At 48.8% G+C, this 226,065-nt stretch overlaps 4 protein-coding genes across 21 annotated transcripts; 3 read left to right on the forward strand and 1 right to left on the reverse strand.

Moving 5' to 3' along the window:
- Window positions 1–7,431: 7,431 nt before the first annotated feature.
- Window positions 7,432–15,630, reverse strand: SEC22B (SEC22 homolog B, vesicle trafficking protein). The gene is made up of 5 exons (XM_054212833.1): window positions 15,503–15,630; window positions 15,173–15,282; window positions 10,334–10,494; window positions 9,858–10,004; window positions 7,432–9,466 (listed from the first exon to the last, which is right to left on the reverse strand). The coding sequence occupies exons 1-5, from the start codon at window positions 15,575–15,577 to the stop codon at window positions 9,312–9,314; spliced, it is 648 nt and encodes a 215-aa protein (XP_054068808.1). The 5' UTR covers window positions 15,578–15,630; the 3' UTR covers window positions 7,432–9,311.
- A 343-nt stretch (window positions 15,631–15,973) lies between these two features.
- PACS2 (phosphofurin acidic cluster sorting protein 2) lies at window positions 15,974–100,360 on the forward strand. 16 transcript variants are annotated; one of them, XM_054211480.1, is made up of 26 exons: window positions 16,017–16,156; window positions 41,934–41,996; window positions 43,182–43,437; window positions 45,581–45,668; window positions 48,998–49,087; window positions 53,489–53,614; window positions 55,899–56,061; window positions 57,123–57,196; window positions 57,972–58,052; window positions 60,390–60,449; window positions 61,750–61,907; window positions 63,985–64,075; window positions 64,710–64,787; window positions 65,924–66,045; window positions 66,755–66,890; window positions 67,611–67,715; window positions 69,227–69,333; window positions 70,040–70,194; window positions 73,553–73,663; window positions 75,756–75,864; window positions 83,144–83,186; window positions 87,272–87,314; window positions 88,373–88,508; window positions 91,797–92,023; window positions 93,929–94,042; window positions 95,004–100,360. In XM_054211480.1, exons 3-26 carry the CDS (start codon window positions 43,232–43,234, stop codon window positions 95,120–95,122), a joined length of 2,742 nt encoding a protein of 913 aa, XP_054067455.1. In that variant the 5' UTR covers window positions 16,017–16,156; window positions 41,934–41,996; window positions 43,182–43,231; the 3' UTR covers window positions 95,123–100,360. The 16 variants fall into 16 exon arrangements, with proteins under 16 accessions (XP_054067461.1, XP_054067462.1, XP_054067463.1 ...); XM_054211491.1 differs by lacking the exon at window positions 43,182–43,437; XM_054211479.1 differs by lacking the exon at window positions 41,934–41,996 and having other exon boundaries at window positions 16,029–16,156.
- Window positions 100,361–105,647: 5,287 nt separating this feature from the next.
- MTA1 (metastasis associated 1) lies at window positions 105,648–194,041 on the forward strand. 3 transcript variants are annotated; one of them, XM_054210563.1, is made up of 21 exons: window positions 105,648–105,887; window positions 125,170–125,237; window positions 127,652–127,745; window positions 136,514–136,640; window positions 136,830–136,893; window positions 142,718–142,835; window positions 144,633–144,735; window positions 148,137–148,236; window positions 149,685–149,873; window positions 151,021–151,095; window positions 159,122–159,180; window positions 166,791–166,906; window positions 167,755–167,906; window positions 169,591–169,780; window positions 170,163–170,252; window positions 172,074–172,226; window positions 173,185–173,220; window positions 179,329–179,340; window positions 184,630–184,661; window positions 187,580–187,731; window positions 192,308–194,041. In XM_054210563.1, exons 1-21 carry the CDS (start codon window positions 105,860–105,862, stop codon window positions 192,444–192,446), a joined length of 2,097 nt encoding a protein of 698 aa, XP_054066538.1. In that variant the 5' UTR covers window positions 105,648–105,859; the 3' UTR covers window positions 192,447–194,041. The 3 variants fall into 3 exon arrangements, with proteins under 3 accessions (XP_054066538.1, XP_054066539.1, XP_054066541.1); XM_054210564.1 differs by lacking the exon at window positions 179,329–179,340 and having other exon boundaries at window positions 105,649–105,887; XM_054210566.1 differs by lacking the exons at window positions 179,329–179,340; window positions 184,630–184,661 and having other exon boundaries at window positions 105,649–105,887; window positions 192,308–192,443.
- A 10,090-nt stretch (window positions 194,042–204,131) lies between these two features.
- Window positions 204,132–221,552, forward strand: CRIP2 (cysteine rich protein 2). The gene is made up of 8 exons (XM_054210570.1): window positions 204,132–204,255; window positions 215,268–215,362; window positions 217,814–217,871; window positions 218,376–218,516; window positions 219,199–219,267; window positions 219,698–219,792; window positions 220,088–220,145; window positions 220,313–221,552. Exons 1-8 carry the CDS (start codon window positions 204,213–204,215, stop codon window positions 220,378–220,380), a joined length of 627 nt encoding a protein of 208 aa, XP_054066545.1. The 5' UTR covers window positions 204,132–204,212; the 3' UTR covers window positions 220,381–221,552.
- The last annotated feature ends 4,513 nt before the right edge of the window (window positions 221,553–226,065 follow it).

The raw sequence follows: 226,065 nt of genomic DNA on the forward strand, positions 1-226,065 counted from the left end.
GTGCTCCTCCTGGCACATTTTCCTCCCCGCAGCTCCTCGCCTGCCGAGGTGGAGGCCAGACCCTCAGCACGCCCAAAATTTTCCACTTATAAACTTATAGGTGGCAGCAATCAGTGCTTTTAAAAAAAAAATTATCATGAAGCCAAGCTGGGGGTCGAGGAGGGACAGGCAGGAATGTGCCTGGAACAGGCAGGGCTTGGGGCTGCTCTCCCTAATGCAGCTAATTCAGGGGGAATCCTGGTGTTTCACCCAAAGCTGTCATTCCCAGCTCCCCCCGGTGCTGAGCATCACTCATTATCCCTCACCTCAAAGCAGCCCAGTCCTCCATCCTCTGCATTTCACTTCACCTGAGCACAAGGCACCGACCCCCAGCATGGGGACAGCATCCGCGGCGCCCCAGCGCAGCTCTGGGAAGCTGCCATGAGGGCAACCAGCTCCACCTGACAAAGTGGGGCTCCAGGGGGAATCCAGCCCTGATGAGGGAAGGTGTCGCTTGGCTCCCGTGGGTCTGGGGAACCTGCTGATTGCTGCCATCTCCCCACTCTAACCCTGCTCTCGTAGGTGGACGTGGGCTTGGGTTCCCACGGGGAAGAGCATCCCGCGGCAGCTCTGTCAGGCAGAGAAAGGGGGTGGGAGCAGCCCCCAGCAGGTCCTCTACGTGGTAGAGGCTTGAAGGGGCCCGACCTGGATGGGCAGTGTGGGTTTTGCAGTGGGGGAGCTGAGGACTGAGCTACCCGTGGTTGCCCTGGCCAGGTGGGTGGCCCATGCCAGGAGGGAACACGCAGGGCAGGGTGGGAAGGGGACAGGGCCAGTTGCCCCTCTGCGTCCCCCTGGCAAAGCTCCTCAGTTCCTTCCCCACCATCCCCATGGGTCTGTCTCATTAAGCAATAAGCTGTTTGCAGAGGAATTCAAAATGTGTCACAGCATTGCTTCATCTTACGCACCCCGTCACAGTCCCACTAACAACACCATATGCAAATCAGTGAAGGTTCATCACACAGAGCACCCACTGGCAGAAGAGACCCTCCAGCCCTACTACGCACCATTTCCCACCCAGTTTCCCACTCAGAGGTGACCAGTGCTGGAAATGGAGGGCTCTGGCAAGGGTTTCCATAAGTTCCAGCTGGCTTCCCCCATGCTTTGCTCTGCTTTTCCCATGGAGTGTCTTGCTTGTGTGCAGGAGCTGAGCTCTGGCCTTCCTGGGGTGGTGGAGGTGGGCAGGGTGCTGGACAGGGTGGTGAGCCAGATGACGGATGGGGTGGTGGGCAGGGTGGTGGACGGGATTGTGGGCAGGGTGGTGGGCAGGGTGGTGGAGAGGATGATAGACAGGGTGGCGGGCAGGGTGATGGACAGGGTGGTGGAGAGGATGATGGACAGGGTGGCGGGCAGGGTGATGGACAGGGTGGCAGGCAGGGTAGCGGGCCAGATGATGGACAGGGTGGTGGGCCAGATGATGGACAGGGTGGCGGGCAGGGTGATGGGCAGGGTGGCAGGCAGGGTGGTGGGCCAGATGATGGACAGGGTGGCGGGCAGGGTGATGGACAGGGTGGCGGGCAGGGTGGTGGGCCAGATGATGGACAGGGCAGTGGACAGGGTGATGGACAGGGTGGTGGGCCAGATGGTGGACAAGGTGGTGGACTGGATGGTGGGCAGGGTGATGGGCAGGGTGATGGGCAGGGTGGTAGGCAGGGTGCTGGTGCCTGGCAGAGGGCTGGGTGTGCTCCAGCGCTGGAAGCGATGCCAGCTGAGGGATTAGGAGAGCTGAACAGACTCCATATCCACAGGATCGCTCGTTAAAGGGCCCCGGCAATTAGGGAAATCCTGGCACTTTGGCTGACAAAGGCAGGGAGATCAAGACCTCTCTGCGGCTCCACGTCAGGAGTCTCACGCCACGATGATTTTGGTTGCCTGCCCCACAAGAGCACCCATTTTGGTCCCAACGTGTGCAGACCGCTCTCAGCCCAAGTGCTTCTCAGGTTTCCTGCCCCACTGCTTCAAAGCCAGCCCCGTGTGCCATCCCTTGAGCTGTCACCGGCGGTGGCAGCATTTGGGTCCCCCCAGTTCAGCAGGGACCTCCCGGGTGATGCTGAGGGGCTGATCTCTGCCTGCAGACGGCATGGCTGCCTGTGACAGTGGGGGGAAGGCATCCTGCTCCCTGCGGGGAGGAAGCCCACGGGGATGGCACCCACTTCCCCACATCCCCTGTGGCTCTGCAACCGGCGTGGGGGACACGCTGCCAGGCAAAGATGCCCAGGGGCTCTGCCGTGCCCTCCCCACAGAAGGCAAAACATATTTAAACAGTCCAAGGTGTTTTTTGGGGGGGGTCTGTGCACTCTCAGCGAGCGGCGTAGTACTTCTCTGTCCCTCACCTTGGAGTTTCACCAGCTTCACCAGCTTTGCAGCAGCTCTTTCAGAATAAAGGGTGTTTTCTTGCAATAACCTTTCAGTGACATTTCTGGCCGTTCGGGCAGTCAAACCTCAGCCCAGCCCACACCCAAACGCCCGCCTGGCGTCAGGCCCAGCGTTTTACACACCCAGATAAACGTTGCCTCGTTTTTACCTGCCCCCGGTTTGGGGGTCCCTTGGGATGTGCCCGAGTCGTATATCCCAGCTTTCTCTTTGGCAGACAGGAGAGCTGGAACCCCGGTAAAATGGAAGCTGAGGGTATTTCAGAGTTGCAAGACGTCAGCAGCCAAGAGGCTTAAGAAGAAACGGGAGGGAGAGAGGCTTCCAACAAAATCCCCGGGGCTGGCAGCCTTGTGCTCGCGCCACAAATAGCTTGTCCTGTGGCTCGTCTGCTAACCCTTAGCGTTCACATGACTTGGCTTACGCCGCGATTGCCTTACCTGCCAGCCAGTCTCCTCTTAACAAGAAAGAGAGAAGTGCAAAGGCATTCCCGCCTCAGGCCCTGCAGGAATGTGTCCTGAGCCGCCTCGGCTGCTCCGCTTAATCCCCCTAGGGAATTCGTACCCTCTGCCTTCCCCGCCGCCGCCGAGGAGGAAGGAGCAGCAGAGACCATGTGTGATGAACTGACCACAGCCTCCCGCTCCCCATCCTCTGTGCCACGCTGGGGGAGGAGGGGGAGAAAATCGGGAGTGAAGTTAGGGCTGGGAAGAAGGGAGGAGTGGGTGGAAGGTGTTTTAAGATTTATTTTTTATTTCCCATTATCCTCCTCTGAATCAATCGGTAATAAATTAAACTAGTTTCCCCGAGTCAAGTCGGCTTTGCCCGTGACGGTAGTTGGTGAGTGATCTCTCCTTGCCCTTACCTCAACCCGTGAGCCTTTCCTTGCATTTTCTCTCCTCCACCCAGCTGAGGAGGGGGAGCGATAGAGGAGCTTTGGTGGGCACCTGGCATCCAGCCCGGGTCAAGCCACCACAGGGCAGGCTGCCATCGCAGCTGTGACGGGCTTGTGGCCGTGCATAGGGGACGCGCAGCTCCAGGAAAGGTCCCGGGGTGCCACACACCCCCCAGGTTCTGCGGGGTCCAGCACCACGGGGACCCACACAGAGGACTTGGGGTCACCATGGCTCCAGCAAACATGTTTAGTTCCACTCCTCTGTGCAAATCCTGTGTCTGCTGCCATTTTTGGGAGGTCCCGGTGGCAGCTGATGGGGAGGGTGCGCTTTCTGCTCTGGGTGCTGTGCTGTGATGGGACTGGGGAGTCCCTTTTCCAGCGAGTGATGTGCCAGGGGAGCGGAGGGTACCGGGATGGCCTGGGAGCAGCCAGGGAGCACCTGCAGGACTGGGGTGCTGCTGGCGGGGAGGCTGGGAGAAGAAAAACATTAAAAAAAAAAAAAACGCAATGACAGAGGAAACAGGTTTATCGTCTCTCTGCAAGAGCGTCGGTACCCAGCCGCAGGGGTTTTTCAGAGCCATGAGTCAAAATCATGCTGGGCTCCTCCCGGCAGCCCGGAGAAAGCCCCGTGGCAGGAGTCCGGCAGCCCCGCCAGGGTGGGCACGGGAAGCGGGGACTCCCCAGCTTCTGCTTTATCCCCAAATCGGGTTTGGGAGCGCAGGCATGACCGCAGCCAGACGGGAGCAGCCGCATGGGACACTGCAGGGCTTGGTGCTGTGGGCACGGCTCCCCAGCAGACCCCAGGGTGCACCCACAGGGGACCCAAAGGGTCCCCAAGAAGGGGGACAGGCTGGGAAGGGAGGTGGCATGGCTGCCCCGGGAAGCAGAGCCGGGGATGTGCGTGGGCAGCTGGGTGGGAGGCGGTGCAGGAAGCACGGGCAGAGCATCCGCGGCGGAGGGGTTGTACCCCACCTCTCCCCGGTGCTGGACACAGGGGCTCAGGAGCCGCCAGACCCCCAGGGACACCCAAAAGGGGTCAGCTCTGGGGGGTGAATGGGGATGGAGCGAGGAGGGGGCCAGGTGGGTGCCCCCCGTCCTGCCCTGGGGCTTGCTGAGTGCTCAGGGCTGGGGACCAGCCCAGCTGCGTCACCCCGGATGGCGGGGGCGGGAGGATTCAGGGGTGCCCTGGGACAGGACACGGCCCCGACTGAGGCCTGTGTGAGGGAGCTGGTCCCAGCAGCCACCAGCCTGTGGCCAGCCGCCAAGCCCAGCACCCCTCCACCTGAAAAGCCTTCATTTTCAGGCAGCAGAAAGTCGACATCCTCCTTCCCAGAAGGTCAGCTCGGCAGCACCGCAGCACAGCAAACCCTAAGAGGGGGGAGGCGACCTTCTGAGCCCCCCAGCTTGGCTCTGCGGGGCATCCTTCCCTGTCCCCGGTGGGAGGGAGAGCCCCCCAGAGAGGCAGAGCTGCTGTGGCCCCATGGCAGCCCCCCAGGGAGGTAGGACAAGGACCAGGGCGCTCGAAGGCTGAACCCCAAGCCCTACCGCCCTGGCCAACGCTGCGCAGGCAGTTACCCAGCACCGTGTGCCCTGGGCAAGCACTTACCCTGCCCAGGGACGCTGTCACAGCCCTCTGCACCGCTGGCGTGTTCACTCATGGCGAAGCAGCTGCCAGAAACCACCCGGGGTCAAACCACTCCCGGGGCCTCAGAGGGAAAGATGCTGAAAGTGGGGGTTTTTTTCTCGAAACCTGCCCGAAAAAGGGGTTTGTGAGCTCGAGGAGCTGGTTCAAAGCAGGGCGAGCAGCTGGTGCCCGAGTAAACGCAGAAACCAAAACCCTGCAGCGCCCGAGCGGCTGCTCCCCAGAGGGGTGACGGTGCAGAGCACAGCCACAGCCCCTGCCAGGTGGGATCCGCTTTGTATTTGTCACCACGGCCGGACCACCCTGCCAGCCTTCACCGCTCCGCTGCACTCTTCTTCTCCCACCCACAGCAGGTTTGGCATCGCCCAGGAACCAGCTCTGCCGGTCCGCTCTCGCCGCTTCATTTTTCAGACGCCCGGGGGAAAAAAACCCCCGCCACCCAGCACCGGCATGCCCAGCGCAGCCCTGCGATGGGCCAGGGTGGACACGGCCACGCACAGTGCCCCCAACAGTCATCCCAGCGCCGTGAACACAGGGACACCCGGGGTGACCTGAGCTGAGCAGTGATAGCAGCAAGCACAGCCAAAACTGACAGCTTTTCTGAGAGATCGCGCTTGCGACGAGGCTTGTCACCTCTGCGCTGGGCAGAGCAGGACCCAAGGCACCTCGGGAGCTGCTTTTAGCACCCCCTTTTCCTTTTCACCCTGCCGCTCTCTGCCTGTACCCCATGCCAAGGGTTTCCCAGCAGCAACGGGCACGCCGCGGGGCCGGGGAGAGCCCGGCTCTCCCCCCCTCACCCTCACAGCTCAGGTGCTGCAGAGGTGCCAGGACTTTGCTTTGCTCCCCGGTCATGCTTCCCGCTCTGCTCCACACATGCCGGGCGCGGGACAGAAATCCTCAGCCTCCGCCGGGATGAGGGGACAAGTCACAGAGACCGCGGGGACACCTGTCGGGGGGACCCAGCAGGCAAAGGCTGCTCCAGAGCCTGCAGAGGCAGAGGGGCTGCTCAGAAAGAGCCATGAGATAGGTGTTGGGTAGGAGGTGACTCAGGCCCTGCTGGGAAGCGTCACCCTCCAGCCCAGCGGCAGTGCCCCGGCGGCATGACAGGACGAGGCCAGGCGGCACAGCCTTCATGGCACGGCCCGGGAGCCCTGGCAGACAGATCCCTGGGTTCATGGGGATGCAGCCCATGCCCAGCGAGGCTGCGGGTCTTTGGGGACACCAGGGCATTGGAACGAGGTGGGGGAGCCCTCAGGAAGAGCCGCCTTGGGCTCCCCAGCACTGGGCATGGCTCCGTGCAGGCACCAGCTCCATGCGGGCACTGCCATCTGCAGGCAGCAGCTTCGGGGCCACCTCTGGGCTTCTCCCAGCACCCGAGTGAGCAGCAGCCACCCACCATGGTCACCCACAACCCAACACTCACCACTACTGCTGCACGCCGGGGCAGGGAGCCACCTCCCTGAGCCACCGGGTGCTCGCAAGCTGTCGGCCGACGCATGGAGAAACCAGCCATGGCTTCTCCTCCCCCCTGCCCTGAGCAGCCCGTCAGGAGCAACTAACCTCAAGCCTGGCTGCCGAGGAGGTGCAGACAACCCCCAGCCTACACCTCCCTCGCACAGAACATCACCAGGGCCTCTGCCCTGTGCGAGGGAGGAAAAGGGACTTACTATTTCGAGCACAGCGAGGGAGTTGCTTGTGAAGCACTCCCTGGAGCCCTGTGTTGTCTTCCTTGCCTTTCTCCTTAGGCAACAGCATTTTTACACTCCAGGGGACACAAACCCCACTCCCGGTTTGTTCTGTTTCATGTGTGCCCCACGTGAACAAGCATCACCACAGAACCATCCCCATAAAAAGCTGCCCAAGTGCCCACGAGGCTCTGCCCGCGCTGAGGAGGCTGCTTGCCTGCATCCAACAGGCAGAGACCCCTCTTACGACCAAAGTACCATCTTTTTGCCAGGGAATGGCCAAACTAGTTTTTTTTCCAACTAGTTCTGCTTCCAAAAAGGAGCCCTTAGCCCAGGTGGCTTCAGCTATGGGGCCTTTCCCCTCTTGTGTCCCTGGAAACCTTTTTTGTCTGGAAAAAAGACAACTGGCAGGGGATCTTATCACCACTTATTAATACTGAAAGGGGGGGTGTCAGGAGGATGGGGCCAGGCTCTTCTCAGTGACACCCAGCGACAGGACAAGGGGTAACAGGCACAAACTTGGCCATAGGAAGTTCCATCTCAACGTGAGGAGGAACTTCTTTCCTTTGAGGGTGGCAGAGCCCTGGCACAGGCTGCCCAGAGAGGTGCTGGAGTCTCCGTCTCTGGAGACATTCCAAACCCGCCTGGACGCGTTCCTGTGCCACCTGCTCTGGGTGACCCTGCTCTGGCAGGGGCGTGGACTGGGTGATCTCCAGAGGTCCCTTCCAACCCTGGCCAGTCTGTGAAAGAAAGAAAACAAACCCCGAGGTCACAGAAACAAGACATGGGAAAGTTCACGCCGCAGAGGGGATTTTTCAGAAGCGTTTATTTCACTGCTGACACTGGGGCTGCAGGAGGCAACTGGTCCCTGAGCTGCCCTTCGCTGCAGAATCGTCACTCCCCTCAATCACGACAATCCACATCAGGTCAGTGTGTGCTCACCTTTGGCACCTACGTTACACAGACCTACATCACTGGGACATTCACCTGTTAGGGACACCACTTAAAAGGATTAAAACTAATGATAATAATAAAGCAATCTATAAAGTAACACTTGGAGGCATCACGCAGAAAGCAGATGATTTTAGACTACACAGCAGATCAGATTTGCTAGGTTTATTGGGGGATGACTGCTAACTGCTTCCCTGCCGGTCCAACACAGTGCCGAGTCGGGGAGCGTTCCCAGACAGGATAACGGTTCCCTGTTTCCTATCCAGTGGCAGGAAAAACTTCCAGGTCACAGTTCATACTTGCAGAACGACACAAGATTATGTGCTTGTTAAAGGTGCTGGGGAGTCCTGAAACTTCCTTCAGTGACACTGCCTGCTTCCTACCAAGTGGCAGAAACGAGTGCAGAAGAGTGCCTCAGCTGTGAGATTTTTCTCTTTTTTTTTTTTTTTTAAATAAAAACAAAAGCTGACTGATAAAATGTTATTCTTAGCACAGGTGGACCAAAAAAAAAAATCATCACATTACACTGGGAATATACAGATTGGCCCACGAGAAAGAAGAAGCTATATACTATTGCCCCATCATGAGTTTTTCTTCACCTACAGTTTCAACTTCCCAAGTGAGGTAGGGAGAGGGTGACCACGGGGAAAAAAAGGTGGTGTTTCCAAAGGATTCCACTGTCTTTAAAGTTATCCTTTTGAATCCTTCATGTAAAGTTAAGTGTTCGTTAAGAAAACACTGCCTTTTCTTCACAACAACATTCAGAGTTTTGGTTTTTTGGTTGTTTTGGGTGAGGGAAGGAGGGAGAAAGAAAACAAGCATCCCAGAGATGAAACGCTGGCAGTTTTGACACGTTTTGGAAGGAAATAACGGTTATAAAAAGGAAGGAAATAATGTAGTGAATCTGCAGATAGAAGGGAAAAACACAGAGTGCCGACACAGTTTGCACTGTGCCCGTCCCAACAGCACTTGAATTACACACCCTGTTCACATGGAAACTTAACTCTCACACACAGCTGTCAGGAGACGGCAAGAGGACACTTACAAACCTGTAGTTTAATTTTGTAGGAATCGGTAATATCGAAGCCTTTCATTGCCCCTCCTAGTACTAGACAGAAAGTATTTTAAGGCATAGTTTAACATCCATTTCTTCCTAAAGCAATTTAAAGTGTAACAAGCCAAGATGTCAGACACAGAAAACTCAACAACAGCTATTCTGACAGAGGTGAAAGCTATTATATGTACAGTGCGGTATTTGCCTTCAAACAGGGGAGTCTTGTCTGGAAAAAAAAAACAAAAAAACAAAAAAAAAGAAAAATAACTGCAGACCCAGATTCTAAAAAAAGCAAACATTGCCAACACAAGGAATGTTCATTAGAGTCCAGTTCCCACTAGAGCTACTCAACAGGAGGACGTATGTGATTATGTGAAACCGCACTGATTGACTGTTCCCAGAGTGCCCCCCCGCCCAGGGGAGGGGGGCAGAACCCCGGGAGGCCAAACCCTGCAGTACCCTAGTGCAAACTGCCTCAGAGGAAAAGCCTGTAGTCAACAAGCCTTTACACTTATTGTTAGGCTTCGCTAAGAGATGTAGTAGTCAGGTGTCACCTAACAATTTCAGGACACTCCCGTAAAGGTGATGGTCCTGTGTGGATTCTAATGCACATCCCCCATGAACAGTGTCCTGCACACATACACCTGCCAGGCTACCGGCTTTCCCTCTTCCGTGACCGGCTCACAGCCACCAGAACCTCACATAAACGATCAACATGATAAAGAACACAGCTACGGCCGCGAGCTTGGCATAAGTGGAACGCATGTTCAGATACTTTGCGTCCTGACGGTACTTCTTGGACAAACTGGACAAGTTGTTGGCCTTGGAATCAAGAGCTGTTAAAGGGAAAGGGGAGAGAAGTTAATCAAGATTAACCCAACCAGAAGTTCCCCAAATGTTACATTAACCATACAGGTTTCTCCAGAGCAGCTGGAAGCGCAGCAGTTCCACATGGCAGCATGCCCTGTGTGTATCTGCAGTGCTCCAGTGCTGGTCCTGCTGGATGAGAGCCACCCACACTGGTGAGATGCTGGTCTCACCCAAAAGAAGCACCGGTACCTGCCAGGTGCTTCAGGATGCAACCGATACAACTGAAACACCTACAGAGTCCGTTGCTTTTCTCAGGAGGCTCAGGGATTAGCAAGCCTTTCCCTCCGGTATACTCTACCCACCCAGCTGACCGAGGGGACGAGGAGCCCTATGCCAAATATTGTCCATTGCCTGCACCTGAAAGTGCCTCTCCTCGCTGTAAGACTTCCTCGATGTTGGCCACCATAATCCTCTGCACATCTTGCAGCTCTGTGTTGATGGAGCCCAGGTTCCTCCTCGCCCGGCTATCAATGTAGAGCTTCTTGGTTTTCTGGATGTAGGTATCTGGAATGAGATGAGGCTATCAGAGGGAATCTCACCTAACACAGGCTGCTGAAGGAGTTGGGAGCATTGCTGAGACAGCCAGCAGACTGCATGCAAATACTCACTGGAGCGAGGCCAAGAGATTTAAAGCAGGAAATATGAATCAAAGGACATTTAGCATTTCCCTACCACTATACTTGCTCTATTCTTTTGCTCAAAACACCCATTTCTCTAGTGCCAAGAAGAGGCTGAACTGTCAATTCCACAGGCCAAGCTGGAAAAGGTCCTGCGGCTGCTGCTCCCCCCCCAGCAAGTAGTTTCCTAGCTAGCCACAAGGAGAGGGACCTCACCAAATTCGATGAAGGAATAGGGCCTGGACACCGTTGGCACCTTCTTGCCGTGCTGCTCATCAAACTCTGAATGCAAATCTTCCAGGTATGCAAAGGCCAGTTTCTTGGGGAATCCAGCTTCACACAGGACCAGGTAACACACTCCTTTCTCAATGATGTAGCTAGAAGAAGAGCAGACAGAGCATTAATCCGTCAATTTTTGAATCTATCCTATCAAACACCACTCTGCATACCTTTATTCCTATAAAGCAATGAGAACTGGGTTCAGGGACTTCCAGTTTGCCATGTCTGGATTGGTTATAAGCCTTTCTACAAAGTAAGGGCTTATTTTTTCTTTACCTAAATATATATTTTCTTGTAGCCTCAGACCCTATACCCATGCCAACAGCCCTGAACTTTGACTTCACTGGAACAAAAGTTGGACTATGAGTAGCATTATCTTAACAAAATACCAGCAACAAAAGAGTTATAATTTTGGAGTAAAAAAGGGAGGACACCCTCCCTCCTTCAGTCAGGAGGAGGGAAGCACTACAAAGTTTGTCAGCAAAGTAGAGGGTAAGGTGGCCAACACAGCTTTAAGACAACGCAGCACAGCCAAGTACCTGAGGCCCATAAACAGGAAACTCTGCCCTGAGATTAAGACATGGACAACAATTTGGTCACAGGGTACTAAAAAGCCACCCAGTGGCTGCCAGCTCCCGCTTTCTGTTTTGGAGGGCTGGCTATCTCCTTACCGCACCAACACCAGCCTGTTGGTGGGGGGTGGCTAGCCACATGCAGGTCCTCAAGGCAGCTGGAGCAAAATATTGGTGCTAGATGGGTTCTGGTGACTTCCCCTACAGGTTTGCCATGGGTAAGGATGACTGTGCTACCAGCTCTGTCTGCGAAGTTAGGCCTTCCAAAACATACATTGTAACAGCAGCTGCTCTTGCTCTGTAAGCCGTTTGGTTTGTTCCACAGTTGAACGCGCAGAGAGGTCCTCTCCTCCTCCTCCCACCACCCCATCCCCGTTGCATCTACTTTGTATTTCTTTGCAAGAGGCTTAGTGCTGGCCTTGTTTCAGTGTGAGCTCCAGTGCCTCCACCAGCACTGAGAAGGACCTTACGTTGTAACTCAGCTAAAAAGCCTACTGAAATAAGGGATAAGATAGAACCAATCTTGATATTATTTAGGCTTCACTACGACTTTCTGATGGTGCACATTCCCAACTACGTTTCCCTCCTCATTTAGCCAACAGAAAAATAAAGGCAACAACATTTCCACCAAAACCAAGGGAGTGGGGGTGGTCAATAGCCCCGCATACACTTTTGAATGTTTGTCTATAATATTCAGGGTGGAATTTAAACACTACTTTTATATTACCTTCCTTTGACTTTCTGCATAATACCATTATGTAGCAGTCTAGTTAGCACAAAGATTAACGATGTATTAAAGAATTGACCCAGTCACAAGGGCACTGTAATTAAATAAGTAGCTTAAAATTTTGTTAATAGCCACTTCAGGCTTACAGAACAACTCCCCCCAACACTGTTTTTCCAGATACTCCAACAGGTCCAAGGACTTTGAATTAACCATCCTCAACTTGTTTCTGGGCTCAGGAGTATCCATTTCTCCCACCTCTATATGTGCAAATCCTGCCAGCCTTCAAATAACAACCGATCCACCCAAACAGAAGCAAGAAACTCCACTTACTATAATCCATTCTCCAAGCGCATCCCCACAGGCCCATGCTTTTATTCCTTTTTGTGTCCCTCAGCTTGGACTGCATCCATGCGTAAGACTAATCCTACAGTACATCATGCTCCTGCTCTTCCCTCACCCTCAGAGACCTGCCTGACAGCTCGGAGTTGCTACAAATCCTCACTTGGAGCTTGATTTAGCTGCTGTCACGAACAGCTATAACTTGAAAAGTCTTTTGAAATAAGCAAAACTTGCATCAGATAGGAATTCTGACAGTATTCCCTGAGAGCCAGAGCAGCATGCTCAAGATGAGAGCAGTCGGAGGAACATCACCCATCTCTGTTATCTCTGCTGGGGCCAGCTGGTCCTGCTTGGAGCTCTTCAGCTCTGTTTCCCACTTGCTTTTCCCCTGATGTGATGTTAGATGTGTCGGATTTAAAGTCAACCTGTCAGCACCACAGACGGCAAGGACACATCATTCTGTCCCGGATTCAGAGACTTTTGCCAACCTCAGCTCAACATCAGAGCAGAGTTCCTGCACGGCTGGGCTTCGGTTTTACATTCTGTGTATGCCTCTGAGCTTCAGCACAGCACCTGATGGCGCCGACAGCTCGGCAGTGTACATACACAAGGGGCAGACAATGCCATTTGCCACTGCTAACTTCTGCACTCCGGATTTCTGCACGCTGAATATCACCAGTAGGTTTCTTATAATGACCTTGGATCATTTTGAGAGAGAAAAGCTTTATCCTCGTAAGAGTGGCAAAGGTCAAGGGTTGTTTTCAACACGACAGGTAAGAGCCAGTTCAGCCGTTCACCAGCCAAAGGTCAACCACTGACTGACAGCACAGCAGACTCCATTGGTGTTTCTGTACCTGCACAGCCGCGTACACCGAGTGCTGGAGCTGACAGGGTGACACGGCTTTTGGAGCCAAAGTTTGAACATTACATTAAACAGAAATCACTTCAGCAGTTGTAGTTTACGCTTCACATTTCGGCAAGACTAGGCCTTTCTCTGCACTCATCAAGTAAAAAATGTCCAACACCACCTCAGCAAGTTCAGCAATATCCTCAGCCACACTTGTACCCTCTCACCACAAAATGCTCTATCCTGCTTTGTGCTGCCCTCAGCAGTCAGTCAGAGCTCTGATTTGGCAGAAAAGAAAGACGCGCTACATTAACGAACAGCATGGTCATCAGTCAGCATTATTTTAGACTAAATCTCAAACTCCCCCATTTCCTACTCTTCTTGTACTCTTATCACAGCAGATTTTTTGATCTGAGAGCATTCTTCTTTTCACATAGGTCCTGCCTTAATGTCTCATCTTAAGAGAGGCAGCACTTGAGTCCTTTGCAGCAGCCACTGTCAATTGCCTGTGGAACCTGTCTAGGGACTAAGGCAACACAGAGGAACGCTCCTTTCCCTGCTTATCTGCCAGCCGGGTAACCTGCCTGTTTCTTTGAGACAGATGTCAAAACATGAGCTCGCCCAAGTCCTCCCACCTTGTCAGAACAGGTGACATTACAGCCACTGTTAAGAGGCTTTGATTTCCTGGGCACTGCAAGTGGCGCAGCCCTCCCAGACATCGCTCTGTTTGCGTCATGGAAGCAACGCAAGAAGGGATTTACTGGTATCTACGCAGACTCTTTTCCAAGACTTCACTGCCAGTCACAGCTACACCCCTGCAGTGCCATGGAAATGTTCAAAATGAGAGTTTTCAAATTATAGAAAGTTTTAACTTCTACAAAGAAGACGATGCAGAACAGGACTGTGCGGTTAACTCTACAACCCAAACCCGAGAGGAGATAGGGATGGCCAGACTACTTTAATCAGGGCCGTCCTCTGACCACTATAACTCCCTATCAAAGGCAACCAGCAGCCAAGAAAAAAAAGATTTAAAAAACTTATCACAATGACAAGTAAGTCAACCACAACAAAAGTTGCCCTCAAAAACTCATGGCTTTTGCCAAAGGTAAACTGCTGTTCCTGTCTTTTCATGTTGCTTTCTCTGAAGAAAGGGTCAGGGCAGAAGATTTGCTAAAGGACCCTTGTTATAGAAGCAGAGACCTAAAGCCAACCTTGCCCTGCACTCAAACGCCAACTCCCACTAACCTGGCTGTAAACACAGACCCACTCACCAGGGCTGGGGAATCGAGAGGGATCCCGCTGCTGCTGGCACAGCAGAAGTGGTGCCAAACATGTAAGTCTTTGCACATCACTGGCAAAACTGCACAATTCTGCCTCGGTGATCTCACACGACACCTGATCTCAGAGACTCCTAACAGTTATTTCTGTTAACAGCATAATCCTGATTCTTGACAAGATCTTGGGCTTGATTAAATTCTCAACCATTACTCTGCTAAGTACTTATGTGTCCTGTAAAGAAGCGTTTCCTTTTCTCAAGGAAATTTACTTGCTTTTCCAGTTGCCTTGCTATTAATTAGGGAATAAGTCTGTCTGACCTGCACTCTCTGTAAGTTTTCATTATTTTAAATTCAAGTTCCCTTGTTAGTGAGCTACTGGAGAAAGCCAAAAGTGCTTTTAAGTTGAGAGTTTGCGAACAGTTTAGGAAATGAATTAAACACACCCAACATATGGCAACAATAAGACTGAATTTACAAGATGAGAAAAAAGCGTCACATATTAAGGAAATAATAAAAAAAATAATTCCAGGATGCTCCAAGTGCTTCTACACGTGCAGCTAACGCATGAAAAGGTACACTCTCATGGGATACGCAGAGAGGAAAATCTTGTGCAAGACGAGCTCGCAGTGATACCGCCAGACTGTTTTTATCATGGATATCTCTTTTTTAAAAAAAACAAGACACAGAGGGTACAGAAGACAGGTATCTTAGAGGGTACAAACAAACAGGAAAAACCTTAAAGGGAATAGAACCTACATGATCTTCAGCAAAGGCAGAACCATGAACCCGGCTGAAAAAACAAGTGCCAGACAGTAGTGCCAAGAAGTAACAACTGCCACGCTCTCCCCTTCCGGCAGCTATTACACTTTAGCTAGCAAGGCAGACAGCTGAATAACTCACCCTTTCTCCAGCATAGCCCAATTTCTAACAAATCCTCCCCCTGACCCAGGACTGCCTTCACTTATTTCCACGGCGGCCAAAGCCCGTTCCTCCATTATGCCCCCAGATACTTACTGGAAAGCCATGGCTCCTGCTTCCAGAGTGCACCTCGTGGGGGACTGTTCGTTCAGCTTGCGGAAGAGCTGCTTCGCTTGACTTTGGTACTGCTGCAGATCGCGGCCTGACTGAGAAGGGAGGACAGGCCGTTGGGGGCGGCTGCTACCGGAGAAACACCAGCCGCAGGTACGGGGGCGCCGGGGAGGGAGACCCGAGGAGGAGCAGCCGCCCCCAGCAGCACCGACGCCGCTCCACACCTCCCACCGGCGAACCTGTCAGAAGGGGGGGTGCGGGGACCCGGCTCCTCACCCACACGCCGGGCCCAGACCCCACTCCCACCGGCCTCACCTGCTCGTCTTCCTGCATGGAGGCGGCCAGTGGGAGCCCGTCCGCCACGCGGGCGATCATCGTGAGCAGCACCATCTCTGCGGCCGGCCGGCCGGCCTGCCCGCCCGCCCTCCGCCTCCTCCGCCCCTCAGCCCCGCCGCCGCCTTGCCCCTGCCCCTGCCCCTGCCACGGAGCTGGCCGGAAACCGCTCCCGCAACATCCGCTCCAACATCCGGTCCGTCCCGGTACACTTCCGACCGCGCGACGGCAAACGGGGCCGGGCGGCAACACGGAACGGGGGGCGGTGACGCCTTGGCCACGCCCCCTCAGCAACCACACGCCCCCTCGCTGTAGCCACGCCCATATGCGCTTTAGCCACGCCCCAACACCCGCCCTTAACCAATGGCTCCGCCCCCCCGCCGTGATTTAGTCCCGCCCCTCTAGGCCACGCCCCCACTCACACGTGACACACCCCCTCCCCGCCGGGGCGGGGCAGCGGCGCAGGCGGCGGCGGCGGGCCCGGTGGGCGCGCGCCAGGCCGGCAGCCATGGCGGCGGCGGCGGAACGGAGCCGCCTCAGTTTCCCCGGCGGTACCGGGGCCCTGGGGCGGCCCGTGCCTATGAACCTCTTCGCTACCTGGGAGATCGACGGTTCCAGCCCCAGCTGCGTCCCCAGGTAAACGACGGGCGGACCCTTCCCCTCAAGCCGGCAGCTCCCGGGGCTCCGCGGCTGGGCGCGGGCCCTCCGACCCGCGGGGTCCCGCGGGTCGGAGGGCCCGCGCCCAGCCGCGGAGCCCCGGGGGCTGCTCCCTCACCCCCGCTTTCCCCTCAGCTTTGCTCTCCTTCCCTCAATTTCAGGGTCCCCTCTCTCCGTTTTGGGGTGTTCCCATCCCTCACCGTTACCACAGAGACGGGCGGGGTCCCCCTACCCCTTCAGTGGGTTTTGCGGGTACAAGGGACCCCCTGACCCTAGAAAGAGGGGGGTGGCTGCTGCCGCCATCTGCACCAGGTCTGTGAGGGGGTCGCCCTATGGTGTCCCTCCCGCCCCCCCCCGCCCCCATGTGTTTGAGCATATCCCAAAAAACCCTGGTGTTGGTGGCAGGGTTTGTGGTGTCCGGCTCCTTCTCACACCCGGTTGTGCTCCCCGTTTCCCACCGTCCCGTCCGGGCTGTCCTGTTAATGAGGGGGCTTTGCCTGACAAACGCCCCATGTCAGGTGCCTCGGGGTGGGCATCGGTTTTTCTTCTCTCGGTGGTGAAAAACCAACAGAAGGAAAACTGAAGCCCGCTCCCAGTCCCGAGTCTTGCCCAGTCTCTGGTCTGTGTGTAGATAAACACGTGGATGCATCCCCATCTGTGCTTTTTTTAGCCCGCATGGGAAGGGATTGCTTTTTATAAAATTTGCGCTTTGCAAGTCTGGCTATAACAGAACACCTTTGAGGGTTTAAGCGCGCCGAAGAGGAATCTTTGATGCGCTTCTCTTTCTCTTTTTATTTTTTTAACGGGGACGCAGCAAGTGAGAGAAAAAAAGGGAACAGAGTCATCGAGCTGACCTCGCAGGAATGTAAAGCTTTGCAAGCTTTACAAACCCCCCAATCCCTCTGTCTTCTGTGCCATCCCGATAGCAGATTTGACTCGATGGCCATGCCCCTGTCTTGTGGAGCTAGAAGCTTGCTCACGGGACTAGTAACTATCTTAGCTTAAACATTACCCACAGTCATAGTGCTTTGACATCATGGGCAGGAAGATAGGAAGGGGTAGAAGAAAACCCAAGTCCTGCAATTGCGGATGATCTTGGTTTCTAACAGCTTATCTGTGCGGACAGCACCTGGGAGTATCTGTTGGGCAGCAACTTTCTCCGCTTGTGTCTTGTTTAGCCTTTCTTCTCTGCAGGGGGAGGACTCGGAAGGGGGCTAGCACCAAGCAGAACGTGCCCTTCTTCGAGGAGTCCCTTTGCTGTGGAAGGAGTTGCCTGTATGGAAGGTGCACTTTTGATTTTTGCACCAGATTCCAGCGCAATTCGCATTGACCCTGGCGTTGTACAGGGGACACAGAGGCCGTCTTGTAATGCCGTTTTGAAAACTGTTCTCCATTGCACCCTCAACTGCAGGAAGGCGGTTGGGTTTCCATCTCATCCACTCATAACAGTGACTGTTAAACCGAAATAAAAAAACAAATATCCATTGCTGTCAAGGACTTTTAGTTCTGCATTATCATTTGTGCTGATACTTGCAGATCTGCAAACAAGCTCACAACATAGCTTGCTTGTTTGCAAATCTGTAGATGACCAGAAAATGCAGTGTAAGGACGCTGGCCCTGCCTTGATGTCGTAGGGGATGGGGGTGCATCTGCACAGGACTTGGCATTTAGGGTGGGTCCTGGGTGCTTGAATTGCGGTGGGCAGCAGATTGTAGGCAGCTGATAGAGGTGCCTGGAGGAATCTGTGTGCTGCAAACAACATGGGGGTATCTGGGCAGGTGAGGCAGAACTGTGGCTTGAGGGAGAAATTTTGGAGTTGCTGAAACAAGCGGCGAGGCAGGGGCTGGTGTAAGTGCTCAGATTGCATGCCCTGGGGCCTGAGGCATCCGTGGGAGAACTGGGGCAATTCGGACCTTCTAGGAGCATAGCTTTTGTATGAGGGAGTTTGTGTGTAGCGGTGGGTCCCTCTGGTTTCAGCCCTGTTGTTGCCCTGCTGTTCCCGAGTCCCCTTTTCCCCTAGAACCTGGGGGAATAAGTGGACATTCATCTGCCACATCCACTGCTGCTGACCGAATGAGCAGGTCTTTCCACGGCCTGGCTGGATGTGGACTGCCCCACGTGGGCTGGACAAGCATGCAAGGGCTGCGTATGGGGTGCAAGGTATGGCAGGTCTGCAGCTGTAGCTGTGGGTGCCGAGTGATTTTTGTTAATCTGAAGTGAAGTCAGGGAGCAGCTGAGGTTGCAGCTCCTGCAGGGATGTGGGTCTGATTGCACGGTGAGGTGTATGCTCTGCTGCGTGTGCTGGGCAGACCCTGAATTCTGTAGCAGCGACGGGAGTGCAGAGCCTGGATGCTCCATTCTGTTGTTTCTAATCATTTAACATCATGTCTCGTGGTGCTACGTTGGGTCCATGCTTTGCATTTCATTAGAGGCTTTGCAAGAAACCTCTCTGCCAGAGAGGGCAGGAGATTGAAAACCTTTAAGTTATACTGCTGCCTATGGATCTTAACTTCCTATTGTAATGATTTTTCCTGTGTCACACTGGCATTTAAGATTCTTTATGTTTAAGTGAGAGAGACTGGGATGAAAACTGTTCTGTGGGGGAAACAATATTCCAAATGAGCTTTTTATTCAAGTAGACATCTGTTGGGACATGAAAGGGAGGATGTGGAGAAGAGAAGAGTGGGCCTTGGTGTGTGGTCCAGTACTGTGGAACTGCCTTGGTCTCTTCTGAGATTTCCACCAGTTACAAGTTCCTCTCTGGGTTTCTGGTGACAGGACAGGCCTTCCTAGTTGAGAAGAGGTTTGAACTTGGCAGAAAGTCAGAGGATTCATGGAAGAGGGGTATGTGTTTGGGGAGGGAGTGTTGTTTCCTTCTCTTTTCTTTTTGGTGCAATAAATCTTACCACATTTCTAAACCATTTCTCTACAGTGAGCTGGAGCAGGAGGGGCTGGGTGGAAGCAGTGCCTGGAGTGGGCTGCACCTGCGTTGCCCTAAATTGTGTGGGTGGGTGTTGAGGTGGAGGGCCTCATGCGGATGTGGTGCACGCTTCCCAGATGATGGCTGAGAACTGGACCGTAGGAGGCAGATCTCCAAAGCACTGCTCTTCAATGCACTCTTCTTTGGCGGGTGATTTACTGAAAGCCCATTTAGCTTGGGGTGGGAGGGGTGTCAGTAGAATCTGGAAGGCTGCCTTGGTGCACCCGTGGAGTTTCCTTGTGTGAAAAGGCTGTGTCTAAACTTAGCGAAGAATAATAGTGAAGAGTCATAGTATTGTTCTGCAATTGTGTGTTTTGAGTGAAACACAAGGTTAGATGGTGTTTTGCACTTGTGCTGGTCTCCCGTTCTCTTCTGCCATTTGCAGAAATGATTTTCTGATTTCTTTCTTCAGCACATGTAGCTCCTGGGGGTTTTGACCATGGTGCTTCTGAAATGCAAGTACTTTCTTTTAGTCATCCCAGAAATGTGACTCAAACTGTCTCGCTATCTGGGCGTAACCACTACATACCAGAAGGGAGATGCCTACCTTTTTCTGCTGTTTCTTTCTTCTGTGCGTTGAAATATTTTCCTTTGAGGAAAGTTACATTACGTAAAGTTCTCCCTGCCACCTGTAAAAGCCATGCCACCTTCTTGCTGCATGGCTGCGAGAGAATCAACACTTTTTCCCTCAGTTCCCTCACTGAAAAGTTAAGAATTATTTGTGGATTTTATGGTTTGGGTTTTTTTTTCCTTTCCAATCTCTTGATCAAGCTGTGGGTGCGAACAGCATGATGCAACACCGTCCCATCTTGAAGGAGCCTCGTGAGGAGGCAGCACCATGGGGATGCTGTCCACAGGAAGAGTGGTCTTGTGGGGAAAGTTTTGTTGGAAAGAGGTCTGCTGGAGCAAGAGAAGGCGAGGGTCAGTGCTCCCATTCAGAATAGGTTTTGTTTTAGGCTCCTGCCTTAATTGTCACATACTTGAAAAAGTTCCTGCTAAGCTTTGAACTGTTGAGTGAAGCTGAATGTATCGAGACTGAACTGCTCATGGAGCAGGTGTGACCTGCTGTGCCTTGGAGATACAAAGGAAGCCTGTGGAACAGACCTGGGAAAACATGGTGCTGGAGATCTGAGGTTGTTGACCAGGTACTGCCTGTGCATTTCACATTTCGGCTCACCTCTTTTGCTTGCCTGCTGGGTGAGGAAACATGAAGGGAATGCATGTGCATCACCCAGGCTGGAATGGGAGGCTGCTGGTGTGGGGATGTTACTGCTCAGTGTGCTGTGGGATGGCTTTGCAGCACGTGGACTTTCACACCAGCCCTGGTGCGGACATCCCCAGGGGCAGTGGATACTGATTGGGGTGAGGGTGCGGATTCACAGCAGCTGAATGGATCCTAACAGTTTGGTCATGCTCTGGGCTATGTGCTCCTCTCCCTGTGCCAGCTCCCGTCTTCTTCCGCTGATCTGTCTTGCTGTCAGTTTCCTGTAGGTTAATGAGTTGCAGTGATTTGCAGAGGGCTCTGCGAGCATGTAAAGGTGACAGGATGGATGTGTGACCAGGAGGGACACAGTAAGGACTGCTGGGGCATGGAGCCACTCCAGGAGCCTGCATGTTTGCACCCTTGCCTGGTGTTAATTCCCTGTCCCAGCCAAGTGCTGAGGGGGTTGTGACCTGTGTGAAGCCCCATGGATGGCTGTTCTTCGTGAGGGTTTGCTGCAAACGCGCTTGGAAGGGAGAGGCTTTGCCTCTTGGTGTGAAGGATGCGTGCCTATGCTGGGAATGGGAACTTCTCTTGCCCAGTGGGAGCGTATTCTGGCCTGGCTCAAGCAATGACAACTACATGCTGTATTGGCAGAGAAAGGTGGACAACTTGCTAGAGTAATATTTATGATCAGGTGATGCTACATAATTAAAACCGCTGATTAATTCAGGTAGGGAGAGATGTTAATTTAAATGTGTCTTAACCTCCTGATCTATTGGTATGCTAACATTTAGGAGAGAACTCTTGTTTGTTAGGATAGCTGCTTGCATGTTCATCGGGAGCTGACTGTAGATTTTCAGTACGTTTGGAACTAGGAAAATGTCTAATTACTCAGATGACTAGGTACCTTTCAGAAGTGCTTATTTGGAGGCTTTGTTTTGACTTTGTTTGAATAGCATGGAATGCCTAACATTTTACTGCTGAAGGAAATTGAATACAAGTGAGCGCACAGGATAGGCTTTAAAAAAAACTGCTAAGGCCATGTTGAATATTTGAGATGCATGAGGAAATGCGTCCACAAGTGAGCAATGGAGATTAAATGCTTGGGATAAAGCGCAGTGGCCCAAACCAACCCCTTTATTCTTAGAGCCAGGAGATCCTATTTCTCCTCCTTAGTCTTCGTGGAAGAGATCAAGACCAAAATAACATTACTTCGGGCAAGATCAAGTGATCCCCATGTAAATCCTATCACAGCAGTTACTAAATTTGTCATTTTGTGCAATATCACTGAATATAATTTAGACTCTTGTATTCAGTGGAAAAAAAATTGTCTAGAGGCTGAGTGGTTTGTTGGAGTCAAACTTCCAGTTAGATCTATTTTGAGTCGTCTTTTAGCTGACACAAGGTGAAGCTTGTGCATGTCGAGAACAGTTCTGAAAAAGTCGTAAAATCTCAAAACTGCTAGCGAAAGGTCTCTGGATGCAGTTGTACATGATTTTCATCTGGATGCTTTGCACATGCCCAGTGCAGAAGGGCGATGGGAGTGGAAGGAAAGGGCTGCTCTTTTGAAGGGCCTCTTTCCTTGCCTTCCACCAAGCGAGGGTGCCCAAGGGACCTTCGCCTTGTGTTCCCTGGCAGGTCTGGCCCGTGCTCCTGCAGCCCTGCGTGGCAGGAGGCGACGCTGCAGCTGCTTGTCCAGGAAACAAAAGCTCTATCAAATGGAGCTGTTGATACTCCACCTTTCGTCAGCTCTGAGTATGTGGATGATTGCTGTGGCAAGCTTGTGGCTGTATCAAATTAGCTATGAAATGATTTGCATAATAGATTAATCAACCAGCAACAAAACATCGCTCTTTTCTGCCAAGGAAAGAAAAGCAACAACTCAGCTGTTACAAGGGGCCATTATGTTCCTCGCAACCCTTAATCTTTCTTTTTCCAAGAGCACTTCGTGTTTTGGCCTCGCGCAGGAAGCTGGCCTGCTCACTGGCTTTATTTGCGTCACATCTTGGCAGCTTTTTCTAATTCTTTTGGGCCAAATTTTGCCACCGTTATGGTGACCTTCTAGGGAGGGTATTTCCTATGGAATTGATGGCTGTCTGCCAAATGACTCTGTATTGCCAGGTCCTCCATTAGCCTTCGCCTTTCCATTGACTCTACTAAAGAGAGTGAAATTCCTCTGGGCCCCTCATGCTCCTTGAGAACTGCCCTGTTTCCCTGGGAAGTTGGGGAGCAGGAGGACGAGGGGGAGCGGGGAGCCTCAGGGCAGGAACTGGTCACTCTCTTTTATTTTTCCTGTGTTTATACCTCCCTGCAAGCCAGCAATATTAATTTCCTAACCTATATGGTCCTCCTGTGGCTCCAGATGTGACATCTGTGTGTCCTTGCTTGGTCGAAGAATGCCACCTCCTGAACAGTGCTAGGGGAGTTCTAGTCCGAATGGATCCTAACGCGCAGATAAGAGGCTTAACTGCCTAACTGAATATGATAGCGTGAAGCTCCTCTCATGGTGAGGTTTAATTGGATTATAGTACTGTACAGTGATGTGGAGGCTTGCAGGGTGTGCAGCCAGCTTCACGAGGAGAGAGTGTATCCTTGCTAATCGCTCATTTGTTTAAAACAATGAATTGCCTAGAGACCTCTGATGGGCACGCTGCAGCCAGTAGCTCAAAAACAAGGGTCGTTGATGACTGCTGCACATGTAGATTCTGTCCTTGGGTCAGTGCAACTGTGGTAGAGGGTCTGCGGATCTGCCTGGTGAGCCCGAGTCTGGGGGAAGGAGAAGGAGACGTGCTCCTTATGTTTGGAAAAGTAGATGCATTGGGCTCTCTTGTTGCATGCTGGTGCCTGGAACCTATTTCCTCCTCTAGAACCACTTCAGCCTTTCCTGCAGTGCTTTGCGTGGCTGTGTCGCTTGTCACGAGCTGTGCCTCACTTCTGAGGTGGCCTGCTTGTTCCTTCTCATCTAGCAGCTGCGAGTCTGCAGGCCATTCTGGCTTCAAGTGCTGTTTCTTGCAGGGCAATAACTATTTTTGATCAGGAGCTCAAATGCCGGTGTTGGACCTCCCCTGCTCCAGTGGGAAAGCGATCTAATTTTTAAAGCGTGTAGCAAAAATAAAAATCAGAGCAGCTTGCATGCAGTGAAGTCTGCTTGATAGAGGCTCTCAGGCATATAAACTAGAGCTGGGGTTTACAAGCCAGAAAACGTGGTATTTCTTGCCTGGCTTGGGGTAGTGCGTGGTGGCTGCTGCACTTTTGCAGCACCTCTGTTTTGGGCGCAGCTCCTGGAGGCTACGTGCTTCGTGGAAGTCACTGTCAGCCTGAACTGCCAAGTTCTTGGGAGTTTTTGCCCTGAAAGTAAGAGTGTTTGTTTTACTGATATTTCAAAAGAGTTTGAAATCTGCATGGTTGCTCAGATCTCATTTCAGCAGAGTTGTCAAGGAAAATAGCATTTGTTCTCCCGTAAGCAGGCGGATTAGCATAAAATATCAACTTTGATGTTGTGTGCAGTATGCTCCTCATCCATAGCCTCTGTGCTGGTTTGGAGGATGTTTGAACGTTCTGGGAAATGCCCCCAAGGCCAGTGTGTGCCATTTGGGCAGGGAACAGCTCTGGGGCACTGGGAGGTTTTGATCAACTCGCCCTGTTTTCCTGGTGCCGCTCATTTGAACTGTATTAAAGTCAAATAAATAAATGTGATTGCTTTCCTGTTGCTGGGAAATGGTAGTTTAGCCACCTTTTTCCCCAATGCTCTAAAGTGTGTGGGACCTTCCCCCCCCCCCCAAGTTCTAGTTTGGTCTAAAACCAAACCCTTTTACTGCTCATTCATGTTTTTGGTCAGTTGAATGCTCTGGAGCTCACAGGAGGTTTAGTGGAAGGGAGTGGGGAAGAGGGAACGCTGGTGTTTAACCAAAACCTGTGCAGCTTGCAGGTCCTGGGCCTTGGGGAGGGTAGTTCCTTTTGTTCTAAAAAAAAAAAAAAAAAGGAACAAACCTGCTGATCCGGGATGGATTTTTTTTTTTCAAGTGTGTGTTGCTGAGGCTGGGGAGAGATGGAGGTTTGAAAGCACAAGGCTGTAAAGACTGATCAAGTGTGTGCCTGTGTGCAGGGTGAAGGGAAACACATTTTCACCACTCAGAAAAGTACTTTATTTTGCTGTTAAAAACTTTCTGAAGAAAGTCACTGTTTCTTTCCATCAGATCCCTTTGCTCAGTTTAGCTTGACTATTCAAAAATCCTTCCTTGCTCTTTTTATTTTGCTACAAACCTGCTGTAGTGTGAGGGCTTGGAGGTTCTCCTGGCTGCTGGTGAGTAAATGTCATGTGCAGAAGGGAGATTTCTAAAGGGATCTTCACCTCTGCAGGGAAACGTGGAGGGCTGCAAATAGAGTCATGGGAAAACCATGGAGTTCATAATGTGGTTCTGGCCTGTGTTTCAAGGGTTTCTAGTGCAGGGCTCTCCTTAATGGCCAAAATGAGCTGCAGTTTGCACATACGCTTGTCTGATATGTGTTTCCCAACAGGCACTAGGCCAGATCTAGATATAGAGCAGAGAATAACCCCCATCGAGAGATTCTTAGGAAGCCTTATCTATATATAGTCTATATAAGTCTGTATCCCCTTTCTGCTGAGAGGACAGTCTCTGCCTGGGGAACATGGTTAATGCAGATACACCCCAGCTTCTGAGAACCAGGCAGAGGTCCACAAGTATCACGTCTGCTGCATCCTGCGTGAGTGATCCCGAACGTGTCCTGGCTCCTGCTGCGATGGGTTGCAGCGGGGAATTCTCTGCCAAGGGCCCCAGCTGCACTACCCTGTGCCGTGACTGTGCTGTTGTGGCAAGCTGGTGACACGCTCCTGTGGCCGGCGAGGCTTATCCTCTGCGGGAACATGCAGCAGCCGCCGGCTGGAGGGAACAGCTGCGAAAGCTGGGGCACATCCTTCGTGCGGAGCTGATGGTGCCTGCGCCTTCGGAGCACGTTGGTCTGTTGGGTGCTCTCATTAAAGCGATGAGATCGTAGCTTGGCAATGACTTGTCATGAAACAGCCCTTGTAGGATTTTTACACCAGCGCAATTCCCTTTCTTGCAGCTGCTTACCAGGGTGTACCGTGACAGGAACCTGCACAGATATAGTGCTTCTTCTGGAATGAGAAACAATTTGAAGTGCTCAGCCCACCTGCTTCAGCCTAACACAGCAAAAAAACCCAACCAATGAGCGGGCGGCTTAGATCAGAAGGGGGAACACACAGCGAAGTGGACAAGGCTGCCCTTTCACACAGCAGTGTGGTCTCTATTAATTTATGTGGGGGTGCAGTTTCACTATTAGGATGCCTGAGGCCGTTCCCAGCCAGCCTTCCTTTCCATATAGTACATGACTTCTTCTAACTGGTGCACCACCGTGTTTTATAGTTGTCCTGGTAGCTGCTGAGGGCCAGACGAGGAGGAACACAACCTTCTTTCTACTGCAGAGAGATTTTACAGCTTACCTAGCATTTTTGCAGTGCATCCTGAAACCGAAGAAGTGAGAGTCTGGGGAGCTTTGTACCAGCTTGAATTGTCGGTCTGTGAATAGCTCGTGAGGTTCTGCTGGACCTGCTGGAGGCACAGCTTCTCTTTGGATCCACTTGACTCCGGGATTGTGGGGGTAGGTCTTTCTTTTTTAAAAGAGCAGCCCCATTTTCTACACTGGAGAGGCTGATTCTTTTCTCTTGTCTTTTTAGGGAGCTGGTCTGGCAGCATAACTCTTAACCCTGCTCAGGTTGGAACCATGACAAGATGTGCTCTGCCTTTCCTGAGCCCATGAAAGTCGTAGGGCTGTTGGAGGACGTCTCCTCGCGTACATTTTTACAAATATAGCAGGATCGTTTGAGGTCACTCAGTCTTGAGTTTCTTCAGGGAGAGCACACTTCATCTGGAGGCTGTGCCAGAGCCAGATTTGACTGCCTCTGGAGGGGCTGTTCTGAAAATGGGTGTCTATAACATGGAGTTTAATCTCAAGACAATCCTGCAAACTTGCCAGCACATCAGATATGCGTGCAGTCTTTGTTTCACCTTGTCACGTGTGTCCTGATTTCACTGCTGCCTCAACTGTGTGAACTCAGTGGTGTGTAACGGGGACAGGGACACTACCGTTCTCAGCAGAGCAATTGTAGTGCCCATTTCCCGGTCATGGGGAACCAGCAATCAGGGCTCTCTACCTTTTTACCGTGCCGTCAGTGCAGTGGGTAGTTGTGGGTGTAAGACACAAGCATTTACTGGTCCTCTGCCTGTTACAGTAAAGCTCACTCACTGAAGAACTCTCTTAGATGTGCATAGAGCTGTGTGTACTGTCCTGATGCTCTTCAGGTGAGGCTGTAGCTAGCTTTCCAGCACATAAAGGGGTCTTACAGGAAGGATGGGGAGGGACTCTTTATCAGGGAGTGTAATGATAGGATGAGGGGCAACGGTTTCAAACTGAAGGAGGGGAGATTTAGAATGGATATCGGGAAGAAATTCTTTCCTGTGAGGGTGGTGAGGCACTGGAACAGGTTGCCCAGGGAGATTGTGGCTGCCCCATCCCTGGAGGTGTTCAAGGCCAGGCTGGATGGGGCTTTGAGCAGCCTGGTCTGGTGGGAGGTGTCCCTGCCCAGGGCAGGGGGGTGGGACTGGGTGATCTTTAAGGTCCCTTCCAACCTGAACCATTGATGATTCATCAGCTCCTCTGAGGCTGATGTGTCTAGTGGCTCTTTGTAACCTCCCTGCTTAGGCAGCTGCTTGCCAGCACCTCCTGCCTTGTGCCAGTGCAAGCATTTGAGAGTTTGCACAGTAAAGTGGACCAGGGCAGGATTTGGGGGGTAGAGGTGAGGAAGTGGGTTGTGTTCCAGTTGGATCGGTTGTTTGCTGTGATTTGCTGCATGATGGTCCAAATGGGTTGTGGAGGCAGAGTGCAGGGATGAGGACGGAGCGGGAAACCCGTTTAGTCTGGCGCTGCTGCTGGAAAGGCATCAAGTGGAAGCAATAAGTGGTTTTGCGAGCTCCCAATGTATGCACCACATTTCTAATTTAGCAGAGCTTCTCTTTAGGACAGGGAAATGACTTTTAATGACTGTGGGAGGAAAAGTCCAGCCCCTTGTTTAGAGGCTTGTGTTTTAGCTGTGTGCTGGAAGCCCTGGGTGGTCCAGAGTCTTGTGTGTGTTCTCCAGCTCAGGGCTGCTGTTGTCAGAGCTGCAGAGTGGGTCAAGGGGAAGAGATGGCTGGGGTGGAGTTGGTCTTTCCTTCTGTGCTCTAAGGGGAGGTCTCTGGTGGGAAGAAGGTTTCGAGAGCTAGGCCCTTTGCAAGGAGATAGTCAGGCGGGCGCTTTCTAACTTGAATAATTGACAGTGTAACCAAAGCTACTGGAGATTGGTGGGGATGTAACTGAATCTTTCACACCGATTCTTATGCAAATTCAAACACATGCTCCTGGTTTCTAACGGGACACCTACAAATACAACCGGCTCCATTCAGAACTCGGCATCCGTCCACTGGATCTTTAATTGCTAATGACTTTATAGTAAGAGTGTGACTTGCAGAGCTGCCTCTGTAATGGTTTCTTGGTGCAGCTGTTACGTGTACACATGAAGTTTCCCCGTAGATTTTGTATAAGTGACCTGTGGAGGTTCTGGCACATAGTTTGCTGTGTTTAGTGCTGAAACTGTCTGTTGCCATACTGCTTTGGTTCAGTAGCAAAATGACCTTGAACATTTCAATGCTGTTTTCTTTGCTGATGTGTTGGGGCTCATTGAACGTAAGTTAAATGACCTTAAGTTCTGCAGAAAATAATTTGGTGTATTTAACACCAAGTGCAAATAATCTTAAGTTTCTACCCAGTAAATCTATGACTGTGAGTTGACGAGCACATTTGATAAGTATTGTCTTGGGCTCCTGGCGAGGGAGATTGGTGTCTGCAACCTCCTGGCATAGCTTCAGAATTAGGCTTGTTTTTTGATAAATGTGCAACGTGGTCATGGAGCAGTTGGTCAAAACCATGTGGGATTAATTTCTTTAAAATATAAACAGCCTAGAAATGTTTGTTTATGTACAAAATATTCAGCCAGTGACTGTAAGCATTTCCATGTTTCTACAAGAAATGAAGGTAATTGTATAATAAGCAAAGATTCATATGGCTTAACTTGTTTCCCATCTGGCATTAGTTAAAATGGTGTTTTCATCTGCATGACCTCTTGGGGTGGGGAGAAACGATGAAAATAGAAAACATGGCTGAAAAAGACCTTCCTAGGTCATCTTCTAGCCCATATAAAGGCTGGAGCAGCTCCACTGAGCAACCCGACTGCTTCGGGGAGCAACTGTTCCCCCTCTGCTGTGGTACATGTTACAGGGTAGTTTTTGCAGGGGTTTTAAAGCAGTCAGTTGACAAGGAGTTGCCTGTCCTGTATGCAGTCCTTCCTCAGTGTATAAATTTATATTCAGACTAAATAGATTAACTACAGCAGGAAGAGCTTCCTTCTTAAAAGAAAGCTATTGTTAGAGCATCATTTATCATAAATCTCTAGTAGCTCTAATCCTGCTCTTCTCCCACAGCTATTTTCACCCTTCCACCCGCCTGCTGATTTATGGTTTGCAGGGTCTGCTCCGAGTTTCTTGGGGCTGTCCTGCAGCCTTCCTCTGTGGTCTCTTCCTCTTGGATGGGCAGTTTTCAGTGTCAAAAGGACTCTTCCAAAACGACCACTTTCATGAAAATACACCTGCATGCTTTCTAACTGGTGGAAAGATGATATGCTGCTTTCCTGATCAAGTTGCACCCACTGCCTTAAAATGAAGGATTTGCAAGGAAAGCTGAGAACTGCAAGAACTGGATCATATATATTTCATGTTGCTAGTGGCTTGCTAGGGGCTGAACTCCCTTTTATTTGCTCTTCTCCCTCTTCCCTATGCTGTGCCTGAAAGCGTGCCAGAATTTAAGGTGCTCCGATTTCTCTTTCGGGCTGGCGGCATCTGTATCTTCTTTCTGCCAGGATTCTGCTTTATTTTGCTTAATAGAGTTGAAGACCATTAATGTAGGCTTTGTCCTTGCTTCACAAATAGACTTTTGAGTGTCTCCAGGTACTTGGATAAGCTTTGCCTCCTTGTGTTCAGTCCCAGTGAGGATCTGAGACAGCTGCTTGCAGCTACCGAAGCAGATCAGAGGAATTTTTCCTACCAACGTGTAGCATTCAGCAGCTCAAATGTAAAGCTGCTTACTGAGACAGAACTCTGGTGGTTCTTTCCCCTTGGCCCATGGGGATGTGCTTGAGGATCAGAAGCCCGGCCAGTGCTTAGTTCATGCAAGCAGGTAGAGTTTTTTTTCCCCCGGGAGAAAGGGATTTCAGAGGTGGATTTTCTCAGTTCAGTCTTTGGTGGTTTTTCTGACACGTAAGTGGCAGGTCCTGCTGGGTGTCCTTAAAAAAACATTTGTAATAAGCTTTTGCTGTTCACTCAATTGTTTCCTTGTTCCAGGAACATAACCTAAACGTCCATGCAGCCTGGCGGTGCTGAGTGGCTCTGTTTATGTTCCTCCTGCACCCACGTTCAAGGCCAGCTTTCTGGTGCTGCTCCCTTGCCATGCACACATTGAGTGCAAAGTGCTCACCTCTTCTTGGTGTCCCGCACAGATGCTGATGGTACCGCGTTTTGAAGATCTGCCTTGTCTGGGTTCGGATGCTTAGGTTTGCTTTGCAGCACTGCTCTCCTTCACGTCCAAGTAGCCTGGTTCCTGGTGTTTCTGCCCTTGAACAGCACTAGCGTTCAAGAAGATCTCTGGATGAAAAAACCTGTTGCACCCAGGTGCTCGAGTACAGACTCTGTTCCAGAGCTGGGTTGTGAGTAGGTTTAGCCCGACCTCACCGACATCCCTGCCACGTGCCGCCTCCTGCCTTCTTGTGGTATTTACTTCTCCTCTGGCTTCTCTCAGCGTTGCCGCAGGCCGCCGCTGTGGTTTCGAGCTGTGAAAGCAACGCGCAGTGCTTGGCTTCCCACCGGACTTGGAGTCAGTGCGTGCTTTCCCGCAGAATAGGTCACTATAAAACCATCTGGTGAATATTGGTAAAGTCATAGAGTTCTTCACAAGGCTTCTAGGGAGGCAGGGAAAAGGGTGCTTTTTATCTTGTGTACTTTTGAGTGCTGTGACTCAATGACTCTGGCAGTAAATCAAGCAACTGCGCGGGAATCCTGCTTTGCGTAGCTCTGCCCAGCAGCGTGCCGGATGCTGGGTGTGTGTTCGTGTGAGGCTGCCGCCACGGTGAGCCCTCGGAGGTAGCTCTTGGTTTAGGACAACTGTAAGATGATTTCACTCTGCTTTTCTTTGCTTCTCTCTGGTGGTGGTCAGATTTGCTGATGGTTCATATTTTAGCTGGGAAAAATGCCCCTTGTTGGGATCCTGGTATGTCTGTATACGGTCAGAAATGTTGAGTGGGCTGGGAATAGCTTCCAGCAAAGTTGTATCAGTTTCTTGGAGCTCTTTTGTTCAGTGGAAATTCCTTTCTTTTCTCTCCCCCTTCCCATCCCCCTGACAGCCCACCTCTTTTCTACAAGGACATGCTGAGGTATAATTCACAATCGTGTGACTCAAGTGAAATATGCACAGCTGCAAACGCATTTTCAAATGATACTTCATTGTTAAAGCATCTCTCTGAGCAGGTTTGCAGTTCCAGTAGCCGAGTGATCAGAATGTGGTAACAAAGAGGATTTTGTTGAAAACACTTGACTTTGACTTTTATCAAGCTCTGAGAATGTTTTGAGCACTCGCTGCTTTTGCATGCAAATAGGAAGTATCTGGAGCAGGGTAGATCCACGGTGGGGAAAATATGTTAGATGTGTCCCTGAGAAAAGGTTATGTAGTTGAGTTTTCCTTTGCTCTCCCTGCATTGTATTGCAGAAGTCATATGACAGTTGGAGTACAGTGAAGGGCACGTTAGACAAAAGTTAGATTGATGTTTGAAGTATCAGGAATATCCAGTCTTGTGGGCTGTGGCTCTCCTCTACTTTCCCACAGAAATTTTGCAACTCTCTTTCCTCTTTGGATCCATCAGACTTGATGCTTTTGTGACTTCTTGCTTTTTATGGTGCGTAACAAAGCCCGGCAAGTAAAAAACGCAGGCGTAGCATGTTCTGTCACAGTGACTGTGGCCCAGGGCTGCCGGGGTTTGGTATGGGGCTGACTGAATCACAGCCATACCAAGAGCCAACATCTGTTCATAGGTAAGTTGAAAGAGATTTATTGACATCCAGGACATCACAGAAGGCTTGTACCCAGTTTAAAGGCAGAATTTGGTACAGCTTAGTGTGAACAGTTCTCTACTCGCTGGAAATTCAGCAGTTCATCTTATCTCCCACAGTTCCTGTCTCTTGAACAGGCTCCTTCTCTAGCTTGCTGTCTTGGTTCCAAAATTATCACCAGATTTTCCAAGCTGTTGCATGAGTAACTTGGGGCTTTTCTCCCGTGAGTGAATTCCCACTCTCCACCAGCCGTCCAAGAGGACCTGCTCTGAGTAGAAGCTAATCTGTGTTTGAGATGGTACCTCTGCAAGCAGAGGACCCTGCTGAGTATCGGTCATGGGGAGCCATCTGTCTCTGCAGTATTCTTGCTGATTCAGGTGTGAAAACAGAGAAATGACTTAGTAATTTGTAGTTAAATGAATGATTATGTGTGGTCAGGATTCTCATATACATAATATACAGAAATGACTCAGTGAAGCAGTTGTAGCATGTGCTCTTCTTGGCTCCAGTGTTTCCCTTCAGACGGTTTCGAGGTGCTTGCTGTGAGCCGATGAGCTGACCTTTGCTTCATGGCGGTGGAAATGAAAGCTCAAAATAAACACTTGGGGAGTGGTAGTAAATCTACACTGGCTCTCTGGAGAGCTCACGCTCATCGGGATTGTGGGAGCCCCAAAAACACATTTCTTGTTCTCTCTCTCCCTGTAGGGAAGTATGATTTCTTCAGAGACGTGGATTTGACTGCTTTGGTGCTGTCTATCATGCCAAACCATGGCCTGGGAGACTTCTTGCAAATTGCATGCAAAATCTTAAAATGGGAGGCATTATTCTACTATTTGTAAGATGTGAAAAGGTAGGGATGGCCCCTCTCATCATGGCTTCAGCGTAAGTACCCAGGCTCCAAAGGAAAAGAGCGTGAGGGGATGGTGGATTTGGGTTGCCCTGTAACAGATGGGCACAGAGAAGCGGGTTTAATGTTTTACGGGTACCCCGACAGAGAACTTCTTGCATCATCTTCTTAAATCTCAGCTCGATCTGCCAGATGTGGAACACTTAACAGCTTTAGGAAGGGTGATGTTTAGTAGATCATTTGCCTGTTAGTGTATTTGAGGCTATTGGTGAAAAAGCTCAGCAGTCAGAAACATGTAACGTACATAAATACATTTTAGGTATGATGAGCCCCGATGCGAAGTGTGATGTGATTGGTATTAGCTGTAGTCATGTGGTGAAAATCAGAGGTTGAGTGTGGTCCTCTGATTGAGGAGGGCATAAAATTAAGGATACTTTCCATCCTGGTGGTTGAAAAAATGTTGTGGTACTTGTCCCTATCTCATCCCCACTGATGATCCTCAACTGTTTCTGTGACAGAAATGCTCTTTGACAGCATGAGTAAGTGCACCTGCTTTAAGGCTGCTCCTTGCCTCATCCATAAACAGAAGCACTGACCACAAAATGATGCTGATACCTATTGCATGCTCTTAGCATCACTGTCATGTTAGTCTTGGCTGATTGCATCCGGCAGATGTATTTGAAGAGAACATTTTCAGGGAGCTGAGACCGGTCTGGCTGTAGAGTTTGGTCTCCATGAGTGATCTCGTGGTGTCATCCTGTTCACAAATGGAGTAACTCTATCTTAATGCTGGATAGGCTCCTCAATGATCCCTCCCAGCAGTGAACCTTGGTATCCTGCTGGGAAAGAGCCGCCTCGCATCCAGCCTCTGCTTGTTCATGCCTCGTTTACCTCTGTCTGCTTATTCTGTAGAGCGTCTACAGTTTATCTTGATAAATCTGGGTTCAGTTGGAACTTGTAGGCCTGATGAAAGGTTGTGGGGACTGAATGGGTTATGATTGTTATAAATCACTTCCTGTTTTATTGCTTATATTCAGCATTAAAAATCTTATGGAGGGCTGGAACAAGTTCTGAGCAGTGAAGACCAGCATCTCAGAGCACCTTGTGTCTATCACAGCTCACTGTTTTGCTTGTTTACACAGGTCACTCTTACATTTTAATAAATACTCTTGACAAATTGAACTAACAAGTTCAGGCATTTGGTTTGCTTTGCTGTTCCCTTATTGCTTTCAGGAATGAAATATCACCAGCAATGATGCTGAAGAAATGTAATATCTAAATGATGTTGAATCTCTGCTTGCTGGCTCAACTTCCGACAGCTCCTGAAGAGGTTTAGAATATTAAGCAAATGCAAATGTTCCTCCGGAGCAAATCCCTGCGTTCTGCCTGACACTGCAAGCGTTTGGCACTGGTGGTTTTTCTGAACTCCTTTAGTAACAACCGTGGCTCCTCTTTTCCCCTGATGAACTTAAAGGGGATGTAAGCTTTCAGAAAAGAGGGTAAGCAAAGTCTGAGTTGTCGAGTTTTCTCCCTATTCTATGAGAAATGCAGTTAAATCTCAGTCAAGAGGGTTTTTTACAGAAAACAAATAGAAAACCTTGTGCTGAGTTATTTCCAATCAAGTGCTTTCTTTTTCAGTAGCGGCTCTTTAAAGTAGAACATACAGAGTATATTTAGATGTGAAGAGAAAAACTGGGGGGGGGGGCACGCGGGGAGACATTTTTAAACTGCTGTTGAGAGACATTTTGAGATCACCTGGAGACTGGGAGTTTCCCTGAAGGAAGCTGCTCTCCTGGAGAGGGGATCAGAAGTGCTTTGAAAACCTGAGCTGTTTGCAACCCCACTGCCAGGCCTGGAAATGCGTCTTCTCCTGGCTGTCCCCCAAGCGGTAAGGACAGCCTGGTGGTACGGCTTCCTTTGCATTCAGGTGTCTCCTCATGATGTTTGATGTAGTCTTTGGCAACGCAAAATCTGCTGCTGCTTCACTGTAAAGTAACTTCCACAGGTCAGCTTTAAAGACTATAAGAGAGCCTAGTTTCTGTTCATTAGGGCACTTTTGTGCTGCGTTCTGTAGTTTTCAAGGCCTTTGGTGGAGAGCTGGTGTTGTGCTTGATGGCAGGCTGAGCACTGCACTCTCTGTAAGCCTTTTCAGTCCAGTTTGGCTGGTTTTGGAAGTTAAAATGCTGCTGCTGGTTACCGCTGAAGTTCATTCCCAGCAGTAGTGGTAGCAGTTTCACTTCAGCCATCTCATTCTTGCATCGACCTGGGTAATGTTGTTAACTACTTGGCTTTTAGAATCTCACTAGATCCCTTATTCCTGTCCTGTTCTTTGTTGATTTGCTTCCCAGCTTATCTGTGCTCTTCTGAGCACTCCAGCAGACAGTGTGCAAATGAGCAAGTGCTGCCCAGAATATTTGATGGAAAAAATTAGAGGAATAGGTGCCGGAGCACAATGTAGCTGCAACCAAAAGCATCAGGAGGCATTTCTTTCTTTGCAAGGACTGCTGAACGCTTTCAGACCTGTTTTGACCACTGTTAATACTGCAAAGCTCCTCTCAGTTTGTCCCTTCCTTTCTGGGGAGACAAATCTGCAAGGGGTAGTACATTTCAGCTGCTCTACCCTCGATGTTTTGTTCCAGTTTGAGGGATGCTAACCAGTGTTTCCAATGTGTTTAATGCTGAACAGAGTTCCCCCAGCTTTAGTGACAGGATATGGAGTTCTTTGTGAATTATATTTAGCACTGATGGGAGCTGCTTTGTCAGCTGTGTGTTGTTGCTTTGTAAAAACTGTCACCGTTCAAATCTAAATAAATGCCGCTGGGAAAGAAGAACTTTCCTTTTATGACAATTTGGTGTGTTTGACTTGGAAACGTCCTTTGAGCTGTGTCCGGGGGACAAATTGCTTGTCAGCATTGCAGTCCCCTGCTCGAAGCACCTGAGAGGGGCTGGGTGCATGTTGTGCCGCGGGGCCGTCAGAGCAAATGGCTGAGGTGCTGGCGAGCATCACACAGGACGTTTGGTACGGCTGCAGGAGTTGCTCTTCGTGGAGCTGGTGGTTCTCCTAACCTTCCTTCCCACCTGCTGTTGAATACATTGAGGTTTGGAGTTGCAACTTCCCCTTTACAGCTTCTTCCCTGTAGTTCAGGTTATGAGGGCTGTATTTTTGGAACCTCTGCTTGCTGGAAAGAAACCATACTTCGGGATGCTAAATAGTCCTCCTGTGTCTGAGGCATGGTGAGAAGTGATCATCCCCCTGTACTGGGCACTGGTGAGGCCCCACCTCGAGTGCTGTGTCCAGTTTTGGGCCCCTCACCACAAAAAAGACCTTGAGATGCTAGAGCGGGTCCAGAGAAGGGCAACGGAGCTGGTGAGGGGTCTGGAGCACGAGTCTGGTGAGGAGCGGCTGAGGGAGCTGAGGGTGTTCAGCGTGGAGAAAAGGAGGCTGAGGGGAGACCTTCTCGCTCTCTACAGCTCCCTGAAAGGAGGGGGTAGCCAGGGGGGGTCGGTCTCTTCTCCCAAGGAACAGGCGATGGGACAAGAGGAAACGGCCTCAAGTTGTGCCAGGGGAGGTTTAGACTGGATGTTAGGAAAATTTTTTACACTGAAAGGGTTATCAAGCATTGGGACAGGCTGCCCAGGGAAGTGGTTGAGGCACCATCCCTGGAGGTATTTAAAAGCCGGGCAGACGCAGTGCTTAGAGACATGGTTTAGTGATGGGTTTTGTCAGAGTTAGGCTGATGGTTGGACTCGATGACCTGAAAGGTCCCTTCCAACCTGAGCGATTCTATGATTCTATGAAAAAGTATGTTTCTAACTTGAGTGTTGAATTCTGATACCTCTTTGACCGTCACCCGATTCATCTCCAGAGTCAGGGGAGCAGCAAGCTGGCATTAAACATGGGCAAGTAAAGGACCAGAGTAGACTGTTGGCTCTGCGGGGTGTTGGGGTGGCTGGCTGTGTGTGCCAATCTGCAAGAAGGCCAGAATGGCAGGCTTTGGCAGCCTTGCTGTGATGAGAACAGAATTGGGATCTGTGAAGTGTTCTTCTAGTCTGAAAGCAAGCCCGCCAGTGAGATGCTTTGCATATTTGATTGCTGTGCTGGCTGATACCAAACGTACCATCAGAGTTCACAAATGTTTTTCACTGCTTGCTGGCTGCTCTGCCTTTACCCATATAGGACATTTTGAGTTCTCAGTAAAGAGCAAACAGCCATTTGGGCTTTAAATGATACTTACGTGGTTCTACCATCTTGTTTATTTCAAACCGTATTGCAAGCTTTGCAGACAAACCCCTGTTCATCTGGCAATCAACGCACCTAGTTTGAATCAAGGCTACAGAATGACAGTCTGTTAGGAATGGGCCACCAACCCTGGCTTTGCTGCCATGCCTCCACATGGGTCATCGAGGGAAAAGCAAGCTTAAAAAACAAACAGAAAAACCTACCCCTAAACCCAAAACTCCTTAAAAAAAAAAAAAACAACCTCCTACAACACTTTTCAGAAAGTCTGTTTATTCTAAGGTAGTTGTCTTTCAGAGAAGCACCGAGTCTGAAGAATCATGCGCCATCAGGATCTTGGCTTTGACTGGGAGGGCCACGTGTCTGACTGTGCCTCGTGAACGGGGCAGCATTCGGAGATGGCTGGGTGAGAAGTAATTTGATGCGACCCTTGGTGCGAGCCTGTCTGGCCCCTGACAGGTTGTTCATCTCTCCTCTGCATGAGAAGGTGTCATGGAAGCTATTCAAAGTGGAGAGGAGTAAGGCAGAGAGATGGCAAATTGTTCATGCCCTGAGGGCAAGCTCTGATTTAGGGACGCCGAGAAGCCATCTGTTTTTCCTTGTCTGCTTTCTTAGCTGGAAGTTTCCTAGTCCTGATTTCTCTTGACGAAGAGATCACAGTGACAGGTAACCCGAGCAGAACTGAGCTCTTTGTTACAAGCCCGAAGTCAAGGCTCCTGTTGGCATAGTTTTCTCCCCTTGAGGGACCTTTGATGGCTGATTTACAGACAAAGGGGAAGATCAGGATATTTCAGGCTGAGTCCTGTGTCTCTGCTGGTTTGCAGGGCTTAGGGACAGTATGTGCTGTGGCTGGGACTGCGGTGTCTCCTAGGGGTACTGGAGAGCACGGCACCAGGTGGCACGGCAGCAAGCTCTCGCTGTGGGCCGTCCAGCAGTGGGAACGAAAAGCAGAAATAGCACTAGCATTTTGAAAGTAGTTGAGTGCGAGAGTCCTTGGAGACCAGTGCTTCCTACTATCAAAAAGAAAACACTAAATACTGAACCTCTGAATCTGCCCGCACACAGATGCGTGCCAGCTCCTTGCTGCCAAACACTCCTCACTGCTTGGGATGGGGCAGGGGAGCAGCTGGGGAAGTGGTTGTTTGGAGAACAGAGTTCTTGACGCTGTAGTGAAGGAGGATTTGCCATCAGACTGCTCCGCAGGGGAGCGAGGAGGGAACAAGCAGGCTGTCGGAGGAGCTGGTCTCATTTGTTGGGTGGTTGCAGGGAGCTGGTCACGTGAGGGCTGTGACATCCCTGGTTGCTGTGGAGATGTGACAGCTCCCAACCTGATGCTGCTGCCGCTGCGTTTGGGGATGCTGTGCTCAGGGCTGAGGCGTGGATGTGATGGAGGGGAGGACTGGGAAGAGTGTGAGGGTTATCATCCCGGCAAGGCACACAGCAGGAGAAAACGTGTGCCTTGAGGCATTTTCTTTAACCCTTTCATCTCACTGACGGGTGCCTGTAACAGAGCTAGCTACCACTGCTGGGTGTGTGCTGGAAGGCTGGGTGCTGCCTTTGTTCTTGCAGTCAGCTTAGCAGGGGGATGCTGCTACAAAAGAAGGCAGCGATGTGCTGCTCTGTGCTTTGCGGCAAGCTGTGGACAGATCAGGAAGCCTTTAGCTTTCATGGTCCTTCTCATCTGCTGGCTAGTTTGTGCAGCTCCCGCTAGTCCCAGAGGGTTTAGGGGCAGATGGGAAGGGCTCCTGGCAGGCAGGCAGAGCGTTCCCCTAGCATGCCTGGAATAGCGGATCCCGGTCATCAGCCTGCTGTGTGACAAGCATTGCTGTCTGGGGCAGGGGGCCAGTGAGGAGATGGCAGGTTGCATAAGGAAAGAATGAGCCAGGGAGGGGAGGGCTGCTGGGTTTGTTCCAACTTAAAGTCTCTCTTCTTCATCCCCTACTCCCAATTTGTTTTTTGCATTCCTCCTCCCAGAGTCTCATTTGGTTTGGGGCGTGATCTGTTTGCTCATTTGTGTATAGGCTTTTACGCCAATCTGTAAGGCATGTGGTGGGGAGCCACCCTCCACCCTGGCTGGCTTGCAGAAGCTTAGTGGGTTGTGCCTTTGTTTTGTTGCTGGCTAGCTGAGAAATGAAGCCCTAGCTAACAGAAACAGCTTGACCAGCCCATGTCCTAAAAGTTCCCCCTCCCTGACATGTGCTGCTTTGACTGCTCTCATCAGGTGCTCAAATGGGAGACTGGCATTTGAGTGCTGCGAGGCTTTCTGGGTGAGAGGCTGTACTGCGGCACGTGGTTATCTTGTGCTGGCTTGTTAGACCCATAGCTCCCACCAGCCTTTGGTCAGGTGGATGTGGCTATGCCTGCTCTGTCTCCATCTTGCTGCTTGTTCTTTGGCAGTGGTGCCTCTGGTTACTCCACCTGCTCCTAAATTAATACGACAAATATCAGATGTATTTGTGTCGTCTTTAATGTAGCAGATGTGATCCTGACAGTCTGTCAAAGGAGCCTTAACCATGAATCAGCTTTTCATTATTTGCCGACTTTAGTCTTTAAAGCTAATAAAACACCTTCCTGTTGCCTCAAAACTTCAAAAACATTGATCAAACCTAACCCACCAGTACCATAGGCTCTTCCATTGATGCTCGCTTCGGTGTCTGGATGCCATGCAGTCCTGGTGTTCTGGCTGCTGGGTTTGAAAGAAGCAAGCCAGGAGAGGTATATTTAACTAGACTCGTGCCTGTGCCTTGCAGGCAGTGTGGTGTGAACACATAGGTAAGTTTGTCTATCTCCTTTGCACGTTGCCTGCCTGAGAAACAGACCTAATCCCTGCTTTGTGTCTTTTTTCCCCTCTTAAGTCACCCTGTAAAGGGCTTTGAAAACATCAAAGTGAAGAGTGAGAAAGCCAAACGTATAGCAGTGTGTGCAAGAACTGAGATCTCGACTGAGGTCAACAAATGTGTGAAGAGAGCTGCTTCAGCTCTTGCCAAAATGACTTCTTAAAGGGAGAGAGAAAGCTGCTGTTTCTCGGTAGCACGGTTCAGAGCATGTACCTGGAGGCGAGTGCTTGGTGACAGACAGGCTGATTTCCTCCCAGCATGACTTGGAATACATCAGGTCTCAGCGAGGTAGTCAGAATAAGGTTTTTGCTTGGCTTGGCTACCAAGTTTTGCTTGGCTACCTGAAGAGCGTGTGGAGCTGTGGAGATTTAACTTTAACCCCTGTGGGTTTCACCAGCATCGCTGTGCCTCAGTAGTGCCCTTTGCTTTCCAGGCTACTGAAGCCCTGAGAGGTGAGATGTGCCAATGGAATACGTAAACGCTGTTTTGTGAGCCAGAGTTATGTCTTGCAGGGATCCTGATACCTTTCTGCCTTGGGTGAAGCTCCTGGAGTCATCCAGCAATGTCTTGGCCCACTGAAGGAAGACATACCTCAGCATTTTCCAACTGATATGGTGGATTAGCGTGTCTAAGCTTGGATGCGCTTTAATCCTCGGTCATATTAACTGCATGTTGCTCCTCAAGTAGCAAATATGTCCGTGCAGAATTCTAGGATCTTTTCAAAATGTTGCAGGTCTGCAAAATTTTGACACCGTTTTGCATTTTCAGTTTGGAGCAGGGATGGCTGCAATATATTTGAAGTGAGCCAGACAGCATTTTGGCTGTAAAAGGACGGCGTCTGTCTGTGCGTGTGTGTCATTGTGAGGTCCTGGGTAGAGCCTGTTGCATAAAATAAAGCTGCCACCCTCTTACCTGTCTGAACAAGACCTGCTTGCTACAGCACTTCTGTGGATCTTAGTCTCTAGAATCTTAAAAGCTTAGTTCTCTGTATTAATGCTGAGAAGAGGATTTCAAGATCCTTGAGAATAAGAACAATGAAAATACTTGCTCTGCAATTGTTTCCTGCCTTCTTAAAGCTTATCTGAATGGATCTGTAACCGAAACAGCTGGCTGAAGGTTCCCGTTTAGTTTGCTGGCAAGTGTGAAGGACGGAGAGGTAAGCAGAGACTAACAGAGGACCATTACGCTTCTTCGCAACTTGCTCAGGTTACGTTTCTGGCAGGACAGAAATTTGGGGCACTTGACCTCTGTCTCCTCATTGAATTTGCTCCTGCTTTGAAGCTTACCTGAGAATGGGACCAAAATTAGGTAATTTTGAGAGAATTAGCTCATAAGCTTTGGAAAGTGAAGAAGCACTCTTCTGTGGCTTCTACCATTGATCTCTTTGCCTGGAGGCCCTGCTCTGATCCTTCGGCGGTGTTAGACGACAGCTCTTCTCCCCCGTTCTCCCCCCAGGCTGACTCTCCTGGGCCAGCACAGAGCCCTGCCTTTAGTGTATGAGTGCAGCAAGGAGTACATCCACGTGCAGTCCTTCCCTTCCTGGGCACAGGCGAAGCAGGTGTAAGAAACTGCTCGTGCAGTTGGCTGGTTGTGCGCTGCACGGGTTCATACCTTACTTAAGCAGCTGTCTCTGAAAAATGCCATGCAGGGCTTCTGGCTCCAGCCTCTCCTGCGCAGACGGCCCTGTAGCTATGCGCAGAATGGCTCTGTTTGTCTGGGCAAGCGTGTGTCTCCCTCCACTTCTCCTTCAAGTGGCTTGCGATTTATTTTGGGACTGACTTGGATGTAGTGTCAGCTCGCAGCAAAACACTCCAAAGTTGAGGTTGAAAGCATGGGGGTAGGAGGCTGCTTGTGGTCCTGGAATGCTGAAATAACGTGGGTGAGGTGACACTGTCCAGTGACCAAACAGAGACCAGTTCCTTCCTTACAGCCATCGGCTGATTGAGGCTTTCAGACCTCGGAGGACAGGGCTCCTGGCATGAAATGTCTTCTCTGGGAACAAAGTCTTCACAGCTTTTGACCTGGACAAAAAGGCTACCTGTGTAGTGAGCTAGAGTCTTCCTGCCCCGGCTCCCATCTTGTATTTGGAGTCCCCTATAGCTGTGAATGCATCTGTTATTATTCTTGACTTCTATGGGGCTTAATTAAAATACAGGTCTTTAATTTTTAATTTTTCCTTCCTGTTGATTCGACTGTCTCTGCGTGAGCGAGGTCTCAGTGCAATTACTGTGCTCCCTGTGGAGACACAGACATTTAATTCAGTGAGGCAGGCTCATTCTTGGAGGGGGTTTATTTTCTTCATCTTCCAACTCAGAGGGACACAAAAGCAAAACATCCAGTGGGTAGAGAACGCGACACTTTTCTTTGGTTGGTCTGGGCATGTTTGCTGGATCTCGGTTACCAAAATGTTATGTTCTTTGCAGATAACTGCCTCCCCGAGCAAAGAGCTTGCGATGAAGCTATTCAGCGCAACTTGGATTAGCAGGGTGAGCCGAAACCATTGGGTCAGGTCCAGGTTTCCTCTTTAAAACGGCGTTCTTGCAGCAGTGATGTAAAGAGATGAAGAGTTTTATTCTTGTGGAACGCATTAAGCTGGCTCATGATTTGTTAACCGGAGAACGGGGTCAGGCAAGTACCTCGTGCCTCCTCACCGTGAGGCAGACGTGTGTGACCGGAGGGGGACAAGTGTGACCAGAGGGGACACAAGCTCCTCGGCAGGCCCTGCCTGCTGCTGTGTGGGACCCAGCAAGGGAGATCTACTATGAACCTTCAAAAAAGGATGGAAATCCTGGCTCTCAGCTTTCTGTGTCCCTTGTTTAACACTATTTGGGATAACTTAGTGCTTTTGTGAGCTTAACTCCCCCTGTGCAATAGGTCAATGCTGAAACAAACATGCAAAGACAGCATTTGCCTGCACCTCCTGTATTACAGTCCCAGGCTTTTTATAGACCACTCAAAATACTTCAGGCTCGTTCAGCTCCAGACTTGAAGCTTCCTTAGTTCCCCTCATGTGGCTGTGCTCTAGGTTATTTTCCCTGCGTTCACAGAGATCAAATACGTATGTATGTGAAACTTGCAAATTAACAGGCTCATTGATATAAATGTTTTGTAACATTCCCGATCCCTGAGACTTGATGGAAGTACCACAAAATCTAGGCAAAAGATAAGTGTATGGAAGGAGGTGCTGCTGTTACCAGAGGCGGTTATGGCAGACAAATCCTTGCCGTACCTGTGGGTGTGAGTGGTTCAGGATTCCTGTGTTGGCAACAGGGACACCACACTGGCTCTGGATGCAGTGACGTGCTGGAATATGCCTTTTCATGATTATTTGAATAAGGTACGGCCCCTTTCTGCCATGTATTCTGAAGGCTGCTTTGATATCTAAGCTGTAAACTTGGACAGAAGATGCAGAACAATGAGCGTGTTGACGGTAAGAGTGATTTGGTGGGGATGAAACTCTGATTTTGTTTCCCCTCCCCCCCAGTGGGGAATATAAACATTTCATTGTTGTTTGTGTTAAGCGCCTTTTAGTACCAGCAGCCCAGCAATGGGGGATAAAGAAAGCAGATGTGTCCCATGTCTTTTTTAACTGCTTTTGTTTTTCTGATCGCTGTAAAGGAGGCTTTTACTTCTTTCTTTTTTTTTTTTTTTAAATTTTTTTTCCCAAGCAGCAAGTGCTCCACAGGGCTTGATCAAAGCTCATAAATGATGAATTGAAGGAATGCCCGGCGGAGAACAGAACGCCCTCCTTTGTGCTCTGCTGTGTGCGCTGAGAACACCATTGTTTCTTCCCATACCTTTTTCATCCCTCGAGCTGGGGACCGGAGAGAAAAGGCCTTTGTTCCTTGTCCATCAGCTGAGACAATGCCAGTGTGTTGTCCTACCTCTGCTCTCAGCACCTGACTGGCCTGAGCTCTGTGGGTTTTGGCAAGTTGAGTGTGATTGTCCTCCAGCTACAGTGTTACAAAGAAAACAAACGGCACCACAGCCTCCTTCCTCCAGACCCTGGCCTGGCCGCTTCACGGCAGCATCCACCTGTGTCTGTGCTTGCTGTTTTCCTCAGGATGCAGAGGGAAAGCTGGCAGCTTGAAGGATGCAGCTTCACCTGACTTCCAGTGCGCTGGGACACTGATGTTTGCAGTTGAACGCACCGGCCCGTGCTCTCCTGCTTCGCTCGGGGGGGGTCTCTGCCCCTGGGTGACAGCGTGTCACAGCTGTCCTGCCCGCTTCTGCCGTCCCTCCTCCTGCACCCAGCGCCTCCGAGCTCCCCTGCTCTAGCACGTTTGTCTCCATGACACTGCACGCAGCTGCTGGTGGTGTGACAGAGGGGAACGGAGGCCCAGTCAGGCCCAGTTTTTCCACCTTCCTTGTAATTTCTATGGCATCTCTGGCTGTGCTGTCTTCTGATGGAGAACTCCGCAAAGGGGAGAGCTTTTAGTTCTCTCTTTCTCTTGGTTTTTGGGGGGCTGACGGAAGGAACCAGTGTTCCGCAAATCAGCAGGGAGAGAAATAGCATGGGCTGGGGTGGAGAGGAGGCTGGCAAGGGCATGTTTGGAGAGGTGCTCGAGTGAAGACCGTAAGAGCTACGACGAGCTCTTCCCTGTTCCTAGCCCCACGCGTTCCTGGATGAGGCAGGCAGCGTTTACTTCAACCTCTGCCGCTGCTCCTGTAGGGAAGAGCCTTTAGCTGCGTCTCTCCTGCAGCTTTGCACCTGGGCTGATCATGTCCAGCTTCAGGCATCACAGCAAAGCAACATTTCAGCTTCCCACTGTGGTGGGCAAGAAGGTGGTGGAGGTGCAAGTCGCCCTTGCAGTAGTGACTTGTCGCGTTCCTGGCACCAGTGTGGAGTCCTGTAATTTAAGTGCAGGCTTCAGTCAGCAGCACTTGTGCTGCTGCTGCCTGGGCATGCACCAAAATCCAGCGTCAGCTCCTCTTCCCTTCCCATCTACTGCTGGGCTTGGCCCCTTCATGAAAAGCCCTGATGTTACACTTTATCTGGGAGAGAGCTCTGCGGTGGGTTTCAGAGGAGCCACGCTGAGGCTTGCTAACATCCCATGGCAGAGACTAAAGCTGCCCATGCTGTGGCGTAGGGACCTGACACAAAGGCAGTGCCGGCTCCTGGCCAGAGTGACAGATGATGTCTACTCACTGGAGACCACCGGGCAGTTTTCCCTGGCCCCTGCTTTCCTCAGGCTGAGCTGTCTTTGCTTCAGGTTTATCTTTCCTTGAAGTTTGTTTCTAGGCATGCTTTCTTAATTACACCAGCGGGAGGTAACTTTTGTGAAATTGTGACAGTACCGATGCCCTGGATCCCATTACCTCAGAGCCTTCGCTCAGCTCCACTTAGTCCAAACTTTATCCCTTCCCCAGCTCCCTGTGCTGGAAGGCAGAAGTGCAAACAGCTTTGACCAGAACAATGTAGCATTGCCTGGGTAAAGAGTGTGATTTACTTGCGTATGTGTGGCATGTGAACGCCAGGGCCAGAGGGCACAGCTTGAGTCCTCTCCTTCTTTCTTTTTTTTTTTTTTTTTTTTTTTCCCTTTCCCATTGGAGATGCCTGAGCCACTTGCTGGCACTTTTGTTTGGGGGTGAGGAGGAGAATGTGTGGGTTGACAAGAGGAGGTGGGAGTGAGATCTTTGGGAGCCAGGCATCTGAAAATGAAAAAGCCAACTATCTAGGAAAGCTTTGTAGACGAGTTTAAAATTAGACTGACCCAGTGCTTTTATACTGCTGGAATTTAATTCCTCTGACCCTAAAGCTTTTGGTCTGACTCGGAGCAAGAGTTCCCAGGCTGTGGTCGGTGGAAGTGCTGTGAGGCGCGCTCATGTGGCCATGGGTCTGTGTCAGAGAGATGTCGCTCCTGTCCACTTCCTTGTATTTGTCAAAGTGTGACGAAATTCAGTCTGAAAAGCCAGGGAAGACTCACGTATTTTTGCTGTCTTTGTGTCTGTATCAGTGTGTGGCTTATGTTCACCCTCCGACGGGGATACTGCTGTGTGTGAGAGCTGTTCAGAGCTTTTCCTTTTTCAGGCATGATTGTAACTGTTTCTCTTCTGTTCCTGTTTGCAGGTTGTGCAGCTTGACATTAAAGAAACTGGTAGTCTTAAAGGAATTGGATAAGGAGCTTATTTCTGGGGTCATTGCTGTCAAAATGCAGGTAATTGCTGCTCAGTTCTAAGAATTAAATGTGTTGCTTGGGTGAAAATACTGGCAGATGCCTAAACTGAGCTTCACCTCCGTGTGAGAGTTCATTGCAGCCATGGGTGGCTTCTCAAGTGCATCAGGGCATTCTGGGTGTGTGGAGAGTCTCTGGTGATCCTTCCCTCATGTTCCTACTGGATTTCACTGTTGTAAGCAAGGAATATTGTTTGCTGAGGGCTCAGCGCAAGCATATCTGTATGTAAAAAAAAATGCTCTTTACAGATCACACACTGTCACCTCTTCTTCCTGAGCTGTCACTAAATCATAGAATCCGAACCTGGTTCTCAACTTAACATGCTTCAGCTCACTTCGGGGCTGAACATCTTGGTAACGTGGTCCTGGTTTGGGGGGTCTGGAGGCTGAGCCTTCCTCTGCTGCTGGGCAGATCTGCTATCAGGAATCCAAGTCGTTTTGTAGCCAGGTGCTTGTCAGTGGATTTGTGGGATGCCTGTACATTTTAATTTGTTTCCATAAAATACAGCTGTCATCCTAGGTAAATAACCCACTTTACAGCATACGTTTGTGCCATTTAATTAGGTGCCTACATGTAGGTCACAGTGCCTGGAGGCAGGCTAAGGAGGAAGGGTTCTCAGTTCCACAGTGTGTCACAGCATCAGTTTGACTCACGTGCCCCCACCACTGCAAATGCTGACGTGCTTAGTGAGTTAGAGCCTAGCAGACCTCTAAGTAGAAAAATACCATTAACCATGCTGAAAAGCTGCTGCTTTTCAAATAAAGAGCCAGCAAAACCCCTGCAGGGAGCTGGTTATGTCAAAACACACACAATCTACCTTGGAAACTGAAATTGTGAAGGCTCTGTGGTGCAAGAACATGCAGCTGAGGATGTAACCAGCATCTCTCATCTTCATGAGCAGTCCAGCTGGGGTAAAAATGTGTGTCTCTGTTGGAGGGGGTTCACGCACCCACATCAGGGAGCAGAAAGGTAGGGAACTACACACCTGGATTCATGGGAACCATGGAAGAAGCACGGCTGTGGGTTCCCAGGCTGTCAGATATTGCTTATTGGCGCTGAAAGCTTTCCTTATGTTTGTACTCCTAGATGGTCGATGCGTCACTGTAAGGGCCTGAGGCTTGTCAGTGAATGATCTACGTGTAAATCATGTCAGACTTGGGTTGGAGAATTCAATAGCTTTTACTAGAGCAAAAGCTTCTTTTCCTGTCCAGGTTACTGCTGACTGCTCACACTTTTTGTGTGTGAAAAGGTTGAAAACACTGTCCCAGGCCCGCAAGTTCAGAGGGAGTTTTAAAATATGGGACTTTCTTATCTATTTTGAGTACATGTTGTGATTTGCCTTCCTACAGTCAGTAAGACGCTGGACCTCGGCATTTCTTCTGCCGTCCTTTCCCCACCAAGGCAGATCCCTGTAGAACTGGAAGGCAGCAGGACTTGCCCTGTTTGGCGTGCTCATCTGCCGAATCCCAGGCTGCAGCTCCCATCCCCAGGCCTTCCTTCTTTTGCCTTTGCTCTGTCCTTCCAGCTGACCTAGAGGTGACAGTGGCTGGAATGACTGCTGTCCCAGAGGGTGCCTCACCTTGAGCGTCCCTTGTGCTGAATCAGCACCCATATTTCTTTGTGGTGTGCTGTTTAACGGTGGGTCAGTAGCACTGCAACTGTCTCAGACACAGGCAGATTTGAAGCCCTGTTATTAAATGTCCCTTTGTCGCTCGCAGGTTATGATGATGCTGACAAGCTTCTTTCAGGGACACTTAATTTGCCAGCGCTCAGGTTTCTGACGTGGCAATTGTTTGAGGCTGGTGGTACTGGATCATCAGATGTACGATCTCTGTCAAATGACTCGCGGCCTTTGTATGGGGAATTGCGAGAGAGAGGTGGCAGGCACTGGAGTCCTTCCAGAGGGGATGACTGAATTCAGACCTAACGAGAGCATCTTACCTGCATTTCCCGTGTCTCCTTGCAGCCTCCTGAACAGTGATGTTCAAAGCGTTGTCAAGTGTATTTTCTGAGCTGTTGCTCTATTTATCTGCTGTGGTCTTTTAAAAGCAGCTATATTTGGTATTTCATTAGATTTCGAGTTGCATAACAAGTAAAGCAAGATTGCTGCTATTAGGAGCTTTACACCAACGGAACAGATGCCGCTGTTGCCAGCGGCGAGGCTAGCTGTGCTCTACTTGCGTGTGTGATTCTTTTCCTGGGGGGAGCCCTTCGGATTCTCACCCTGCTCTGGTCCACTGGAGCTTACGTACTTTGGCTTTTCCACAGAGGAGCCTGCGCTGTGTTTTGCAGGAGTGGAGGCACCACTGCAAATCACAGCACTCGCTCTGGCTGCCTGAGCGATGCGTTTGGGGAGGAAGGGATGTAAACAAGTCTCTGCTGCTCTCTCATCTCAGGATGCTATTTGAGGCTGATATGGGCAGACCAGATTTTCCTTTGGATATAGCTGGGAGGGGTTTACCCCCCCCACCCAGTCTGTCTCTGATTTCCCAGATGCTGCTTTTTTTGAGAGCCACAGTTCGGTGCTTCTGGGAGATCAGCCCGTCTGGACAAAGCCAGATCTGCAGCCTCAGCAGAACATTGAGCCAGGGACCTCTGAAACTTGCCACTGTGTTTGAACAGTGCAGAAGGATTTGCTAGGCAGCAGGAAAGCACGACAGACTGATAGTTTTCCCTGAAACATTCCCTGAAATGAAATGCTCACACGGTAAATAGCCCAGTAACTCGGTTAGCGTACAGCAGCCCAAACACAGTGTTGATTTGCAGTTGCCCTGTAACATTGTCAGGTCTCCAGTCTCCACTGTGATGCTTAGTAGATTTTTTTTTTCTTTTATAACCCCAACTGTTCACAGTGGCTTAAACAGGTTAAAATCTCCACTTTCCCCAGGAAGCGGTGTGTGCACAAAAAGAAAAGACCAGTCCGTCATGGCTAATGCCGAAGATTTAGGCATGACGCTGCAGCCTCCAAACCCAGGAGATGATGAGCCTTGTTACCTGTTGGCTGGAGTGAAAATATGAGGCTTGAACTTCGAGGGGTGGGGGGTGACACATAGCTTTTGAATGCTGGGGTTTGGCAGAACAAAAGCTGCTTTGTTGCAGTTAGGGACAGTAAATATGCCCAAATCTTTATTAGTCAAATACCGCCCTTTCATCTCATTAATATTTCACAGAAGTGCAAGGTCAGACACATCCGTTCACTTTCTCTGTGGTAGTCCCTGACAATGTTTCCTGGTTTTCAGTAACTAGGACTGGGGAGGGATGTAAGTGCTGGCTTCCAGGGAATTCACCCGATGGACTTTGTTTCTGTACAGGGCTCCAAGCGCATCCTGCGGTCTCACGAGATTGTATTGCCCCCGAGTGGACATGTGGAGACGGAGCTTGCACTGACCTTCTCGCTGCAGGTAAGGTGGGATGTGGCCTTGGAGCATGTGTGCTTGCTGGGCTTGCTGGTTTGCAGGGAGCAGAGGTGCGTGGTGGGTCTGAGGTGAAGATCCTTCTAGTGCTGCCAGAGATGCCCTTTCTTAAGGCAGTCCCAGCCGTTTCTGAAGAGCTACCTGAGCTCTTTTGGCTTATCTCTAGGCAGTGAGCTGTGGGGAATTTGAGTAAAAATGGCCTAGATGCTTCCAGGATCTGGGGAGGTGGAAGCCCATTGGGAAAGCTGCCTTATAAACCCTTAGAATTGTTCTTGGGGTCAGCTCTGCATTATGGAAGGCAGATCTCTAATCCTGACTTGTCTGGGGGGGAACAGGCAAGTTAGACACTAGCTGCAGTTTGCATGTCCTTGGTGCAACAACACAAATTTGTCTGAATTGCCTCCCAGGGTTGAGGGCCTGGAGCAGGGTTTGAGGTGTTAAGGGACCTTCCTTGTTGTGCATCCTATGTTTGGATGGAACACGAGGACTTTGCTGCAGTCTGTCCTCTTCATGTTATGGCTGTGGCAGGAACTGGAGAAGAGCAGGATGATTCTTTTTTTGCCTTTTGCTGCCTTCCTTATGAGTGGGCACTGGGGGGTGGCAGCCATGGGGGGTGGCGTGGAGTATCAGGCTGACAGAAGGCGGTAGTAGGAACGGGACAGGTGAACCTCTGGAGTTGCCGAGGGAGGCACCACTTGGAGAGGCAGGAGCAGTATGCAGACAGTTCCTTGTGGCTCTAGAGTCATGGTAATAGTTGGGAATTGGAGCAATTGTATTTTATTTGTTCCTCTTTTCCTCAAAGCAAGCTGCCCCGGTGCCACCTCCTGAGCAGGGAAATAAGGTAAATAGAGGCTGGCTTGCTGCAAGCAAGAGGGAGGATCTTGCATGCCTAGAGGAGAGCCAGGCAGACACTGAGAAGCATTCATATCTGGATTATGTGTGTTATGGTACTGTTGGTTAGATCTTGGAAGTCAAGAGTTTGATCTGGTAAGGAGAAAGGCTCAAGTGATGATGTGAGACAGGCTGGTTGTTATTCTGAGACCTGTGCAGACTCGAAGCAGATAAGATTTCATTGCAGATGGATGATAACCCTGCGGCTGCCCAGGCAGATACACAGATGGCTGATGCGTCTGGTTCTGTCCTGATGCAGCCCACAGCCTGGGTTAACTGCAGCACTGCATCCCCTCCTTTGTGAGCAGGAATAATGAAGTGGATGCCAGGAATACCTCTGCTTGGGTCCTGGGGCTGCAGCCTTCTCATGGTTGGGAGCAGAGCTGTAAGATGAGCCAGGTCTTCCTCTGCCAGTCCTGTGTCAGCAAGGAGCAAGGATTTCTGCTAGTCTTTTGGAATTAATTGGGAATATGGCTTGGTTTTTTTCTGGGAGTCAGAGCAGTGCTGCAGCAGGATGCAGAGCATTGCCTATCTCCGTTTCCCCTGAAAGGGCTGGGAATTGAGCCAGAACAGGGGAGAGCAGTGTCCGTGACACTGAGCCTTCAGAAGAGGTGAGCAAGCTTAGTGCAGAGATGTGCTGCTGGTCTCTGACTCGAGGAAGGATTGGTGTTCTTGGCCTGGGAAGCCTTTCTGAAATGGCACAGCAGGATTTTTATGACAGCTTTTATTGTTTCTTAATTGGACAATAGCTGGAAGCTACTCCTAGCTAACAACTGCAGCTTAAGCCAGATACAGTCTGAACTTAGCGCCTGGCATATATTTGAGAGTGGTGACGGGCCACAAAGTAAAAGCAAGTGGATGTAACAGCACAAGAAGGTCTGAGTGTCTTGCAGCAGCCAGTGTCTCCATATCACACTGTCAAACTGTATGCCTTGCTTTGTGCTAGCTGTCTGGAATTGCAGCCCCTCGTATCTTCACAGTCACCCCCTTCTCCGCTGCTTCTCCTGGGTAAAATTCGTGCCCTTTGCACGGAGCGTTTCCTTGTCAGAGCTGAGCTAGAGAGGTGACAGTGCAGGCTGGCATGACAGCGAGCAGCCCATTGTGTCTGGCTGGCCTCCTCTCCAGCAGAAGGGAGGAGTTTCCTGTTGCTCTATTACACATCTGGGATAAGAGTGGAGTTAGTGGTGGTGTGCCCCATCCTGTTTCGCCTTGCTAGCTAGGGCTAGGCCAGAGGTAGCCTTTCTGGCAGATGAGCTACCATCACCCTTACCGCTGGAATGGCTGCTTCTCCTGACCCTCCGTGGGTTTCATGGGATCAAGTGAAACTCCCCAGATATTCCAAGCACAACATCGCAGCTCTCCGGAGCGCTTAACTCCTGTGTTTAATCTACTAAACCTTTCCAGATGGAAGGAATTACATCACTGGGGCTTCAGAAAGAATGTCTTGCCCTGAATCTTGGTGTGTGTGATGGCCCCCTCTTCTCGCTCCTCGGAGGTGCCTCGAAGTGTTTGGTGCTTGCTCGAAAAGTCTTGTTTTCAGATGTTTTGAGCCAAACTGTTTTCCTCTCCAGTCTCTGTCATGGACTGACAATTACTGAAAAGTTTTGGTTGAAACCGTTCTTTAGAGTTGATAAGCTGTGGTTGGTGTTAAAAATAGCTTGTCTGTTCTATGAAAATGGCTCAACTTTTCTTCTAGAGACCCTTGCTTTTAACTGAGGAGCTGAGTGGCCTGAGTCTCTCTGTGAATGCTCATCAGAGGTGGCCAGGCAGCACACCTTTGACAAGCAGAAACTTGCACATGTATGGACTTGAGCCATCCAGTTGAATCCCTGAAAACTTGTACGCATGGAAATCAAGTTGGGCCAAGAGTGACTTTGGACTTTAGTTGTAGGCATGTGCTTAAGCAGCCTTGGTGTGGCCCAAGTGCCTTGAGCTGAGAGCGAGGAGTCCCTCTCCCCTGTTGCCCTTCCAACACGCGGAAGGGCCCCAGGGGCAGGGAGATGGTAGATTGGAATGCTTTTCTGGCCTTTTGAGCCCCTCTTGCCCCTTCCCCCCGGTAACTTTCTTCCATCCTTGTTTAGGGATGTTGCACGTCTGCAACGTCCCAGACTCCATTTGTGTCTGGACGCCGGTGTATTTTGAAATTGTCTTTTAATTACATGGACTGTTCGTGGACTGCTGTTCCTCTCTTCTGCAGAGCCGCTTCCTTGTGCGATGCACAGCGGATCTTGCCCTTGCAGAGCAATCAGTTAATTAGTATTCTGCTTGTTTGTGTGGCCACCACTCCCAGCTCTCTGCGTAGCAGTCGGGCTTTCTCCGGACTGTAAATTAATATCTCAGGGTTTCTGGTGGCACTCAGCCCTTGTATTTATCAAATGTTTTGATAGGGAAGAAGTTATTTTCACAATGTCCCAAGGAAAAAAAGTAAAAATAAAAAAAAAAGCATGTAGGTCTTGCCTGCGAGAGAAGCATCTTTCTCTTGGGAATGTCTTTTTTGAGATCTCTGCATGTTACTTAGTGCTATGTATTTTGTATATTTGGGTGAGTACGACTAGGGAAGTGATCGTCCCCCTGTACTGGGCACTGGTGAGGCCCCACCTCGAGTGCTGTGTCCAGTTTTGGGCCCCTCACCACAAAAAAGACCTTGAGGTGCTAGAGCGGGTCCAGAGAAGGGCAACGGAGCTGGTGAGGGGTCTGGAGCATGAGTCTGGTGAGGAGCGGCTGAGGGAGCTGGGGGTGTTCAGCCTGGAGAAAAGGAGGCTGAGGGGAGACCTTCTCGCTCTCTACAGCTCCCTGAAAGGAGCCGGGGGGGTCGGTCTCTTCTCCCAAGTAACAAGCGATAGGACAAGAGGAAACGGCCTCAAGTTGCGCCAGGGGAGGTTTAGACTGGATGTTAGGAAAATTTTTTACACTGAAAGGGTTATCAAGCATTGGGACAGGCTGCCCAGGGAAGTGGTTGAGGCACCATCCCTGGAGGTATTTAAAAGCCGGGCAGACGCAGTGCTTAGAGACATGGTTTAGTGATGGGTTTTGTCAGAGTTAGGCTGATGGTTGGACTCGATGATCTGAAAGGTCCTTTCCAACCTGGGCAATTATATGATTCTATGTGTCATCTCAAGATGAGACTCGGCTACCTGGTCAGGTGGCTGCTGTGTCTTTTCTTGAAGCTTGTTCTTCTGTTGCGCAGCCGCTTCTTCGCGCAACCGCTTCTTCCCACAGCCGGTGGGCTGGGCCCTGGGGACTGTCAGTGCTCTGCCGGGCACCCTGGCGTTTTCAGTGTGCTTGGCTGTGGAAGTGAAAGTTGAGAGCTGAGCTGTTCAGGCAGAGACGAAGGCTTCCTTGGCATAATGAAGGATTGCCCACTGGGTGCAAGGTAGACGTAGGCACTTCTAAAAGCCCTGGATTAATCCCTAGGAATGAAGTTTACTTGAGAAGCAGGCAGCTTGGGAGATAATGTCAAGAGACATAATAAACTTTTCCATTGTGTTTCCACCGCAGTACCCTCACTTCTTGAAAAGAGAAGGCAACAAGCTTCAGATCATGCTGCAGCGGCGGAAGCGGTACAAGAACCGAACCATTTTAGGCTACAAGACTCTGGCTGTGGGGTCTATCAACATGGCTGAGGTGAGCAGCATTCGACATGATCTCCGTTTACAAAGGTGGACGTTTTTCCTTCTCTTTAAACTCAGTGTTGTCACTTTCCTCATTGAGAAGTACCTGGTGGGATTTCATGCAGCTGTCGTAATAACTGCAACCAGTATTCACAGGGCAATACTTTAAACAGATTTTACTACTGAGTAATAATATTGTACATCATCTGGACAATATCTTGAGAGCTAAAGGTTTCATGAAGCTTATTAGCTTGTGAGGGGGTTTTATTGTTGTTGGGTGGGGGTTTTTTTAGAGTTAGGGGGACCAGGGCTTTTCACCTAAATACAGTGCTGTCCCCTTCATATTCAGGACACTTGAATGTAAGTTTAAAACTAGTAAATATTCTTTTGTATCGTGTTTTCTGGAAGGAACAGAAGAAGTTGCAGCATGTTCAGTTGAACTAATGCATGCGTTTGTCTCAGGTCAGTCATAAATGTAAAATTTTTGATGTTTCATGTGTACAGAATGAGACAGATAGGGTCACTCGGGCAAGCCTTCCAAGCCTAAGAAACGTTCAAGTTAAAGCAAGGTTTGCTGTGCTTCTCTGTGCCACTGTATGAGAGTTCAGGATCAAGTAGTTTCTACCATTTTGCTTGAAATACCCCATGCGATTCTTCTTTCGTGGCTGTTAGTAATTTGGGTGGAGTTCTGTTCATGAGAGATAAATGATAAAATTTTCAGATCTACAGCTGAAAATTAATTCTGGAATCAGGTGGGGATAAATTATTCACTAAGGTTTTCGGAATGGCTAGCTCCGTGCTGCATTATTTCATGCCCTGTTTAATCTCTGCTGTTTCTGCTTCTAAGTATTTAGAGATGGGCTTAGCAGTAGCAAGTTCAGCTTAACACCAGTATTTTTCATCAGACTGCGTTCTGTCAACAAATCATTTCTAAGCAAACTAAGCTAGTGTTATGCTGTAGTGAGTTATTAGTACGTTAAATAATTCATTATAAAGACCACTCCTCGTGTGTGAGTTCAGCTTCCCTTACACTTGCAGTAAATGGTGGCCATTTGAATTGGCCAAATTCTCATTTGTCGTGTTGTAACTGACATTTTTCCTGTACCGTGTTTGGCTTGTTTAAGAACTGGAAATTAAATACTGCTGTAAGGCAGAAAACATGCGGGCCTGTTAATTAGACCCATCAGTGAATTTCTAAGCATTGGGCATTTGCTGCTGCTGCGTGTGGTTTTTCTTAAGTCTTTTTGTAATGTCAGCTGACTGAAGTCAGAAGGTCAAAAATTTTGAAAGGTTCACAGTGTTAGGAAATAGTTGCTTTCCAGCTCATCTGGAATATTTCTGAAATTGAAGACTTCAGGAAAGCAAATTTTACACAAGCTCCCCCTCCCCGCCCCCTTTGCAGTTTATGTTATAATGACTGCTAAACAGCACTGCTGCATTTCTTAAAATTTATTTTTAAAAGAAGAAAAGGTTCTCTTAGCTCTTGAAACAAAGCAATGAATTGGAGCTGTGAGTCTAAGCGGAGTTTAACAGCAGGAAGGCATATGTTCCTCATCAGCTCAGGTCTTTTTAAAGCCATGTGAGGAGCTGACAAAGCCACCTGGTGTGTGTTAGAAAGCTGAGGTGCAGCCCTGGGGAAGCGCTTTCTGACTCTGGTGGGGCAAGAGAAGAACGTAAGTCTCAGGTTCTGGGGAGAGTCCTGTGAACTGAGTGGCAAAGGATGAAGAAACCCACCCCGAGATGTCCCTCTGCCTCCACTGTTGCCTTGTTTCCCATGACCCACTGCTTCGTTATCCTGGGGTGGGCAGCTCCTCTGAGATTCAGGTGCCAGCTCTCTGGAGCAGGGATTTTTGCTTTAGGAAGCACTTTGCATTTATATCTCACCAAGAATTTTTGCCTTTACTGGCTCTTCTGCTGAGCTTTAACAGAAAATTAAGTTCCTTAATTAGGTGTTCGGAAGGTTGGTAACTTGATAATTCAAATCAGTACTGTGCCGTGGAAGCAAATACATAGTAATGAGGTAGTCAAGTATCGTGCTTCAAGGATGAGCTAATCAACTGTCAAGCTCAGAACGCGTTTTCTTTCCTTCCATTGCTTCCATTAGTAGTCAAATAAAATCTCAACTAGCATTGCGTATTGCCTGCAAGTGGCTCCTGCAGTTGCAGGGTGTTTGCTTGCTTCTGTACTTGGATATGTGGAGTTACTCTATTAACATAAATAACTCTTGTAGCATGCGAATGATGCAAGTTTAAATACATTTAAATGCGAATTTTTTTACTGCTTAATTTCTGTCCCAGGTCATGCAGCACCCAACAGAAGGTGGCCAGGTTTTGAGCCTTTTCAGCAACATCAAAGAGGCTGCAGTGAAGGTAGCAGAAATCTGGATCTTCTCCTTGTCAAGTCAGCCAATTGACCATGAAGACAGCACTATGCAGGCTAGCCAGAAAATCAAGTCTACAGGTAGGAGTACAACCACGTGCTCTGAGGACCAGTGTCTTCCTGAACTAGCTGGAGTTAAACCCCACCTGGGCTTAGATGCTTCCTGGGACATGTGAGAACTGGTTTGCACAAGTTGCCTTGTCTACAACAGATTAATGCAGAGAAAACTCACTTTGCAAACCTGTTACTGTGTATGCAGGGAGTGTGACAGGAGTTGGCGATTGAATTGTCAAAGCTTCTCCTGCATGTCACACCAGACCTGAGCCATCCAGTGAGGGTTAGCTGTGCTCTTGCCAGTGCTCTCCCAGCATTACTGGAGAGTGTGTTGAGAACCTGGAGCTCCCCACCTCGTTAATAGTGTTGTGTTCAGGAGATTCACATTTAAGCTATTCTTCCAACTTCTTTTTCGTATGAGTATTCTACAATAAATCTTCCTAACTTAGATGAGACCTGCAAACCTCCAACATGTTTTGCTGTGAACTGTGGCCTGGTTTAATGAGTGTAAATCCGTGGCGTTGTGCACTGTATAGGGAAGTCATTGCGTTTCTACCTGTGACAATCTTTTTATGTGGTACCAGCCTTCTGCTCACTGCTAGAAGAGTGGCCTGTTGAAGGTAGTGCACACAGGTGCTAGTGTGTTGTTGCCTGAGGCCAGGCAGCTCACCTGAAGTGTCATTTCAATAAAGGACTTAGACTCTCCTGGCATGTTTTACTTGCTCCTTTAAGCCAGTTGTGTCCATGTTAGGGAAAAATGTAATTTCCCTTGTGGAGGAACCTCTTTACTTGCTGCTGTCTACCAGCTGGTTCTTTCCAGGGTAAAAGGGGGTGATGTTTCAAGGACCCTTATCTGTGTGCTGGTCCTCCCTTCCTGTTAGAAGTGTTTCTTCGTGTTCCTTACCTCCAGGCAGTTCCCATCTCACTGGTTCTAGCACAGATAGAAGATAAACTAGCAGGCATCACCTTGTGTGCCTTCTTTTCTTGATTTGTGGGTGTTAGTTGGCCTTCTCTGCTCCTGAGATGACACTGTCCCCTCACTTTAAAGGAGTTTCACAGGATCTCTCCCCTCTTTCCTTCCCTTTCAGACAACTATTCGGAGGAAGAGTACGAGAGCTTCTCTTCTGAGCAGGAGGCCAGTGATGATGCCGTACAGGGCCAGGTACTGTTTAGGGCATGGCTTCTCCCTGTGAGAGCTTCAGTAGAGCGTGTACGTTCTCAGCTTGTGCTTGAAGCTAAAAGCCTATTTCTTTAGCTAAAGCATGACAGTGCGAGACTGTCACCAAATGTTTAGCTACAGTGGCAGAAGGCCTGCACAGTAGCCCGTTTCTTCCACCATGCTGTGATTTATCTGTTCACATGTTTGGACTTGAGCTCCCTTTAAACACTAAAACATAGGCGTCCTTGTGTGTTTGTCTGCTTAATGGTCAAGGCATCAGTTGATTGCTTCTGTAATACTGATTGGATTCAAAGAGCCCAATTAGATCCCCAGCTGTAATTTAAAGGGCCAATGGGGTCTGAGTCAGTCTTTAGTTTTTAATACCTTCTGCAAAATAGGTCCTTACGGAGGACCCACTGGCTAGATGTGAGATGCTTTTGAGTTTGGGTCTTGTTTGCCTTCAGACTCTGGCATCGCCTGCCTTCCACCTTTTGGAGGGTACTGAGAGAGGAACCCACAAAATGTGGGGCCGTGACTATCCTTGTTCGTTGCATGTAGAACTAGGGGATGTTTTGCTTCTCCAAGCTGTTATTCCTGGCTCTCTGCAGGCCTGGTTCGCTCCCTCTTCTCTTCTGCCATCATAACTGCAATTAAGGCGAATGTTGGAAGCCTGGAAGACAGAGCGGCAGGTTCATCTTCATAGAGGGAACATTTTTAGCACTTAAATGCTCATGTGTCCCCGAATCAAACGTAACACAGGAATCCTCTTTCTGTTCAGGATTTGGATGATGATGAGTACGAGCTGGGGAAGCCCAAGAAGCAGCGGAGATCGATAGTAAGAACGACGTCCATAACCAGGGTCGGTGGAAATTAGTTTTACTAACACTGATGGGGTTTGGTCAGGAGGCACAGTGCATGTGGCTTATGGGAGCAGCAGTACTAGACGTGCTGGCCCAGCAGAGAGCTTGGGGTCATGGTCATGGCATGTGAAGAGCTACCAGAAGTAGCCAGTTCAGGGGATGGGCCTGTCCAAGGTGTGTGTCTGTGCTGTCTTGAGTGTCCTTTGGCTGCAAGGTTTAAGGAGCTCCAAAAATCATGTAAGTGTGTGAAATTTACTGCCATGAAGAAGCCAGTGCAGGATCCATGCTTGTGTAAGTCCTGAAAGTAGCTTTAAAGTGAAGGGAAGCTCTTCTGTTTGTGCTGTGCATGGGAGAGGCCAGTGGGAAGGTATCAAGAAGTTGTTAAGTAGCTCAGTCAGGGGCTAGAGCTTGACAGATAAACGTGAGGTGGTGTATGTGGTGCTGAGGCAAAAGAAGTGGCTGGATATTGAAGGCTTTGGTTAGTGGCATGCAACTGTCTGCCCTCTCACAGCAAGCATGCGTATGCCTGCAAAGTTGCACTTCTCTGTGGAGCAGCGACGTGTGCTTGACCAAGCCATAAGGCTGCTTTCTGCTTCCACAAGTGTTTATGTGTGTCTGCGGTGACAATAACTCAAAACCACCAGGATGGGGCTAAGTTTTCCTTTTTTGGACTTAGGAGTAAGTTTGGAGATCATTGTACCTCCTGTGAGGCTATTTCTGAAATCCATACTTTGATGAGGTCTGAAGTAAACCCTGTTTTCACCTGAATCTGCCACTAAAAAGACCCTCTGTTTGAGACTAGGAGCATGCTGGTTCATATCTTTGGTGCCCTTAGTATTGTTTTCAGATGTCAGCGACCAGCCAGGACAAAATATGCCACTTGGTTATTAAACGAGCTACTTCCTCTGAGTAAGAATAGTGTCTTTCTAGCCCTGACCACTAAACTGATACTGAATCTCCAGTGTGTGGGGCTGGTGTGAAACTGAGTTTGGTGCTGCCAGTTAACATCAGTCCAGCTACAAACCCAGCAGGTCTCCTGTCTGCCAAGTGTCAAACCATTCAGGTCAGCAAACAGCTCTTGCTGTGTCGCCTTAGCGACTGCATGCTGTGTGTCCTCCCTCCACAGCCTGCCGTGCTGATCCAAGGTGGGCTGCGTGAGAGACGGTTTTGCTTGGCATCCTGAGCCAGAGGACAACTCTCGCTATTGTGAGGGCATCTTCACCTCACACGTGTGCTGGGGACAGAAATAGGGCAGGCTTTGGAGAGTCTTGTTTTGAGGCCTGGTGGATTTATTTCACCTAAACTTTAGCTGTTTTAGGAGGTGGCTGCAGCTCGCAGGGTATGAGTTCAGAGGTTAAGGGTTAGGTTTGGAGGTGTGGGGCAGTGTGAAGTGGCTGAGGCCAGAGTGGGAGCAGGCATTGTACTTGAGCTCCCATGAGATACAGGAAAGCGAGCAAATGAGCAACTTCCTTCACCTAAGAGTGGCCTGGTACTAGCCATTTTCTCTTCCCTTTCCTCCTGACACAGGGATGCCACCTCGAATGCTCTGCACCAGCACTCACGCCTGGGCCCTTTTCATCTTCCTTTTCTTCAGAGCGTGCATATTGGTTTGGTCAGTGACAGACGAGAGGGGCTGGGCAGCTCGTGGCAAATCTCAGCTGTTTGGTCCTGCAAGAGGGAGGTAGCTCTTGGGGGCAAGTAAACACAAAAGAGGTGCTGCAGTTTGGCTTTTGTTTTGGACTTGGTGCCTGCTGTGCCCAGGATTTGGGGATATCAGACTCAGAAAGCATTTTTCTGATAGGTGAGTGCTAAGGACGAGCCCCACAACTTTTCTACAGTGCTGCTAGTCAAATAAATGAGCCTGCCAGGATGAACTGCAAGCTCTTGGGAAAAACAGTGCTTTGTTGGTAGAAAACACATTTGTAGTTTGGGTCAGCGGGTAGATGGCCTGTGTTGGCTCACCCTTGTTAAGAATCGGGAAAGTTGACTGTCAAACGTTTGCCAGAAACTTATTGAACAGGTACAGGAGGTGATCTGGCAGTTTAAAGAATTTATCCACTCTGTGTCCAACCAAGAGTGATGTGCTATCCCTCAGGGCCAGAAGGTGTGTAATGCTTGGTGGAGTGGGGCTGAGTTTGTTGTAATGCAGGAGAGGAAGGTCTGGAAAAGCTGATTCCAGCATGAGACCAGCAGAGGCTTGGTTTGTGGTGCCAGGAGTTGTTTGATTTGAAGCAGCAGCTAGAGCACCAGTGTCAGATGTGTCTGGGCTTCTTGCAGACTGGGAGAAAACAGTTCACTTTATGCTTTACTTAAGTAAATATATCTTTGACTTGCAGCAACAAAACTTCAAACAGAAGGTTGTGGCGTTGCTGAAGAGGTTTAAAGTGTCTGATGAGGTAAGTAATTCAGTCTGTAAGCCTTCCTGTTCTGCGTGTTGCCCTCTAACTGCTTGGTGCACCTTGCTTTAGTCTTCAGGAACACTCTCCTGTTTCCCCCTAGTTCCGTTCATTTTGTTTTCAAGTCTGCAGTGGATGTGACCTTTCCTTACACCCTGGCCTTGCATGGAGCCTTGAGGGCCAACTTTAAAATGTCATCAAATATTTTCTAGATCAAGTTTTATCCAAACCAGATTTTGGCAACCACGTGTGTATCCATTAGTTTTGCAGACTGCTTTGAAATTATCTTTGACCCCTTCAAAGGCAAGTAGTCTACTGTGTATGTTGCTCATGAAGTTAAATCCCAGCCTGTTTGATCATCTTACTAGAACAGCCAGGCAAGACATGAAAAACTTGGATAGGGGAATGCAGACCCGCAAGAGTGTCAGCTGTCTGGTCAGAGCTGAGAATGAAAGAGATCCAGAACCCAAGAAACCTGTGTAATGTTAAGTATCTAATATAAAAGCAGTTAACATCTCAACTGGCTGTCTGTGTGCTGATTTTGTGGCTTGTGGAGAAGTGTGAGTAACTCCTCATACTTCCTTATGCTTCCAAGCAGCTCTGTTAGCTTTGCTGTTCTTCCCAAGTTAGCTCAGCGGAGTCAGCACCCATAGCTGAGGTCTCAGCCAGCTGAGCCGCTGCTTTTCTGGAGCTGCCGTTCAAAAAGCAAGCTCTGAACTGTGCACCACTGCCTGCTTACTCTGGTGTACGTGTGAAGCAACCCGTGGAAGTTGTGTGAGAGATCTGTTCTCTTCGGGTTTGCGTCTGGGTGGCAGCTGATCCTTGTCCAGGTTCCAGGCGCCTCTTGTGGACATTTTTGTCATTTCTACCTGCTTGGCTATCAAATCAGGAGGTGTCATGGCAACTTTTTCAGTAGAACCCAAGACAGGTTGCGCTGTTGGGAGTACTGCATTCCTCTATTTGTTCTAAGAAAACTGGGCCTCCATTAGGGGCCTTTTTGAAGCTTTGTTTATGGAATGATATTGAATAATGGACATAATCTGTGGTTAATAGGGTTAAGAGCTTGTTCGTGGATGCTTAGTCCAATAGGTAACTCCTGCTTAGCCAGACACTGACAAGCTTGACCCAAAACAAGCCCTTCTCGTATGCTAATGTTTCTGTTGGATATAGCATCCTTGCACAGGGAACAGAATCTTACTCCCAAGACTGATGTGCTGCAGTCCTCAGGGGAGCTCCGGTGACATGGGATCGGTCTGGCTCTTAGCAGAGTTGGTGATGCCTGCTTTTGTCCTGTCTGTAGGTTCTGGATTCAGAGCAGGACCCGGCAGAGCATGTTCCAGAGGTGGAGGAGGACTTGGACCTTCTGTATGACACGCTGGATATAGAGAACCCCAGTGACAGTGGGCCAGAAATGGAGGATGATGACAGCGTCTTGAGCACTCCGAAGCCAAAGTTAAAGTAAGTGTAGGGTGGCTGATGCTAGGCCAGAGAGATACCATGGGCACTGTCAGCACAGATGGTTTCTATTACCACCCCTCCATCCTGTTTTATTTCTCCTCTTCACCTGGTGTTGGAGCCCTAGTGTGTGTCGTTACAACTGGGATGACTGCTTGTGAGCTGGCGGTAGCTGGGGGGAGTGGTCTACCTTCACTCACTTTTCCTTGCTCCCTTTGCAGATGTTCTGCCTACCCTGCCAGCTGAGCACAGGGGCAGGAATAGCTGACAGGCGGGCAGTAGAATTGTAACACAGGTGTTTTGAAGAGGTCGTAGAAAGATCCAGGAAATCTGTACTAATGCAGAAGGAGATGTGGTTCGAAACTGCAGAAGTAGAGGCAGGGATGCACAAGGCAGACTGTGTCTTTCTGTAAAAGCTGATAAGACCCTACGTGGAGAGTCTTTGCAGGGATTAAGGAAGCAGAACTGTAGGGAAACAAAGGAGTTCTTTAGGCCCAAAGGGATTGACCGCACCACACGTAGATACACACAAGCCTGTTCTGAGCCAGCTTTTGTGAGCACTGACGTATGGACAAACACAGCTCTGTGGACATGAGCCGGGGATCGCTGGTTCGAGGTCTCAAGCAGATGCGGAACCCGGAGCTAACGGAGCTGTGTCGTGCCCCTGCCTGAATAAAGACTGAAAACATGAGACTGTTCAAGCTTCACACGTGCTTCTGACTGACACCTGGTTGCATGCTCAGGTCTTCAGTGTTGTGACGGCTCTGCAACAAGCAAAGCCTACCGCTGCAGTTGGTCAGTGGAGAGTAGAGTATCTGCTAAGTGCCAGCAAATTACCAGCTGTCATAATATCCTAATTAATGTAGAATAACCTAATTGGGCTAATAATAAATTCTGAGTCTGGAGTGACTTGTTCCCTATCAGTGAGCCAGAAGACGTCAAGAACAGTCTGGGGTAGTAGTGTTAAGTGATAGGGCTGGTGGCTTATAAAGGCATTTGCAGGTTGACCCAGTTTATTACCAGTTGGTAGGCCCTACCTTAAAGGGATTTGAAAGTAGATGTGTTGTGGCAAGTAGCTGCTTTGAAACAAGCCGAAGTGGTGTACTGCACACACAGAGAGCTTGTGTCCTGTTCCCCGGAGCTGAGGAGCTCGCTGTTCTGGGATATGTGATGGCTGGAATAAGAACTTATTCTATCTGTTTGGTCCTGGGGAGACACTTTGTGGTTTGTGTGTGTCCAGTTCTTGTGTTCGTATCTTGAAGGGGATGTGATAAATGCTGAAGCTTGTAGGCAGGTTTTTCCTGCAACAGCAACGACAACAAAAAAATCAGTTCCTTAAATTGTAATTGAGTCTTGTAGCCTGGTGTGATGAGCTGCCTTTTTACATGGAAGCTCAATCTGACTGTACGCCCCATCTTATCTTATTGAGCAAGTGTGTAATTGGATCTGAGGGCTGGCAGCCAAATCCAGATGCAAGCCACGAATAAAATGCGTATTAGCAGCAAGAGTCACTTACCTGCAGGAGCAGAGTATCAGTGGGGGGCAGTAACTCTACTTGCTGTCTTTCAGTCAAGAGCTAGACCCTGTCTGGAGTGGCTTGGAGTTCAATCAGCATTGGCAAGGCTGAAAGAAGAATTGCGGTGTGAGACTTTGCGCGTGGGGTAGCGAGGACACAACTGCATGTGTGGGGTGAATGTGCATTCTGTTCTGCTGTGGGAGAATGCTGCACCCACCTGTCCGCCCTGGATTTTATGGAAACAAAAGCTGTTGTTTGTTGTGTGGTGTGAGAGCGTGCAAGCGTTCCTAATAAGAGCTTTATAAATATGGTATGCTGCGTGACAGGCAACACGTTGAGTCCATTAGATGGAGGTTGGTCAGTTGGGGTCCCTGCACTTTCTATCTTCTCTTGCTGTCCTGGAGACCTCCCCGTCCTTTCAGAAGTTGCCTATAAATTTTACTGGAACCACTGAGGAGCAGTAAGACACCTGGGAACGGTCACGCTGCTTTGCTGTGAATGTGATAGACTTTTCTCTGTTAGTGTTTTCGATAATAAGAACCAGTTTTTGTTTTCCTTGTTCAGACCATATTTTGAAGGACTGTCACACTCCAGCTCTCAGACAGAAATTGGTAGCATCCACAGCATCAGGAGCCAGAGAGAGCCATCAAGTCCTGTAAGTCATATTTCAAGAAGGTTCCTTATCTGCAGATAATGTAGCAGACCTACACTGTCTCTATTTACATGTGTAAATTAAAGCACCTTCTCTGACCTCCTCCAAAGGCTTGATGCAGAGATATGAATTTTCTGCTAAGAAAACACGTTTGGGGTTTTTTGTTGGGGTTTTGGCAGAGTGTTGGGGTATTTTTTAAGCAAATACTGTATTAACACAAGGGGGCATTTTCAGGTTATGCACTGAATACTTGCTAATGGTATGAGTGTATGAATAGCTCCAGATTCCCGTGTGCTTGCTATGACTGCCAGGATGAGAGATGTTGCCTGGGAGTTTTAGGGACTCCTTGGCCCTGTTTCAAGGAAGCTTTACCTTACTGTTGTTGGGATACTTTTCATGGTGGCTGGGAGCAAACGCAGAGGGGAAGCTCACTTGCTTTTCCATCCCCTTTTCCGCTGCTGTGCTGCTGCTTTGCCACATCCCACAGTAAGGCGTTTAGCCCTACTGTGACAAGGAAGCACTGCTGGTCATGCTGCAGAGCTGTGCAATGTTTAAACGGAGGAGTGTGTCTGCTCCAGAGAGTGTGGCTGAAAACTCTGCTGGTGCCATACTTCCTAATGATTTTTCTCTGCTCAAGCAGGTAGAAGTGCCTGAAAAGACAAAAAGTCTTGGAGCCAAACATGCAGGCGACAGCATTTCTGACACTGTCTCTTATGTAAGTTGAAAACACATTTGTTAGCATTCCTCTTGGCAGTTTGTGTGTCTACTATGAACTGCATTCTGTGGCATGTGACTCTCCATGTGCTTGCATATGCAATACAATTTACGTAGATAACATTTGCTGCAGTGAAGACAGGCTGAGAGAGTTGGGGTTGTTCAGCCTGGAGAAGAGAAGGCTCCGGGGAGACCTTAGAGACCCTTCCAGTACCTAAAGGGGGCTACAGGAAGGATGGGGAGGGACTCTTTATCAGGGAGTGGAGCGATAGGACGAGGGGTAATGGTTTCAAACTGAAAGAGGGGAGATTTAGATTGGATATTAGGAAGAAATTCTTTCCTGTGAGGGTGGTGAGACACTGGGACAGGTTGCCCAGGGAGGCTGTGGCTGCCCCATCCCTGGAGGTGTTCAAGGCCAGGCTGGATGGGGCTTTGAGCAGCCTGGTCTGGTGGGAGGTGTCCTTGCCCAGGGCAGGGGGGTGGAATAAGGTGATCTTCAAGGTCCCTTCCAGCCTGAACCATTCTATGATAATGCTAAGCTCTCCTCCTGACCTTAGTTGTAGGAGGTTCTTGTCTTTCAGCCTCTTGAAACTGAGACACTTTATGTGGCCTTCTGTTTAAACAGTCTTTCTCTTGGTTTGAGGAAGACTGGCCCAAAGTGTGCTACTGAGCATGCGTGTCATCCTGAAAAGTGTTCTTGGGGCTGTTCCATTTTATCAGACAGAAGTATTACTTCAAGCTGAATTGGCAGGAATCAAGCTGGTCCTGGGGTAAAAATTGCAAAGCTGAAGTTGCTTTACTGGGGACGTGCAGCTTGTAACATTTCTCCCATCTCTCGCTCTCTCTGCTAGTTCATTTGGGTAAGCTGAATTAATCTACATCGCGTTAGGAGACACGTCCCTGGCTTTGAGCTGGGAGAGTCCCTATTCCAAATGAGCACCTTTCTTACCTCCAGCTCCCTTGTGAGGCTGGGAACTGGTAGCCCCAGATAGCCAGTATTGACTTCTCCCTTTTGGCAGTGAGTAGCTGAATGTGCCCCAGCCAGAGCCAAGCTGGGGTGTCTCCTGCCAGCCTTTGTGGTAGCAAGACAAAGGGGAGGGTTTGTTCCTCATCACTTGGTTCCTTGTGTTTTTGCAGGAGTCTAACCAGCAAGCTGAGGTCCAGGAAGCTGAACTTCCTACACCAGATGTGTTTGTAGAGAAGCTCCCACCCAGCGGGAAGATCACTAAGACCGAGTCCCTCATTATCCCGTCCACCAGGTATAGAGCGGTGACACAGCATTGTGCCTGCTGCAGGGCTGCTGGGGAAATCACAGACAGCCTGCTAGCGTTTGTTCAGGATGGCCTTAAGATTGACTGCAAGGAGACCCTCATTGTGTTCAGGCACTCAAGTGATGGATCGTGAGCACTTAATGATTGTGACTGTTCAGAACCCTGAAGGACAACATTGCTTTGAGGTGTCTCCTGTGTTGTACCTGCTCCATGTCCAAGGAAGTTTTTATAAAACTCTGGAGCTGCTTGTTCAAAGATACTGTTGCTAAGTCAATGTCTCATGCAGATTTTGGCCTTAAAGGTGGTTAAGTCTAACTTTTGTCCTGTTAAACCTTCCCAAATTAGGGTAGTGAATGTGTAACCCCACCAAGTATTTTCTGTGGTTGTTTGCAAGCAAACAGATGCTCTTTTGATGAGGTGTTTCTGTGCTGCTTTTGGGAGTGTGACTGCAGTTTGCGTGGCTGGATCCTGTTGTGGTGGTGTGGGTCTTAGCAGGGTGGTGGCGTGGGCTGCGGAAGTCTGATGAACTGTGTGCTCTGCACTATCAGAAGGTCTCAAGCTAGCTCAGATCTACGTGCACAATTCCCCAGTGCCTCCACTCACATTGTTGAGGTTGCCAGACTGGGTGATCTGGGATTTGGGGGATGGATCTCGCTCAGGTACAAGCCAGCTCTGGAATGCAAGCACATCTCTCTAGCAGGTCTGAAGGGAAGCAGACGGGACGGCGGGGAAGGAGCACGTCTCTGAAGGAGAGGCAGCCAGTGAGGCCACAGAACGAGAGAGCAAACAGTCTGGACAACGAACGCTCTCCAGACACCCGGCACCACTTACAGGTGTGAAAAAAGATTGCTGTCTCTCCAGCCACTCATAGTTTTTCCTCTTCTCCAACTGTCTCCTGTGGTCTCTTTCCTTCTGGTCCAAGTGCTGTCCCTGATGGAAAGGAGCTGGGCCCTGCGGCTCCAGGAAGGAGCGAATTTATGTCTTGGCTGATGCTGTATCTTCCATGCACTCTGCTGGGTTTTGCCAGCTTGTTTCTTTGTCAGCCAGCCATAAACTGAAAACACTGGAACAGATTGTTACGATGAGAAATGAATAGGGATGTGTTGAGGAATTACTCCTTTGAAATAAGGCAAGTCGCTAGTAATTGCAAAAGGGGACTGACTTGTGCAGGGCCTCTGTGCCACGCTTCCGTTAGCTGCAGGAATCAGTTAATTCCCTCCTTCAAGGAGGCTGTTGCTGGCTTCTATGAATCCAAAATTCCCTGGGCTACTGTTAGTTGGTGTAAAGTGGCATAAGGAAAAGTTCATGGCAGAAGGAGTAAAGGCTGACAAAATCAAGATGGCTAATAGAGGAGCCTGGGGAATATTGCAGTCTCAAAGAAGTTGATAAGTGTCAGTCCCAGCAGCCAGCGTGGCTGCTAGCATGCCTTTGCTGATGGGGTGGCCGAGCACTGGCCAGCCATGCGCAGCCAGTGTCATGAATGCTGGAGCTGGGGGCTTGAGGATTAAAGCTGACATCTCCTACTGTTCTCTTCTCTGTGTCTTTCTTTCCAGATCCCCAGGAAAACAGTATATGACCAACTAAATCACATCCTGGTTTCCGACGACCAGCTGCCAGAAAACATTATTCTTGTCAATACTTCTGATTGGCAAGGCCAGGTAAAGGCAGGAGACGTTACCTGAAGCAAAGTTCTCCTTCACTATTCCTCCTCAGGAATGGACAAGCCCTTGAGCTCTACCACTAACCAAATAGGTTCTGCTGCTTGGTTGGAAGAGCAGTGGCAGTGCGCAGGGGCTGGCAGCGTGCTGAGAGTTCAGTGCCTACAGACTGGATTTCGTTTTACTGGGAGATGCTGTGAATCTTGTAAGGCTTTGCCACCTGAGTCTTTCCGTAGACATTTTTCCTTTTCTAAGAAATGCCATTCCTTCGGGTTAGCAGCACGCTGGGAATGGCTAGACCCTTGCACTCAGGACCCTGCTTCTTGTCTGTGTAGGCTGGGACAGAGAAAGCAGGGAATACTGACCTGTGGTTTAGGGTGAGATTTCTGGGCACAGGTGATGATCATGGGAGAAAATATTTCAGGTTTGCTCTATTGCTTTCCATGTGCACTTGTGATTCTTGACTTCAGGTATGTCACCCCATCTTTTCTGAGTTGTATTAAGGGCAACACTGAGCAGTGCTTTCTTATGCTGGCGTCATGGGGTGGTTTGTTACGGGTTTGGGTGGGAGTTCGGAATAAATTTTGCTCCTTTCTGAACTTTAGTCTGAGAAAGTAATAAAATGTATATGGAAGAAACCCAGTAAATGTGTACTGGGTGACTGTTGCCTATAGGACTTGTGCCAGGCTTGTAGAGTTACATCAGCTGGCTTGGCTCTCTGATTCTGGAAGAGCTACGGTCTCAGTGTCAAAAATAACAACTTCCAGTTTCTCAATATTTGCAAGATGGAGAAACACCTTCTAGAGATGGATAGAAAGTATTGTAGGTCTTCTCCCAGCAGCTTTACCAGCTTGTGCGTGCGGTATCAGAGGCGGTGAAGATGGCGTTGGCTGGGGTGTATGGATTAGCGGTGCAGAGTTTGGAAGTGTGAGATAATTGCTGAGTCTCATCAATGTTATGTCCCTGTCTACCTGAGGTTTGCTTTTCTGTTAGCTGCATGGAGGGGAAACAGTCCGTCATAAGGAACATGTGTGTTGGTAGCACCCTTCCTTTTTTTTTAGTGCTCGAGGGTGGGCAGAACGCTGTATTTGTTTAAGTCCTTTTGAAATCAGAGAGGTGCAACTGCAGTTCCAGAAGCAGGCAAATAGAGAGCATCTGCTCTTACCCAGTGCTGTCTGCTAGGCCAATGGCCTTCTGCTGCTGCCCTGCTTTCTGTCTCCATAAACCCCCTGCTATTCTAGAGTTGTCATCACCAGAAATGCTGTGTTTTGGATATGGTGTTCGTGTTTGTCAAGAAGGTGTGGTATTTCCATTTTTCTAGAGGAACAGTATTGCTTTAGCTCATACAAGGGCAAGTTATTTGGGAAATAGCTGTATCGCCCGCAAATTGGACATGGGTAGAGTGCCCACGCTTGGGTGTGAGAGTACCTAGGAGGCCAGGCGACGCAGATTTTCTTCTTGTGATAAACTGTACCAAAAAAGGACTGTAACATGTTCTGTTCTCTCCTCAGTATCTGTCGGATGTCTTGCAAAAGCATACCTTGCCAGTGGTCTGCACATGCTCCTCAGCCGATATCCAGGCAGCTTTCAGCACTATTGTCTCCAGGATACAGAGATAGTAAGTTCTCACGTTGCTTGTGGTGTTTTGTTGAGTCTCAGCTCTAAAAGCCTCTCAGCTCCTGTGTCCCAGTGCCCAGGGAGTTTTCCATCCAATATCTGAGAAATACTTCTCCTTTCCAATACTTCTCCCCAATCTACTCTCCTGATGTCAGAGTTGTGTAGCTCTTCAGCACTCGCCAGCCCTGCGGAGTTGTTGCTGTTCTGTGTGTGGGGATACGAGTCTCCTTTCATTTATACTGCTGATTTTAAAAGACTGTGCTTTGGAGGCTGCCTCACAGGTCAGATCTAATAACCAGTAAAGCACGCAAAGCTAATAGGTAGGTTTTTAAATAGTTCTTGCTCCCCAGTTCCAAGTAATTCCCAGATTGATTCCTCAAGGCGTTCCCTAGATACCTACTGAGGGCTGTGGGTACCTGAGTTAGTTGCAATAGTTACATCCTAACCTAGATAGTTGAGTCCAGCCCTTTAGATTCTCAAAATGTGTGAAAGAAGGGGCAAGGAGACCAATTAAGAAAGTACTGAACAATGTTGCGTTTTATTAATAAGGTTTTAACCTGCTGACAATCATTGTGATATTGCCTTGTGTATTGAACAAGCTCTCTTCTACCTTGGTTGTTATTAACCAATTTATTATGTTTTTTACTTGTTCTGAAGTAGCTGGTTGGAAGCATGATTATGAATATGTTCCCTCTTTTTCTGTCTAGCTGTAACTGCAATTCACAGCCTCCAAACCCAATTAAAATTGCAGTGGCCGGAGCCCAGAATTACCTCAGTGCTGTATTGAGGCTCTTTGTAGAGCAGCTGTCTCACAAAACCCCAGACTGGCTCGGCTACATGAGATTTTTGATCATCCCTCTAGGTAAATAAGGAACAGTTTTTCTTCATAGAAAGATGAACGGGTTAAATGTGATGTGTTCCCTCGGGAGGAGCCCTCCTGGAAGCTTTGGCTAGGTATATGGCTGTTAAATGAGGCAAACATCATGCTTCGTAGTGTTTTGTAATGCTTGCGTTGCTGCTCTTGCGTGAGTGAATTTCATCTTTATGTTCGTGATGATGCCAAAGTATGCTTGTAAACCTTTTGTTTGAAGCGAAGGATTGAGTACTTTCTCCTCATATAGGGAGGCTCTTGCATATCTTTTTATCAAGGTACAATGAATGCGTAGAATAACGTTCTGGGAGCCTTTTCCCTGGCTGGAATCTTAAATTCATTGGGCACCGTGTTTCCCAAAGCGATAACCATTCTGGCCTCTCTGAGGCTGACAGAGAGAATGTTTATGGAGGAGGGGGGGTTGAAAATTTTTTTAAAGACTCTGAAACTGCTGAGAGTTTAAATTATTCAAATTACATGTGTCTTTTGACCTTTCCTTTACGTGGCTTTTCTCCTCGGGTTTTTCCCTTAGTTTTCCAGCAGCTTATCTCTGCCCTTCCAACAGCTCAACAAGCCTGCCTGGCTGGAAAGTAACCCAGCTTGGATCACTTGTGTCCGTGCAAGTGGAGTGGACTGATAATAACATTAGGGGGTCTTGTTATAGTCAGAAATGTGAGGAATGTTGTAGCGGAGAGAGCTGGGAAGCCGGGCCGTCACAGATGCTTGTGGGCAGGGGCATCTGGGCAATGTTGGTGATGCCAGAAGCTGGTCTACTCCGAGGCTTGGCTTGTGTCAACAGGGCACTTAGACGTGATGTGGGCAAAGAAAGCTTGAAAAGCACTTTTTCTCAGTATTTTCCAGTCTTCTAGCTTTGGGACCAGCTGATGGCATTTGCTGTAGGAGTCAGAAGCTGCTGCCTGGCACCGTGAACGGTGAGGTTAGGCTGTGGATTCAGTGGTGGGATTTGCACAAGTCAAAGGAAAAAGGCAGAAGAGGAGGGCTGGATCCTTCTGTAAGGAAGGCATTTAATTTCCAAAGTGGTTGGCAGGAAGATGAGCGCGCCCTTTACGGGGTAAAAACATACACAAAAAAAATTTCTGCGGGGTTAAATGTGCTTTGAATGAGAGTCTGTGTGACTGAGGACTTTGGTCCTCACGTGCTGACCGTCTCCTGGCTTCAGAAGAGTTTTCTGTCCTGCAATCTTTAATCATATGAAAATAGCCTCTCTCTGAAAGTGAAACACAAAATTTAGCTAGTGTGTTTTTGGGCTGGTTTTTTAATCTTATAAGTTTCTTTGGTAATTTAAAAAAAAAAAAATAAGGAACAAAGCACTTTGATGGAACTGCTTCAGAACTGTGAATGCTTTTTAAATGTACTTTAAATATAGAAACTTCTCTAACGGGGCCTTTCCCATAGAAGTCTGCAATATTTCCTGATCGGATCAAGTGCTTATTTCTGGCCAGCTTTCTGGCAGTTCATTAAAGTGATTGAGGAGCAACCTCTCTTTTCTGACAACTGAAAAAGCACCAAAGGCAGAATGGTGGCCATGCCATAAGTGTCTTAAAGGAAAAGACTTTCTGCTGTTAGCAGCACCTTCGAAGTAGGAGTGGTGGAGTTCTTTCTGAGATGGTTTTGCCGCCTTAGTCCACAACTACCTACTGCAATGACAGAAGGGTCAACCTACAGTGGTTTGCTAACAATGAGAAATGCTTGGTGTCTGTAGACATCTGTACTGGGAGATTCAGTCCTGCTTCTAGGGCTCCTTTGATGTCCAGATAAGCTTTATAAACAACTGAATGAGGGCAAAAAAAAACTAGAAAAAAAGGTTGGGGGTTATTTTGGTATTTTGGGGTTTTTTAGCATTTTATTTAGCTCCCATGGATAGAACTTCTTGGGGGATCTCGTGTTTAGTACTTGTTTCCAACTGCGTCTACCACTTGCAGTGTGTTTTCCCAGCATGTGGGAAGGCTTCTCCAGTGCATGGTGCAGAGCTGTTCTGCGTGCACTGTTTAAAACTCCACTGCAAAAGAAATGATGGGTCTGAAAGTAGCCGTGATGAGGGTCCAGGAAAAACTTTAGGTCCCAGTCTCTAATGAGACTGAGGGGAGCTCAGAGAGACCACCTGCTTGAACCTTTCCTGTAAGTGTGGAAATCAGCATTGGTTTGGAGGACTGAGAAAAGACAGTGGGGCGTTTTCCACCATGAGCTTTACTGGAGGATGGTGAGTATAGTGAAGCAACTGGGGTCTTCTTAGAAGAAGTTATCAGGTTACCAGTTATGTGGCTTGACATGAGAATTCGGTATGCAGGAAGGATAAAAATAAGCTGATTAGAAGGAACTTTGAGGCCACTTCATGGCTGGTGGTAAATGTACAGGACTCACGCTGAGCATGACTGAAATGTGGTGACTGGAAAGCGCAGTCCTGGCACATCTTCACTCCTGTGTTGGAAGACTGGAGAGGTAGTTACAAGAGCGGGTTATCTCCTTTGGGGACACATGTGGCCTGAAATAAAGAGGGCAGATTTTTGCCACCTCCCAGAGCAGAGTTGATCACTTAAACGCCTCCCCACTCCTGCTGACTTTAGGGGAGTGTGAAGGCCGATCTCCATCCAGGGCTGCAAGCTGGAGGCTGGACACACAAACTTCTGCAAGGAGGTCTTTCCATGCTCATAGAGGAGCAATAAGGCTCAGCTACAGTAAGCAGGGACCTGATGCATAAGTCAACATTCACCGGGGACCGTAATCCTTGGACTCTGCCTTCTGTCTTTAATTACAGCCTATTTATTGAACTTACAGCCCTTCTCCACCAATTAAATGAGCCTCCCTGGTTTATTTTTTCCTGGTTGGGGACAATTGTCTCTTCTCAGTAATGCACAACAGCCATGGTGGGCGAATGGTGTTTGGAGGGAAGGGGTCTGACTCCTCTTGGCAGCGGTGACCTGGCCGTGGTGCAGCCTGTGGGCAGGAAGGACTGCTGGGAAAGCCGCTTGCAAAACTGAGAGACTTGAGATGGAGAGCCCTAGGGCCTCTGTGTCTTCCAAATCATTAATTTCCTCAGCAGTTTCCCAGTCCTGTTTTCTTTGGCCTTTTAAAATTTAATTTGGCGGGGGAGAAGGGGAGGTGTCACTGAAAGATATTGGTGGTGTTGATGCAGTCTCTCTGTTGGGAAGTCTGTTTGCATGCTTTGTAGAGATAAGCTGGACTAATTTGTTTTGTTATAATTGAAGAAATTTATTTCTGGGGTGTCTAGTGTAGTTTTGATTTTTGGAATTTAATTCCTTACAGTTCAAAACCACACCTGTGTTCAGTGCTGGGAAGAACAACTGTCATCTTTTCCTTTCTTCCTTAGGCTCTCATCCAGTGGCCAAGTATCTGGGGTCTGTAGATTATAGATACAACAACTTCTTCCAAGATCTAGCCTGGAGAGATCTGTTCAACAAACTTGAAGCACAGACCACTGGTAAGACCATGTGTCTTTGTCTGGCCTGTGTGGGATAAAAGGCTTGAATGAGTAATTTTAGCAAAGGTCAAGTAAATACAAGAGGAAGCAGACAAATGTTTTTGTTCCTCTCTTCTCCTTACTACTCCATGTTCCCTTTTCAGATGCTGACCTTTGTATGTCCTCCACGTGGTGGTTTGCAAACAGTTGTTGGCTCCCAGAGGCACAGGCTGCCTCTGAGTCACGCTGGTTTTACCTATCTCTCCGCCTTGTTCTTTGATGTGGGGGTCTCACTACCAACTTTAGTTCATTGCTTTCTTTGGCCCTTCAGAAACTGTCCAGCCTAATAGATTTGGAAAACTGGAAACTCTGGGAAGATTAACTTCTATTAGTTGCATGTGCGAATGACCTTGACATTTCTGAAATCTGCTGGCAGGATCTTTCTCATTAAAAAAGAATTTTGTTCTTTAGCAGTTTTGTAACATGCGGGAGCTGCCCTAGGTCAGATCAGCGAGTTCCTGTTCTGATCTGAATCTGTTCTAGGCCAGGATAAAGCCTTACTGTGTCTTGAAGTACTAATTTGCTTAAAATATTAATGCTTACGGGTTTTCCATCCGTTCCTTCAAGAATGGAAAGAAACAGGAGAAAGGAGGATTGGCATCTGACATTGAGGGCTACGTGAAGGCCTGAGACTTTACTGAGGAGCGACGCTCTCATGGCAGCATATCCCACACAGAAATATCACTATCAGGAAAAAGCTTTGAGGATTTCAGAGCACTGCACAGGTGGAGAGGTTGCAGGGCAGTTCTCCTATTGGAATTGCAGAGAGCCTCAAGGTTCCGGGATGATCCTGGAAGACCTCTAGCTGTGAGAGGAGAGAGAGAGAGACCACAGGGGACTGTTTGGAGCCTTTTCCAGCAGATAGCACTTGGCTGGACAAGGTCCTGGGCAGCGTGTTCTGGAGATGAAGTTGGCCCTGCCTGGAGCAGGAGGCTGGACTAGTGTGCCATCCAACCTACGCTTTTCCTTGATTCTAAGCTTGTGGAAGAATAGATTTCTGGAAGAGGTTTCTTTTAATTCCTTGCTGCACTTGAAAATGCAGACAGATGTCAATACAGACTTGATTTTTGTGTCCAGGTTAGAAATACTTTATTAGCTATAAATTTAACTTTATTAGCTCAAGAGCCATATCTTTTCTTTAGTAGGTTGTATGCTGCAGCCCTTACTCATTTGCTTGCATGCTATGAGGAAAACGCGGCCTCATTTTTGTGCAGTCCAGGCCTTGTAGATTCTCCATTTTTCGTCTGTGCAGTGAGAACTGCACAGAAACCCCATGGTGATGTAAGAAGATCTGGAAAAGAACCACAGCTCTTCACACTTCACTGTTCAAATAGCTGTTGTGAGAGACTCTGGGTTAAAATGCCCATTAAGGTCTGGAAGTGCCTGGTGAAGGCAGCTTGCGTTCCCTTGATCTCACAGCTGAGGCTCTTTGCTTGGAACCAAAAAAATATGGAAGGCATTTAGGAAATATCTTCCTGTCAACTTGAATCAAACAGTCTCACAGACTTGAAGCATGCTTGCTGCTACGCGTGTGATCTTTGTGCTCTTCCTACCCTGGCGTGTCTCTCAGTCTTTTCAATTAACTCAGCAAGGCCATGAGTTCGTTACGAAATCGGGTAGCTCAAATGCTGCTGTGAGCAGAGCAGCTCACCAAGGGCTTGGGAGAGATGGCTGGGCGCTTTTTTCATCAGATACCTACAGTCAAGGTGCAAAAAAAGTCCAAAGCTGACTATGAGTGTGCACACGTTTTTGAAGAAAAGCATTTTAACAAATATAAAACAACTAATACTTCAGTACATAATGCTGTGTACGGATGTCTCCCTATCTAGGGTGCCTTCCTGAAGTTTTTACTGAGGTGCTCTTGTAGGATGTTTGCTTTTGGTTGGACAGCTTTACAGTGCTCTGGGGTAAGCTGCAGAGCTTCCTTTGGAAGATGCAGTTCAAACGCAGCTGCCCGGCTATTGTGAGCTGCTTGGCTGAGCACATGAAGGATGGTGCAGGTGACGGTCTTGAGGAGTCACTTAATTTATTTTCTCTCTTTGTTTTATTGCAGTTCCAGAAACGCCTGACGTTGTCTCCCGGATAACGCAGTATATAGCAGGGGCAAACTGCGCACACCAGTTGCCCATTGCTGAAGCGATGCTGACGTACAAGCAGAAAAGGTATGGCACTAACATAATACTGACTTTTCCAGAACGAGCATCAGGTTGAAGGCAAAGGGCTTTCATCTTGTGTGCCAGCAGTCTTAAAATCACTCCAAACCCCTTACTTTAGCCTGCACCCAGTGATTTGTCCCACTTCAATAACAGCGAATCTACAACAGTGTGGTTACTTTAAGTGCAGTGATCTCTTTGAAGATCCGAGAGGTCTGGGGAAGCGAGGACTGGGCAGGATGGGGGATGGACAGATCAGATCTGGTTATGTTCTGGAAATCCCTTACCACAGAGACCTCTCCCTTACATGGAGACCTTAGCTGTGTAAGACTGGACTGCAGCATTCCCCCTCTCCCTCCACCAATGAAGTATCTTCCATGAGACCTGGCCTTTTTGCGCCAGTGTTGAGGGAGCTGAAACGCTTTGTTTTCAGAGTGTAAATAGCAGAGCTTCTCATGGGAGAGACAAAATCCTTGTTGATTGGCAGTAGCAGGCTACCGGGGCTCCTACTGGAGAGGGCTGACATTCACCATGTTTTATTTCAACTTCCCTTAAGGGATAAGCAGCCTGTAGGAAGGAGGATTGGGCTCTGAAAACCAGATGCAGAAGTATGTAGAGCCTCATGTGGCTGTGGTCCAGGAAGAAGAGTAACTGTCAGTGAAGGGTAGAGATGCATTGGCTCTGAGACGCAGAGGAGAATAATAGACTCCAACTCACACACGTCCCAATGATTTCTAAGAGCAAGACAAACCCTCAGCTCATGTAATTTTTCTTGATTAGGGACTAGCGATGTCCTGTGAGGCATGGATTATGTTAATCGTTAATTACTACCCTTCCCATGTTATCTCTAATCTTTCATTTTTAGTCCATTAACATCCCTCATTGGTGCCTCCTTTGCATAAGAACTGTGAGGGATTAAAGGTGTGGGTAGAGTCACTTCTTTTCCCTCTTTCTGGAAATGCTCATTGCGTATTGCTTTCCCATTCCTGTGTCTCTCTACATTACTTTGCAGAAATTATTCAGTAAAATTTGGCCCTTTCTTCATGCTCTCCTAGGGCAAATATTTCCAGACAGACTAGTCCATTACAAAGAGCGCGCTCTCTTCACGTATTTGTGAACTTCTGTAATTTTAACCTGATAAAGGTGAAGTTTGGAGAGCTGCAGGGTACTCAAAGCTCTTAGCTTTCATCTTGTATTTTGGTTTTAGTGTGAAGACTTACCTTAGTTACAGAGATCAGACGTCCCTAGTGCAGCGTTAAACCCCTTCTGATGGCTGCCTTTTTCTTTCTCTGCACCCTTCGGTTGCTGGGTTCTGCACTGGTATCCACTGCCTTCTCCATTCTGTTGCAGGTTTATTTTTGTCATTAAAACACATTTAATCGTTTTGACTTTCTAATGTGCCCAGAAAGGTCAATTTGCTGCTTTCTTGAAAAACATCTGAAATGTACTTCAGTAATACATGCACGTAGCCCTCCCAGTGGCGTGCGTGACCGCTTTACCAAGCTGGTCTGGTGCGTTTGAATTTTAGACTGTTTGGACTGTTTGGTGCTACGCCTGAAGCTGTCGATAAGTTTAGATCAGGCTGAAAGCCTGCGGAAGATTACTTGAAAAAGATTGCTGAGACTTTGTCAGACTTGTGGCATAGCCTGCAGTCTCTTAGTATCTCTGTTGTGTCCTCTTTAAAATAACTTCTACTTTCAGCGAAGTACTCCGTTAGCAAACTAGAGCGTGAGTTAAGAGGAACAAGCTCTCCCATGGAGTGATGGGGAGTTATTTTCCCCGTGTGGCTTTTGTTAGAAACGCAGCTCTCCGTCATTGGCAGCGACTTAGGGAGGGTATTGTGAAAAACAACACATAAATTGTGTTTCCGTTAGCACTATCTAAATGAATGCATCGCTTTGTTGTAAGTATAATAACATATTTATCTTTTTCTTTGGTTGCTTTCTGAAAAGGAAAAAGAGCTTTCATTTTGATTTTACCATAAGGTATCAGTTCCTTTTAGGTTCCCTCTCCCATCTCCTATATCTTCTCCCCTGTGAACTGGTCTTTTGTGCCTTGTTTAACAGTTCCTGCAGGTCTGGGATGCACAGTTTGTGCTTGAGGATAAATTCTGCTTGCTGCTTTGAAACCGTGGCATCTGCTGGCAGAACATGTTGTTAGAAGTGACTGCTCTGCCTTTGGACCACACGTACGAGTTCCCAGGGCGTAGATTGAGTGGAAATGAAGGCGTTATTGAGAGTGCAGCTTTGAGCAATAAAACATGGAGAAAATAGTTGGTTTTTTTTCCCTCCTTCCTAGCCATCAGAGGAGGATATAGTGTAGCTCCAAAAGGATCAGGATTGAGCAAAAGCTTTTCACTTCTCATCTGTTGGAAGTGGGGTGCTGTAGGTGGCACTCGGTGGCTCAGGGTGGGCTTCAGCTCTGCAGTTTTCGAGTGCAGACCAGCAAACCTTTGCCCTCCCTGTGATCAAAAATTTGAGGACCTGTTTCCTACTAGCAGTCGATCCCAAACATCTGGGCCTTCTCTGAGCTTAAGAAAGAGGAGACAGATGTATGCTAGCAGGGAAGTTGCGCTCACTGAGCTGCCTCCAAGGCCCCTTTGCTCTGCAGGGTCCCCTGCTGCAAATCCTGTCATTATTGGACATTGGGGGTTTTGTCCTCAGTTCACAAAGTTACTGTGACTCCATTTTTGCTCAAGGCTAGAGATGAATAGCTTCTCCAAGGCCAGCTTTTAAGGCAGTGGTCCATGTAGAAAGAGCAGCACTACCTACAAATTCCTTGCAAGACAAATCTCCCAGTATCCTAGCGTTTGCTCTGTTAAACAAGCCCTAGCGGTCCAAGGAAAGCCAAGCCAGCAAGCCAGTCTTTAGGAAGTAGGTAGCTGTATGTGATGAGCTGCTTTATAACTTTATTGCTAGCTATCCCTATTTTGACTTACCTCTGCTCTCCTTCCTGTCCCATTGTTCTGTTTGTCATGGCAAACGGTTGGCGCATGTACTGCCTGTGATGGACTGCAATGGTGCGAAAGCTTTGTCCCATTCTTTTGGAGCATCTGCTGACCTTACCTGAAATCGAGGGGGCTGGCAATGAGGAAGGACAATGAATTGCCGTTTCAGCTCCTCTGCGTTACACTGGGTGACTGACTTTGTCTCTGAACACTGGGAGATTTACTGGTTACTGAGTTGTCAAGAAACACTGCGGTCCTGGCAACGGCTGGGGAGCTGAGACTATGCTGGCAGAGGTTGGCCTCTCACTAGGAGGGGTGTATCATCGACGTTGATACCTCTCTCCGTTGCTTTTTGAGTGAAACCCTGCGGTATCTGAGGTCTGAGACTCGGCAGACACTCATTCCAGCGTAGCTGGATAGCCCATCAGTTCTGTGAGCCTGGGCTGGTGTCACCCACTGTAATTCAGCTCGTGCCACGTGGCTTCTGGATAGCATGAATCTGGGGAGCAGCTTGGCTGTTGAAAATAAAAGCACCGCTCAGTTGTCAGGGTGAGGACTGGGTGATTTCCTACCTAGTTACACGTTTGCCAAAAGCTCTTCACTCTCATGTGTTGTAGAGCATTTCCCCAGCTCTTGCTCCCTGGAGCACAAGTGCCTTGAGTTGGAGGGTGCCCCAGGGTGGGTTCCCGGGCAATAGGCAGCAGGGGTGACACTGTTTTCTGCCTGCTGCATGTCTCTGACTCTCTGCAGGGCAGTGGCGAGGCACAGCCCAGGTCTTTTCTCTGAGTGCTGCTTCTAAAACACACCCTGCAGTGGTTGCTGAACATGAACGCAGCTGGTGAAGGCGATCCCCATCCCTCCTCTGGCTCAGCAGCATCCGCATCACCTGGCTGGTTGCTGCATGAACCTCCTCGTGCAGCCTGTGGAAACGTGACAGGAGTTTACTTGCGCCTCTTCCCTGGCAGAGGAGAGTCAAGGCTGAAGCAGTGTGCCGGATGTCCTGTTGAGTACGTCCAGCCCACACTGGGAACGTGAAGGGTGCTGGACGGGAGTTTGACGGGGAAGCAGAGAGGTGACTCATCTGATGTGTGTGTCTTGGGGACCTGGAGTTGTGTTGTCCCTCTGTTTGGTTTGACTACTGGAAACTTGGTGGAACAGGGACAGTCTTAACCAGCAAACAGCTACAGCTGCCCAGTGGGAAGAACAGATGCTTCATGCCGAAGATGAACCTTGGAGAGCTGGTGATGGCGCCTGGTCTGAAATGGCTTAGTGGCCTTCAGCGCAAAAAGTCTCCTCTTTCCTGTTGCCCCCTGCAGGACTTGCCTGGAATAAGGGTAGTACCGAAGACCCTCCTGCTAGGAAATCACAGGTCTTTGGCTACGTTTGAATCTGGTTTGGGTTGTTCAAAGTGTAAATGAAATTTTATTAAAAGACTAATAACTGGCATAACTGCTCTAAGTGATTATTCAGTCCCTATTAGTGTAATATCTGAGCGCTTTGCAGCTTAGTTTGTACTTTGCCCCAGAAGTGAGAGAGATTATTCCTTCCCTTTGTCAGCTGGGTGACTCCTGGTGATGTAGCTTCTCATTTCTAAAAATCCAAACCATATAAACCTGGCTTTTACGTCTTCAATCTGAATTAATTTCTTGGGGTAGGGAGGGAGCCTGCAAGTCCATTTTTGAACAGTTTACCTTGGAAAGCCTGATTACAGGTAGACGGATTTTTCCCAAGCAAAAATAGTAAGTAGACAACTCCCTGTTCCAGGTGAATGTTTTCTTTCTTTCTAGCCTCTCTACAAAGGTCTGGTTTGGGTTGGTTTTTTTGTTGTTGGTTCCAGTCGACACCTTCCCTATCGTTGGTTCCAATCGACACCTAACCCCCCCAGCCTCTGAATTACAGCAGTGAATTATCAGTGACACTGTTAAAAATCGCAAAGCAGGGTCAGATCTGGCTTTAAATTACAGCTGAGATACCAGAGGCTTCAGAAAAGCAAAAAACGTGGATAAAACCAATACTTTGGCCATCACTATGGGGGTAAAACCTCTGCAGCCTGGGGATCTGTGCAATGAGGGGGAGCTGCCTTTCCGGGGATAAGGGATATTTTAGTTGCAGGGGTGTGGTAGGAGGAATAAAGAGACCGTTACCAAGGCGAGAGGATTCTGGATTAATATTTTGGGATCTCAAAGGACAAGAAACAGGAAAGAGCATGAAAGAGGAAGTGGAGAACAAGCATGGTTGTCTCGTCTTTCGTTCCATCCGCATGAAGAGCAGCTGTTTTGATAAGCTGCATTTTCAGAGGCAGATGTGCAAGATCGGAGTTCCCAAGAGGACGTGTGACAGGACTAAACCAGCTGAGCTGAAATCCAGCTGGATTGCTTCAGGAACAGTTTGTGCATCGTTGTGAGCTGTGATAAATGGTGACTGAAGCAAATGATTTATTTCAGAATTGCCCCTGAGCTCTCCTCATTGGGAGTCTGAGCTCCCAGGGGGAATAAGAATGAGTTCTCTGCTGGAGTCGGGCATGATTTGTTTTCGAGAGCTCGGAGCAAAGCCATCCGGTAGCTGAGAAATGACGAGGCGACCGTTGTGCTTCCATCACTCGGTCAGGGGGGACTCGTTTCTTGACTGCTTCTCAGTCCGTGGAGCTAAAGAAATGAGAAGAAAGCTGGCCCTCTGTTCTGTGCTTCTCCTGACAGCTCTGTGGGTTTCTCATTTCCCTTTGCAAAACTGGTGCTGGAAGTGTCATGTTCGTTGGAGATTTATTTGCTGGGGGGCCTGCGTTTGGAAAAATGTGACCCTTCTGGCTTCCAACGCAGAATGAGGAACTCGGTCATTTTGTCATGTGCTCTGGGTGAAGAACGAAGGTGCAGTACCTGGGGATGGGAGGTCGGAAGGGAGCAAAGCCCCTGGCTTTTCCTTAGGGATGAGTAAGCGGAGTTGAGTCGAAGTGAGAGGCTATTTGCAAAAGCACACTCTGGACCAAGAGGGAGCTCTGGCTGAGTTGTGTTTGCTGCAGTTGTGTGCCATTCTTTCCATAGGGCCTGGAGGAAACTGTCCTGTGCTGGACACAGAGTGGTTTGCACCCTTTGTGCATTTGGTGCATTTCCAATCTGTGCTGGAAGCAGCACAGAAATACCTGCTTTCCTGCAGTGTTTGTGCTGCACCCGGCAATATTCTGGATGAAGGCAATGCTGGATGTTTTTTCTCTGAACGTTGCAGTGTTCCGAGCGCTGAGGGATACACAAAAAGAGAAACATGAGAAATCTCAAGTGTTTGTCTGCTTCCTATCTGTTCCCTGTGCTTGGCCACTGAGAAACTTTGTGTGCCTTGCCCACACAGTCACTTCTGCTGCTGAACTGTAATTCCTCCAAACATGTGGACGTGCACCTGCAAGTCCCCTCTTCAGCCTGTGGGTCCGTCTTCCTCTCTGTCACCCTTGAAGGGAGCGGTGGCTCTGCAGACCCTTCCAGCCTGCCTTCCTCCTCACTCAGGTCTTCCCCCTCTTGTCTTTTGTCGAGTCTCTCCCTAATTCCTGCTGGGTTTGACTGTGGCCTTTGTTGCCGGCCCTTTGCTACCCTCTGGCTTCTGAATGCTGGGCAGGGCCAGAGCAGGAGGGGCTGATGCCCTTCCTGCTTTCAAAATGTCCGTAGTGTTGTCTTCAGCTGTTTCAGGGACACGGTGTGCGTTTTGTTGGGTTTGGTTTAGCTGTTTGCTGTTCTCGAGTTAATGTCCTGATCTACCCGGGGTCCTCTGGTGTCCGACCTCTCTAGTGTGCCTGTCTGAGGGACTGCAAGCTCCCAGTGCCAGGGAACACGTATCCGTGGTCCGTGTGTGTGTGTGTTACGTACTTGCTAGTGCTATACAAATAACCACGTGTCACGGCTTGTAACCCCGTGGCAGGCTAACTGCTTTAGCGATGCTGGGATATGCAAGGTATGGCACATGACTCCAAAGGTGGGACGCGTGAAGGCCATGCGTGCAGAGCGCTTCAGGTACTAGTAAGTAACGCACAGTTCTCCGTGTTGTTGTGGCACAGATCCATTTCCTTGCAGTAGGAGGTCGTGTGTCTGTAATGACTGCCATGCCATTAAAGCATGTTTCTCTGTCAAGCGTGAGGGAGGGAGGAAGAGCCCTTTCCCCCCGAGAGATGTGCCGTAAGCTGCGTGCTCTTCCCCACCCGTGCAGATTCTTAGCGTGCTGGCAGGGGGCCTTGAGAGGAGACGTTGGACTGGCGCTTGCATACTGTCCGTCCCTGCTGCATGCTTGAATGCAACGTATAAAGTGAGTATTGTGCCCGGTGTGGAAGCAAACTGTTAACAACTCTTTTCTCTTTGCCTTTAGCCCTGACGAAGAATCTTCACAGAAGTTCATTCCCTTTGTCGGGGTGAGTGTTATCTTGGTTATGCTGTCTCAAGCCAGCTCGAATGTGTCCATAAGTGTTAACCCAAACTTAAACTTACCTGCTTTCGGGGGTAGAGCAGGAGCTCTGGGTGCTCAAAGGTAGGGGTGTCAGCATGATCATCTGATGCTTGGATGCAACTTCCTGGTACGTAAGCAAACCTCAAAGATTGCTAACAAATTACTAGGCATATTTTAGTTCCCAAGCAGCTGGCTCTGAGCGGCTCTGTGCTGCATGCCTGCCAGCACCGAAGCAGGCACCGTAGCCTTGCTATTGCCATGTTCACTCAATACAGAGAGGAAAGTGGGACACTGAAGTGCTCTGATCCACAGCCCGTCCTTGCTGCAGACCAAAGCACCTAGCTGGTGGAGAATTGCTGCCGGGCCATGTGCAGCGGAAGGTGGTGTGTTCCTGGAAACCTGATCTCAGGGTTGTTGGGCCCAGTATTGCCCTGGATGATTGATTTGGCCAAATTTGCTATTCCAGTGTCAGTCCTCTGTGTGCTTGGCATGAACGGTCTCCAGTTCTCTTTAATATCCCGTCCGCTCCTGGGAAGTGGAGAATACGTAGAATCATAGAATTGTTAGGGTTGGAAGGGACCTTAAAGATCACCTAGTTCCAACCCCCCTGCCATGGGCAGGGATATCTTCAACTAGATCAGGTTGCTCAGAGCCCCATCCAGCCTGGCCTTAAAAACTTCCAGGTATGGAAGTGATGCCCACCTCTCTGGGCAGCCTGTTCCAGTGTCTCACCACCCTCATGGTGAAGAACTTCTTCCTAACGTCCAATCTGAATTGACCCATCTCTAGTTTTAATCCATTCCCTCTGGTCCTACCATTACCCGACATCCTAAAAAGTCCTTAACTAGACGTCACCTACACCCCGCCAGGGAGATCCTTTGTGCTACTGTTAGGTTTGAATCTGAGGCAGTAGCTATTTAATACATTTTATTATGTGAATATGTGATTTGGGATAGCAGTCCCTGGCTTTTCCTCCTGCTTTTATCTTTAAATGTTCCCAGCTCAGGTGGCCAAGTGCAGAGTATCTAGGCAGGGGTGTGTTTGTGTTTCTGTCAGTGTATTTTGTGCACTATGTACTTTGCCTTTTCTAACTTCCCTCCCCTATTTGATTGTGCTCTTCAGTTCATTAAGTTTTAGGTATAAAATCATTGACCTGTGGCCAGAAGGATATCCCCTGGCTGCTCTTCAGCTACTAGATGTCGTCTTCACAGTTTTTGCTGCTCTCATGTAGCTTCTTTTTCTTGCACGCTGGCGGTCTTGTTCTGCCTTCTCTGTGTTGAGCTGACTTGGTGTGCATTCCTGTTTGTATCCCTGTCAGTGCATCAGAGCTAATCTGAAATCCCCAGGTGTTTAAAGAGCTTAGTTTCTCTTGCCTTCAGGCTGACCCTGCTTTCACTCCGCTGCCTCTTCAGAGCAAGAGTGTGTCTCTGCAGTGCCCCTGTGATGACAATCGACTTTTGTTTGTTGAAGGGAAGATGTCTCCTGCTAAAGAGGAGAGACACATCTTCCCAATTTGTTCCCTGCTGTTGGGCTTTGCTGTGATCTTGTCCCTCCCACGGACTGCAATTGCTGGTGAAAAACTCTTGTTATGAAAATAGCCATTTCACCTTTCCCTGTAACAGGGAAAAGCCCAGAAGGGCTTTGGAAGCACCTGGCCTCATCTCACGGTAGCTGCAAGGCTCTGCAAAGCTTCCCTTTGGGGCTGACTTAGTTCAGTGCTATGTGTGAGCAAATGGGGCTCAGAGTGTTTGTCCGGTTGCTCTAAAATGATCATTGTCCCAACATTAGCAGTGCTTTTCCAGTCTGGATTTGATTGTCTGGCAGTGGGAAGAGTGAACAGCTCTGAGTGCACAACACTGCCAACCCCCCAAAAAACGTCTTGAAATCAGACTGACTTCCTCTGTCAGTTGGTAGCGAGGGTCAAATCAATGCTGCTTATTCTTGCTTACAAAGTGTTCCTGACACCGTAATTCCCTACGAGACACATCTGAAGAGGCTCTGAAAGGCCAGTTGCAGGTGCCTCATAAAGTCCGAGGCAGAACATGAACACTGGAGCTCTTTCCCTCAGCTGCAGCCTGCTTGGAGCTGTTGGCCAAGGAAGAGAGGGAGCCAGCAACGTTTGCGTTTGAGACTCCTGACATTGGCTGGACTCCGTTGGCTTTTATGGTGCAAAACCTGTTGTCCTGCAGCTGGGTTGTGCAGAGTCTTTGACCCAGAAGCCAGCAGGGCGGCGCTGCACTGCTCAGCCATGTTCTGAAGTGGTGGGAGCGGAGCCTCGCACGGGACCAGCTGGACCCAAAAGCCAGGCTCGGTGAGGCTGTGTGGTCCTGCGCCTGTGCTGTGCTGGCAGCCAGCTGCCTGGAGAGTTAACAGAATACGCCTCCTTCCCAATGGGAATGGAGGGTGGCTGCTGCAGCCTTCCTGGATGGAGGCGTTTTTGGGACTGCAGCGGTCTCAAGCGCCTCCCTGAGTAGAGGGAAGGGAAAGTGTTTAACCTTGTCTTCCTCCCGCGGGTCTGAACTACCCCGCGGGCAGCCAACGACAGGGGAAAGGCTGAAAGAGATTTCCTGCCTGGCTTTTGCAGACCAAAGTGGCTGTAGGCAGTTTGCTGTGTTGCTTGTTCTTTCTCTAACTCTTCTGCCTCACCTCCTCTTGCTCACAGCTAGTTACAGTCTGTGAAACACCCTCTTGGCATTTAACACGTACAGCACAAACAGCTGCTGGACTCCAGAGCCCAATTTATTGCCCTTTGGATGCAGACTTGCCAAACGGAGTTGCAGCCTCCTCTTCCCAAGCCAGTGTCCCCTCAGTGAACACACACTGCTGGGTTCACGATGGCTTTTCCAAGACTGGAGCTGACAGGGAATCCACCAGAGAGCCTGACAGCTCTCCAAGATCCAGTGTTGAGCATACACTGCCCCACGCTGAACTGTGCAAAGTTTGGGGTTTTTTTGTTTCTAATTATTAGGTTCTTTTTATTGATCCCATAGCACAGAAATGCGCTCCCTAGGGATGTGGTCCAGACGTGGTCATGTCTGAAGTTAACCATCTTCTGTTTTCAAACTAAATAGACTGTGTGACATCATTTCTCGTTCCAAAGCAGGTTTTATTGACTTGAGATCCCTTTGCAGCTCTTTCCTGCTTGTCAGCACTTAGATAGGGTGACACGTTAGCCCTGGATACAAGTTTCTTAAGGACATTAAGAAACGTCTGTCCTCTGCAGTGTTGAAAATAATGATCCCTGTGCACCCTAGCACGCTATTGCAACAGAAGGTCCCTTTTATATCGCCAAGAGTCATTTTATCTTTCTAGGCATAGTGTGTTCTTGGAAGCTGGTGTTTGGAGCATGCTCTCTTCCACAAATTATTGCCAGTGGCATTTATCAATTTATCATATTTATCATTAATCCAAATGCACTAGCTGGTCGTTGGCCATATCAGAACATATTTGTGTCCTTATTACAGTGTGGTTTGGATCGCTCTGACCTCTCCATGTGAAGGTTTATCCATGTTGGTGCCCACAGGCTTTTCCAGGAGCTTTATCTTTGCCAGACACTTCCCTTGTTCAGAGACTGGAAAATTCTGATCAGAAACTGTACTTCATTGCTTTTGGGGTTTCCCGACAAACCCCAACTATGCTGCACCCTAGGAGTGGCTGCACTTGTGTGGTGGAAGCAATATGTCTGTAATAAGCAGGTGCATCAAAGCAATGCCAAAGGGATATTTATATTCCTTTATTCCCGGAAGTGTCACAGACAGGCCCTGTAGTTGCCATAGCTCGGGGCTGAGGATGGGCTGTTCAGAGCTCTTCAGGGCTGTAAGAGCTCCACGGGCTGTCTTTTGTTTAAGTCAGGAACAGGTTGTGAGCTGGTGCTGCTGGGACCTGCGTGGCGCTTAGAAGACTCCACTTTTTAACATGCTTTCACACTATTCTTTGACTGCAGGGACAATGCCGAAGGGGCTGTAGGGATGAGCTTAGTTCAGGGGTCGAGGGTTCCTGAAGTTCAGGGAACTCTTGTTTCATAGAGCTCTCCTGTTTTGCCTTATCTAGGTGGTGAAGGTTGGAATAGTGGAACAATCTTCTGCAACATCAGGTAACAAGATTCTTGCGTGTGCTTCCTGTGTCATGGTGGTGGGAACCCGACTTCACAGGCTGAACAGACTTGTCCATTGCTGATGCCTTGGTGGTTTGTAAGGTGGAATTGGCCTCTGTCTTTCAAGGGGTCCTTTTCCTTGTTACTTTACAAGGAGCTTCAGGCCAGCTGAAATTCCCACGCCCTCACCTAGGGAAGCTCCACTTCAAACATCCATTTTTCTTACGTGTTTTCTCAGCGGGGTGGATTCACGGCTGTGGTTATTTGCAGTTCCTGCTCCAAACTGGGGAAGGCGGTTCATCAGAAGTTCATGCCCATCTCCTTACACTGGGCTCAATTGTCTAATGAAATCAATCTCAAACATGGGCTTAACACTGGGAACTCCAGGGTAGGCAACCAGTTTGCCAATCTGACAACAAATTTAGGCCCAGTTTTTTTAATGGGGGAGTGTAAAGCTGACTTACACGAAAATAACTGCTCATACACATGGACATGGGGTAGTGCTACGTTATCAATGTGAACTTGTTTTCTCCTCCTTCATACACGCTACTGGTCAGGAGTATTATTTTCCCCACCTGTTGGGATTCTTTTTCTTATATTTCTTCACTGTTAAACCCAGATTCCTGTGGCCTGGGTTACACATGAGTTTGTGTGTGGAGGCAGCCCACCTGGGGAATGGGGAGATCCCTGTGATCCGCCCAGAGGTATTGCATGCTCCAAGAGTCTCTGGGAGGTGCTGCCCTGTGGTGGTTGTAGGGGGAGATTCCCCAGTTAGGGATAGAGGCTCAAAATCATCTGGGAGCAAACCCTAGGAGAAGCAGGTGCCGGGTGGGAAGCCCAGGGGAGTGTGATTGTCTGTGCTTGCCTCTTACCCAAACATAAAGTCCCGTGGTTTGAGCGCGGAGGTGGTCAGAACTGATGGGCTAGCTGATCTATGTGTTGAGTCTGAACAAAACCTGTGCAGCGGGAGCGTGGGCAAAGAGACTGAGTTATCCCAGCATGCGTGTGCTGGGCTGCGAGACGAACCCAGACAAACAGTTTGACTCCTTTTCTGCAAGGTGACTCTGATGACGCAGCTCCCTCAAGCTCCAGTGTCCTTTCTTCTACCCCACCTTCTGTGTCTCCTGCTGTGAAAGAAGCCTCCCCCACACCACCTTCCTCACCGTCTGTCACAGGCAGCTTCTCATCCTCAAGGTAAAGCATGTTTTGTCTCTTTACACCTCCTTTGGCTGTCTTATCAGACGTATACTGGAGAGAGGAAAACTATTCTAAAGGAAAACCCATAGCTCTGCTTTCTTCCTCCCTAGCAAACGCTTGAAGTCATTGCTTTTCCCCTTCACCTCTTTTGCCTCTGGAGTGACTGTGTCCTTGCTGGCCAACACGGAGCTGAGGAGGGCAGAGGGGATCTTGCACCTGATGGGAAGGCTGCACTACTCAAGGGGCAGACACATTTGAACTAGGAGGGGGAGCCTTGTTTCTCACAGTCTGGCAGAAACCCTGATTCTGATGAGCCATTGTAGCAGCCTGTTTGGGAAGGTTTGTGTTCTCCACCTGCTGGTATTTTCCCTTTGAGACTGGATTCCTAAGGCGGAGATATGTAGCCAGAAAAAATACTGACCCTAATACACATGGGTGCTAGCTTAATCCCTCATAATTCTTACAATATGTTTTTAAGGTCCAAGTGACTGTAAAGTCAGTGACACTGTAGGAAGAGCAGGCTTTTCCTCTGTGAGGGGAGAGCTGACAGTTGTAAGGTGGAATAGTGGAATTCTGGTTTCCATTCATGCGTGTGCCTGAGAGCACATCAGAACAGCACCTATAGGCAACATGAAGCTCTGGCTTATCTGAAATTTTTAGCAGTGAAGGGAGGAAACCACTAGAAAACTGCCAGTAAGGAATTACCCAGGCCAGGACTCTGGTTTTGTTGCTATGCAAGAAGTTGGTGTAGCTGTCTGACGCTTTGTGTGCAGTTCTGGCACCCAGAAGCACATGGTGAAGTTAAAGGTTCAGGGGAGCACAGGCAACACGATCAAGGGGACCGAGCAGCAGCCTTGTGAGCGGAGACTGGAAGCACTTGGAGTTTGCAGTCTGGGGGAGGAGGGGGCAGAGATAAGCCACTCAAGTTCTGCACAATCGCAATGGTGATAGCTTTGTCTAATATTGAACTGTACTACAAGGCCTGGGGGCACGCGATGACACTGGCAAGAGGTCAGTGAAAAGGGAGAAAGGAAGGGACTTTGGCACACAGCAGGAAAGGCAGATTGAGACTGTGCCCGCCTCTGCTGCTTCTGTGGCAGCAGGATCAGCAGGTAAAGGAGGCGTTAGGCAACTTCATACGCAGCAGATCCATCAATCTATGATTCGATCATCGCTAAAGGATGGTTCAGGGATGTCCCCTCTAACAGCCCTAATCCTGTGATTGTCAGGCTGGGGAAATTCAAGGGAACGCTCTGCAGTTAGAGACTGGGCTCACATACATATCCAACTGTCCCTATTGGAGACAGAATGGGGACCTTTCCTGCCCACCCTAGAGAGCCCTATAAGGACCTTTAACCTCTGACTTCTTAAACTGGCTTGAAAGTTCCCTTTTAACAAGAGGAAATGGAAATGTGGAAGTCCCAGTTTATCAGGTGCCCAGCAACTGGAAGGTGTTAGTGGCCACTGTTAGTGTGCCAGGAGGCCCTGTTCCCCTAGTCCTCCTGTTGGCCCCCTGTGATTTGGTGGCAGGAGAGTCCTGTCTGCCCCAAGCTGGTCCCAGCAACAGCTGGCTGGCAGTGCAGTGCGCTGGGGGCTGCACAGGCTCTCAAGCGTGAGCTCTGCGTGGGCTTTCCGAAGGTGGAAGTGGTTTGGGAACCTGTACCCACAAGTGAGCCGTGGAGGTGGTACATCTGAAGTTAACACCCCGGCTCTAGGAATCCGGTACTTTTTGGCTTCATGCTGTGTGGTAAAATCATCAAGAAATGAGGAAGTTTAGGTTCAAAATTGTTCTGTCTCCACTCATCTGTGTGTGACAGCACAGGGTGAAAAATTAGCTCATGTATTTTAACCGGGGATGAAACAGAAAATCCTGCCTGGGCATAGTGAACATTAGGATGCTTTGTTTTATAACTAAGATGGGAAATGTGATGCAAAGGAGCCTTAAAATCCAAAGCTTCGCCTCCAAAACCTCATCCTTAAAGGATCTCACTTCTGAAATTGCCCTGAAAATCCAAAACCTGGTTTTGGTGATCAAAGATGAACTCTGCTTTGTGGCCTGGCTTTCAGCTGAATGAATGGCAAAGAAAAGGAGATGATTTGTTGAGAGGCCCTTAGCTATCTTTGGTTTACCTTGAGAGTTTCTTGTTAGACAGGCAGTGTAGAGGGATGCATATTTCATTCAAAATCACAGATTCCTCTTCCTTAACTATTGCCATTTCTCAAACAGGGGACACAGACTGGTAGATAAATAAAGTTATTTTTTTGCCTGGTACTTGCATATTATTCAACACTCTGACATTGTGTAGGAAGAAGTATAGGCTGTCAACCGGAGGTCTGCTGGATGATAAACCCTGCTCCACTTGAGGTTAGCTAGTGAGAAGCAGAGGCAGGCCAGGGGTGGAATTTCCCAGGCTGCTCGTCTTCCCTTTTCTGACTCCAGAAAGGCTGGCAGTGTGTTTTGGTGATGGATGTCTTTACCACACGATGCGCGGGAGTTTTCAACAGCAGATCATGTCCTGAAATCTATTGTTTAGCAAACACCACAGGACTGGCAGAGAAATTCCCAGCACAGGAATTCCCCAGCCCGCAGCAGCAGGGCTTGTGGGGTGGATCGCCTAGTGCCAACTCCATTACAGGGACCTGGTGAGAGCAGAGATCCTGTGTGACCTGGTGGAGCATCTGGACAGGAAGGGGAGCAGCTGGTGGCAGAAAGAGCTCATGGACGTAGAAGTTGGAAGTAGTCAGGGAGGCCGGGAACTGAGCGCCTAATGCTCATGGACCCACCAGCTCTTTCTTCACCCCAGTTCACAGATGATTTTGTCAGTACTGCGCCCGGTCAGAGTCATTAATTCGTCGGAGCTCAGGAGGCAGCAGCAAGGTGCTTACAGCCCCTGTTCCCCACTCAACGAGTGAAAGTGATCTGGGCCACTTCAGAGATTGCCTTTGCTGGCTGGGTCACTGAACTCGGCATCGCATTGGGAAACTGCCTGTCTCTTGCCTTTCCTGCTGCTCGTCCGTGTGGCTGTGCAGCAGGTCAGCTTGTCTCAGCTCATTGCAGTTCTCCGTTGCCAAGCCGATGCCACCATGTAACATGACCCAGACTTCATCTCTGAGTGATGACTGGTGCTTTTGTGATTATCGAGTCTCACTATGAAATTTTGCTGCCTGATCTCCTAAAGAGCCAGGAGCTTGTCCTCTGACCATCTGGGCTAGAACGGCAACCACTCTGACAAAACACAGATGGGGGAACTCTTGCGGAAATTACCTTCTTCTCTTGTTTTCCAGCCAGAGCCTCGGTGCTGAGTTGATGGGCCTGCAGGTGGATTACTGGATTGCAGCTCCACCCGTGGACAGAAAGAGAGACCCGGAGAAGAAGGACCCCTCCACTACCAAAAACACACTGAAATGCACTTTCCGGTCCCTCCAGGTCAGCAGGTTACCTGCCAGCGGTGAGATTGCCACCACTCCAACCATGTCCATGACCGTTGTGACAAAAGAGAAGAACAAGAAAGGTAAGGTGGACACGTTTAGTGTTGCCAAAGGCCAAGAATGCAATGCTGCTCTCCCTGTTCTGCCGCTTCAGGGCTGCCTCACTTGTCAGTCCTGCATTACAGCACCTCAGTCATATTTTTATCCCCAAAATCCTAGTCTGTCTGTAGATAAGAAGTGACTGCATAAGGTGATAGAGTTTGAAAGGGTGGTTCTTCTTCGTGCTGTAAAAAGGGGATGCGTTCACAATTACAGCTGAAGAGATGTGATGGTATAGCCCAAAAGAACAAAGGTGGGGACAGAGCAAGGACATTTGTGGGTGGCTTTCCAGAATGCCATGAGGTATGCTGCTCTGGACAGCTTCCCTTTGTTCCTTGTGAGCCTGCAGGGGCTGGTGTGGGGTGTTGGATTAGGTAAGAGGCAGCTTGTGCCCCAACCATCAGAGTCAGGGCAGACCCTGCAGCCTATACAGCTCCGAGGACATGTGTGCATCCCATCATGTTGCAGCGTATGGCAGCAGCCCCAGCAGATGTTTTGCTGGATTTGACATGGTGTCTTCATGTTAAAATACCGTTGTCACAGCCAGACAAATGCACCAGCCAGACCTGCCAAGCCATTGCTAGGTGTGCGTGTACGTACAAGAGGTGGTGTCACTCAGAGCAGGGCTGCAGCAGTGTAAGCTCTTCTACAGGGGCTCTTAGATTCTTGCACAGAGTGCTTTGTGGAACAAAAGGAGGGAGAAGAGAAATGCTCTCAGCCCAAAAGCCTCATGTTAACTTTTTTCTTGTTTAGTCTTCCGCTCTTAAGATTGTGGCTTTGAGTTTATTTTCTCCAAACAACCCCAAAAAAAAGGCATTTTAAATATTGGCAGTTGATTCTGTATTTGCTCCTTGGTAACGTGAAACATTAGAAACTGACAACAGGCTCTGTGGAGAAGTATTTTCAAGGAAGCAGCGAGGCATTTCTGCACTTAATTCAACTGCCAATAGCTGTCCTTCACAACATCTTCCTGTCCATGGGCCTGGGAGTCATTCCTAGTGGAAACGGGGGTTTGGAGGGCTCTGAGAGAAGGCCAGCAGAGCCTTCTGGACCTGTGGCCGCAGGACATGGGTCCATAATGCTACAGCCAGGTCACTACTGGGCCAGCATAGCTGTGGCACTGCTGGTACCAGAGCTCCCAGCCCTGAACACACCCTTTTTAAGTGGCATGCCTATGGGGGAAGCAATCCTGAGATGCTCAAAATATTCTTCACTGGGGCTGGCCCAGCCTGGAGCAGTGGTGTTCAACACCACCACCTTTTGTGTAGCCAGTCTGTACATCTTTGCTCATGCATTTGAGCAGTTCTCGGGCAACTGGACCCTTTTTAGCTCTCCTAATGCCTTCCCTCTCCACCAACTGCCCGTAGTTTGTAGTTCGTCCAGCTGTCTGGAGAGCTCATGTTGGGCTGCTGGTGGTGTGCAGCAAACCAGCCTGCAGCTGCATGGGAGGCTGGAGCGCGGTGGCTGCCCAGCACAGCCCTCTGCAGTATGTGGGACTTCCCCCTAGGTGGTGTGGCTGCCTGGCAGATCCCATCGGCTCAGCACAGGGCACAGGCTGGGGACAGCCACAGATGCAGCTGTTTTTTCCCTGGTGTCCCAGCAGAGCAGCAGGAGTTACCCTGAAGGTGCCCTTTGGGAGCTGGGTTATGAGCTGGGAACGCTTTACATTAGAGACGCTTTAGGGCTAAGATGTCCGTGTGTTCGGTGATGGTGCTGAGCGCCGACGTGGTCAAACTCCTGCCAAACAGGGATGATTTTAGGAGCTGAAATTAGAGTTGGAATTTTCAGATGTGAATGTTGAAATTCAAATGCAAAAACCCCAAACAAGTCTTCGTGCAGCTTCTGTGAGTGGCAGAGATTCACTGTGTGCCGGTTTGATTTTCTTCCAGTGATGTTTTTGCCCAAGAAAACAAAAGACAAGGAGGTTGAGTCAAAGAGCCAGTGTATTGAAGGCATCAGCAGGTTGATTTGCACAGCGAAACATCAGCAGAACATGCTGCGCGGTAAGTGCAGCGCTTGCATCCTGTCGGGCTCTGGAGCAAGGCTCAGCTGCCAGCCTTGTCCTCCAGGTAAAGGGCTGACCTGGTGTCCTGCCCCATGCCCTGGAGCCGGCGTAATGGGGGTGTTCCTGCGGAAAATGGCCCATTCCAGCATGTGGGAATGCTTTAATAGGTCTGGGATGCGGGAAAATCCTCCCTTACCTATGCACTGAATGAGGACAAGGGCTTGGGCCAGGCTCCACTCCCCTCCCTGTCGCTCTGTTTCCCTTGCATGTCTGGAAAGTGACGGCGGAGAGTGGTGAGAGGGTGGCTGCTCCTGCAGGCAGGACTGTGGCACAAAGGCATGCCACAGCAGGAGCTGTACATGCATCCTGCAGGCAGCCCTGAAGTGACTGTCAGCGGAGCTGTGCATCCAGTATCAAAAATATCCCTGTAGCCTGTTCAGTTGATAATCCCCACCACTGTTAAAAGCAGCGGGATCTGCTTGGGTCACCTCCTTAATCCCGGCCCGGTCCCTGTGAGACTGCTGAGCGTGAGGGGTGATCACAGAATGTGTGTCACCTCTTTAGGAGATGCGGATCTCCTGGTTAAGAGCGCCAGTGAGGAGAGACTGATGTCCATCTCTGTAAGAGTGCATTTGCCCAAGAAAGAAAATGGAGCGTCTTTAGGAAATTTGAGAAATTGGATCAGGTGACGCTGAAATCCGAAGTCTGGGGAGCTCCGGTGTCAGTGAGCGATGCTGGGACAACAATCTGAGCTGTTCTCCCTAAACTTGGCCTGCTCTTGAGCCTTTCTCCCTGGTACGTGTGGCTATTTACAGTGAGAGCGGCAGGTGGCCAGGCAGAGCAGCACGTACCCTGCCTCCCTCTGCCGACTGCAGGGAGGTTTCTAGCAAGGCTGTTTCAGGCCAGCCACTTCCACTCGGTATTTTCTAACTCTCTTCTCTTTTTACCCTCCCCTGCAGTCCTGATCGACGGGGTGGAGTGGAATGACGTCAAGTTCTTTCAGCTGGCAGCACAGTGGTCCTCTCATGTCAAGCACTTTCCCATCTGCATATTTGGACACTCCAAATCTAACTTCTAGCCGTGCTCGGCGGAGGGACCTTCTGTCCGTCCCGGGGACTGCACACCAGGAGCCAGGAGTTGCGTGCCAACGCTGACTCGCGTCGCTCTGCCCTCTCCTGCAGAATTAATTACAGATGTGCTTGGATTACTCTTGAATTACATTTTTCTATTAACTCTTTAAGTTTACTACAAGGGAAGGAAACCCCTTTAAACAAAGGCAAAAAAAAAAACCAACCCCAGTCTTAAATATTAGATGTGCTGACAACGTGAAGTCGTGGGGGAGTTGGCAGGAGCAGGCAACCTGCCCAAGAACACCTACCACTTACAAGCAGATAGCTGAGTAACTGCACTGCTTATTAACCTGAGACCTCATTGGTGTGAGTGGGCCGGGGGAGCCGTGGATCAGCTTGGAACAGCTTTTGCGGAAGATCATGCGCGTTCCGGTGCATTTGGCCCCCTCCCTCTGTATTTCTGGGGGGGTGGTGGGGGGGAAAGATGGCCAGTCTTTCTTCCTGCTGCCAAAGGACAAGAGATCAGCGAGTCTGGAGGGAGCTCAACTGTCCAGTTTGAAAAACAAACCACTTGCAGAGCTAGGGAGATCCGGAGAGGAGATCCCCCTTCAGAGCGTGGAGTCTGCCGCAGGGACGGGCAGGTGTTTGTGCTGAAGCGATGCCTGAGGGTTGGGCAGGAACAGGAATCAGAGAAACACTAGGTGTAAAGAAACTCCAGTGTCCCAGGTCTGTGACAATGACCAAACCGAGCCAGTCACGATGTCCCTGCAGCTGGCTGTGCTGCTGAGGGACACCGCATCAGTGGGGTCGCTGCTATTTACATACTCACACCGATTATTTACCTGTCAATAAAACCTCGTCCAGCCTCTAAAGGGAAAGGATTTTTTTTAATAGCTGCAGATTTTTTTTAATGCTTTCTAAAAAAAAATAAAATAAAATAAAAACAAAAAATAAGAGGGAAAAAAAAAAAATTAAGTTGCCAAAAAAACAAACCCAGGAAGCTGAGCCGTTGTCTGTGAAGCGATACATCACTGTAGTGGCTGGTGCGGGAGCCAGCCGGGAGCTCTGCATGTCCAGCTGCCTTCCCGTCCATCTGTCGAAGCGCACACGTGCGGTAGCGTGGGCTGCTTTATCTGCTGCCTTTGTCCTGCCCTGACCGCCCCGCAGCCTGCTGCTGTCTCCCTGCTGCACCTCCCCGGGCTGGGTGCCCACCGCCTGGCCCCAGGGACACTTGCTGGAGTGCATTTTTGCCATTTGAACCACCCAGGACCTCTCCTGTAGGGACCCGAGGGACTGTGACAAAACCGAAGGGTGCTGGGGGCGGGCAGCCTCCCCCCGGGCTGCTTTGTCCTTACCTTCTGCTTTCTGAGTACTTCTCCCCTCAGGCATTTCTCTGTGGATCGCATCCCTTCCCCAGCAGGACATGCGTTGACCCTGGCACGGCATTGCCCGTGCATTGAGGATTTGCAAGGGAGTTCGGTCCCAAGGTGCGGCAGAAGCTATAGCTGGGATCAGAGAGGATGAAGCCACCAAGTTCTCCGTCCCCCTCAGGCAGCAAGATGACCTGGGAGATGGAGGAGTGAGATTTTTTTAGGTGTCTCGCACTGTTGGTTTAGCTCCGGCTGCACTTGTGTACACCTTGCTGCTGCCAGGGTGTGACAAGCCGCAGGCAGCAGCTCCAGGTGCTGCACATGTGGCCTTTTGCTCTCCAGGCTTCCTGAGGCATGCCTGGGAGGGACTCGAAGCGGGTGGTGGCTGGGGTTTGGGGAGCAGAGTGTGCTTGCTGTGTGGAAGAGCTGACGTCTCTGGCATTTCAGGGTAAGGGACTGAAGTTTTTGATGGGGTCCTTTTGGGTCCCATCCTTGTGGGCAGGCCAGGCGCTGCGAGCATTTCCAGAAGGTGCTTTCTGAGGGCAGTGATGCTTTTGAACCTTTACCAGCAGCTGCAGGTCAAGTTTATTATTTTTTTTTCTTTTTTTTGTTGGTCTGATCCCTTACCCTTGGGTTTTTAAAGGCTTGGGGAACCTGTTTTGCCCTGCTTGCCGGGTCCTGCTCTGCGTGGGGACCTCCTGGTTTGTTTTGGGCAGGGCAGTGGTGGCATGTCCTGCTGTTAGGCTTTTTTCTGCTGAAGGGGAGCGCGGGGTTATTGGGTGAGAGCGCGGTCCCTGCTGGTGCCTGTCACAGCTCACGGCAAGGGCTGCTTCGCCGACACTGATTTCACGAAACCCTTTCCCAGCACAAGTGCAACCTACTTGGCCAGGGACTGGGTATTCCTTTCACGCCATACTGGGGAGGAGGACGCGGTCACACTGCCTGGTGGCACGCTGCTGGGCAGGCCGTATTGTCTAGTTGCAATACTCCGTTCCTCCCCGCAGGCAGCTCTGCCTGCCCTCCGCTAGCTCTCGGCTGTGGCAGAAGCTTGGCTCTAGTTTGAACGTCGTCGTGTCCATCGCTCTGTGCGTTTTTGGTTGACCTGAGCGGATGCTCCGGGACTGTGTAGCGTTGCCTAGCAGCAGTAGCGTGGGAGATGGTGTATAAGCACATCATTTCTTTTTCCTTATTGAGGCTGTTATATCACAAAAAACCCACAAAAAAAACCCCTAATCTTTGCAAAGGAAAGCTCTTGGTGCTGGAGCGTGTCAGTGCTGCAGAGGTGGGGTGGACTGACCTGACCGACTGCAATAACTTTGTTTACTGGGGGTGGGAAGGGGTGGGGTGGGGGGAACCATCACTGTGCTCCTCTTTGTATTTCAACCTACTGTAAAGAAACAAATGGTAGCTGGGACGGGATTTCCAGGGTCCTGCCTATCAAACGTGTGTTGCCCTGCTCTACTCTGTGTGTGTGTGTGTGTGTGTGTGTACGTGAGAGAGAGAAACACTTAAGCTCGTTGCATTTCCTGTTGGTTTGTGTTTGGTTCTAACTTTATTACGAGTGAATTCACCGGGAAACACTCTGTACGCCTGAGACCCGAGGGCTTGTGTCTCCGCAGGGTTTCTCCCCCGGGGAAAGCTGCCGCTGCTCTGAAATGCCTCTCTTGTGCAAGGAAGCATGCCGGTTTCTCAGCCTCGTCCTCCCCGTGTCCGTCAGCGCCCAGGGGGGTGGCTGTGGTGTTTCCATGCCTTGGAGGCAAGTTTGCTGGTGCTGCTCTGGTCAGGGTGTTGTGTCTCTGTTCGTTTCTCTTGGGTCGCGTGGAACAACTTTGTGCAGCTGTTTCTGTCCCTGCCTGGAGGACAAACAGGTTTCTGTCTCCGAGGTGAATGAGTGTCAAAGTGTGCAGGTGGCTCAGGCCATTTCAGGAAGGAGGTTTGTGCCTGGTGACTCGTACGAGTGGCTGATCTCAGGTCTCCCAACCTCCCCAACAGCCTCCTGTGGGGCCAGGGAGAGCCACCGGCACCGGGATGGGTCCGTGCCCGCAGAGCTGCACCAGCCTGGTGGGGTTAGGTGGTTGCGTGCAACTTGGTGAATACAAAAGGATGGCTTAGAGCAGGGACAGCGTTGCTCCATCTTCAGCTCTGGAGGGTTTTGGTGAGGAAGGCGCAACTCAAAAGGAGAAACACAGTGGCATTATCTCACCCGCCTGCGTTACATGGGGCTTACTGTGGAGCCATGTGGTCTGACAGCAAAGGCAGGGGCTGGAGCGGGCAGCATCTGAGCTGATCTCTGGCCGGGAGGTGCTTTGAAGTTGGTGTCCCCTGCTCTCCCTGTCCCTTTGCGTCCCGCAGCTTGCCCCTCCTCCCCTGGCTGTGGCTTCTCAAAGTGGCTGGTGTCGTTTCCAGCTGCTCTGGGGCCTGGCTCAGAGGTGAGGTCTCCGGCATGGCCGCTGCACCGGGCTGCGCAGCACTGACCTAGTTTAACAGCGCTGGCGAGCAGATGAAAGATGGAAGGTTTCTGTGGCGTCGTGTTGCACCTTGAGAGCTTCCTGGTCCTCTGGGTTGAGTTTCCCGGAGACAAAGGCTCGGCCTCAGCCCTGCCAGTGTTCCATCAGCCGCTGGCTCTCCTGCAGCGCCGGTGACTTCCCGGGCATCTTGGGCGACTGTTTGAGCTCAGCACTGCAGTTCCCATCCAGTTCAGTCGTTACTGGTTACATCTCAGTGATGATCAGCTGCAGAGAGCTCCTTAATTACACATGAGTTTGGGGAGAGCCACTGCCTCCTTGGTTGTGTTTTGCCGCTTTAATTAGCGTGTGCTTGTGGCTTTATCCTGCAGAGAGGGCAGGGGTAGGTGGCTGGGAGGTTTCTGGGGCTGGAGGAGATGTGTCTGTTTGCTTTCCATCATCAAACTCAGCCGAGAACCACGCTGTCCCGCGCTGAACCTGCCATGGTAGCAGAGGCCCCGTCCTGTTTCTCCCAGCGTGCGCTGGCAGGAGCACTGGAGAGCCGGGAAAAGTTTAAGAAGAAGATCCTGGCGAGAGGCAGCAGAGCCGGTGGCCGCCTCCTGCTGCTTATTGTGCCGAAGGATCGGGAAGGCTGGGATTAGGGCAGTCCCGCCGTGCAGCAGTAAAGGGATGGGAGCCCTGGAGCTTTCTTGACGCTAAGGTTGGGTGCGGTGCCTCTGTCCCCTTCGTTCAGGGGGTCTCAATCTCGGCGGGTAGCTGTGTGGTGCCATTTCAGCGTGACACTCCCTCTGGGCTTATCTGGCAGGGAGAAGGCCAGAAATGAGCAGCAGCAGCATCTCCCGGAGGTTTCCTCTTCAGCGGGGTTCTCATGGGAGGTGCTCCTGGCAGGGCCGGCTCCTGCAGGGTCACTTGGCTGCTTTGAGACAGCCTGGGGGAGGAAGGGGATGTGTCAGCTTGGAAAGCAGCAGGTCGCTGGTTTCCTTAAGGAAGAGCCACCCATATGGGGGCCACATCCAGTCAGCTGCTGCTTTGCACCTTGGCCGGAGCGTTGCCTGCCCGCTTGCCTACGTGCCATGGCCGCGGGGAAGCACCTTGCGAGCGTGGGTACCGCGTGTGCCAGGGCTGCGTGCCACCAGCCTTGTCCCAACCGCAGCGTACGAGGGGACTTTACCACTTTGTAGATTCCTGAGTTGTCCCATCTGTTTCATTGTTGTATTGTTTGGGTTCTAGGTTGGTTTTTGTTTGTGTTTTGTTTTGTTCTTTATTTTTAAATGAAGACAGATTAAATGTAAATAGCGTTTTTTTTTTTTCGGTTTTTTTTTTTTTTTTTTGGAACAAACTGCAACGTGCTCAACCTCGTCAACTATTTTATGGTACTAATGCAACACTAATAAAACTGGACATGAAAGCACACACCCGTCCCTCGAGTAGTCTCTCAGCAGGGGCTGCTCTGGCACGGCTGGGGCACTTGTCTCCAGTAGGAGCGAGCTGCGTGGCTTTCCAGCGGGGGGGGGGGGGGGCGGGGGATCTCTTGAGTTCTGTATCTGGCTGCACTTCCAGGGCAGAGCTGGTGGATCTGCACCGTCCTCCGCAGCACCGAGCCCTCCTGTGGCTTTTGGAGCCCTGATGCCTCCTCTCCCAGAGGGACCCGCTCACCTCCTGCAGCTCTCCTGGATCCGACAGCCCCCTCTAGCACCCGGTCCTCACCCCCTCGCAGCGAGCAGGGAACCAGACTGGTGCCCCTTTCTGGGCTGGGGGCTGCGTTTGATGGCCGCAGTGGTGTTCGGGTACCGAGGGGGGGTCTCGGTGGGGGAAGGCTGAGGCTGCAGTAGCCTGAAGCTGTGCGTGCTCCTGGGAGAGGGACCGGGACAAGAGGTGACAAGAATCTGGGCTTGGTGCTGGGGAGCGGAAAGACAGAGAGAAGACGGAAAGACAAGAGCCAAGCAGCCGTTTTGAGGCAGAAAGGTGAAGAAATTTGGGGAACTGGGCCCTGTGGTCCCCAGGATATGGCACATTGGGGAGGCAGCAGTGGGAATGCCGAGCCGGAGCAGCCCGCATCCCTGTGCTTCCCCTGGCTGAGGGTGGGGGCAGGAGGGGTGGATCAAGGAGCTGGGGGTGCAGCGAGCTCCTCGCAGCAGACCGGGCTGCTCTCAAAGAACACAGGTCTCGGATGTTGCAGCTCCTCCTCTTGGCCTGGCTGGGCTTGTGGGCGCGTTTATGGCCTGAGCCCTTTGCTGGAGGAGGGGACACAAATCCCATACAGGTGGCACTGAGCGAGGCTCGGATAACTCCAGGCAGGAGGAAGGTATGTAGCTCTGGAGGGGACATTTGGGACTTTTGAGTGCAGAGACAGCACCACAAGCCACGGAGAGGGCCTGGCTGCTGGTGAGACGGTGGGGGGAGCACCGTGGGGAGACAAGTGGGTCAAGGCTATGGTTTTTGCCCGTGTATTTTTTGCCCAGGTTCAGCCGTAAACCTGCACTGAGAGCCCAGCTACGTGGAAGAGGCGCAGCCCGAGCTTCACCTTCTAGAGCCCATGGAGAACCTCGTCTCGGCACGGGAAGGAGGGTGCAAACAGAGGGGACCGGGGTGGTGGGAAGGCTCGGGAGCTGGCAGGCGGAGCAGAGTGCTCCCCACGTCACCAGGGGAGCATGCATGAGCCCTCCACGCCAAGCCGAAAGTCCTGGCGGGGCCACAGGCACACTCCCCTGCCTTCTGGAAGGGAGGAGAAGGAAAACAGAGCTGGGTGGAGCAAGGATGGGTCAGGGCTGGCGCGTATCGGGTCAGTCACAATGGACCTGAAGAGCCTCCCTCACCCACGCCTGCTGGGACAAGCCCATTTCTGCCAGCCAAGCTTGGACTGGGCTCTCAAAGCACCGGCGTCTTCCTTCTTGCAGGTCTTGACTCTCCTCAGCAGAGGCGCGCCCTCACTGCCACGCCAGAGGCGTCAAATGCAAGCCGGGATGCACCAAAAAGCCTTCTGGAAGGACTGGGTTCGCCGCGCTGGGAGTCGGGGGCACCCGTGGGAGCGGGGGCTCGGTGGTAGGAGACGGAGCGTTGCGAGAGCCCCCTCCGTCGCCGGCTCCCCTCCCTCCCGTTGCACAACGCCCCGGCAGCGACCGCAGCTATTGCTTAACCTGGAAGAGGAACAGCAGGGAAGTTTCCGATGGGGTTTTGTTACTATCGTTTTAAAAAACAATTTAGCATCTGGAAAGAGCCGGCAGCGCCACGTGACCGGCCGCTTCTTCGTGTGCGACTAGCGAGTGCCCCACGATGCGATTTGTAAATATTTATTCTGGGTGATTTTTCCGTGTCCTACTGAATTATTTTCTGCTCTGCCAGAGCGGTCACAGAAGCAGCCAGGGGAGAGCAAGCCCCTCCGCCCCCCACGGTGTCCCCATGGCTGTGCTGGCACACGCTCCCCCCGGCCAGCTCTAAAAGGGGGAAATATCCCCTCCAGCTGGGGGCGGGGGGCACCACCATGATATTTCCCCCTTTTCCCAACTTTTTCCCCCTTTTCCCAACTTTTTTGGCTGGTCAATTTTCACCCCCTGCCGTGCTGTCCTCGCTCAGTCGTGCTCCTTGTGCGCCTCGGAACCGCGAAAGCAGAGCCCTGTGCCCTGCTGGGGTCCCAGGACTGCCAGAGATTTGGGTGTTGGGTTTTTTTCCTAACGCAATCAAAGCAAATCTTTTTTAACAAAAGCCCCGTCCTTTTCCAAATAGGTGTATTTTGGCAGATGTCAAGGTTTTGGGTGGTCTCGCGTAGCTGTTTCAGGGCTTTATGAGAAGCGGGGCGGAGGGCGCAGGCAGCGGCTGTGCCCAGCCCTGGTGCGGGGTATGACCATCTGTGCCATCAACCACTTCACTCCAGCCAAGAGTTTCGTGACAGGTATTTTTCAGCTGTCGTGGCCTGACTGTGAGGAGGGTCTTGGGCCGACACCTTGGGCTCAGGCAACTTGGGGTGATTTTCCAGCTCTGCGCTGAAGCCAAGGAGTGAGTGTAGGTGTCCTGCCATGCTGGAGAGGCCAGTGGTGACACAGGTCCGCCTGTGTTGACCATCAGAGGTGCAGCACTTCGTTGGGGTTCACCGTCTGGCCTTGGCCAAGTGCGTGGAGAAGTCCTCATTGGGGATGGCTGGTCACCCGCTCTGCTGTACTTTCTCAGCCCTCGCTGGGGACCTGCTGTAAAGGTGTTGGGTGCCAAAGACTGACGGTTTCTTGGGGCATTTTTTGGCATCAGCCTGTCAGTTCCCGTAGGAGAGGAAATGGCAATAACATGCAAGTTTTGCAGAGCGATCTGGAGCCAGCGACTGTTCAACAACCACGTAACCACCGCAGGGTTGCTGAGGAGACACTTGGAGAGAAGCAGCACATGGGTGAAGAAGGGACGGTGACACCCCCAGGTCAGCAGGCAAGAGGAAGCTGAAGCGATCATCTACGTTTCACCGTTTGGACTGACACCTGTGGAGGGTGGAAAGCCCCAGCATGGCAGTGTCTCGGGGACAGGCAGCGCCTTGCCATTGCAGGGACCTGAGGGAGACGGTGTAGGAGGGGTAGGAGCATGTGAGCGGGAGGTGTGCACAGGGCACAGGACTCCCACGTGGGTGTGAAGGGATGGAGGGGTGTACATGGGGACCAGGCAGCATACGGATGGAGGTACAGGCATGAGGGGGCTGTCGCATGGTGCGAGCAGGCTGCGGGGGTGTGTGAGGACAGGAAGCGTGGGGGCTGTCTGCAAGAACAGGCACTGTCTGTGAATACAGGCGGCATGTGGGTGTATGAGAAGGCCTGGTGTGTGTGAGGAGGGCTGTGAGTACAGGTGGACGGGTGTGAGTGTGAGGAGTGCTGTGAGTACAGGCAGACGTGTGTGTGTGTGAGAGGAGGGCTGTGTGTGAGTACAGGTGGATGTGTGTGTGTGAGGAGGGCTGTGAGTACAGCAGATGTGTGCGTGTGTGTGTGTAGAGGTGTATGCATGAGGAGGGCTGTGAGTATTCCCAGTGTGTGTGGAAGGAGGGCTGTGAGCACAGGCACATGTGCATGTGAGGAGGGCTCTGTGTGTGTGTGAGGCTGTACATGAGGACAGGCCATCTGTGTCTGTGTGTGCGTGAAGAGGGCTGTCCATGCCAGGAGAGCGGGGGCTGTGAGGAGGGCTGAGCCTGTGTGGCGACATGTGAGCTGTGCCAGGAGGGCTGTGTGAGGACAGGGGGTGCGTGGGTGTTTGGGTGTGAGGACAGGAAGTGTGGGGGCTGCCTACAAGAACAGGCGCTGCCTGCATGTGGAGGCTGTGTGTGAATACAGGCGGCATGTGTGTATGAGAAGGCCTGGTGTGTGTGAGGAGGGCTGTGACTACAGGCAGACATGGGTGTGTGTGTGTACAGGTGTATACGTGAGGAGGGCTGTGAGTATACACTGTGTGTGTGTGAGGAGGACTGTGAGTACAGGCGGATGTGTGTGTGTGAGTACAGGCAGACGGCTGTGTGTGAGGTGGGCTGTGAGTACAGGCAGATGTGTGTGTGTGCGTACAGGTGTATGCACAAGGAGGGCTGTGAGCACAGGCACAAGTACATGTGAGGAGGGCTGTGCGCAAGCACAGGTGGTGTTTGAGCATGTGTGTGTTGGGCTGTACACGAGGACAGGCTGTGTGTGTGTGTGTGTGTGTGTGAGGAGGGCCATCCATGCCAGGAGGGCTGTGTGAGGACAGGTGGTGTGTGCGTGTGTGTGAGGACAGGAAGCATGGCTGTCTGCAAGAACAGGCGCTGCCTGTATGTGGAGGCTGTATGTGAACACAGGTGGCGTGTGGGTGTATGAGGCAGCCTGGTATGTGTGAGGAGGGCTGTGGGTACAGGCGGACACGTGTGTGTGTGTGAGGAGGGCTGTGTGTGAGTACAGGGGTGTGTGTGGAAGGCCAGGAGTACAGGCAGACACCTGGGTGTGTGAGGAGGGCTGTGGGTACAGGCGGACACGTGTGTGTGTGTGAGGAGGGCTGTGTGTGAGTACAGGGGTGTGTGTGGAAGGCCAGGAGTACAGGCAGACACCTGGGTGTGTGAGGAGGGTTGTGAGTACAGGCGGATCTCTGTGTGTGTGTGAGGAGGGCTGTGTGTGAGTACAGGGGTGTGTGTGGAAGGCCAGGAGTACAGGCAGACACCTGGGTGCGTGAGGAGGGTTGTGAGTACAGGCGGATCTCTGTGTGTGTGTGAGGAGGTCTGTGTGTGTACAGGGGTGTGCGTGAGGAGGGCTGTGCGTATACCCAGTGTGCGTGTGGAAGGAGGGCTGTGAGTACAGGCGGATGCGTGTGTGCGAGGAGGGCTGTGTGGAAGCACAGGTGGCGGTCGGGCTGTACGTGAGGACAGGCCGTCCGTGTGTGTGTGTATGTGTGTGTGAGGAGGGCCGTGAGGAGGGCTGAGCCTGTGTGGCGACGGACGAGCTGTGCCAGGAGGGCTGTGTGAGGACAGGCGCTGTGTGTGGGGGGGTGTGTGTGTGAGAGGACAGGCGGTGTGCGGGTGTGAGGACAGGCCGTGTGTGTGTGTGAGGAGCGGGGCGAGGCGCTGCCCGCCGCCAGGCCCGTTCCCCTCCCGCCGGGCGCAGGCCGCCGAGCGCCGCCCTCGCACGCTGCGGGCTGGGCGGCGGGGCCGGCTCCTTCCCCCTCCCTCCCCGCCGCTGCCGCCGGGCCCCTCTCCGCCCGGGCCCGCCGCCCCCGGCCCGCCGCCGCCCCGCCCTCCGCCTCTCTCCCTCCTTCCCTCCCTCTCTCCTTCCCTCCCTGTCGGTCGGGCGGGCGCCAGCCGGCGCGGCCCCTTTAATTCCCCCGCTCCCCTCCCCCGCCCGGTCGCTCCAGCCTCCATTTTCCAGCGGATCCGGCACCTGGAGGCGGCGGCGGGAGCGGCCCGCGCCCCGCACCCGGCCCCGTCCCGGGCATGGCTGCCAACATGTACCGGGTCGGAGGTAAGAGCCCCCACGGCCCCGCCGCGGCCCGGCCCGGCCCCGCCGCGCCTCCCTCACCTCACTGCCTCCCGCGTGTGAGCGGCGCCTCGGGGGCCCGGCGGGCCGCGGCGGCGGGGCAGGCCCGGGGCGGGGCGGCGGCCCAGCGGGGCGGCGGGAGGCCGGGGCGGGCGAGGGGTCGGGGTTCAAGCAGCGCTTGGGGCGGGCGAGGGTCCGGGGGGGCAGCCCGGGAGGGGAGGCTGGCGGGGCGCCGGGCCTGTAAGGAGGGGGGGTGCTCCGGAGGGGCAACCGGAGGCCGGGGCGGGAGCGGGGCAGGGGCCTGGTGAGCTGCGGGGTGAGGGGGAGGCCTGGCGTGGGGTTAAACGGGGTGAAGGGCTGCTGTGAGGGAGCCCTTGAGGGGGCTGCGGGGCCGGACGGGGCGGTGGGATATGGGGGATGTGGGGAGGGCTTAGGTGAGCGGAGGACGGCCTGGTGTGGGGCCATATGGGGCTGGAGGGAGGTGGGGGATGTGAGGTGCGGGGCTGGGGGTGCTCGGGGGGCTCGGTCAGGGCCGGGGCACGGGCAGGGTGAGGTGGGTTAGTGGGGCTGGGAAAGTGGGAGCGGAGAGGCCGCGGGGAAGCGCGGTCGGGATGGGGCCCGGGGTGGAGGGAAGGGTGAGTGGCTGCTGGGACGGGGGTCATGCGAGGTGGTCGGGGTGGGGACCAAGGAGGAGTTGCTGAGATAAAAAAGGAGCACAAAGATAGGCAGAGGCCGCTGGTAGAGCGGGGGACTGGTGGCGAGGCACGTCCTGCAGATCTTGGCCTCCCTTTCCACCCTTGCTGTTTTGTTGTATGGCTTCCCATTAGTCTTCTATTGAGGGTTGCGCTCCTGTCTGATTGTCCTTTGTTTTGACTCACGTGAAGAGAAAGGAGAGGCAACAGGGTTTGGGATTGCGTTTTATGGAATATAAACCGAGGGTGGTCTGGCATGGATTTGTGCTCGGCCATTTTCCTTCATAAAAGCTGTTCTGTGGAGCTTCCTTCTCCCCAGGACTATAGGATGTGCAGGAAGATATTTTTGCGGGGTTCCCTCCTTTTCAAAATACCCCATTTCTTGTGGAGTTCTGTAAAACCGGCGTAAAGTAAACACGGGAAAAAATACAGCGAAGGTGGCTAAGCCATCCTGTCTGGCTGCTTTCCATCAACAGCTACTTTCTGTTCTTTCCGCTTTTCTGGCCTACCCTTACTTTGTGCTCTGAAAAAATGCCACTTCTTTTGTCACGTTAATACTTTTTTTTCCTGGTTGCACTTGGTTTCACAGAGGGATAAACTGTGCGGTTCTTGGCTGTCCCAGCTTTGTTTCTTGGGTTGCTACAAGCTGATAGGGTGCATGTTGCATTATGTCGGTTTGGAGATGCTGAGAGCAGAAAGATGAGGGGCAAGATGAGTTGTGGAAATTTACAGCTCGGTTCCTGGTGTGAGTTACGAAGGGAATTGTTTCCTGGAAATTATTGTTTGGTATTTATTGTTATAGGCTCCAGTCTTGTGTGGAATGTCGTCTCTAGTATCTCGTATGACAAAATCTGTGCTGCACACCCCACGGGTGGTGGGAAGGAACTGCTGGAGATCTCTAGGCCAACCTCCTGCTAGAAGCTGTCCTGTTGGAGCAGGGAACTCAGGGTTGTGTCCAGCCTGTTTTTGAGTATCTTTAAGGATGGCGATGCAACCCTTTAGGCCCCGTGCGGTGTTTGACCACACTTACAGTAAATATTTGTTTCTATGTGCTTGGTTGGATTTTATCATGTTCCAGCTGATGTCCCTTGTCGTTCGTCCTATCCTTGCACATCTCTGAGAAGAGCCTGTCCCCATCTGCTCTACACCCCCTGCTCAGTTGTTGTCGACAGCAGTAATATCTCCCCTGACTGAGCCTTCTCCTTCCTGGGCTGACCCAACCTGCTTCTCTCAGCCTTTCTTTGCACGTCCCATGCTCCAGCACCTTGGTATGTCACCACCCTTGAGCTGGGGAGCCCAAGTTGGACCCACGTCTCACAAGTGCTTAGCAGAGGAGCAGGATCCGTCCCCTCGCCCTGCTGGCTGCACCCCTGCTCACATGGCAATGGTGGCTGCCTTTGCTGCAAGGGTGCGCTGCTGGCTCCTGAGCAATTTGTTGTTTTACCAGGTGCCTTCCTGCAGAGATGCTGTGCCAACAGCCTGGACCACTGCAAGGAGTTATCCCACACCAGATGTAGGGCTTTGCTCTAGCCGTAGTTGAACTTCCTGAGGTTCTTGTCAACCCATTTTCCAGCTTGTTGAAAGTCCCTCTCAATAGCAGCCCTGCCCTCCAGCATGTGGTACACTTCTCCCAAATTTTAGAGCATGTACTCTAGTCACTATCCAGGTCATTAAAAATCTTCTAAGCAGGGCCGGCCCCAGTGTTGGTCCTCGAGGGATGCCATTAGTAACCAGCAGCTGGATGAAGGTTGTAACTGCTGATCACAATCCTTTCAGCCTGGCGTTCCAGCTAGATTTCTCCCACCTTTATTGTCCAGTTACCCAGGCCACACCTCAGCACTTTGGTTCGAAGGATGCCATGGGAGACTAGCATAGCCTTTGACATGAAGTCAAGGTATGTAACACCTCCTGCTCTTCCCTCAGCCACAGAGACAGTCTTTTCATCCCAGAGGGAAGTCAGGTTAGTCAGGCATGATTTGCCTTTGATATATCCATTTTGACTGGTCTTGGTCACCTTGTTGTCTTTCCTGTAGTTGGAAACGGTGTTCAGGATTTGCTCCATAACCTTTCCAGGCAGAGGGCAAGGCAGTTGGCTGATAGCCAAGGTTACGGTGCTCCCTTATTGTACATACGGATGAAGTCTTGATTTGACATAGTACCAAGATCAACATATGGATGGATGCAGCTGTTTCTGTGTTGAGCGCTCTGTTCAGCCTGAGCCGGAGGAGTTTGTATTATTGAATTGTTTCTGACCTCTGGCGCTGGTGTCTCCCATTAATGGCTTTGTGCGCTGAAGTTGAGTGTGAACTTCAGGGCAGGATTAAATCCTGAATGGGATTTGTGCATAGTCATTTCATATACTTCCCACTGGAAGACAAACATTCAGCAGATAATCTGTTATTATTCTTGTGGCTCCCGAATTGTGTTGTATGAACTCCAGACCTAACAGCTACCAAAAGCAGTTTGTTCGCTATAGATATGTAGCGCTCCTAGAAGTATACATTGACTCAGAAAGGGTGGTGATCACTTTTGGCCTAATCATGAAACACCATGAATTTTTGGTTTCAGAAAACCAGTAGGTGGACTGCACTTCTCTGATCAAGACTCATTTTTAAATGCATGGTTGACAGCGCTTTCAGAGGACATGAAGCGTCTTGCTCTCTTTTAATGTTGACGTACAGTAGTTCCTTTATAGAGGCGCTGAGGAGCCTGTGCTATGGGGGCCGATAGTGGCATGCAGGTCTTCTCCTCGGTGTTGTGTCACACAGTGAGCGTGCTGAGGGGGCCAGAAGCTGCCGCTTGAATGGTTGTAAGACTCTGGGGGTAAGTTGACTGGTGGTTTTGAATTGCTTAGAGAAAGCAACTGGTTTTCCTGCTTTCTGCCAAGTTTCTACTGGAGGGCGGTTGGTTGCCAATACAAATGGGACCCTCAGAAGCTAGCACAGTTCTCAGGGGATGTGAAAACTTTTAAATGTGTCGGGAAGATGCCAAGGTATCAGATTCCAAAATGAAATATGGGATCTCGCTCGCTGTCCAGAAGGAAATCCTGGAATCGCCTGCCTCCAGTGAAGTGAATATTTTCTTAACAGCTGCCGTACAGCCATGAAATAAGTGGCAGCACAATGAGAGTGGGCAGCTTTTGCTTGGAAGGAGTCATGGTGGGCTGGCCTGCTGCTTCATGGAGCGGACAGGCAGTCTGCACAATCACAGATCGTATGGGAATGTTGGATAAACACCAGATCTGAGAAGCTTGGGACCTCTGAGCTGGAATTTGGGGCCTCTGATGAAAAAATGCATGTGGGAGAGAGATGTTCATTGTTCTAGCCAGTGCCAGGCTCCGCTTTCAGGAGCGTGCTGTGTCAGCTGCTTGCAAGAGAACAGGTCATCTCGGTATCAAGAGACTTTCCAACAGCTATTCTGTCTCCACCTTCTCCGGGAGAGTTTAATTGTAGTACGACAAGTATTTCTTTAGTGGTGGTAATTGATTGAGCCCCACTGAAGTTTTATGCCCCTGTGGTATTCCCTGGATGCAGTGAACGATGATTTTTTTGCATTTCCATCTTGCACTGATTTAAGGAACTTAAATTTTCCACCTTCCCTCCTCCTCACTCTTTGTTTTTTCCTGGATTATTTTTAATCTTCATCAGCTACCCGATCTGGTTCACCGTGGGACTGTGTGAACAGCTGAATGGGCTCAGTGGGAGGGCTGGGAACAAGGGGATGGGGAAAGAAAGGAGAGGAAGGATGGAGGAAGAAGTACTGAAGCCAACACTTTTGCTGAGACAAATGTCAGTTTATGCTTTTAGATGAAAAGCCTTTTATATGTTCCTGACTTGGAAGAGTTACCCTCTTGTTTGGGAGTGAGCTAGGCTACAAAATTGTCATCGTTTTCGAGTCTATGGTACATTTAACATGTGTTCTAATGGCATTGGAAGGTATGATCACAGGTCACTCAAGCACATATGTGCTAGCCGCATCTAATGTGTTTAAAGTAAGGGAAATTTTGACCCCACAGCACCTGGCATGGGCGCCTAAGATTCCCAGCAGCTTTATTCCAATGTGCTGGAGACTGAAGCTCCACAACTTAGTTGGTGGTGTTAACTCCTGCTCTCTGGATTAGACCTGGTATTGGTGTGCCTGTCTGTGCTGCAGTCATACTTCTCATTTCAGCATAGCCACCCCCAAAGTTTTTAAGAATGGCAGCATGACATCATCTCTGTTATTATAGGGTGTTATTAATGCATGGCTGGGGACCACGGTTTGACCTGCCCCCATCCCATTACATACCCCTGTTTGGAATCCAGACTCTCCTGGCGGTGTACGACTCCCGACATCCGTACTGCTGCCAGAGAGCTGCGAACAGATGGGTGCATTGGCCCTCTTGACATCATAATGATGTCAATAATCATTTTCTGTGCTTTTCCCGGTAAAGATCCAAGGTACAGAGCTATTAAGGAAGCTTGCACAGAAACATGTCATTGAGTCCAGATCTGGACTGTGTAATTCAGATAATTTTACTGCAGGGGCATGTGTAAACCCTCTCCTGTCCCCTTGCTTTGTTATCAGTGTGTATATATTTTGGGTTGCAAGAGGGTTTAGCATGGTTTTTTTTGGTTTGGGATTTGGTTTGTTTGGGGTTTTTTTTATTAACTTTTAGCTGAAGTGGAGTGTTTGAAAGTAACTTGAGCTGACAGTGGGTTTAGTGGAGAGAGGGGTGTTTTTAAATAACCAGTAAAGATAATAAAAATGAGTTTATTCTTGCAACTTACTAAGACGTTTCTGCGGTCTTTGTCCCTAATAAATGTAGGACAGCTACTAGCTTATCATGTTTCACCAACAGCCAGGCAGCGCGTTTCTTCCTCTTTTCCTCTCATTGTTTCTAGTTATACAAATTTATCTTCTTGTGTTTTACAGTTTTCCTTTCCTTCCCTCACTCCCCCATATCAGACTGCTTCAGTGTTCATTAGCCTTTAACTGGGAAACGTTGCACGGTGGGGAGTGTGTTGTCAGCCAGTTTAGGTGTGTTTGGGGCTAGACGTGTAACCATTGTGTCAATGCGCTCTCCACGGATTTCTAATATCCATTTGCAAGGTGGCAAAATGGAGTGAAAGCCCTAAGCTTACTTATGCTAAAGGGGGTGAAACCTGGGGCTTCTCCCCTCCTTGTCCCTGGCAGGGTGATGCTCACCTATTGCCTCTTCTCGTTTTTCTTGGCTGCCTCTTTGGCCAGATGGGTGTTCCTGGCCCGTTAGAGAATTTTCTGCTGGGTTTGGTGAATTTAGGCAGCTCCCGCGGTGGTGCGTGGGAGGCTGTGCCAGGTCAGCCTGCTGGGAGGGCTGGGGCGGGGGGACACTGCCCGCCTGCAGCAGCGGGTTGGTTTTACTCCTTGGTGGCCGTCGGAGCCACCATTGGTCTTGTTTGTGTGTTTTGCCTTCCAGTGATGGTGAATAAAAGCCACTTGGTAAGAAATTGTGGAAAAGGGACTTTGAAACTCTTTAAGCGTCTCCTTTTGTTTTACTAGTGAGATTTTGGGTGAATGTAAGAGATTTTCCTTTCACTTGGATCTAGTTGTTGTTTTTCAAGACCAGGCTGGATGGGGCTTTGAGCAGCCTGGTCTGGTGGGAGGTGTCCCTGCCCAGGGCAGGGGGTTGGAACTGGGTGATCTTTATGGTCCCTTCCAACCCAAACCATTCTGTGATTCTGTAACTTCTGATGTTTAAACATCTTAATTCTACATAAATAAAGAGTACTTAATCTCTGCACAGTATGACAAGAAGAGAACACAGTGGTTGCTGTTACCTGTTACTGTTTTTACTTCAATTTGTAAGCTATTCCTGAGCAGTTTGGGGTCGCTCGGAAGCGTGGGTATGAACTGTTGCAGGTCACCTACTTGTAGTTCTGCACATCTTCTGGCAACAAGTAATCTGTTAAGTCAGTGTTACTTCTGCCACCAAGTAACGAGTTTTTACACTGTATCTTACTGCTTTGCAAGTTCATTATTTTTTAAATCCCCAAATAGGTGACTGACCAAGCTCTTCAGCTGCTTTGCGTGAATTTCGCATGAGGTTTAGCTAACTGGAACTGCTGGGAAAGGTGCTCTTGTTCAGATGTTACAGTTCTAGGTCTTTAGTATCTCAAAACTTACTGCTGTAGATCTAATATACAAAGAGGCCGTGCTTCAGAGTGTTTTTTAAAGTCTGGTATGATTCCTCCCCTTGTCTTCACTTGTAAAACCAAATTTGGTCTGTTGGACTGTCTGTTGTTAACAAGAACTAATGAGTTTCTGCTGTAATTATTTAATGCGTAAGAAAGCATTTCAGTAGGGAAACACATTGAGGAATTTTTCACATTAAAAAAGATACAACCTTCTTTTAAAAGGAACTTAGTTATGCCACAGCTCAAAGGGGGTTGAACCCTGGTTCTTAGATGAATAATTTAATTTATTCTCCATTGCAAGATGGCAAGTTTCTCATGTCCAGTAGGATACGGGACACAGCTGTTAATACATCGTGAGGTCCTCAGAGTTGGTGCTGGATATTCAAACATAACAAAATTAAAGCTTTAAATATATCTGGGAACCCTTTTACATTGATATACTTCACAAATTTTCTTTAAATATACAATAAAGCCTAAGATGAATTAAAGGAAGAAAGTGTTCTTTTTGGAAGCTTCTTCTCCCCCATGCTGCTGCTGCACTTCTTGCACACCAGTCTTTTTCGAAAGATTCTTAGTGGATTAAGCACTGTTTGATGCCTCAAGATGCGTGGAAACCATTCTTATCTCAGCGAAGAATTCAGCCCATAAAGACAATAGCCTGCATACTTCTGATTTACTCATTTGTTTCACAAAAAAACCCTTGAAATTTCAGCTTGACCTCCATGACAAATGTTTGTATTTACTTACAAGCTGTGGTGGTTGGATGAGACCTAGGCCTGACTGAACACAGGAGACCCCTCCAGCAAAGCTCTCCTGATCGTCTCTTGGGTGATGGGTTTACTGCCAGCGTGGGGACTTGCCCTTTACGTACATCTCCATTGCCTGTGGGATTGAAGTAATGTGTCTTGTGAGAAACGTCAAGACTTCCTCAATTTGTTATCCCCTTAAGCCATTAAGGGAAGGCTTAAGTCTTGAAGAATGAGGTTTTCTTCATGGTCTCCTGCAGAATTAAACATCTCTCTGGTTTTGGTATATCGCTCTTAACTAAACCTCGGTTTCTGCTTGCTGAAGTAAGTGAGGAGGCAGATGAATCACTTTTAGGGGAAGGACCTGTGAAATACCCGTGAAGCTTTCAGGCTGTGTAGCCCAGCCCAGAAGGAACCATGCACATGGTCTTCTTTTCCAGCTCTTTGGTTGGATCCTCTGTACGAAGGAGGAGTGTTCCTGAGATAATTTTTACTTGACATTGATCAATGCAGTAAAGTGAAGAAGTTAGTTGGCAGCTTTAAAGTGAGTTTGCAAGCGAAAGAAAAATTTTAGGTTGCTCCAGTCTTCTGCATGTGTGTTGCTCACAAGCTGTTTAGTCTTCGTGGTGCCTGGGATTTCACAGCTTGGGTTCTGTGCATTGCCAGATCACCAATCGTGATCTGTGTCAGATGTGGCCCATGGTAATGTTTCTGTTAAATTGCACGTGAAACGCTCTGGTTAATTTGGGGTCTTTATGCTTTTATGCAAGATGTAGGAGGACAGACGATACTTGACCAAGCACAAAGATAGTGTGCTGCGAGCAGATGATTCCTGATTTAGCGCAGAGCTTGTCCTTACAGAGTCAAGTTGTCAACATCTGAGCAAATTTGAACCAGCCAAGTGTGGCAGTTTCTGTGGACGTTTCTTTTGGTAGTGCTGTCAATTTAAGCAACGCCTGCTCGTAGACACTTGTTCCTGTCCTGACGTTTCTTCCTTAGCAGGGCTTACACAGCTTGGTGTGGCTGTGCAGCAAAGCGGATCAGGGAATTGGTTTGATTGGGAAACAGGTTGTTGTTTTTTTTTTTTTTTTGACTCAGGTGAGTTCCTAATCAGGTTTACAGCATGCGTGCCTGCCTCCTCTCATCCACGGAGAAGCTGTCGCAACTTGAGGGGGTAGTATGAGTATGAGAGGGCGGGGGGATGAATCAGCTTCACTGGCACTCTTGTTTGAAGAAACATCTGTGAAACTATGGCAGGAGTTTATACTGGATCTGTGTTTTACATTGTGAGGCCATGATGTTTTTGATCTGTCATTGAAACTCTTACTTCTGGACTTAATACACTGTCGTACCATGGCCTCAGCCGGTAATTCAGGTTGACTAACCCAAGTCAAGCATTGCTCTTAAACCAAAACAAAACCCTGACTTTTTTGGGGGTTTTTTTGTTTGGTTTTTTTTGTTTGTTTGTTTCTTGATGGTGATACCAAACTTGGTGTCTCAGTACTTCAGAGGTTCTTGTTTTGCAACTCTTGAGATGCTTGCAGGGAACATGAAGCTGATGTCTTGTCATCTTCTGTGCTGCCTAAATATCTTTTGGAAAACAATGTTTTTCTTATCTCTCCTTTCCGATGAGAGTTGCAATGGAACAGACTGTTTTCTTGGCTGCTAAAGAACACTTTTAGGGTCTAGTTTAAAGGATGCTCCTCTCCCATGCCCCCCACCCCCTCCAAAATACTCCCCCATGATTTAAGGAATTGTCTTACTAGTTTCTCCATCTGCTCAAGCATTTCTCTGGCTCTTCTGTAAATTAGACCATGCTGGTCTTCCCTTCCAACCCACCTTTGGGGAAAGGTTTTTATTTTTTTAAGCCTGGACTATTTCCGTGAGCTGGTTCATGGTATCGCCCCACAAAGAGTTTTACTGGCACAGCTGAAATTACGTAGGCTCACAACTTTGCTACTGCAGAAAATGTTTGTATAGCTACATCCCTGGGAACTGAAGTGGCAGAAGAGGTAATGCAGAACAGGCTTTGTGTCTGGAGGACTTTGAATCACGCTTCGATACCTCATGTAAAGCAGACAGTAAAACAGTGGTTCTCCAGGAATATTTTAGTGTATTGTTGTCCTGCAGGAAGCTGCAGGGAGCTGACTTGGTGAACCTAAAGGGTCAGTGCCACATGCAGATGTGCCCCAGTTATAGCTGGGATATTGGGAATGGATTAATTGAAATGGGTTTCCTTGTAGTGCCATATAATTGATTTCTAGCAGCAGAATTGCTTCTTTGCCCTCAGGGTAGTACTTTGGAAGCTTAATTTTATTTTCAGGATTCTCACAAACTCTCTTTTCAAGTCTTATTTGTACACAGTCTCTCTACCTTACCTTTAAGCTGGCATCCATAGTAGTAGTTACATCAGCGTGGCATAGTTCTTATCTAAGAAGAGTGACCCATGAAGTACAGCTGATGCCTATAACCGCTTCTCCACAAGTACTGGTAGATTGCTGTCCTTCATTTTTTTTTTCCACAGATCTTCAACTGAAAACAGCCAACAGTGCTGTGAGGAACAGAAATAAGGGACGTTGACTTTATCTAAAATTAGTGTTATTTCTTCGGTGAGGTGGTTCTTCCCCTTCTGCTCCCACTCCTTTGAAATGCTGGACTTTTACTGGGAAAGGATCCGTATGCATGAACCCTGGATGAGCTGAGATTTAAGGATTGTTGCTGCTAGGCAGAATACCTGTGTTCTTCCCCAGCAGAGAGGGTAAACTTTTGGGAACGCACTTAGTCATAATGAAGCAGATCACAAGTTAATTGAGCCCAGGACCTGCCTGGAACAGCACTGACAATAGAGGTGTTGGGAGGTGCACAAGAAAGAAAGCGCTTTTGATAATTCCCCCAAACACCACGGAATCTCCAGTGATTTGCTTTAAAACCTAGTCTATTAATTGCTTCTGAAATAGGAACCATTTCATATCTCCAATCATCTGTCTTACCTTTCTCACTTTCTCTTGTAGTTTTAGTATCTCTGTTTTCAAGATAGGGAACAGTGATCAGAATTTAATTATCTTTGAGACTTCTGTCCCTCTGTGAAATGTTTGAAATCAAACAAAGGGTTCAGGAGTTAATAGGGAAGAACTAATGAATGGATAATGAAGTTGCATAAACCTTGTTTCACTAAGAATCAGGCAAAAAAATGTTATGAGGTAGCTGGACAGGAATTTTTCTTCACCCCTTTGACTTGATAGAAAACAAAGAACAGAAGACCTTTGGGAAGTTCCAAATCCCTTAATGTTTCAGAGTTTAAACTGGATCATGCAGGTTTTCCAAGCAAATTGCATGTCATTAACTTATATGGGTTTTTTGCTCCAAAAAGGTAGAGAATACTTCTTAGTTTAAATAGAGTTCTGTGTGGTAGATATTTGAGTTTTCGTTTGTCACTGTTACAGGTCCTTCACAGGTTTGGGTTTCTTTGGTTTTTTTTTTGTATTACCTCTTACTACATGAGAAGAGCTTGCACTGATAAAAGCTTGTATCAGCTTTTTTATAGGTCTCTGTATAATCCGTAGTCCTGTTACATGCACCTTGCTATGAATTGCTTCTACTTTAGGGTTATGGTTTGAGGAATATTGAACCTGGATTTTTGGAGGCAAGTCAGGAAAACTGGTATGTGGTTTTTATCTCAAAACAACCAAGTTAGTTTGGCTGTCCCTTTCTAGATACAAGATCTACGCATTTGGAAGAAAACGTAATGCGAACACTTTGTTTACCATGTGAATGCTTAGATGATCCTTGTTTGGAGTGTTCTACAGTTTGTGAATTTTTAAGGTGAGGTCGTAAAAGCCTGTTCCTCCTCGTTGATGTTCATGGCTTTGATCGTGTTCTCCAGGGCAATCCACTGTTAGAAATAAGAGTGTAGTCATTAGAAAAAGAGATCAATTAACAAACTCAAGAAAATCAACTACCCGTTTCTTACAAGCATGCTGACTCTGAGTTAAAGTATGATATTAAAGTATATTAAAGTAAGGTGTTGATACTTGCACTGACTATCAGCTTTTACCCGTTTTTGTTCAAGTGCATGTTTCATGGGGACTTGGCAAAAAGTACATGGGTTTCTCACTTGTATATTTATGAATCTGCCACTTTTTTTCCTTTTCACTGCTGGGGGCCAGAATGGCATCTTGTTCTATATTTTATTATTGAAAATAAGAGTAGAAGCTGGTATGAAACAGAGAACATGGACTTCTGCCATGCGTTTTGAATATGTGAGGCTGAACTTCGTTTAGTACAAAGCAGTCTTGAGCGGCGCTTCTGCACATGTATGTTTGTACATGAATGCCTGGAATTTGATTGTCATTAGAGAGCCTTTAGTTTATTAAATGAAACCGAGTTGTCCTTTCCTTGCACGTATCCGGACTCTTCACTTTACAGCTCCCAGGTTCTTCCAAGTCATGTTTTTCTTGGAGAAGGGGTGCAAAGGGGAATTTGAGCTGAACATACTGCATATGTTTGTATATGTACATCTATAAATTAATTTTTTTAGACGTTTTACAGTGTGTTATATGGGCTGATAGAATCTGGAGAGGCCGAATGCTTGCTCACCACTAACGTGCTTGGCACATGGGTGTTGGGATGTACCAGGAAGGCATCATCCTTATAGGCTCAGGATTGTACAGGCACTCTTGTTAGCTCTCTGCACACCCTCCAGGAGGGTAAATGCAACTTTCCATTGTAAAGTTGCAAAAGTTGGTCTCGTAGGAGAAACAAATATTTTATAAAACAGCATTGAAAATTAAGATTTTCCTACACGTGTAATTTCAGCATGTAATTACCTAGATATAACTGCTATTTTGGAGGGAGTGTGCTCATATAGCTGCTTGCACAGGCCAACTCTCAACATCTACTGAACTTGGAAAGCTATGGGAGCTAGCAGACGAGTCATGCTGTAGAAACTCCCAAGTGAAGATTATTAACTGCCAGGCTGAAGGAGGAAATTGTAAAGGGAAGGGTAGGGCTGCAACAGTTCCTTTAAGAGTGTTTTCTGGCTCCAGTCTGAGAAGCTACAAGTACGTTGGGAGAATTTGACTGTGGATCACTTTGCTTGCGCATGGAGCCATCCCACCCTCCTTGAACAGAGTTTGCGATGTCTGTAGACCTGATGGTGATCTAAAACATTTGATTGACCTCCAGAGCCTGCTGAGTCCTGTGACTGGTAGCTCTTGAGGGTGGCAGCCTTCCTTGCTGAAAGAAATCTTGTCTGTTTTTACCTGACTTGGGACTGTTTTCGCTGCATGTGTAGAGGCAGGGTAGTCGCTGTTCTAGATGGACGTGCACACGCCGAGTTGAGCTATCATTGCTAATTTATATCTAGGAAGTTTCCTGCAGGCTCTGGGCTTAAGGAAGTGGTGCAGCGGTGTGTTAATCTTGATCCGTTGGTGAAAAACCAGGCTTTCTGCTTTAGCAGTGAGAACTTGTCACTTAGGTAATTTTTCCGTTTTCTTGTGGCTAAGCCTTTTTATTGAGACCAGGCAGCTAATCTTGGGAGCATGTTGTGTGAGCAGTGGATTCTTCTTACAAGCGTGGTCCCTTTTGAGAGGTGTATCTTGGTTAAAGATTTCAGTCAAGGCTTATTTGTTTTGATCTCTGTCCTCGTAAGCCTTTTGACTTGTTCGCTTCAGCTTGATTTAACTGGGGTACCCCAACTATCCTACTAAATTTAGTGATGGCTCACTGTTAACTGTATAGAGTGGAGATTTCTTCATGAGGTGGTGCTTGCTTTTGCCACGTCCCTCACTAAATGACTATAGGTATTTCGGGTGCTTGTGTTGCTCCATTTCCACTCCTGTTTTAAGGAGCAGTAGTGGTGTTGCCCATGGTGCAGCAAGCTGAGGATGAGGAGGCAGCACGTATCCTGTGCTTGCAGTAGCCACAAATACTGCTGCCCAGTAAATATTCCAGTAAATACGAATTGAACTTGTGCTGACAGCACATCTTTAATACCTTTGTCGATCTGTGGAAGACATTAATTGTAAATACCTGGTTCATGTATACGGCTCGGTGTATTTGACCTCATAATTCTTTCAGCAACAGAAACAACTGTTTCAGCTTTGCTTTTCCGGTAATGAAAATATTAGGGCTTGCTTTGTTGAAACTCTGTATGTTCTGTAGCTAAACGTTTCACCAGGTGACAGCTGCTTTTCTGAACAGCCAGAAGGCAATAGGACATGGGCTCTGCCAGGTGAGATGGCTTGACTTGTAGGCTGAAAGCAGTGTTAGCTTCTCCAGCCTCCTCTTTCTTGAGAACGTAGACCAGGAGGGATTGTATTACCCAAAATGAAAAGTGATTGACAGATTCAGGACCAAGCTGCTGAGTGATTTGGAAACTGGTGCTTACCGAAAGAAACTGGCCCAAAATTGAACTGGAAATCCAGAGAATGAGGAGGCACATATTTCCCGTAAGATAAGTCACAAAGTAAGCAGGTCATCATAAGTTTATGCACTCTCTTGACGCTCATCTTTAATTCAGGGCAGCAGCTTTGTGGATTGGGCAGAGGAAATATTTGCAACTGTGAAGTTACTTCTTTATCACTTCTCTGGAAAGGCACATGGTAGCCAGCAGCGGTAGCGTGGGAAGAGGAAGGCTTCAGCCTCCCTCCGGTCCTGGGTACATCTGTAGGCTAGTGCAGTCCACGGCATGTTGTAAGGCTTTCGGGAGGTAAGGTAGGGAGCATTCAGCAAGGTCAGTCCTCAGAAGGCACTTGCACCTTGAAAGGCAAATGTAAGTTGTGAAGGATAAAAATACTTTTGGGCATTTTTGCAACTTGATCACCTAAAAGCCCGTAAGGTTATTAGGTAGTTCAGACATGTCTAATCTTATAAATATATGACCTCTAGACAATGTGTGTTCTTTCTTTTGCGGTACACCCTCCTGATTTTCTTTTCCATGCACCGATGTAGACTTAATCAACAGCTGATATGAAGACATCAGAGGGGGAGCTATTCTGCATGAGTGTCTTAAAAGTATATGAGAGCAAAAAGAAAGTCTGTTATGTTTATTGCTAATTGAAAACACTTATTTTACTGTCTTTGTGGAAAATTTCCATCTTCTGTGGTTCTAGTTTTAGCTGCTGGACTGTTGCAAGTATGCTTGTGTCTGTTATAGAAGTTCAGTACCTGTGTAATATAGTATTGCTTTATAATAAGTTGGGTATATTCTCAGCTTCAGAAAAAAAAAGTTATAGGATAGAAAGGCTTTTTGAGTAGATCCATGTATGCGGGTACTTCTGCTCTACAACAGTACAGGCAAGAGGAAGAAAATCTTGAGTTTCTGTCAGAAGGTGGTGATATACATGATGGTCCTTACTGCCTTGTGGTGTTGCCACGCTCCTCAGCCTTTGCTTTAGTCTGATCATAGGGAATTCCGTAATGTGCACAAGCGATGCTGTTAATTAAGATCACGGTGTGGATGCATGGCTGATTAATTTGGGCATTGTGAGTTTAAGCTGCAAGCTGTTGTGAAGGTATGGGATTGAGTCTCCAACCTTCGTTCAGGCGGTTGGGTGGTAAGGGGTGAGCTTTGTGTGTTCGTGGCGGGTGCTGTGGGTAAGGAAGGAGATGTGCTGTGCTCTTGGGGTGCAGAGGGGATAGGCTGGTTCTTTTCTTCAGTCCTGTAAACCAATAAATTAGAAAGAATAGTCAGTCTGTTATGTTCGAAGAGTCTGACTGGTTTTGCTTGCTATCAGGCTCTACTTTTCTGTTCCTAGACTTTATTTTTTGTTTTAGTGTACTCTTTCCTTCCTGTTCTGTGGTAGGAGCTGAGATGCGTATCTTCCTGTTGTTTAGAGGCTTGTTAATTTTGTCTCTTTCCCCATCCTCTGTTTCAGCCCAGGGCACAGAGACTCTGGCAGTTGTGCACATGCAGGATATCTCCCATTGACAACCGGATTGTTGGGAGCCTGTAGAGGGTTTCTGTTATCCGATGTGTGTGTGTGTGGTTGTAGCTACTGTCCTGAAAAAAAACTGGGAATAGTATTACTTGGGTAGGCAGTATGAGAAGGATGCACTTCCACGGCACAGGAGGAAGCTGGGGATGAAGGGGAAGTGCTGCTCGAGGGGGAAACGGGGTGTTTTGGAGTGTAGGGGTCAATGGAGCATGGTGCTGTACCTCCTTTGAACCCGGTGTGCAGGAAACCAGCCTTCATGGGTTTTGTTACTTCTGGAGTGCTCCCACCTGCTAAAGCACCAGTTTGGAGAGTGGTTTGTTGAACTTAAAATTTCCTTGTTGTACATGCGGAACAGTGGGTAACTCCTGCATTTCTCCGCGCAGGATAGCATTTACTTTTAGATAAGTACTTAAAAACTCTATGAAAAATGGAAATTACTCCCCTCGTATCTGCTCATGTTCTGGTTTATGTGATTTGCGGTGCGCTCTGCATTACTTGTAGAGAGGAAGAAACCCTTTTCCAGGTAATTTGAGTAATGGGAAATAGGCCTCCATTAGTTGCATAGCTACTGGTGAAATGCTTAACATAGTTGTGGGATTAGGCTAAAACATGGATGACACGTGCTGGGCTGTGCATTTGTGATGTGGTGAAGTCATCAAGCACTGGTCTAAGTATTGCACCTCTACACTGTGTCATATGTCAGCTCTCAAAGAATCCCATGGGACAGCTTCGGTTCTGCCTTTCTGCCAGCGGCGTGCAGTTGGCTGTTTTGCGTGAGGTTCATTTGCAGTTGCTGATCACGGAGCGTGGGTTTGGGGATGTTCCTGCTGCTGAGCAAAACAATGTTGGGGGGATTTTATTATTTAAAACTGTTGGATACCACCGTGAGCTGTTCTTTGGTAAAGCATTCATCTGTGATGAGCTTTCTTTAAATCCAGGCCAGATTTTACAATCAATAAACTGTAGTTACATGAAAAATTGAGTGAATGTTCACTTGAGGGAGGAAACGTGTCTGTGAGAATATGTGTACATATGGGCACACAAAAAAGCTGTTAGAAGAACGAACTGTGAACATTTGTAACAGTCACCTGAAACCCGTGGAATTAAAGACATGGTTATATTTTCAAGACAGAGATTGACATTTCCTCTAGTTTTCATTTTTGGTTCTATAGAATCATTGAATGGTTTGGGTTGGAAGGGACCTCCAAGATCATCTAGTTCCAAGCCCCTTGCCATGGGCAGGACACCTCCCACTAGACCAGGTTGCTCAAAGTCCCATCTGGGGCCATTTTCTGTCATAGTGTTCACACATGTAAGATTTTTGCATTGACCTCAGCTAAAGTACCTGAAGTGAGGGGTAGCTGGTTGTCTTGAGAGTAATGAGAAGGGTAGAGGGAAAGAACTTGTCCTGTCCTTCAGGTGGTGGAGCCTTGAGGTGAGAGGTGGCCGGGAGCTTGGAGGTACCTCCAAGTTTCCACAATCTCCATTGCAACGCCCTTGTAGGACATGGGTGGTTCTGTTGTGGGAAAAAAGATTTCTCTTTACTCTGCTGATCTGTAAATTACTTAATGCCTGTCATTGTTATTTCAGTCAGCAGTTGTTATTGCTGAAGCTGCCAATATCTGTTTGATTTTGTGACTTCTGGTAGAGTTGGTCAAAGTAATGTTGAGCCCGTTTTTTCCTGTTTGGTGTGCTGGTGACTGGGTGCTTGGGAGTGGAAATTTAGGATCTGGTTACTTGGGTGTTTTAACCATTTCTGGGAACTTTTGTTTTTCTACAAACCAGACGTCCAATCTGAATTCCTTAGATGAGATCATTCTCCAGTCTACAGCCTTCAGGGAAGTGACATTTAAGAGGAACCAACTCTTGCAGTCAGGGAGTCGCTCAGATGTGTGTTAGTGTGAAGGTAGATGATGATCAGTCTGAGAAGTCTGGAGCACAGAATGCACAAAAATATAAAAAAAAAAAAGGTGTCTAGTAATTCTATGCTTTATTAGCCCAGGTTACACTGCGTAACCCAAGGTACACAGGTAACCCAAGATGTGCACCGTTTGAGTATTGGCATTGCAACCTCGTCACTTCAACCAAGACTTCATTGTCAAGGTGTCTTTGCAACTCATGGCATATGATACATTTCTTAGTAAGACAAGACCTTGGGAAACCATTTCTTTAAAAATTGTAACCCCTGGGAATTCTTGATTTCTGACCACTCTCCTAAGTTAGCCCAGCCTTGTTGAAAGGACAGGAGGGCACTTGAGCTGTTTGCAGGTAGTGGAAGCTGCAGATCCTGCTGGGTCACTTGCTCAGCGGTCGCTGCCGTGCTCTTGTGTCTCACCCAGCAAGTAGCTTGGCCTGTTAACTCCAGAGAGACCTACGGATAATGTGAGCTGTAGGCAGTAGTCTGGAAAAAATCTATGGCTGGAGCTTGAGTAGTGTTATACGGGGAATTGGAAGCGTTGCTGTAGGACGTGGTGGGTGACTGAATGCTCTGGCATCTCCCTGGCCACTGTGGAAGTAAGAGGGGAATCGTTAACTCGCATAGAGCAGCTTTTCAGGAGCAGGGGCCCTTGGGGGTGCCTTCTGTCCTCTGGGCTGGGGAGGAGGTATCTCAGATACCCTTTAACGAGCATTTCAGGGCGATTGAGGCTAATAGCTTCAGTAGTTGTCTCTATTTACAAAAGGGTAGCACCGCTAAACGCCCATTCATCGTGGGAGCATCGTGCTAATGGACTCACTGCAGAAGATTAGCTGAGTCGTGCCCAGGGGCTATGGGCCTTTGGCTCCCAAACACCAACGAGCTGGGAAATCTGGAGGGAAATCGTCTTAAATTTTAGTAGATAAGTCTTGGAAGGAATTGTTGTAAGATCTGCATGCAAGGTCAGCACCCGAGGGTGGGTGACTGCGGGCAGGGAGGTGATCTCCAGCCCTCTTTTTGCCTCGCTTTAAAGCTCACTTTGGCTTCTTGGAGTATTGGGAAATAAAGTCCAAGTCCATCCAGGACTCTTGAGTTTCTGTTTCCTTACTCCTAAAAAAGAGTGTTTATACTTGGAGCTCAGTAATACCAAATAATTTATATGGCACTCCTTGATGCTTCTGTGATTTTTTTTTTTTTTGAAGGCACTACCTAGGGTAAAGAACTCATTTTCTTCCTGTAATTTAAGATGTTTATCCTGCTTGAAAATAGGAGTTATTACTGACCTGTTTGGCTTACAATGTGGAGTTTTGTTGAGGGTATTCTAGGATAATATAGGCGTAAAAGACCAGGAAGTAGAGGAAAAAGATAAGAGAGAAAGACAGAATGAAACCATTGGTATTCAAAGTAAATGTGGCTGCTGTAGGCTGAGCTGGAGGAGAAGAGGAAAGATAGCATGTTGCCGGTGAGAAGTGGCCGGATTTTGATAAGAAGGGGAAGCAAGTAACAGTCATCAGTGTGATCAAAGTGGAAATAATCTGATCAGAGAGAGAAGGAAGATCATATGCTTTGCTTTCCAGGCTGATAGCAGAGCTCCATTTTTTTTCCCCCCCAAAAAAGTGAGCTTGTTGCCTTCAGGTTGCACTAATACTGGCATGGATTTTGTATTTCCTCACTTGATAGACGGGATTTAGTGGGAACATTTGAAATGCTGCTTGTGCCAAGAAATGAATTTCGTGTGGTGTCTGTAACAGCTATAGATATGAGGCTTTGATTCGATTTATAGCAGTTCATATTTTAAAGAGTCTTTTTTTCTTTTTGTCAGATTATGTCTACTTCGAAAATTCTTCAAGTAACCCATATTTGATACGAAGAATAGAAGAGCTCAATAAGGTAAACAATTTTTTCCATCATGTCTTTGAAGTTAATTTCATTTATGATCTCCTTGATTTGATTAAAATTAAAACAAGTCTTTAGCAGTTCTCTGGTAATTGGAAGCTTAAAAATACTTTTGTTCTGATAATTTTCTGGAATGTTGAGACCTGCTGGATTGGTCTTCGGTATGAAAGGACAGAGAGCGTCAGTGGTAGGTCATTCTCAAGGTGATTGTGCCCACCTGTAGGGCAGGAGATTTCTGCAGTTCTTCAATTCGTGCCAGGATCACACAATATGAAGATAATATAACAGTTTGCTAGAGGATGGAGAGCTTTGTAATTTGATCATTCTTGGGGGAGGCTCTTGTTCAACGGGAAGCTTTGGAGCTATTATCTGCTTCCTCAGACTTTGTCTTTGCTGGTTGTCCTTTGGGCCAGTGTATTATTTCATCTGCCAAATTTCCCTTTCATTGAATCTGTAAGGAAGGCATGATAGCTTGTACGTGGGAAGCCAGTTGAAGTCCTCGATGCTGAAATTTTACCTAGTTGAGGAGGGAAGGCTGTTGTGAAGCAGTTAGCTCTGTCCTAAATGTGCCACTTTCTCAGGTTTAATACCAGCATGTCCACTGCAGCCCATACAGAAGAAATCCATCGCTGGTTTGGATTTGAATTTTAATTAACTGACTAAAATTAGGTCTTTTTCTTCAGCCACCAGTGATGGAAAAACATGGGTTTCTAAAAGAGCCACTTGCAAGAGAAAATTTATCGACATAATGACCAATAATGAATCTGAAGGCTGGGACATCCTTGTAACTCCTTCTTTTTAGTGGACGTCTTTTGCAGAAATACTCTGTCTCTCTTCCATTAATGAAACAAGAGTGAGTTCTTAAAATGTTCCCAGCAGACAGTGGATCCATAGCCATGAGATATCAATAGCTGTATTCCATCAGTTACAGGATGCAGGTTTGCTGATCACTTTCTAGGAAAGTGGTGTTTTCCTCCCCCCCCCCCCGCCCCCACTCTTCTTTTCCCTCTTCATTGTCCACCCGTCCACTCCCCCAATTTCTCTAACGTAGTCTTTGAAATGGGTCTTTCAGGTTGAAATGAATCATTTATCTTGTGTTGCCTTTTTTCTCTGGGTCTAAATGAAGCCTGGGCAATTAAATGATATCAGTAATTCTCTATTGTAGCTGTCTGTGTTTTAACAAGATGGCTCCTGCCTTTGTATTCTAGTACCTCAAAATTTAAAAGTTCTGAATTATTTAACAGAAAAGGATAGAAACTCTGTAGGCTCTGTACCAAAAACTGGTAGGTTGCAAGGGAGAATATTTGTGCATGTAGGTATTGTCTGATTTTTTTAAAATGTGTGTTGGGAAAACTGGTATTGTAAAAGATAAAACTTCTTTTTCCCTTCATATCTTAGCAACAAGCATGTATATCAGTATTTATTTTGTTTCCTTGTGAACAGATTGCTGGTCCACTACCTTTTTTTGGAGAATTCCTAGAGGGGAATTTATGTCTTAGTCTTCTAGTTTCTGAAACCGTGTGCCATCACTCTGGTTTTTAAGGACCCTTCAGTAGTAGGATACATCTCTTTTAAGTTACATTTTCATTATTTGTTGATTTATTTTAGAGGCATTAGGTTGACAGGGGCTGTTACAAACCAGTTAGGTGTGTTTCTCCTAGAGTTTGTATAAAGCCAGTTTCACAATTTTGCAGGTGTCATCCTACAAGTGATTGATCACCTATCTCATTTTAAGAGTGTTGAGAGAAAAAATTCCCAAACCTTTCAAAAATTGAGACGTCTTTGTATGTTGTCACTGGTGTAGAGTTTATTGCCTGGTGCAGCTTCCTTGGTTCTCCTTTTGGAATGATTTTTTTTTTTTTTGGTGTTGGTCATTGTTCAGCTCACCAGTGCTGCCAGAGAAAGAAAACCTTATGTGATTTCTTTTATGAAAGTAATAATGGCTGGGTTCTTTCCTGCTTTCCTACTGTCCTGCAGAGTTTGGAGAACAGCCTAAACCTCAGTTCTGTTGTATTCCACAGTTGTTGTTATTAGGATTTTAAAGATGCCTTTGAATTCTACTAAATGTAGGCATCTCCTGAAAAATAGCAAAGTGGCTTGTTAATATGTTGTAACTGCAGGTAAGTGGGTTTTTTTCCTCACCCCATGAAACATCTGTGACTGCTAAAAATGATGAGCCTGCAAGAAATAGTTAGGAGGGAAGGGCCAAACTCTGTTTCCCTACCCTGGAATGGATCACACCAGAGTTTGTGTGTTACCTAATGCATGTGCAGCTGGAGGGTGCTAAAAGGGGATGCTGTGTAGGTCTCGTGCAAAATTCCAAGTTATTTGTGAAGTGTTCTAGTGGGATGCGTAGAGTTCAGTTCTTGATTTGTGCTCAGTTGTTTTTTTCTTTTTTCCTGTTTCAGACTGCCAATGGAAATGTGGAAGCAAAGGTGGTATGTTTCTACAGAAGACGAGACATATCAAGTACCCTTATTGTATTGGCAGACAAACATGCAAGTAAGCTTGTTTGTGTTCAAATTGCTTCTACGCAAAATTGCTAAACTTTGATACAGCTTTGATATTGCAGTTACGAGTATCAATATTATGACTCTTAAATGTCCTTTTCCTGTGCTCATCTTCAGCAAATTGTATTACTTGTTTGGCTGACTCTTCTCTTTCTTTCTCTCTCTTGCTCATCCCTTAAACCTTTTAAAACCTCATTTGGGATATGGTTTAGTTGTCATGGTAGGGACTGGACAGAAGTTTTCAGTTAGGTCTGAATAAAGGGATCTTATTTCCTTCAAAGAAGTGAATTTCTTATTTTTTGGGATGAGAGGAAGTATTCTGCTTGTCTTGCATTACTTCTCATAAACCATTTGGTTTTGTTAGCAGATTAAAAAAAAATATCAAACTTTCTTTATGAGTAAATTAAATAGTCTGATTATAGGAAACCAGCTTGAAACTTGGTTAACAGGAATTCTCTTTAAATTTCAATATTAGTAATATTTTTCATAGTAACATAGCTTTTTCTGAATGTGCTCAGTAAATACAACTTAAAAGCACTGAATTTTAGGATATTCTATCACTATTTTGAATACGACAGATCCTTTTGTTAGGAAAAAAAAATAATGTCTAGGCTGAGAGGAGACTTGAAAACTATAACTTTGTTTTGCATACCGTACTTTCTGATTTAAATAACCCAAACGTATATGTATATAAAAACAAAAAATAAACTATCATAAAATTCAGGGGGTGCTCATGCTACCTTACTTCATCTTCCTTTGCATGTATGCATTGAATAACTTAATTTCTTGATTTTTTTGTTACTTTACAGAATGTTTTGTTAACTTATGTTGGCACAAACTCCTCTGTCAGGGAGGTTGGAGGCATGTGAGATACCTGGCTGAGTAGAGTTGGAAGCTGATTTCTAAACAAAAAATTAGTGTTAAAATTGTCTTCCAATTATAGACAGAGGTTTAACATTCTAAAAAGTGTATATAAAAATAATCTATGTGTCAGTATAGATTAGATGTTTGCCTTTATAAACCTTTAAGGCAAGATATTGCAAAAAATTCAGATAGTTCCAAAAAAAAAAAAATAGCTGAGTAGCTGCTGTAGGTCTGTGCATTCTAAACTCAGAAGGGGTGAGCGTGGTGGGCTATCTGGGTCTCAAGCGCAGTATCCATCTCCTGGGGAGAAATAGTGCAACATATTGCATATCGTTGGGTGCTTTATCTGGGATGCTTCTACCCTGTTTGACTCCGTTCTAGTTGCCTGTGAGGATTTAGATTTAGGTTCATTACACCTCCTTCTGCCAGTTCAGCACCCCTCTCCTCCATCCTTGCAAGGTGGTGGATACAGCACTAACAAAACAGACAGTTGCCAAAACAGACATGGTAAAAGGGAGAAAGAGTAAGCAGGTGGAGTTACTAAACTGTTTTTACTTGTAAACTTGTAAACAGTTAAGCATGTGAGATGTTGCTGTTAAGATTGCTTAAAATTTATCAAAAAGCACGGGCAAGCCATATCAATCCTTGTAACTCCAGGCTTTCCTGTAGGCACATACATAAATGAAAAAGAAGCAATCAGATTTGGGCATATCAAAATTATGATTTAGCTGCCAAGCATCACTGTCTTTTAATGTGCTTCTTAGTGTAAATATGAGTAGACTGTGATGTGTATGTAATAGAGATCTACATAGTTGTACTGCATGGGGATTGATTAAATCAGATACTCAGTTTTAACAACAAATATCATGTCTTGCTGTGTTCTCAGTGCTGTAGTGCCGTTGGGGAAAACATGCAGCAAAACTAGCCCCTTCTTGATAAATTTAAATATTTTCTGTTGTAGATTCAAGTCCAAATAAGCCCCTTCATTGCAACTATACCTTGGAAAAAAAAAAAGTCATGTGGCGTTGAGATGAGATTTGGCTGTGTTGCAGAATTGTGGCAGCAGGCAAAGCTTTTTTTGATATCTCTTCAGTGCAGCAGTACTTGTTTTATCCAAAAAGACTGAAGCTTAATAGGAGCTTCAGCATAAACAACATGACTATTGATTCCTTCATCTGTGTCTCATTTCACTAGATTTAGCAAAGGAAGCAGGTAGGAAAGATTCAAAGAAACGCATGTCTGAGTCTGAAAATTAAAAATACTTGAGCCCGTATAAATGCTCCTTGAACCTGCAAGGGCTGATTTCTTTTTGTGATAAGAAATCTAAGATTATTTTTTTCTGGTGCAAACAAGTAATTTATTGTTCGTTTTCAAATGTATTTGAAGGATGGGAAAATTCTTCTGTAGCACAATCCTATTAATAGAGCCACCAGAGACAACGGAGGCTGTCTCCTAGTGTAAATTTCATTAGTAACTAACATTTTTTCCAGTATGTTTCTTTCTCTTGCAGAATAAAATTGCTACTAAATGACTTCCATTTATTTAGATAGATGTGCTGTTGTGTGGCTTCTTAAGAAGGGAGAAAAGAGTAAAATTAAGCTTTTGGACAGCCGTTAGTTCTCTGCTCTGAAAAAAAAATATCTACATCCTGCGTGATATAATGAAATTAAATTTTGTGGATGTTAAGATTCTAGTAGAGATACTCAACGCTGTCACTGACTTTGAGTTCATTTCCATGAAGTCTCCTGTTGCCTCATTTTGATGCATTTGCAGTAGATGTACGTATCTGCATCGCTGATCTTTTAACTGCCTTTGTTCAGCTGATTAATGGAGCTTTCTGACTGCAGACATTTCTGGATTCACACAGTCTTCTGTTTAAGATGCCTTTATTTTAGACCTACTGTTGAGATCAATGCAGCGAGAGCGCCAAATAACAGTAAGAAGATATGGCCAGAACATGAATGGGAAAAAAAAGAGGTGTATATTTTATAATATTTTTTTTTCCCTTCCGATAAAGGAAGGAAAAATGTGATTGTGAAATAAATGTTGCAATGTTTAAGAAAAATATAGGAAAAAAACCCAAACAAACATGCTTTAGCTTGTATAATCCATTAGATATCTGAAACAGACAGGTCTGAGAGGTGTTGTCTTTTCTCATAACTCTTTATGAAAAGAAATTAGTTGGAAGCACCTTATTCTGTAGTTGGTGACTGTAAATTAGTACCTGATGTATGCAACCTGATTTTTGGATTTGATCTGTGATCTTACTATTTTTATCATATGATATAAAGCTTGTCTGGGCTGTCCTATAAATCTTTCAGCCTTATAATGGCTTCCATACATTGTTAGCGCTTTTTATTCGTAAGCCTCTTTAATCGCCTCACAAAACTATTCTTGGGAATTTCTCTACCTGTTTCTGAAATGAACCTGCTTCTCCAGTTGGAGACTATTTAATGTTCTTGCCCAGAGACTTTGTAGTGGTTTGAGATAGCATGTTGTATGCAAACAAGTTTGCAGTCAGAACTTGATGGAAGAGAAGAAAGACAGACACCTTACTCTTCAAGCTACTGTTGGATGTTGTGACTATATATTTTCTCTATATATAGTTTCTATATAACGTCTTACATAGTTTCTTAAGGAAATATTTCCAACAGCAGGAATATAACCTTCTATTGGTTGGATACCCCCAGCCATCTCCAAATACTTGCGATCTGTCTTATGGCCGTAGTTTTTGCTTCATTAAAAATGTTTATCCTGATTTGTAAAACAATGAATGACTAGTTAGTACTAGTTGGAGGACTGACTAGTTAGTGCCGGCCAGTTTGGCAGGTTTGTGGTTAGTTTTCAGCAGCTGATGTTTGGGTGCCAGGCAGCATGGTTTTGTATGTGCCAAAGCTTCTAAAAATATATGTCTTGCAGCGGTGAGGTGTCATTACTCAATCAGTCCATGAGTTGCATAAGACTTGTGTGCCTAAACAGGTAGCGGGTCTATTAAATTTGGTGGTTTTTTGTTGTTTTTGGGTGATTTATTTATTTTAGATAACACCAGTCTAAATGCAGTTTGACAACAGCATCACAGATGAGTTCTTTTTCTTCTTATTTATTTCTTCCGTTTTATTCCCCTTCTCCATTTTCTCCCAACACGACACATGCAAGAGGAGTCAAATTCATTAACCCGCTAATGACACTTTTGGCTCTGTTGTTACTGAGAGGAGGAGACTGTTTTTTCTCTTCTGGGGGTGGTGTAATGAGAAAAGGTATGCCAAGTGTCCGAAATAGCGTCTGTCTGCTGTGTGGCTGTGGCTGCAAAAGATGATCACAGGAAGTTTTGGGTGGGATTGTAATGGGATGTCCTGATAACGTGGAAGACTCCTTTTGAAGTGTCAAGGTATAAGGATTTCTATTTGTTAAAACTTTCACCGTATTTTCTATAGCTACGAATCAATAGCTGGTGGTGGTGGTGGAGAGAAAATTAGGCTGAGGCTTAATGTAGACCACTTGAAACTGAACCTGTGAGAAGGAAAAGGTGCTGTGTTGTTCACTTCTTCAAATGCAACAATTCTGTCACGCCCTTCCAAGCTGCTTAGTTGAGCTTTTAAAGTACCAAGAGTTGAAGCTTCCTTCACTACTGGAGGAACTGTTGTACAGGTCAGTAGCACTCGCTTTATTGTGTTTCCCAATGTTTTGACCCCATTTTTTTTCCTTTTTCCTTTACGTTTTTTTTCTAGTGATACCATGCAAACTAATTAGTAATAATAGTTGACACGCCTGAGGGACAGGATGCCATCCAGAGGGACTTGGACAAGCTTGAGAAGTGGGCCTGTGTGAACCTCATGACGTTCTACAAGGCCAAGTGCAGGTCCTGCACCTGGGTTGGGGCAACCCCTGGTATCAATCCAGGCTGGGGGAGAGCAACCCTGCTGAGGAGGACTTGGTGGTACTGGTGGATGAAAAGCTGGCATGAGCTGGTAACGTGCACTCACAGCCCAGAAAGCCAACCGCATCCTGGGCTGCATCAAAAGAAGCATGGGCCAGCATGTCAAGGGAGGTGATTCTGCCCCTCTACTCTGCTCTGGTGAGACCCCACCTGGAGTACTGTGTCCAGCTCTGGAGCCCTCAGTTCAGGAAAGACATGGACCTGTTGGAATGGGTCCAGAGGAGGGCAGCAAAAATGATCAGAGGGATAGAATACTTTTCTTATGAAGAAAGGCTTGAGAGAGTTGAGTTTGTTCAGCCTCGAGAAGGCTCTATATAGACTTTATTGTAGCCTTTCAATAATTAAAGGGGGCTTATGAGAAAGATGGGGACAGGCTTTTTAGTAGGGCCCGTTATGATAGGACAAGGAGTAATGGTTTTAAACTAAAAGAGAGCAGATTCAGACTAGATATGAGAAAGAAATTTTTTACAGCGAGGATGGTGAGACACTGGCATAGGTTGCCCAGAGAGGTGGTGGAGGCCCCATCCCTGAAAACGTTCAAGGTCAGGTTGGCCAGGGCTCTGAGCAACCTGATCGAGTTGAAGATGTCCCTGCTCTTCGCATGGGAGGTTGGACTAGATGGCCTTTAGAGGTCCCTTCCAACCCAACGGATTCTATGATTGTAATTCTTCTGTTGCTAGGGACATCCCTGTTAGCGTCTCTAACCTAATTTCTGTATCTTGTTTACCTTTGCGCGTTTCTGAACTCTGCCATGTAGCTACTTGTACGACACCCAGAATACAGAGAAAGGGCCGGTGCTTTTTAGCTCTCATGTTGTGGAGAGCCCTATCTGATCTACAGCAAATTGCTATTCTTGCTAGTGTCTAGCAAATATTGATGTTTAATTTCGCATCTCACACACCCAGTCATTTTAAATTACGATTACTGCCTCAGGGGTTTCTCCTGCCAACTCAAAGTTTACTCTTTCTAATTACTTTTCCGTGTATATGTTAGCTTTCACATGAGCCTTGCTGTTTGTGTCCAATCTACCTGTCTCTTATTCCCAATATAAGTCATCTTCAAGCTTTGTTAATGTGCTATTAATGATTCTGTCATCAAATATCAAATAATACTTAATCTAATACACTCCTTGCAGCATTCCACTGGCTACTTCTGTGTAGCTGATATATTGCTGTTTGTATTAAGCCTAAATGTTTAGCTTTAAATCTGCATGAGCACATCTATCAAGCAGAGAGATTAATTTTGAAGTAAGGTTTTATGAGAGCACTGAAATCCCAATATACTGCACCTACTGTATTCCCGCACCACTTGCTCTGCAGTACTGCCATAAACACAGGCAAGTCTTTCTGAAAAGATTTTTTATATATATGTGTGTGTATATATATATATAAAAACATGGGGTTTTTTGGTGTGGGGGGGTTTTTTGTTGTTTTTTTAAGTAAGACTGGTCCTTATTTCTCAGGGGCCACCATTCTCAAGGGTGCAGTCTGCTCCACTTGAGCTATAGGTGGGCAAAGCACAGATGGGTCAGACAAGATTGTCCTAGAACCTGAGGCTGGACCAGCCCCTGTTCATATTTAAGCCATTGCCGTCTGGGCAGAGGCAGTGAGGTGGTATTTGCGGTTTTTGTCAAAGCCGCTTTTACATGACTTCGGGGAGGTTCCTGTGCTGTGTTCTCTTCTCCTTCCCTTGGTTCCGAATGCCATTTGCCAGGTTCATTCTCTTCAGTACTAAACCATAGCTGTGGAAAAGGAGAGAAGATGCTTGTGTAGATTTGTTTGTTATTTCTTGGAATATTCCTCCTTCTGTCTTCAGGAACTGTGACAATTTTATGGCTGGTGGTGGGGGAAGTTGTTTGTTACCTGTAAAAATGTCTGTCTTTTTTAAAATATACCTTTTTATTTTGGAAGGCCATGCATGGCAGATCTGGCATAAAAAGGAAATACGTGCGTCCCACCTTCCTTATTTTATTACAAAAGCTAGACGCATAAATAAAGCACTGGTTGGGAGACGAGCCTAGCTGAAGGGATGCAGCTCCCGAGATTAGCTTGGTTGTGCTGAGTGGTTTCATTTTGTTTGTAGATTTGATTGGCACATAGTGGTTAATATTTTTTTTTTTAAATGTAGTTTTTAAAAGCCCTAGGCTATTGAATACGCCAAAGATATTAAGTATTTGAGGTTGCTCCTTACAGTATTTTTCCTGCATTACACAGTGCACTACTCTTATTCTCTAAAAACGTGTGAGTACAGACATGAATGCCTTTTTATTTGTGCATCACTCAGTTTTCAGGCAGGCTAGCTGGGAACTTGCAGACTGGTTTGTGGATTGCTGCTGGTATATTTATAGTGTGGGTCAGCAGCCACAATATTCATTCTCAACTAAAACAGAATCCACTTCAGTAGATAAATTGCAGAACCATGAAACTGTGGCACAAACGTAAATTTGGTGTTCTAGTTCCTAGGAAAATATTAAAATTTCAAGTGCACGCTGCTCTATGTTTAACAGCTCATGTGGTATAAGAGCTATTGTATGTTGCAGTCAGGTTTAATCATGCTACTATTTTTTTCCTTCCTTGCTGGAGCAGTTTACCTGAGGGGGATATAAACCACCGGTCTTTTTCCAAGGTGGTAAAACGGTGATAAATTGGGGGGAACCTGAAGGGCGCATAATTTTTTGTCACCCCCTTTGGCATAATGGTGGCCTATTTAAAACTAAATGCAATTTTAGTGTTTTTATAAAACGTTTGCTTTATTTTGGGATAACTGTGAGGATTATAGTTAAATAATCTTAAGGGTATATAAATCATAACTGTGTCTGTATGTGTTTTCTGACTAGAAATGTTTCTTGGCAACAACTGTTGAATTAAGCTGCAGGCATAAGTCTGCTCTTTGAGGGAACTGCTGCCGTAAAACCAGAGTTTTACTATTCATGTATGAGACTTTATAGCTCATTCTGCCCTAGTCTGGAAACTTTACCCGTGGTTTCGGAAAGTAGAGTAAATGCCTTAATTTCTTAGGGGAGGAAAAAGCCCGATGTTTTCTTTCACAGTCCATTATCATGGAGAAGCTTTGCAGCTGAGTTTGGAGTATTTTACCTTTTACAGCTTTATCTTGCATAATTGATGGGATGCTTGCTAATGAACACATAACATATACTAGTACTTTGAATCTTATGAGAAAGGTGCCTAGAGATGTTTTGGATCAGTTGTGCATCGGTGTTGGATGTGTTTTCATGTATTTACTTTGGCATCCGTTTAAGAACGGGTTGAATGTAGACGGGATAGCTGGAAACCAGAGATGGTGGATCCTGACTGCCTGCAGAATAAAGCAAGCTTTTGAAACGCAGCAGTCGCATGCGGGCGGTGTGGGTAGGGTAGGGCTGGTTACAAGACCGGCCTTAGGCGCTTGGTTACATTCCAGTTAATCTTGTGACTGTGATCTATCGTCTGTGGTTGGGGTGAAGAGAATAAACAAAACTAAATAAATAAACTAACCTTTTCAGTCGGCATTTCCTGCAAAAGCTGTTGAAGTTGGGATGGGTCAGTCTGTGATACCCTGGAGGAGGAGTGAGGGCTAACGTAACTGATGCCTGGCAAAGAGGAAAGACTTTGCTTTGACTGCCTCATTTATTGTGCGTTAACTTCTTCCCAATGGAGCTAACGGTGCAGTGATGGTCTTGTCTGTTGGTCGCAGATTTGTGAGTCAGCGTGACCTGCGTGTACCCGGAATGCCTTGATCCCAGTGGTGAATAAATAACAATTCTTCACGGGCATCATTTAAAGGATCTGTACTAATTACCTAATTGTTCAGTTGGCTGAAATGTGAGGGTTCAGATGAAGTTAGATTTCATCTAAATAATGTGTGTTACTTAGCAAAGGTTTTGGAGCAGCTCATCCTGAATGGCTCAGAGTCAATACTTGCGCTGTTATTGATGATCAATTTTGTCTCTTTATAACTAGGAGAAATGGAAGAAGAGATGGAAAATCCAGAAATGGTTGATTTACCAGAGAAACAGAAGCATCAGCTACGACATCGTGAGTTGTTTCTCTCACGACAGCTGGAATCTCTGCCAGCCACGCACATTAGGTAATGACTGTTTTCTTCCAGTGCTTTTTATTAAAAGAAAACAAACAAAAAAAAAAAACCAACCACCAACAAATGGTATTATTATTCTTCAAGTATTCTTCAATGCTAGATTAAATTCAGTAATACCATCTTGTGAATCACATGAGCATTTAAGATGTTTTTTCATAAAATGTGTTTCTCTTTTTTTAGAGGCAAATGCAGCGTTACTCTGTTAAATGAGACAGAATCCCTTAAATCATATCTGGAACGGGAGGTATGAACCCATTTTGTGAATTGTCAAGCTTGAGCAGTTTATTCGGGCACAATTTAGGATTGGTGGCTTTTCACTTCTAAAGAGAAGGTGTTTCTTTCATTTCTACACGTGCTGTACGGGTGTTGACAGTGGGAAGCTTTAGGGCTCCGTACAGTTTTCATTCTGATGTAAAACTTCATGGATCTAGAAGCCGGAGCTGCTGTTGACATCCTTGTGACAGTAAACTGCCTCTCCTTCTGTAAAGAGAGCCCGACTTCCTCAGTAGCCTGGCAGTCTGAAAGTCCAAACCTGGAGGCTTACACCCGAGACAAGACAGGGTGGGAGATGGAGAAGATGTGAAGAAGGTAGCAAGCCAACAAGCTGGATTTCTATATATTTGCTTTATCCTGAGATTTTACAGATCCGTGTTAATAGGGTTTAGGCTTGATCTCACCTCAGATTTCTGAGGAGCTCAGTTCCCTGGTTTTTGAGTTCGCTGTTCACTGTTGTTTACCTCTAGTCTTCATCTGCTAGCACAGACACTTAGTTCCTTGAAAATCTACTTGAAAAACTTTGGAGTCCTGCAGAAATTTTCACAATCTGGCTATTTAAAGCTACCTCAAACCAAACACTTGAAACGGAATTGTGTTGCGCTGTTAATCTTGAATTCAGAATAGAAAAATCTATTCAGAATAGAAATTTTGGCGTTTACTTTTTCAGGTAGTTGGGGATTTTAAGAATTACAATTATTTTAAATATATTTATATACCTTTAATTGTGGCCGCCAGCTGGTTTAGAGAGCCTTAGAATTTGGCAATCTGGGAGCTTTGCTTTGGGAGATTAGCAAACAATTTCAGTATATTATTATTTGAATATATCTGCAAGCATTAAATTTGCATTTGAACATATTAAAATGTTATGCAAGAGGGGAAATCTTGTAATTAGAAACAGTAGGGTAACGGTCATTATCAGCCTTTAAGAAACAAGGAGAAAACAGGTGATTTTTTGCGAGGAGCATACTGTAGTTTATCTCATGGTTGAGCGTTCTTTTTCAAGGCTTTTTTAGCTTTCTGCAGTGTTTATTTAAGCATAAGATTAATTTCAATCTGATACTCTAGTTTAAGAGAATTTTAAACAAAGCACAAGGATTAAATAGTCAGGTTTCTCTTTGGAATGTGAAACCAAAAACATGTCGAGCCATGGCTGCCAAATGGCAACGCATCAAACAAGGACCGTTGTGTTCAGGAATGCTTGTTACCAGCTAGCAGCCCGGGATATGCCAATTTAAAAGCAAAAGTTAATCCAACTGAAATTATTTTAGATTTACTAGTACCCAGCTTTTAAGTACTATTCATTCTCGATTGCTTCCAACACATTTTTAATATCACTAGTGTTACAGGTAGGTATGTCGAGACAGAAGGGAGCTGGCTTCCTCTAATCGTGCTCAGTTGCAGATGTAGGAATAGAAAGAGATTTCTTTTTTTTTCCATCCTTTTGAACTCTCAAAACGCAAGATGAATGATGTGGGTTATTTTTAAAACAGAGCAGGCACTTAGAGATTTCACAGAACGAGAGAGTTCCCTGAATGTGTCCTGTCACTTAGCACGGTATTTTGCTGTGGTGTGAACTAACTTGGACAGATGGTAAAGAAATTAAAAGCTCAGGAACATAAATGTGCTTGGGTGGAGGGTAAAGAGATTAGGAAAAGGAGATAGATGTTGCCTGCCGAATTCCTAGCACTGGATGATATTGTTTTGAACTGTTTCTTCTTTCCTCCCTTCCCTTCCCCCCCCTTCTTAATCCGTTCTTTGCTTTAAAAATGTTTTTAGTTGTTTTGTTTGTTTTGTTGTGTTGTTTTTTTTTTTTTTAATATGGCTTGCGTCAATAAAGCTTAAGCAGTTCTAGGGATTCTATCGTTTGATTTCTTGTGTGTTGTGACCTCTAAAAGTAGGTTTTCAGCCCCAAGTCTACCTCAAAGGAGGATAAACATGCAGACAGAAATTTTCGGGAGATAGTAAGCATAGCAAAATTACATTTGTGGTATCTCTGTTTTCCTCCTCCTCCCCTCTCTCTGTCATCTTCCTGAGGAAGATTGCCCTGTTACATTTGAAGAGCAGGCTAAACGGGGACCAGCAGTGACGTTTTGACTGTGCCTGGCAAAATTGGGTTTGTAGCAGGAGTTGAGGAATAGGAGGAAAAAGAAAAAAAGCAACCTGAATTTCCCATAGATACTGAATTTCCAGGGAGATCAAGAGAAGGGCAGAGCCAGTTAGGGCAAAAGCATTCCATTTCCCTATTCTGTGGGAGACTATTTCATATGTACCATCTATTTTGCTGCTCTGCTAGGATATATGCCGAGGCCTATGTGAATTTTGCCTGCTGGGTTAGATCCCTGGCATTTTGGTACCTTTTGGTACTCCCCTAAAAATAAAATGCTCTGTAGTTACAATATCTTCCCCCTCCTTCAGCCAAACGGACTTCATGAAACTAAGTTTGCAAGCTGTAATGAACTAACTGCTATTTCTGTACTGTACTTTCGCTTTGAGCCTGTTTTTCTTTTTCCAGTTCTTCTGCAGTTTCTTAGTGGCTTTGGTTCTTGGCTATAGCTCCAGGTAGCTTAGGGGCTTGGGAAGGGAAGCTCTGAGCATATGTGTCTGTATAACACTTTGGAGGAGAAAGTCACGGTTTAATTTTAACTCTTGGTAGGTCATTTTAATTTTTCCAAACATGTTGGGTGTTTTCTCTGATCTGAAGTTAAAAGCGAAAACCCCTTCTTTTTCTTCACTGCTGCAAACTCAGCAGGCAGTTTAGACTGCTAAAATGAGCATGGAGGATTTTGAAGAGCCACGTTGTTTAGTTGTGAACATCACTCCTCTTGTGAAACCCTTCTGAAAATTTGTTCTTATTGCGATAGTGGAGATTAAGAGCTCACACGCACTTTACAGTATACAAGGATCTGCTTTGTTATTTAGACTGTAGTTTGCATTGGCACTAAACTGACGTACATTAATGTTTTCAGAAATCCCACTCAGTTTGCATGAGCTGAATTTCATGCTTCTGTGGGGGAAGATCATAGTGGTATTGCATTACCTCTGGGGATTACAGTCTGTCTTGTGGTCACGCTTTAGCCCCCTAAACTTTCATCTCTTCTCTCTTGAGGAGGCTCTAGTTGGGGAGAAGAGCCCAGAGGCTTTTAATTCTTCCGTTGAACCCGCTTGATTCAAGACAAAACTGGACAAGATGTAAAAAGGTGACCTGAGACTGGTAGAGAAGGATGGGTTTTAATTTCTAGACAAAATTCATAGTCTTGATCAATCAAAGAGGAGCAGTAGGGCATCTAAAGTCAGTCAAATGCCATGGGAGAAAACCACTCCACAATGAATGACTTTCCCTGGCCAAGAAAGACAGTGTTAAGAAATCGCCTGTAGAATTGGCCTTCCTTGGGGCCAATTGTACTACAGTGTTTGGTTTGCATATTTGCTGGGCAATGTGCCTAAAAAGCATTAATGTTGGAGTGCATATGCTTTGTCCTACAGTTAGGTATTTTGGAGCTGGAACAAATAAAACGCTCGCTAATTTATAACGTGGAAGCTTGCGAGACAAAAGCTTTGTCTACATTTTATTTATGCAACAATACATCCTCAAAATACTGTAATGTCTCGAACTTTCTGTATGTCAGGGACCGAGAGACCCAGATTTCTTTACACGGCTATAATATAAATGAGGTTTCATCTACTCTGAAGCTCCCTTCTGTCAGTAGGTTGATGTAAATTGACCCCGGTGCCTGTGGGAGTAGGAATCAATTCTGTCAAAGATGTCATTCGTTTAGGATGCAGCCAAATCCCCCTCAGCCACCCAAACCTGACCACAGGCAACCCTTCCAGTTAACTTGACTGGGTGCTAGAACAGCGTTTTGCCAAGTGTTAGCTCTGAGTTTTATCCTGCTATCGTGAGATTACGTGAGATTGTTCCTGCCCTTGGAGCTCATGCTTTCATGGTGGGGAAATGGCGTATTTTCTGCTGGAGGAGATGGGTGGGAATTCCTGTCTTGTCTCTTGTGCCGTGCTGCCCAGGTGGTACCTTTTTGTGCAGTAGTTTTCTTGGATAGCAACGTGGGTTTGGCTCTCTTCTGGCTTTTTTTCCCGCCATTCCATAGATGTTGATCTCTCCCCAGAAAAATGCTGATTTTTATTAAAATTAAAGCAGAAAATATAAATCTACCGTGTGTAACACCCTTAAATTCTGTAATTGGATGTTGGATGCGTTGTACATCTAAAGAAAACATGGGAGACCTTACCTCTGTCACACCAATCTTAGATTAATATGTGTAATGCGCAGGGCTGGGGAACAGAACTAGTACGTACCTTTGAAGCCCTAGCCCACAGAATTTTTGCCGTGTTATTGAAGAAACTCACAGTGATTCTTCCTTTTTTGGCTACGTATGACAGATTGGGGGACTCTCTTTTCCCTTGCCACCTCTTCGTTAAGACAAAGAGGGCTTGAAACTGAATGCTGGTTTGTCCTAATTTTTGTTGGGTGCTGTTGACACATACAAATGTAGGGAAAGGGAAAATGAGGTGAGCATGAAGTGAGATGTATTTAAACAGGGTGCCTGCTATTGACACAGAAATATGGGGAAAGGGAAAATGAGCCAGAAACCTGAGATGTGAAAAATGGCACATCCTGTGTTTCTGTTCTGAAACACTTCTCTCTCTTGGTGATGGTGTTGGCTGTGGACGGAGGTTACAAAAGGTCTGTTATTTCATGTCCTACCAGAGCCCTCTTCCTGCCCAGTATCCCACTCTAGACTTTGATGGAGCATACCTGGTCTCCCATGTGTCACTCAATAGCTATAGCTAAGTACTTATCCATGCAGAAAAGTTTAGTTACTAATACTGTGCAGTTTCAAGTAGTTAAAATGTTGGGTGTTTTCTTTCTCCACCCTGGCAGGACGTTCTCATTCTCGTGTGACTTCTTGCTTTAATTTTACACACTCAGGTGACGGAAGCCAAGCAGCTTTTTTAGCCTTTTTCTCATCTAGTTGAACAATAGCAACAAGTTAACGTAAAGCCATGTGCAGCTAATTACTGCTGCTGCCAAATCTGCATCCCTTCTCTCAATAACGCGCAGGAGGAAACGTAGGGATTTAAGCTTAGTTGGTCAGCAGTGCGTCCCTGTGACAAGGAAAGCCAACCGCGTCCTGGTCTATATTAGCAGGAGCGTAGTGAGGATGTGGAGGGAAGGGATTCATCCCCTCTGTTCATCACTTGCAAGACCACTTCTGGAGTGTTGTCTCCAGCTTTGGGTCTCCCGGCATGAGAGAGACGTTGACTTATTGGAGCAAGTCCAGCAGGCGCCACAGAGGTTGTCTGGGGGTCTCTGTCTCTATGGAGTGTTTCGTTGGTATAGCTGTAACGCTCTGAAGTTACAGTTTAGTTTGTAGCGATATTTTTGTGGGGATAAGTCACTAGCATCTACTTACTGTTAGTTTGGTATATGGGAAAATGCAATTTTGTGTTGTGACACAGATGATATTACTAAGAATTTTCTCCTGGCTCTTCCGAGCCCTGTTTCTGAGAGAGGAGTTGTTTTTCATTTCAACTGCAAAGAGCATATATTCAGGGAATGAATGTTTTTGAGGAGACCTGTTACCCTTAGAAAACAGAAGAAAGCAGTGGCGTTTAACATAGGGTTTTAAAACTGTTGGTTCATGTATTGTTTGTTCACCCGATTTTAAAATCTGTATGCAGCAAACTTCAAATGTAAAAGCTTGCTAGTGTGTAGGCAAAGCTGAAAGTAAAAGCTAATAATACCGTTTACCTTTTTGTTCTTGTTTTATTTTTAGGATTTCTTCTTTTATTCGCTAGTATACGATCCTCAACAAAAGACCCTACTCGCTGATAAAGGAGAGATTCGAGTCGGAAACAGATACCAGGCAGATATAACAGACTTATTAAAAGAGGGTAATTTCCATAATTTATTGAAATTGTTAAGAGGCCGTGTCGAACGTGGCCACTTTTATGTGCGCAGCCTGCATAGGTGTGGGAGATGGAGGTTTCCACTGCCAGGCCATGCATACAACGGTAGCCTGGTTTGTTCGTGACTGAAGCTGTTGCCTGCTGAATGCAATTAGTTATGTCTCAAACCAGTCTTTAAAGTGGGCATTTGTCCAAATCATAAAAGTTGTTGAAACAAATTGAATTAATTGGCTCTCTCAGAGCTTGCACTCTTTTTATTACGAGATTTCAGAATTTCCATGGGAAGCACAAATTTCCATCGCGTCTGTAAAGCCTTTTGTGTTTTTAATCAAGCCTCACTTCCCTATAAGAGCCCCTCCCATGTTACCGCCAATTAAATACTGTCTCCCCTCATCAATTTGCCCATTATTGCTGGGTGCCTTTTCCTCGGAGCCCTCTCCCCATCTGCAGCGTTGGCTGCCAGCCTAGACCTCTCACCTGCAGAACAGGCAGGGGGAGGAATTTGCTGGCCTGAATGTGTTGTGAGACCAAAGCTGCCACCGCTGTCTCACAGAGCTGTAGGACCACGAGGACCCTGGCCCAAGGAAAAGGGGGTAGTAGGACTAACTGGTACTAGTTACCAAGTAATAACTGACTTTAGATTTATCTTTGCGCTATTGTATAGATGCAGAAGTGGGTGGAAAACCTTAAAGGGATGGGGGTATTGGCATTGGAGAGAGGTGGTGGAGGCCCCATCCCTGGGAACATTCAAGGCCAGGCTGGCTGAGGCTCTGAGCAACCTGATCTAGTTGAAGATGTCCCTGCTCACTGCAGGGGAGTTGGACTAGATGGCCTTTAGAGGTCCCTTCCAACCCAACACGCTCTATCATTCTATGATCTAATTGCTCCTTTCTGAGACCCATGTAATGCATGGGGAAAGGTCTGATGGTTTGCTCCTCCTAAGAGAGCAGGGGTTGAGCCATGTTGGAAGTCTCCAGCCTGTATGGGCAGAGATGTGAAAGCAAGGAGGCACTTCTGTCTTTGCTTAGGAGCTTTGCGGATACTGTTAGCCTTATGTTAGAACAGGCAAACAAGTTGGTCGGGACTCTTGTTTAATTTGTCTGTGAAACTGGTATTTATTCAGCAGCTGGGCAAGCCTCATAAGCGAGGATGAACTAATTTGAAAGGCATTCTCTTCCCTCAGCGGGCCAACACGGGGCTTCAGAGAAGGATAATCTCCAGATGTTTTAAAGGGAGCAGGGGAAAAAAAAAAAAAAGGCTTAGTAGCTCCTGTATTTTTCCAGGGTATTTTGGTTTGTGTAGAATCAGGAAAATAGAAGGAAGGGAGTCTGATGCTGTGATTTTGCCCTTAGAAAGCAGCCGATGCAAGTTGAACCAGCTACTCTTTGCCTGCTCAGAGCAGCTGGGAGCGTGGCTGTTTTCTTGGAACTGCTGCAAAAAGGGAAAGAGAGAGAAGCTGGGGAGAGGGGCTGAAGAGAGACTGTCTAGCTGCGAGAAGGATGTACTCTTGTTTCCCATTACGTGTATCCTTTAAAACCAGTTCTTCAAAATCCGATTGCCAGATTCAGACAAGCTGCGTTGCTGTCTGTCCAGCTGAAATTGTCGGAGACAAATGGGTGTAACTGAGACGGCTTAGCAGTTAAATTATTGTGAGATACAAAAAAAATCTAGAAATGAGACAAAAAAGATAATATAGAAATTAGACCAAAAAAAAATCTAGAAAGTACTTTTATTTAAAAAAAACCCCACATACCAAGCATTTCTAATTTGTTTTTTGTCCAGGTGAGGATGATGGAAGAGACCAGTCAAAACTTGAAACAAAAGTTTGGGAAGCCTTTAACCCGCTAGTAGACAAGCAGATAGACCAGTTCCTGGTGGTAGCACGGTAAGAACATTTTACCTTTCCTTTGAATAAGTAAATGTTAATAACTCTTCCGAGCACATTTGACGTTCTTTTTGCTTTACTAGTATGAATGCTGGTTTTGGTTGTTTGATTCTCTTGCTCCATTTTGAAATGATGGACATTTTACATGCCTTCCTGGGAACTGCATGACTTTAGGAACAGCTACTCAGATTTACAACTTAGTCGATCACTTTCATAAAAGAAAAGTAAATGGCATGTAAAAACTCTCCTGTAATTGGTGAGGTTTTTCTGCACTTTGGCCACCGTGCAGAAGGCTTAGTGAACTAAATTCTTGACAGTTCATTACTCTGTCCGTTTTCTACCTTTTTCAAATCCAGTGACATTTTAACATCCATTAATAGTTTGCTAAGAAATCTGATAAAGTGTTTTTGATGGAGCGTGGATGCTTTCTAATGCCTACGTTCAAATAGGTAGGCATAATGAAGTAAAACCCTGAAAATCTGTACAGATAGTGAAATATGTGCTTTTATTAAAGCCCAAAGCAATCTTTGTTGATCAGCTTTTGCTTTTTAAAATGTTCTTGAACTGTTTCATTGGTATGCATTTATATGAACAGAAGCCTATACTAAATTTTATGCTCTCATAGCAACTGGCGACTGAATGATTTGGGAAAAAAAATAAAGAAAAAAGATAATACTCCCCAAATTTAGTGTCTTTTAGGTAAGTTTGTAGGACTATGAGGGAGGAAAGTGGTGTGAGTAGATGGATATTTGGACCTTTCGATGTTTTTAGTCAGTGGGGCAAGTTATCATTGGATATGGTTAGGAAAGGAGCGTGTAAAGTTACAAGCTGGTAGTAGTACCTAGTGCTAGTCTTGGAAGTTCTTCTTGTTGGCTGTAGTATCTGATAGACGTGGACTTTGACTCACAGGGCTAGGGCTGCCTGCTTCAGCTGAGGGCCTTAGCCCTGAAAAGCTGAGTTATGCCTATGTAGCAGATATGCTATTTAATTGGGCCCTGGTTCTGTCAGCCTTTTGGTTCTTGGTTTTCTTTTTGCCCCTCTCGAGTTACCATGCTTTGAATTTGCTCCTGAACTTCCCTGAGCGTGGCTTTGCTGTGCTCGTTGCAGGGTAAGTTCCGGGGATGCTCCGCAGAGAGGCAACGCTAGAGTTTTGTGCGTAAGAACCTGCCTGCACAGGGCCCTCTAGTTCTGAATTGAAGCTCTTGAATGATGCAACGGGAGTGCATTTGTCAGACATCAACGTGCTGAATGATTCAAGCTCAGAGAAATAACTGGGGGGGAAGAAAGGAATTGAGGAAAATGAGGGAGATGGTAAAATGCGATGTTTTAAGTACTCAAGATGGGAAGCGTGTATACTCAGAAATAAACACCAAAACAATTTTTTTGTGTGCTTTGAAGATAAAACAGCCGTTATTTTGAACTTCGGACATGACTTCTTGGGTCGTGGGTGTAAGTTCAGTAACAGGGAGCCAAGAGTCAAACTGCGTTGGTTAAAATTAAAAACCTTAACTGCAGTCCAGATTGAAGAAAATCTCACCGTTCAGAACCCATTAATACATTTTTGCCTTTGGTTAAACACGTGGTTTTTGTTGTAGACTTTTTTTTAAGGTTCATAAAGTCATAGTGTTCTGGCTATACTAAAGAATCATCTTAAAATTTAGGCTTATGGAAGTTTCACTGTGCTCCTTACATGATATATTGCAATTTCCCTTGACCTGTGCCAACAGTAAAGTCGAACTGGCTGAACTGAGTGATTTATATGTCACAGATTAATTCTACTTGATCAGATGGACATAGGGAAATGGATGAAAGTGGGGAGAGGATAATCTCCACCAGTGATGTGGAACGAACAGATGCAGGAGTGATGGGGAGAGCTGGGATATCTCCAGCAAAGGGTATTCCTGCTTCTTAAGGGACCCTTCTTGGCAAGGCTGCGGTTTCACAATTGCTTCCAATCAAGTGAAGTACAGGATACCACCGAAAAGCTAAGAACTTTGTTTTCTGGGTTAATTTTCAGCAGGATTGCTTCAAGTTGCCACTTGGACACACAGCCCTCTGGTGTCGGTGTCAGGAAGACCCGGCAGGAAGCGAGAGGGTGGAAGTGCCCTGGCCGATGGGGGTTTCATGTGGGTTGGTGTAGAGTGACCATAGAGCTGTTTTCTGGTGGGGGTTTCCACCTTGTGTAGGCTTGTGGTGGCGAAGCTGCTGGTTTTGGTATTCTTTCTGGCTTTTCACTGCTGCCTGCTGGGTTTGCTGATACAGCCGCTTGAAGGGGCATGCTGTAACGAGAATCACTGTAAAGATCAGTATAAAAACTGCTTCTGTCCAGAATCAGCAGAGTGATCCAGTTTATAATTAGATGCCACACACACTCGTATCAGTTTGGCTAAAGCTGGGGCTGGGGGAGTTGTGAAGGAGGGATGGGGATAGTGACTGGGAGGTTGGGGAGAGGGTGAAGCGTGAATCACCACAGAAACCTGGGTGGGGGAGGCTGGTTTGGATTTTGGCCAAAACTAGATATTTGGTGACAACCACAGCTTACCCATGTACCTTTCCTACTCGTGCGCTGCTTGGCACTGGCTTGTTCCTCTGTGCGCTCAGCTAGTTTGGGGAAGTGATCTGAGTGGAAAGGAAGAAAAATTTCCACCTTTTTTTTTTTTTGTTGTTGTTGTAGTTTCTCGGAGGTGTTCAGCTCCAGTTCACTCTGCAGGAGCATGAGCGTTTCACCGATGCAGCGTAGCAAGCAGTGAGGGGAGTAGGAAATGCTGGAACTCATGTTCCCGTTAAAGGTTCCTGACTAATTTCTTTTAAGACTAAAATGAGGAGCATGAGGGTTGTAGCGTCAGATGCAGGAACGGCTGGCATTGGGAAGTAGCCAAGAATTGCTGTATTCTTAGGCAGGCTATATAATAAATACGTATTTTACAGCATTAAGTTGTAAAATAAAGGTTGTTTTTAACTTTACTGTAACTTTTGGAAAAATACTTGCATTGCTGCACTTTTTCTGTCTGGTCTTGGCATCTCTCTCTGTACAATGCAGCACTGCTCTCGCCATTGCGGAAGAGACTTTGCCATTCATAAAGCTTGCTTGTGCTCAGTAGCTGTTAAAGCTTAAGTCTGTTGAGAGATAAGGAATAAGAGAGTAGTTCCAGACTCCCTGTTTGTGGTCTTTTGAGTCTTTCCCCTCCTACGCGTAAGCCTCTTCGGTCATATGAACTGAGTAAAGAGTTCGTAATAACAAACCACATCTAAAGAGAGCGGTCTCTGGCTCAGAACTAGCACCAAACCGTGTAATGTTGTTACTGAGAAATGGAGGCTGCTGATCTCAAAAGTGTTGCTTGGGTGTTTATATTTATGCCTGTTTTGCCTGCAAAGTTAATGCTCTGTTTAATTTCTTTCAGGTCTGTTGGTACGTTCGCCCGAGCACTAGATTGCAGTAGTTCTGTCAGACAGCCAAGCTTGCACATGAGCGCTGCAGCAGCCTCTAGGGACATCACGCTGGTAAGATTTTTAAGAGGACCGTAAGTTTTTGAGAGACGCAAAATATTCACCTCAGCAATGGCAGTTGGCAAAGAGAGAGGGGCAGATGGATTGTAATTGCGGCCTGCTGTGAAGCAGATCCTGTCTTTGTAAAGGAACCCTTTATTTACATATGAAGTAACTTTTTCTGGCCTTGTGCCTCCTGTGATCCGTCGTGGATAATTCTATGAGAGATTTTCTCTGTTTTGTTTTATTAAACTGTTTTGATGACATGCTTCACAGCCCATCTCTTGCATGGCCTTAGTAGCCGTCTTGAGAAGAATGCAAATGATTATCTGACTGTCTGCGGTGTTATAAGGCCAGAATGTCACTCCACTTCCCCAGCATCAGACGTGTCACTGGCATCCTTGGGCAAGGTCGTCTGGGGGAAAAGCTTGTGGTCAGATAAGAAATTTCAATTGATCCGGTTCTTCTCTTTGATGAACTCCATTTTACAATACCTGAGGAGTGGTGGCATTGTTAATATTTTATAATTGTAAATTATTCTGAGTAGATAGAGAGACAGGAAAACTTGAACTTCTATGCTAGAGAAAGTTTAATGAAAATTTGAATAAAATTTATGAAGTCTCCAGAAAACTGTTATCAAAGCCTCACCTCATAACTGGAATAACGCGAAATCATGTATAGAACAAATTCTATGATAGAACACTGTAGATTAATTATGCACGTGCACAAACTGGTAGGATGAAAGGCAAATAACATCCTGATTAAAGCTACAGAAATCAGGAAATAAAGCCAAGCTTTCATTTACTAATACCAATTCCTCCCTCACAACGTGTTCTCAGCCCTTGTAAATCACAAGTTGCAGACAGTTGTAGCTCAGCTTTCTGAGGAGTAATTGCTCCTGGGAGTAATTCTTTTTTCCTACTCAGCTGTGCTGTGTGACTTGTCTTGAATCTTTTTGGGGATTTCTGCCTTTTGCGGGGACTGTATGCATGTGGTGCTGTTCTTAAATATTTTTTCCTATATGCAATTTTGCTGGATTATTTAACAAAGAAAGCGCATGGCTAAGTTTATTAGAAAATATGCCCTCGGACCTCTATCTTCATTCCCCATCTGTGGATGGTTGGCTAACGGGGCTGCTCAGTTCTGGGGAGCGCGTGGGTGTCTATCCTCTGCGTTTTCTGAACAGTGGTGCTGGTGAGTAGCTAAGTAGGAATTATTGATACGCCAAGGGCTCAATTTCCACAAACCCCATTATTGTTAGTGAATGTTAAACTTGTACGCTGACAATTACAGTGAGTCTGAGGTTTGAACAAATTTTTACTGACTTTGTGTTAGGTATAGAATACTGCACCCTCAAATCTTGCTGCGGAATTTTTGTTATTGCTGGTTCACTGGTAAGCATTTTTTTCCCCCTACATGCTTATCCTTACATTTAATTATCTTTCTCTTTTACAACGATGTAGTTCCACGCTATGGACACTTTGCACAAAAATGTCTATGACATTTCCAAGGCGATCTCTGCACTTGTGCCACAAGGTGGGCCAGTCCTGTGCAGAGATGAGATGGAGGAGTGGTCTGCTTCAGAGGCAAACCTCTTTGAGGAAGCACTAGAAAAATACGGCAAAGATTTCACTGACATTCAGCAAGATTTTGTAAGTATCCAGAACGGGGGCCCACATGGTGAGCAGTTCTGATCAGTGACAGAGCTGGTTTACAGCTTGTCTGAAGCGTGTTGTTTTTCTTCGTGTTGAAGAAGAGGGCTTTGAACTGGAGCATGTGTCTCACTGTAAATTGGGGAAAGGCAGGCCTCATACTGATGACAGCCTGTTGTACAGTCAGAATTTCAAATCACAGATGATGGCTTTTCCTTTCGAGACATTAATTTAAAATCATCTGCTCCACTACAGCTGAGGGGAGGATTTAGGAAAGTGTTGTGACAGCCTAGCTGCTGTAAGATTAATTTGTGTTTGAAGGCGAATAAGTACTGGGCCTTCTGAAACATGAAAATGTAGTCACTTTTATAATGCTAGTTCAGAAAGGGCCCTTTGAGAGTTTTAAATAGGAATCTTGGGCATCCAAGGGAAGTGTCCTGTCGTTTGGCCAAAGCTCCACCCTAGGTGCTCAGCCTGCGGATTGAATGGAGCACTGTAAAGGGAGCCAAGTTTCACTGTATCGCTGTTCGAGCCCTCCAGAACAAAACAAGTAGTTTCAGTGTTGCTTGTCCCGTGCTCTAATCTTTTAGACAGAGGGGCTTGGAAACGGCACAACGCTGTGGTCCTGCTGAAATCCTCGTGCTTCTCACGCAGAGAAGAGAGCTGGCAGGGCACAATTCTGTTAGTAGTTATTACTTTGTCCTTTGTTTTTTTTTTTTTTTTTCTTTTAAGTGTGCCAGCTCCAAAGAAGCCAAGCAAATCAGAGCTCTGATGCTGTAGTTGTGACTCTTGTGACTCTTGCTCAAGTCTTTGCTGCTCAAGTAGAGAGAGTCCGAGCCAGTGGGCTTCCTTCTGCATTGTGCCTCTCTTGGATGATTTACTGTGGAGCCAATGCAGCATGAAGATTACCTGTAACCTGCTCTACTTCTACACTGAAAGCACTATTTTTTGAAGGGGCCCTTACTTTAACATGTGTTCCATGTGCATCTAATGCCCTTAGGAGATTCAGACACTGACTGTCTTTTTTTTTTCGTTAGGAGGGTTAGTAGTTGCAAGATTGCTATAAACTGTCTGTCAAAGGAATCCTGCGAATTTCAGTGTGTGCCAGCTCCCTGCAATGACTCCTGCTTTTCCTTTCTGTCCCTAGCTCCCATGGAAGTCCTTAACAAGCATAATAGAATATTACTATATGTGGAAAACTACAGACAGATATGTTCAGCAGGTAAGAGAGTCAGAATCACCTCTTTGATTCTAACAGAAGGTGTTTTTCTTGCCTTTGAAACCAAGCGTTGCTGCTTTATTCTCCCTCTTGGGGTTCAGCCTTTCCAATAGGCGGGGTCTGTCATGATCTGAAGCACCGAACAATCTCTCGTCACTAAACTCCTTAGCTGTTCCATAGGTACGAACACGTAGCATTGGCATTTGTGCTTTTCTTTTCACGTTTGCTGCTACTTTATTTGTTTGGAGCTTTCAAATGTCTGTTTTTGAGGAAGGGAATACAGTTGATTTCTGCGTGTAAAGTTCAGCATTAACTTCAGTTTTGAGTTTTTATGGGGGGGTGGGCAGTGTCTGTACAACAGGCATTGGTGTTAGTTCACCTCTGCCTGCCCATGATGATTGTAGATGCATGAAGGCTCCCCCATAAGCACTGGGAGTAGAGTGTTTGCCTGGGAAGCGTTGATGGCTCTAATTCCCAGACTCGTTATACTTGAGGATCAACTTTGACTAGTGTTTACCATCATTTTTATCTCTACTTGTTTAAATATGAAGGCTGCTTGGTGCCGAAAATAAAGCAAGCACAATGCAAGCAGCATGCAAAATGTTGCAGAGTAGCAGTTGCTGAAAACTACTTACAATATTTAATGGAAAAATTAATTAAAAGAAGGGAGAAATAGATAATGTATTTTTCATGATAGTTATCAGTACTATGTTTAGGCATCTATTTGAAGTGTTAGAAAAAGTGGAGTTATAAAAATGTCCTGCCTTAACTTGCTCCATTGGAAATTCAGCCTGGGATAAAGATGCCTGAGGCATTGACTGATATTTGGCATATTCCATATTTGAGCACCTTGGTCTGTGATGTGATTTTTACCATTTTCTCTCTGATCAGAACAGTGTTGAAATTAGAGGGATCCTCAGGACAAATGAGAACTCTTTTTTGCGTCAACTCTGTATGACTTCTTAAAAAAATATTAACTGCATCCTCATTCTGGTGTTTCCCCAAGTTCATTCTTTGATTGAAACTTTTCCTTCTCATAAGGAAATGGATGGTCGGAAAGTGGGATGGTGATGGAAGCTGGCATGGTGGGGGGAAAAAAGGTGCTTGAGAAATGAGTTGATGGTCTGTCTTTCTCGATTGAACTGTGTGTATCGTTGATACAGTGGGTGCTGCTGTACTCTCTGACGACAGCTGTTTAGGAGGTGATAGCTGAGTGTACTCAGCCTGTACTGCGCTCAATATTTGCACTGAGAGGAATCCATTTATCTTCTTCCCTGCATCTTCTCTCTCTCCTCACTTCTTTTAGTGATAAAAATCCATCTAGCAATATGGTAGGTGTCAGAAAAAGCCAGGAAAGTTATTTAATCGGTCAGTGAAAACTAGAATCTTAGGCTGCTTTGCACGAAAATTGTCACCCCTGTGCAGTCAGAACAGCAAACAGTAGTAGGAATTCTTGGGAAAGATTAAATCAAAAAGCGTCTCTGTGCTGCTCAGAAAGTCCATGGTACATTTGCAATGGTGAAGTTCTGTTTCTGCCCATTTTGAGGTGTGGGAATAAGGGGTAGGGAGTGGTTTTATTGGTGTTCACTCTTGGATACCATAGGAGGCAGATCAGAATGGTGTCCCAGGTGTTTGCTTCCAGGCCAATGGGGTGGGAAGGAAAAACAAATGGAGAGACTGTGCCTTGGTTAGGAACTGGTTAAATTCTTTTGCGTTTTCCACTTTCTTGAACTTTGTTATTATATAGACAAAATTGCATAGAGGATAGTTGCGTGAAAGACTTGGATTATTTATTCTTGCAGCAATTAAAAAACCCAACGGATCTACAGTTTCTCATACTGTTTTGCTATATGCAGAGGGTTTTCTATCATGGTTATACAGTACCTTGCGTGTCCTGCCCAGTGGTGTACCAGGGAGTGGGATTCGGGGAAAACTTCCAATTAGGGGCTCTGCACTTAGGAGACAGAATGAGTATAAGCCGGCCAGGTAGCGATTGCAGTACAGAGATACCACATCAATTAAGGCTGAACTTAGCTGAAGACCTCATCTCAAATTCCTAGCTTGTACAAGCAAATAATACTATTAAACATTTATAAAAAGCCTGGGAGAGCTATCTATGTATAACCACAAAGAAAGCATAGGAAGTTGTAGTTGAAATAATGGTGTATTACACTTATATTTTACTTAATGTGTGCAAAGTCTTTGGCAAAGCATCATGCCTCACCACTTTTTCCATCTGTTTCTTCATAGTGTTTTGACTGTGTAGATCTTTCCTTAGTCTAATACCACAAAATGGTTCTGGGGCTAACAGCATTTTTGTACATAAGATGTTGAAAATGTGCTTAGCAAGGATGTGAAAATTGTGTATCCCGAGATGTTTCACTTTCATGTGCCTTCCTTCTAAGGGGATGGTTAAATTATATTCCAAGGCTGTATGTTATTGTCTTTAAAAAAATATTGATGACTTCCTCATTCTTGTAGAATCTTTGGCTGAATGAACTTAAAAACATTGTTTTAAACTGGCTGTTTCTGTGATTTACACACTACGGTAATGACGTTTTTTTGTCATCAACCAATTGTCTGCTTTGATGAAACACAGTTAGTTGGGAACTGTTTACATCCTTCTGTATTTCATGTGAGATTTTCTTGGAGCAAGAAAGCACTGTCATAATCCTGAAGCAGAATCCCATCCATTTCTTGCCATTGAGGAAGCTAAATTTTGAGTTGACTTCCACCGAAGACCCTTTCTCAGAACTGAACAATAATGTCTACTTATTCTTGGTATACCTAAGATCGAAAGGCTTAATACAGCACTTCCTTCTCTTGTGAGTAGGATACTGTGATGGAGATACACACAAATCGACTTGTTTTGGAGCACGCACATGGATCTCTTCTCCAGTAATTTTTATTTGGCTTCAGCCATACCATGCTTTTGACGGTTACCAGCACAATTAGGAGTTCAATCATATCAAGAGAAGGACTGACCCTCCAGGAACAGAACTGCTTAGAAGGAGTAATTCTACTGCAATCTCAACACGGAATTTGTGGTCTGATGTGGGCTCCTGAACGTATCTCCAAAGCGATGCCAAGAGTTTTCCTGTCAATAAGACCCTTTCAGTGTTGTCCTGAAGAAAAAGAGGGAGATGCATTCCAAATTCAATATTCCGGGTCTCTTTGAATGCATCCTTTTCTTGAGACTGATTTCCTATGTCCATTCACAAGAGCATATATTTCCGATTCAGAAAGGTTTGAAAATGGCATCCACTGAGTAACTGCTGTTGGTGGCTTCCCCCAGTCTTCAAGAGTTGATGTAATGTTTTGGGTATCGCCTACATTTTCATTCAAAATAAAGGTCGAGTTCTTACGTAGTTGTGAATTCCAGGGTGGTTTGGTTTTTTTTTAAAAAATATCTTTAAATGCTTCTGCTGTTTTGCATATCATGAGGGGAAGTCCTGAAGACTTTAAAACATGACACTTTTTAACTGCTGAGATGCAGTTGAGAAGAGCCTGGGACATGGCAGTGGCAGATGACTGAATTAGTTGTTTGCTTTCCGAAAGTTGAAGGCTTTAATTTATGTTTTGCATTTTTATTTGTGCTTGGGGAGCATGTAACTTCAAGAGGAAGATCAAATATTGTGAATTTCTACTGTTCTGTTTGTTACGTGGAAGTGCCATTAGAAAAGTATGGGAGGAAGAGACAGAGAAAATCAGTTTTAAGGTATGTGTAATGTTGAGAAGATACCAGAGAAAGTGCAAGTGCCATTATATGTGACCAAATGAGGTAGGGAGCTCTGGGTAAATCTTGATGTAGACAGAAAACATCTTTATTAAGGAAAGCAAACCTTCTTTGTACCTAACCAAGAGCGGAGAGTGACATCTTAAAGTCTTCATACAGTACTGTGTGCTAGCAAAGTAGAAATAAACATCAAAGAAATGTTTTTCTGCATACGTATGACACTTTATCCTGAAACACCTCCTGTTAAGCCTACAGTAATGTGGAACTGTGGCAGTTTTGGCAAGCAAGTGACAGAGACAGTAGGTACTGTGCATCAGTGCTGAGATGTGTGGCTGGAGCACAAGCAGCTGGAAACACTTCTCCCAAACACACTGTGGACTGATTACCTTTTCTGCTCCATCTCTCCCTTCCCTTGCCTCCCAGCAGCACTTGTGTGTTTTGTTTTGAAAAAGAATAAAGTGTGAAAGTTCTCTAAATCCAGAAAATGCAATTTAGAGACTATCTTCCTCCTCATCAATTAATAAAGGCTTAATATCTGAGGATACCAACCTGACTCTTGTGTTATGGACCCTGAAATATCCTCTGTGTTCCTGGTTTCCTTCTGTTATTTCCTCTTTATAAATGTTCGCTCTTTAGAAAATGACCACAAACGTTTGCTCTGATACATCATGTATTATAAAACTTCCAAGCTCAATGTGTAGAATGAAAGATGTCAGATCCAGGGAGAGGATATGGCAAAGGACAGATGTTTGCACCAACTCAAACAGAACTAAGCACTACAGTGCTTAGTAGTTTAATCCCTTGGTCCCTGTGGGATAGACAAGTTGATAACATCTCTTTTATAGATGGGGAAAATATCCTCTTATTTACCTCATGATATACTTAAGATGTGCATTATATAAATAGCTCAAAGACAAAAGATTTCATTTAGACTAAACTATTAGAAAAAGTTAAGAATGTTCAGGGTTTGTTTCATGGATAAGGACATTCATAACCATGTCAGACAACATTAAGAATTTATAGCATAAATATGCTTCAGGCACAAATCAATTAATAACTGGTGAAGGACCTAGCAAAGCACTTCCTCGGCGAAGGGATTATTCTGAAATTGTGCATGACAACATTTCAGGCACCTTTCTTTGGTACCTTCTGGTATCGCTCACTGTCAGAAAATAGGAAACTCATCAGATCCGGTCTATTGATTGTCCACAGCTGCAAGTACTTAGTGCAAACCCATCCTCTTCTTATCCAGTATGTTGTGGTACCTTCTGAAAACCTTCAGTTTTCTTGCTCTACTAGTTTGTAATAAAGGTGTATGTATGCGGCGCTCTGTGCTGATCCCCGGGCAGCTGTAGGAGAGAATGGTATTGCTTAAGTCCAGGTGACTTACGGCAACTCAGAGCTCACACCATGGTCATCGATCACAAAGAAAATCTGCGGTGTGAGGCTAACATTCATGACCAGTTTACTAAAATGTTGCTTGATGTTGCCTTGTCTCCAAGTCAAATGACTTTTCAGTGTGGATAGTAGAATATTTCAGCTGCTGGTAAGGCATTGTGCTTCTATGAAGCTTTTCCCATTCATAGATCTCAAAAACTGTCATAACGTAATGACTCTAGATAGTCCCCTTGGGAGCTTTTGTCAAGAAAGCTGCAGCTTTCCACACACACACACGCACCCCCACCCACCCCCAATCTAGAAATCTAGTGGAAATTAAAAAAGAAAAAAAAATTCTCTAGCAGTGGAAGTTCCCTGAATTTCCTGCTCTGCTGTCAAGGAAATATGGTTCTTGTACAAAGTTCATCAAGCAGTATTTTAAGCTGTTTATCAGTATCCGATGTTGGACTTCCTTGTGATTCCTGGGGAGAGTATGAGCTCTCTGACGGTTTGTCTGCTGACATAACTGCCCGTGGTAGGCAGTGCCTGGGGAAAAAAAGATCTGTGTTTCAGTCCAGGCTGTGGGTGGAACAGCCTTCAGGTCATGAGCTGAAATGCACCTGAGAGCGTGCATTTTGCTGAAGGATGATTTTTTTTGGAGTAGCGTCTCTCTGCAAGGTAGAGGAGGACTTCTGATGCTGTCAGAGAACCATTGTCACAGCGCTTTTTGAGGCCCATCTTCGGATGTTTTGGTTTCTTGTGTAAAAAGACTTGAGCAGGATGTTCTGAAAGTGTTCAACTTTGACTTTGTGGTTTGTATTCAGAGGGAGAACCTCTTCAGTTCCATCACCAACTGCCAGCAAAATGTGTGTTATTGATTCCTTCAAGTCTGTGGGATTGATAAGGATTGTCTCCACGAAGTCTTCAGTTGGATTTTTTGAGGACAGTTTCCAGGAAGCTGTCCTTGTCCTCGACGGGACTTAACAGAAGCAATCCGGGAAACTTGCCTACCCCAGCAGAAAGAAGTCAGCTTTTGGAAGCAGCTCACTGAAGGTGCACCCATAGTCTCGGGATAACTTTCAGGAGTTCCGTTTTCTCAGTCCTTGTTCTCTTGTCTGACACCTTCATTCTTTGATTTCTAAGATAGGTTGACTTTTATTTGCAGGAAAAGGGAAGAGGGGAATTCTTTAGGAGCCTAGAGAGCTTTTGCAAGGAACTGTCAGACTGTCAAATGGAAAACCGTTGCTTAAGACTGTCCCTCTGATCAAAGCAAGAGTTATCCTCGTGGGGAAACTTTTACTTCAGTGTTTCTACGTGTGTCCATCGTGTCCCGGTAAAAAGGATTTTTATGCTTGTCCAGTTCCTCAGTGACACACTCTTCGATGTTATTACATTTTTTGGTGCTTCCTGTGCCTATGAAGATACTGACTTTAGCTTTAGAATTATTTTCCTAGACTGTGCCTTGAGGCTGTGCATAGAAAACGTTAAGCTAATTTGTTTGTCCAGAATATCACCGTGCTACTGGTTTGTCTGGAAAACATCGTTGTGGCTTTATGCAGAACGCTATTACGGGCATGGAAGTTGAAGAGCCTAGGCCTGACTTTGCACGGGACGTTGGACTAGAGGCCTCCAGATGTTCACCCTAAAGTAATTCGGCTTATGGAATAAAGAGAAAACTTGAACCTCAGAATGCCTCTTTTACTTTTTAAATGGTATGAAGGTTTGAGTTATAAAAGGAATTCTTGGACAGTTAGTAAAGCTCATGCTAATTGCCTACTTCTGCCATGTTCTTCTGGGCTATCAGCAAGTTCACAGCTGGAGCTGAAAAAAAAAAACAGAGCAGTGCTATTCTGGGGGAATTTACTCCAGACATCCCATTGAAGGGATCTTCTAATCCATTTACTCTAGAAACATGGACAGAAGTTAACAGATGGTTTTACTAAAGTAGGGCCATGTAATGAGACAAATGGTGTGCACTTCTAAACATGCGTCCCCGTGCTCCAAAAATCTACTTCTTGGATGTTTTTCCCCTTAAACACATCTCTCATGTTCCTTAATATCTCCTGGCGATGGTGGTTTTCATTAGGGGCTGGTGGTTTGATCTAGTTAGCTTCTGCCCTTTTTACCCCCTTGAGGGTCTTTGCCACCCACCCTCTGACATTTGTGCATGTGCCTGGGGTTTATTTCCTTTTTTTTTAATTTCCTTTTAAAGAGCTTCTCACCTTTAGAAAGTGCAAATGCACACGGCTGATGCTTAGTCAGAAGTGATGACATACCATAATTAAATATATTTTGGTAATTCTGCATCAGTTTTGAGTTGAGCTTTTGGCCTTTTTAACTTTTAAAGAAAATCTTCTGTGTCAGTCTTCAAAAGTGAGGACTATCAACAAAAAAGTCTTCCTTCAAACTCTTGGAATTGGTTCTGGTGTTGAGGAAATAGGATGGAGAAGGTGCAGTACTGTGCCCGTTATTGTCCAGTTGGTGAATATTATCATGGAGAACAAACAAACTGGGATGTCAGATCTTGCTCTGCAGGAGAGAAACAAACAAAGAAAAAAAAGAAGAGAGTTGTGGGAGGAACAATGCCTGAATTTGTATTGAAGTGACTGGGGATGAAAAGTTTGTCTTTATAAATAGTAGATTGTCATCTCTTTGCCTTTTTTTGAAAAGCTGTGTACGTAGTCATTTGATAGTCATTGTACACTGTCAGTGTTTTCAGTGGACATTTTCCTGGTGGAAAAGGATTTTGTGGTACCTGCTCAGTGAAAGGAAAGCTGCATTGTTTGTTAATAAACACTAGTTTTTACAGGTGTATTACTTGACTCCCAGATGAAATAGTCCTTATTGTCTTTTTATCCTAACTTTTCTTTTCCTTTTCTTTTTATCCTAACTTTTTTTTTCCTTTTCTTTTTAAAGAAACGATTGAAAGCAGCAGAAGCAGAAAGCAAGCTAAAACAAGTGTATATACCCAACTAGTAAGTATCTTTTTGTATTGTTTTGTTTTCTGTTTCATTGTAGAGGGTCTGATGCATGTTTCCATGGCCTGTCAGTATGATGTATTTGCTTTAATTACATGATGACAGACATAGTTGAACAAACATTTGAGAGAACTATTAAATTAGGTTACCAATATAAGGCACCTTCTGCTGATGCTTGAATTGGCTTGAGTTCCTTTGTGTTTTAGCTGAGTTGATGCTGACCACCCTGATGCTAACAAACAACTAGGGGCCCTGTGGAAGAAAACACGGTAACTTTAGTAGTTCAATGGCTAGAACAAAGCAGCCCTCCTCCCTGCATGCTTACGCTGCTGCTTACGAGTGTGTAAAAGACAAAGCTGTTCCCACATGCCGACCTTCCACTTGTGGAGCACAGGGTATTTTTCCTCCGTGGGTAGACGAGGACTTTCCCTTTGGGCTTTCCTGGTTAGGATGCTGGGCTGTCATGTTATTGAATCATAGAATGGTTCAGGTTGGAAGGGCCCTTAAAGATCACCTAGTTCCAACCCCCTGCCCTGGGCAGGGACACCTCCCACCAGACCAGGCTGCTCAAAGCCCCATCCAGCCTGGCCTTGAACACCTCCAGGGATGGGGCAGCCACAACTCCTCTGGGCAACCTCTTCCAGTGCCTCACCACCCTCACAGGAAAGAATTTCTTCCTGATATCCAATCTAAACCTCCCCTCTTTCAGTGTAAAACCGTTCTCCCTTGTCCTATCACTCCACTCCCTGATCCAGAGTCCCTCCCCATCTTTCCTGTAGCCCCCTTCAGGTACTGGAAGGGCCTTTAAGGTCTCCCCGGAGCTTTCTCTTCTCCAGGCTGAACAGCCCCAGCTCTCTCCTTCATGCTGTATGATGTTCCCATCCTGAAGTGACGGTTGCTTATCTTCTAATTTTTATTTTTATACAGATTGGGAGTTGGGGACTTGGTAGCAGGTCCGCATAGTTGTGAACAAAAGGGTAGCTAATTAACTACTCAATAATAGATGTTTTTATTAATTTTTGTCATCAGTGGATCACCAATGTGTGGTTGTTTCCTCATGTTGTTTAGATAGATGTAAGTTTTATATATAGGTCTATATTAAAATTAATACATAATGATATATGTATACAAATATATATAAAAATAGTAGTAAAATATGTTTCTTCTTTTGTGTATCCTCTGCATAACCTAGTCAACAGTTGTTAGTGTGGAACATTAAATCTCCCCTGCCCTTTCTCTTTTCAAGTTTCACTTCCAGATATGTTCCCATGTGTATTATCCTTTGTTCTGTTATGCTGTCTCCTTTCAAATACTTATGAACTTCTACCACGTGTTCTGTTACTTAAGGCAAAACTAAGTTTTACCTATTTAGCTTGCGAGAGAGTCCCTTATTTCTTCTGAAAATAGAGGATCCCTGATTTCTTTTTTACTTTGAAATATGTTGATATCTCTCAGGTGAATTTACTAAAAATTAGATGTAATAGACTAAAACCAAATATATTTCTTGTCATGCAGTTTTTCAACAGTGTGGCTTTTGGTGGGTGGTGTTGCTCTGCAGGGAGACGCTGGACATCAAATTAAACATGAATTCATAATGTGATAAGCTTATAAAGCAAAAGCCAACGTAATTTAGACTGTGGATGCAAAAGGATATTGCAGACAAGAGAGCCTGTTAGTCTTGCTGTTGCTCTTGGATTATAACGTACGTAGGTAGGGCTTTGTATTTCAAAGTTCTGGTGCTCATTTGGTAATGGCTGGCTGGAGTGGTATCTTACCCCTCAACGCTCTATCTCAGCAAGATCATTCTTGTCCCTATCTAGAGAATATAATCAAATCAGCAACTTGCCTCTCTACTTCAGTGAAAGACCTCTGTCTCTACACGTGTGGTTGCTATTTTTATCTCTGGCTTTGATTCCCAGCCATGGTTGATTTTGTGAGTGTTATACCTTAACTTACATATTGTTTAATTGGTAAAATGGGTGTCAGACTTTCCTCCTCTTTCAATATCATTACAAGTGTAGTAGCAATTGCGTACATGACTTGTTTAACCCCACCTGAATGCTTCTGCTGCTTTTTTTGCTATTAATACCTCCAAATGTGGCAACAATTAAGCGCTTCTGAGATATTTTTTTATATTATTATTTCTACTGAAGTTTCAGTACAAGGTCTGGCACATAGGGAATATATTGCATCTACATTATCTTGTGACCTAGAAGAAGATTATATTCTTGGCTTGTAATAGCAATACATGGTGTGGGGATCTAAATATCAATGTTATTGATTTGTCCTTATCGTGTTACTGAGCCCATTCCTGTTCTGAGGCTTGAACCATAACGATCCACTTGTCACCTCAAAAATAAATGACTTGATGTAGGCTGTCACAAGACCTATGCAGAAGCGTATCAGCTGATTTAATGAAACCTATTCTAACAATAACTGGTGTAAAATTGTTTGTAAAGAGAGACCCAGAAGGATATCAGACTCAAACAATTTTATTTTTCTTTTTTTTTTGGGCTCAGGCTGTCTTCCACTGATAGGACTCATTTGTTCCTGTGATGTGAATAAGAAAATCTAGGGAGAGGGGAGGAAAATAATAAGAAAAACAATAGAAGCTGTCTTCAAAGGTTATTCCTCAAGTCACATACACGTTATGCAGTGAAAAATAACAGCTCTACGTGAAGCTTTAGAGTTGATAGTTTTTAACTTAAGACCGTGCCCCAGATTTATAATGTGGGGAACTGAAGCATGGTGGTAATTGATGTGAGGTTATGAAGTCCTAAACCAACATCCTAGATAGTAGACAAACGTTTCTGTGCGTCTTCCAAGAGCAACCCTGGTTTTGGGGCAGACATCTGTAGTTGATGTGACTGAACCCAATGTTTGTATGGGTGGCTTTGTCACGCATCACGAAGGTTGAAAAGAGCTAATGTGCTTTCCTAGCGAAAGGAAAAAGTATAAAATCAGTTGAATTCTACGGTCAGGAAATACTGGAAAGAAAACTAATCTTGTAGTTGTTTTCTGTAGCAATTTCTTTGTCAGTGAAAGTGATGTTAAATAAAGCAGTAGCAGGAGTCAGAATGCACAAAGGGATCCCATCTTCTTAACACAGTTCATCCTGCCGTCCCCCAGTGCGAACACGGGGCTTGGAGACCTTTCTTGTTGCAGACATAGTCTCAGTTTCTTTCTCCTTCTAGCGGATACCCAAACATACTCCTCAGGCTGCTGCGGAAGTCATATTCTGGTTTTTACTAATCTTGCAGACATCATATGTACTAGTTACTTGCTTCTTCTTGACAACTGTCTGGTTGCATAGCTGGTGCTTTTGGGGATTAGGACATCTGCAAATCATGGAGGCTGAGACATAACGATTTTGTGTGGCTTTTCTCTCTTTTGCTTTGATCTAAGTGGGATCAGAAGGGGTAAGAACAGAAAAGGAAGAATGAAGTGCTCCATGTAATCCCCAGCCTCCAAAATGTAAATTTTAAATTTACATCTGTAAATGTAAATGAATACATTCTACTTACAGTATTTTATCTGAGAATCTCAACACACTTTTAAAGCTGCAAATGCTGCCTCACAAATGCCTGTAATGTAGGGAAATATTATTCTCCCTACCCTGCCTCTTCTCTTAAGCTAATAAGGAAACTGGAAGAATAGGCCAAAGCTTTGGATGACTACAAGGGGCAACTGCTTAACAAGCTGAAGATAATTCCTTTATCTCTTTCTTGGTTGTCCACTGCCTAAGGAACAAGACTTTTTTCCTACTCTGTTCAATTGTGCAGAGGTCCACTGCAGCATGGAAAAGTTAAAAGTGCGGTGCTGTTCTCTCTTTTGTAGCTGTGCTTCTTAAAATGGCCATCTTCAGGATTTTGTTGGAGAAAGCTTCTGATTTTTACAAAGCATTGTTTAGCAGACATTACACCTGTTCTTAGAAGTGGGTATTTCCAATAGCCTGGAGAGCTGTGATGAGAGCTCACCTCTCTCTTGTCTGGATGAGGAATCCAGACACCTGTGTTAGCCGCCTAGAGGTGTAGATGGCAGAAGTGTTGCTTACGAAGGCTTAAAAGTTGTTCTTATTTCTGAGGCTTTTATTTCTTAATTGCTCTGTTGCATCGACCGCCACCATGGTTTCCTGAATAACAGGAGACATTTGCTGATGGTGTTAAGTTTATAGTTATTTTTAACAACTACAATTTTATCACTGTGTGGTGGGTCAAACGCTGGTCGTACAGTGAAGGGATTTCGGCATTCTGCCTGGCTCAAGATGACCTTAAGGTTGGGGTTTTTGGGCAGGGGCTTCAATCCATGATGGCTGATTTCCAGTGCCTTCTTTCTTTGTGCTTTATCACCTTAATCTCTTTGGTTGAGAGTAATCTGCAGAGTACAGCCCACGAATCTGCACATCGTGATCCCTGTTCCAGTATAACCGACTGCTCCAGCACAACTGAAACCCAGTTAAAAGACTTTCATTCTTGATGTAAGAGCTGGAAATGATAGTTTCCCGCACCATCAGTATTCTCACTACCTTATTTGCATCTTTCACTTCAGCTTCATTAATTGCCTAATGATTCATCCAGTTATTCATCTAATTCTCTTGTTAATAGCTGTAGCAGGCTTTGGTGGTATCAAGCAACTTTAATTAACATACCGTCAACAATTAAGAGCTTTTTGCCCCTCATGTGACAAAGACATTAGCTGCCTAAATTTTATTGTTACTGCCCCTGTGAAACTTGCCATTAGCTTTGGAGCAGGACTCTTCCTGGGGCTTGTTGCAGCTACGTTAGTTGTACTGTTCCCAAAATGCTGACGTTATTGCCTGACAGTTTTGTGATCAGCGTGATTTGGTGATCAGCTCTCCACCCGTACCTCCCTTTCCACTTGTGTTTGAAGTCTGAGTTTGTTGAGGGTTGCAGAGAGGGCAGCGTAGTCAGGCCATCACCCACCTTTCTGCGTGCTTTACTGATGGATTTAAGTCTCCTTTACCACGTTTTTCAGAGGATAAATAAATGTATAGAAGGGAAACAACCTGTCTGATGTTGAGCCATAGCCATGGAACGTTAGTTGTCTTTACTTCGGTCTTTTTGCTCTGTCTGCTGAGCAACGCCGCTTGTGGCAGTGTGCATCTGTGAGGGCTGTTTGTTTTACAGCATCTCGGTAATGTTTGCACATGGAGTTTGCTGGTGAATCATTGGCAAAAGTTCTTTTGCAGCGGGTTACTATAGTGACATCCCAGAGGAAAGGCTGGATAGCGTGAATGTGTACCCTCTTTCAACTTTTCCTTTGTTAAATGTGTTGGCAGATCTCCTGCCCATCTGTGGTGTCAGAACTTCGTGCCATTCTGATAAGCACCCTGAAACACTTTAATCCTTGTAAGAGCCGAGCAAATTAGTAAGCAAAAGGAGAAGAAAATCTAATCAGGCTTGTTAATCTAAGTGCCTTTATTTTTTTTCTCTTCTCTGCTTCTTTTGTGCTGTTTACAGGGGAACAAACTATTCACAGTGTTTCGGTGCCATGTAGCGTCCTAAGCTTTCTCTTCTGCAGAGAGCCCCTAAACCTTACAGCAAGGAGCACCATCAGAATGCCATCTGAAGTTCTTCTGAGACTGGGCAAATACTCTTTTACCTCTTTCTGTAACGTGTGTGTGATCCTTGGAGGTCATACACAGCTCAATCTTTTTTTTTTGTCTCTATAGCAATGGAGCTTTTCTGAGCTCTGTATCTCAGTGCCTGATTGGATGTTTTGAGATGAGGAGAAGGATGACCTTAGGGCTTCCAGGGCAGCGTAAGCTTTCCAGTAACGTTTGGGTTTGTTCTGGAGCTGCGAGGGCCAGTTGTCTTCAGAATTCAGTCACTTGGAACTCCTTTGCTTCCAGGGGTCATTGCTGAGAATGTGAAACCTAATATTGATGCCCCATTAGAAACAAATTAATTTGGCCATATTCCCACAATGCTGGTTCTGCAGCGCCGGTCAGGGTGAGAAGTAATAAGTATTCTAGGTCACTGAAATCACTGTGGCTCCTGTGTCAGCATGCAACTGATGTGTAAGAAAATGTGTTTCCAGAAAGCGATTTTAAGATATTGCTGCTCGAATAAGTGGGTTCCAAATCATGGGTTTATTAGTTGGAAATAAAAGGAATATGCCCTCTCCCTTCAATCTTCAGGTAAGGGAATATGAGGGAAATGTAATTGGCACTACAACTTGGGCTTGTGTTCAGAAGTTGGCACTAAAGGCTGCCTGCATTTTGTTGCTTCTGTAAGCTGAGCTCCTAACAGAACTTTGCGTGTTTTGTAAGCTCGTCCTGTGTTCTTCTCTGAAACTTAAAGTGTGACTTCTTTCCCTCCATTCCCCGGAAGTCCTGTCCCTGCAATATCAATTCTCTGTCCTTCTTGTTCCCATGCCAAGGGTTTTTTAAATGCCTCTGACACCTCTTCTTCTGCAGAGATTTTGTACTATTCCATACTGCTCTCTATGCCAAGGTTTTGTTTGCCCTTCCATTCTCAGCTCCTGCCAGTTGCTTCCCCTCCACCCCCACCCCCTGAGTCAACATTTTCAAGGGAGTATAGGGATGTGCTGCGGTCATTCAGATGTTGTTATATTAGAACTATAGTGTCACTATAGTGACAGCCATCAATGCATTTCTTGCTCTGTGGATGTTAAGCTTTCGGGCTTTTTCCATTTAGTAGAAACCTAAAATGCTTTTTAGAAAAGTGCAGACCATAGTTTAAGACTTGCCAGAAGGCTTGGATTCATTAATATCTCTGTGTATATGCCATCTCCAAAGATTTTGTTGGATGTGTTGGGTGAGCTTGTGTGAACAGTACATGATGCAAACTTTTGCAGCAAGACAACGTGGAAATACTTGTGACTGCAGTCTAGGATTATCTTTCCCTGAGTAAGGCAGGGGTTGTCCTTTCTCCATCTACCTCTACTGCTCCTTCCCCCAGGCTTCTTTTGGAGATTTAAGTAAAATATCACTCCTGTTAAAGACTCGGAGACATAGAATCATAGACTGTGTTGGGTTGGGAGGGACCTCTAAAGGGCATCTAGTCCAACCCCCCTGCAGTGAGCAACGACATCTTCAACTAGATCAGGTTGCTCAGAGCCTCATCAAGCCTGGCCTTGAATGTCTCCAGGGATGGGGCCTCCACCACCTCTCTGGGCAACCTGGGCCAGTGTCTCACCACCCTCAGTGTAAAGAACTTCTTCCTAATGTCTCATCTAAACCTGCCCTGCTCTAGTTTCAAACCATCTGTAGATAAGATCTTTTTTGTCACCTAAATTAGAATCTCTGGGATAGTGAGTATGACACTTACCACCTACCTGGCCTCACTGGTTTATTGTTTTTAAATGGTTTTGGACTCTTGAAAATGGCGTCTAACTATTATTATAGTTATTTTTATTATCAGCGTTATTTAGATATTATCAGAGACAGTGTGTTCATGGGAGCCTGATTACTGGTAAGTACAGCTTGTTCTGGAAGCCGCACTTGAACGAAATTTAAATCTTCAAACGTTTTGGGCCTTTTTTTTTTTTTTTTTTTTTAAAGTCACATAGGAAATGGCATGCCTTGATTAATGTTTGTCCTCCTTTTTGCTTTGTGTTTTAAGTAACAAGCCAAACCCCAACCAGATCAATGTAAATAATGTCAAACCAGGAGTGGTAAATGGTACTGGAGTACAGGCACAGAACGCGGGAGCAGGACGGGCCTGTGAAAGCTGTTATAGTAAGTGACATGCCAGTATGGCAGCTGTGCATAGAGAGCGCGAGTGTGTGGCAAACACTAAAGTAAAAGCTGTGTTGTGGTGGGGAGGTGGGAGAAAAGGCAGAATTTGACATAGCAGCATTAAGAAAAATGGGGTTGTTTTTTTGTTTTGGTTGTTTTTTATTTTTTTTATTTTTTCGTTACTAGTGTTACATTGGTAAATATAATTATGAAATGCGTAAGGGGGAGTTAGAAAATGTCCTATGTAATTGCAGGTAGCTATTGAGCAAAGACTTTAATCACCAAGGTGTGACGTTGACAATTTTTTCATAGTTTTTCAGTAGATTTCAAAATAAGTGATATCTTTGTATGTGATCTGCTGACTATTATTAATATACTGAGTTCTAATAGTTGTCTTTCTTTATGGGGAGCCTTTAGAGATGCTCATGTCTAGCATTGCGTGAGAAGTCAAGTTACAGATTTATCTTATGTTTTTTAGTTGTAAAATTAATGTACGGGGAGTTCCTGAAGACAATCTCCCCTCCCTCTCTCATGCTCTGCAGAAATTGTTGTCTACCAGTCTTGCAAAATATGAGCTTTGTTTCATTGGCAGGAAATTTCTCCATCCTACTGGTTGTTTTTTCTGTTCATGTTTTAAAGAGGTTTTATGTGTGTAATCAATTTTGCTGAAATCACAAGTACGTGTGACAGTGGGGATGACAGCGAAGCCATCGTCAGGTTTCTAAGATCTGTTTGAGCTTTGCACTGTCTTTGCGTGGTTTTTCTTTTGTGATGGTTCTAAACAGAATAAGCTCTGAAAAGTGATCCTGTTTGAGGATATATATAATTTCCACCTTTGTTATCTCTAGCCACACAGTCTTACCAGTGGTATTCTTGGGGTCCCCCTAACATGCAGTGTCGCCTCTGTGCATCCTGTTGGACCTACTGGAAGAAATATGGTGGCTTGAAAATGCCAACACGGTTAGATGGGGAGAGACCAGGACCAAACCGCAATAATTTGGTAGGTATCTTCAAAGCAGAGAGCTCTGTGTTCTTGCCTGGAAAGCTAGGTGCCATGATACCCAAATAATTGTTCACCGTTCTTAAATATGTAACGACCAAAAGAATGCCTTCGGCCTCCGTTGTTGGTCTTGGGTTTGGTATTTCATGTCTTGCAAAACCTGGCACATTAACTTTGGCTGTAAGTAATTTGTTGCCAAGTACTGCCCTGAGAAAAAAAACTAACATTTGTTTAGCAAACTAGCCATCAAATGCGTGGGATAACTTAATGAAGATGGAAAAAACTGAAATGCCAGCAAGTGTTTTGGGTATTCAGTTTCCACGATTTTTGCTGTAGGGGGAAGAGGACTTTTTTTCCATAAAGGAATTCATTATTTCCTGAAACCTGTTCCCTTTCCTAAGGCACATTCAACATTAGATACCCCGAATAGCTAGTGGCTTGTCACAGATCTCTTATCTTGTTTTTCTACTTCGTCCTTTTCTTTATTTTTTTAATTAATCCTCCTTCCTTTTGGATAGGTTTGAGTAAGCATTGTATGAGCTTCTTCTGTTTATTTTTTCCCCTTTTTATTTAAAAAAACAAAATTCTCAGAGTTTTTCTGAATTTGGTGGAAGTTCAGTCTGGAAGCATCATACATTGAGCTGGTTGTAAAAAGTAGCTGCATCACATGGACAGAAGGAAAGTGCTCACTGAACTTTGGTTGTAGATTAATTCCTTTCCTCTCTCCTAGGCTTTGCCATCATTCCCTTTCTATTCTATTCCTTTTGTCTAACCTCTGTCCTTTCCATGCTTCTCTTTGCCATCTGAAGCTGCCTAATAGCTGAGAAAACTGCCAGGTTTTATCAGCCTTATACCTCTTGTTTGTTAATTAAAAAGTATGTAAATAGTCAGAGAGGGGGAAGTCTTGTTCTCCCCGAACTGAAATTTCCTCCTATTTTCCAGCTGTGGGCAGGTTTGAGATAGCAAAATACTACTTGCATTATTTTATTGGTTGACTTAATTGCTTTTCGTGAAGATACTGCTTTCTCTCTCTGTAGTAGATAAATGTCTCTCAGTATTGTTCTTTATTGTGAATATTGAACAACTCTGTAAATGCATTCATTGAGTTCAGAGTAAGAATTAAAACAAATTCTCGCAACTTTAAGACAAAACCATTCTTGCATGCTGCATGTTTGCTTTGGGAAGCGATTTGGTGATGTATGTTTTAGCCATGCATCTGCTCTGTGATTTTCCTCTCCCTCTTCCAAATGCTTTGTTACAAGGAGTTTGCGTTGTATATCCAGAGCAACTCTCAGCACTCAAAGTCTGAGAGTCCTTCTGTTGGCTCTGTAAGCACTAAATCACACATGATAGCACCAGGTAACTTCTTTAGGTCTGGCTTTTGGATCTCTACTTTAAAACTTGGGACAGCACAGAAATAAATAGTTTCCTGTGTAGAGAAAATGCTTACCTTCGTTTTATCCTTTGAAATATTTTGGAAGAAAATTCCAAATGTTGGTGGGTAAGATCTGGGAAAAGAGGAATAGCTGGGCTGAAAATATTTTCATCTGTAATACTGTTTCTGCTCTTACGTCTGGGAATCAGTAGTTGAAAGTGATTTTATATGATAGTCTTCCTCTTCTTTAAAACCTTACTTCCTAATAATTATTTTTTAGAAACCATATTTCTTTTCCTTTCTTTCTAGAGTCCTCATGGCGTGCCAGTACGAAACAGTGGGAGCCCCAAGTTTGCTATGAAGACACGACAAGCTTTCTATCTCCATACGACAAAACTGACGAGAATTGCCAGACGTTTATGTCGAGATATCTTGCGCCCTTGGCATGCTGCAAGACATCCCTACCTGCCTATTAACAGCGCGGCAATCAAAGCAGAATGTGAGTGGTGATGCAGCTGGGACCTACTTGCAAAGGAGCCCTTTGAAATTCCTGTCCTATAAAGTTTGTTGTGCAACTTGTCGCAACGCCCTCTTGCACGTAGTTAGTGGTTTCTTAAAATCTAGCTATACTTGGACTGCTCTTCTAACTGATGGTAGGCTAGGCAAATAACTTTGAAAATTCATGAGTTGCTTGTTTTAAAATATTAATGTTTGCTATTACATTTCGCATTCTGTGTTTGTGTCCTGTTGCCAAGACATGCTTGCAACCTGTAAAATTCCTTTTGATTGGAAAGCTCTTTTCGGATACTTGAGTTACTCATTTAGTTTTGCTACAATACCTAAATGTCTTTACCCTCTAATTATTTTTCTTTATTTTACAGGCACAGCACGTTTACCTGAGGCATCAGAAAACCCATTGCTATTAAAGCAAGTGGTTCGAAAGCCTTTAGAAGCAGTACTCCGGTATTTAGGTATTAAGAACCCCAAACACGCAAACCCCCAACCAAACAAAAAAACCCTACTAGCTAATTCTGCAAATCCATTTGTTTCTGGGTTTAGATGCTAGTTCTGGATCACCAAAAAAACCTGTGAAAACCTGCCCATGAACGTGTCCTTTTTCCTTTTCCTCCTTAATTTGGCAGGCCTGGTGGCACAGCAGTCCACTCTGGGCTCACAGAGATGTATCAGAAACTTTTTCAAGTGCAGGGAGGGTTGTATGTGCTGTGGCCTTTGATGTATGTGGGGACAAGTTACCTTCTGCTAACGGAGGCATGAACATAATGTTGTGGGAACAATTGATCAGTCCACTGTTCCAGTTTTTGGGCTGTCTGGAGGCTGTTCCTACAGTTGGGTGCTCCAAGAAGCCTCTCGGGTTTAGGGCGGCACTGTGTTCCACAGCTTGTGAATCAGTTGCTCGCTGTTCTGTGCTTGAGCTAGACAAGGGGACTGTATTTCCATTCTTTACTTTCTTCTTGGGTTTTAGTTTGGGTGGTTTGTTATGTTTTTTTTTTTTAAAAAAGGTTTTCTTGAGGACTTGGGCCTCATGAGCTGATCTGTGGTGGAGTACTGAGTAGCTCTGTACAGGATGGTGTAAGTCGTAGGTGCTGGAAGAGGCCAGCTACGTGACACGCCAGCTCTGACTAGAAATGAATGCAAAATCATTTTCCCTGGTGTTGTTGGTTGCTAGAGGTACCCTGAAGACACGTCTCAGGTTATTACTGCAGTCTAACCACAGAAGGCTGGCTTGGACAGTGGTACTTTGAAGGCTTCCAGATTAACAAGGAAATTGATTGCCTTTTTCCTCTGCTGAGAAACACTGGAGTTGATTTGATGTTTCTTTGAAAGCTTTTGTTGATTAAATATTGTGAGGCTCAGGGTTTATTAAATATTTACTGCTTCTCTGTTGAGTGTTGTACTTCTACTGTGTACTAATGAGATACACAGATTGAGAAACCTTTGGATATGTATAGTGCAACCAAATAAATAAGGGCAGAAGCTTTGCTGTTGGATAAAATCTTACTTTTAATGTTTGTACAGTAGGTTTTGAGATTTCATTAGCACAGTGTCAGGGTCTCCATTTGACTATTGGACTGGGAGAAGAGACTGAAAGTAATGGAGGGAGGCTGATGGACTGGTGGAGATGTATTTTTGGAGATGTTGGGCTCAGTGTACTTCAAGCTCTATGTTAACTTGGCTGTTGGGCCTGCGAGAGAAAAACTCAGTTGAAGCTCCTATTTTCTGTTGCTTGTAACTTCCTCAAAATTTTTTTCAGTTGAACAGTGTGTGCTTGATCATCTCTGCCTCAGCCAGAATTTTGAATTCAGAGTCTCTGTGTATTCTTTCTGGTGGTGCTTTGATTCCTCATTTGTTTGGCCAGTTTTTTACAAACCTTGCAAAACTGGCGGAGTTGTAATTTCCACAGAGTTTAAGGTGGTTGCATGACTGCCCAAAGATGGCTTTTAATACAGAGCAGCCCCCAGATGATCTCAAATTGTCAGAGAGTAGTGTTTTGGAAATAGACAAAGTGCTTTTGTTATTAACTCTTATTTTAGGATAATATGTTACAGTGCATATTACGACATAGGTTTTAACATCTTCAGTAGAGGTGAATTCCTAAATATACTTAAAATGCTTTATATCAATAGCAATCATCAGTCAAAATTATTGACTGAAATCGTTTGTCTATAAGGGGAGGTATACCTGGTCACCTTGGAAATTTGCAGGTTGTTTTCAGATTTATAATTCCAGTATCTTCACTAATTAAAAATTCACTAATTGCTGTTTCACAACAGAGTCTCATCCATGTCCTCCGAAACCAGATCCTGCAAAGAGCTTGTCCAGTTCTCTCAACAATCTGACTCCTGCTAAGTTTACGCCTGTTATTAATAATGGGTCCCCAACTATCCTGGGAAAAAGAAGTTACGAACAACACAATGGAATGGATGGTAAATATTTTTCTGCAAAATATATCATCTGTATAGGCTTTTTATTCTGTCCTTTCAGTATACATAGCCCTTTATGTAAATTCAGAGTTTCTTATTCTTGGGGGGTGGTGTTAATTTTTTCCGTTTGTAAAAGCTGCTTGTCCTATTTCTCCTTCTGGGTGTTGTGACATGGGGTGTGTACCGGGTGGCCCCTTTAATTTTTAAATGACTAATATGAAGAAAACCTTCATGACTTTTCCCAGTGATGTTTTGTTTTTCTTTGGAGGTTTACAGCTTTTTTTTTTTTTTAGCCCTTTTTTTTTTTTTTAAGATAGCAGCTGGGCAGTTCCCAGGTGGCTTAGTAATGTGGGGATCACCTGGCTTTCAGCAATGCTACCAGAGGCTCCATGCCATTGAGGGAGGCAGATGTCTCAGATCTAGCATGGCATAAACCCGCTCCTGCCTTGAGCAGAACCAGAGCATTCGCTTTTGTTGGACCTGTCACTGAGCCCCTCTGCGCAGTGGCGTTTTTGGGCTTCATCTCCTCAAGAATAAAAGGCAAGGGGAAGGTGTTTGGAGTGGGAGATAGACGCAGGATGTTCCTGGCACAGACTCCAGGGCTCTATTCAGAAGAGTTGGTCTTGCCTGAGAGTGTTGGGGAAGAGCAAATGCAGTCTTTTTCTCAGACGAGGATAAAAGGGTCTGGTCAAATGGTCTTAACGGGAGTGAGAACACGGAGGGTAGCTCTCCTTAGCAGGGGAAACGAACAGTTGGTTTAACGGTGACTCTGAGCAGGGAGGGAGATACAGAAAATCTTTCTTATTTTTTTACCTTTAATTTTAACTTTATGTATGGCTTAAATATACAAACATTTGATATCTTATTGTTTGTGGTTTAACATTAAGAACTTTTAAAACTGCTGCTGTTCAGGTTGCTGATGTGATGTTTTTCTCTTTTCTGTTCACTTGTGCTCTATCAGGCAACATGAAGAAGCGCCTGTTGATGCCTAGCAGGGGTAAGACCTTGAAGCTGCGCTCAGCTTATGCTAGGAGAGCAATTTTTAGTTTCATCTGCTGGCTTGTCTCTGTGCTTTGTGGCTATTGAGTCTGTGTGCACCTTCTGTGTTGATGTCTGAGTGTTCCTTGGGTAACCATTTCCACCCATGGTTATGCTGCTCACCTTCCCGGCTTTTCACATGCAGGTGACGAGTTGTACAACCGTACTGAAGACATGAAGTGCCATGTTCAGAATTGTTTGCTAACTCCTCAAGTTGAGGATGTGATGGTTGATTTTGAAACTAGGTGGTGTTTCACTGTTTGGCTCTTAAGAAATCAAAAGTTTCATGCGTCCTGAACTACTTTAAATTCACTTCGGCCAAAAGAAATAGAAGACAGTATTCACATCGGGTCCCAAGTTCAAGCCTCTGTATTTTCCACTGTGAGTAGACAGTCTCACCGATGAGCAACTGTCTGCGCGTTCCCTACTTGCAGTAGAAACGGTTTTCAAAATTTCCACAGGTTAAAAATCAATCTCTTCTGACTACTGAATAGACCCCAGAAGCTTTAGTTGGTGATGATGCAGGAAACATACAGGTGATGTCACTTAAACAAATTCAACAGAACAGACCAATTTTGAATAGTTAGTATATAAAAATGTCATTGTGAGACAGGCAAACGCAAAACCTTAAGCTTACATGGTTAGGGTGAAATGGCCCACACTGCATGCCCTGATGTCACGCGTTGTGTTTAATGGCCTGAGACAGTGGACGACTGTTATAAATATGTTTACATGCATGCGTACATAAGTGCATGCGCAGAATACAAGAAGAATGAAGACAGTGATTGTTCTGCCCTCTTTAGGAATTTATACCTTGGTATGGTGTTGCTGAGTTTTTAATGTGCTTTTTAGCTTTTGTGTTTTGGGAAGAATAACAAAACCCTGCTTCTTCAGTCAGTTTGGCTTCCTGGGAAGCTTTGTGCAGTAATGGGGGGATGTAGATGCGGAGTAGCTCGCTTAATTTCCACGGCTCCTAGTGACTACCTGCTTATGGGCATTCCTTCTGCTCCCCGCTACGTGTCCTCATCAGCAAGGGGACTGCTGAGTCACTCAGCAGATGACACACTTCTGAAGCTTGGAGATGTTGTGTCCCAAAGGAGGGAAGTGGAAGAAGAACTGACCCTTCCCTCATCTCTGTGTAGAGCACTGGATTTGATCACCTGAGACCATTTACTTACTCAAAATGAACTTGTTTTGGTGTTTTAGGATGTCTATCTGCTAGAATACGTATTTGATTAGGTATATTTCAGTCATAACTGTTGCTGGAGCAGATTGCAAAAAGAAGACTTTGGTGAGGTACCAGTTTGGGCTGCTCAGAATACGTGTTTCTCTGAAGCTGACGTGCATAGTTGTGCAGGGGCTGGCTCTCACCAAGCGCCTGCTGCTGCTTTATCTGCTGGTTCTCTTCTCAGCCAGCCCCTGAAATACTTGGTGTAGTATTTGCTCCTATAACCGTGAGGTAGCGGAGTACGATTCAGTCCTGGAATCTGTTTACCTGCTGGAGTAGTGAGTGGTGACTGGATATTCTTGTGAGCAGTTCAGCTTAAACTTGTTGGTTGAGATTTATTTGTGAATGGAAGATGTTTGTCAGGCTACAATTTCAACATCTGGAATATTTTCTGACCGTGGGTTGCTGGAAGCTTTGCCGAGACACAGAGGAAAGGGAGACACCTGCAATGAAACAAGGTTTAAAGAACTTGGATCAAGATCTACTGGGGATAGGGAAACAGATGGTGGAAGTTCGGTGGATCCGTTTCTGGCCTGAAGACACTTTGTGTGCCAGTGCCACTTAGCACTGGTTCCCAGTTGCCTTGCATGTGAGCTGTGGTAAGCTTTGCTGGCTCTAGGCATGGCTAATGCCAGTTTCCTGTGCCATGCCAGAACTGGGAACATGGTGTTGAGGCTTCTCCTTGGCTCTGAATTGAGTCATCCGGGCTTATTAGTGGTAGGAAGGGAGAGGAGGAGGTCAGAGGAGAGGAAGAGCACAAGTTGGAAGCGTTGTGAAGAAGAGAGGCATGGCAGCGAGAGCGATGAAGCCTTGTGACCAGAATTAAGGAGCCAATGAGTTAGTAAAAAAGGACTGAAATAAACCTATCTACCAGAATGGCTGTTTTTTTTAATTATAACTGACCTAAAATAAAAGAAAAAGATTAATAAGAGTAAAACTGAATTGTTATAACCAGTCAGATTCTTCATTTACATGGTTCCTATAGATACTATGGGAAGTTGTGGGCATTTTGTTGTTTTTGTTTTTCCTCTCCCCTTAGTGATACATGGTGGCACGCTGGCTGGTTTAGGTCAGGTCTACTGCAAAGAAAAGCTAGTGTTAAGACGACTGCACGGAGAGGCTGAAAGTATTCTTTCTGCACAACTTGAGGTGCGGGAAGACGCTTTGTCCACCAATGTTGAAAGTTTTCAAGGAGATGTTAACCTAATGCAATGTTAGGTGAATTATCCAGGGTTTTTTGTGCCTCCTGCTGATGTGCTGTGTTGGTGGTACCTGGGAGATATCTTATGGTTTGGACAGGTCACTGTGTCAAAGTCTCTCTAAAGCATTAAGATCCATGTTTATACGTATATATTGGTCAGGTTTCTAAGGCATTTAAATTCCCATGGCACGTGCTGCCTTTGTTGAGAATTAGACTGTTTAACACTGCTGAAAATTGAACTGCTCGTGTAGGTTTTTGGGTGTTCTTCAGGCAGCTCTGCTGGAGGATTTTCATCTGAGGCTCTACCACCCCTTGGTATTTAGGATGAGGGGTGGTCAGTAGTTAAAATTCAGCCCTCAGAAAAGCTCATCAGTGAAGTGCTTTGATGAACGTTTCTGCATAAATGGAAACACAATTCCTAAATGTGCCCAAACGACGCCTGAGGGGTTGGAGCTGGAAGACCACCTAGTCTGTGGGCGGATGCTGGTTGATCAGGTTGGACTCTGTGTGGAGAGAGGTAGTAATGGGAAGTAAGGAAAGGCTGTGAAAAGGGGAACCTTGGCCGTGAGAGATCAAGGAGGAAAAGAAAAGGAGGCTGCTGTTGGTGTGCTGGGGGCAGAACTAGTTAAAACTAATTATGTGTATGTTAGAAATTGCTGAACTTGGAGTACTTCAGATTTTTTCCTTTGGAATTCCATTGTTTGTTTGTTTTTTCTCTGGCTGCTGTAACTCCAGCGAAGTATCTTTAACTTTTCTTTTTCTGAATCATCCCTGCTTAAGCCTGGAGAGCTGAACTTTTTCAAGCTTTGCATATGATTTGTCTGGTCGGGCATCTGGAATTTCAGCTGGTGCTTGAATTCCAAGAACAGGAGGATATTCTTAATCTCATCTCTCCTCACTACCTCCGCTCTGTTTTATAAGAAGGGTGTAGTCCTTCCATCTATTTTGTTTTCCTCTTTTCTAAATTACATTGGAGGCATCATTAGGCATACAGTGCCCTTCCCAGCTCTCCCTCAACATTAGATTAGCATGGACAAATTCCTGCAGAATCCTGTTTTTGGAGCATGAAAAGTATATGGAATCTCATAAGCTGTTGAATACAGTGAGGTGTTAAAAAATGATTAGTTTATTGCTTTTTCATTAGTGTCCTGGAGCTTGACTGACAACATTTGCCATGAAACTTCCTGTAGAGAGATCGAGACGATGTTTTATGTTCTGGACCCTGTTTGCTTTTCTCCTTACAGCTCTCCAGTATGGGATCGATGAGATACTTGTCTATGCAAATCCCTGCTGGGGGAAGGGCGGGAGCATTGTTAGATTTTTATTTTTTTTCCTCGCTCTTTTACACCGTGTTAGCTTTCATCTGATCAAATTTGTTTTTTCAGGGTCATCACATGCACTCTAAAATTGGCAGAAAGAGAGAGAACATGAATGAGTAGCTGAAATAAAGGGAAGGCTTTTCCCAGCAACAAACTTGCATTGATAAAATGGTAGGGGATCGAATGCTGAAAATTGGAGAGGGTTTATAGAAGAGCCATGAAAACGGTGAAGGGACTGGAAAACACACTGCATAATGGAAAATGCTTTTATCAAAGTGGAAGTTGTAGATGTTTGTCTCTGCTGACAGGAGCAGCAGAAGTGCAATAATAGAGGGCTTTTTAGTCTAGCTGGGAATGGAATAATGAGCTGCAGTAGCCAGAAGGTACAGTAGAAAATCTTTGGCTGGAAATAAGCTGCACATTTTTGAGTGAGGTTAATTAACTATTGGAATACCTTGCGTCTGCTACTGGGGATTTCTAAACCAGAATGGAATGTCGATCTAATTTAACGTGTTCTGGTTCATTGTTTCTCACCTTTTGGGGAAACGTGAATGAAATCCTAGAACTGGAAGCATTCATCAGCCTAGCATGGCATTAGTTCAATTATCAAGAGATGGGCATGGAAGTGGAAATACTGCTCTTGATCAAAAAACGGCTATCAAGGTGGGAATATAAGGAAGTTCTCTAGCGTCAGCCATGTAGGTGACCAGACTTACCTCTGAGGTTTTTTTTCTGTCTGACTTAGGCCTTGCAGAAAATTTGGGCTTACCTATATGCATAAATTGCATTAAAATTCTGCCTTTATCAGCAGTGGCCCTGGCTGCCCTTCCAAAGTTGAGGATAACCAGCCAAAGGAAATCTGCCCATCCAGGAATGTCTGTAAACAGCAGGGAGTATTGGTCCTTAATGAATAATGTCATACATGGGGTACTGTGGAAAAGTCCTGGCTTTAGCTGTTGATATCCAAACCGGTGTAATGCTGACTAGCGTCAAGAAGGAAAACGTTCAGTGCTTCTTAAAGGAATGACTGTTTCTGGCCAGTGGCAGCACAGCTGAGAAGAACAACAAGTTGCTTGAGAGGCTTTTTGGAGACCCCAAGAATCATGTGCCTGTGCAACTTCCTTGCTTTAGATTCTGTGCCAATAGTACAGATTATTTTTGGGAATTGTACGTAGGATTTTGTTTTCAGATGTTAAGTGAAACTTTTTTCACTTGCCTTCAGCTTAGCCCTGACACTCTGATTACTTTCTTCTGGTGTTATGAAGAAAGATCTGGAAATGAAATCGGGCGATGGACATTATGCTCTATGGATCAACTAGTGAAAGCCATTTCCTTTATGAAGGATGGTATGGAGTCAGATGCAAATGTTGATTGTGGGTGAGGAGAGTGTGTGTCCCAGGGCAGTGGTAGGGAGCAGGTGTAATTACTATGAGAGGAAACAAATGCTTAACAACGCAAGGGCAGAATTCCAAATGCCCCTGAGAGTACAAAGCCTGAACTTGTAATTAAGTGGAATCTACGTGTGATACATGTCATATACATTTCTCTGTGTGTGTGTATATATATATGTTTATGTATATGATATGTAATACTCCCAGTTCCAAGAACAGTGAATAATTCATTGATTTCTAGTTTACGTAGTTTGGATCAGCAAACCCTAAAGCAGTGAGGTGCATGGTTTTGTTGCCTCTTTTTTCTTTTTTTTTTTTTAACCGTTTAGTGTGTTACAGCCAGACCAGAATACACCGTGATGCTCTTTCGGGAATGCGAGTGGATAGTATTTATTGACTCAACACCAAGATAGATAGCAGCTCCATTCTCGACGCATTTGTCCAAGGGTAGCTACTGACACATTGTAGTTGGATGTCACTGCCCAGAAAGGGTTAGTTGGGTCCTTAAAGTGCTCTTAGCAGAAGGTACAGCTTTGCATGAACAAACACATCGTCTGTGAGGTCCTGTGAAGCAAATGAACGTGAACTGTTAGACCGAGCATTTTAGGAAGTACCGTCCAAATCCAACAAGGTTAATGTGCAGGAGTTAGTGGAAGGAGGAAGGGTAACGAACCACTACTCAATCATACAAAATTGAAGCTCCTCTTTGTGGAATCTCTCATTTGGAGTTACTGTTTGTTTAATGTTGTCTTGGGTTTATCTGTCCAACAGAGAACTGTGATCACTTCTGTGTTTCATTACAACCAAAACAGTCTGTGTTTCTGTATTTGTTGCATGGGGCTGGGCTACTGTATTCTGAACTATGTGAATCTTTCCTTTTTTTTAACCTTAAATCTTTTTTTTCCTTTTCCTCTGCCAATCTTGGTAGGAACTTACTTAGGTAAGTAAATTGCAATTTTAACATTGTTCTTATGTACAACAGAATTTTAAGAAAATAGTAGTCTAGGTGGTGTTTGGTACAATTGATGCTCTGTCCTGCTTGTTGCACTTGCATTCCTGAAAGTTTGATTTTTAGAAGGTGGACACTCAATCTGTGCGCAGCATTAACACGGTCTTGGCAGTTTAAGAAAAACACGGGTATTAAAGCATTCTTATAAGCTTGCAAAAACTATGTGTGTGTATATGTCAATACACAGGGACTACTTCAAGTGAACCAGTAATTTGGAAGTTAAATTCCTTGTTCATCAAGCCTCATTCATGCATGCATTTTTATATTTTTTTTTTCTAGCTTGCTCACAAATGTGGTACTGTTGATGTTGTTGTTACTGCTGGGAAGGATGGAATCCCAGGAGGAGGGTTACTTTTGGAAAAGGAAAATGCGTATGAAGAGTGTACGGGTTTTTGAAAGCAATGTATTTTAGTATAGTAAACCTGTGGAAGTGTGTGTTGAATTCTCTACGTTCCTTGTGACTGAAGACGTGCTTATGAATGTTACTGCATATTGCATGTTCCGCATGATACTCCTCTTTGGTAAACAGAAGTTAAAAACAAAATACCATCTGTGACTTAATTGCTTGATGTCCTCATTGGTTAAAAAAAAAAAAAGAAAGAAAAGAAAACATGTATTATGTTAACATGAGATGAAGGACCCATATCTTTGTGTGTGGTGGATATGCTGAAGACTGGAGTTAGTAAGTTTGAGTAAATATAAATTTAACAACTCCCAAGTTACTTCCAGTGGCTGGAAGCTGGGCTACTCTTCCTCCTTGGTACAGACTTGTGCCAGACTGTGATCTCAGTATAGAGGCAATGGTGTGCGTGTTCAGGCATGGAAAAGCACTGGAAGATTTCTACCCAAGTAGAAAAGTGGCCACGGTTGGTGCTTATTCTGCAGCTTCTCGATGTTTGCTGTAGTAACTTCACAGAAATATCCTTGCACTCCAGTCTGTGTTGGGCGCGCTGCTGAGGGTTTAGGCTCTCCAGCTTCTCGAAATGGCAGCTGTGTACTGTGTGGAGTTGGCAAAAAAGCAGGCCAAATATCTGAGGTGGGAGTAATTTTTGAATGCTGCCATCCAGATGCCGAGGACCTCTCGCTTGGACTGGCGGGGACTGGGACTGGACCAGCCAAGAGCGTGCGCGACTACTCTCCGGCTTCCAGTGGGACCAGATCTGCTGGTTTTGGTTTGCTTCCCATCGGGAAATTAGATTCCTCCGCTCCACTCTGTGTTGTGCCGACTATTCCCGGCTCCCGCAGCACGCTCTTGGGGTGCTTGCTCTAGTTGCTGCAGGAAGTTTGGGTGTTCTTTCATTTTAGATTTAACAACATCTGAAAGCATTAGATTCAAATGCTGAGAGATTGTTGGAAAAGAAACAGGTTGATTGATCCCCCCCCAACCCGAAAGATAAAGCTGCCAAGTAACAGTAGTAACAGACTTGAAATTGCTGTTTGTGATAGTCCTTCGCCACCTGCGTTTTTTTTTTTTTTTGCATGGAAGTTTATTCCCCTGCAGCTTTGATACCTGGAGAATGAAAAGATCATTAGGGCATAGTAACCTGCTGTGTCTGGTTTTGAGCCAAAATCTCAGTAATTAATGGTCTGAAGTTGCAGCAGGGGAGGTTTAGGTTAGATATTAGGAAGAATTACTTTACTGAAAGAGTGGTCAGGCCCTGGAACAGCCTGCCCAGGGAGGTGGTTGAGTCGCCATCCCTAGAGGTGTTTAGGAAACGTCTAGATGTGGCACTTCAGGGCGTGCTCTAGTGGCAGAGATTGTAGGTTGTTTGGTTGGACTCGATGATCTCAAAGGTCCCTTCCAACCATGAAGATTCTATGTTTCTATGATAAATTGTGCTTGTGGAACAGTTCAGAGGTCTCTTGTCGCTATGTTTTGGGGAGTTGAGGCGTGCTTTCGGGGTGTCAGTCTCTGTACTGGGGTTAGTTGTTTTGTTGCCATTTTGGTAACAACGTAGAATCGTCTGTGGCAAAGGACATCCATGCTTAATCTGTAGCTATACCTTTAGTTTACCCTGTCTGCATTTTATCCTCTGGGACTTCCTCTCTATTTCAGTGTCTAGAGGAGACTTTGGCAGGAGAAATCGAATGGCAGAGATTTTATAGTGCTCTGGGTTTTTTCAGTGCTATGGAAAAAAAAAAATTTAGTCTTGAGTTTTCAGAATATATTTCTATTTCTTTGGCTGCAGAAGAGTGGAAGATCTGCTTAGATTCATCACTGTAGACCTTTACAGCTTCTAAAGGTTTGTGGTTTTAAAGGTTTGGTCACCTCCTTTTTTTGTTTGTTTGTTGTTTTTTTTTTCCTTATTTGGAGGAGTTTAGTGTTGTTTCTGATGCGGAGCTATGGAAATTTAAGCAGTTTGACCTTCGATGTCATCTAAAGGAATATACACACTTTCTATCCTGTGGCTTCTCTAGACATTCCTCCATAAAATAAAGATGTTTTTTTTGCCTGTAGAGGAGCTGTCAGAACCTTGGTAGGTTTTGCTCCTGGTTTATATTTGTATGCTGCCCTACTTTTTTTAAACCGCTTGTGGATGCGTGCGTGTGGGGAAGTCTCTCTCAAACCTTGATCTGTGCTAATGGAGCAAGGACCTTGGGGAGGACTAAGTTTCCTATGGTGAGTTACTTGTCACTCCTTATCCGTGAGGATATCCAAGACGGAGGATTGGCTTAGTTCGTAGAGGTGCCTGTCTCGCAGACCTCATCTCTCACACAGAAGCCACCAAATACTTTTGGGTGAGAATCCAATGTTTCCAGTACGGATGCATCCTGTTGACTTGACAGCTGTTCTGCAGTGGGTTACAGATGTTACGTGCTCTCTCTCCATCTCTTTGGTGACCCTGCTGGGTAAAAGTTGCTCGTTTAATAGCAGTGCTTCAGCTGCACGTACTTCTAATGTGATTTTTATTGCAAACCGAAGCTAGTCTTTTTAGCGTCTGTTTTCATTTTTTCAAACTCTAGTCTGAAAAGTGTGACTAAAAAATTCACAGATAAGATTAATGTGCAAATTGATACCTTATTACTGTGATAGCAATAGTATAAATTGTATTGAAACTGTACCTTTGTTTTATGTCCCATTTTACTGGGGCAAAAAGTTCTCATGGGCAGCTTTATTCTAGAAGTTCCAGCCTTAGGGGGTGAGGTGTGTCCCCGTTTATTATCACTGCTGCTTTGCGGTTCGAGGGCTCTGAAGCTTTGGGGCTCAGAGGTTCTGCTCCATTTGTGTCAGTCTCAACATCTCTTCTCACTGCAGAATATTCCAGATTAATTGTGGTGCTTGGGAATAGCGCTGTGGTGTATCCAGCAACAGCCGTCGCAGCATCCACGTATCGGCTGCTGCTGTAGGCCAGGCTTTTCTGGCATCAAGGATGTTCTTAGTACAAGAAAAGAAACGATCTGGAGTGTGGTTGAAATGAAATGTGTGGCTCCAGTCCAGGGACTCGCATCAGTTGATTTACATCTCTCAGAGCTCCTGCGAATGGAGAAAATGTTATCTTTCTGTTACGGGAGAGGGAAGAAAAAGCGAGTGCTGGAGTTTAGCTCTGAAGCCAAGAGATTCGGGTTGCGTCCTGCTGGCTGTGCTGTTTCCCAGCATCCGTGGAGCTCTTTGTCCATCCATCTCCAGCGGCTGCTCACAGCTGTGTTTTGGATGCGATTGCTGCTCCCATGTAAAAAGGAACGATTATGTGGCGCCTACATTGCCTTTGTCAACATCCAAAGGTTGTTACTGGTCCTCTTACTCGGTGCCTGGTACATCTGTTCTACAGATTTGATGGAAATCTTTCTGGCAACTATTTCTTCATCCCTGTGGATACTTAAGCTCAAAAATCCTGCAAAAATTGAAACTGTGTGTCTTCATCTTCCAAGTAGCTAACAGCATGCATCTACCCAGAGTGGAAAATACACTTGGTACAAACTGCTGATTTTAGCGTGGTGTCGTGATACTCGATTCTCAGAAAATGTCCCCCCCTGTTCCGCCTTCCTCCCTCCCGATACGTCGCAGTGCCATGCGTTTCCTGGCACACTTGCTGTGAGTACATTGTCTTTGGTTTTACCAAGGAGAACCTCAAGGAATCTGTTGGGAGTGCGGGACCGCGAGCTGTAAAAATTCATTTTTGCTGGATTCTTTAGAAAGCTTCGCTGTTTCCTCACAGCTTAAATGGTTAGCAATGGGAAGTTTCCATAGTCAAGCTGGGAAGCTTGCTGTAAATGTGAAAGCAGGATTCATACTGAGAACTTCTGTAGCCAGCGACGGCGTTTGCTGATGCCTGTCTGGTAGGACCTGTTGGATTTGATGTCCTGACATTCTGTTTCTCAGCCAGGAGGGGCTGAGAAAGATGGTTTGGTGCACTGATGTTAATGAAATGGTGTTTTCTGGCAGCGTGCATCTTAGAAAACTAAACGGTGTTACCAGAAAGGTTTATCGGGTCTTCTAGTCCATTCCGTGCCATACCCTGCTGCCTTGTAGCAATGCGTCGTTCCCTTATATCTCAAGGCCTTTGTGTGTCCTACAAGGTCTCATGTATGTAAAGTACAGTTCAGAACATATGATAAGGTATCTGATGGGATTGCAAATGAGCTAGGAAAACCAAGCCATTGTACTCGGTGCTGTCCCTGGGGAAGGGCTTTGCGTGATAGCTGGGGTCACGGTGCTCTGTGACTGATGGAGCTACTGCTACGCCTGTGGAAGTCTTTACTGGTGGTAGGTTCAGCAGATACAGCCTGTTTGCTCACAGCTTGCAGCTAACATCTGAGCTGAAGGGTTCCCTGGGGATCCAAGGATGATAGGAAAGTTTTTATTTGTCGCTGTCTTGACAGTGTGTGATACCTTCTGCTTTATCCTTCTTGATGTCGGTAAATTCCTCCAAAACTCAAACAGAACGCCAAATTTTTCCCAAGACTTGAGGAAAACCTCAGATCAGAAAGAGGAGGTGTACTTTTAGCGGTAGTTTGAAGAAAGGTGTGAGTAAACAGAGAAAAGACTGAGCAAAAGGAACGTGTTTTTAACCTGGGGGCTCTCCTCTTCAAACCGTGTTGGTAAGGGAGCTCTTTCCTCAGTTACCTTTCACGGAGGGGAGAAGTTAGTTTGGTAGACAACTCTTGTTTTAGCAAAACAACACAGTTGCGATCATAGCTGCGTGTGTTTTGATTTTGTACTTTTTTCTGTCTTGGAAAAGCAATGGTCTTACCAGCTCTATTCTCTTTCCTGTTTGTTAGGTCTGCCTAACCACGGACAAACCAGACAAATGGTAAGAGAATGTTCATTTAACCAAAACAGGGAAAAGAAGAATTATTAATCCGCGCTAGATAGAACACCCCATTAAACCTTAGTGTTTCACTTCCGTCTTTGCTGTTTGCAGCTGGTCATACTTCCCAATTCATTGAAAAGTTTAAAAAAAAAAAAAAAAGAATTATTTTAGGGCATATGAAACATTGAAGTGGTTAAATACAATTTAAAGCTTGAATCTGTCTGTCTATATATAAATGAGATTCTGTTTTGAATGGAACATTTTGTTTCAGCTCATACAGAAACTGAGTGGCTGTTTATAGCAAAGTTCTGGGATGTGTTTCTAGGTGGAATGTGTCTCACTGAAGGAGGAAGGTTTAAATGATGGAAGGGTTTGTTTGGAAAACAGTTTCTTTTTATTATTGTTTTTAGGAAGTCGGTGTGCGAGTTGTCTGCTGAGAATGCTTGGTTTTTATGTTTTTTGTTGTTTTTTTCTTTTTTTGAGTCCAAATGATTGCTAGCCTTTCATCCATTATGCTGAGTTTTATCAGAGGACAGAAGCAAATAGCCAGTCTGATTGATGCGTCTCTGGCAAAAGGCTTTCTCATGAAATTCACCTCCGTGTGCAGAGGCTGTGCATCACTTTCCCTCCTTACGCATGGCTTATGGGAAACTCATGGGAGAGAACTGCAAGCATATTTATTTCCCCCCCCCCCAAAAAAATGATCTTCTGGTCTTGATAAAAGCGGAGCTTGCCTCATTAGGTGAACTGCCACGATGTCGTAGTGTCAGTAGAGTCACTGCCATGGGTCAATCAGCAGCAGGTATGAACGATGGTCACTGAACGGTGATCACAAGCATTATTAAATCTAATAACGTTGTCGGATAGTGCGCAGCATCACGAAGGGTAGGCTATAACTTGAGCATGCTAGTCTGCTTGTAATAATGAAGCATTCATTTGGTTTGTTACTCGAGCATCTGATACAAGTGGGGAAATTGTATTCCTCCATGAATTCAGCTTCATTTCTTGTCACTGAGAAGACTGGCTACTTGTTTGTGTCTGCTGTATAAACCAACTCAGTGCAGTGGGAGAAATCTGTGATGACCTAACACTTTTTAGGTGTTTTAGGGTGAAACCCCCGAACTGCCTTGATTTCTGGTTGCTTGATAAGGTGTGCTGCTGAACTCAAAATTAAAGGTCCATGTTTCAGGATGTACCATTTGAAAGAGATTGCGCTGTGCAGGTAGAGAAAAGGCAACCCTGAAGCACAGAGGTGCCCCTTCTAGGTATTTCCAAGAACTTTCTCCGGAGTTGTTCCGCGTATGTAGCACATGCGGAGAAAATAGCCTTTGCAACACTAATGAAAGAATTTTCTTGGAGAAATCTAGAGGAGGTAAAAAAACAAAACCAAAACATCCACAACCCAACAGAAGAGCTTTTCATTTGCAATCTTTTCCTTAATAAACCTCAAATACAGAAGCAATTCTTGAAGTATTTCAGTGGTGTGCTGCGGTGCCGAAGTTGTCTTGTATAACATGGAGCTGGGCAACTAAGAAATCAAATCGTTATTGCACTTGTATATAACAGCTTTAGAGAGTTTAGGATTTTAAAAGGTGGGATTTTGTTTGCTTAGCTCTAAAGCCCTAATTTGTTACAAGAAGCAGATCTTGCTAGCACAGTTGAGTAAGGCTGGTCAAAAAAAAAAAGTCATCATTTTTGGTTTTCTCCTCAGACAAAAATGCAATAGCCTGAGGGGTTTGTTGGTTTTTGGTTTTTTTTTTTCTTAGTTGCCAGACTGAAGTCTTCCCTTTCTGAGTCAAAGTGTTAAAATTTGGTTGAGCTTTTGCCATAAACACTGACGCTTAAGGACTTGAATGCCTCATGTGTCCATCTTTTCCTTGTGAGGTGGATCTCCCAGGCCAGACATCCCTCACGTACACCCTCAGCTTGTCATTTTGTGGGCAGAAGGGGAAGCCTTGGTGCACCTGGGGAGATGGCCTGGCCTCGGAGGATGGCCTGTGAAATACCAGAATTAAATTTCTACTGGGATCTTTCCTGACCAGCTTTAATTTATTAGTATGACATTTCCTGGGCCCTGATTTTGCATCTTTCCTGACTTGTCCAGCGTTACCGATTTCAGTGGGATTTATCAATGTGCTAATCAGCAGGAAGAGGGGCAGCAGAACTGGACTTCAAATGATCAAGGACAGCTGCGTTTGAGAAGCTTAATCCTTTGCTCCCTTGCATCTGCACCTCTCTTAATAACAGCTCGTGTTTTTCCAGTGGAGTGGAAGGGGGCTACTGTGGGTCTGGAAAATTATACCTGTGGGCGATTTGCAAAGCAAATGTATTGTGTGGGGGAAATCTGTGGTGTTAAATGCTAAAAGGATTTTAGGATAAAAGCTGCTAAGCTTTTGTAGTTCTAGATTTGTTTTCAACAACATATTTAATACATCATTAAATATTAACCTTCCTGGAGCAAAAAGGATACGGGTAAGTTTGGCGCCCCAGAATAACTGTAAATTCTGATTTTTTTATTTGATTTGCTGTGTAGCTAGATTTCCTTCCCTGAAATCAATAGAGTTGTTCTAGATTTATGGTGGTAGCTGAAATCTAATTCTTCTGCTCAATCTTTCAAACTTGATGTCATCTTTCAGACACAAGCAACAGATGATTGGTAATGCCTTACATTTATTATCTGTCCTGTTGCTGGAGTATTGCTGTCCTATGCTATATTAAAGGTGCCTAGCTTCTACTGCTTGTGGACAATTGCTTTTATGTGAATTCTGTGTTCAGTCATGGGCAAGAGGGGAAATATTTACCGTAAACTCTCAACAACCGATAAAAAAACTTTAATTCTCTTTTCCTTTGAGTGCTCATTACATGCTACTGCAGGTTAGTTGCAGTCCATAATTGTACTTTTTTATGTATCATGTTAGGGACCAAGCCGAAACTTGCTGCTCAATGGGAAATCATACCCAACAAAAGTCCGATTAATTCGTGGTGGATCCATGCCTCCAGTGAAAAGGAGGAGGATGAACTGGATTGATGCACCAGACGATGTTTTTTACATGGCCACTGAAGAAACCAGGTAGGAAACTTGATCTTTCAGAGGATTTAAGGGGAGCTCTTTGGCTTTGTGTTCCTTGTGGGTGCTGCAGCTGATTTTGTGGTTAGATGGATCTGTTGCTACGAACTACATGGCGAGACCACTGCCGGTGTTGAGGTAGGTAAAAGGCTGTGATGTACCTAATCATGTCTGATTATCCTAATCGTGTGCTTGCATTCCAAAGAAAGCAGATTCTTCTTCTTCCAGAGCAGTTCATGAAAGAGATGGGCAATAAGGGCAGGAAGACTGAGGTAGGGAGTTCACCTGGTTTAGACCCATAAATGCCTTTGGAGGTCTCACTGCAGTGCCTCAGTAACAGCGTAGGGCCTTCTGGTGCACGGGTGATGCTGAGGAACAGAACCTCCTATACATAAAGCTCTGCGCGCTGAAGTCTATTGTATTACCTACCTCTCAGAACATTTCCTCGGGTGTCTGAGTGCTGAAACCCGCAAGTGACAGAGAGGGTTTCCAGGGGCTGAGTTGCCTTTGGTGGTTTATATTTGCCAGTAGTAGTGATGAGATTGCGCTCTGCAGTGTCCGTCTTCCTCTGGTGGAACTGCATCTTGCTAGTCCTTGTTAGTCTGCCCACAGGATCAAAATAGTTAAAGAAACTTTCCTTGCATGAGTTTCACTTTGAACGCTGTTTACAGGCTGCTGACAAGAGTGGTAGAAGCTGTGTGGCCTGATCACTAAAGCAAAGCTTTGGGGTGCGTATTCCCAGGACTGTGGTGTTATTCCTAGGAAGGGAAGAGTGCTCCTGGGTGTGGTGAGAAAGGTAAAGACATATGCTTGTATGGTTTTCTCCCAAGAACTTCATGGCTCTCTTCCCGGGTAGCCTCGAAGAAGGTCAGAGCAAAGCCGCAGCCCTTCTTTTCAGCCCTCCTTGCAAGTAGAGAGGCTCTCTGGCTGTTGCCTATGTCTGAAGCCTGGAGTTACCAACGCTTCCACTATCAGAGCCCCGACAGGCAGAGAAGCACTTAACCTTTCCCTCCAGTACCTAGCAGAGATGGACATGGGACTTACTGGATGTCTGAGCCTTACAAGTGACCAAGGAGGTCAGGAGTTTTGAGTACTTCGTCTCTTCTGCTACTCCTAAATTTGGCGCTACTCTGAGTATTCATTTCATCATCACGAAGTGTATAGTCAGAGCCCTGACATCCCCAACCTCCTCCTCAGCCTGCCAAGCATTTCCAGTGTCAAGTGACTATTCTGCGGGCCTCGTATCACAGGTGGGCTTTGTAGATAAGCTGAGGCTGGTTAACATTCAAGTTAATAACCAGTGATATCTTGGATCATCAGATTTCAGTGCAGGAAACCCTCCTCCCCGCCGTTAGAACTCAGAAGAAACATGAAATTAATTTCTCTGTTGGGCTTGTTCCTATGGACGGCTCTAATGCAGTTGTGCATTTCCCACCAGCTCATATCTTCACCTTGTCTTTCCCTTTTCCTTTTCTGTTCCTGCGAGGTGCGGTGAAAGCAAGCAGTAGGGTCCCGTATACAATTGCAACTAAACTGAGAGAAGTGTTTAATTTTCAGGGGAAGCAGTTTCCTTCTTCCTGTTGTCATCTTACTGTGGTAAAGAGGTACTGGGATCCTGCTGCAGACCTGTAGTTTTGGCAAATTCACATGGATGCAGGGTCTACGGTTTCTAATTCAGTCCTTAGATGCTCAAGGCTTATTTCATAATCGTAATCCATAATATTTCATAATTGTAATTCATAATTTCACAATGTATTTCATAATTGATGAAATACAAAACACTTCTTGACATCTTTATCGTCCAACCCACAAGAAATACTGCAGGTCCGTGGTAGTAATGTCTCAGTGCTAGTAGGAGGTCCTGCCCTTTGATCTGTACAGAACAGGGAAAACATTCATCAAGTGTGATGTTGGTCGTGAGAGCAATTTACTGGAAATCGGCTGCTCGTGCAGAACCACTGACCGAGGCAGGAAAGATCAGTCCCACAGCAACCAGCGCATCTCTAATGCCGAAATCGTAGCGCAGTGATAGACATCAGCTCAGTAAGACCTTATCTCTTCCATTTTAAAAAAAAAAAAAAGAAAAAAAAAGAAAAGAAAGAGCGGGCTTCTTTGTCTGACAGCCTTGCTGCTTAGCTGGCTGATGAGCGCTGAAAGGCGATGTTTGGCAGCCTGCTGAAAAGCAGGGGGGCCTGAGCGACGTAGCATTGTAAGCGGCACGGGTTTTCTGTCGGGTGTTTCACCTCTAACTTTTCCCTGAACCATCTGCTGCATTCCGCTGCCGAGAATGTAAGGCTTGTTTGTGAGCTCTGAAACAATTTGAGCTTTGTGTTGGCTCCCATCTAGCAGCAATATCTGCGTATCATCCTCCAGCTGAGGGTCAGCCTGCGTTTTCAGGCACAGAAAGTAGGTTTCCCTAAAGTTTCACGTACCTCCCCCCTCCTTCCCCCCCTTTTTGTGTGGCACCGTCGAGAACGGTGCTAGAAAACTGGCTAGCTTTGAGGGAACAGTTGGAAAAGTTGGTCGATTGAAAGGAATAAGTTTCTGAATTCAAGCCTCACAGCGAGGAGCTCGGCATTTATAATTTATGCAAGCGGAGGCAGCAAGTGACCTGATCAGAATCTAGAACTGCTACGGGACGTGTTTTCTGATGGCGGCATGTCTAATTGAGCACATGCGGATACTGTAAGAAGCTCCTTGGGGGAAAAGTAGATCAACTTCAGCTAAAAAAATCTTGGAAAAACTCAAGATTACTTTTTTTTTTTTCCTCTTTCCCCCCCACCATTTTTCCACCCTCCTCTCTCCTCTTCCCACCCTGTGCCCTTTCAACTTGAGAAGGTGCTGGAGAAACGGGGACGCTGAGCAGACAAAAGACATGTGTCTGTCTGTGGGAGCTCTGTGTCAGCGGGGGAAAAAAGCAAGCGAAGAGATGAGCGAATCTCGCCAGAGCTGGTTGAAAATCTTCAGCTGAAGTTGTTGATTTGTCAGTGCTGGTGGTGGGGAGGGTAAATATTGGGGAGGGGGGGGAAGTGTTTTTGACCAGTTTCTTCTACGAATACGCATTGTGTCTCATCGTCTCCTTTTTTCCTTCCTTCCTTCCTTTTTTCCTTCCTTCCTTTTTTCCTTCCTTCCTTCCTTCCTTTTTTCCTTCCTTCCTTTCTCTCCTTCCACTTTCTTCTTTCTTTCTTTTTTCAATGAAAAATTTGACCCCAACAATGTTGAATAACCAAAAAAGTAAAAATTATCTTTGGGAGACAGATGGTTGAGTTGTGGACTGTAAAGCCACGTGCTTGCCCTTCCTCTGGTGCAGTATTTGTGTGTGTCTCTGATGGCAAGTTAAAAAGAGATTAAGGTGGGAGCGTATAAGGGTAGACAGGGCTTCCTCAGCACACCTTCCTTGTCGCCCCAGTTCCTGAAGTGAAGGCTGTGTGTAGTGGGTACCAGCAGGCTACTCTTGTGAATATTTATCACTTTCCTTTCTAATCTCTATATGTTTCCACCACAACATCTTCTGGAAATGAATTCCCCATGTTAATTGCATAGTACAGTTTTCATTGTTGCTGTTTTTTTTTCTTTTTTCCTTTCCCCTTTTTTTTTTTTTTTTGAGGATGCTTCCTTTAGCTCTAAGCCTGGTATTGACAAAAGGAAATGAGCAATCATTCTGTATTGTCTCTTTCTACCTTATTTTGCTAATTTTAAAACTTCAGCGTGTCCTCTCCGTTCTCCCTCTCTTTTACTTTTTCTCCATATGGCAAACAGCTTCTTGGTCTGATAAGACTTGCTGCTCGTCTTGTGACATATAGGGAAACTCTTAACAAATGTGAGAAGTGAATATTATCCATTTCTGGGATGGGCGCATGCGGTGTGGGAGAAAAAAAGAGGAGGAGACACCCTGTGATAGCATTCCCAGTGTGGGGGAGAGGCTCCGGTATTGGTTCACTGGTTAGTGGCCATCATGGAGCTGCCCTGCGGCAGCTCAGCCTTCAGGCAGGGCTCCGCGGGAAACCAAACGTCACGGGGTTGTGGCGTGTGGGGTTTCTTTTGAAGAGGCGGCTGCAGGCACCTGCTTGGGGCTGGGGAACGTCAGAGAGCTCCGTGAGAGATGGATTAACAGGCAGGGGAAGTGACCAATGTCGACAGAAGATATTTTTTTATGGTTGTAACTTGGCTCTGTAAATTCCCACAAAGCTGCCTGCAGCATGTCCAACCGATGCGTCTGCCTGCATCAAAAGAAATTAGCGGTGTGGAAACTCGTTGTCATAACTATTTCACGTGTTACGTTTGCAGCAGTAGAGCCAGGTCCTGCGAGGCTGGACCAGAATGCTTTCTGCTCTGCGGGGGAAGGATTCTGGAACAGTGTGTGAAATTTCCTCTTCATTGGTGGGTTTATAAATCAGAAAACAAAAGTTCCCCAGGGAAGACACTGCCAAAATAAACAGTGTCAGCCCTTCCCATTAGCAAGAAGCCTCTGTGCGTGCAGGCCTGGTTTCACTTGGAGAAACTGAGAAATCAAGAAACCTTACAATGCCTTAGCCGTCCGGTCTCTGTAATCGCTTCCTTTTTTCCTTACTGTCTGCAGGAAAATCCGCAAGCTGCTTTCCTCCTCTGAAGCCAAGCGAGCCGCCAGACGCCCTTACAAGCCTATTATCCTCCGGCCCATCCAGGCAGTGCAGCTACGCCAGCCCATGAATGATGAACCCATAATCATTGAGGATTAACACACGCTGAGCGGCTCGCCGGATGACGGGGGATCTGCCTGAAAGAATCTCTCCTCCAATCTATACTTGAGTTTCTATGGCTACAGCATTGAACTAACTGTTGAAGAGAGGGAACTTTTGAGGAACTGTTTTGCATCTTTTAAACCCTTAAAAGGAACTCGGCCCTGCTCTGAGCCTCTGACCACAGACTGCTCTCTCTCTTGCGCGCGCTCTCTCCTTCTCTCTCCTTTCTTTTTTTTTTTTTTTCTTCTCTTTATTTTTTTTTTTTTTTAATTTTAAATTTTTGGTAGCCTCTTTTCCCCTTTGCTTCTACCCCTTTTGTAGAGACAGGGGGAGGGAAAGTAAGTTTAACTTATTAAGAGAATGTGGACTAGTACTTTTTAGCTTTGTTTCCTCTTCCGATGTACGAGGAGCTAGAACCCTTCATTTTGTGACTGAGCTCTCGTTGCAAAGCCATTTTTATGAGGCTGTGTTGTAAGATTTTTCTTTTTTTTTTCTTTTTTTTTTTTTTTTTTTAAATTTTGTGGACGGTGCCATTTTTTATTTCATTTATATTATTTCTTTTGTAGATAAATTTCCGACCTTTAACTGATATTTGGAAATAGGAGCTGAAAGCCAGCCCCAGGTTCAGCCAGTTTTCTTTGGTCCTGTCCCTTATGTTTTTTGGATCATTTTGCACGGCCAGTTGTGCTCATGCACAAGACAGAAACAACTCAGGCTGAGAAAGGAGTGAGCTAAGAACTGAAGAACCTTGCAGAACATTACACTAACGGTGTGTGCAGTGGAGGCCAGGCTACCAGAATTAGGTGTCCTTACTCTAGTCGATCCCTGGGAGATCCGGCCCGTGGCATTTCTCCCAGTAACCAGCAGTTTGCGTGCTGCCTTCTCTCTGACATCTGGAATCCTACGTGCTGTTTTACCACCAAGACCCAGCAGTAGGCCCAGCAGTCCAGCAAGTGTAATGAATTGCTTTGCTCTGGCTCCAAGAGTCAAGTACACCAATGCCCAGGGACATTTTGCTTAGAACTCTGAACCTGTTTGTGCATCAGTGTTTTTTGGACACATCTCTCCCAGGACAAGACCTGGTTTCTCTTTAATTGCGTTACTGTATGTTTCCCATTTTGAAGGGAATTTAAATTACAGCTGGGTTTTCATTTGAACACGTTGTGTCTGAAATTAAGTGTTTTTTTCCCCCCTTGACATTTCTTGTGTTTGAGGTTTCTTGCATCTCTTGAACTTCTTATGTATTTGCAAGTCTGTATAATTTCTTTTTCATATGTCTTCTCATGGCAGTGCATTTGGTGAATGCCCTGCTCTGTTTTGAAAGGATGTAAACTATCATTTGCAACTTGTGCTGATCTGTACATGTACCTGCCTCAAGCAGACACAGCATGTAATAACCCCCCCAAGTCATTCCATACGTGTCAGCGGTGAGATGAGCCAAAGTTGTATTTGGGTTATCACAGTCCAACCGTGATTCTCTGCAACTCTGCTAACCCACCGGGTTAGACGGAAAGGAATTCCCCCCCCAAATGAAAACAACTCAGTTAACTTTACTTAATAAACCTGGAAAGTGAGCTTTTGTGAAACATCTGCTTTTTGTCTCTTCTGAAAAGAGCCGCCAAAGGCCCCTTGCTCGGGGTGCTCTCTGCCTGACACTCCTTCCTTCACGTCCCAGAGTTGTCCTCTGCTCTCCAGTGTTTGCCCTGTGCCGCTGTTGTGTTGCGCGGGGCGAGAGTCATGTGTGCTTTGATTCCCCCCCCTGTGCAGTTTAAACATTTCTAGCCCTGAAAACCGCGACTCCCTCCTCCCTCCTTTGCAGCGCGGCAGCAGATGCGAGGCTGGAGCTCTCAATGGACCTTTTGTCCACGGCGGCTCATGCGTCCTGCTGATCGGGGGCACGACTGTGGCATGTGGCAGAGTGACATCCCTGGGGGTTAGCGACCAAACCCACTGACATTTAAGTGCTGCTTCATTTCTATGTTTGCGCCTTGCTGGGATAATAAGCAAAGCGGGCTCAGTCTTGCTGCTTGGAAGTGGTAAGATTTATCCTGTGAGTAGCTGTGCAGCTTAGGAGGTGTAACTGCCCTATAGTGCTGGTCACCTTTTCCTGTCTGTAACTTAAAAGCGTTGGGAGGGGACAGCCATTATTCCTGAAGGACATCCCAAAGGGGTTGTTCAGCCTGGAGAAGGGAAAGGCTCCGGGGAGACCTTAGAGCTCCTTCCAGTACATAAACGGGGCTACAGGAAAGCTGGGGAGGGGCTGTTTGTCAGGGAGTGGAGCGACAGGACAAGGGGGAACGATTTCAAACTGAAGGAGGGTAGATTTAGATTGGATATCAGGAAGAAATTCTTTCCTGTGAGGGTGGTGGGGCACTGGAACAGGTTGCCCAGAGAAGCTGTGGCTGCCCCATCCCTGGAGGTGTTCAAGGCCAGGCTGGATGGGGCTTTGAGCAGCCTGGTCTGGTGGGAGGTGTCCCTGCCCAGGGCAGGGGGGTGGAACTGGATGATCTCTAAGGTCCCCTCCAACCTGAACCATTCTGTGATTCTATGACGTGCTACGGTAGGAAGGACACCGAGCTTAGCAGATAGAAGCCTCCAGGCTGCAGTGGCGCTGCAGGACCGCACCAAAGCCCGTTGGCAGCTTTATTTTGCCTCCATCCATCTGCAGGATTAACCCTGTGCACATAAGAAATAGTGCTGACAGCAGGAAGGTTGTGTAACGCTTGATTTTTCTCTGTGAGGGAAAGACCTCCTGGGGATTCCTTCCTGTCACACGTGAAATCCGAAGAAATCACTTTGTCCGAATTGGCTCCGGCCCCTCTGCAGTGGGACTGGGAGCCGGTGCCTCAGCTGCAGCAGAGGGTCGGGCTCTGAAATCAATCCCCGTGCGCTGGGGTTGGCAGTGGGCGAGCTGTGGGTGAGGCTTGGGAGAAGAAGCTGTTCAGGCCGCACGAAGAGCTGGGAGTAACCACTTGGGGGTGCCAGCCCTGCAGTTTCCAACAACTTAAAAGCTTTCTTGGAGCCGCTCCAGCGATTACTCCGGGAATGAGTCCAGGCAAGTAGAGAGAAAATCCTGCGCTGCCCCGAAGGATCCCTTGCGTGTCCTTTAATATGGATGCCGGGGTTTTTTGTGGTGTGCGGTAGCAGACTTCACTCCCTTGTGTTTCCCTGGCTTATGTTTGTACCCGCTTGGGAGAGGGCTTGTTAGAAACCTGTAGCAAGCAAAGGAAAATAGCGGGCTTTTGGGAGGTGCAGAGCGACTGGTAGGTCCCACCACTGAGCTACTCAAGCCCCAGCCCGCACTCTCTTAAGCCGGCTGCTGTCACTAAGCCTCTCCTGTACCAACAGCTCTTCCGTATTTGCATTCGTCTGCCCTTGCTGCAGGGATTTCCCTTTGATTATTCACCCTCCTTCCCTAGAGCCCTGCAAAAATATATAAATAAATAAAAACCCAGGTGTCGGCGTCCCGTTTTCAGTGTCCCATCCACCCCCTGCTTTTACACCTCCTAAAGAGCCCTTGAGACCGTAGGGGACAGATTCCCGTGGGAGACGCTGGGCTGGCATTAGCTCCGTGGTGCAGAGCCTGGCGTTCGGAAGCGCTCGCCCGCCCGGCGCAGCGTCTCCAGTCTGCGGTAAAGTTTTGCCACGAGTGTTTGGATATTTTCCCGTAACCGTTTGTCCCTGGCATCCCCGTCCTTCGCTTGCTTTTTCTGCCTGGCAGAGGGGGGAGCAGGCACGGCACAGGCTCGGCTCCGATCCCTTGGATGCTCACGTGGATGGAACGTGCTGGCCTCCAGACCCGCTACGATGCTTACGATGTTACAGGCTTAAAAGTAGCTGGGAGCTGGTCAGGAAAGCCTTTTAAAAACAAAGCAAAAATCCAAACATTCCTATAATGCTTTGATAAAATGTTTTTGTTACAGATTTTTATTCTCTTTTTAGTTAACTTCAGGATTTTTTTTACTTGGCCTTTCGAATTTTACCAGCTCGTCAGTAGCAGCTCCCTGTGACCTCTGCTTTTGATGCTGTAGCATGAAGGCAGCGCACTCTCTGTAACAGCCCTGTTGAAATAACATGAAAAAGAAGCCAAGCGTGACCAAAACTAACAATTCCGAACCTGGCATTCCTGCTGGGGGAGGTGGGCTGGAACCCAGGACACTACTGGAGAGCTGTAAAGCAAAATAGGCGCTGAAATTTTACTTTGAAATGGAAATCTGGAGCCCGTGCCAGCTCTGCTGCAGGCTCTGGCTCTCCGTGCGAGCATTACACAAGCCAGACCTTGGGAAGCCTGAGAAGGGAGTCTCTTTCGGGATGGTCAGTTTGCGTCATGGTGGAGCTGCTTTCCACCGCCGAGGTAGGGCCGAGGAGGAGGAGGAGGCGGCAGCGAACCTGCTCAGATGACGGCCCGGGTACACGGTGGTGTGCAGAGTAGCGGTATGGGAGTTGTGCCAGCCTGGGGCATTTCTGAGGAGACGGAGAATAAAATCTAGCAGATTTTGCCTGGGGGCAGGAGGAGGAGGAGGAAGGGGTTCGATACAGTTACAGAAGCTCTTCTGTTTTTCTCAATCCATCAGAGGGCTTAAAACCACTTTTAAAATAAGCCTTGGCAGCAGTGTTGGAGGGAGGAAAGGGAGATCGGTGCAGAAAGGCAAGCCCCAGCATGACAGTCCTCTCTAGCTGGCGAGCGTTTGTTTGTTTGTTTTCCTGTAAATGTGCTTTTTTAGTCAATACTTTTCCAGGAGAGCCAACAGTAATGGGATCTGCTGTGACCCCCCATGTTTGGAGCACGTGAGGTCCTTACTGCCCTCCCCGAGGGAGGAGGCTGATGTGTCCCCCCTGTCCCTCTGCCCTCCCCTTCCTTCCTGGGGGCTGAACAGAAGGGTTTTGCCCCGCTTGGCAGGCTTTGAAACCTGGTGAAAGACTCGGCCTCTGACAATCACGTTTCACCCGTGTCGACTCTCAGGAGCGGGAAGCCATTGCCAGAAAATGCACACACACTCACAGAGTGCTGCGGGTTGGAAGGGACCTCTGGAGATCACCCAGTCCAAGCCCCTGCCAGAGCAGGGTCACCCAGAGCAGGTGGCACAGGAACGCGTCCAGGCGGGTTTGGAATGTCTCCAGAGACGGAGACTCCACCACCTCTCTGGGCAGCCTGTGCCAGGGCTCTGTCACCCTCAAAGGAAAGAAGTTCCTCCTCACGTTGAGATGGAACTTCCTATGGTCAAGTTTGTGCCCGTTACCCCTTGTCCTGTTGCCAGGCACCACTGAGAAGAGCCTGGCCCCATCCCCCTGACACCCACCCTTTCAGTATTGATAAGCATTGATAAGATCCCCCCTCAGTCGTCTTTTTTCCAGACTGAAGAGACCCAAATCCCTCAGCCTTTCCTCATGGGAGAGATGTTCCAGTCCCCTCATCATCTTGGTAGCCCTTTGCTGTCCCATCTCCAGCAGTTCCCTGTCCTTTACCACACGGTAAATTCGGACGGGTTGCAGCGCCAGGAGCTCGTCCCCAGCTCCTCCTCAGCCTGGAACAAAGTCAGGCAAGGTCAGGGCTGAAGCATACTTGATTCCTGCCCTGGGCTTTGTGAGTTCCTCCACCGCATTCCTGGAGCCGAATGCCAGTAACATAAATTCAGCATCTTTCTGCAGACAGCTTCCTCCCCTCCCCGCCGCATGGGGACTCTCCACCTGGATCCAGTGCTCCATGGGATGCTGGCAGCCTCACAGCCAGCAGATTTACAGGTCCTCGCCACAGGGTTTCAGCCAGGTCACGCTTGTTTGGAGATTTTTCTATCCGAGTGGTTCCAGCGGGAGTGGGGTTTGTTCCCTGCTGCCTGCCTCCTGGCTGCCCCCCTGCAGGACATACAAGAGGGGAGCGTGAGGATGTGGAGCCAGGCCGGGTGGTTTTTTACACTCATTTCCCAGGAAAATGCCCGGAATCACAGAATGGTTCGGGTTGCAAGGACCTTACAGATCACCCAGTCCCATCCCCTGCCCTGGGCAGGGACACCTCCCACCAGACCAGGCTGCTCAAAGCCCCATCCAGCCTGGCCTTGAACACCTCCAGGGATGGGGCAGCCACAGCTTCTCTGGGCAACCTCTTCCAGTGCCTCGCCCCTCACAGGAAAGAATTTCTTCCTGATATCCAATCTAAATCTCCCCTCTTTCAGTTTAAAACCATTACCCCTTGTCCTATCGCTCCACTCCCTGATCAAGAGTCCGTACCCAGCTCTCCTGTAGCCCCCTTTAGGTACTGGAAGGGGCTCTGAGGTCTGGTGGAATGGAATGTCTGGTGGGGACCGGAGGCAAATGCATCTTAGTGGGTGGGTCTTCCCTCTAGTGCTCCGGAAGGAGAATGCGGTGGTGTAAGGGGACATGGGGACATCGCAGTGCCTGTGTGGCACTGGGTTACGTGTGTCCAGCCCCATGCCTGCCCCAGGAGCTCACCAACAGCTGTGAGGTGGCGTGCACGTGGGCCACAGAGAGTGAAAGTTGTCCTCCACACTTGTGCTGCCACCACGCTGGCTGCTGAAAGCCATGTTGCACCATGTCCAGCCTGACCTCTGGCCAGAGTGTCCGGGAGAGGGCCACGTGGTCGGGGAGAATTTAATGACAAACCACCCTCTGCAGCCTCGCCGGGCGCTGAACTTTGCCACCAAAGCCCAGCTCTGAGCACAGCCTGTCCCTTGGGACACCCTTTCCTTCCCCCGGAAAAGCCAGGGGAGAGCCGCTGTTGCCAGCCGCCCTCCCCACGGCCTCCCCCCCGCAGCCCCACCGCAGTGCTGGGTTCCCCTGGGGGTGGGAGAGCCATGCTCCCCTCTCTCCGGCTGGTTTCCTGACTTTTTTTTGGTTAGAGCTCCGCTTTCCAGGCACCTGTATCCCGCCTCATGGAGGTTCACGTGCTCCATGCCAAGTATCTGCATCCTCGGCGTCCGCGTGCAGCCTGCTGGGATGCTCAGCGACTCCTGCCCCTTGGGAAGGGCACGCAGGGACATTGGGGACATCCATTCCCGCTTGCAAGGACAAGCAGGACGTCCGTGAACCCGTTTATCGTAGGCCTGACAGCGCTATCTGCCCTGCCTGATAACGGCGGGGGCTGGGATGCCTTTTAAAGGAGAGGAGCGACAAGTGGATGGTCGGAGCTCCAGATAGCAGGTGCCGGGGCCAGGAGGTGACGTGCCAAGCCCTGGCCGGTGGCATGTGCCGCGTGAAGAGACCCAGCTCCTGCCAGCCCCTCGGGACGCTCTTACTCCGATCCTCCACCTTCCCATCCCTAAGCCCCTGGGCTCCCCTTCCCGAGACGTGTGCTTATCCCGCAGCCACCCTTCGGCAGCCAGCCTGGGCACATGTGGGCTGTGTCCCCCCTGCCTGTGGCTGCCTCCCCATCCCAGCCAGCCCAGGGCTCCCCACGGGTGGGAGCCCAACCGGTTTTGCCATGAACCTCCCACCAAACAGCGAGGACCAAGGCAAAAGGGGGCCAGAGCTGGGGCAGCTGGCGGTCAGTGGCCATCAGTCGCCACAGCTTGTGGCCGCAGCCGGCCGCTCTGCCATTTGTCACCACAAGCACCCAGCCCTGGGCTGCCTGTGGGGGTGCGGGAGCTCCGGGGGTGGCAGAAAGACACAGCGTGTCACCCTGGGGGGGACCCTGACAGGGGGGATGGAGGGGTCCGGATGCCCACAACGTGCCAGCTGAAGGTCTGCAGGGCCACGCATCGATGACTGTCCTCTGGGTGAACCCAGCCAGCAGCAGCTTGGTTTTCTTTAGCCTTTTTTATTAGATGTTTCCCCCCCCCCCCGAGTCTCTTCTTGCCCTGTAACAAATCCAACTCATCTGAGGTGCCAGAAAACATGAGAGTCACAAGCAGAGGCGAGCAGAGGAAAGCTTTCCAGCTTCCCCGTCCGAGCGTCTCCGTCTCACTTCGTGAGTTTTTGTGGTATTTGCATCTGAAGGAAGAAGAAAGAGCCGAGGGGAGTCCGCGTGGGGAGGGGGAGAGGTGAGCCAAAGGAGAGGCAGCCTGGGGAAAGTTATTCCTTATTTATTCCTTACTTTCCCTTAATCTCCCCGCAAAGCTCTCTGGTTGACCTGCCCTAGGACGAGGTCCCAAATAGCCTCACGCTTTTCGAAGGCTCTGGGCGGAGGTGATCCCTGCTTCAAGGCCAGGGCTGGCCTGGCAGGGTCCCCAAAACACCTCCCCCAACAGCTCACAGCCCCCCTTGGGCCCAGGGGCGGTCGCTGCTGCCCAGGGGACGGCCACCCAAGCTGGCACCAGGGCCTGGCCTTGCTTTGGTCTCATTCCTGCCTGGGAAGGAGGATGCTGCAGGGATGTGGCTCCTGCATGGAGCAGAGCAGGAGCTGCATTCCTGCAGCATCCCTGCGGGAAGGGGCCGGGTTAACCCCACCACTTCATCAAGGAGGGGGATGCTGGGCTGCCAGGCGCTGCAAAGGGAGTCCCCACCATGCCCCCTTTCCCCCCCCGAATGGCTAATTACGGGCACGGCCAGATCAGCGGAGATCGAGCATCGGTGCCGCCCGGGGCACCATGTGCCGGGCCTGGGGAGCCAGCTGGCCACGGCGGCTCAGGAGACCCCGACGCTGCGCGGGGCCCAGCGCCATCGGGGAAAATGGGTCACCCGCCACCGGGGGGATGGTCCCCTCGGCGAGGACATCCCCGGGGGTTGCTGTGGGGTGCATCGCACCCCCAGGAAAACCTCCTCTGGGTGCTGAAGCTTTGGCACCTGCTGCCAGGGAAACCCCGGCTCAGCCTACGGGTGGGGATGGAGCTCCAAATTTTTGACGCAAAATGCATCAAGATGATTCCCTGGGCCGGTCCCCAGCCCTCTCCTCCCGGCCTCGGCGCTGTGGCAGACAGGTCTCTGGTCTGGGCATTAATGCAGCTGCCCAGGGATTTGGCACAGCGGAGTCACGGATGTGCGCCACGTCACTGCACACATCCCGCGTCCCCCCCAAGCAGGAGGCTGTGCCACGGGTGCGCTCCTGTGCCCGGCACCGGGCATGCTGGCCCCACAGCAGCTGTGCCATCCCTGCCATTGCCACTTGAGTCACCCATCCCGCTGTCCCCGGGACAGCCCTGCCCTCGGAGCGGGAGCATGCCGAGACTAAGCCAAGGCAGATTAAGACACGGCCAGTTAAAGCCACTTTGCTCCAGAACGAGCATATCCGCTTGGGATTTAGCGCATTTACAGGCAGGGATTCACACCTTTAGGTGATTGTCTTAATTCCCCCCAGCCTCTATGTGTGAAAAGCCCGCGGTGGGTCAGAGCTGGGCTCGGGGCTGGTCTGCAGCGCGGCCGAGCCTGGGGTGTCACCTGTGCCTGCCCCGCATGTGCTGTTGGAATGATGCAGCCTCCTTCCTCCTCCTCCTTCTCCTCCTCCTCCTGCCCCCCCTGGGACACCAGCTGAGATTTTCTACGGATCCAGAGGATTTAGACAGCAGGCTCTTTTGGGGATATCCCTCGCAGCGGGGGAGAGGAGCCGCTGCGGGCGCAGGGATGATGCTGCTGGCGGGGTGCTGGCACCTGCCCATGGCCATGGGGTGCCTTAGGGCAGCAGATACACCACGTACTGCAGGGGGACCCGCAGGAGCAGCCGTGGGGCTGTGCCGGCGCGGGCAGCTGGCCCGCCAGAAATCAATACCTCCACAAATCCCCGGCTCCTGCCTTGCCCTGGCAGCGCTGGCTCTATCCTGGGGCCCGCGGGGCTCAGCCACCCCTCCCTGGGGCCGTGTAGGGCCGGGGCGTCCCCGGGGACCCTGCGGGCCACAAAGCCCCACATTGTTGTGACAGCAGCTGGGCATGGAGTGACGGGGACGCCTGGGTCCTTCTGAGCCGGCTGGGTGGGCGGCCGACGGGGAAACCCGCTGTCAAGCAACCCCCATCCCATCTGGCCCCATGGGTCACCCCATCCCACCCTGGAGCCCTGGGTTCCCTTCCCGGTGCCGTCTCTGTGCCGGGGGACAGGCAGGAGCTTGGCAGCCGCACCAGCTGCCGGCAGAGAAAGGAGGAATTAGATGACAATGGCGGCGGAGGAGAGCCAGGCTGCCGGCTGATGAATAATGCAAGGAGTTCGCTGCCGGAGCGGCAGATTTCCTGTTTACCCGCACCCGACCCCTGCCTGGGGGGCCGCGGTGCAGGGCTGCAGCCCCCCAGAGCACCCCAGCCAAGGGCCCTGGTGTCCTGCTGGCCTCCCCTGAGCACCCCCCTCCCCGGCACCCGCCGCCCGCAGCAGCCCCGTGGTGCAGGATGCCGCCATCCGGGCACAGAGGGGCTTCCCGTGGTGCGGGGGGTCTGCACCCCACCATGGGGCACCCTTTAGAGCGGGCGAAGCTTGCTCCCGCCTTGGCGTTGCTTCATGGCTCCCTGAGCATCCATCCCTTCACAGCGGCAGCGGCGGCAGCAGCCGGAGGGATTTTTTGACATGGGCGTTTCCATGGCAACGGAGCAAAATGGCGCCGGGAACCAGGGGGGCTGCTGGGCACTGTGGCAAGGCGGCCTGTGCTGGCGGAGCAGGGTCATGGCGGGGAAGGGCTGAGGGCGCTGGGGCAGCGAGTGTGTCTGCTCACTTGGCAGATGGTTTGGGAGATGCCTGAGCCCACGTGCTGGGGCTGGCCCCGGGACCAGTAGCCTCACCTCACATCCCGGGAGCACGGTGTGCCCGTGATGGGCAGCGCTGCCCCGTGACGCCGTGCCATGCGTGCCATGCCGTGCCAGCAAGGCCACCGGGCAACGTGCCTTCCTCCCTCCTCTGGCCCGCCTGCCCTCACCGCTATCTCTGCTCCCCCAGGGCCTCTCGCCCTCGTCCCCCCGCCAAGGTCTCCCGTATCAGGCCTGTTGTCCCGGCTACTTAATCTGGGTTTCTCGGTTACCCCATCCGGAAAAAATGTGGCTAAGAATACCCGGCGCAGGCACGGCACTTCCCGTGGCCGGGGGGCTGCTGTCGGCCCCCTCTGCACGCACCGCCAGCCCCTGCGCCCTCCATCCCACCCTGCCACCCTCCCACCAAACCCGCTCCCGCAGCGCCGTGGCCGTGTGTGCCCCTGCACCGGGGCCAGGCTCTCCGAGAGCGGCTGCTGTCAGGATGCAGCCGGTGGTCTCTTGGCCGGCACATTTGGCACTGGGCTTCCTCAGACACCCATCTGTCACCCCAAAAGACCACAGCAGCCAGCCGTGCGCCCCTCTGCAGCTGCGCACTCCGTCTCTCCCACCGCGCAGGGCTGTGTGCGTGCGCCCCGAGTTTGAGAGCACCCCCCCAGACGCCCCACTGTCCCTAAAAGAGGGGGCGAGGTGGCTCCTGTGCTCGCACCGTCTCTCCCGGGGGCCGTGGCAATGGGACCGGCTGGTGCCGGGGGTCGGTGCCAGCCCGCGGGGATGCGGGACTCGAGGTGGCACCGCTGCTCGGGCGTGCGCCGCAGGGGACCGGGCAACGAGCTGATTAACAACCCACAGCTCCCCCGGCTTAATTTGCAACCTTTTTAATTTTCACCCGGGAAGAATTACCCGGGCGGGGGGGCTCCGCCGGCCGGGACCGTGCACCTGCCGCGCTGGAGACGCCGCCGTTACCGGGGGGGGCCGGGCTGTGCCGTACCGAGCCGGGCAGAGGCTCGGCGGGCAGCCCCGCCCCGGCCCCCCCCTCGCCCGGGCGGTGGCGGCGGCGGCGGGGCCAGTGGGCGGGGGCCGGGCGGAGCGGGGCGAACGGCTCGGCACGGCTCTGCTCGGCACGGCTCGGCTGCGCTCCGCTCCCCCGCCATGGCATCCAAGTGCCCCAAGTGCGACAAGACCGTCTACTTCGGTGAGCGCATCCCCGGGGCCCGGCCCCGCATCCCCCTCCCCGAGAAGGGGCGCATCCCCAGCACCATCCCCGGTCCTTCCCCCCCCAAATCCCGGCGCTCGTCCCCGCCTTCCCCAAGCCCCGGTGCATCCCCGGCTCCTCTTCTCCTTCCCGGCGCCGGGGTGTGTCCCTGGGGCCGCCCTCCCCAACGCCCGGCGCATCCCCCGGTCCCCGCTCGGCCGCGGGTCCCCGGCGGGGCGCACCCAGAGCCCCCCCTCCCTGGCACCAGCTGCTTCGCCCCTGGACCATCCCCCCCGCCCCCGGCATCGGCTGCGGCCCCTCTGCTCTGCCCCCCCGCCTCCGAACCCCCGTCGTGCTGGGGGATGCTGTCGGTTGTCCCCGGGGCGGGGGACACGGGGGGTGCGGGTGGCGGGGGGGGGTCCCGGGCACCCTCCCCTGCTCCCTGGGCTGAGGAGGTGAAACAGGGGGTGAGGAGCGCTGGTTGGGGGGGGTGGTGTGTGTGTGTGTGTGCTCGCAGGCTGTTTTGGTGCTGGGGTGGGGGTTCACGTCCCCTTGTCCCCACCGGCTTGGGTCATAGGGGAACCCAGCCCATCCGACACGGACAGGGGGCTGCCATGAGCTGGGGGGGTGGTGAGCGTGTGTTTCTCTTGGTGCGGTGGAGCAGGCGGTGGCAGGTGCAAACAAAACCTTCTCCCAGCCAATTTGTTCCCATTCCCTGCAAACCTCGCTCCAGGTGTGCCGCTCACCCCTCCCCACCTCGCCTCTCACCCAGCCCTCGGCGGGCTGCTCCCGGGGGCGGGGGGGTGTGTGTGAGCTAATGAATGGTTTTGGGGTTTCTCCGGGACTTTTTCAAAGGCAGCGTCTGGGCTCAGAGGTCCATCTCGGCATGCCCGGGCCGGCTTTGGGGCAGCAGCGAGTCCCTGCAGGTCTCCCAGAGCCCTGCTTGGGGTTATGGCCGGTCAGGATCTCTGGGAACCGGGGCTGGGGTGTCTCCCGTCGGGCATCCCGGGGTGCGTGCCGTCACCCGGGTTGCGGGAGATGCCGAGGGCGGAGGTGGGAGAGAGGGCCGATCCCCTGCCTTGGTGCCTCACCGCCGCTCCTCCAGGAGCGTGTCCCAGCCCGCTGTCCCCCTGCGGGGGGGTGACCCTGCCTCGGCTTGGGCATCCTCGGGGTGGGCATCCTTGGGGTGGGCTTCCTCGGGGCTGTGCTGCAGGCTCAGTGTGGCCCTGGGGACAGATCCAGCGCCCCAGTCCGAGCTGCCTCCCAGGACCTGCTGGCCACAGAGTCCAGCTGGCCTGGCCTGGGGCTGCCTGCCTGCCCCCCCTCCCTGTGGCGCTCCAGGGTCCAGCCCCCGCTGCCTCAGGACGGTTGTTTGGTGGAGAAATACCAAAGGGTCCTGATGGTGCCTGGGCGTTGGAGGCATTGGTGCTTTCATTCCTTTCCGGCCATCTCCAAGTAAACACAGAGAAATAGGAATTTGCTCTCTTCCTCCTTTAAATAAACCTATTTGCGTGGGGGTAGGAAGGGCTCAGCCCCTTGGATGTCTTCCCTTGTGTGAATCTTTTCCTTTTTAAGCAGAAAATAGTGTGTCTGTCCAGCCAGCTGGGCACTGGCCCGGGGTCGGAGTCGCTCCTCTCGCCCTGGGGACGAGCCTGCCCTGCATGGGGGGGCCGAGGCCGGGCTCGGGGACCCCCGCCTCGCTGCCGGCGGTGGCCAGGCTGTGCTGGGAGGTGAAGCGCCAGCCCCCAGCGGTGCCCGCTCTCTTTCTCTCTCCCCGCGTGCTGGGGGACCTGTGGGTCTTTTGGGGATGTGGTTTGGGGGGGTGCGATGCTGTACCCCCTGCCCCCAGCTGCGTGTTGGCTCTCTCTCTCCCCCGGTGGGTGTCTGTAGGTGTAGTGGTCCATGTCCAGGTCTCTGCTGCTCCTCAGCTTCCCTGTTCTATCCCCCTGCAGAAGGTACCTGGCAGCAGGGGGAATGGCAGCCCCCATCACACCATGGGCTGTGTGGCCCCTGCTGCCCCTAAGAGAGATCGGGGGGTGAGTCAAAACAGGAGCGAGCCCAAAACTTCTCCGTGCTCGGAGTTGAGATAGGCTGGAGCATGTCCTTGCTGATGCCTTGAGCTTTTCCTTGAGAAACTGCCCAGGCTCCGGCAGAATAAGCCCAGGTCCGTTTATTTAATGCACAGAAACTGGGTGCGACCTGTGAGCCGCCTTTCGGGGACGCAGCTCCAGGGGTTTCCTCCCGACGGGAGGCGGGAAGGCGATGGGAGCGCTTGCGCCCGGGGTTTGGTTAACGCTTGTGAATTCCTCGTCCGGCCCGGAGCTTAGCGGGGAGGTGATTCATAAAGCCCCGCTTGTTCGGGAGCGCTCCTCGCCTGCACTGAATGAACGCTGGCGACTCTCGACTTCCCGAATGCCTGGGATTGCAGCCGTGGGTCATGTGTGAGAAATGCCACTGCGTCCCGTTCCCGGCCCCGCGCGGTGCCTTGTGCGGCTGACCAACGCCAACAGCGGCGGGTACCCATGGAAAACTCATTTCCAGCCTGCCTGTTGCTTCATGCTCCCTGGAAAAATCCAGCGGGCTCCTCCCTGCGCAGTCAGGAGGATGTGGGCGTTTCCTGAGCTGCAGAATGAGCTTTTTTTCCTTTAAAAAGCACAGGGAAATATAAAAATAGTTTTCTGGCTTTTTTTCTATTTTTTTTTTTTTTCTTTTCTCAAAGCAGACTGAGGTCTGTGACATTGTTTCCAGGAGCGGCTGGGGCTAACTTTTCCTGCTTTGGGGAGGCCGGAGGGATGAAGCGAACGTTTAACCGGGGGAGCAGCGCTGCCGGGGCTGGTTCCCATCCCACGCTGGCAGGTGGCGGTGGGTTGGGGTTGGATTCTCTCTCCTGGCAGGAAGCGCCGGAGGGACCAGCGTCGCCTGCAGCCAAACAGCCGTGCTTTTCCCCAGCTCCCCTTTTTGCATCACTAGCCTCAAATGAGTTTTGCAGGGTCGCCGGGAGCCCTGGCCAAGCCTTTCCGCCTCCTGTCCTCTCTTCCCAGGGAACTGCGGGGGATGACGGCGGCGGGGGGTTTCCTGTTTTCCCATCCCAAGCGCAAGGCAGGCGAAAGCCCCGGGGATGCGGCAAGCGCACGTGCGGCGGGGCGGCTTTTGGGGAGCTCTCTGGGTGTCAGAGGGCCGGCGGGGGGGCTGCTGCTCTGTTTCTTTGGGAAGGGGCATCCCAAAAGCACGTGGGTAGCCCCAGGGTTTGTCCCGTCTGTGCCAGCAGCTGGGACAGCAAAGCTGCTCTCCGGGGACGGTTTGGAGGGGGATCAAGGACAGGGACACATCCAGCTGGGAAGGGAGGGGGGTGCAAGCCCGGTGTGCTCAGGGGGGGCCACAGCCGGCACTGGTGTCCCGAGCGTGCTGGAGGAGGGGGGTGTAGCTGGACATGGGGCGCAGCAAGGCAGGGGGTGCCCTCCCAGCAGAAATCCAAGCTGCAGAAGCTGCTCTTGCAATTAATGAGTAACCGCTGTCCTTGGCTCCGGGCACGGGCTGTTGGGAGACGGTGGCCCGGCAGCGGCCGGGCAGGAGAGGGCTTTATTTCGATGACAGCCGTCCCTAACAAAGGAAGCGGCTCTTCAAGCGCGGTCGGCACGGCCCCTGGCTTGCCGGCATGAAGGCTGGCTGGGCTCCTTGGGTACCTGCCTGCGCCCACATCGCTCTCGGAGCGTTGCGTGGACCTCGCAGGATGGTAACTAAGGATGCACCGGTTCCCTGCTCTCAGCGCAGGGCCCTGCTGGGGATGGCGGGGGGGGATGCCTCTGTGGGAAGCTGAAGGACAGGGCTGATTAGCTCTTTTCCCTCAGGAAAATAGCGTGAGCTACAGAAAGTTATCCGTGGGAGGGCGGGATGGGATGGTGCGAGGCCTGGGTCCCCTTGCTCTTTGCTGGAGCTGCTGGGGCTCCTACACGCTGCGGTGCCGGCATCTCGTGTGCCTGTTTGTGAGCAGGGAGCTGTGGGACACAGGGATCCGCGTGGATGTGCCCGCAAGGGGTTTGTGCTGGCCAGCCTGGGTGCCCTTCTCTCCCCCTGCCACCAGCCTGCGGAAGCTGCGGTGCCCCCAGGGCCGTGGGTGCCGGAGGCTCGGGGCTGGCAGGCAGCTCTCTGCAAGCCTGGCTGGTCCAGAGCGACTCCGTTTGGTGTCCTGTTTTAGAGCTCTGCACCCACGTCTCCGGTCCTGGGCAGGTCTCGGGCAGAGCTCCTAGTGTTCCCATCCTCCCTCCCTGTCCCTGGCAGGAGCAACAGGGATGGGGAGAGGTGAGGTGATGGGGTTGGAGAGGAAAGGCAAGGAAAGGCGGAGCAGGAACGCCCAAGCAAGAGGTAATGGAAAATCTGTCACTGCAGTGTTGCAATCAAATACGGAGCCTGGAGCATGTGCCGTGGTGCCGCTTTCAGCTGAGGTGGGTGGTGGTGCCCATCGCTCCTGCCAGTGGGCTGGGAGGCCCTGAATCATACAATCATTGAATGGTTTGAGTTGGAAGGGACCTTAAAGACCATCCAGTTCCAACCCTCTGCCCTGGGCAGGGACACCTCCCACCAGACCAGGCTGCTCAAAGCCCCATCCAGCCTGGCCTTGAACAACTAACTCCAGGGATGGGGCAGCCACAGCTTCTCTGGGCAACCTCTTCCAGTGCCTCACCACCCTCACAGGAAAGAATTTCTTCCTGATATCCAATCTAAATCTACCCTTCTTCAGTGTAAAACTGTTACCCCATTTCCTATCACTACACCCCCTGATCCAGAGTCCCTCCCCATCCTTCCTGTAGCCCCCTTTGGGTACTGGAGGGGGCTCTAAGGTCTCCCCGGAGCCTTCTCTTCTCCAGGCTGAACACCCCCAACTCTCTCAGCCTGTCCTCACAGCAGAGGGGCTCCAGCCCTCGGATCATTTCGTGGCCTCCTCTGGACCCGTTCCAACAGGTCCATGTCCTTCTTGTGCTGAGGACTCCAGAGCTGGACGCAGTACTCCAGGTGGGGTCCCACCAGAGGGGAGCAGAGGGGCGGAATCACCTCCCTCCACCTGCTGGCCATAAGCAACCAAGTTGCTGACGCAACCAGGGAGGCGATGGTGGGGGAGACGTCCTGGCACACGGGTGGGGAGAGCTCCTCCACCAGCCTGCTGTGCACTTGCTGCTTGGGGGGCACCGGTGCTGCGGCCCCCGGGGAGGTGCTGAGCATCCTCTCCTGCTGCCGTCTCTGTTCACACTGTGTTTCCCACAGCCCTGGGCCAAACCCTGCTTGGAGCTGGTTGCGCCCTGTGGCCAGCAGGCTGGGGAGGTGAGGAGCCGTGGGGCTGGAGGGGCCCTTGGACAGGCTTGGCTGCTCCAGCGTGTCTCCCAGTCCCGCTCCCGCTGACACGGGCCAGGAAACTGTCTCATCCTCCCCGCGCTGCCCGCCAGAGATGGTATCTCAGGGCGCAGGAGGAACATCATGCTCTGGATCAGCCGTTACCCAGGGAGGGGAGTTGCTCGTGTGCCTGCCCGTGCCCTGGCTCTCCGCCGGCCGCTCTGCCCCTCGCCGTGGGGGAGAGGAGGGCTGCACCTGCCCGGGGGTCCCGCCTGCATGCGGTCAGCAAGAAAGTGGCTGATTTCTTGGGCTCAGCCCTGGCTGAACCCACTGCCTGGCAGGAAACGCTGCTGACCCTCTCCCAGTGCAGCTGTGGTCAAGCTGCCCGGCCTCGGAGCCGGAGGGAATCATTGAGGTGCTGGAGCGGGTCCAGAGAAGGGCAACGGAGCTGGTGAGGGGTCTGGAGCACGAGTCTGGTGAGGGGCGGCTGAGGGAGCTGGGGGTGTTCAGCCTGGAGAAAAGGAGGCTGAGGGGAGACCTTCTCGCTCTCTACAGCTCCCTGAAAGGAGGGGGTAGCCAGGGGGGGTCGGTCTCTTCTCCCAAGGAACAGGCGATGGGACAAGAGGAAACGGCCTCAAGTTGTGCCAGGGGAGGTTTAGACTGGATATTAGGAAAATTTTTTACACTGAAAGGGTTATTAAGCATTGGGACAGGCTGCCCAGGGAAGTGGTTGAGGCACCATCCCTGGAGGTATTTAAAAGCCGGGCAGACACAGTGCTTAGAGACATGGTTTAGTGATGGGTTTTGTCAGAGTTAGGCTGATGGTTGGACTCGATGACCTGAAAGGTCCCTTCCAACCTGAGCGATTCTGTGACTCTATCTCGTGGGGATGCTGCTGGATGAAGGACAGCAGCCCCATGGAAAATGGAGGGGCACTTGCTGGGTGCTGCCTTGGCCCCGTGAACCAGAGCGGGAGCCTCCCCAGTTGGCTGGAAGTGAAGCCCCGGGAAGCAGGACCTCCCCCCACGTGGGGTATTCCTCATTCTCCCAGCCCGGCTCCGGTGAGGCTGTACTGAGCAGGCTTTGTTGCGCTCTTGGAGGCAGCCCAGCGAGCCAGCGGCTCGGGGCCGGAGGGCTCGCCTCGCCTTGCTGCGGAGGAGCTAAATATATACGTCTTGGCCAGAAAATCACAGCGTGGCGTAACCGTCGGGGCGGGCTGTGGGACGGGGGGGGAGAGGCGCTGCCTGGCCGTGCCTGAGGAGGGCAGGAGGGGACAGGGTGGTGGGAAGGCAGAGCGGACCCTTCCCGGGGGGCTGGGGGGGGCATTGCGGCTGGTGGCACGGCATGGCAGGAGCTCCTCAAGCCATCCCTCCGCCTTTTCCGTCTCCTGGCCGCACTGCAAGAGGCTGGGGAGGGGACGGGACTGGGCTGCCACTGCCTGGGCTCTCAGCTTTGTTTTCAGGCATTTACCGGGCTCCTTTCCCTGCGCTCTTCTCTTTTATTCATTCTTTTGTGCCCGCGACCGCTTTGAAGCACATCTGCGGTGGGTCTGACAGCATCCCTCTCCTCCAGGGCCACCTGGTCGCTGGGGTCCCTGTGGGGATTTGGCATCTTTACGGCTGGGCTGGGCTTCGTCAGCCCTTCCCCGCGCCCTCCCGGGGCTGCGGTGGGATGCGTGGGGCGCAGCCCAGCCCTTCGCAGAGACGCGGCCATGGTCTACGCTTGTTTTTGCTGAATAAGCCCCGGGCTGGAAGCAGCGCTGACGTCAGGCCATGGAAATACCTGTATGAGGGCCCGGAGCCGGCTCGGTGCAGCCCCCGGCGTTGGGGCTGGGAGGAGGGATGCTCCCTTCCCACCCCAACAAGATGCTCCCACCTCTGGCCCGCGCCAGCTGCCTTGCCCGGGCACGGCAGGTAATTATGGGATGAGCTGCGTTGTCTCCAGGGTGGGGCTGCCGCAGAGCCCGCGGAGCAGGCTGTCTGTCTCAGCAGCCCCCACCGGCGCTTTCCTGCTCCTTGCCTCTGGTTTTCCCTGGCTCTGGCTTCATCGGCGCGGGCTGCACCCCCTGCACAGTGCGAATCCACCCCACGGCTACGTCCTGCACCCGGCCGGGCCTCCACCTCTCCTCCACAGGGGTGTTTTCCCTAGGAGAGAGGGTTATTATCCACGGCACTCGGTTGCCCACCCATGGCAAGGCGGGTAATCCAGGGCAAGCAAACCCTGAGTCACGCACATTTGGTGGAGGCCAAATTCCTGCAGCTGAGTGCCCTTAGCTCTGCCCTCCCTGGGGGATGCTGCATGGATGGTTTAAATTTGGTGGACTTGAGGGGAGCATCTTGAGGGGAGCCATCAAAAGAAGTGTGGCCAGCAGGGCAAGGGAGGTGATTCTGCCCCTCTGCTCCGCTCTGGTGAGACCCCACCTGGAGTACTGCATCCAGCTCTGGAGCCCCCAGCACAAGAAGGACATGGACCTGTTGGAGCGGGGCCAGAGGAGGACCATGAAGATGATCAGAGAGCTGGAGCCCCTCTGCTGTGAGGACAGGCTGAGAGAGTTGGGGGTGTTCAGCCTGGAGAAAAGAAGGCTCTGGGGAGACCTTAGAGGCCCTTCCAGTACCTGAAGGGGGCTACAGGAAGGATGGGGAGGGACTCTGGATCAGGGAGTGTAGTGATAGGAAATGGGGTAACAGTTTCAAACTGAAAGAGGGGAGATTTAGATTAGGTATTGGGAAGAAATTCTTTCCTGTGAGGGTGGTGAGGCACTGGAAGAGGTTGCCCAGAGAAGCTGTGGCTGCCCCATCCCTGGAGGTGTTCAAGGCCAGGCTGGATGGGGCTTTGAGCAGCCTGGTCTGGTGGGAGGTGTCCCTGCCCAGGGCAGGGGGTTGGAACTGGATGATCTTTAAGGTCCCTTCCAACGGAGACTGTTTTATGATTCTATGATCTTGCCATGGGCTGAGTGTGTAGGTGTGGGATCGTGCCTGCGTTCGGTGTGATGCTGAGAGGACGTGGGCATCCCTTCCCAACATGTCGGGTCATGGTGCGGAGCGGGGCTTCCCCCAGCAGCTGCCTGGGGGTCTCTGCCGTGGCGGGAGGACATGGGCAGGGACTTCTCCTCTGGAGCTGATGCAACAGCGGAGCAGATGTGGCCGGGTGACAGGAAGTCTGGGCGCTGGTGCTTTCCCTCGGCAGTGATTTATGGGCCAGCGCGGACGGGATGCCGCTGCCCTGGAAGTGGGCTGGGGTGGCTCCAAGCTGCTTCCTCTGCTCAGCGCGAACAATGCCGCCTGGAAAACTGTCCCGGCTGTCCCGCCCTGCTGTGGCCCCCCCCGGAGCCCTTGTTTGCAGCCAGAGGATGCCTGAGCAACCTCTGCGTGGCATTTCCACCCGCGGGCAAGGGGCAGCCCCTGTGGTTCCCAGGATGTCCCCGTGTGCCGGGAGCAGGATGGTGCCCCGGGCCACCTCCTGCCCTGTGCCCTGCTGGGGATGCGGGTGCTGGCGAGGTCCCTCTTGCTCTTCGTGGCCAAAGGACACCTTGGCGGGGGGGTGCATTCATCAGGGAGCAGCAGGGATTTACAGCTGCCTGAAATATTACAGAGCGGGGGTTTGGGAGGGGCATCCCATCTCGTGGGGGCAGGAAGGAGCTGGTGTGGGCTGTGGCCGGCTGTAATTCCAACGGCCTCCGGAAAACAACGGCTGGGAGTTTCCTCCTTGCTTTGTCCCCGGGGCCGTGACGGCGGGGGGAGCCGGGGGTGATGCAGCCGAAGCGCGGACCGGCCTGGCCGCGCATCTGCTGTGACAGAGCCCAGCGGCCCTTTGGCCCCGAGCCCCTGCCTCGGCTTGCAGACCATCACGCTCCCCTTGCCCTCCCTGGCCGCCCCAGGGAGGCACCCGTTCCTGCCGGGGAGGGCTGGGGAAGCATGTGGGGGGAATGCAGGGCTCACCCGACAGCCCCAAGGCAGCGGGCTGCTGGGACCTCTGCGCCCCCCTCACTTTTGGGGAGCGCTGGGGGGGCTGTGAGCTGTGCGCCCTGGGGCAGGCGAGGGCTGCAGAGGCAGGGGAGGGCAGGTGCCCGCTGCGAGAGGCTGGGGATGCAGGAGCCCTCCCGAGCCCCCGGGCTTGGTGGCCCCAGCAGGGATTTGCCCTGGGGGCTTTGAGCAGGCGGGCACAGAGCCCTGGCTGTGGCGGGGCATCCCTTCCCCCTGCCATCTGCTCCCGCCTGGGGTTTGGTCCAACCTGGGCTCACTCATGGCATCACCAGGAGGTCGGTTTGGAGCTGCTGAGGCTGGTTCCCCGAGCCCGTCCTCCACGCACTTGCTTGGGGCTGCTCTGGGGGCTCTCCCCTGCACCCCGGTGAAGTGGCTCTGGCTCTGCCCCCTTGCACTACCCTCCTCTGCCACCCCGCTTTTTGGGTGGCGATGGCAGTTGTTTTGGCTTATCTTGGCCTCGCAGCGTGCCCCGGACGCAGCTGTTTGCCTTGGGAGGAGGGTGGCTCTGGAAGCCAGGACCTGCCCTGGGGGAGCTCTTGACCCCCATCTTGACCTGCTGCAAACAGGTGACATTTGCTGAGGTCCTCAGGGGAAAAAAGGGCTGGGAAACCCGCCGTCACGGAGGAGGTCTTCTTGCAGAGCAGGGCCAGGCTCCGGTTTCGCTTTTATTTGCTTGTTAAATGTTTTATTTGGCTCTTATGATTTAGTTTTACGGTGGCTTTAACGGGATCATGCTGTTTTCCAGCTGTCTCCGCACATGTGTGGGGGAGAGGGAAGGGTGTATGGGAATCGGCGGGGGGGACGGGGCAGCGCCCGGCCCCCCAGGAGCTGGGAGAGAGGGGGGATGGCAGGAGGCCGGGGATGCAGGACGAGGTCTGGCAGCCCGTGTTACCTCCCGGGGTGCTCCCGAAGACGTACAGCTTGGGGCCAGCTGGAGGAGGTGCAACCGGTCTCGAAGCATTTTCCTTCCCTAAATTTGCCCACGGATGCTTTGAAACTGTTTTCAGTGACGGCAGCGGGTTGCTCCGCAGGTTTGTGGCACTTGGCGGGGTGGTGGTGGTGGGGGAAGGCAGGGATGGCATCCGCGCACCCATCTGCACGTTGCGCCTGTTCCTGGCCTGGGGGCGAGGGGCGAGCACCCGCGCGCCCAAGGGAAGGGTGTTTTCCAGTGCCAAACCTCCATCCTTGGAGGATGTTTCCTGTCCCATCCTCCTGGCTGGGGGCAAGGGGGTGTCCTGGGAGCAGCAGCGGGGGGGGAAGCTCTGGCCAAGACTCCCAAGAGCCCGAGAGGCTGGGTGTGCGTGGGGGAGGCATGAGTAACGGGGTGGGCATGGTAACACCAAATATTTGAATGGGAGCAGGGTCACGCTGGGTAAGGTGGCGGGTAAAAATAGACGTGGAGGGAAACGCTACCGTTGCTGGAATGGCGCGTGGGAGAGGGGGTCTGCGCGATGGCAGAGCCGGCGCTGGGGGGGGGGTCAGAGGCTGGGGAGGTTTGTGCCCACGGCCTGAAATGGCCCCGGGGACCTTGCGGGGCTGCAGCAGCGTGGTGCCTGCACCGTGGTTGATTTGCACAGCACACCATTGAGCAGCGCCCCCATCCTGAGCGCGGCCCCCCCCCCGGTTGGTGCCCGGAGCCTGGCTTCCCCAGGGGTTTCTGCAGGTGCTGGGCAGTCGCTTACCCCTTTCTCGTGTTCCCTGCAGCCGAGAAGGTGTCCTCCCTGGGCAAGGACTGGCACAAGTTCTGCCTGAAGTGTGAGCGCTGCAACAAGACCCTGACCCCGGGCGGGCACGCCGAGGTAAGAGCCGCGGGGGCGGACGGGGTGGGGGAAGATGCAGTGCCATGCAGGGGGGGCCTGGTGATCTCTCCAGCACCTCAGAGATGGGGAGTCCCAGGAAGCGGGCTGGGGCAGGTACCCGATGCCATGCGGATGGGCTGTTCCTGTGGCACGCAAGCCCAGGAGTGCACGCTGTGGCTTCAGATGCTGCGCCCCGTGGTGGTCCAGAGCTGTCGCGCGTGGTGCTGGGCAAGCCACAGAGTGGTGCTGGCACCGTGTGTGGTGCCCAGCCCCGTGTGGGCTCCCAGGCAGCCTGTGGTGGGGCTTGGCATGCCCTGGCAAGCACTTGAAGCAGCTCCGTGCACCGAGCAGGCTTGTTTGGGCATCGCGGTGGCTTTGAAGGCATGCGGGTGCATGGCGGTGTGGTTAAAAACACCAAAAATCAGGGATACACTGGTTGCCATGGTGATGCTAGCTCGACACCGGTGCTTTCGGTGCCCTGGGGCTTGCTCTGGAGTGTGATGCCACCGCGGCTGCCCAGTGCTTGGGAGCACAAGGGTGCCGTGCTGGCAGCGGCAGCTGCTGGGGCTTGGGAGCAACTGTGTTTTTTCTTGTGTCACCCCAGCGTGACACATGGAGCCCTGGGTTTTGCGCAGTGCCTGTCATGCCAGAGTGTCACCAGCTCTTTAGCGCGGTTTTAAGCAGGCGGCGCAGCTGGGGAGCAGGCGGTGGCAGCAGGGACAGCCGTTCTGGTTGCCACCAGCCCGTGGCGGGGAGCGGGGCCAGTTCTGCCGGGGAGGATGGGGCTGTGCGGGTGGATCTGCGCTTTGGGCCAGGTTAAGCCCTGGGCATTTGCTACTTCTCCATATAAGGCTGGATTCTGCTCCCAAAGGGGATGGCAGCCAAGCCCCCACCGACTGCTCCGGCAGCAGGATTTGGCCCTTCCCTGCTTTTTCTCCCTCCTTTCAAGCCAGCATGTTGGTCTGGGTTGGGAAGGTGTCGCGGGGAGACCAGCTAAATGTTTACCCTCCCCTCCGGCATGGTAACACTGCGAGCACGCTGGTATTTATGCCTTGCAGTGTTTGGCAGCTGCCTGCTGCCCAGCCCGCCGCCTGCTCGCCCCCCAGCCGTGCCCCCCGCCGCCGCCAGCCCTCGCCTTGGGCACGGCACTGCTCGGGGTGGCAAGGGAAGGGACATGGCTTCCGCTCAGCTGCCACCCTGCCTGCCTGGGGCCAGGCATCTTTGCCTTGCAGTGAGAGGGGATGGAGGGCAGGAGCACGGGGGACATGAAGCAGGGCTCAGAGCTGAATGGAAGTGATGGGGGGGTTGGGTTTTTGGCCTGAGGACGGGGTCCCGTTGGGGTTTTCCCCACGGGGCGGTGGCATGGCAGCCCTTCTGCCCTCGCCACAAATGCTCTTTCTTTTCTCCTGGAACTCAGTTCCCGCTGGCCCATGAGAAATGGCTGTGGGGAGCTTATCCCCGCTTCATGCCTTCCTGCGATAATCGCCCCCGGCCGATAGCAGGGCTGATAGTGCCTGGGCTGGGACCAGCGCCCGCATGGGGCCTCTGATCTCGGGCCAAGGCGAGGAGGGGGAGGGTGGAAGCCACAGTGCTGCGTGTGCGTGCCTAGTAACGGCCTGACTGCGCGCAGGATGCTTAATGGGCAAAGCGTTGCTGGGGCATAGAATCACAAAATGGTTCAGGTTGGAAGGGACCTTAAGGATCATCCAGTTCCACCCCCCTGCCCTGGGCAGGGACACCTCCCACCAGACCAGGCTGCTCCAAGCCCCATCCAGCCTGGCCTTGAACACCTCCAGGGATGGGGCAGCCACAGCTTCTCTGGGCAACCTCTTCCAGTGCCTCACCACCCTCACAGGAAAGAATTTCTTCCTAATATCTAATCTAAATCTCCCCTCTTTCAGTTTGAAACTGTTACCCCATTTCCTATCACTACACCCCCTGATAAAGAGTCCCTCCCCATCCTTCCTGTAGCCCCCTTTAGGTACTGGAAGGGGCTCTAAGGTCTCCCCGGAGCCTTCTCTTCTCCAGGCTGAACAACCCCAACTCTCTCAGCCTGTCCTCACAGCAGAGGGGCTCCAGCCCTCGGATCACTTCATGGCCTCCTCTGGCCCTGCTCCAACAGGTCCATGTCCTTCTTGTGCTGAGGACTCCAGAGCTGGACACAATACTCCAGGTCTCGGTGGCCCTTGGCCAGGGCGGGGCTTGGAGGTGCCTCTCCGCTGAAGTGCCGCGGGCTGCTGGTGCTCCAGCCCCGTGTGGAGTGCTTGATGCAGGCGAAACCCTCAAGTGCGGGGGGTCAGGTCAGGCCGTCACCGGCAGACCCACAGGCTGGGTGCCTTTTGGGGGGTGTAGGCACGGCCATGGTGATCTCTGAACACCAGTGGGCATGGAAGCGATCCAGAGGGAATCGCGGTCGCCACTCGGCATCCTAACACTCCCCTCTCTCCCCAGCACGATGGGAAGCCCTTCTGCCACAAGCCCTGCTACGCCACGCTGTTTGGCCCCAAAGGTACGTCCGTGCTGCCCCCGTGTCCGTGCAGCCGTGCCCAGGGCTGCCGGAGGGTACAGGTCCCCCCCGTCCCCGCTGGCGGGGAGCCATGGCCCTGAAAGCCGCCTCCAGGAGCCAGGCTGGCATGGGCTGAGCATCAACCAGCACTTTGCAGTCCCAACCCTGCTGCCCCCTTGTGCAGAGGGAGAGGAGAGCGGCTGCTGAAGGGAGGGAATGAGGGAGGGATCCGGCCTGACAGCTGCCTTTTTTTTTTTTTTTTTTTTTTTTTTTATATATTTCAAAAACAAATTCCCATTCAAACAGAAGGTGGAGTTGCTCTCCTATCCCAGACGCGGCTGGAGAAAGCCTGAGTCAGGAGACAGCAAGCCGGGGCTGAGGCGCAGCGGTGTCTACAGTGTCCCTGAGGCTGAGCGGGGCCAGGGGAGGTGGGACGGGGGGCTGGGGGGAGGATGGAGACCTGCCGTGCTCCCAGCCCACCGCAACCTCTCTCTGCCCCACTTGCAGGGGTGAACATTGGTGGTGCTGGGTCCTACATCTATGAGAAGCCGCAGATTGAGGGGCAGACCGCCCCGGGACCCATCGAGCACCCGGTGAAGGTGGAGGAGAGGAAGGTCAACGCGGCACCCCCCAAGGGACCCAGCAAAGGTGAGGGGCAGGGCAGGACGGGCAGCCTGGCCCTCTGCCATGGTGCTCAGCTGGTCCAGAGCCACTGTGTTTCACAGACTCACAGAATGGCGGGGGTTGGAAGGGACCTCTGGAGATCATCTCATCCAAGCCCCTGCCAGAGCAGGGTCACCCAGAGCAGGTGGCACAGGAACGCGTCCAGGCGGGTTTGGAATGTCTCCAGAGACGGAGACTCCACCACCTCTCTGGGCAGCCTGTGCCAGGGCTCTGCCACCCTCAAAGGAAAGAAGTTCCTCCTCACGTTGAGATGGAACTTCCTATGGTCAAGTTTGTGCCCGTTACCCCTTGTCCTGTCCCTGGGCACCACTGAGAAGAGCCTGGCCTCATCCTCCTGACACCCACCCTTTCAGTATTGATAAGCATTGATAAGGTCCCCCCTCAGTCGTCTTTTTTCCAGACTGAAAAGACCCAAATCCCTCAGCCTTTCTTCATAAGAGAGGTGTTCCAGTCCCCTCATCATCTTGGTAGCCCTTTGCTGTCCCATCTCCAGCAGTTCCCTGTCCTTCTTGAACGAAGGAGGCCAGAACTGGACACATTTGGTGATGGTGTGGGGTGCAGGGCATGTGTATGGGGTCCTCCGCACCCACGTGTCCTGGCTGAGATGTCCCTTCGCTTCCCACACCCCTGACCTGTCTCCTTCCAGCCTCCAGCGTCACCACCTTCACCGGGGAGCCCAACATGTGCCCGCGCTGCGGCAAGAGAGTCTACTTTGGTAAGGTGGCGAGCAGGCAGTGGGTGCGTGCCCTGGGGTGGCACATCCCCACAGTGCAGGGGCTCCATGCAGGACCCGTGGGGCACACAGAGGGGCTGGGGGAGGGGGTTTTGGCTCAGAGGTGGGGTTGGGGGGCAGAGAGGGATGTGCCTGAGGAGCCTGCAGGGATGGGTCCTCTTGGAGGAGCTCCTGGGTGCATCCTGTCCCCTGCTGTCCCCTCCCAGGTGGGTGGCGTGGGCTTCATAGCTGTCCTTGGCCACCCTCTGTCACCTGTGGGGCAGCAGAGGGGTGGGAGAGATGCGGGAGACTGGGGTGCACAGGGCTGCCTTGGGATTTTGTACACAGAGGTGATGTGCCCACGGGGCTTGCTTTGCCCTCGGCACGTGTGCTGGGGGGCCGGCATGACCTTCCCTCCTTGTCCCCGCTCTAGCCGAGAAGGTGACTTCGCTGGGGAAGGACTGGCACCGTCCCTGCCTACGCTGCGAGCGCTGCAGCAAGACGCTGACCCCGGGGGGCCATGCCGAGGTAAGGATGTCCTGGCCCCGAGATCCCCGGGCATCGCGCATGGGGGATGCTGGCGTGACACGTCCTGGCTGAGCTGTGCTGTATCGTGCCGGCGTGGCAGCCCCTGCAGCCCAGAGGTGCTGGGGTGCAGCTGTCTGCTGGGGACGCGCGGGGTGGGAGAGGTGCCCAGCCAGGGGGACGTGTCCTGGGGACTGGCCTTTCCCCACCCCGGGTGACCTGGTATGGTTGGACTCGATGATCTCAAAGGTCCTTTCCAACCATGAAGACTCTATGATTCTCCCTCTGCCCCGCACAGCATGACGGACAGCCATACTGCCACAAGCCCTGCTACGGGATCCTCTTCGGGCCCAAGGGTGAGTGCCTGGGGGGTGCGTGGGGTGGGGAGCTGGTCCGGGGGCACATGCCCCACCGGGGCTACTGCTCTCGATGCTCAGGCCACCGCCCAGAGGGGACATCTCCCTGGAGCGTGCCACCTTCCCACCCACGTCCTCACCCTCTTGCATCTCCCCACCCCGTGCAGGCGTCAACACCGGAGCTGTGGGAAGCTACATCTACGACAAAGACCCCGAGGCAAAGAACCAGCCCTAGACGGTGTCCCCCTGCCCGGCCGCCCGCTCTGTGCCCCCCCGTACTAACCTCCTGCTCACAGCCGGAGCAGACCCTCGCCAGGCTGGCCACGGACCTGTGCTCTCTCTGCTGTTTCTACTCCGGGCAGGACGGCCCTGCCCACCTGGGTTATATATCATAGTCTCTAATATAAGCTTCAGTGTTTAAAAGCAAAGGTAGAAGGTGTCTCTGGTGGTTCCCAATGCGCTCTGCCCTCCCCAGCCCTCCCACCAGCCCCCCCGAGTGTGAGAGGTGGCAGAGCGGGGATGTCACTGCCTGCAGGGGACAGCTGGTGGCACCCAAAGGGCTGAAAGCAGGGGGACGGTGGTGGCAGGAGTCCCACCATGGGAGGCAGGAGTCCCACCATGGGAGGTTGCTCCCAACTGCCCTCTGCACCGCGGGCGATGGAGCCGGGCAGGCATCCCACAGCGCTTGGGGATGGGAGCTGATGGTCAGGGCACCCAGCCCTGTTCCTCACCAGCCGCTGGGGACATGCGTGTCCCCTGAGGGCTCTGGTCCATCTGGCAGCACCGCCCTTCTCCTTGCCCTTCCTGGGCTCCATGACCTGGCTCTCGCTCTCCCCAGGGCCCACATCCCACCCCAGCCACCCTTGGGGTTGCAGGGTCTGGCACCTCCCTGCATCCCCATCCTTGCACCCTGTACGTGCAGCCAGGCAGGTGCCCAACCCGCTCTGCTGGCTGGTTTGGGTCGGTGGTCCCCCCAGCCTGGTCCCCCATGGCAGCAGAGCCTGTGCCGGGTGGCACGCGGTGGCCGCAGCCCTGGGGGGAGGGGGGAGTGGGCTGCTCCCCGCCTTCGGAGGGCAGAGCGCATTGGGCTGGCGGCTCGGTGGCGGGATGCCCGCCTGCTTCCCAGAGCCGGAGGTTTCTTGTTGTTGTTGTTTATTTATAAGCAGTTGTAAATGTGCCCCTCGCTTTGGAGAATGACACGTCCCCGTCCCCCCCCCCAGTCTCACCCGTTCCCCCCCCGTGCACACCCAGCCCTGCTGCTGCCCAGGCGGCCAGGGAGGGGGCTGGTGCAGGGGTGTCCCTGGGGCACTGAGCCCTGGGGTGCCAGCACCCAGCTCTCTCCGGGCTCCCTGTGCTGCCGTGGGGCTGACTTTTGTTATTTGCTGACAATAAAGGTTTGGAGACATGCGTTGTTTGGCTCAGCTCTGGGGCGGAGACGGGGGAAGCTGTGCGTGCTACGCAGCATCCCTCCAGTCCCGGGACAGTGTGAGGACCCTGCCACCAGGCTCCTGTCCCAGCTGGCTCCTCCTGGGGCAAGACAGAGCAGCCCGAGTTGCCCAAGCCCCTGCTGCTCTTGGTGCAGCACAAGCCATGGCCGCTCCCTGGGCTGTGAGCAGGGATGGGCTTGTAGGAGGCTGTGCTGGCCCTGCAGAGGGATGGGATGGGATGGGATGGGATGGGATGGGATGGGATGGGATCCTCCCTGGCTTTGCAAGGTGGAAAACCAAGAGAAGGAAGGATGTGACACAGCAGGGGACACTGTTCCCCCCAGCCTGGCGCAGGCGCGCTGCCTGAGTGGGGCAGCGCTGGTGGGAAAGCCCAGCCCGGTGGAATGCAGTGCGGGGGCACGGGCCATCCCACACCCCCCAACCCCTGGGAGCTGCCATATCCCCAGCCAGATACCAGCCCCACTGCCAGGCCTGGTTTTAGACGTCCAGCTATTCCCCCTAGGAGCTCGGTGTCTGGAAAGCAAGGCGCAGAGGCTGGGGCTGCCAAGGCAAACACCGGCTCTGGGAACTGCTGGTCCTGCTTGTCCCTTCCGGCAGGTTCTTTCAAGAGTCCCGTCGGGCTGCCTGCTGGCCGTGGCCCCCCCTGGGGGACGCAGGCACCCCGCCGGCCCTGTTTGCAGGGAAAAACGGAGAGCGGGTGGCCCCTGCGATGTCTCACATCCTTGTAGCAGCCTCAGTGCCGGAGCGGCTCCATCACCGTGCAGGAGAGGGATGGGGGCTGCCGGCTACAGCCCCCGGCCTTGCGCCTTCCCGGCAGCGATCCCAGCGACACGCAGCCTTTTCCCAGGCACAGAGGGCTCGGCAGCGCGGTTCCCGGTCCGGGAAATGGGCTCTGTGTGTTCATGTTTTGGTGGGGTTTCTATAGCGACTTGACCCCTCTGGTGCTTTAGGGGACAAGGCTGCTGTGGGAATCAGAGCAGTGTGGTTCTGCCGCCTCCTTCCTGACCCGCAGCAGAGATTTTGGTCTCTCGCAGCCAAACTTTGCCACGTTTGCCCCATGTAGGAGCAGTGGTGGGGTCCCCGGGGCCGGGGGGGTTCCCTGGGGCTCCCCATTGCCTGTCTTGGACCTGGTGCAGCTGCCGGCAAAGCCCTTGGTGCGAATCCAGCACTTGTGGCAACCCTTATTCATCATCATTAATTAACGAGCTTAATATGCCAGCTGTTTTGCTAGCCCGCAGCAACCCCCTGCAGGAGGGAGTTTCCCTGATGGATTGCACAGGCTGATTTTAATCCCTACCACCCTGCCTGCAGCTCGGGGGGGGGACGGGTATCATTGCCATCCCCAGCACCCACCTAGCCCCACGCCATGCACCCGGCCCTTACAGCATCCTTGCCGTGGGCCCTGGCCCTGGCCCCCCCATGAAGGACCAAGCAGCAGGGTCCCCTGCAGTGCCTCCGGGTGGGATGCTGGCTGCAGAGGGCCTTCACCTGAGACCAAGAGCGTGGTAGGGCGGGAAGGAGCTGATGCAGGGCTGCTGGGGGCTATTTAAGCCAGAGGTCTTGAGATAGGGGGGAAGGCGTTTTAGGGGTAGAAGGGGATGCCCCAATGGCTGGTACTTGGGTTAGTCCTGAGCGTGAAGGGATACAGGGCAGGTACAGCATCCTGCTGCCAGGCAGCAGCCATCAAATGCAGGATTTTATTTTGATCTGGAGCTGGCTTTTTTTTTTGTTTGTTTCTCCTCCTCCTTTCTTTTTTTTTTTTTTTGCTTACATTTTCTTTTCCCCATGAGAGTTGTATCGGGGGAATGCAATGAAAATAAAAATAGAGAAAATTCATCTCTGCTGCGCAAGGGCATGCTGGGAAGCCTGCATCCATCACAGCCTCCTGCTACTCCAAAGGGACAACCCGGCGGCTCAGGCTCCAGGTGGGTGATGTCTCCTCGTTGTCCCCCTGACCCCAATGTGGTGGGGTGGGCTGGGCACCCTTTGTGGCAGAAGGTGGCCCCCAGGTACAGCGGGTGGGCTGTTAAGACCAGGAAGCTGAAGGATGTAGCAGGTCTTTGGGATTCCACATGGAGTTATCCGTGTGTGTGTGCCGGGGTGTTGGGGCTGTCCCTGCCCTGCCAGGTCGGTGTGGGGACTGTGGCACCGACACAGCAGAGTGGCACCTTGCTCGAGTAGAGAACACTGCTCCGGCCTCTAACCCTTGGTGCATTTTTGCATTTATTTTTGGGAGGCCTATGTGAGCAGAAAATGCTCCCTTACTTGAGGCTTGGAAAGCATCCTTCCCCTTGGGGATGTCAAATATTTCTTTTTTTTTTTTTTTTCGGCTCGGACTTGCTAGTGGGATAAAAAAGTTGGAGGGCTCTGGTGATTACAGACATGCTCTCCAGGGTACGGAGGAAAACAGAGAACAAAGTGGATGCAGCTTTGCTTGGAAATCCCCCAAGCCCTGTGAACTTGTCCTCGGGCGACTACCCTTGCTGGCTCCCAGCTTTCCTGGGAGCTTTCCTCGGAGCCAGCCCAGCTCAGCAGGGAGCCGTGCCTTGCAGATCCTTGCTGGGCGCAGGGCAGGGATCCCACCATGTGGGCAACCTGTTTTGAGGGCCCTTCTGGTGACGGATGCCAACCTGGGTATTCCCGGGTGGCGGGAGGAGCAGGATTGTCACCTAGTGGTGCTTCTCCACAGATGGCTGAAGGTGCCTGTGCCACTAAAGAAGGGGCTGCGTCACTTGTGCTGTCATTAGTGACCCAGAAAAGGGACAGGTGGGTATACGAAGGCTGGTCCCACAGCGGCAGGGTGGGCTGCACGCACGGAAAACACCAGGGAGGGACTTGGCGGGGCTAGGAATGGGGAGGGCAGCCCTGTGCTACAACATCTGAGCTAGGGAAAGGAGGGAGGGAGGGAAGGGAGATGCAGCATGGTGGTGTGGAGGGGCTCCCAAAATGCAGGGAGATGGCAGGACAGCGGGGCTGTGGCTCCAGGACAGCCCTGACGCACTGGGCACCGGAGCAGCACGGATGGGCAGTGAAGCGAGATGCATTTAAAGCATTTGCTGGGAAGTTCAATAAGTAGGAGCCAAAAGGGCTGAAGTGCTGGAAGATGTGATTTAAGACGGGATATTAAAAGCGACGCAGTAAGCACAGCTTGCTTCCACGAGGGCCAGGAATGGGCTCCAATACCCTCTGAAGTCAGCGGCGTGGCTCTCCCTGGCTTGGCTGGGCTTTAGCTCGGCCCCGGGGCGGGTGTTAAAGTACTGGGGGTAAATACTGGTGAGGGTGTAAGAGGGCAGGCAGGGATGGAGAAACAGCATGAAGCCGAGCAGAGGAGGGTTTGGGCTGTAAATCCCCCTTCCAGCGCAGTGCACCGGGCTGTCGCACAGGGAGAGCTGCCTGTCCTGCCTCTGGCCATGGCACCCGGAGGAAGGTGCTGGCTCCGCTCCTCAGCGGCTGCCCGGCTGGTTGCCGCCTGGGAATTTCCCCCCAGGATGTAGGCTGGGCTCTGCAGCAGCCTTTATATCACCAGATGGGGTGAGCAGCACACTGGGGGCTCGGGGGGACGACTCCTGGAGTGTCCTGGGGCTGCTTGCTGGGGAGGAATACTGCTGGGAATACTGCTGCTGGTGGGATGGAGATGTGCGCGCGCCGCCAATGGGCGTACAAACCTGTGGGTCCTCCTCTCGCTCTCCTCTGTCGTGCCCCTCCGTCTTGCTTGGGTAGGGCAGAGCGGGGCAGCGACGTCCCTCTCCCCTCCCCGCGCTGTCACCATGGCGTGACCATGCTGACAGGGAGCGCAAACACCTCCGCGCCCCTTTCGCCTCGCTCGGCCCCAGTGAATTTTTAACCAGGAACAGAAGGTGTGGCGTCGACAGCCTGGACCCAGCCCAGGGCAAATGGCGCTGCCGGGCGAGTGCCCCGCGCCAGGGCAGGGCTGGGGACGTGGTCCCTGGCACTGGTTCCCTGCGAGGTGCCCACAGCCCTCAGCATGGACGTACACCTCCCCAGCAGGCAGAGGAGATGCCTCACGGGCACTGGGCGGCTTCCCAAAGCAGCGGGCGTTGCTTCCTCGACAGATCCTGGCTGGATGCGACAGCCACAACCGAAACAGCTGGGGCCGTGCCAGGAAAATGCACCAAACCCTGCCCCGGCAGGACTTAACCCAGGAGGTTTCCTTGGGCTGCCACTAATGGAAAGCTTGCGGAAAAGAGCAGATGGTAGCAGAGACTTTGGCCAGACCGTACGCAGGGAGACCGAGGGAACAGTGCCTGGATGGAACCGGAGGAGATTTTTCCATGTAGCGGGGACTTGGAGGGGTTGGAGCGGCGGGTGAGGGCTACCGCGCCCTTCTGCCCTACAGATGGAAATCCCGGATTGCATCCGTGGCATGGCCCCATGCTGTCCTGTCAGCAGGGTTTATCCCATCCCCACCAAGTCCCTGTGCCGTGTGGCAGTGCCTCAGGAGCTGGCCCGGG

This window comes from Rissa tridactyla, chromosome 8, assembly GCF_028500815.1.
Source record: "Rissa tridactyla isolate bRisTri1 chromosome 8, bRisTri1.patW.cur.20221130, whole genome shotgun sequence".
NCBI lineage: Eukaryota > Metazoa > Chordata > Aves > Charadriiformes > Laridae > Rissa > Rissa tridactyla.

Excerpts from the sequence above, each read along its gene's own strand:
- CRIP2 (XM_054210570.1), top strand. The coding sequence starts at position 204,213 with ATGGCATCCAAGTGCCCCAAGTGCGACAAGACCGTCTACTTCG. Across the intron at positions 215,363-217,813 it reads CCCCGGGCGGGCACGCCGAG|CACGATGGGAAGCCCTTCTG; the intron begins GTAAGAGCCGCG and ends CTCTCTCCCCAG. Across the intron at positions 218,517-219,198 it reads CCCCAAGGGACCCAGCAAAG|CCTCCAGCGTCACCACCTTC; the intron begins GTGAGGGGCAGG and ends GTCTCCTTCCAG.
- PACS2 (XM_054211480.1), top strand. The coding sequence starts at position 43,232 with ATGCCCGGCGGAGAACAGAACGCCCTCCTTTGTGCTCTGCTGTGTGCG. Across the intron at positions 69,334-70,039 it reads GTCTCCAGGATACAGAGATA|CTGTAACTGCAATTCACAGC; the intron begins GTAAGTTCTCAC and ends TTTTCTGTCTAG. Across the intron at positions 92,024-93,928 it reads AAAAGAGAAGAACAAGAAAG|TGATGTTTTTGCCCAAGAAA; the intron begins GTAAGGTGGACA and ends ATTTTCTTCCAG.
- MTA1 (XM_054210563.1), top strand. The coding sequence starts at position 105,860 with ATGGCTGCCAACATGTACCGGGTCGGAG. Across the intron at positions 127,746-136,513 it reads ATTGGCAGACAAACATGCAA|GAGAAATGGAAGAAGAGATG; the intron begins GTAAGCTTGTTT and ends CTTTATAACTAG. Across the intron at positions 148,237-149,684 it reads CCTCTAGGGACATCACGCTG|TTCCACGCTATGGACACTTT; the intron begins GTAAGATTTTTA and ends ACAACGATGTAG.
- SEC22B (XM_054212833.1), bottom strand. The coding sequence starts at position 15,577 with ATGGTGCTGCTCACGATGATCGCCCGCGTGGCGGACGGGCTCCCACTG. Across the intron at positions 15,283-15,502 it reads CCATGCAGGAAGACGAGCAG|TCAGGCCGCGATCTGCAGCA; the intron begins GTGAGGCCGGTG and ends CTCCCTTCTCAG. Across the intron at positions 10,495-15,172 it reads GCAGGAGCCATGGCTTTCCA|CTACATCATTGAGAAAGGAG; the intron begins GTAAGTATCTGG and ends CTCTTCTTCTAG.